At 46.3% G+C, this 288358-nt stretch overlaps 3 protein-coding genes and 2 long non-coding RNA genes across 11 annotated transcripts; 4 read left to right on the forward strand and 1 right to left on the reverse strand.

The window, feature by feature from the left end:
* Positions 1-12117: 12117 nt before the first annotated feature.
* LOC144168841 (tRNA (uracil-5-)-methyltransferase homolog B-like) lies at positions 12118-51189 on the reverse strand. 6 transcript variants are annotated; one of them, XM_077697825.1, is made up of 11 exons: positions 50956-51189; positions 50726-50894; positions 40517-40571; positions 39365-39439; positions 38340-38451; positions 36264-36344; positions 33745-33841; positions 25554-25655; positions 20317-20433; positions 15139-15211; positions 12118-12339 (listed from the first exon to the last, which is right to left on the reverse strand). In XM_077697825.1, the coding sequence occupies exons 6-11, from the start codon at positions 36339-36341 to the stop codon at positions 12216-12218; spliced, it is 591 nt and encodes a 196-aa protein (XP_077553951.1). In that variant the 5' UTR covers positions 36342-36344; positions 38340-38451; positions 39365-39439; positions 40517-40571; positions 50726-50894; positions 50956-51189; the 3' UTR covers positions 12118-12215. The 6 variants fall into 6 exon arrangements, with proteins under 6 accessions (XP_077553951.1, XP_077553952.1, XP_077553953.1 ...); XM_077697826.1 differs by lacking the exon at positions 39365-39439 and having other exon boundaries at positions 38340-38520; XM_077697827.1 differs by lacking the exons at positions 38340-38451; positions 39365-39439.
* Positions 46908-49128, forward strand: LOC144168842 (uncharacterized). Its single transcript, XR_013322257.1, has 2 exons — positions 46908-47244; positions 47678-49128. It is a non-coding gene; the product is annotated as an uncharacterized LOC144168842 (long non-coding RNA).
* Positions 51190-76623: 25434 nt separating the features above from the next.
* On the forward strand, positions 76624-178336 carry LOC144168843 (uncharacterized). 2 transcript variants are annotated; one of them, XM_077697831.1, is made up of 3 exons: positions 76651-76754; positions 107483-107767; positions 175694-178336. In XM_077697831.1, the coding sequence occupies exons 1-3, from the start codon at positions 76740-76742 to the stop codon at positions 175781-175783; spliced, it is 390 nt and encodes a 129-aa protein (XP_077553957.1). In that variant the 5' UTR covers positions 76651-76739; the 3' UTR covers positions 175784-178336. The 2 variants fall into 2 exon arrangements, 1 of the variants encoding a protein (XP_077553957.1); XR_013322258.1 differs by lacking the exons at positions 107483-107767; positions 175694-178336 and adding an exon at positions 77664-79251 and having other exon boundaries at positions 76624-76754.
* Positions 126130-129871, forward strand: LOC144168846 (uncharacterized). The gene is made up of 3 exons (XR_013322259.1): positions 126130-126359; positions 127832-128015; positions 128484-129871. It is a non-coding gene; the product is annotated as an uncharacterized LOC144168846 (long non-coding RNA).
* Positions 150812-157514, forward strand: LOC144168845 (toll-like receptor 2). Its single transcript, XM_077697832.1, has 2 exons — positions 150812-150933; positions 151923-157514. The coding sequence occupies exons 1-2, from the start codon at positions 150919-150921 to the stop codon at positions 154227-154229; spliced, it is 2322 nt and encodes a 773-aa protein (XP_077553958.1). The 5' UTR covers positions 150812-150918; the 3' UTR covers positions 154230-157514.
* Positions 178337-288358: the final 110022 nt, after the last annotated feature.

Below are 288358 nucleotides of genomic sequence, written 5' to 3' on the forward strand. Positions count from 1 at the left end.
ACGTCCCTAAGAACCTCTGTTCTTTCGAAACGGTATTTTCGTTTGAAGCGACCATAAATTCATGCCACTGAAATCCAAGCGCGCGCTCTACATGGAGCAGTACGAGGCGCGTTTCCATGCCCGTGGCTACCGAAAACCCGCAGTGCATGGCCCCCGTTCGAGCAGCGCCACCTACGAGCGCATACGTCCGCGACGAACCAAGTTTCGCCGCGCTCGCCCACCGCGTTGGGTCACCTCATGGAGGAAAGAAAAGGTTAGGAGAGGCCCTGACGTCACATTTGTGAAGCCGAGTCCCGCCATGACTTGAGCCCACGGAGCCCAGCACTCTATCCCATCATCCTTTGCTATCTCCGGTTTGATTTGACTAACATGGCGTCGCCCTGCCCTCCCGCTTCGAAGCGAAATCAGCTTCGTCGCTAATTCTTCGGTGCGATGTCATGTTCTAAGCTGTTGATTTCGCCTTCAATTTGCCCATTCTAACTCTCACCCAAAGTTTCAATCGAAAAACGGCCTTCGTTTTTGAGATAGAAGGACGATTTGTCAGCTCTTAAGCCTGGCAAAGTAGCGTTTGTCGTCGTCATAGCAACAGGCTCGCGGGATGGCGAACGCAGACGACGGGAGCATTGTTTGGGGTGGTACATCACTGCGGTCTTTGCGCGCTACGTCTCAGCAGCGATAAATTTCACTTCACTTCACAACTTAGAAACACACAGTGCGCAAAGAACGAACTGTGGCTCTCGCCAACGCCGAGCGAAGGGGATTTTCCCGGCAGGTCGCCGGCGGCGGCAGCGGCTCGCTCCGCCGATCTCGAAGCGACGTAAGCGCCGCTGCGGCCGGGGTATGAGTTAAAGCCGTTTCCGACGGCAGAGTTTTCAAACTGACCCAATCTAAAAACGTTTGTCGTAGCGACTGCGCTGGTTTGCAAGCGTAGCGAGGCAGCCACATACCAAGCGCCTTAAAAATTTGTACGTTCTATTTGCCCAAATTTGACCGCCGCAGTTGTAAACAAGTAAGCAACATTGTCCATGGGCTCAAGAAAAATGGCATCACTTCCTCCACACTTTTCACAATGCATTGGGATGCTAGGGGCCTCTCCTGAGTATTCTTTCCTCCATGGGTCACCTCTCCTTCCTACACCGTGGTTTTTTGCAGGACAAGCGCTCGCTTCTCCGCGCGCTTCCCACACCCCCGCACACGCGCGCTCCCGATCTCCCCCTGGCTGGCCGATTTGGCCGCGCCGGCCGATGCGCCGTCAGACCCGGATGGCCAGGCAGGCCGTCCGGCCGCTCGCGCCGACGGCTGATACGTCACTTCCGCCTGCCCGCAATGGCCGCGTTTTGCCCAGTTTCGATTTCAAAATCGTCGATTTTTGGTGGTCGCTTGCGGCGTAATTACGCACATTTTAGGCGTCATACTTCGTACATCGCGGTCTTTTTATTCATACTATGCAGGAACAGTGATTTCGCGCGGTCGAAATTTTGAGTGCAGTTGGCCTTTAATGCCAGAACTGCAAAAAACGTCTTTCATGGGTGGAATAACAGTGGTCATCATTTTGTCTCCATGGCCCTTTAAATACCAGGAAAATAATTCAAGTTTTGAGAAGTATCTTTCCCTTTAAGGCAAACATAGGCACATTTCTTTATTTTGCGTTTTAAACATTTGCACAAGTTCTGAAAAAAAGTACCACTAACTAGCTTCGTTTTGTAAATGTTTGCATTTACTAGAAGGTGTCAGCCACCTTTGTGATTTGTTGCACCGCACAAAAGCTGGTTGGGGATGACTCCATTTATGCTGCAGTTTTTAGGAGGAGGAAAATTTTCGGCAGATCCTTAATTTCAGCCTTTCACAAGCGCACAAAGACAGGAAAAAATGAGCAGCTGAAATTGGGATGCAGTTTGTGCCCTGTAGACAGTTTTTCTCCTGCAATGTATGCACTTTCCGAAATAACCGGCCACTTTCTGGTGAACATGTGTATAACTTGTTCTAGTGTGCATGCCTTTAAATATCACTCGTTGCCCGAGTAGGCTAACTCTTGTGCGATGCATAGCCTTATGTTGAGTTATTATTTCGTTTGTGTACTTGGCACTTTAGAGATTAGTAGTAAATTTCTGCTGCTACTGTGCCGTGTTTCTATGCAGGTTCACTTTAGCAGTGGAATGCCCTTTCGAGCAGAGGAATGGAGGCCCCTGAAGCGTGTTGCTGAGCCTCAGTTCTTCAAAAAAGGGCCGAGTGCCTTTGGACGGCAGCCAACCTGACACTGGAGTGTGATGACCCAGTCCTGCCATTGCTTCATCAAAACATCAGGCAACATAAGTGTGAAAGCAGTGACGTCTGTCAAAGTAAGTGTAAGCACTGAGCTGTAAGTGTAGCATTATCGGTGCTGTGGACCAAACGTACACTGTGTGTTTTAAGCAACTTAAAAATGACCCTATTTTGTTTTTGAGGGATGTTTGACCACTTCGTCATAGCAGATTCAATGGACAAGATGGCCTCAACCAACTATCGAAAAAAGCTTAGTTCTATTTGGCGTGCTTGTACACATAAAAAACACGAAAGAAATGAGCAAGCATTTTGTCTTTGTCGATGCCAACAAAGCCCTCTCCTAGTTCATAACCAAAACCATATTCATCAGATAACCACCACCTTTACAGATATGGGTCCAGCTTAAAAGGGGCCTGGTCTAAACAGGTCCAACCATTACACTATCCTCTCCCATAATCTTGTTTAAAACGACCCGTTCAAGAGTATTTTTCGACAAAGAAGCACGGGAAAGAACAGCTATGTCGTGACAACAGGATACAACTAGGGATGCATCAGGATTGTGACGTTGTGGATGTCGGAGGGTGCACGGTTGCGCTGAAGCTGCTCTCCCGCAGTGCCTCAAAATGAAAGGCAACAATAAAACAATGCCAGACAATGTAAAAAAATACTCCAAGACCAATGGCAAAAAGTTAAAGAACCAAAACCAAAAACCAAGCTCTTTGAGGAGACCCTGTGATGGAGAACCAACGACCAGAGTGAAACCCAGAACGTACTGTGGAGCGCCTTTGAGGGTTGGACCCAGACAGGCGAGCCCCTCAGCCATAAGAGGGAGCTTTTTGGTGAGTAACTCAGGATTGTGAACTCAAGCAAAGAAGACATGTTCTTTTTGACGTGTGCGAATAATAGTCTTCCATTATATTGTCCCTTACTCTCATGTCGACATCATGCTTTAGTTCACTTTTGAAATAGATAACACAAAGGTGGCGAAACCTAGAAGCAAAGACTAAAGTTGAGGTTTGTATGGGTCAAGAGTAGAGATAGAGGCAAAAGCGATAGGGAAACTCAAAATAAAGCGACACACTCAACAACGACAAAATGCCGCCGTCATCACTTCCCAACAGCAGCTTCTCCCCGCCGCAACCGATTCCCCCTTCCTGCTCCCCCGAGCAATTACCAGCCCTGTACATTCGTGCCTACTTAATGAGTCCCCGCACCGGACCCAGATGGGGCACGACACCACGAGACAGGCAGCCATGCCTTTGCATCTTTTGACGCAGGTTAGTTACCTCCGCTATTCAACTCAGTACCGAAGTGATGACCCTTCTTGTTGCGGTGTCATGCCCCTACAACGCGGACTGGCGCCGTGCTATTCGCGTCAGTACAGATGCCATTGCATTTGGCTTACTGTGTCACTTGTTGCTGATTCTGTTCGATGACATTGAGCTAAACCCCGGTCCTACCAAAGAAACTCTGTCTGCAATAAGTAAGCTTCAAGAATACCAAAATGCTATTTAAACTGAGCTAAAAGATGTGAAAACCACACACCAGAAGAAAAAATGCTCACAGATATCACTAACAGGCTTGCCGCACTGTAAATCATGCAACCGACAAATAATCCCAACAGAGTTGTGCACAAGGCAAATGCAATCAAACGTGAAATCGCAGTCCTTCAAGCGGCTAACACAGATACTAACAGCCGAATGCGCAGGAACAATCTTCTGATTCTGCGTATCTTCTGTTTAGGATTACATGTTCCAACAATCTGCCCATACACGACGTTAGTGAAATGGGTCTGAGATTCTCCAGGTGAAGTTTTTTTTCCAGGCTTCGGAATCATTACAATCTTTGCGTCTTTCCACAGTGTAGGTATCTTGCTACGTTCCCAATACCAGTTCAAGTACCGAGTCAGCGCTTCCATCGAGTCGTCGTCCAGCTACCGGAGAATCTTGTCACACCGTCGGGACCCGGAGCCGACTTTGTACGCAGCGCCTGAATGGCTCCGCGCACCTCGGTCAGAGTTATGGGCTCATCTAACTTGGGGTTCGAACGTCGCTCGTAATCCTTGAGTTACCCCCGGGGGTCGCTGCCCACATATCTGTTACGGAACTCTTTTACGAGCTCCTCGTCTGAGCCTTCGAATTTGTGAATGATTTTGCTTAGATTCTGCTTCTGAGTTGTTTTGCTCTTTTGGGGGTCTATCAAATACCTGAGTGTGTTCCAGGTCTTTGCTAGCCCCATTTGCCTGCCCATCTCGTCACATTTGTTGTGCCACGTCTGTTGTGCCAAGTGATTAGTATAGTCTTCAATTTCACTGTTGAGTCTGGCCAGCTGCCTGCGGAGGTTGCGATTGTATTTTTGCTTGGCCAGTCGTCTTTGCAGACCCTCTTTGGCTTCCCACATATGCAGGACACTGGCGTCGGTCTCCTCGAGTCCCACTTCCTCCGGGATTGTTTAGTCGACGCTTTTACATCAACGTGCAGCTGCGTGACCCACGCTTCCAAATTTGTTATGTCGCAGGTATTGGCGTTCTCTGCATCGCGAATTTCAAAGCCAAAGAGGTGACGAAGATACGCTTTGTGTTAATACCCTCCGAAATATCGTGGCAATGAGCACGCCCAGCTTGGAGCGAGCTGCCACGTACAGCTGGACCGAATCACTCACGATAGGGGACAAAACCTGCGGAGTGGTAGCATATGTTATGCGGCCGAAGGATTGCGCAAAGGGCGTCATCTACAACATTCTGGCCACAGAAAGCGAGGAGGACACCTCGAAAAGGCTAGCCAATCGCCCAAACCCGATGGTGCTCCAAGCGAGACGCCTGGGGAAACCGAATACGGCCATCATCGTATTCGAGGGGGACAAGTCCCCTACTTGTTTACTATCGAGGGGCGAAATACCGCTGTTACCTTCATAGAAAGAAAAACTAAGTGTGCGAGAGGTGCGGACGCCTCGGTCACAGATTCGACGTGTGCCCAGTAACGATGGGTACTGTGTCGGCAAAGAAAGTGTGCGACATGAGGTGCCAGGGAACGGCATGATCATCACTTGTGCAGGCCAAAGTGCACTTCTGCGTCAAAGGACACGAGACAGCGGACAAAAAGTGTCGTCAGCGGTACCAAGTTCCGCCATCCGAGAACATTTCGCTCCCGCTACTCGATACGCACGCTCCAAATAAGTACAGTTCATACGACCTCAATAGTGTGCCTTTAAACTCTCTGTTGACAAACTGCTAGTAGGAAGTGAATCCCATTTTGATGATGCGGCAACCGATGCCGTTTTGGAGTGCGACAACTTCCCTGCACTTGCGCCCACCCCGACGCCTCAGCTGCATTTCAGAGCCGAAGCATGTGCCAACTGACGCACAGCTAATAACCAAGGTCATTCAAACAACCGTCCATCCTCTTCTGTAGATATCAACATTGCTTTCACCAACACTAGAAGTGTAGTTCCAAAACGAGATCAGTTACACAGTTTTATCACAGACATTTACGCCAACGTAATTGTTCTCACCGAGACATGGCTGAATGACAACATTAAAGATTGTGAACTTTTGCCCTTCACCCTGAATTGCACACTATACCACCACAATACAAAAGACAAGAGAGGAGGTGGCGTTCTCGTAGGAGTTAAAAGTAGCCTATCCTACTCACTCGTCAGCCGCGATGACAACCTTGAGCTAATATGGGTGTGTGTGCATAATTCCTCGGTTAAATCAGTGTTTGGCATTTGTTATCGACCACCAGACAGTAATCCGCTTTTTTGCGACCACCTTGGCACTTGCCTCAAAATGTCAAAAATGAATTGGAACGCGCTCCCCGACAATATTGCTTATTGCAGCCGTTGCACACAATTTCGTGAGAAACTAACCTATATCAGCAACCAAAACGATGCCACCTAAACACCACACTTGTGTTCTTCGTCTCTTTTTAGTCTTATTTGTTTGTCTTGTTATTACACTGCTGTAAAATTTATTCTTAGTCTTGCTGTTGTCACTAGAGTGTTCATTCCTTGTTTTTATTTCCTTATTCCTGTTGTTTCTTGCTAAAATATGTGATCATTGTCACTTTTTTTAGTTGTAGCCTCGAGGTATGCCCTGTCACTCGAGTCTTAATTTCCTTCCTATTTCCTTTTTTGTTGTTCCTTATTAAAACTTGTGGTCATTGTTACGCTTTTATGAAGTTGCTGAAACCTTGATGCACGCCATCACTTGAGTGTTCATTACTGCTTTTTTATTTCTTTATTTTGTTGTTGTTCCTTGTTACCTTTTCGGAAGATGTTGCAACCTTGATGTATGCCCCCCATTATGTAATGCCTCCAGGCGCTTAAGGATGAATAAATGAAATGAAATCATCAACGAGGCGACATCTTTTCAAAATGGTGGTCTAGAACAGTTGAGTGGTGTTTTACAGCGAATGGAAGTCAACAACACCAACCTTTAAAAATTCAACGAAGGGATCCAATATGTCCAGCCAGAGGATGCCTTCGAGCAAGAGCACGACGAAGCCATCCAGTATGACGACAGGTCTAACCAAGCCGTCGGTCTTTTCAAGGAGAAGACGGTGGCAGTTCGGGTGAGTGGCAATACTTCAGTCAGGGTTAAGTCATCACATCCTCAGCTAACCGCCGAGCCTTGAAAACAGAGAGTGAAGCTACCAAGCTGCGCCTGCACTGCTGCAACGGTGAGCTTTAGGTATGGCAACCTTTCGGGAATGCTACCGAAAAGCAGTGCAAAGGCAACGAAGGGCTCTCCAAGGCAGAAAAGTTCCGTTACTTAACACCACTGCTTACGGGACCAGCTATGCTAGCAATAAAGGAGCTCTAGCGCAGACGATGAAGGAATGCCCCAAAGATGCTGTCGAAATGCCGCCGCAAAGATTTGGCGGTAAAGAAAGAATTCAACAAGAGCATATGGCCAAATTGAGAGCTGTTCCCAGCATATCTTCGTAAGAAGATGTATGTGGGAAATGCCACTTGTACTATCATGTGCAGACCTACATTGGTACACTTAAAGGACTCAGAATTAGCAAGTCATCATATCTGACAATGCTAAGCGACGTAATACTTTCGGGGCTGCCAAAAAAAATGGCCGTGGACTTCCACAAAGGACTAAGGCAGTTTTACAGATTATTAGAAGGAAATGCATTTGACGATTTGCTGAATGACTGATGAATTCAACGATTTACAAGCCATGCCTCTGAGTCCTTTAAGTATTACATCAAGGCCAGCTCGGGGTTTGTTTTTTCAGGTCGTGAGCAGGTATACCCCCCATGTTCGTGGGTGCTTTCGAGTGTCCAGGCAGCCAGACAGTATCTATGATAGTAGAACCTCAGCATTCGCTTGTGATTACGATACGAGTTGTTTCTCCAAACTAGTTATGAGTGGTTCACCATTCTTCGGGGCGGTATGTATCTCACAACTGTACACACCTTCCTAAACATTTTGAAAAAATTACTTTAACAGCCTTTGCAGCTGAACAGAGCCAATGATCAACTGGTGAAGACTTCAACAAACAATCCCAGGAATAAATAGTTTTGCACATTAGTTCCTGAAGACCGTTCACTCCCACTCCCACAGACCCCAAAGCAGAAACCACGAGAAAAAGAAAGTGCACTGACCTTACATGTGGCATCAACAGAATCACGTCACAGGCTGTCGCCATCTGCTACAGCCCCGATCACGTCACACTGTCACACTTCCTGCTGACACCACGTCAACAGCTTGCTTGGGTTCTGCAATGCGGCTACACTGACGCTGACTTGTGTGACGTGGCTGTGTCCTTCCCAGAAGGTGGAACTTCTGCAGATGAAATGCTGACTGAAGCACAGGCAGACGTAGCAGGCTGCTCTTGAAGAGGACCTTGTGCAGATGAATCAAACGTCCACAATGCAGGACACGACACATCTTCTGATTTGGAACACAGAAGTTCAAGAGGATTGGAATGCTGACCCAGCAAGAATGCTCGCTTCAGTGTGCTTGAGCATTGCACGAGCTCAGCAGGTGTCTTATAAATCTAAGTGCTCGGCTGACTGCTGTTTGCACAGATATGGTGCCAAACATACTTTAGCGTCTTCCTCACCCCTACAATATGAAACCCACCCTCTGTCCTACGTAACCATTACTAGCAGGACGGTACAGTGCACTAAAAACAGCACAAATGCCACTACACTGATGGAAGTCGGAGTTTTTAGGGCACAAAGACATTTCTGTTGTCACACACAACATGTTCATCAAACTCCCAAAGAAAAATTGGAGCTCCTTCGTAACTAATCCTGATGTCACTGTCACCATGATGTGCACATCCAGCCAACTGGAAATGCAGTACTGGTTATCAAGAACGTGTCCTTCAAGTGTCCAGGCACATTCACGACGCAGTGTTTCCACGGGCACAACGGGGTATTCCAACTCCATGTCTAGAGCTCGGCCTTCCCTTACAAGGTTCTCGATGAAATCGACGCCTTTTGGCTCGGCTATCGCTGAGACACAGTTCAACGCCTTGGCCAGCATGACGGAAGCCTGCCAGATCTGGCCCAGAGCTTCACCATGTGCTCACAAATCCCAGCCGGCGTTCGTGTCGTAGGGCTGGGTGTGGGGTAGAATTGCGGGGCACTGCTCTTGACGATAATGCGGCAACACAGGCACCACGAGCGCATAGTGCGACCCCAAGACCCGCACTACGGTGGAAAACACCTGCCCCCATAAACGCTGCCGTCTGCGGTATTCACTGAAGGCCAAGAGGCTCCAGGTCACCCATGTCCGTAGCGTAGAGCCTGCTGGGACGACCCTGGCATGACCAAGGCAGGTGCAGCAGTTTGTGGTCCACGTACGATCTGTGACAGCATTTGAGTGAGCTGTGAGATTGTTCCGACCACGTCCTTGGGTGCAACTGCTGATGCTTCTTGGTGTTTGTGCTCCGAACGAAGCTCAACGCACAACAGTTTTTTAATAGTTCTTTCACAAGCACAGCGTTGCTGGAGGTTCGCGTCGTGGAGTGTATGGGCGAAACGGTCGCAGAGCATAACGGCGAGCGAAGGAGCTGCTTTGGCAAGGCCGTCAGCCCTTCTTGCAGCACAGGAGCTAGCGTAATGAAGCTTCATTCACTCACCAGCATCATCAAAGCTCTTACAAAAGCGGCGACGGACTCGCCTGGGAGTTGAAAACGACTGGGCTGTGAGCGATATGTTCGCGGAGCAGGGAGATGCAGTCTCTCTAAAAAGCATCGCTGGTAGTTGTCGGTGCGGCAGGGGCATTTGCGGTCTCGTATGCACACGTGGGTGTCAGTCTCCCTGTCGTTGTTCGCTTCCAAGTAGAGTGCTGCCGTTTTGATGCGGAATGCCCAGCCGGTGATAGAAATCTAGAAATATCTTCAAGCGCGCCGTGATCGAGACGGCATGGCGCTTGCAGTCGAGGGCGGTTACACAACGTGGAAAACTCGCTGTCAGCGTGGAAACGCGTAGAGAAACGAGGCAACTTTAACTGCAATGCACGAGTTCCCATCACCGCTTTGTTTTGAGCACCGCATGTGCACCACAAAACCACGAGGATAACGAAAACGAAGCCAACAAGTGAGTCACATAACTAGCCCCATCTGTAGCCGTAGCCATTACCACACTGGCGGTAAAGTCAAATTGCACTTTCACGTAGCCTGCGTGGGATGCTAGGCGCAGGCCCCCTTGTTTTACATCATAATCACTGTGCACATAATCGAAATGGCACAAATTTTGCAGCGAAGTTGCTGGAATATTTCGTGTACGCGCAGTCGGCCATGCGAGCGAAGAAACATTGCGCGTCGGTCACGCTACGCGGGCCGAAATACGGCCGCTTGCTGAGGAGTATTCCTCGGCAAACTCTTTCCACTGCTACGCCCCGCGCCTTCGCAAACCGCTTGGTGAGGGCATCGTGAGGGCTAAGGCGAGCTTTGCGCCGCCTGGGATGTGAAGTCCGTCGGTAACACGTGAAGCGCGCTCATCTCACTGGCAACACAGGGCGCCGCCCCGAATTTTCTCGCTCCCTCCCTCTCCCCTCGCTATTTACACAGACATGTGCAGCCCCACCATATTCAAGGTAACCACGGAAAGCGGCCTAGTGCGAGCCGTGGTTACGTCACAAGCTGCGTCCTTTTTTGACCTTTCTGCGAAGGACTTGGCGAGTGTTCGCACATTCAAGACGAACTGCACTTTCCTTCCCTACCCCCGCTGGCCACCGACATCAAAGCTTCGCACCACCACCACCACCACCCTTTCTAAAGGTGCTGTAATCCAGATGAGCAAATTTAAGTGGGGAGGAGACAACCGCTTTCTAATCATCTGCACCGATGCGGACACTGCTGGCTTTTCCTTTGCGAGGTGACATTTTTGCCACTGACGACCTCATAACGTGGCAGCTGCGATGTAAAAATTGAAGTGTGCACCACCTAATGCAATACGCAACAGATTAGTGAAACAGCCCTGCCAATGCATCCACGAGTTGGGACTGTGACCGCTCGCTCAAAGAGGACAGAAGTGCCGTTTGAGAGATGACCAACCACTGCCTTCTATTATTTGCAAGCAAGGAGCAGGTTACACGGAAATGTCCCCCGAGGGGTTGCGATCCTCTCCTGAAGAGTAAAGACAGAACCGCACTCACAAGATGACCCCTTGCTGGCTCTTATTTGCAAGTGCACTTGCCTATTGCATGAATACCTGTGATCCTGCCATCAAATGATCGCAAACTTCACAGGGCCACATTGTGATCAGCAATCAATCAGCAATATTATTTGTCATGGGTTTGGCAACAGATCGCTGTGCATTTTGGATCAAGAGAGGTCGAGCAGGTGCCGATGTTACTGCCGGTGTAGATGACGTGGCAATTGTACTTCAATACAGATGCAGTGAGTCTACTCTACCATCGTACTCCACCCCAGTTCAACTCGATTTCCATTTCTGCATGTGACAGCTTCACCTCAGGTCTACATACATTACAAGGAGCTCGATGAGAACCACTCGTGAGAACATGAATTTCAGCCTGCCAAAACCACGCTGTCCTTGTCTGGCAGAACCTGGCCGATAACAGGAAGTGACCATGAAGAAAGAAAGAAAGAGACAAAAAGGCCTGCAACACAGCTCTGATGTCCCTGATAAGCTCAGTTTCAAGCATTCAGCATTTCTTTCGTACGTTGCAGAGACCTTGATAATGTAGCCCGTAGGTGAAACGAGCGGCTCATGTGATGGTTTACTGGACAATGCCTGGACATGCCCTTTGAAGCAGCTGGTGTTATCAGCACATCCTCTGGGGGCAGTGTTGTTGATAGGGTAGGAGCGCTCCATTTCGATTGGTCCACCACAAGAACTGCTCGAGTTGCTACCACCTCTCCTTAACATTCTCTTTCCCCACTCTTGCACCGCTTCAAGGGAAAGTTCCGACTGCCGATTCAAATCATTAGTAGTTCTGGCATTCTTCGAAGCACAAGCATAACCACTGAAATAAAATTATGCTTTATACTGTAAAGGTGAGAAAAGCATTAGTCGTTGTAATACAGTCCAGCCCGCTTATTACAAACACATCGGCATCAGGAAACAGAAATGAGTTTCTTGATTACAGAACAGGTTTCTTGATTATAGCCGGGATTTCACTAAAACCGGGTTTGCTATAAGTGGGTTATACTGTATATCAAAAATGTTTTGGTAGCGCTCATGACTTAATATTCTATCTTAATAATATATGGCCTGCAAGCTTTCAACCACAACTGTACACACTGAAATAACAGTGGAGCCCGTCACATACATAGCTGTGTTGCTCCCCAGTAGTGGCCTTCGAGCCTTTTCATTGCACCAGCAATTCTCGCGAAAATAAAAAAAAGAGAGAATGAAAAGACAGAAAGAGGGTGAAGACAGCGAGTGAATTTATTGTACATCTCCAGAAATTGCAGAACAGCACAACAATTGAGCCAACTCTACAGTCCACAGAGCAGGTGCCGTCTAGTGCCCAAACAGCAGCCGGAGTTCGCAGTGCCGAGTCCATGGGAACATGTCCACCGGACAGGCCAGAAGGAGGCGGAATGGCGCTCCCACTTTCCCTGCCTGGGGAACATTGCTGCACAGCCTGCACACAACACACACGAATGCATTGTATAACAAGCTGTCGAAAAATTCCTGGGGCACTGAAGACTGCTTATGCACTTTGAACGTGAAAGCCTGGCAATACTTATAAACAAGTTCTTTACTGCTAGTACATCGTATTTGAGTCTCTTCGTTTGGCGAAAATTACAAAGTCGACCAGGCTCTTTTCTGCTACTCACAAAACTTCACACTCAGGTATCATGCGGCAAAACTACTGTATATTCAGGCGTATAACGCTCCCCTGCATATAATACCCACCCCAACTTTCAGCCCGCCAGAAAAAAAAAAATCTTCGCGTATTGCCAGCACGTTTGATACAGGAGAGGCCGCACCAAAGCTACTGCTCAAGCAACACATCACCTACTATGTAGACAGAAAAAGCGTATATTTAGCAAGTACAATACACCGACTGCAAGGCAACAGTCACAATTCACTCAGTGCCACTGCACTCGCTAGACCTATCATTTGAGCCGCAGTCCTCACTGTTGCACACAAGGGTCGCCTTCAGCTCCATCCATGTTATTTGTGAGGCAGCATTTCTTGAAGCTGAGGAGGAGCTTCACGGCACAATGCGCATTGTTGTGAAGCCGCACTAAAGGAAAAACTCTGCGTATTACCCGCACCCATACTCTGCCACAGAAATTTTCGCATTTTTGGTGCAGGTTATACTCGCGAAAATATGATACTCTACAACACTGCATTTTTGACTCAAGAGTTTTGTGAAACAGGCACGTTACCTCCCCAAAGCTCTCGATTACTGGCCAGTACCCCAAGTGGGATGAAGAAAGCAATAGGAGCAACGAGTTTTGTTCCACCCTTGGCAATATCGGTGACAACATCGTGGTAGCACATTGGGCAGCTACTGCAGGGACCAGTGTTTAACTCCCAACAGACCACACGTTTCTTGTTTATATATTTTTTACAGCAGCGGCCATTTTATAGACCGGATGACGACCACAGAACGGGAAATTAAGGCCTGAATAACTCATTGCGCAGGTTTAGTTGCCACTACTACCTCAATATTGAACACGAATGATTTACACTTCGGCCGCGACCCTTGAGAAACCTGTCATCCTTTTTCTCATTTTTGCATGTGGACTATACAACTAGTCTTCGACACACAGACCACGGAAAGGGCTGAACACCGGATGTCATAGCTTTGCCACCATTCTGGTTCATTATGACGAAACGGAAAAGAAAGAAAGGCCTTTGTAACTAAAAAATAAAAATGGAGTTGGCTCGAGTTTGCCTATACTATACATGCCTGTACTATACACAAGAGTTTGCCTATACTATACATACGTAGACTTGGAGGACAGTGATGCCCTGGGGAAACCAAGAGATTAGAAAGAGAAGAAAAAGAACGAAACACTTGGCAAGTTGGTGAAACGGCATAGCTCATTTAGTGATTGCAGGGTTTAACGTGCCGACGCAACGCAGGCGATGAGGCGCGCCGTAGTGGTGGGCTCCGGATTAATTTCGACCGCCTGGGAACCTTTAACGTGTGCTGAAATCTCGTACACACGGGCGTTTTTGCTTTTCGCCTACGGCATAGCTCATAATTACAGATGAAAACGAAAGTGACGCAAATTTTACCTGTCGTCCGTCCAGTCCATCTGGTGCCACGGCCACGGTTGTGAGCTATACAGTTTCGGTGGGACAGGACTGGGTGAACACTTCAATGCCAGCAACATCACTGCCCTTTAGGTAAAGGACCAAGGGAACCCGGTACTTTGCAACGATCTGATGGAGAGGACCACTACACATGCATTGCAACATGTTAGCACCAGTGCAGGGCTGAGGTAGCACTGGAAAGGACGAATTACAGGGTAGGCCGCAAGTGCAGGTAAGCCTCAGAGTGCTCCCATAAAGTCTATTATTCCAATCTGATTCCTCACCCTATTTATAGCTGGTGGCTTCTGCTGACTAACTGCCCAAAATTAGTGCCCTTTTTCGCTCTTCTCTAGAACTCCATCACCAACACTGAACAACGGTTTCCGAGTTCCTGGTTTAAAAACCACTTTGGATTTCACCACGTTTCCACTACTAAGCTTCCCCTGATGCTTAATGAAAAAACATTGCTCGGGTATTCGCAGGAAATTTTAAATGTGTACACGAGTTCCTGCATGCCCACAACTCCATCCTGAGAGGAGGGGGATGAAACAGCACAGTCCATAAAGATAAGTGAAATGATGATCTGGTGTCCCATTTTGCTATTCATGCTAGTCAGGTGCCGGAACATGATTCTGCTGCACAAGTGGGATGAACTATAGCAAGGTGCATTGCAAGGAGCTCCCTGTTTCATTGTCACGTGCATTGGCCTTGCCTCTGCTCCCTCTCTTCCCGTCAAGAAGCAGCGAGATGAACCGCTCTCCTTCCTTTTTTTTTTTCTTTTGCACGCTGTCTGCATATTCACTCGACAAGAGACTGTCCGCAGCTGGCCTATATTTGCTCTTTCTTGGAATGATGCAAAAAAAGGTGCGGACGAGACTTAAGTGAGAGACAGTGCAGTGGCGTGTTTGCGTTTCATCCATGTATTTTTTTTTGTGCTGTCCCAAGAATGATTTACTGACACACCCGAGCTTACAACTTGCTACTTAATACTCCCACACTCGCCCCTTCTCTTTTTCCGCACCATTTGGAGATTCAATTATGTCGCCAGTGAACCTCCAGTAGCTCATATGTCCGTCCCAGCGACTCGCATCCCGAGCGTCCCCAGCTGTACAGATCTCAGCAGCCTCTGCATCCCTGCGAAGCCCTTGCCCCCAACTGTGCGACTCACTCAGGCTGGCAGGGCACACAGACGAGGCGCTTCATGCGGCCGTACTCGCACAGCACTCGAATGGCCCTTGCACCTGCAAGGCACGGGAGAGAGAGGACGTCAGCTTGCACAACAACAAAGGTGTGAGCAGAGTTCTATAGAGCTCATTCCCATTTCTGTCAAGGGAACAGGGAAACTGGGATGGAAGCGAAAGAGGAAGAGGGCATCACACTCGGGGGAGAGAAGAGCAAACCCAGGCAGCCAAGTTTTGCCACGAGACAGCAAGCAGCAGCACAGAAGTGCCTCAGCTCTACTCTATTGGGGTGCGTGAACCCAGATGAATGTAGCAGGCAACATTCATTGCGAACCGCAAAAGAGCGAGGCTCGAAGGAGGGCGAATAAAAGTTTTCCCTCTCTCTCTCGCTCTCCAAGTAAGGTGTCCATTCCTATGAGACGCGATTGACAAGGCAAGTGTGGCTGCCACAGTGAGGGTCTTTCGTGCAGGAGGAAGAGGTCAACCGTTTGCATGGGAGACCTTACTGAGCTGACCTCGCCCAAAGAGAGAAGAATTTCTACAATAAAGGCACCTGCACGCTGGCTGGCACCACAGCGGTTTAGAGCCGGGTTGCCATTCCACATGACAAAATGCATTGGACCATAAAGCTAAGGAAGCTCTCATGCAGGCAGCAGAAGCTATTGTGCAGGGCTAAGTCGTCCTGTATGAGACCAATTTGAAGCACTTAACTGCTAGCCGTGATCTCAACAGTGTTTGCACGTCAGGATGGGTCTGCTTCTCATGGCAGCAGTGCAATAACTGAACAAGGCCACAAGTGCAGTCAATCGTCCTCACACCTGCCTTCCTTGTTAAAACCACTCTCCTGGGCCCATTAAAAAAAAAAAAAAGAGGTCAAGGGCCGAGGACCCCAGCATTGCTTGCAATTGTGGCACTGAGAAGCTTTCGTGGTGGAGAGTGCCTGAACGTGGAAATGAAAGGTACTGTTTCACAGCTAGAGCCACTAAACAGGGTTCATTTCGTCGCTACAGGCACAGCTCTTTGCCAGCTGAGAAGCTGCACACCATGCAGTGCGAGCTGGAGGCAGACATCTACAGTGGATGTTTAATCAACCGACACCGCTGAATTACACCTGCCTGCAAAGGCTCGCACATCTAGCCAGGGTTCGTACAGGATTCAGGGACAAGAATGTAAGCATATTCCAGGACTTTCAAGGCCCTGCTAAGGCATTTTCAAAGGTGCAGCGAAGCACGTGTACTAGCACTTCACCACTGTTTTCACACGCTAAACGTTTGCTTCTTCACATCTCAAAAAATTCCCCCGCATTTCCCCGAGGGGGAGAATGTGAAAGTGCGAATGCACGGTTGTCGGCCCGCTTGCGGCGCTTGCGCTCTGCCCCCGCAGCCCACCGCCTCGCCGCCTTCTCTTCCATCTCTTCCATCGGGTTTGTAGTATCACGTGTACACCACGCAGTTATCAAGCCGCTATAACGCCGCTGAGTCGCCAACGCACGCCGCTGACGACGTAGTTTGAATGCGTTAAAGATATAAGGCGCGTCACTAACACTGATATCACCATCGCGTCCGTGGCTTGGTCGGTAGAGCGTCGCGCTGCGGCCGCAAAGTCCTCGGATCGAAACTGCGCCGGATGCTGTTTTTTTTTTATATAGAGAGGAGGACTGCGAACGCCGCCGACGCCGCCGCCGCCGCCGCCGGCGGTAGAAGGTTTGGGGTCGCTTATAAAGTGCATTCGCACTTAAAAAATGGCCCCAAGAAAAGTCTCTTTAGAACAGCTCCACCTCTTGGAAGTGGACAAGTTCACAATTTCCACCCCCCTCCTCCTCCCCTCCCCACAGTAATACTGAGGGAGCCTTACAAAAGCCACGCCATCTTGAAATTTTTTGAGCTCTGCAAACGCTCTCAATACACAGTCTCGGAAAGCGAGGAACATAACTTAAGACCCCTGCCATTCTCATTCCCCAAATTTCTGTGTTCATTTTAAGGGGGGAGATTGACGACTCTACCGGCTCTGACCACCATCACACCTGTCAAAATAAAATACTTCACTAAAGCCTACGACCCAGACGCACAGTGTTTGTTTATCTGTGCTCATTTTTATATCACCCTGGAGTGCCAGCACCATTCGTTTTCGTAAAATGAATAACATGTAAAATGAATACCAGGATAACGCAGTGCAGAAAGCAGAATAAAAAATTGGAAGGGGACCTAAGCTAACTTCCCACTCGGCCAATGCAGGGATTTCGTCCTGCACGAACCAATGTGCAAAGCAGCACGCCTGTGCTCCCAAGCTCACTTTAAGTTGCAAAAGCTGTACAAAGCAGCACTAGTGCACCTCCCAGCTGGCTTTAAATTGTAAAAAGCATGTTTTTTTTTTTGAAGGGGGGGGGGGTTAAGCCATGAAAACCGGGTCACGTAATCAGGTCCCCTTTTTGTTGGCTGAAGAAATGAAGGGTTTTCAAGGAGAAGGAAAAAATTCCAGGCTTTCAAGGCCCTTCAAAACTCAATTTTCAATCTCAAGGGTTCTCAAGGTTTTCAAGGACCTGTAAAAACCCTGGTCTAGCTCAACAAGTCAGGGATGCCTGCTCATAGACTTCACAAGGTTGGTGGAGCCACCCCAAGGAGCTATAAAACACGCAGCAATAAAGTGATGGCTGTGCAGAAAACGTTCGACATTCCCGGACTCTGCTCCACCAAGAATGCTCGTGTCCCCCCACTGTCAGCAAGTCAGGGACATGGTTCTTGTTCACAGTGAAAACTCAGCACCACAACTCAAAGCTTGGGGCCATCAAAGTCTCCTCGGTCCTTTCTTCATTTCAGCCACAATGACCCCCATCCCTGTCCACTCTCTCATCCACGATCACGAAGCAACAACATTTCAGGAGAAGCAGCTGAGCATTTTCAAGCAACTCGGAAACGTCAGAGGTGTTTGAAGTGTGGGACAGTTGCAAGTTCAGCCAGTTGGTAGGTGTTCACACTTCATCACAGCACGCAAGACGGGACCGAAAGAAGAATAACCACAGGACAGGCGCCGTCCAGTGGTTATTCTTCTGTCTGTCCCGTCTCTCGCGCTGTGATTAGGTATGTTTGAAGCGGTAACATGCTGGTACACCCTCGTGGCTGTGCAGCCACAGCAGACTACATCGAACCTGTTTACATCAAATTACACTTTATATCGAACTATTTCTGCACACAACACATTTACAGTGAGAATACATAGCAGAAACCACGCTTATATCAAACAAAAATACCAGCAACAGCCGATATATCGAACAAGAAATGCCACAGAATTGCCCCCGCAAGTGGCTTTCCCTTGGGGCGGGTAAGTACCACCAGCACACCCCTCAAAGTGGTCTAGCCCGACTGGTCACGGGCAGCGGGCAGCTCCTTCCCCTCACTCAGCTCGCTCTCCCTGTCGTGACTGTGCCATCGCGCTGTGTAGGTCTAGCCATCGACACCCCCCCCCTTGCAAAAAGTGAGCCCGGTCTGCCCGCCATGCTTTTTTTTGTTCGTTGTTTGTGCTTTGTGGGCTTTTTCAGGAGTGTAGTTGTGGTGACTAGCAGTACTGCCACTAAAGATAACCAACCGTATTTAGTGGCTCTAGCTAGCGTGAAGCTGCAACGTTTCCCTTTCGCCGTGGAGCTGGCAATCGTAAATCAGAGATGAACTTGATGAGAAGTCGGACGTCCCCGTCAGGCACAAGACTCCCGAGGGCACTTTGTCGAAGTAGGTTGTGGGCAGGTGCTACTAAAGAAACTGCCCGAAATTTCTTCAAATGTGCTGGCTTGTGTGTGCCAGTGATGACTGAAAATCACGAGTGCAATGAAGCCACTTCCGCTGTTGCCGAAGTGTGGAGCGGGCTGACAGAATTTCCGGAAGCCATTGTCGGATCAATGGTTGGCGAGTTTGCGAGTGGGGATGATGGTGTCGTGACCACGGGAAAGTTTGGAAGACCACATTGCCGAGCGCAAGTGAAAGTGGGCGCAACGAGGAAAGCAGCGACGATCCTTTGCTTACAACCTCCGAAGTCATGGGTGCACTTGCACTAGTCTGATGCTTCTTTGCAAATGTGAAAGTCTGCGGCCTCAGCTGCTCCGACCGATTAGACAGAGGGGAGGAGTGCGTACTGTCTCGGGCAATGAGGTCGTTCAAGCAGAAGAAAACACACAACTATTTCGTGCGAAAGTACGGCAGTTTCATCAATACAGTCTTTTATAAATGCTATGTGCTTTCATGACATCAAATTCGTTACCTTGCTTACATTGAATGCTCCCCTTTATCGAACTGATATGTGTTTTCTTCCGAGTTCGATATAACCGGGTTTGACTATATTGTGATGGAGCTGAATAATCTGCATCACACACACCACTTTGGCAGCCTTCGTAGGGGCACAGGAGTACACGGTTTATTTTTGTAATGCTTTCTGATCACCCGCACGTCCCCACACCAATGGCACCTCCCCCTCCCAAGTGTGTTCTTGCTCAGTGACCAAGACAGGTGCCTTCTTTCCGTCAGTGTAGCACTAAACATCTCTCATTCCGTAGCTTTCTGAACTGATTCAAGTTTGCTTCGTCAGTGCTTTCTAAGGCACCTAGACTTTTTTTCCTCCATCGGCACACATTGGCAGCACGCATTCATTGTAGGCCTTGCTTGTCAGAGACAAGGATAGGCATCCTCCCCACTCAGCATCCCCAGCACAAAACAAAGAAAGGAAAGCACCATCAGCAGTCCTTGCCCAGCACTAAACACAAATGTCCTGCAGTCTTCACCTCTCATCCACAGGGTAAGCCAGCAGAGCATATCACTCGCTAATCAATGCTGTAGCGACAAACTTTTCGATAGCATCCAACTCTGACGAATGGCGCGCATGGGAACGGCAGAGCTTGTGGATTCCCGTCAAGCACATGCAAGAAAAGAACGGCATGCACCTGTGTACGACTGCACTGCACACCTACGCTCGCAAGCAGCAATGATGTAACGCTGTTGCCGCTAACACTCGCAAGACAAGCCACGAAACAGCTGACGTCGAGTTGCAAGGAAACTGTTGCGCCCGCTTATAATGAACTATCTAATGATCTAACAGCTGTTTGCGAAAGGCTTTGTGCAAGGCCTCGTAGAAGGCTGTGTCGGATACTGAAATTCGAGCCATGCGAGGGAGGAGACACTCACTCAGACCAGCCTGACCCACGTTCACGATGGCACAGAGGTCGTCGGCACAGAACTGGCCGCGCAGCTCGAGAAGCAGCATCTCTGTCCGGCCAACCTGGTAGTGTGCAATGCTGATGCCTGTGCAATGATGACGATGATGACACACATCAGCACACAACTCCAGGGACCACTGTTCTCCTTCAAGCGCAGACACACAAAAAACACAAGTGTGTCTGCGATGGTCTTGACTGGCAGCATTTCTAACCTCCCTCCCAGCAATGTCCACTCAACAAGGGCACAAACTGCTATCAAGGTGGCGAGGTGTGCAGGTTTGTTGGTACTTGGTTTCCCCTAGGCGTGACGTGCACACCAGGCCAAACACGTCGTCCTTCTACGCACCAACAGCACTGAGTGGTGCATTACGCACTTGGCTGCACGCTGGGCGGATTTGCGTAGATCAGCAGTGTGCAAACACAACAGTGGCCCACAGCAAAACAAATCACTTGGATATAACAGGAAAAGATGCAATCCTCCAAGCACTGCCCACCTCCTCCTCTAGGCTCCCAAAATAGCCTGCCTTTCCTTTTCCCTAGAGACACTACGCTTTTCAGAAATCTTGGTAGCCTCCCTCAATCATGCCGCTGATGTCATGCACGTTAACATGATACCTGACAAGATGTGGACATGATGTTCAGAAAGTTTTGGACACAAATTTCAGATGTGGGAGCTTTGAAAATTTTGTTTGCCAGTCCAGCAAATGACAACGCAAGTAAGGATAAGACTGGATTGGCCTGCGATTCCTTTTACACCTCGAGCATCAATCCCCGTCAGAGAGTGGGGGAACTGGTTCCTGTGAACACAATTCCAGAGGGCAAACATTTCTGACTTGGCTGTGGATATGGCATTCTGTTGCGCACAAAGTAGGGCCACACTGATGCACCACGGTTCAATCCTCACTGCCACGTGTCAGAATCATAATAATGGCCCCATAAACTGCGATAAGGACATCGCTGTGGGTGCGACTGGGCCCTTGGGCTTTTGTGCGCTTAATTAACGACAAAGTTAACCCTAACGGAACAGACAACGACCCTTTGAGGGTTGGTCTGCTCGTGTGCTGGTAGTACGTGCTGACCAACCTTCTGCCTACCCAAGAAGGAACACAACACACACACACACACACACACAGGCCTCGTGCACCTCAGTACACCCCATAGAGCAAAAGGCAGTCGCTTATGGGCCCAATAACCAAAAAAAGGTGCTGTACCACTCTGACGTACTTTCAACTGAGGCCTGGCACCAACATGTGGAGTGAAAGCCCATGCGCACGCTTGAAGGCACAGATTATGACAATTAAAACAAACTCCAAGTGTGACCCTCAAAAAAGTTAGGGCAATTTTACCATTCACAACATAAATGCAGCGCAAATATAACAACAGTGCAGAAAATCGTTTTCTTAAACTTTGGTCTCACCCATCTTGGGACGCACGTTTCAGGGCGTGAATGACCAACATTACCTGCATTGTTTATTTCGCTGAAATCCTAAATGCTACGGTTTTGAGTTCTTAGGTGAGTGAGTTTAGTGTAGCTAGAGTTGCCACCTTTCCCCGAAGAAAAAAAACCGGCCCTTCGAAGGAGGGGGGGGGGGGGGTGGCGTGTTTAATTTGTGTTGAAAAAGACGCCACGTTTTTCACATGCAGTGTCATTTATTGTAGCGTTTCCTTAGAGATAAATCAACATAACGTTTGTACTGAAAGTGATTGAGAGCTAGGTTATTGCTCTGTATGTGCAAAGTAGGTCCCCCTCCCTTCAGACAGCGCACTCGCCCGCGTATTTTCTCTGCTAGCGTGTCTTTGCCCAGCTTGTCGACACATATTTGTCGTCTCAGCTGTTGAATTGACGCTTATAAAACGCCAAAACGGACATAATCATGGCACAAAGGCCAAAAAACCGGCCAATGACGGGCGGTTTCAAGTATGGACCGGCAACCGGCCCGCTGTTTGAAAAACCGGTCGGGCCGGTCTAAAACCGGGCAGGTGGCAACCCTAAGTGTAGCTACTGTTTGAAAAGGTTATTGGCTTTATCCATCCCTTGTGCAGAACAAAACACATCTCTGTAGGATGCCATCTACGTGCAACTGGCCTTAGATGTAACCGCAGAACTGTGGCACGTGTACACCAGCACTTGAGAAAATATTTTCTGGGACTGAAGAGACCTACCACCTCGGACCGGCAAGGACCAAGTCCTAGCTGGTCTTTTCAGCCAATAAACGTGTATTTCTCTCTCTCTCTCTTTCTCAGACACCACATACCCCTCCATTTTCAGGGCTTCACAACAGCATGGTCCCCCTTCATGCACAAGCAACTCCACTAACGACTTTAGAGATTGTGATTACCTTATTTATTCTATTACAGGGAATGGGGGCTGTCCAAAGAATAGAACAAGACGAGAGCAATCATGCTGAACGTTCACTTCATACCCGACCTTTCAAGACAGCTATCCATAGCCAGACAAAATTCATGCAGAGGAGCATTTGCACAAGAACCGCCTTTGCTACACTTCCAAAGGTCGTAGCGCCATTTTGAGAGCGCGGCCTTCCTTGAATGGCTGTCAGTTTGAAGGCAGTTCCCAGGCCAGCCAGTGAGCCAAGCAGCGATGCCGCGCATCAAATGAACACAGAGTGTGTTTCATGCTACAGACTCCACTCTTTATGTGACCACCTCGCATAATTGCTGAATGCCTGTTCAGGCCAATGTTTTTATGACTGCACCCCTTACTCTTGATTAACCTTAAAAAAGCTGGGAAAAAAGCTGCACCACAGCTATTTCCTTCGCGTAATTAAAGACAGCTTCTCCTCGTAACATCATCTTCGCAGCTTCTGTTGGCATGGCTGTTATCTGACCCCCTTTAACATGGCCCGATGTTGATAACTCCACACCCAGTGAAATCTCGATAAATGGAAATCGGTTAAATGGAACTACCGCTTAAAGGGACCCAGAAAAGCCTTTTGTAAAAGTTACAACAGGCCTTTATTGTCACGTAGTACCAATGTAGCGATGCAATGTTGTTGGAATTATTGATCTACATTCAGTATTAGCTGCGCCAGAAGCAATTAAGTGCACCTCTCCCCCCTTGCCGATTGATTCCTCCTCCCTCTCTGCTTGTTTCAAAACAGCTGGAAACACTGGGAGTAGCCATGTGACATCGCGACGCTCGACTTCCGCTCTCCGCTAGCTACATTCCTGCGCCTAGGCACGCGTCAATCGCTGCAGACCCGCCTTGCCTTTGCCTCGGGATCGCGCAGGAAGGAGGAAGAGCAGCCGCAAGCCAATGGCAGTGACGTTGCCGGTGACCGACGATTGGCTGAATCAGGGGGGTGCCTCACCGTTGCGTCAGCCGCGGTCGACTCGCTGCGGCGGCGCGCTCATCGGCTGAGAAAGGCGATCTTCAAAAATTGTTTACAAATTATCCGTACAACGTATGGGGCTCACACTTGGCTCAAAAATCCCCCGTTATGTGTTCTACCACCTCAATGCATTTGATTGCCACCTTCACAAAGCTTTTCTGCGTCCCTTTAAATGGAACAAATGTTTCACAACTGGTTCATTTTGTATTAGGTCAATGCAAAAAAAATTTCATTAATCAGAACTCAAATTTTCTGTCGCTGGCGGTTTCTGATTTTCTCTGACTTTGTGCGGCAGTTCATGACTTGGAGTGGTGTCATCGTCGCAAAGCCGGCATATGATGGCAGCACAAAAACGACCGTGCAATGCGCTTGTGTTGTCCAGGAACATGGAAGTAATCAACGACTTCGAGTGTGGCCGCTTCACAAATACGACGCTCGCGACAAAGTACGGTGTCCCCGAGAGTAGCCTGACGAGAATATTACAGGATAAGAACAAGCTACGGGAAGCTTTCGAAAAAACAGGCTTTGGTTCTGAACGGTAAAAGACTGCGAGTGTCTGACGACAAAGATTTTGAGAAGCGCTTGGTAGTTTGGCTATGGAGAGCCCACAGTGAGAACACCCCCATAACTGGGCCACTCATTCGTCCAAAAGGAGAATTCTTCCTTCATCTCGGCATAGACAGCTTCGCATGCAGTGAAGGGTCGCCTCTTCACGCCACTTTTGGACCACGCGTCGTGAAGACCATTGTACAATGCTGAATACCTTCTCTCTGTAAACGAAACTCCTGATAAGCGGAGCATATTTTCCCGGTCCCTAGAGGTTCCGTTTAAGGAGAGTCCACTGTACTTCACTACAAGTTTTCAGCACATTCGAATGTATGGCACACCTCCTGATATAGTATGTGGTAAGCCCTCTTGGTTCTGTCTGACATGCTCACAATAACAGTGTAACTAACTGTCCACTGCCAAGCACCGTATTGGCTTGCTCATTTACTGAAAAAACAATATGACGAGTGCACAGCCATGAAACCAAGTCCTAGTGTGTACAAGGCCAGGTGAGAAGTGGACATGAATGGGGGGGGGGACAGAGAAGTAGGCAAAGACTGGCTTACACCACACCAGGAACACAACCGGCCCAAAAAAGCGCGACTTTTTCTGAAAAAGAGGGAACTCCTTCATCATGAAAGCAAACACCATGCTAACACTGCTTGCTCTCCAGACTGCTGGGTAGAAAGAAGTAGGTGCAGTAGGCAGAAAGCACAAGCAAAGTATGATGTTGCAGCCACCACACATTAAAATGGAAAGCCTCACATGTGACTTTGTAGGCTGCTAACCTGAGAAAAAAAAAGAACTCCTTTTATAGAGAAAAATAGTGTTACCACAAACTGAATTTTATTTCTAGAGAAAATTACTGAATACTCACTGACCAGTGGTCTCTGCAAGTTGGTGTGATAACCTGGACCGACTCCTTCTATAAATGTAGCACCCGTCTCTTCACGAAACCTCCAAACTATATCTTCACGGAACCATTGACTTCAAAATGCCACCCACCATTTCAAGTGGTTGAACATTGAACAGTGCTATCTTTTTGATTATCCCCTCCGTGTCCCCCTCCCTCCCCACCAGGGCATTCACACCCCCAGTAAAGCTATTCCTCCTCCTCCTCCACCCCTAAATTGCAGTGCTAATTTTGAGCAGAGAGTTAACTGCAGTGGCGTTAACTAAAAACTTAGGTTTGCGTAGACTAGTCAAATCTCGCCAAAAATGCTGCCTGCAACTGAATGCTGTCGCTGACATTGCGCACTATGTCAGCCCTCGATGCTGGTCAGTCCTGGCCAATAACCACTCACCATACCATTGAGCTCTGTGTTGTGTGTGGCGTCCCCGATGGCCTCGGCAGACGCATCTATGCCCAGCCCCGTGTGCGCCTGCCGTGCCAGTGTCAGCCCAGTGGTGCCTGCAACAACGCGGGGCAGCACCTTCACCCACATGGAAACAAGAGATCACCACCAGGGGAGAGGGGGAGGCTAAGAAACCCCTCTCGAGCATCCACCAGCACTCAAGTGGATGGCACAATGGCACTGCGTGGATCCCCCAAGCATGCCACATCTCCGCACTACTGCGGATGACCACTGACTTGAGAGAACAAACCAAGGGGCCTTGACATATGTTTCAGGGGGGACACTGCTCTTTGAAAACGTTTCCTTTAAGTAAACTCTGTGAAACTTGCCAGTCTTGCTGCTTTCCCACTGGTTTCGAATATGCCATCGTTTTTTGAGTAACGGAATTAGTTACCCAGGTAACTGGAGATAATTAGCCATTTTTGGAGGAAGACTACAGTCGAACACGGATATATCGAACTCCACGGGGATTGCTGAATACTAGTTCGATATATGAAAAATTCGATATAAAAAATATGGGCTCTAAGACCTCACCTGTGGTGGACGATCACTTACCGATCGGCGCATTCAAGAATGACAACTAATTCCGCACTCACGACGCAATAGGATGGTTTATTTGCGTGAGAAAAAAAAACGGTGAACTTGGCCTGCTTCTTCGTCGTGGAAATAAAATTCAAGACGCTGGTCTCGATCTTCTCGAGGCTGTCCAGGTGCGACAGCCCAGTTCCTTCTATGTCGCCTTAAGAACGGCGAATGAAGCTGAACGCAGCCGCCACTTCACCGGCGGAGTACGATCGCGTAGCCGCCTCCTGGTCCGGACGATTTTCGCCCCTCGAGCTATCAGCCTGGGTTACTGCGAACGGAGCTACTATATTCTCGTAACCGAGGCTCGAAACAGCCTGAACATTGCTGTCAGCGTTCATGAAGTCGTCGGCAGACACTCCGTCAACTTTTTCCCTCCCGCCTCGACCCGCTGAATGGCTTTCATCTTTGCCGCTAGTCCAGGTTCTTGCGCTTCTCTATGCTGGCTGCAGTTGTAGCGGCCATTGCTTCCGCGTCGGTTCACCACCACCCAGTCACACGTGTCGTGATACACGTAAACGACGCCTGCACAACTTGAAAATTCCAGCAGTCCGCTGCGCCTTCGCACACCATGCATCAATAACATGGACGCAAAAGAAGAACAACGCGCACGCAACACAAGAACTTTGATGGTTACGATTCCAAGGCTCTCTGAACGGTCTCCAAAAAACGCTCGCGATGGTCACCTCTGAGAGAAACAGCGATCTACGGAAGGTGCGGGACAACTCGCGAAAGAGCAACAACAGCAAAATGCAAAAGAAGGAGGAGGCCGGCAGCGCCAATTCCTTCCTGCTCTTCCCTTTTCCGTGGCGACATCGGGGGAAGACAGACCCAGAGAGAGAGAGAGAGAGAGAAAAAAAAAAATCTTTTCGGCAAGCCTGCAAACGTACGAAGCCTAAAAAAGCTGTTCCTCATTTCGAAGAACGCATGCAGTCGGAGCGCCGTCGGCGCATCCCTACCTCACCCCGTCACATTTTCCGAGCGTTTCCGGCTACTGACCCTGTCGGGTTTCGGCGAAGGCGTGATTTCGTCCGCTAAGCGACTGCCGAAGGGCACCTTCCAGCTCACGTGGTTCCAGTTCGATATACCCAATGTCGGGAAAAATACCGTTCGATATAAACGTACAAATTCCTATACTTTTACACAGAATTTTCGAGGGGATAATTTGTGTGTTCGATATAGACAAAATTTCGATATACTCGTGTTCGATATACCCGTGTTCGACTGTAATGACAAAACAGTGCCAGTCATAAAACTGCAATCTCCATATTTTCCAACACTATGAACACTCGTGAGTGTAATAAAAGAAGCACCTTTTTGATGCAGCAGTTGGGACTGATTTTACAGCTCATTAAACTTTGGTTTTTTGAAATGGGCATTCAAAATGGTTCCTCGCCACTGGTGAATGATTGCAGGGTTTAACGCACCGACGCAGCGCAGGCGATGAGGCGCGCCGTAGTGGAGGGCTCCGGATTAATTTTGACCACCTGGGGATCTTTAACGTGCGCCGAAATCTCGTACACATGGGCATTTTTGCTTCTCGCCTCCATCAGAAAAGCAGCCGCAGCAGCCGGGAATCGAACCTGCGACCTCGTGCTCAGCAGCGCAACACCTTAGCCACTGAGCCACTGCTGCGGGTCCTTGCCACTGGTGCCACCAAATTTTAATGAGCTGCACTGTTAGTTCCAAGCAGTGCATCAAAAAACCGATTCTCTTATTGCATTCCCCAGGGTTCCTAACATTGGAGAACATAAAGATTACAGTATTGAGACCAACACTGTTGTTTATTGTTCCTCCAAAAACGGCTAATTATCTCTATGTCGGGAACTAAGTGACTGACTCACGAAATAATGGCACATTCCTCTTCGACACATTTTCTCCACTTTTGTTCTCTTTTCTCAGCCATTTTAGGAGCTGCTTGGCTGCCACAGACACCAACTTGGCCAGATGCCAGCTTTTCTGCTCAATCGGCAATTCAACACATGTGCGCTAATGCCTCCCTGGGATGACATTCCACAGGCTTGAGTCACGACCAACTTTATAGACAATGACCTGCCCATGCTCGGGGATCCGTCTGCGCTGCATCTGCCCTCGCTTACTCATCTTTCTCAGTTCTCCAGCACGTTACCGCACCAGCACTCGGCGCATTTCATCCTCACTTATCAAGCTGAGTGTCCATTTCGTTTGCTATACTTCAGCTATGTGCAGTTGCTCCGTCTGCCTCCATTGTCATTTCATCCCGTTTCTTGAGCCACTGCAGTCGGTCTTTGCCAGTTCCTCATACAGAGAACGCACGCACGCTGTGGGCTCGCTCCACTGTGTGTTTAAAGGGGCCTTGGAGACAAAATATACGTTTGTTTCATTCGAAAGATTTCGTGATTTAGAGTGGCCCCAGCACTTGTCTGGCAGCAAACGATCCTGCCGGGAAATTGATCAATTATGGTTAAAATTTTTATTCTCCCACCAAATCGTGCGTTTTCGTAATGTCTCCCTCGATGTCATCAGGGCGGCTATGCAAACTTCCAGCGCATCATTAGTCTCTGCAACCTTGCTTACCATCAGTCCTCCCAGATGGCGCTACCATGGTCAGCCGTGGCCGTTCTGCGCCACTGCTTTGACCGTGTTTGGTCCCGGCCTGCTTTTGTTACAGTAGAAAACAATCGTTCCGTGAAACATGGGCTTTGCTCAACAAACAGGGTCACGTAAGAAAACGTTGTTTACGCCAATCGGCCAGTGTCGTGTAAGAAGGCTCCAAAGTGGCGGTCTGCTGTGCAGCTAAAACTTTTTTTTTTTGCTATCCACTCATTTTGATCAAACTTCATGGGCTTGTTCAGTTTTTTTAGCTAGATGTCCAGTTAGTTTTGATGTGATGTAATTAGTGTCCGAGTTAATTAAAAATCTTCCATGGGTGTTCCTGAGAACTTTAGGGAAAAACTGTTCGACATGAGATTACCTGCAAATCATGAATACACACCAGAAATTGTGGACAATGAATTGTTTGAAGCAGTTTTTGTTTTTGCTTTGCAATCCCATGCAAGTTTCTTTACATTAAAGAGGCAAATACACCAACCAAGGGCGTTTATTCAAAGCGGTCCCAACGTTTCGATGCCAAACCCATTACTCACAAAGACTACTCCTTGAGTCCTGGCACATACAAGGGAACCAGCCAGGCCTGAACAGATCCCTCGGAGCCCTTCCCACCATCTACGCCCACGGCCTCCGACGCGCCAGGGCAAGACTCCAGTAAGAAAAAAGAAAAAGAAGAAGACACCTATATAACCGCTGCTTCTTGTCGTACACAGTCACACCTGATGAAGGAGCCGAGTTGGCTCCGAAACGTTGGGACCGCTTTAAATAAACGCCCTTGGTTGGAGTATTTGCCTCTTTAAGTTTAACCCAACCAGACAGAGTTCTGACAAAGATGTTCACATTCCAGTTTTTTACATGCATTCTAACTATTGCATTTGAAGTACTCCTGCTAACCAATTAAAAATAACACTAACTAAACAACTACTGAAACACAAAATTCAAAGTCTGCTTCCCTTATTGGATGGTTTCAACAATCAGCTTCACAGTGCAAAAGAAATTATCTTCCTAGCTGCTCTACATGCCAAGATGTGCTTCTCGAGAATTTCGTATCACTGCGACACCACTTGTGGGAAGTGGGGAATTACAAAAAAATTGTTAATTTTTTGGTTGAAATCGGGCCTCTATGGTTTTTATAAGTACCTGGATGAAATTTTCAGAGGAAGAATTGTGCAAATCAAGAGAAAAGAAGTGATACCTAAAAAATGCTTTTTTGTGCTGCAATTTTTCGTCCAAAAGACCCATGTGCCCCCTTAAAAGAAAGAGAGTCTGCCATAGCTGGAGTGAGTTTCCAAAGGCTAGTTCTTTCAAGCTGTGTGATGTTGTATCTTGTTTACATGGCCCCCCTTTTAAGGGAAAAGCTTTTAGTTTTTTGCGACGACACACTATCCATGAGCACATTACTGTACGCGATGGCTTATGGCTGTGTACCGCTGTGCAAGACCAGCAGTTGGCTGGCAAAGGGAATTTTCTTTCCACAAGTTACCCGTCACTTTGGCACGTGGACAGTGGCGAAAAAAGAAGATATATCTCGAAGATGACTACATCTCTCCCACTGAAGCATAGACCGAAGTGGGGCTGTGACACCCCACTTTGCCATTTGTTAAGCTTGCAGCCACCTCGAAAAGCTGTTACAAGTGTGGCTCGCATGCTTCTGAAAGAGCCACACGCATTAGAGAAGCTCACAATTCTTATGCTACCTTCACTAATGAAAAAACCCTCTGCTTTCAAGCAAAAATGACAAGGCTCCACACCCAGAATGGCCTGGTTGGGGCTGCTGGTAAACAAATCCCCAAGGCCCTTCTTGACAAACTTCACCGGTGGACTGACGGAGTTTCCCGCAAAATGAAAATTTGTAGACACAAAGCCGAAGAAGAGACAGATTCCGAAAGTTTTACTAAACGGAAATTCTCAGAAATAAAATACGCTAGTTGAGCAGATGGATATAATAGAGGTGCAGTTAATTTCCGCACATTTGCGTTTGCATGGCTAAGCGCCGGAACTGAACTGACCACCACGTTCTAGGACCAGTACCGTACCAATCAGTACTGCATGGCACGACCGCTACGTTTCATGCCGGCAGTCCCCGCTCACACTTTGAACAAAGCGGAGCTGGCGAACGTGAGGTTTGAATTTCCCGCCCTTTGACGGCCCATGCCATCCCTAACCACCTACTCCACAGCATGCTGTAGGAGCTGGCTAGTTCGCTGCGTAGGACAGTCGTTATCCATAAGGGTGATCGTTCGAAGAAACAAAGCTTGGTAAACTGCACTCTCGACAACTACGTAAACAGAATGAACAGGTATGGTCAAGAAATGGGTGAAAAAAAAAAAAAACTGTATTGTTCTGTGTTAGGCTGGCGAAAAACACTGGGCATGTATTTATGGTTTGCGTACAATCGGTTACAATAAATAATTATTCCAGCACATCTCTATTTTTTTTAGGTGTAAGGCTTTGGAACAGTGTAGGGCATGTGTTATGAATAACTGCATAATCAGTTATTTCAGGTATTTGATTGAGTACTTGCCTATTTGGCATTTGCTTCAAGCATTGAGAAATATGAAAATATTTCCCACCAAGTAGTCCACCTCCAACTTATCAGGTTTCTCGAACAGTAAAATTGAAGCTTTCACAGTTCAAAGTCTTTGATTTGTACAAATAAGATCACAAATCACAAATAACATTATACAGTTTACGTTGCTGGAAGGCATGCACATCCTCTACATTCTCCTCAAGGCTGACACACTACGGTGGCTTTCTTGCACGACATCGCAGCTATGCGGAGAAGCCAAATGAGCCAAAAGAGAAAAATATTTAAAATAATAAATCCTTTTGCAAAAGTGTCCCACAACTTGAAAGCGCGATATAACTTGGGCTCCAGTGTTGACTCTGCCGAACAGACCCATTCTATAATTAAATCTTCCCTCTCCAGTTTCAGCTGAGGCAGCTCAGTCGAACTGGCACAGTGTTTGTTCACTCATGGAGCATTTTTTATTGAAGGAAAGCTTCGTTCAGTCCATGCTGAAGCATTGGCGTTCATTCTGCATGGTGGCACTGGTGCCAGCGATTCCCTGATTCCCTACAAGGACACAGAGTGCGTCCCTGTCATTTTTCGTTATCACTGTAGGGCCCAGATAGCAGCATACCCCGAACTAGCCACCACGCTTTAAAAACCCACACCGTCTTCCAGAGATGCTTTTCCGTTCAGAATGGCTGGGGCGAGTCAGTGAGGACGGACTGGCAATCCAAAGGGAAGCCTCGATGATTGCCATTCAGCACCAACACAGACCACGGACGCGAGCCTCTTGGTGCATCCATGCTCACAGCTAGCAATTCAAAGAGGAAATGCCAGACCCCTGGGCCGCCTTGCTCAAACAAACAGCTTACTGCTGGCCTTATCGGCAGTCAAGTCTAGTTGACAGACTACGATAAGTCTGCGTGTTAGATTCACACTAGTGCGCTTCCCCAAAAGTGCAGAGGCTAGGCTTAAGAGCAGTCTTTATGAAGACTATAGGGACAACATGTACCTAGCTGTGCATGGGAGGTGCCTCTAGGGAAGAGCAGGGAATGCGTTGCAGAACTGCCTGTTGGTGTCGCCATCGTCCACCAAGCGTTTGTTTCCAAGCATGATCGAAACAGTTCAAGAAACGTGGCTCATCAGGCCGCGTATTTGGGCCCCGTCGCGAATTTGTGACAATGATTCACCACCCTTGATAGGCCACCTCACGCAATAGGCCTTGATAGGCCACAGACGCTGTTGTGAGTCATAAAGATTGTCTGCTATGCGCCTGAGAAACCCGCTGGACTGACAGGAAAAGCAGCTGCGGTGTCCGTACAATAGCTCCTGAGGAGGCCAGAATAACGCTCTGCTGTCGGAGCAAGATCTCGCAATGTCGCAAGCTCATCGTTCTGTTCATCTCGTCGTGAAGTAGACAGTTGTGAACAGGCTTCGGGTCATCGTCACAGACTCGGATGCAATGAGACTCCAGCCGCTGGCTGCCAGCTACGTTACAACGTGGTTGCAAGGACCCACTCTTTCTAACCTAATGGCAGAAGTACTACGCCACAAATTCCATCGACTGCACCTACGACATGCATAAAGCGTGGGACAGCATGTAATTCCCACTGCCAGGTCGGCAGCTGTTGATATCACACCTGCTTGTACGAGCAAAACACCCTCAGTGGTCAAGCAAACTGCACGACTAGAGCACAAACCCAAACAGCTGAGTGACATAACCGCCACCCTCGAGAACAGTGAAGGATCCTTTCTCATCGAAAATGCGATTCCATTTACCGCTCACGGGCAGAGGGACTTTAGACTCAACTTTTTGCAGTAATGTATACTTTCATTATCACAACAAGCTTCATTCTGAATGCGTAATTGCTGTTCCTAAGTTAATGAGCGTGATTTTATGACAAAACTTTTGCTCCATCCTTTCTGTGCCACCTTTTTGTAGCTGCTGCACTGACGGCTGATGCAATCTCCCACTCCCTCCAGCACAACGCGCCCCTTTCGGAAAGGAGTGGAGGGCCAACTGTCCCATGCCGCACGCACCGGTGAAAGAGGCCCCAACTTTCAATAAAATGGCCGATCGAGTCATCATAAGCATGGATCGTAGGTTTGCGAACTAGACTGCTCGGGGCCTGCTAGTTTGAAGTCTTAGCGCACTCTGAAGAGTCTCATTTGCTGTCTTATATGTTTCCGGAAAGCGTCTAGTAGTCCGAAACAGTCTGACCACAAGATGAGACTCGCACCCAGTTGGTCTTATTGGGCTTGGAGCAAGCAGGCCCTGGTCTTTTCTCACGCGACTTGACAGCTTCTTCCAACACTAGTGCAACAGTTAGAATGCCATTTTCTTTTTATCGTTTTGTTCTTCCATCTCGTCCTTACAAATAAAAGGAATTGTCACTGATCCATGCAGAAAGCAGCTCTACAGAAGAGGCAAAACACAAGGGCAGGCTACCCCCAGATCTCACCAGGCCTGGAAGAAGAGGGAGGAGAGGCTGCAGGCACTCCCTGGGCCATGGACAGAGTGCTCCAGCAGGCCTGCCTTCTCCCGCGACAGTTCTCCTCCTGCATCACATTGTAGTAGTCGTGGACCGCAATCAACTCGACCACACTGTTGCACTGAGGAGGGCTTTACTTTTACAATGCTTTGGAGATTAAGCACAAGTGTGACAAAGTTGGAAGAGCTTCCTTGAAGACCTAGTACCGTATTTACGCGATTGTAGGTCAACCCTTCTTTCAAGTTTGACAACCCAGTGTTTGGCAGTCGACTTAGAATCGAAATCAAACTTTGTGCCACTTGTAACAGCAAGAGAAATGCGAAACCAGGGGTGCTATGAACTGGGAAAAGTGTAACGCCCTCGTTTCCGTGGTTATTGTCGAAGCGTAGCGTGTTAATTTACCATTGCATACATTCTGGTGTCAATAAAGGTGATGCCGACTTTGAAAGTTGGCGTTTCCGCTCTGTGCCCTTTGTCCACCGTACGGCTAACCTTCCACCAGCGCATTCAGAAGTGTGCTGAACATGATATGGTTGTTCCCACGTCGGCACCGTGCATTGATTAAAGGGATTCAGCAATACTCATTTTGTTTATTAGAGGCAAACAAAACGCTTCTTAACTGCGAGCAACGTAATCACGAATCAAAGGAAATCGCAAGCGGCCGCTTCTTTCAGCCGTCATGTTGTGTGTTTTGATATCGCGCAGCAGTGGGCGCTGCCGATAGCTTCGATGGTTGTCATCTTGCAGCGAGTGTGTTCTGCTGATTGGGAATACAGTTTCACACTCAACCCACAATCCATGGTTATTCCGCGTGCTTATACAAAAGCTTTTCTCTTTTAACGTCTACTGCGCACTCCACGAGCGTACAGCTCTTGTGGGAGCATCGATCGTTAATGGAAGAGTCGCCATATGGGGGGTATTGGTAGTTGAGGGAAGAGCTTCTCTTTGTGATACAATTTTCTAGGCAGCCGCATTGCCCCGTGCTTGCGTCACTTCCGTGTTGTGCTGAATCCTCCCGTCTGTCATGACTGCCCTGGGCCCAAAGAACTCTTTCGGCGCTCATTCACAGCAGCGTTCAAACGAGCTGCTTTCTATGCTCACTTTTTTTTTTTTTATTAGATGCATTTTGGGGGGAAGGGGGGGGGGGGGTCAACCCACATTCGAGTTGACTTACAATCGTGTAAATACGGCACCAGTCGATGTGAAATCACGGAGCGAAGAGCAACACCTTTGGCAAAGCAGAGGACGTACCAATCTTTGCCCATCTTCATCACAACTGCTGTGCTTCAAGGGGGGACGTGGGTCTCAAAACAACTTCGTTTAATTTTTAAGTAAGCTCTGTAAAACTTGTCAGCAAGCTCTCTGCTTTTTTCCCACTGGTTTCAGATATGCCATTATTTGTTGAGCCAATCAATTAGTCCCCGAGATAATTAAGGATAATTAGCCATTTTTGCAGGAACAACACACAAAACATTTCTAGTCATATAACTGTAATTTTTATAGTTTCGAATACTACGAACCCTGGTGAACGCAATAAGACAAGCAGCTTTTTGATGCACCGCTTGGAACTAATTTTACAGCTTATTAAACGTTGGTGGCACCAGTGGCAGGGAACCATTTCCAGTGCCCATTTCAAACCCCAAAGTTTAATGAGGTGTAAAATTAGTTCCAAGCGGTGCATCAAAAAGCTGCTTGTCTTATTGCGTTCACCAGGGTTCATAGATTTCCAAACTATAAAAATTACAGTTTTATGACCAACACTGTTTTGTCTACTGTTTGACCAAAGATGGCTAACCATCTCTAATTACCTTCAAAACTAATTGACCAACCAAAAGAAATAATGGCATATTTGAAATCAGTGGGAGGAAAGCTGCAAGACTGACCAGTTTCACAAAGTTTACTTAAAAATTAAAACAACTTGTTTTGTCCCTTTTAGGGGCCATTAAGGCAAATTGCAGCTTTCTTCAATTTGAAAGAGCCAGCCATTGGTCACTCCCTCGGCTCTATGACAGCCTTGCAAGACGCTTTGTTAACTCAAAAAAAAGCAAGAAATATTGAAAACCTTTGGTATTTTACGCCACAGCAATACGCAGGAGTGACGTAATACAGGCCCACGCCAAAACCAACTTTATCATTCAGTGTGTTCATTGCCTGCTGGCATCCCAGTGATACGGTCAAACACACTGGAGGCCCCACTGCAATCGCAGCAAGTTCACGCTTCTTGGTGGTGGTGGTTTTGGTGTGGGCAGCCACCAGTCCCAGAAACAGGATTCCATCATATCGTAGAGAAATCACCCGCAAGCTGCCAGGGAGTCACCACTGCTTTGTATGCATTCCTTAACACGTCAATTATTTGTCTGAAGTACGCAGTAAAAACTGGTCCCGCTGTTATCGAGACAAGGCAGTCCCTTTAACGAGCCAACCTTGCATTTTGTCTTCATGGCCACTTTGGGTACAGAGGTGGCTCCATTGCAGAGGGCACCACTCACCGGCGAAGCTCCCCACGAGGAAGCACGCGGCCCCTGGCAGACAGAGAACTCGTCCTGGTTGCAGTACCCTTCCACCATGGGCTGCACAGAGCAGTCACCGTTGTTTGTGAGAGTGCAGACAACCAAACGTTGCTGCCAGGAAAAAAGCATGCCGGACGCTTCTCAATGCACAACCTGTTCAGGCCTCGCAATTTGAAGCCTCAGCGCATGCGTACACATGCAGCTGGAGGTGGTGACAGAAGCAAACCACGGCAGTTCCTTGCTATCGGTCAATACTACTGACTGTCCTCAGCATCTCGAAAGGAGACGTTTCGGCAAAATGGCCCGAAAAGTGTCGCACTTTCCCATCAGGTAAAACTGCGTCTAGAAAGGCAGCACAAAAGACCCAGCAATCAGTTCCTAAGCTGCCACGGCCAATTAGGATGTGACTGAAATGTCGGGATGCACGATGCGTGCCTGCAGTTTGAGGCGACCACAAAGCACAGAGAGAAGTCAGTGCTAACCTAGTTCATAGCACCTTGGTCAGCCCTTCTTGTGGCTCAGTGGAATGAGGACAGAGTGCAGTTACACGCGGTATGTTGCACACTTCATCAGAAGATGCCGCATCCAAGGCAATTTTAAGGAACTTCCAGGGCTGCCTGCCTTTACCCCTATTGCACACTGGACTGACCTGAAATGACCAATGCAGTTTCCGAGAAGGATTGAAACCTAAATCAATGAATCACACTGAAACACGTGATCGATCGATCAATCAATCAATCAATCAATTTTGTTTGACGACTGCAATTCATACAGATGATGCACTCGAATGCAGCGCAAACACACCTGCACACCAGGATTCTATTCATGCTCATGTTTGACTGCAGTGACTGTTTAAACACAACGAAGAAAACAGAGGGACATTCACAAGACAAGCGGCAACTATCAACTGATTTATTCGCACAAAATACTGATGACTATAAGAAGGTGGGGTTGGGAGTGAAAAGACCACATCTAAATAAATTTTTGTTCCCACGTATCATTCGTTATGCCATGTTGTTTTCTATATGCTTTGTCTCCCCCTGGAACAATCTACCGTAATTACCCGATTCTAACGCGCACCTTTTTTCCGGAAAAATAGGTCGAAAAATCGCATGCGCGTTAGAATCGGATACGAAACCGAAACTGCCAAAACAACGGAAATTTCGTCTCGCCCATCGCTATCTCAAGATGGCACCAAAGCATTTAGCAACAATTTTTCGGACGCAGGAAGCATAGGCGCCCAGGCTTTTCTATCGGCGTTCACACAAATCGTCAAATCGTTCCACTTGCGCACTTGGTAACAGCAATGGCAGCAGCGGTTCTCGCGAGTTCAAAACGAGCGGTCGGCTGAAGCGTGCGCCTCTGGAGAAGTTCGCAGGATGGGCGTGCGAGGCATGGGCCACGATCCCATCGATCATGGTTGAACGTTCGTTATGAAGTGTGGCATCGCGAACGCGCTTGACGGCACCAAGGACAAGATGTTGTGGTCAGCGGAGAGCGACGAGGAGGGAGATGGGTGAGGCTACTTCGAGGAATAAATTGCCCGTTTATCTCGCATTCATTTTTCTTGCTCACAAAGTTCCGTGCGCGTTACAATCGTAAGTGCAAGTTTTTTCGGTTTTTTTGCCAGGAAAATAGGGTGCGCGTTAGAATCGGGGGCGCGTTAGAATCGGGTAATTACGGTAATACAGGGTGCACTGATGCAATCATCAGCTTCACTGCAAACGTAGTAAGCTTTGGTAATCTCTCTCTTCACGCTCTCTGTGCTGTCTGCCAACAGGTACACATTATCAAACCGAAGGACACATCTGCATCGCTCGCATGCATTGCAGTGATCTGTTAACCTTCCCTTTTACCATACGTGCTGGCCCCCATCTAAGTACTGCTGAGCAGCTTTCTATGCCCGAGCAGAGTGGTGAAGCTACCGGCCCAAGTGAAGTGCACGAATCTGCATTCCTAAGTACTCTACCGACTCCAGGGAGCACACAGGCCTCAAGCACGCACGTCTTCACAGTAAAGCGATTCTGGAAATCTGACACCCTGTCTTCTAAACACCTGGGGCCGAAGGGTTGCCTGTTCCCCAGGGCCTTTTCAGCTGAAGGCGCCTCAGGAGGTCGAGGGACGCACTCGCCGAGGGCAGCACAGGTCACAGGGGACAGGGCAGCCCCTGGTGGCCAGGGGGGGAAGGTCGCATTGGCCTGGCACAACGGCACATCTGCAGGACCTCGTATTTGAACTGTACACACCGAGGGGAAGGGTCAAGGGTCACGACCCGCAGCACTCCTTCTTGTGCATCGACTGGAGGAACCGATCCAGCGGAACAGGATGCTCAATTTTTGGGGGTTGAACGCACTGAAACAACACCTGGGCTGCAAGCTGCCCCAGGGCTGCACTTCGGACTAATTCTGACCCCCTGGGGGAATCTCGGAACTGCACCGAAATCTCGACACGCAGGCGTTTTCACTTTTCGCCTCCATCAGAAAAGCGGCCGGGGTCGAACCCGGATTCTTGGACTCTGCGGCCCCGCACTAAGCAACCGTGCTGGGTCCACTGAAACCAAAGGCACAACTGCACGCACAAGGCAACGGAGATGACCTTCCCTTGACCCCTGGAACAAGGGGGACTTCCTGTTCACCTGCTTCTCACTTGTCCCTTTAGATAACCTCATTACACTTAGAGGGGTCTGTTTTAGCTGCTCTGGTGCCAGGTATATGCCCGATGCTCGCACGAACAACAGAAAAAAAACAGTCATGTAAATACTAGGAATGTTGCAGAGATGATGGATAGTGCATGCTACTCGACTCAATACGAAGCAACGTTTCACCAGTTAAAGCATTTCATTTGTTGTCTGTTGTTTTTTCATCACTCAAAATTTACAAGTATTCCAGAAACAAAACTTGATTCTGCTGCGCGACAAGCGTATTTTTAAAGGGACACTAAAGCGTAGTAGCAAGTTGCCTTATAATCGGTACATTAAATTGTTTTTAACACATATATAGCACTCACCGCAGCATCAGTCGCTTATTAACATAAAAAATGCCAAAAGCCTGAAAACAGGTGTAGACTTTCCCGCACTACACCTTGTGACATTGCAAAATGGGATCAGTGGAGCTTGCTTAAGCGTTGTCTGGAACAAGCGTGGAGGCAGCACAGACCTGCAAGTCTAAAACAAATGCACCCGGGAACGTCCGATGGTCGCGTGCTTTTGGAGACACACGAACCACAGCAAGCACACACAGCAAAATATGATGCCACAGCCCAGGCGGCGGTCTGTGTTTCAGTCTGTGTTTCGATTTCATGGAACTGTTTCACTTTGTGTGCAAGCACAGTCAAAGTATACATGCACGCGAGCGAACGCTGGGGACCACTGCACCTACCGTCGACCACTAGCGTGAAACGGCCAGCGTCAGAAAAAGCAGATCGGCTGACCCTGGCCGCTTCGTGATGAGCTCGGAGACGTCACGACAAAAATGGAAGGGCAATGGCACAGAGAAATGCCAGCTCTAATTATTTCTTTCTCAGCAAACAAGGCATCGTTGGTTGACAAGCAAAAGCTGAGAGGGCTACGCAACACATGACCTTTGAGTTGAAACAAAAAGTGACTTTGCCCTAAGTGCCTCTTAAGCTTTGCCATTTGCACCACACGCTCCGGTTGACTTTTCCCACATGGCTCCACAGCTGTGCAGGAAAGCCTCCCACACGTGAGCCTCACACAGACCAGGCACGTGGTAAACTCTGGTTGGTGTGCATTGCCTCAGGCGTGTGACGTGGACACAAAAGAAAGCTCATTTCAATGTGTAGCATGAGTGAGGTCCCATGAGTCCTTGCCAGTTCACTGTGCTTGCAACAAAAAATACCAGCTGCCCCAATGCTCAGCAAGTGCCCTTCTTTTTTTACAACAACATCCGCACAGTTTTTTATTCCACTGCTCTGCCATCTTGTCGCAAGGTTCTTTTTCTGAGCGACATTTCACCAGCGAGGTGCTTGTTTAATCAGCAAAGGTGTTCAGTCAACTGATTACAATTTCCACTTGGCTGAAACCAGTACGGCCAAATCCGACGCACAGTACTGGCATCTTGAGAAAGTCTCTTATTTTCCAATTCTGTCGTCTTAATAGGTATCCACATGTGGCCCCAATACGGGCACTGCCAAAGGCATCTACGTCTACAAAAAAAAGAATGTCCCCGGGATCTTACACCCGCAACATATAACCCCTAAACAGGGCCACTCACCTAAAGCTGCTCATTGCAGGGGTACTTCCCAAGCGGTGTCACCACCATGGCCAACCTGCAACAACATGGACGCAACAATGTCAGTGCACACACAACATATCGCTCAGGACAACTTCCCACGCTGTCCGCACAACGACTGGGCAGGTGTCGCCCCAATCACGTTGTTACTCTTTAAGATGGCCACTTTGATAAGATAGGCCGGCCAGTGTCTTTTTGAACGAGTGTCAAGCCATACTCGGGGTTGCACACAGAAATCCCCACATGCCTCCCATCACTACTCTCACAGCATGCACTAAGAGTCTCGCATTCAGTTGTTTGCATGCCACTGTTGTGTTATGATAGTACGTACGTTCCTGATCATTCAGACACATGACCAGGAATGCCCCAAGGTTCGACTTTCTGACTTACATTAGTAATACTCCATGCTGAATCCAGTCACCATTTCGGATGGGCTCTTTCGAAGATGACTGCGCCATGTTTATCATCCCAAATGAGACTTGCAATGCTATAAGTTATCTATGTGGAATACCATGCGTGGGGCGCGAGACTCCAAGCATCTAAAACCAAGTGTATCATATTTGCCCAGAAGAAACCCGTATTGAGTTTTACGCAAACTTCGGTAACACCAACTTGCAGAATACTACCGTATAATGCGAAATATAGGTCGACCCCCTTACCTTGTAGCCAAAAAATGCAAAAAAAATAATTAGGTACCAACCATTGTTTTATTGAGACTAACTTGTTTCGTCTCAGATTACTCATTTAAAACTGTCTGAAGTATCGTCGGACGACCGCTTCTGGCTCGCTGTCGCCCACACAGCAGGTCGACCTCGGTGCAGTCCAGGGAATTACTTACGCAGCACTTCTTAAACGCTCGCAAGACCATGTCACCGTGAAGCGAGCGCAAAGCATGGGGCACTCGTGTGCAGACCGGAGCGACAGCCAGTCTGTGCAGGCGGTCAGCAAACATCTTGTGGTATCCATTCGTGGAGACATCGCACGACGCTAGCGGACAAAATTTGCCCCTTTGTACAGCAGCGCAGGTGCACAGAGCAGCACCCATGAAACGAGGCCTTCCGAGCGTTGCATACCGAGAGCTGCCCCTTCAGCTAACGTGGCTAGCCACTTCTTTTGGGGATACCGAACTGGCGCAAGGCGGACACATCGTGGGCTTGGGAAAATCCCCACCTTTTCTTTAAAATGCTGCTGTGAACTGGCACCAAGTGCCTAAACTCATTTTGAGCAAGAAGAAAATAGCACGCACACATTCGCTGACAGCGAGAGAAGCAACAAAACAAAGATGGCGTCGTGTCCGATTGATGGTGGTTGGTGATGGTGCCTTTGGGGTTTCGATGGGCTCGATGGGCTGCCTGGTCGCCACATGACAACTGCCAGTGACTGCAATATAGGTCGAGGGGTGACTTTTCGGCAAATTTTTCTGTAAAAAATCTCGACCTATATTCCGCTATACGGTACCATCCAGCTAAAGTAGCGTGCTGCCAAACCTTCAGCTAACCCAAATTTCACTCAGTTAGTTCAAAACCCCTGTGTAAATTATAGCGAAGTTGTTTTTGAGACAGCACTGATATCAGTCTTCGGTTCCCAGCCATTTCTTATTGAAATAAATTGCCATGCAGTGCTGTGAATTCGTAAAACTTTAGAAATGTCTGTAAACAGTCCACAAAATCTCAGTTTTCTCAGAAAATGCACTCATGTTGAGAAAGAAGTTTTTTGGGAAGGGTACGTATATATATTCTTCTTTGCTTGCTTTTTAGTCAGACGGTTCATTTTCACGCATCATGCACTTGACTGCTCCCTCACGAACATGCCAACCGAACTTTTTTTTAATTGCATGAAGTATGCTGACCTTGCTGTTTCATGTAAGCAGACGTGTAAGCACCCATGAAGGGCCCCAACATGCACAAATCACATGAAATGAAATTTATATCTGAGTGCAAACCTCACAGAAGCAAACTTGGCTCCTCGGGAACTTCTACAGAAAAAAAAATCCCGCCATCTCCACGAAGTGAATGATGATGAGTGGGGCGAAGCTCCAATGCTTATCGGTAAAACCGTGAAACATTCGCCCACACATCATGTAAAGACTCGACACGCTGTTCTAGGGGTGATTGTATGTACATTTATATAGACGATGTTTATTATTTACGTATCGATGCAATTATCCTGCGCCCGCTCCGATTTGGAGGGTGCCTCAATTCACGCGCATCCCCCACACACGAAGGTGCCGGCATCGAGGTGCCAACAGTCAGCGCTCATTAGCGTCATGATGCGCTACTTCATTTCCCCTCTTCTAGATGGCGCGCACCATCTGAATGAGTCATAGGGGAGGTCATAAGGTGCGCTCGTAGCACATGCTCCTGTCTTGGTTTGTAGCGCAGTGGGAAGACCGCCACGTACCTCGCGTTGCGGCCAGAGAGTCATGGCATCGAAACCGGGCGCCACCGCGTCAATGGGACTTTAACTAGTGGACACGGCGACGGTGCGACGCAAGAAGAGCTTCGCCCCTAAAAAAATTGGCCTTTTTCTGGTGCACAAACCCAAGGCCAGAGCATATTGAAGGCAGTCGCTCTTCCAACTCAGCTGCCAGGAGTCGCAGCGGCAGAGCTCATCCCATTAGGTGGCCACTGTGTTTTTCCTGCTCTGTACTTTGCGAACTTCAAGCTGCAGCTTGGCCAACCATGCAAGGTTACCAAGCCCGCTACCAAGCTCTACTCGTGAGCAGTGAGAGTTGCGGTTGCTCCCTGTACCGACACCCCCTGGCACGGTCACTTTCAATGATGACGGCTTCAACCACTGCGTGGGATGACAGACGACGAACACCTCTTAAAGTCCCGTAAGACATTTCGCTGGGGCCACAATTCTTAATTGTGTTGGCACCGAGGAACCCCTGACGCCACCAATAAGTTGTCAAGGAATCTGCAAGGTGCTGCTAAGTCGCTCAATAACAACATCACTCACACAGGGCTTTGCTCAGTCATGGGCACATTACCAGTAAAAAGTAGCTGCATTACAGTTACACTTAACGAGTGCAAAAAAGGAACTCCATCACAGTTATAGTTACACAATTTTTAAAAATAACATGTTACACTTACTGTGAAAAAGTAACGTAATTACTTTTCTATTACTGTATAAAACTAAGTAATCGATTACAAACCAAATCATGAGTTTATTTGGTATGAATGTACGAAGGCATGCGGGTAGTCAGAATTGCACGTGGTAAAAGCCTAGACAAAGAAAACGTCACCCAAGCCAAACACCAACAATCGTTTTGTACGCATCATTTTGTTGCATGAGCCTTTTTGTTGATGCACCCTTAGTGTCGGGGACTTTATTTGCAGAACTCATTGTAACCTAAGGGCCCGTTCGTTTCCCCTGCACCACGACAACCAGTTCAGGAGGCGCAGCACTTCGCCATTCCTTTCAGTGGTGAAGCTTGCGGCCCCTGAACTGCGCCGTTCCAGTCACAAGTGGTGCCGATGGGCGCAGGACGAGTCCATGGCTTTGCCTGCTCTCCCTGCAGAGGAGGTGCAGAAGCAGACGCGAGAAAGCTGCAGGTCTGGTTCCCCCGATTATGCGGGATGGTGGAACCGGCTTTGCACTGCTGTGAACTGGTTCAGGAGGTGCAGGGTGAATCGGACGGACCGTTGGGGTGAGTTGTTTCTCAAAGTTGGCATACAAGAGAGCTTCCCTCTTATCTGAGGTCTAATTTCCCATTGCTTTTCTTTTTGTCTTGTTTCTGTTCGCTCAAGATGAACGGAATACTTTAGGACACCACCTCTAAGAACAACCACCAACCCCGCTCTTCTGCATGAAGATAATTCCTCCTCTAAGCAACCTTCCCTCCTAAACTGCGAGGGGAGCCATGTTGTGGAAAGGTAAATGGTGTCTGGAACAGTAGAAAGCGCTAACTGTACGCAGGCCTTTACGAGTGTTGCTATCAGATAGTTTTCTATAAAAAAGGAAGTAACTCTAACGGTATTTCCTGTTGCAGTTACTCTATATAAAAGTAAAAGTAATAAAGTTACAAGTTCCTTTAACATAAAAGTAACTAGCTACAGTTACATGCTACTAAAAAAAGCAACTAGTTACTGGTAACACATTACTAGTTACTATTTACTGCCCAAGACTGGCCTTGCTTTGCTTCAGGCCACTGTCACATCTGTTACTGCTTTCAGCTTAATGAGTTTGTCCCTGCTAGAAGCACAGCACTCTCCTCTAACTTGATGAGAAACCTGCTGAAGAACAGTGCAACCGGGGAGCAGGGTGCATTGACAAAGGCATCCAGGGATACAGATGGGCCTGAGGAGCCTGCGTTAATAGAAACCCTTGAAAAAAAACCCTGTGCTAGGCCAAGAGGGGGCCGGGAAGCGATCTGGCTCATTTTTTATGCGTTCATAATTTTTAAGTTCATTATAGATGGCCTGGAAACAGAAGCGGAGAATGTCAAAACCCTGCAGTATGTGGCCGACACACAGAGCAATATTCTACCTGTCTCGAGCTTTTCCTGAAAACATTTTGTTGGTTTCGACTCTGGTGTTGACGGAGCTTAACGTTTGTTCCCTCGCTCTAATGACACTGGCTATGCTGGCCGTTACTTAGTTCCCAGAAATTAAGTTAAGATTTTTTTTCTTTTACTCATTTTACAACTCTGCACCATCTAATACAGGATTCGTAAGGCCTCTTTTATTGGTCACTTCAGAATGCTCAAAACTGCCCGAAAGCAGTTCTGTATTTTATTCGCAGTGTCTAGAGTGCCGTCCGACGGCTCTTTACCTGGGCCTTGCAGTGCCGTCCGACGGCGCTGCAAGCGTATGCTCCCGTGCCGTCCGGCCGGTCCGGCGCTTGAATGGCTTGTACGGAGCTCTCAGCACACGGCCAGCACGAAAGAAAAGAAGTTCCTCATGACTAGAGACCGGAACTTTAGGCAAAATGCCTATTTTTTATTCCAGTCCGTATCGAGCCTATTTAACATATAAGCATGAACTAAAGGAAGGGGAACATTTTAAGCAATAGTTGATTGTGCCTATACGTGCCTATTTTGAGGTTCGTGCCTATACAAGCTTTTAAGCGCCTATAAATGCCTTTTTTGTGCTGTCGAGTACAGACTTTGCCTCAATCAGTCGTATATCTCGATGGAAAAAAAGGAAATCTATTGTTGGACTGATGGGAATGCATGAGCATCTTGTCTCTCTCCATTGCTAACTTGAGGCCTCGCCCGATGCTCATTCCTTTCTCTTCAGACATCCGCCACGCAGAGTTTCTTTCACCCCACTCAGTAAAGCGTATAACCACAAAAATATCATCATCTTCTTCCTACACTATGCCAACCATGCTTAGCGTTCTAATAATCTCAGCGGTCTCGTTTTCTCGCTCTAGCAGCGGCTTTGGCTGCCTGTCTTTCCTTTTGTAGTCTGCCAGTATCGCCATTAGCCGCAGTATTTTTCATTTCTTCCTCGTTTGCCACCCTAAACTGGCTGCGTGCTCGATAATTATACAACGCGGGCAATCAGTGGCAGGAGTCACAGAGACCCGCCGAGACTCCCCGTGACTGACGGGCACGTCTGCAGAGGCAGCTGCCGCTCAGTCGCACTCCTGTTAAAGTATTCTTAGCACCGTCGCTCTCGTCACTCACGCAGCCGGCGATCTCTAAGCGCTATCTCACTTTACCGTTTTTGGGTTTATGTCGCTGGCTGTTTGACAGAGTGACGCGTAGCGACGGAAATATTACCCGAAATGCCCTATATATTGTTCGCGCAATAATACAGTGCTAACAGTGGCATAAATTGTTTTGTCACAGACAGGAGAACACGTGTTTTGAGGAATGGTCTCGTCGAATTTAGTCTGCAAGGCATGCAAGGTGAAAATAAAGAGTACGCGTTGTCCCCCAACCAGTCGGCGTGCAGCGAGTATAGAAAACAGTATGTTTGTGAATGGGGGTATGAAGTAATGAAAATGACGAGGCGCGCTGGCGTTGGAAATGGGTTCGCACTGGCTTGTTTGGAAGAAAACAAGAGAGCAATTGAAAACGTTGTATTTAGCATTTTTAAGGGTTTTTATTGAATGCTAGCGGCATAAAAAGATTCTTGCGGGTTCCGTCGGCGCGTCGTCTGCTAGCGCCCCCAACGATAGCGCGCAAGCGCCAGCCTGCGAGGGAGCCGGCCAATGGAAGCCCTACCTCTCAAGGCCAGGACGGTACTGCGGGAAAGCACAGCTACTCTCTCGGCAAGATGCGCAACATTGACTTTCACGCCTTTCCTTCTGCTTAAAAAATTGCAAATAAATCTGAACCCTTTCCCACTTATTTACCTCGGACGGGATTTCGAAAAGCCTTTCTAAACAATGCAAAACAATTACAAATTGCTCGCGAATCCCCCCCCCCCCCCCCCCCCCAAAAAAAAGGTCGGATTTGTTTGGTGTCGAGAATATTGCAGCGCAGATTGCACGCGGGCGAGGCTAGAGCGTGCCCTAGAGAGGCAGCGCGAGGCTAGCTTGTGGCAAGATTAAGAGAAAACCTATTGACCCTATCACTACAGCCAGCACGTCAGCGTAGTTGGCGTTTCTGCTCTCTCCGTAATCCGTCCGAAGCCTGCCGACGAATGCCGAAGATTAAGACGCCGAAAAGTGTCCTTATCCGGCAATGGACCAGTGGATCGCAGTGCTACACCGTCGACGGAGAAACAGTATTCTGCCAACCCTGCGGAAAGCAGGTGAGAATACAATACTTTCCACTTGATCTTAATTAACGATATCATGCACTTGACGTGAACACTGGACCAACCGTAAACGTGACGCCTCCAACAGTGCTTGCGCTAAATTTATTCTGAATGCTCAGAACTTGCCAATAATGTGCGTTTTAAGAACTTTTTACGGTAACTGCTATTCATTGTTGTGCAATGTTTGCAACCTAATTCGGGAACTGGCTTCCTTATTGAAAATTTCCGGCACAGTGTTGGTCGGATTGTTGTATAAGCATCATGATTTTAAAAACGGTTACCTGCTATTGCGCAGCTGGCCAACTTCGCCATTCCTTGAGCTATTGTCAGGTTTACAACTCTACATGACTAAAAGCAAAAGTACACTAGCAACGTTTCACGTGCCTTACGCAATATCTTAGTTTTCGTTACTGTTTTCTTCGCGCAGGTACCCTGTGAAAAAAAGTTCCACTTGCAGCAGCATGAAAGAACAGCACTGCATCAAGCCAATGCTCTGCGCAACCAGCCGTCGACATCAAGACAATCGTTCCTGGCTGAAAGTATTGCTCAAGGAAAAAAAAGTGAATTCAGCGCTGACCTGTGCGAAGCATTAGTCGCTGCTAACATCCCTTGGGCGAAAATCGAAAACAAGACTTTCAAGAATTTCTTGCAAAAGTACTGCAAACAAAAGGTACCATCAGAGTCGACTCTTCGCAAGGAGTACCTGCGACCACTGTACGAGAAGACGCTACAAGAAATTAGAAGAGAAATCGGTGAATTCCACATTTGGATTTCTGTGGACGAGACGACAGATGTCACCGGACGAGTACTCGGTCACTTTGTAGTCGGAAAGCTTGACGCAGAAGAGAAAACAACACCCTTCCTGGTTTGCTCAAAAGAGCTAGAAAAAACTAGCGGAGAGACCATCGCCCGCTTCGTGAACTCGTCATTGAAGCTTCTGTACCCCTCCGGAGCCCACGACGACCGAGTACTGCTGCTCTACACAGATGCAGCAGCTTATATGCTTAAGGCTGGTGCACTTCTCAAGGTTTTTTACCCAGAACTATTGCACGTCCCTTGTCTTGCTCACGGGATTCATCGGGTGTGTGAAGAGCTACGAAAGTCGTTCAGTTCGGTCAACGAACTGATAGCTGTAGGGAAGGCGGTGTTCCTCAAGGCTCCTTCCCGCGTTCGTGCTTTCAGGGAGCAGCTGCCGGGTGTACCTCTTCCACCGGAGCCTGTTGTTACCCGCTGGGGAACTTGGCTGACGGCAGTGGAATACTACAACCAACACTTAAACGGTGTCAAGGCTGTTGTAAGCAGCTTTGCTGAAGATGAGAGTGTCGCCGTGAGAAGGGCCCAGAAGGTTCTACATGATGTTACACTTGCATGTGACTTGGCCTATTTGTGTGCCCATTTCACGTTCTTGGCAACAACAATACAGAAACTTGAAAGTTCGGGCACAACGCTGACTGAAAATATTCAGCTGATTTTGGACGCACAGGAAAGGTTCGCTAGTGCTCCCAGGGGACCGGTTGCTGACAGAGCTATAGAGAAGCTTAAGTCTGTGTTGGACAGAAATCCCGGATTTTCGACGCTGACGGAACTGTCTGAGGTTTTGAGCGGCGGACATACCGCGATTCCAGATGGAATCAAAACATCCAACGTGCCAAAGTACAAGTACGCTCCGCTAACCTCAGTGGATGTGGAGCGTTCTTTCTCTGCGTACAAGACGATATTGACTGACAGAAGGCACAACTTCAAGCCCGAAAACCTGGAGATGGTGCTTGTTTGCCACTGCTTCCACAGCCTTTCGCACAGTGTTGCGTCACCCTAGATATCTTGAAATCGTCACCCTTGAGTGTTTTATGAAGAAAATAAAATTGCATTTTCAAAATACCGATGTTTGTAGCCTGTGTTTACTCTAAACCGAAAAATTGCACTGAAATACGCCGCCTGAGTAAATATTATTCGAGCCTATATATGCCTATATGGTAGTACTTAGTGCCTATATATGCCTAAATTTCAATTTTGAGCGCCTTCAATAGGCGCCTAAAACCCGTTTTTTTAGTGCCTAAACTTCCGGTCTCTACTCATGACGCATCAGCCAGCTCAACATCGGACGCTCGCGAGTGCTTAGCCGCTATCCCTGCGAGCAAACGAGCCGAAACCAAGATGCAATGTGTCACGTCGCAAAGCAATGAGGCGGCCTTCGCTTTTCGTTGCTTTGCAACGGCGGCGCCGATCGCTCGTCCCTCGTCGCGCGACCACATCGCAAAACCGGATAGTAGATTAAGGCTGCAGAGTCACCTGACGTAGCCGGTAACGAAACGTTTGTTTGCACCTGCAATGCCAAACGGTGGCGAGCTGCCTCCCGGTCAAAGTTGGCCCGGCCCACCAAAGCGGGCTCGCTGGGCTGGCAAGCAGCATCCCGCGCTCACCAGCCCTTTCGTCAGTTGCGTCAGCGTACACATGTACTAATATACGAACAAAGTGGGACTCATCAGTGCGCAGAAACTACTTTGACTTGTCAAAGCAAGTCATAGCGGGACGGTAGGCTGACTTGCATCCTTGTCGTACCTCTGTCGGCGAGGAGTAAACACCCATAGAGTTTCAAGGCTTCAACGTGGAGTTCAAAGGCGCCAGAACTTCTGCGTCTGTGAAAAAAAGTGAACTTTGCGGTCTAGATGACAGATGTTGTGGCGTGAAAGCAAACGTGTATATTTCCCACTGCAATATAAGATGTTAAAAAGTGTCTGCTTGAGTTCGTTATTTTTGACTCTTCTTGCAACCCACAATGCTTTCAGTACCATTACGGTACTATTCCAAAGTGATTTCTACCTGTCTTTGTCGCGTCCATGTAACATAATTTTCTTTGACTGCAAATGGTTGAAGCACCAAGGAAGTCGTACAGGTCTGGTAACAGCTCTCGTCGCAAGTGCCAACACCGCCTCATCGCGCGACACGCGTCGCGCGCCCGACGTGCTCGAGTCACTAGGTGAGCGCACATTGAACCTTGGTTTCGGCACGCTTGCTCACAGGGATTAACACGTCATATAACCAACCATCCGCGAGCGTCTGATCTTGATCTGGCTAGTGCGTCATAAGGACTTCTTATCTTTCGTATAGGTATCTTTAGGCGACTGAACCTCGAAGGCGCGGTGCTGGCCGTGTTCTGAAAGCTCCGCCGCTCACGCGTCAGACCAGCCGGACTGGCCGGCCGGCCGGACGGCACGGGAGCATACGCTTGCAGCGCCGTCGGACGGCACTGCAAGGCCCCGCTAAAGAGCCGTCGGACGGCACTCTAGACACACTGCGTATTTTATTTCCCCGCGGAATTTCAGACTGGCAAGGAACTGCTCAAAACGGCTATGGACAGGAAAATAAGATCAGTAGAAAGCGCTGATATTTGATTACATCCCCAATAAAACCACTTTTTCGAGTGTTAAGGAGCGCATCTGGGCCTCGGCGATGCCCAGCGCGCTCTGTGCCTCACTTTTCGTATTTGCTGCCGTCATCGAAGCGGCACTTCTGGCGCAGCTTCAGACGGCGGGCCTCGGCCTTCTCTCGCTCGTCGTCGGCTGTTCGGAGCAGCTGGGCCTGCTTGGCGGGCGGTTCGCGAGGAGGCACCGACGCGGCAGGGGTCCTCGATCACGGGAACCGCCCTGCAGCAATAAGAAAAAAGCACCTCAGCGCGTGCGAGCGTATCGTCGCACTCGCGCTCACCTTCGGGGTGCTGCGCGAAGCCATCGCACGGTCGTCCACGCGTGCGTCCTTACGAATGAACACTGCGCACATTTGAACACGGCCAGCTCTTGCAAGGCGCTTATCCCGACGTCCTACAAACGACAACAGCAATGCTTTACTGGTTGTACTAGAGTGCTAGAGTTGCACTAAGCAGAACTGGCAGAACTTCCGAAAACCCGCCAATGCATTCAGGAAAGTCGGGAAAAGAAAGCACATGGACAGCCGGCTGATGATGATAATGAAATAAACTGTGGGTGGCAATCGCATGTTTAAACCACGACCGGCTATATAAATGTTTAAACAAAAAAAGAGATAAATGCAAAACTTTATTTCACAAAACGATAAAGTAGTAGCCGCTATAGTTTATCTTCTGGACAGTTCGCGGACGCCCGGATAAGGGTTCTGACAAGCGCTAAAATACTTCTATAATAATGTTGTAGTAATAGGTAGAAATAACATTACTCGCCGCACGTCCGTAGCGCTACTGTTAATAGCAACGTTGCTTTTTTTTTTTGTCTGCTGCCGTTAATTTATAGAAAGTTTTTTTTTTTCTTTGAACCACCTCGACCGGCTGCTGTGAAATCGCTGAGGGGCGCTGTAGGTTCGCGCGCGTGTCGTCTGCTCGAGAGCTGCGGCGAAGCAGACGACGAGCACTCAAAAACCTACTTTACAAGAAGCCGTTGTGAGAAGGCGATGCCTTGCATTGCGTTTCGTTCGTTTACGACGCTTATGTTTATGCGTATCTATGGTATCCTGCCGCTGGGAGATGTGATTTAATATTTCCGTATGTTTAAATAAAAAACTCAAGAAAGAATAACAGATACTTTCCATCCTGTGTTCATTCCATGCAACTTACTGCAAACGTGATGCAGAGCTCTTTGATGTAAGTAGCTGTGAACGTGATGGGTAAATAAATCCTCGCCGGTTTACAAAGGGTATCACTGAACTGGACTTCACTGCCGCGCTTGGCGAGTGCTCTTGGTTATCGACATGGCTTTTCCTCTTAATTTGCCATCCGTGTACCCTTTTCTCAACAAGGTATTTCCAAAGGCCGCAACTCACAGCGTATACTAGTAATCGCCCTTCCGTCTAGATTGACGTCAATATTAAAGGTCTTGTCGAATGGCGACAATAACTTCCAGCAAGCAAACAGAAAAGTAGTCATGGGAAATCACTACAACTTATAAGGTACGCTAATACCAAGGCCACGCTAAGCAGTGAATGCCTGTTATTTATTTATTTATTTATTTATTTATTTATTTATTTATTTAGCGGCGCAGAAGGCAGTCAACAAAGTAACGTGCACAGTGGAATGCCGACGAATCGACCCGCCGCGTTGGCTCAGTGGCTAAGGCGTTGCGCTGCTGAGCACGAGGTCACGGGTTCGATTCCCGGCCGTTGCGGCCGCTTTGCTGATGGAGGCGAAAAGCAAAAACGCCCATGTGTACGAGATTTCGGCGCACGATAAAGATTCCCAGGTGGTCGGTCGTCAAAATTAATCCGGAGCCCTCCACTACGGCGCGCCTCATCGCCTGTGTTGCGTCGGCGCGTTAAACCCCACAATCAATCAATCAATGTCGACGAATCGAAAGGCCGCGGCGTTTGTTTTCCAAGCGCTTATCTGTTGGTGTATCGTTGCTGGAAACAAAACACTGTCGATGAACCCAAAACAGTTTATGAAAGGGACCGAAAAGCGTATCACGTTTTCCCTGTCAAGCTTTCTGATACAGCGTACGAAAGAACAAGGATGCGATCTTTTCACATGGAAGCCAAGATATAAGATAACCGAGCGCGGCGACCTGCTAGCAACAAATATCAGTAAACAAATAAGAATATCGTTCCCAGCAGTATGTGCATAAAATGTGCTAACTCGCTCAAAAGTGTTCAGCATAGCCGAAGGCGCAGAGTACCTTATATGGGGGGAAGGTGGGGGGGGGAGGGGGGGGTATTTAGTAGAGCCGGTGCTGCTAGCACCCAAGGGGGACAAGAATCCGACCCCGGGCAATGAGGGTTCGCGTTTTTCAAGGGGTCTTGACCCTTATTTATTGCCCTAAATAGTATTATTTTTTGTTTCCCAATATAAAGTTTGATATCATCCGTCAAATAATTGTTTAGCTTGATTTAAAAAGTTGTTCTCTGAGGAACGCCTGTGCTCCATACATTTTTTCATCGCAAAAGGGACCCTCGCTCTCCATTGGTTTTTTCCCCGCATGACACACCTCACCTTCCAGTACAGACAGGGCCGGCACAGTCAAGGCGGTTTTCAGTGTTGCCAAGAGAAGAAATCGCCCGCTAAACGTTTATGTGAATAACAGCTATAAGGGGTTGACAGGTGGCGTGCGTGTTCTTGTGCGGGAAGACACCAGCCAAAACATCGCTCCGAAAGCCATTCTAGGTACACGTGCAAGGACGGCAAAAACATAACTCCACGAGCCCTTCAAGACGGGAGCACAAAACATAAGCTCTAAAGGCGAAAAATGTTCGTTCTACTCCGAATTGTCTGCGCACATTGCACTTGGAAACCGAGGCATACACAGCTCCGTTGTAAAAGTTATAGAAAGCCCAGCAAATTAGAATTACAAGAAGTAATTATAAAGCACAAACAAAAAATTGGCTCCAATCTACGCTTTGAAGGTGGTTGGAATGCAAAGCTTTAAACGACGCCCACAACGATTGCCCATGCGACATCAATTGAACTCACACACGTAGCTCTACAAAGAGTAAAAGCAGACATTCTGCCTGCCAGCCGTTACTTGGAATTCGCGGGGGCGGCGTCCCGAATGGAGCAGCAGCGTCGGCCACGGCCGGGAAACAGCGGCGGACGCCGCCGCTGTAGCCCGGTCGTGAGTCGGGGGAAAGAAAACGGAGAGGGGCGTCTTTTGAAGGGTGAAACAGAGAAACCTAGCCATTCTGAATTGCTAGCATGGGGATACGCCACCACGCGACACAAGCGCGGACACTGAAACAATTCGGCATATGTCAGCTTAGTGATTCCCATTTACACCGATTTAAACTAGTTAGTTTAGTAAGTTTGAGAATTGTGAGAAAGCTGAGGGAACTTTTATAACCGGTATTTATCAGGACCAGTTGCTACTTTCCCCTTTTCTAAAACCTCTTAAATCCCAACCGAATTGGTAATCCCCAATTTAGAAAAAGGAGTCCCATTCGTGGCAAGCAGTGCGCAAAAGGTAGCGTTTCTCTAGCGGCCAGATGTCTGTATGTGGTCTATATCTACATTTTGTTTTCCCGCCCTGCAAACCAATCATTAACGTATGTTTGCCGTACGACCACTTAATTCCGTCGGGTGCGGGTTACCCAGGAGGTGCTGTCGTGCAAGATAACAAGATAATCAAGCCTTGCGAAGGCACCACTTGCAAAATGGCCAAATCGTTGGCGGAAAAGCAGCAAGCCACTCTGGCAACACTGTGCACCCTCTGCACCGCCATTAGAAAGGAAGCGAAAAGGCTGCGAGCGCAGAGTTTCTATAGAGTAGCTACCGTCCACCGTCCACGTAATTGCATACGCGTCCCGCGAAGTGGTGTTTCCCATTGCAGGATAGGAAAATAACTTTGCCGCCCTTCCTTCGAAAGAAGAGCGGCATATTCAGAATTTTTATTCTTCGAGGTCGACCACTGAAAGGTCCTACGAGTACGAGCGATCATACGTCAGCGTGGAGTCCTAATTTATGCCATCGTCAGTGTTGACAAACAGCAGCAAGACCTCCTGGGTAACACCACCAGTGTTACCACCGCTGAATAGCCTTAGCGCTGCCTCCTTGTTTGGTTGTCGAGTTTTAATTGTGTTTAATCGATGCACCCTTGCCCCGTGGTAGCGCCGGCTGGCCGCTATGAGCGGGTCCCTCTCTGCTGAGCGCTCACTTTGCGTATGTTCAAACTTTCAAAACTATTCGCGAAAATGACGAAAGCATGCATAATAAAACTGATTCTGATGTCTCTGCTGGAGGTCATGTTTGCGATTGACCGCCTCTGTACTTGCGGCGCTTAATTTTTCCGTCGGTGAATGCGGTGGTAATGCGGGAGCGATAGGTCGCACGCGTGCGCCAGCAGCGAGCAGAGGCAGCCGACCTTGAGAGGAACTCAGAGGAAGGAACAAACACAGAAGAAATAGGAGAAAAGAAGGGCACGTCTCGACTCGCCCCAGACGAGCCGTTGTGCAGCGGGGTAGATAAGCGGAAGCGATTTGACCAGCGTTAATCTTCAGAAGGTAGCGCAAAACACCACTTGAGGAGATAAATATGAGTACGGCGATGGGGCAACAGACTCGTGAAGCCGTGGGCGAAAACGTGCAACCGCAACGGCGTTGCTACGACCTGTTCCTTTCTAATGGCGTCGTCGCGTTCACCACCAGTGTTACCACCGCTGAATTCTCAGTGTTGTCCGCCTTTTTGCAAAAAATAGGCCCAAAACAACCGCGGCTAAAGCAGACGACGCAGTCGCACTGCCGCCGCCCGCGAGCAGGCACTCCCAAGCGCGAAACGCTGCATGGGTTAAGGAATTTCAGGGGCCTTAGCATGGGTAAATTCGCGGCGCCATATCTAGTGTGCTCCGAGGGTGCGTGCAGTTTGTGCGCAAGGCGCTGCCATGTGAGGCGGTTTTCCAAAGTGATGCCAAGATATCTGGCTTGTTTTTGCCAAGGGAGGGGTGCGTCGCCGATGAAGAGAGGCGGTGTCCGACGTGAGGTTTGGGCCTTGGGTTGGTAGACTAGTGCCGCCGTCTTCTGGCATGACACTCCTACCTCTTCTTTTCTTTTCGATCATCCTGCTCTCCTGCAGCTCCACTGTTCTTTCCATTCCTCGCATTAACCTCTTCCCTTTTCTTTCCCAATTTCTCTGTCACCTTGCCTTTCTCACGCACCCCTTCACTTCCTCATCCCTCTTTCGATGCTAAAAAGAGGAAAGGGGCTTAAGCATCCCAAAGGTATTATGCCATGAACAGATAAAATGCAAAGCAAGCCCATAATTCTTATAGCGTACGAAACAGAGCTGATACGCTCCCGCTACCTTCGAGCCATCCTCTTTATGAAATAGTCCTCAATTTTCAACAGCCTCCGGGCCAGCCAGATCGAAACAATGAGGGTATTCCTTGTTGAAAGAGTATGGCAAGCAGGCCGAAAGTCTGCCAGGAACTTTGATCGCGGTAGCAGTATGTGTTGTCCTAGGAATCCGTCAGCATACCGAACGAATACAGCGTATTTTTTTCCTCGGGTGTGTGAAGAAACCTTCCTACTTGTCCCTACTTTCAAGAATAATCGTTATCTATCGCTGAGATTACCCTGTATCCCAGGTTACGTTACTCGTTTTTCTCACGCGGCCGTCCCGCGTTCTCCCCGCGTGCTTCCCTCTTCGTGGCATTTTGGTGACCATCGCATGTGATTGTCAACATACCTCCTCCTCCTCAACAATGAAGAATTCTTCGAGTCACGACTAATGTAAGTCTTTCGCCAAACCTACGCCGTTTTCTTATGCTCTATCCATGGCTTACCGCGCTCGTAGTTAAGTAGTCAGAGCGTGGTCATCGTCAATTATACACTATGCCGATATGTTCCCGATATTAATCATCTTGCGATGAGAACCGTTTTGTCCAGCGCAGCTGTCCAACTCTGAACCCGGCTCCCAGCTTAACCCGGTGAGACGGGCCCGGACTGCCAACAGAGCCCGGGACTCCTGGACTAAGGAGTCTCCCCATTGGTCTGCCTCCACACACGGAGTCGGATTGGGCCCCAAGAAAAGTTTATTCCTCCTCCTCCTCTCGGCACGGCTTGCCGCCGCATTATTGAACACTAGTGTCATTGTTTGTAGTTTTTGTACATGAAATTTCGTTCACTCGCCAAACAACAACGTGTGCGGGATTCTCCGCTTGCAATTGCAGGTTCGAAAAATCTTCCAGGCGATTCGGTGTGCCAAGCAATAACAAAGCATTTGAAAGAAGGGGATAAAATTTGAGCAGCACAAAGGCTGCGCCGATGAAGGCATATGTGAAGCCGAGTAATGATGTTCTGATTATTTGCAAACGATTTGGCATTTCTGCACAAGTGCCCACAAAAGGAAAATCTGACACCAAATCTGCGCTTGTAATTTGCAGAAAGCAATAATAAAATATTGTTCGCCGGCTTTTTTGCGACACTGCTTTTTTTGTGTCCCGCCATCAATCTATTGTCACGTTAGAAAAGACGACGCAGTTGTCTTCAAGGAAAACAAGTTTATTGGAGCGAACTTGTGCTCCCCTAACTACTCAAAGAATACACAGCCAGCGAAGCAGCCGACAGCAATGTGAAGTACGGAAGCGAGCGTCGGTGAGTCGAACACCGCGGCGTCTGCACTGCAGGCTTTCATCTTTCGGCGCGAGTGTTCCTCGAACCGTCGATTTACATCTAGAACACTGTAGATCAAAGAAGATTATTGGATGCTAGTGGCGTTAGGGCGAAACGCTCTCCGTATCATAGAGTTTCTTACAATATTTGTATGAAACTCTATGCTCCGTATTAGAATGAGATAACCCGTGCGGCATAAAAATAAACAATGGAACACGCGCTTTGCTTGGGACACAGATAACACAGCCTGGTGCGGCCGGGCAGTAAAAAACAAAACATAAACAAACAAACGAAGTGTCTAGTGCGCGGCATTACCCCCCCTCTAAGAGTGCATCGACCCGATGCTAAAACAAAACGACAGTCCGAAGAAACAACAAAACAAAATGTCCATCATCTTGTCCAGTAAGGTTTGAGGCGAACCACGTGGGCGACTTCGGGTCGCGTGCGTCGTCGTGATCTTGCGGAATGACCATCGGGGATCACTTCATAGGTAAGTTGGCTAACACGTCGTAGAATCCGGTAGGGTCCTAAATACCGTCGCAGATGCTTCTACTAAGTCCGCATCGTCGGATGGGAGTCCAAATCGACACACGATCCCCTGGGTGGTACTCGGCGTCTCGGTGTAGGAGGTTGTAGCGGCCGGCATCCACCAGCTGCTGGTCCGTTGTACCAGGGTGTCGAACCGGAACCGGAACCGAACCGAAAACCGGAACCGAACCCGAATTTTTGCCCGGAACCGGAACTGAACCGGAACCGTATTTTTCCGCCATTTTGGAACTGAACCCGAACCGGAACGAATCGAAGGAACCGTTCCGAACCGGTTCCGGGGCTTCAAAAATGTGATTTCTAGTTTTCCAGTTCGGTACCTTACCTTGCGTCTGAAGATATTTTGCCACTCCCCAGACAGAACCATGAAATATTTTGCGTAGTCTGTAGTTCCCAAGGCCCATCATGTTCTCTTCTAATTATTTCGCTCAATTTAATGTAAAGTTGTCCGTATATACTATCAGTTTGCGTTAGGCACTGCCCATCTCTCCCAATTATATTTTACGTTGACAATAACTTAAGTTATAACGCATATTACGAGGCAACATATCATGGAATATTCTTCATGGTTTCTCTACATGGTGTTTAAAATCGCGTTAAGTTTTTAATGTCTTGTTAATTCGCATGCATCCCTGTCCGCTTGTGAAGGCCTTCAGGGACACCATCAACAATACATCCATATCTTCCACTTATAGTTTGAATGGGCAGTTATATACAAACAGCACTGAGACACAAACACTCGCAGTTCTCAAAATTAACGTAACTTTTTCTTGTATACAGTGCCGTTGTGTCTTTCGGTTACTGCTATAAGAGAACATGAGATTTTAAAAAATGGGGAATCCTAATTTCCACTTTTAAAGTATATTTGATAGCATTTTTATGTTATCTCAAATCTGCTTAACCTTAAACTTACGAGGTGAATGGATTGAAGTCGATTAGTGCGGGTTAGCGGGTAGACTCGCCACACCCCCTCGCCACATCGCCTCGCCACACCCCCTGTTTCCTGGACCACGTGTGGCTTTCGTGACGAAGTAGATCCTTTAAAAGAACGCTCCGTCCACCTCAGCATCACTTGGCAGCGGAGGCAGAGAACAGAACAGTCGCCTGATAGTCGCCTTCCTATTTCACAGGTTTGAATATTCTGCAGTAATCTTTGTTCGCTTACTCAGTCACTTTTTCTGTTGCCTCTGGTGCCAACCACCCAGTGTCATTGCTATTGTGTGCTCTTGTGTACAATCCCGCATTGCTCTGGTTATGAAAACTGACATTGCTGACCTAAGACGCGAGATCGCTGATCTTAAGCGTGAATTTCGAAAAGAAGTAAGGGAAATGCAGAAAAGCTACGAGGAAATTAAAAAAGAATATGAAACCACTAGGAAAGAAAATGTGGAAATGCAAAAAGGCTGCCATTTCTTCAACAAAAGCTACGAGGAAATGAAAGAAGAATGTGAAACTACAAGAAAAGAAAACGCAGCTTTGAAAGTTTCAAGTTCGACGTTGTCATGATAACGGAAACCTGGTATACGAGTGACACAGAAGTGCTGCGCCTTTCGGGCTTCAACACGTTCTTTCTAAATGGGTCCCACGGCGAGGTGGGTGTGTGTTACAGCTCGTGTCTACACAGCTTTCTTGTAGTACAATGAACGAATTTTCGACAGTTCCGACAGATTATGAGGCTTTAACGGTGCAATGTAAAAATGCTATTTTTGTTGTTGTGTACCGCCCCCCTGATGGACAACTCGAAAATTGTTTCGGATTTTTAGAAGAACTCCATTTTGTTTCGTCTTATGGTTTACAAATAACTATTGGTGGGGACTTTAACATTAACATATTACAGGCAAGCGCACATTCGCGTGGTCTAGAGCTCCTTTTCGGTTATTTCGGCTGCATGAACGTGATCAAGGAACCGACTCGTATGGCCCGTCTTTCCCAAAGTCTTATTGATGTATTTATAACCAGTGATACAAGTAGCAGTACCATGTCCGGTGTGACTGGTTAAAGGGGCACTGACACAAAATTTTTAAGGCGAGATAACGTCGGAGATAGATTGGTGGGAACACATATACATCATCTGCAAAATATCAGCGGCGAATACAGCCTAGAACATATTTAAAATCAATTTTGAAGTGTGCGAAACGCAACCGAGCAGCCAGCAGAGGACCACGCGCAATTGTAAATAAACGACATCCAAACACGTCACGAGTTTGTGTTTGCCGCTTCCGCACTACCGGCGTTTTACGCGGGCTCGCCCGGCTCGCCGCTCCAATCGGAGGGCCGGAGGGCGGAGCTTCTGCTCTTGAGAACGAACGACCCGATCGTTGGCGGCGGAGGCGCCGTGATTTCGTCAGCTAATCGGGCAGCTGGCCGCGACCAAAGTTCTACAGCGATTCCAGGCACTCTGTTTCTATTACTGTTTATTACCATTGGATGCGAAAACGCGCCGGAGGCACGAAAAGCCCACTGAGCTAGCCGCACGGTCGCTGTGCAGGCGGCGGCCACGGCCGCGAAGTGGCCCAGGCCGGCGCAGGTAGCTCGAGTGATAGCTTGTTACCGCTGCACGAAATTGTCCCCAAGTCCCGACCATAGTGGCTTACATGAGAAAGGAGTTAATGATGCGATATCGGGTTGCATTAAAAATTGTCATCTGCACCGCTTACGAGAGCGGCACTCGAATATCCGCCGCAGTGCTGAGCGAACACATCTGTAGGCGGACCTGTAGGCAGACCGGCCGGCTGCTCCCAGCGCGCGTCTTGCCACCCGCCGTCTCGAGCGTCGCGCGTCGTTCTTTAGCCGCAGTAGCATTTGCACTCGCAGCGCCTGCGTCACATCTACGGTCGCTTTTTAATTAAGCGCCTCACGAGATCAGTACGTGGGGGCATTCGCAGAAACTGCCGTCGATGCGGATTCGACAGTGCTACAGCGGCTCTGCTCTGTGATATCCCTCCGACGGTCACGTGGTCAGCTTTGTTCACACAAAATCCACAAAATCCACCGTTTCACGGCACTCGCTGAAACCGAAACTGCGACTGGCCGCATTTAAAATCCCTCTAATTAAACAACCGTCGCACTCTGAAGCAAATGAGGTTTCTACAGGTTATAAGTAGGTCACTAGCTACTTATCGCAACGAAAAAAACAAGATGCTAAATTTTTGTGTCAGTGCCCCTTTAACATATAGGTGACCATTTACCTATATATATGTTCTCAATGCACACAGAAATACTAAGATGTAAGCAATGCCCCGAATCTTTCGCTTTTCACGATATTAATCAGAATACTTTGACTACTTTTCGTCAGAAAATTCCCTCTATTTGGTGGAACCCTTTACTTCTGTGCACCACTGCAGATGATGCCTACGATACTTTTCTAGAATCATATAAAGATGCATATAAAAAGTATTTTCCTCTTAAGATGGTCAAGAAAAATAATATAAGGAAACCATGGATTACAGACGAATGTCTGAAGATGATCCGTAAAAAAGATATATTGTACCATAAGTTTGTAAAAACAAAGAACAGGGACAATTTTGTAGCCTTTCAAAAGTAGCGAAACTTTGTGACAAAGCTCTTACGCTATACTAAAAAAATGTACTTCGAACATGTGTTTTCTGAGGCTTCCTCCCGGCGGGATGTCATGTGGCGGGAATTGAATAAACTTTTGCACCCCCTTAACCCCCGTACGACGACTTTGAATTGACAGTAGATAATAAACCACTCAAGGGTCAAGAACTGGCAACCAAGTTTAATAACTATTTAACGAATCTTATGCAATGCTCCCACAATGAAAGCGCTATGAGCTTCCTAAAGGATTCTAACCCCCACAGAGCCCTTTTTTTCTCCGGTAAGGCCTCAGGAAATATGGTCGATCTTCTTGTCACTAAAAAATAGCAAGGCCATAGACATCGATAGGCTTCACATTCGGCCTATTAAGCTTGTACTGGACCTTCTTGTATCGCCGCTTAGCCATATATATAACTTATGCCTTACTACTGGTGTTTTTCCAAAAAAGGTGCAGCAAGCTAAGGTCACGCTACTGTTTAAATCCGGGGACAAAACGAATCTTTCCAATTATAGACCAGTTTCTGTACTTCCAGTTATTTTAAAAGGCTAGAAAAAGTAATCGCGAAACACCTTGTGTCCTTCTGTGACAAACACTCTATTATATCATCAAAACAGTTCGGTTTTCGTAAACATATGCCAACGAATTAGCTTTACTAACGGAAAAAGCATGAATAATCCAGGGATTTGAAGAAAAGAAGGTAACTTTAGTTATATTTATAGACTTTTTCAAAGGATTTGATAGAATTAGTCATTTAACATTGCTTTAAAAATGACAACATTATGGGTTCCGGGGGCTTTACTCTTTTGCAATCTTATTTAAGTAACCGGCAACAGGTCGTAGCAATAAAGGAACACAACTCTTCTTCACAAGAAGTAAGGGCTGGAGTTCCGCAAGGCAGTCTTGTAGGGCCAATCCTGATCAATATTTATATGAATGATATCGTAGAAATTACTGACATTGCGCTTTTTATTATTTACGCAGATGATACCAACATTTTCTTTCAATCGTGTGATACTACTCAGCTTTTGCATTTAGCAAATATAACCCTCCGAAAGCTTCACAAATGGACTAAAGCATACTCGTTAAAAATAAATACTAAGAAAACTAAAGCGGTGTTATTTTCACCAGCTCAAAGATCTGTTGACAGAAACCTCAGTTTGTACATCGGATCTGAAAAGATTTGTATAGTTAGTGAAATAAAAACTTTAGGCATTGTTTTTTAAGAAGATTTAAAATGAGATGCCCATGTCTATCACGTCTGCACTAATTTATCTCGAGCGTGTTGGGTGCTTTGTAGGTTACGGCCTGTGGTTACATCAAATATTAAACTTATTCTTTATCATGCTATATTGACAGCTCACATCAATTACTGCAGCCTCGTATGGTTAACCAGTTCCGCAAAAAATATTAATAAGCTGCATTTATTTTAGAAAAAGGCCATTCGACATATCGCAACTGTACCATATGACTCTCACACCAACGAACTATTTCTGCAGTATAATTTGCTTCCTGTCCACTGTATCTACAACTTTAATCTTCTAACAAAGTATAAAAATAGCTTGCAACACAACGGTGCAGCGTATCTAAGTCTATGTAGTTTAAGAAAACCGTTGGACGTACCGTACGATATTAGGGGAAGGAGTACATGGTTCGTGCCGTTTTCAAGAACGAATTATGGCAATGATAGGTTGCAATCTCGAACTGCCCGCCTTTTAAATAACCTAGCCGAGAGTGGCATAGCTATAAATACAATTTCTAAGTGAGACTTAAGGAAACGTTTACTGCTGAACATAGAACATTTTTAACTGACAATCTATTAAGCGTTGTCTCTCGTGGCAGCCTTGGTTTAGCCAAAATTACTTGTAATATTTTTCAAGCGTTTTATTGGCATTGTCTTCATTCCCTGCAAACTTTAGCATCTAAAAAGTACCGTACACTGATTTTTGCCAATATTGTGTGTATTTATTTATGTGGATACTTCTGTAGTGCAGATTTTGATGAGTGTATGCATACCTGTATATAACATGACTTTTTCTTCAAGTTTTGTCTTTTGCTTTTTTTGTGTCTACACAGGTTCCGTACATATCCAATATTTCTCTTTTTATGTACCTGTGTACCCTGTTTTGGTTTGTAACCTTTATATGTATATATGTACCTATGAGTGCCTATATGTGTGTATGTATATCATTTAATAAGTATCTTTTACAAACTGTGAGCTATAGTGCGTATTAATGCTTTCTTTTATGTTTGTATGTAATATCGACATGTTAAGGCGAGATTTATTTTCTTAGGATTATTTCTTGTTCGTATGCTTCGAACTCGTGTTTCTGCTCTGCCACGCCAACCGTTAGGTGCCAACACCTCGTCAAGCGGCAGTTTTGCAGCTTTTTGTGTTTGTCCTCACATTTCTATGTACGAAATGCTCAATAAAGTTGAAGTTGAAGTTGAAATTAGTTAGGTGAGTGAATGAGCTAATGTGAATTATTGGGACTGGTGTGTTGATTAATTTTGATTAAAAGAATTAGTGGGTCAGTTAAGGCGGATTCGACGGTCGAACCAAACATGATATCTTTGGGGTCCTTGGCATTTGGAAATTTTGCAGCGTTCTCCTTCTCGACCAATCAGGAAATTTTGTCACGCACAAAGTAGCCGCAAAGTTATGTGAGGACCGCCTGAATGCTATAAAAGGTCTTTCTTTATGCCCGTATTGCGAGTTCTCCGCTGCACCACAGTGCTGAATGTATCAATATGTAACCACTCCTGCCTTGGCTGCCAACAGGTGGCTGGCAGTATATTACAAATAAATAAAATTATGTTGTTGCTGCATTAAAATTGACATCTCGGACTAAAGTTAATAACTAATTGCCTAATGCATATTGTATATTCATCAAAGAGTTTTCAAAACGTGTGTATATATAAGGGGAGACAGTCGGAAAGAAACTAAACTGCAAGAAAAAAAGGGAGGGACGATCAACTGGTTTGATGCAAGAGCCGCCCGATAGCATTCTTCAGTACCTTCTCTTTGTGTTACTGTTCTGCAGCCTCCCACAGGTGTAGCATCTCAACCGCCGAACACAGCCCTTCTAAGCTGAGGAAGCGGCGATAGCACATGCGCTTAGCCAAAGCGGCGCCAAAACTCTCATAACAGACCCTTAGCAGGCGTGGCCCAACTTTGCCAACGGTCGATTGCATGTTACAACACTTCCGATGTTCAACCAGAGACCACCAACGAGACCAGTCACGATTGTATGGGCGCCAGCTCATACGGGCATCAACGGCAAACAAGATCACCAACCTCGTGGTTCGAGATTTGACTCGCTTAGCCGGCGGCTGATGAAGCCCGACCCGAGTGCATGCATCCTGCAGTCACAGACCAAGAAGTTACTCAGCACTCTGGCCTCTTCCATAGAACGCACTCCTCCCCGCACGAATCGCTACCGATTAACCAGGAAACATTACTCCGCACCCTGTGGGTATACACCTTCCCACACAACGCCAGACTTCACCTCTTTGACGGGACACAACTCTCTCCATTGCGTTGATTCTGTGGAGAGCCTGGGAACCTCATACACATAGTAAGCGGCTGCGACTAGTGTGCCGTAGATCCATCCAACCTTCACCTTTACATAGAGAATTGGGAGACAGCCATGGCCAGCTGCGCCCTGGAAGATCAGTTGTTCTTGATGGAAACGGCTGTCGATTCGGCCCCCTCGAATGAGGACGCCTCTCTTAAACATTGTCTTGATTGAATTAAACTTCATTTTCTTTCTCTCTCTCTCTCTCTCTACAAGTGATCATTACTGCTGCTTGTGACTTCAGTCGGCTATCATCTTTCCTGGAGCCCAATCGCTGTCACCAGTCGCTGAAGGGCTATTAGCAAGTTCCTATCTCCAGTGGTTCCCTATCCAATGTCGTCCTATACCAGCCGTCCAATGAGTCTTTAGAGCCATTCTTTCTTTCTAACAGCTCTGTTAGCAGATAAAAGATGAGCAGTAGAAAATTTTTCTAAATACCACCTGCCACGCTTGGCAGTCGGCGCCACATACTCGTCACACTACCATAGAAAACATTTTGCGGGTACAGTTAAAGGAGCTCTTCAACACCTCAGATACTTTAACAACGTAGGGGTACGAGCTAGTTGGTACTCCATCTAAACACCGTAGAGCGCAGTAGGCAAGACAAGGGACGTCCGTGTCCCCCTTCGTCCCTTGTCTTGCCTACTGCGCTCTACGGTGTTTAGACCTCAGATAAACTGGCCGCGGTGGCTCAGTGGCTAAGGCGTACGGCGCTGATGAGCACACAGACGCGGTTTAGATTCCCGGTCGCGGCGGCCGCTTTTCTGATGGAAGCGAAAAGCGAAAACGTCCGTGTGTCCGAAATTTCGTGGCACGTAAAGATCCCCGGGTGGTCAAAATTAATCCGAAGCCCTCCACTATGGCGCGCCTTGTCGTCGGCGTTGCGACGGCGCGTTAAACCCAACAGTAAATAAATAAATAAATAAATATAACTAGGTAAATAAATAAATAAATAAATAAAAAGCAGTACATAAATAAATAAACACTTTCGAAAACGCTTTCGATCTTCTTCGCATCTGGAAGAACTGCGGAAACTATAGCTATTGCCAGCACAGAGCAACAGTGCGTGATTTGCTCGTCGCTGTGGGTACACCTTCCGTTTGTATTTCGCTTTTGTGGCTTTTTTAGATGGCTATCAAATGCGTTCTCTTCTGCAACTTAAGGAAAGCCGGCAAACAGCCGCTACACCGCTGTAATGACGTCATTCAGCGGTCGAAGATTGCGAAGACCGGGAAGGAGAGAAAAATATTTTGAGCAAGTTTCTATGTTATCTGACGAGGAGAGAACAGTAATTTTTGGCTGAGGCACATTGCCACCCCATGTATAATGCGTTGGTTGACTACTTTCTGCAAGCACTCAAGATTTAGACAAAAGTTGAAAAACGTGTTGCAGGGTCGCTTTAGTTTGGCGAAGACAAAATATTTGGGCAAAGAAACCTTCATTATGAATTTGTTGTTATGCCGATTTGATAAGGAAACGAAAAACGAGCACGAAAAATTAACATAAAAAAGACGCCTACTTTTTTTTCTTCGAACCCGTTTGAACCCGTTTGAACCGGTTCCAACGGGTTCGAACCGGTTCGAACCGGAACGGAATGGTGCTCTGGAACTGAACCCGAACCGAACCCGAAAGGCTTGAACCCGAACCCGAACCGAACCCGAAAAAATTCCGGTTCGACACCCTGCGTTGTACGAACTCGAGCGAGCTGGCGGTCCTCCTTCGCACGCTGAAGGTAACCTTGGACGTCGCGGTAGAGGTCGTCATCTTATACATGCGGAAGCATGGCGTCAAGCATCGTAGTCGGCCGTCTTCCGTAGACAGGCTCGAACGGTGTCATCTGCCTAGTTTCTTGGATAGCCGTGTTGTACGCAAACGTGACATTCGGGAGCACTTCGTCCCAGGTCTTATGTTCATCGTCGACGTACATGGACAGCATAGCCGCAATCGTCTTCTTCAAATGTTCCGTTAGTCCGTTCGTTTGGGGGTGGTGCGTCGTCGTTCTTTGGTGATCCGTGTTGCTGTAGCGTAAGATTCCTTGCATCAGCTCCGCAGTAAAGGCCGTTCCGTGGTCCGTGATTAGGACTTCATGGGCGCCGTGTCGCAGCACAACTTGGTTTATGAAGAACTTCTCGACTTCTTGTGCAGTCCCCCTCGGAAGAGCGGCGGTCTCTGCGTAGCGCGTCATGTAGTATGTCGCTACGACAATCTGTTCTCAGATCGTGACGTAGGAAACGGCCCTAGAAGGTCCATTTCAATCTGCTGGAAGGGCCTCGATGGGACGGCGATCGGCTGCAGAAGTCCGGCGGGTTTCGTCGGCGGCGTTTTTCGTCGCTGCCAGTCACGGCAGCTCCGGACGTAGTGGGTGACGTCGGATGTGAGGCGGGGCCAATAGTACTTCGCCTTGATTTTTCCAATTGTGCGAGCTGTGCTGAGATGTCCGGAAGACGGGTCGTCGTGGCACGCTTCCGAAATTTCGTCGACGATCTGCCGGGATGACAAGAAGATAATTCGTTCTCGTTCCGGGGCTGAAATTCTTCTTCACGAGGACGGAGTTTTTCAGGCTGAATGCAGGTAAGTTGCGTTTGAAGGTTCTGGCACGGCGACGTTGCGTCCTTTGAGTAGTCGATCATGACGCGCAGGTCGGGGTCGGCACGCTGCTGGGCGGCTAGGTCGCTCTCTGTCACGACTCCGAAGAACGCGCTGTCTTTATCCGAGTCTTGTGGTGGTGGATCGACGGGAGCGCGCGACAGGCAGTCGACGTCGGGGTGTTTCCTGCCGCATTTATAGACGATTGCAACGGCGAAATGTTGCAGGCGCAAGCTCCACCGCCCAAGACGCCCAGAGGGGCCCTTCAAATTGGCGAACCAACACAGCGCATGGTGGTCTGTCACAACCTTCAATGGTCTACCATACACGTATGGGCGAAATTTTGAAATTGCCCATATAATAGCGAGACACTCTTTCTCAGAGGCTGAGTAGTTATTTTCCTCCTTCGACAGACCACGGCTGGCATAGGCGATTACTTTCTCGCAACCGCTTTGCTTTTGGACGAGGACGGCACCCAAGGCTACATCACTGGCGTCCGTGTGCATTTCTGTTTCGGCGTTTTCGTCGAAATGAGCGAGCACTGGCGGGTTTTGCAGGCGTTGTTGCAGCTCGCAGAATGCTTTTAAAGACGATAGTCTTTCTTGGGCTACTTAAACCCAGAAATTTTAAATGCAGAGCATTTCTTCAACTCACATGTAGCGTCCGCCGTCCGTCCGCAACAGCTCAGCGCGCAGGTGCGCCCTCTCCCCCACTCCTCCTCTCCCGCATCACGCTACCTTCCTCGCTCTCAACAACAAATCCGCACCCCAGCCCCCTACACTATAAAAAGAAATAACAGTTACCGGCGCCTGGTTTCGATCCCACGACCCTGCGGGCGGAACGCAAGGTACATGGTGCTCTACCCATTGCGCTACAAAGCCGACACAGAATGAAAGGCTACGAACACGCCTTATATCCTCGACTCATTCAAACTACGTCAAGAAGCTGCTGACACAACGCGTTCACTACCTGTGGGCGGAACGCGAGGTACATGGTGCTCTTCCCACTGCGCCACAAAACCGACACAGAATCAAAGGCTACGAACGCGCCTTATATCCTTGACTCATTCAAACTACGTCGTCAGCGGCGTGCGTTGGCGGCTCAGCGGCGAGATAGCGGCGTGATAGCTGCGTGGTGTACACGTGATAGCACCAACCCCCAAACATTAAACGTTAACGCAATACACCCACCCCTATGCGACGCATTTACTCGAGTCCCCCTCGCGTGGAGATGGGCCCATTTTTGTCTGTATGTCTGTCTGTCTGTCTCTCTCTCTCTGACTCGATTCAGCCACCCGGCCAATGTAAAACAATGCCAGCGCAATATTCTTATATAGCCACGGCTAAATCTACCTGTCTAAATCCGGCGTAATGTTCATACTTGTCAACAGTGTTGAAGAAGAACAAGACATTACGCAAATATAAGGCAACTAATTAATATAGATGTGATATTTGCAGTGTTCCTTTAAAAAGAGTCATACATGCTTGATTTTTGCGAAAATAAATACTTCGTCAACTGCAGAAAAAAATCACTCCGCCGTTGCCTGTTGTCACCCACGCCACTATAGCTTCTAGCGCCATTCTAAGAAATCAACCGGCAACAGTTACGAAAGGTTCTACTAGATAGGTTCCATGTTCTGTTTGCAACGCACGTGTAGTAGGAAAACACGGTTCTATAAACGTTAAAGTAGGGTGCCTCGATTTAAGCGCGTCTTCGCCGTACGGCAGCGTTGGCATAGACACCCCGCCTGGAGCAGCGGAACGCGGTAAATTTAAAACGATTTAACAAACGTTTGACATCTTTACCTTGGGAGGAGCCCGGAGCAAGAGGAACAACATGAGAGGTGAGCGGGAAAGCGAAGGGAGGTATTTACTTGGCAAAAGTGGGTAAATACTATCGTCTTTTGTCGACATTTGCAAAGAAAGGAGCAGATACGCGGCAATTTTTTTTCTTGGGCGTTTTCCCAGGTGAAAGCGGTGCAATCCTTCGTCAAGCGCGTGAGTGGCTCTGCAATGCGTGCGAAGTTTCCGACTAAGCGCCGGTAGTATGCGCACAGTCCGAGAAATCTTCGCATGCCCTTCTTGCCTTTGGGTCTTGGGAAATTCGCTATGGCTGAAGTTTTTGGCGGGTCAGGCACGACTTCTGCGGCGTTGACGACGTGGCCCAAAAACTTGAGCTCCTCGTACGCGAAACTGCACTTTTCAGGCTTCAGCGTTAACCCCGACGTACGAACGGCCTCGAGTACAGACTCCAACCTTGCAAGGTGTTCGTCGAAAGTCCGGGCGAATACCACAACGTCGTCCAGGTATGCGGGGAAGGTGTGCCACTTCAGGCCAGCTAGCACCGTATCCATGACTCTTTGAAACGTTGCTGGTGCCGTGCACAACCCAAAGGGCATCACCTTGAACTCGTATAGGCCGTCCGGGGTTATAAATGCAGTCTTCTCTCGGTCTCTCTCGTCCACTTCAATTTGCCAGTAGCCGGTCTCTAGAGGAGGAGGAGAAAACTTTATTCCAGCAAGTGGTCAGAGAAGCGCGCTAGCCACGGCCTAATGCTGGTAGCGACTTCGGTGGCTCTTTTGACCAGGACTTCTTGTGTAGCCCGGTCGGAGCTACCCAACGCCTCCCTCCACTGCTCGCTGCTGGTGATTAGAGGGAAGGGGTCTTGGGGGCACTGCCATATGGAATGACTTAGTGAGGCATGCTCCCCCACAGGGGGCATGCTGACGAAGTGAATTCTGTCGGACGAATGTGGTGGGGCGAGCTCTGCTTGGGAAGGTTTCCGTTTGCAAGAGCCGCCAAATACGCGCCTGGCTTATCGTAAGGGATGGATGAGGCGGGGCAAATTGTCGACGCGAGAGGCGGTAGTGCTCTGTTATGTCATTAAATGTGATTAGTCGGTCTTTGGCTGAGCGCACCCCGTGGTGAGGAACGATACTCACGCCGGCTCAGTGTGTGTGAGTTCGCGAGCCATAGCGTGTGCAGTTTCATCCCCCTCCATGCCAGTGTGGGCTGGGGTCCATATGAGCACCACTGAGTCCTCTGGTGGATTTTGTTTCAAAATTTTGAGCGCCGTGGGAGAGATATGTCCCCGGGCAAAATTTTGAACGGCCGTTTTTGAATCTGTGATTATAATTACCGGATGTGGCCTATGTGTGAGGGCTAAGGCTACTGCCGCCTCTTCCGCCACAGTAGAGGAGGTGGTTATGACTGTGAGGGTGTTGAGTGGAGCAGTGCTTTTTTGACCGGTGATCGCTATAGCGTATGCCCCGTGACGCCTGTAGTCCGCTGCGTCAGAGTATACTACTTCCGAAATATTTCTGAGCTGCCTGGCGAGAGACCGGGCTCTTGCTTTGCGTCGTGCCGAATTATGAATAGGAAACATGTGCCTAGGTAGAGGCCTTACGATTATTTGCTGAATTATATCAGCAGGGATAGGTAATGACTCCTGAGTCTGCTGCGAGACCGCAATGTTTTGCCGCGAGAAAATCTGCTGTCCCGGTCGAGTGAGCTCTAAGCGTGTTCTCTGAGAGCGCAGGTGAGCTTCAATGAGCTCTTCAGCGGTATTATACACTCCGAGTTTGTTAAGCTTGTCGGTGGACGCGTTGGGGGGAAGTTGAAGGGCAGCCCTGTATGCTTTCCTAATGAGGCCAGTAATTTTATCCAGTTCCCTTTTACTGGCTCTAATGTAAGGTAAAGTGTAGAAAAGTCGGCGAATAAAGAAGGCTTGGATAAGCCGGTCACTTTCGTCCATCCCACGATTTCGATTTGTGATCCTTTTGAGGAGAGCAATGAGCTGGTCCACGTGGGAGCTCAGCTGCTTAATGACCTCCGAGTTAGACCTGTTCTGCTGCATGGTAAGGCCCAAGACTTTAATTTTAGGGACCTGCGGGACCGTGCGGCCCTGCAACTGGATGGTGATTTGGGGTGTCGTAGCCGTTCTTTTCTTTGGTGGAAGCACCAGTAACTCGGATTTGGTAGATGAGCACCTAAGGCCAGGTATGCCTGTTGTGATACCACATCTGCTCCTGCTTGGAGGGTGCTCTCAATGTGTCCATCGCTTCCCCCAGCAACCCATAGGGTGACATCGTCCGCGTATACACCAAAACGGAGATGCGGGATCCGCCTTAGTGCATGGGCGACCGGCAGGAGGGACAAGTTAATAAAGAGAAGGGGGGAAATGACCGCCCCTTGAGGAGTGCCCCTACTAGCCAAGTCGTACGGTCCACCCGCGTTTTGGCCCATTCGGATAGTCCCGGCGCAGCCCATTGCCTTTTCGATGGCTGTATAATGTCGTCGCCGAGCATGTCGTCGACTTGAGTCCGGATGGCTTCCCGCTCGTGTGGAGAGACGCGGTACGGTGACTGTTGGGTGGGTCATGCTCCATCTTCGGCTATCATTCGGTGCTTCGCTAGAGGTGTCTGACGTAGTTTCGACTTCGACGAAAAACACTCTCTGTAGGGAAGCAGCAAATCCAATAATTTCTTCCGTTCTTCTTTCGGTAATGCCGGATTCACGTCGAAGGGATTCGAAAGCTTGAAGGTATCTTCGGGTGCGCTTTCAAAGTTGGCAACCGTGGTAACGTCACTTGCTTCTTGCGTTTCTTCGAGGAACGCAATTGCAGCCACTCTGTTGAAATGCTGGTACTCGTCGGTGAAATTAGTGACCAAACGTGGGATTGGCGTTGCTTAAAGCGCGCAATGCCTCTATCGACGGAGACACCACGGTCGAGGAGCAACCTTTGGTCACTCCCTACGATAGCGTCGGCGTCAGGAACAGCATCTTCACAGTAGACGGTGATGATCAAGCTTGCGCGGGGTGGCAGGGTGACATGATCATCGGCGATCCTTACAGCAGCGCGGTGTTCGGTGTTCGGTTCCGGCGTCATGGAGGGATCGGAGGAAAAAGTTATGGACATGGTCTGATCAATTATTGCACCGTTGTCCGTCAAAAAGCCCCCTCCAAGAATCACGTCGCGGGAGCAGTTAGGTAAAATTACGAACGCTGTAGAGTATGTTGTGCCGTTTATGGTGACGCGCGATGTACTTGGCGTCGCGAAATGGCCTCCTGCTGGGCGAATGTGCGGACCGTCCTATCTGGTCATAACTTTCTTCAGCTTAGACGTAAATGATCCGCTCATGACTGAGTAGCCGGTTCCCGTGTCTATGAGGGCGACTACTTCAAAGCCGCTGACGGACAGCTGAACCTCCGAAGCTACCTACTTCGAATTCCGGGTGCGTCGTGGCGTCGTATCTCGGCTTGTGCGTGTTGACGGTCGGGCACTGTGCGTCGTGGTCTTCGTCGTGTTCTCCTCGGCAGGTTCGGTCATGTCGGGTTAGCGTCGCGCCGTTTTGCTGTCGTCATGTTCGGGAGTCACGTCAGTGGTAGATCGGGTCGTCGGGGCATGTCGTGAATCATGGTCTTCAGCGAGTCCCTGCGTCGTTGGAGGGTTTTCGTTTTTCCGCCGTTGCGCAACTTCACCTCCAGAAGGTTCTGCCTTTAGTTTTCCCTGCGTGGGCTGGGGGACCTTCCACGTACGAAGTCAGCCTTGCTACGGCGGCTCGGCGATTGGTATGGCTAGGGGACGGCGAACGGTTGAAACGGGCTGGGCCACGGCTGGTTTGAGATCGGTAGCCGCCCAAGCAGCAGAAATTGCAAATACCAAGCATCGCAAATCATCAGTGGCCAATGTGTCCGAGCTTGGCAATACCTCGGCCGCCATCATGGGCTGGTGCTTGGGAAAGGTGACAAGCCAACAATCGGCCAAGCTCTGGAAGGCCAATATTGGACAACGCTTGGCAAAGTATGTTGCCATGATATTGCCTATAGGTGGACCCCAGGCTATTTTCATGCACATTTTTGGCTTTATGGCCAGTCCTTATGACCAATGCCTATTTTATGAGTTGCCTCGCGGCCCGATTTCTGCTTTATACATGCCATTGTACAGGAAATTATTTAACGAGTGCGCATTATTCATTTATAGCACACTCGTTAAATAATTTTTTGTACAATGACATGTATAAAACAGAAATGGGACCGCGAGACACAGTAAGCAAACTGCATCTACTTTGCGAAGCAATTACGTCACTTGTCAAAAACAATTGAGCAACACAACACGCCGAGTCTCTCTGTAGTTTTTTTATTATGCATATCAAATTTACAAGAAACCTGTCTTAACAGTGGCAAGAATACGAACACAAACACGAAAGCAAGCACACACAATAGTCGAGAAAAAAACTTAAAAAGCGCCGCTCATGAAGCGCGAACCGATTATGCTTCGTTTAACTGCTCAGAAGCATTCAGGTAAATGAAAACAGGACCATTATCTCCGGTAATTCTCCGACCTGCCAAGATCACGATATGTTGTTCAACAGCACTATTGTAGAATAGGCCAGCTTGGAAAGCTTGTCTCGGCTGCATCCGCCACTTGTCCACGGGAAACACCTGTACGTCGTAGCGCCTGTAATAAGTAAAAAAATAGTTCACTACAATGCTAAATGCACGCTGCTTACTAAACACAGCACTTTGCACCAGCCTTACCACATGTCCGTGTGAAAATATGTCCGTGCCTAAAGTTCTAGCTTGTTAACACTCGCTATGAAACATAAAACGTACTGCACTATTAATTTCTCAATACTGCGTTCTACGGTAGCAGTTCTTGGCTCGTCCTTCAGGAAGCAGTCCGGAATTTAACCGAAAATGGGCTTCACTCTTGTTGCAGTCACGCAAGGTATTTAAAAAAGTCCAATACACAAAGCAACACGGCAGCGGTTCCGCGAAATTTTGTTGTGGCTACTGTACCCCATAAACATTTAATCGCGACTGAAATGTCGTGCCGTCAACATTTTATCAGCGTAAGTTTTGTTCGCTAACAACGCGGGACCCAGAGACTACAAGGCAACGCACTACACAATGAGTTCGGAACGCAGGAACGTTCAGGTTTTTTTTTTTTTTGCAAGGCATTTATGCCAACTTGGAGGTTGAATACAAACCTTGTGACCTTTGAATGCGTTATATTTTGAGGGGTAACAAAACAAAGCCACAAATAAAGCATTAAACTGGTTACGGTGTTGCTCTCGCCGTCGCTCACACCTCGTCAGACGCGCCAGATGCGAACGGAACCTACGGAGAAGCCCAGCGGCAGTGTAATTACTTTGTCGCTCGACAGTATCTTTACTTTGCTCAAGAAAATATTGAAACGGAAGCTTCATTTATAGCTAGAGTTTAAGTAAGTCAGCTTAGAACATCCGCAACACGTATACTGCACACGAGTCTTGCTTCAACGCATGCTGAACGTCGTGAACCTGCAGTGGGAGCACGGCCGCTTGTTCGGAAAACACAAAGCCGGAAAAAGGATAGCTAGAACTGCCGTCACACAAATGGAAGTACATGTATGTGACCGCTTTTTTCTTCGCAAGAACCAACAACGCTAAGCAGCACTCACGGGCGCCAGTTGTTATAAACGACAGCTGAAGTTTTAGCGGCAACGAGCGCGAGCTCTCCCGCACCGCGCAAGGAAAATTAAATGGTGACATACGTTTTCAGCGGCTGCCACAGCAGGCAAACGATGTTATTCCACCAGTCAGGTATACTTCACAGAGCCAGCAACACCAAAATGTACCTCACAGACACGTACAGGAGTACTACCGCAGTTTCAATGCCAACGCGTCCATCCACCGGCCCTGCCGCGGGTTCAAAGAACGCGCAAAGGCACAACGCTGAAGTAGTTCGACGGTCACCGTTGCGTTAGGAAACACAAATGACCCATTCCTACTGAACGCGTAACACTATCTCACGCTATTTTGAATACGCTGCACTTCAGTTTAAGTACGCTTTGTTTCATGGCCCGGTGCTGTGGCTCTGTAGGTAACTACTTTTTGCTGCGTTCTGGCCTGTTCACCCACAGAACAGGGAGGATTTTTTCACCCGCTCTAACCGTCGCCGACACGGGCTCGGCAAGCTCAAGGCCAAAATGCGCTTTTATCCGTCAGCTGAAGCTCGGCTTCCGATGAGCCTTCCGTGTGACGTTACTTCCGGTCGCCGTTTTGCTTGGCGCTCACTCAATATTTCAGCCAAGTTACCGATGAGTTGCCGACGGCTCGGAAGCCAATGAGGACCCATGGGGTTTCCAATCATTGGCAATCGGCCTCGGCTGCTTGGGCGTCGATCTCAGGTGGCCGTTGCCCAGGGAGAGGGCGAGGTGCGTCGATGAAGAAATCACGCAGTCCGAGTCTCTTGTATGGGCAACGACGATAGATGTGATAGGCCTTTCCGCAGTGTTAGCACAGCGGACGATTATCGGCGGTTCGCCAAATGTCGGTCTTCCAGGACGTCTGGTTTTAGGCTGCGGACGGCGGCTACAGTGGGGTCGGCGGCGACAGTGGACGGCGGTACGGCGGAGCTTCTTGACGACGGGTTGGAGCAGGGCGGGGTTGACGAACAGCCGCAGAGTAGGTCATAGCCTGTGGCTCGCGGTTGGATTCGGACGGCATAGAAGTTCCCAACGCGTGTTGGACTTCTTCCCGGATCACGCCAGTGAGGGAAGCGTTTTGAGATTGTGGCGTCGTCGGGAAAAGTTTCGCAGCTCCTCCCCCACCACTACACGAATCGTATTGCGTAGTGTGGCAGAGTTAATACCACTGCCACCAGTCGTCTCCGAAACCAGCGCATTTATTGGGCGGTCGTACTGCCTCGTCAGGCGATCGGAATAGCGCGGCGTCTGCTCTGGATGCTTTTATCTTTCGGCGCGAGTGTTTCTTGAACCGTCGATTTATATCTAGGACATTGTAGACCAAAAGATTATTCGAGACTGGTGACGTTAGGGCGAAACGCTCTCCGTATCAGAATGAGATAACCCGTGCGGCATAAAAATAAGGAATGGAACACGCGCCTTCCTTGGGATACAGATAACACAGCCGGTCGCGGCCGGGCAATAAAAACAAAACATAAACAAACAAACCGAATGCCTAGTTCGCGGCACTATCTTCCCGGAAAGAAACGCTCATACCAACCACCACTTACGCAAACATTTCTTCGCTCCCTCTTCTATGTCGTTTTCCGCTCCGAGCTCACTGCGCGATAAAATAGAAGCTATGGGGTCAACTCTTGTCTTTATCGTTGGCAGAAACTGAGAGGAGTGTTGCTCAGGATACGTCGTCGCCGAACGTCATGCAGTACAACGGTGTAAGTAAATTCCACTTCTTATTCTTGTTATTACGTCACCTTAAATATGTAGTCGCGTAAGCAAAAGTCTTCCCAGCCGTATCTTTAAGGACTTGATGGGGCGCATATAGTATGACTACATTCTTTCGGATTCACAACCTATCAGCGACATAACCGCATCGGTGATATCTCTGTGTAAAATATACTATTTGCGGTTGTAGTTTTACATTGTATAATACATTCTGCACCAAAACAATGTTTCTTGTGCACAGAGCCAAGTATGGTAGGTTCACGTTTCGAACGGTGCTACGTCAATTCCTCACACGTTTAAAGGTGGGTTGACCTAAAAGACACTGTAGTGTTGGTGTCATTCCAATCACTCCAAACTATAGGAATGGGAGAAAGAATTCACGTTTACAAACGAGATCAAGGCTCAATAATTTTGCTAGAGCCTTGAAAATCCTGTATGAGATTGGTGATCTTACAGATATTGCTTAAGTCATGTACTATGTGGGACTTCTCAACAAAGTGCCGTACTCCAATAATACTAGATTTCAGTGTACGAGTTGGATCTTAGGAAACAAACGTGCATGTACTGGGCCAATCTGTTGCGTAGCAAACAACGGCAAGTTTCTACACCTGAAGTACCCATGGTTGTTTGCTAAAGGTTGAAATATTGAAGAAAAGTGCAGGTCTAGAGAAACAGAGGCCTGCGCATTCAACAAACGCGTTTAAACAAACTCTCAGTCAAATGTAGTGAAATTGGTAATGACTGTCATGCAAAACGAAATCACCGCTTTATTTTTTGCGATTGAAACGCCCAGTGCTTCGACATCTGGCGAGGGAGAAATCGCACCCGTTTTTATTTTATTCAGTACTCGTCAGGTTAAAACATTAGTTATTTGACATCTGCATTCGTAACTGTTCCAGATTGCCATACGTTGGAAGACGCATGCATTCTTTCTGTGGATCTGGGTATGTTCAACAGAAGGAATCTCGGCCTATCTGCCCTGCCAGCAAACCACGAACCGGACGACATTCCCCCGTAAATTCAAGAACTGCAACTTGAGCTTCGATGAAAACGGCCATCTACACGCTCTTTGTCACATTCATGTCAAGCCACCTATTCATAACGGGTCTGATCCTGCAAATACCGATATAATGACAATGGAGCAACTACTGGTTTCAGAAGATGCCGTTCGCCCTGTGCCTCAGGGATGTGCTCCAGTCTGCCTGTCTCTCCGACGTGTGCGATTACAGAAATGGGACGACTTTCATGACAATTTAAATAGTAGCTCCGATCACATCGAGATGGCAAAAGAGAGCAACCTCGGACTGCGTCTTTGGTATTCAATGCAGCTATCTATGCAGCAGATGACATTTGACGTGACATTCGGCAAGCCCCCGTCGGTAGCTGTCGCCATGTGTGACAGCAAGCGGGTCAACAGAAGCGGCATTTTCAGCGTTTACAGCGTTGCTGACCCGTTACTCTACGCATTCCCGGGTCCGGAATATTTTCGTGCTCCCGCAAATACCACCATGCCCTGGAACATTTCCTTCTTCTCCACTGATGCAGTTATTACGTTTGATGAGACATGGGAAGAAATCCCCACGGAGATTTTGGAGTTTGTCGCGGTCACACCTATTAGGCATTTCGCGTTCTACAGATGTAATTTCCACAGCATCTCCTTCAACGATATTCCTCCCATGAAGAGTATTCAGAATCTTGAATTTTTACAATCTCCGATTGAGAACGTTCATCCGGAGGCGTTTGACCACATTCCGTCGGTTAAGAAAATTTCTCTGACAGGCACGAAGCTCCCCGGTATACCAGAAGCAATATTTTCTTTGAAAACACTGGCATGTGTAAACATGTCTGACACAAATGTTCCTCCTGAAGTGGAGTTTAACTTCTGGCCCGGCAGCCGTAATAGAAAGAGCAGTGCTGAACAATTAATCACAAGTGGCAGCAAGGTGACACTGTTACGTGATCGTGACCTATGTGGTTTCCCGAATTTGCATGAGCTACATATGGACGGGTGCGACCTGAAGATTCTACAAGGCTCCCCATTTATATGCCTGAAAAAACTGCAGGTTCTTTCTTTGCAGGCAAACAAAATACCAGAGCTCAATGAAGCGACGCTGGCAGGTTTGACAAGGTTATTAGTGTTGAAGCTGAACCGCAACCGCCTGACGGTCTTTCATGGCACAAATATACTCATACAGTTGGTGTCCTTGCGAGTGCTTGACATATCCTTCAACAGCATTCAACAACTCCGTGTGGACAAACCTCTCAACAGTTCCCTAGATGAGCTTTTCGCCCAGCACAACGCAATAAATAAGTGGACGCCGCCAACCTTTTCTCGGATGACTAAACTAAAAATGTTGGATCTCAGCCATAATGAGCTCGCATGGCTGGACAACGAAATGTTTCTCGACCTGAACGGCACAAAGAACGTGAGCCTCAGCTACAATCCCTGGGATTGCTACAGTTGCTACCTCAACAACCTTCACAACTTTCTTGACAAACACCAAGTGCAGTGCGCGGAGTGCATGGCCTGCAAGGTTCCAGAGGAACAAGAGGGATACCCCGTTCGGAGCGTTGCATGGAGAGAGGAAGAGTGCGTAGGTGTGGACTATTATCGCGTGTACGTTGTTCCGGGGATACTTTGTATCATCGTTTCCGCCACGCTTGTTTATGGCGCTTACAAATCCCGCTGGTACTTCATATATATATCTTTGTACCTCAAAGTTGGCATCAAAGGCTACAGGAGGCAAGTGAACGTGGGGAATTACGCATGGGACGCTTTCATATCCTACCATGCCTCTGACTCAGATTGGGTTCACGACGTTCTGCTGCCCAAACTCGAATCGCCTCTTCTCAATTTTCGCGTTTGCGTCGCCGAGAGGGACTTCATACCGGGTACTCCCATCACCGAGAATATATGCCGAGCCATTTCGCAGAGCCGCGTCTCCCTCTTCGTGCTGAGCCCTGAATTCTGCCGCAGCCGCTGGTGCATGTTTGAACTGAGCCTCGCTCAACACAGGTTGTCTGACAGCGAACGTCATGACGGATTGATCTTCATCAAAAAGGAGCAGATCCACGAATGTGAAATGAGCGACATGCTGCTGTTTCTCACAGAATCGAGAACCTACATAGAAGTGCCCCCGTCAAATGCAACTGAGAGGCGGAATAACCTTTTCTGGTTGCAGCTCCAAGCGGCTTTGCAGCGATAGAATTCTAACAGAAGCTGTGATTTTAAGAATAAATAGATAAAAGGTATGCAAATTTGCCTTTGTTTTTGTGATTAGAAATTCCCCTGAAGTCTTGTTTGTGCCCATCATACAGTTACGCGCTCAGTTTATTTTATAGCCCCGTATTTTCTGATATGTTTGGTTCATTTGCATACAAAACATAAGAACAATTTTGCAGTGCCGCCTCAGTCATACTATTCTAATTTCACTCCCGTTTCAATATCACTATGCAATTCCCTTACGTTCTACAGAACCGAGGAGGTTCTGGATTATATGAGCCGCGTGAAACACGAAGCCAACTTTGCCGCTTGTATTCGCAAGGAAACCGGCCCGCAGAAAAAAAAAATTCTTGTAAATTCGCTCCTTATATTCAGTTCATTTTATTTAACGGAGCTAGTTTTCAGCACTATGTTGAGCTGTATCAACCTTGCGCAATTACGAAGGTCGCATGCCTTTGGAGTAATACGAACATACCCTACGTACCTACAGTAGAAATTTAAGCTGGTAATTTCTTTACAAGTTAGGTCATTTTAACTCTAAACAACATACAACGGAAAATACCCCATTGAGGCATAGTGTTTTTGTGCATGTGTGTTACATATGGTTCACAACCTATTAGTATCCTAACCTTTGTTCTGTTGAGCTCGTAGCCTGACACAGCTAAATTATGAATAACCAGAAGGATATTTGGGTTAAGGGCCCATTTTGTCTTCTAGTTTCTTGTGTGAATCTGCAAGAAAGATAAGTTGAACGTAAGGCTGTCATTCGGGGCCATGTAATATGGGTGGAGGCAGGAGGGGATAAAGAAAACAAAAACAGTAAAGCGAAGCATCGTTAGACGATTGCCGCAGCATGCCGCCTGTTTTAACAAAACGCAGTGGCGTAACTAGATAGGACGCCGCCTATGGCTACTTTATTTTCGCGCCCCACATATTGATAATAATTGTCATTATTATTATTATTTTTTTTCGCCGCATGATGGCGCCCAGTAAGGACAAGTGCCTCCTCTGCTGCCTCGCTTTCTTCGGCAGGCAGGCGTTTTTTCGATGTTCTGCGTGTAAACGCCGTGCGCACGGAAAGTGCATTGTTCTTCCGGACGAGGAACTGCAGCGTTTGATCTCCGGTGAGCAGCCGTTCGTCTGCAATCTGTGTGTGGCTGCGGCGTCACCCGCTAGGCCTAGCGACCCTGGTGACCAAGCCAGCGAAGACGGTGAGCCAGCGAACATCCCGGCCAAACGAGTGGCGTCCCCTGTCGGAGCAAGCTTCAACCCTTCAGCGGACCTACGTGCAGAGGTAGCTGAGTTGACGAATCTCCTGTCCGAAGCCTGCGCCAGCCTCTCTTTTCTCGGGGATGTTGTCACCGAGCTGCGCGAGGAGAACCGGCTTCTGCGACAGGACAATGTGGCTGGGCTTGCCCAGCAGGCTGCAATCGTCGCTTCCCTGCGCGAGGAGGTTCGCTGCCTGCGAGGGGAGCTCGCGCGTCCCCCGCTTTCTCCGCCTGCTTCCCCGAAGCCTGCTAATCCTTTCATGCCGCCGGTGACGTCACCGCAGTCTGGTATCCCTACGAGGTCGTCGTTCGCCGAACCCGCGCCGGTGCAGCTGGTGAAGGAGCCCCCTTCCTGTCCACTACCACCGCTTCGCCGTTCGTTGACCGGCCCAGCAGTGAACCTGCTACGGCCTTGAGCACTTTGGTTTCCCCCTCGGTCCACCTTCTGCCCCCGCTTCCTAGGTCCGACACTGCGTTTAATGGCCCGCCGATGAACTTGCAGAAGAAAAGGAGCCCTCCCCGCGTGGGTGCGTCGGAAGCTTCTCAGTTGGTTGTGGTACACCGACCACCGAGCTCCAGGGCCATCTTTGTTTCAAAACTGTCGGCTAACACCACATCTGCTCAACTGTTGGCCCACTTGTCAACTGTGCAAGTTACGCCATTGTCGTGCAAACGCCTTAGGACCAAGTACGACTCCTATTCTTTTTGCGTAACTGTTAACGAGGAGTGTTTTAGGCGCCTGAGTGACCCGTCTATGTGGCCAAAAGGTTGCCTTTTGAAGCCGTTCCAAGGCAAGGTCCACCCTGGTATGCTGCACAGCTCTGAAATAACTGAAAATGATCAGTAAGTACGAGAGTCTCGACATATACTATCAGAACACTCGAGGTCTAAACTAAGTCCTCTGAATTTATTAGAAATATTGTATGCTCTAAATTTTCTGCTGTTGTCATTACTGAAACCTGGCTTTCCGATGATATCTCGTCTTCCGACTATTTCCCTTCTAACTATAAAATCTTTAGAAGCGACAGAAATTTAACTGGACCTAAACAAAAAGGTGGCGGGGTTCTCGCTGCCGTTGATCATTCAGTGCAGTGCATGCGGCGTGCTGACCTCGAGACCCTAGACGAATCAGTCTGGCTTGAGGTAGGCCTCACGAAGGGCGAGAAGCTACTTATCGGTGCATTCTATATATCCCCGGATGTATTACCTTCTGAATTTATTCGAACACTCACATCCATAGAAAATGTCTCAAATGCACACTCCAACCATAAGCTCATTATACTTGGAGACTTTAACACCCCAGGCATTCGCTGGAACAGTCTTTCCTTTGAGCACAAAAACAAGCATTATGCAGCGCAGAAATGCAGCATGCTATTAGATTTTCAATCGTTCACCTCCATGCAGCAGTTTTGCCGCATAGAAAACTCTTGTGGTAATGTTCTAGATGTATGCTTCTCAAACTTAAAAAACGTACAAGTGTGTGCCTACGAAATATCCCTTGTGCACCCCGACAAGTTTCACCCCCCTCTTATTGTCTCTGTCTCGGTCGCGACCCAGCATCGCTCTGGCGGTGTTGACAATTGTGCAGTCCCGCGATACGCTTTCAAGCGTGGAGATTATGCTGGGCTGTATCACTTTTATTCATCTGCTGAATAGTCTAGTGTTTTGGATGTCAATGATGTTGACGAACAGGTTCGACGTTTTACCGAAATCGTCAGAAGTGGCATGGAAAAATATATCCCTTGTTATAAGCCTGTTCCTTCCAAATTTCCCCACTGGTTTTCTAAAGAATTTCGAAGTTCGCTTAAACTTAAGGACAGCGCCCACAAAAAGGCCAAGCGTTCTGGGCTGGACAAGTGGAAAGCGGAGTTTAGTCGATATCGCTCACTTTGTAAAATCCTCTACCGGCGTGACCAGCAGCTCTATATAGAATCGTTAGAGGCTGCTGCGTCTCAGAAACCGGCTGAATTCTGGAGGTCAGATGGCAACGACGAACGCCAGATGGCAACGACGAACGCCTATCGTTTATTAACTCTAATTTTAACACAGTTATGTTTGATGAAAAAATTATCAATGATAGCCTTCAACGGATGAAACCATCATTTTCCTGTGGTGCAGATGGAATTCCAGCAGCCCTCATGAAGGCTTACGGCAACATTTTTGTGCCTGTCTTAACTTCCATTTATAATAACTGCTTACTTTTAGGTACATTTCCTCGTGCATGGAAGATCGCTCGAATTTTTCCAATATTTAAGTCTGGTGATAAGTCAGCCGTTTCTAACTATCGCCCGATCTCACTCCTTTGTGTCGCCACAAAACTCTTTGAGTCAGCTCTGCACAAAGTTCTTGCTGCCTGCGTCAAGAACGTTGTGATACCAAATCAGCACGGCTTTTTCTTGGGTCGATCGACGGTCACAAATCTTGCAAGCTTTATGACACAGGCTTCGGCTGCAGTTTGTGAAAACGGCCAGTTGTACGTTATTTATTTTGACCTCAGTAAGGCGTTTGATGTGGTGAACCATCAGTTATTAATTAACAAGCTTGCTAAGTCCGGTGTAGACGCAAGCCTTGTTGCCTTGTTGTCCAACTATCTCCTTGGCCGGTCATTTTATGTATATGTTAACTACAAAAAGTCTAGTGTTTACCCTGCAACAAGTGGTGTACCCCAGGGGTCCGTGCTGGGTCCATTATTGTTTTCTGTCTTTTTCAATGATGTGTCAACAGTGTTAACAAACTCCTCTTTTCTTCTCTATGCTGATGATGTCAAACTATTTAGGCACATTAGCGGTGTTCAGGACTGCTGTGCCTTGCAGAGGGATGTGTCGGAATTATCGGTCTGGTGCAGAAAAAACCGCCTAATTTTAAACCCCACTAAAACAAAGGTTGTTACCTGCAGCCGGAAAACCCACCGTCTGCTGTTTTCCTACAGTATTGAGGGAGCTCCTCTGCAAAGGGTTGAAGAGATTAGGGACCTAGAGGTGCTTTTCGCGAGTGATACGTGTGAGAACACTACGAGTGCGAACACTACCCCGACCGACATCCCACCAGATGTAGTGACAATGATCACATCGCCGAACTGCGCGCAGCAGAGGCAAGCCATCCAGCGGCTCGAGGAAGCCCTGGCTCGGCAAGAGCGAACGGAGCACTCTGACGCCGGCGCGACTCACTACCGTGCTCATCCAAGGGTACGGGGGAGAGGCTGCGTGGCTGGAGGAAGCTTAGTAGCTCGAGCCGGGCCACTGGCCCAATACCCCTCGAGGCCTTAACCAAGGCAGGAATGGGAAGAGGACACCGCCTACTTCACAGGGTCTCCTGATTCCCCATCCCCACGCAGGATCGTGCAATAAAGTCTTTCTCTCTCTCTCTCTTCGACAGTACCCTCTCTTCTTCTCCTCATATTAGGCTCATCACCCGGCGAGCACTCCGAAGCCTTGGAAATGTTTGTCGGATTACAAAGGAATTCTCTTCTCCAGATCCATTTCTAATGCTATACAATGCTATATGTATACCACAGTTAGAATATGCTTCTGTTGCCTGGAACGGCATCTCTAAATCTAGTAGTGAATTAATAGAACGTGTGCAGAAGAAGTTTTTATCCATATTTAAGCACCGTCATCACAATCACAGTTTTCAGCCTGATTCTGACTTACCCATAGTTCCTTCCATCCCTTCCTTGAACTGCAGACGTATGCGTGCAGACCTTACATTTCTCCACAAAATTGTTCATGGTGACCTTTCTTGCGCAGACCTGCTTAACTGTTTAGAGTTTAGTGTACCACAAAGGCCCACCAGGTCGCATCGCCCGTTCTTGACCGCTGCGCGCAACTCCAATCATTCTCCTGTGCGCAGAATACAATTGTTACAACCGCTTCTTTGAACGCCTTGACATCTTTCAGAAATCCTGTACAATTTACCGTACAGCGGTATTGAATACAGTATGTTAACACCTATGATATATATGTCTGTCGTTGTTTTTTTTCTGGAATTTGGTTTCTCTGCGGTTGTCTATCCAACTGATAGTTGCCTATTTTTGAAACTGTTAACTGTCATTTGTTCGTTTTATCATTTGTCTTTACACTCTTGCCGTTGTTTTTGGTGTATTACTGTCAAACTTTGTTGCTCTGCCTGTCGTGTGGCCTTTACGACACGCAGAACAACATAGGCATCTTTTTTTTTTTTTACCTGTACCCAGGCTCCGCCTGTGCTTTATTTCTGTCATCTTCACTACTTCAACTTGTGTGTGTCTTGTCGCTTGTTTGTTTCTTGCTATATGTTTCTTGTATTTTGTTTTTCATGTAACTACCCGTGCGCCAGCACTCAGGCCTCTGGCTGTTCCTGGGCACGTAAATAAACATGATTGATTGATTGATTGACTGATTATTATATGATTATATTATTATTATTATTATTCGCTATGTACATTACAACAAGTGGTGTGCCCCAAGGCTCTGTGTTGGGCCCTCTGTTGTTTTCTATTTTTATAAACGATGTGTCAGCTGCAATCAAGAAGTCTTCGTTCCTAATCTATGCTGACGACATCAAAATATTGAAACGTATTGAGTCTGCTGAGGACTGTGTTTCCCTAAACAAAGATGTGTCCTCGTTCTCTAAATGGTGTTCAGAGAAAAGATTAAATCTTAATCCAAAGAAAACAAAGGTCATCTCTTATAGCCGAAAAACAAACATCCTTTATTTCCTTACACCACTGTCGGCGGCCCCCTGTCTAGAGTTGATGGTATCGGAGACCTTGGAGTGCTCTTTGACAACTTTCTCGCCCCATGTCGATCAACTTACTCGGCGGGCTCTTCGCTCTCTTGGTGCTGTATGCAGATTTTCACGGGACTTTCGGTCTCCTAATTCATTCCTGAAACTATTCAAAACACTTTGTATTCCTCAACTAGAATATGCCTCTGTCGTGTGGAATGGAACCTGTCATTCTAACAGCAAACGTATAGAGCGTGTTCAGACCAAATTTCTATCAATATACAGGCATCGTTTTTCCTCTGCGCCTCTCGAGACTGCCTTAGCAGTAACCAGATTCCCATTACCTGTCTCTCTGAGTTGTCGGCGAACCCGCCTAGATCTTATTTTTGTATATAAACTGCTTCATGGTATTATCACATGCCAGGAACTACTTTCACAAGTCAGCCTTCGTGTTTCGCAAAAAACAACAAGGTTTACCCTCCCTTTCCTTAATGCTACAGCACTCAACGCCCATTTTCCCCTCCAAAGAGTGCAGCGTCTCTATCACTGTAACTCTGGCAAACTTGATATATTTCAACGTCCCCTTCGGGAGTTTTTGACTGGGTTGTTAGCTGTGATACAATAACTACTCTTCTTTTCGGCACAATTTTTAAATGCGAATGCAGTTATTAGTCGGGGGTTGTCTTGCGTCCATCGAGCGGCGTGCGCCTGCATTCCTCCAGCGCGAGCGCACATGAGCGCGCGCCTCGTAGTTCTGCCTTCGTCGTCGTCGTCGTTGTAAATGCGAATGCATTTCTTAGTCGGGGGTTGTCGTGCTCCGTCGGCGTGCGCCCGCAGGTGTTATCTCTCCGCGCTCAATGCCGAACGCATGCGCTTGAAGCGAGCTGTACTAGTTTGCTCGAAGCGGTAAGGACGGCGAGTACTGCGGTGTTAGTCTCGTGTCTAACGTGTATGGGAACTTGATATCGCACGCCGTTTCCACGTCTCCCGTTCGAGACACGTCTCCGTACAAGGACTTGTACACCCTTGCCTACACCGGAGACGGAGTCTTTGTGGTGACCGTGTACCTCGCGTCCAACCTCGCTCGAGAAGCCGTTGCCGCGCAGCTGGACGCGGCTATGGAAACCCTCTGACCCCATAGTCTTGGTTGGCGACTTCAACGTTGACGTGCGCAAGAAGAGTGGCGAGTGGCTGGTCGAGTACATGCAGACCAGGCACTCTATGCATTGCCTCTCTGCCGGCTTCGACACGTGCCCACTACCATTCATGGGAGTTGCATTGATCTGGTCTTTACGCGAAACTGTGACGCGCGTATGCTTCTCAAAGACCCTTTGACCGTGTACTTTAGCGATCACAAGGCAGTGATTGTGGCCGTCAGGTACAACGATAACACAAACAAGTGCTGGTCTTGGTTGGCACTTCAACGTTGACGTGCGCAAGAAGAATGGCGAGTGGCTGGTCGAGTACATGCAGACCAGGCACTCTATGCATTGTCTCTCTGCCGGCTTCGACACGTGCCCCACTACCATTCACGGGAGTTGCATTGATCTGGTCTTTACGCGAAACTGTGACGCGCGTATGCTTCTCAAAGACCCTTTGACCGTGCACTTTAGCGATCACAAGGCAGTGATTGTGGCCGTCAGGTACAACGATAACACAAACAGGTGCTGATGAATAAATGATTACGTTCACACTCTCGTCATTAATTACGCCATTACTCGCAACACACTCATCGGTGCACCCAATGCATTCGCATTTCTGCACGATTACCTTCGGGGAGGTGCGGGGGAATTTTTTTGTTAGTTTTTTTAGGTCGTTTTTATGTGTGCAATGTCTTCACAGTTCTTGTTTCTTGTTTGTAAGTCCTATATATTCGTGACTTTGTGGCTGTAATTGCTTCATTGACTTGTCATATATTACGGTATGCTACTTGCCTTCCATCGCACCCAATTTATTGTGCCGCGAGGAGCCACAGTGATGTTTCTGCTACTTTCCATCTTCTGTTGCTGTAATTTCATAAATCAGTTCCTGTATTTTGTTTGATACATTCATGTTTAATTGAAGCTTTGTGTTTTCGCCTATATCTGCGAATATGTTTTTATGTCTGCTTGCTTCACCCAACTGCTGTGACCATTTTCCCACATACTTTTGCCATTGATCCACCATTAGAGTTTCTTAATCGTCTAATTTTGGTTGGAATACCTTTTTATTATCCTTAGGGTTTTATTGCTCTTTTTTTTGCTTCGCTCGTTCTTCTCGTTCACTGTTTATATTGTTAGTTTCTGCTGTATATTAGTGCCGCATTTTGTCTTCCTCAGTGCGCCACAACCAAGGCCTCGGCTGTGATTGATTGATTGATTGATTATTAATAATATTATTATTGTAAATCTTAGAGTACAGTCGCCGCCTTCAAGAAACATACAATCTCTACTCCCATAATATTGACCTGTTTCGTACACCCCTTCGGTCTTATATGTGCGACCTTCTGACTTATGTCTCTCCCTGACTTGGTTCCGACCAGTTTTAATTCTATTTTGATTGCCCTATTTCCGTTTATGTTGCTCGCCTTTGTTACTGTTCCTACTCATATATATCTATATCTGCCCGTTTGTATTGTCAAATTTTTATGACACTGTGTTTTATCGTTTCGTGATTGTTCAAATGTTAGTGTGCCGAAATCATTGATTTTGTTAAATGACCTTATTCTTCATTCTAGTTTTTTTCTTCGCTTGTATTTTGTTGTTCTTCTCACGCGTGGATGTATTGGTGCCGTCGTCTGTCTTTTTCTTAAGTGCGCGAGAACAAAGGCTACGGCTGTACCTGGGCACTATAATAAAGAGATTGATTGATTGATTGATTATTACATATAAGCTATCTTGATTCACTCCGTTTCCGTGGCACTAAACTTTGTTAACATTTATGTATATTTTTGAAATTATCTCTGTATGAAGACCACTGGCGTGATGTCACATGCCTTAATGCAAGGCACTGTACTGTATGTGCGTGTTTGTGTTTTTTGCGGTCGCATGTACATTCCAGTGTACAACAGTGTGTAATTTTTGTGTGGGTGTGTCAGTATCGATGTCCTTTAATTGCATTACTTGGGACGTGTGGGCAACTTACATTGCCTGTTTTTTTTTCTCTTTTGCGCCAGCACAAAGGCCCTCCGGCTGTTCCTGGGAGCGTTAAAAAACGATTTATTTATTTATTATTATTATTATTATTATTGTTACAAAGGGAGCGGGCGTGCGGCGTATGTGGGTGCGTCTGATTCGCGTCGCATCTCCGTGGTCCAGCGTTTTAAACGTCCTAGGCACATCCTTGTTTCAAAACTGTCCCCTTGCACCACCTCAGAGCAACTGATGGAGCCCCTGTCGACAGTGCACGTCGTACCCCTGGCTTGCCAGCGGCTGAAAACTAAGTATTTCTCGTACTCCTCTTTGTGTGTGACTGTCGGCGTTGTCTCCTTCCAGCGTCCGGGTCATCCCTTCTTATGGCCCAAGGGCTATCTTTACAAACGCTTCCGGGGCAAGCTGCATGCCGTTATGTTATGTCCCACCGATGTTCAAAATGACGACTAAAAGATGCGAAAGGGTGGACATCTATTATCAGAATGCGCGCGGCCTTCGCACCAAAGCGACTGAATTCTTTTCAAATGCGATTTCTTCAAATTTTCTGATTATTGTTACTTCTGAAACCTGGTTTTCTGATGACATTAGCTTTTAGGATCATTTTCCAAAGAAATTAACAGGTTTTCTGTAAAGATAGAGACTTTTCTGGGGTGAAACAAAAGGGAGGGGGGGGGGGGTGTTAGATGCGGTCGATAGCGCCTTTCAATCTGTGCGGCGTCATGAACTTTAGGGCGACAACGAGTCTGTCTGGCTGGACATTTGTCTGACTGGCGGTGAGAAGCTTTTACTGGTGGCGTTTTACATCCCACCTGATGTTGCTATGTCTTCGCTTAAAACGCTCCTTACATCTGTAGAAGAAGTTTGCTCATCGCACCTGAATCACCAGCATATTATTCTGGGCGACTTCAATACACCGGTTGTACAATGGGTAACACCTTACCCATCAACACAACGATTATTACGTAAAGCAAAATTCCAGCATGATTTTAGACTTTGTAGACTTCCCATCCTTGGTGCAACTTAATAATATCAAAAACAGCTCTCAAAATATCTTAGATCTTTGCTTTTCAGACATTCAAAACGCGCAAGTATCGTTGTTTGACATCTCTTTTGTCAAACCCGACTAGCATAATCCTCTTTTTCTAGTTTCTGCTGCCGTCTCAATTCAGCTTTGCAGGGCTACACTGAAGAATAATGAATTCCCTCCCTACTGTTATGCCCGTAGTGAGGACATTGGATTGTAGAACTTTTTTTCTTCGTTCGATCGGTTGGAAATTCAAGAACTCCCTGATTGCGATGCACAAGTCGAGCGGTTCATTGAAATAGTCAAAAGCGGCATGAATCACTTTATACCTAAGTATCAAGTGATACTTTATACCTTAGTATAAAAACACGCCTTTTGGTTTTCTAATGAACTTCATACCACCCTTAAGTTAAAAGACCGCTGTCATAGAAAGTATAAGAAAACCGGGCTTGATGAATGGAAAGAGGGCTTCCGCTCTTACCGTAAAACGTGTAAAAGTCTTTATGAGCGGTACCAGCGCTCTCATCTCGATTCTGTGGAGAGCAGCGTTAATTCCCAGTCTGCAACATTCTTGAAACATATTTGATCCCGTAACAATAACTCATATGAGCAAATCCGTCTAGTTGATTCCTCTGGGGAAGAAGTTCGTGATGTTTCCAGCCATTTTCCGCAGCAATTGAACTTTAAAGGCGGACTTCTGGGCAAGTTGGTATTCCATTGCAAAAACTGTTCGAAGCGCAAAACATAAACGAGGGACGACGAGAGAGCAGAGAGACAAGCGCTACTTCCAACTAAGATTTATTAGGAAAAGAAGGCATATATATACACAGAAATCATGCGCACACCGATACATTTTTGAGGTCATGCCGCACACACCCAAGCAGTGTTGCGGAGTTACCACTCCAGAATCGGAATCATTCCGGATTCATTCCGCCTTTTTGAGGTGCCGGAATGGAATGGGAATGGAATGAGGACAGTGGCTGTAGGAATGGAATGGGAATGGAATTAAGAGCATTTTCCCGGAATGGAATGGGAATGGAATGGTGATTTTTAGACGACGACGTCAACGTCCCTGGCGCCGTCAGGCTAGTTAATTAGTCTGTGGGGACGACTGCGTCGGTATATCTCAAATGGAGCACCGGCGACGAAAACGAGAACGTATACCCGGCATCTCGAGTAACCTAATCCGCGCAGCCTGCGGTAGCGCTGGTGCAACTGAACTTCGAGCAGCGCAAGCGCGTTTGGCCGCAGTGCCGGTGACGCAGACCGGCGTGTCAGTTGCAGGCGCCATGTGTCCGGGCCAGCAGAAGGGGAATATCATCGAGAAGCAGAAGGGGGAGAATAGGAACGGCACGCATCCGAAGCCGCGGTGTTTCTCACATCAAGCTGATGCTTCGAAATCTCGGAGCTAGCAGTACAACCCGTTCCTGCATGAAACATGAAACAACGAGTCTGCTTGGCGTTCTTCTCCCACCTTCCGTGCCCGGCGCAGAATGAATAGCGCTGTAGCTTGTAAGCCGACCAGGTAGGCATCTCCCGGGAATGCGGCCCCAACCTGGACCCACATGTCCGTCTGTTGCAGCGGGGCCCCGGGGCTCCAGCAAATCAAAACCGAGGCAGTAAAAATAAAATTGTGTAGTTGGGATTTGCGTCCCCGGCACTCGCAATAGGCATAAGAAGCGAGCTTCGGATGTGTTACTGAGATTTCTACCTCCACAGGTGGGTACGGTAGGGGGAAGCTGTGATATACAATTGCATGAGATATTACATACGACATTCAGAAGACTTAGCAGCCAAAATGCGTTTGTTTCTAACAGTTCCGGCTCCAGCAGCGCCCTTGTTTGCGAGTGCTTTGACAGCTCTCTGCAGTGTGACACCGTGCTTTGCTTTGATCCGAAAGGGCGGCCTTGCCCTCCAGTTGTTCCAAACTGGTTCGTGATTTGGTTGCTGTTTTTCTGTGCATGGGGGCCTTTGCGCCAGGAGTGCAAACGTACCTGGTTACTGAAGCCTTAGTCATCGACGTGAAAGTTGCAGCATCGCCACTATTCAGGTAGGGAGGCCTCATTTCAAAATTTTGTTCAGGTCCTCGTGCATATTGTAGGCGCGTTCACGAAAACAAACTGCCTGATCATACTTCTTTATTTTGCCACGACTCTCGTCACGATATGGTTGTGTCACTTTAAAATAGTGGTTCATAAATAATTCACTGTATTCAACAGATTCGGCTGAGGTAGTGCCAGGACAATAAACAAGCGAAATGGAGGTCAACGTGGACGCGGTGGTGACTTTCCTACGGTGAATGCAAAACTGTTAACGGTGTTCCGTGACGCTGCCTTCCAGTCTCTCGCGTTGGTATAGTAGCATTAGTGCTCAATGCTGTAAATTCTCTTGAAATCAATCAAGTAAGCATTTAGAATGCGTGTACATGTTAGAAAGCTCCGCGCTACATTCGTGTGAGTTATCCACACCGTACTAATTACGCTGGTATCACGGTACGCAAAGTAGATAGCACGACAGAACGCGACAGGCTGTGCAACGAAACGAACATCAACGTAATAGCTGCTTCACGACAGACCGCGACAGGCTGTGCAACGAAACGAACATCAACGTAATAGCTGCTTCACCTCGTGTCCCGCAGGAACAAACCGTTAAAACAAGCTAACATGCAAACATCAAAATGAGTAGCGGGATCCAGCTACTTATTATATAAAAATTGGCGGTGTGACACTGCCCCCGTCTAGAACGAAAGCTTTCTTAGTGGGACCAATGGCATTCTGTAAAAAAGATATTACATTTCCACATATACCGGTTGCTATACCGTAACGCTCTGCTGACTGACATCTCTGGATGCACGGTGCGTGCGTGAAACCGGGGACCGCAAAAAAGGCTTCCATATCTCTCTCTGAAACGGGGCTTCCATTGTGTCGAAAAGGTTACTTGAAAAAAGCGAAAAAAGAACAGTTCTAAAAAAGACTGCACACGCGTCGACCCTGAAGACTAAGTGCAATAATATATCTTTATCCCGTAAATTACGTAACCGTGTACATTTAGATCGTTCGTAGATGCGTTACTTGTGCGCGAGAAATCGTCGCATGGGTTCATTGTTCGCTTGCGATTTGGGAGTTTGAATGTTTGGCGATAGTTTGGATGCACTTTTAGCGAAATTTGGATGAACTTTTAGCATTCACCCTTTTCTCTACTTTCGTTAGGAAGGGATGGTAGATGTTTGCATTAGAAGGGTAGTTGTTCTGCACGAGATATGCGACCAAGCTGCTACCATCTCCCATATCGGGGACAAGTGGCACATTTTGCATACTTTTGCAGTCTTCAACGCGTATGATAACGTCAGAGTCATGTTGCGTTCCTCGATAGCTCGATAGAGCGCCTGAGGCAGTTTTTACGTTGACGAATTAAAGGAATGGAATTGACATGCCCGTCCATTCCAAGAATGGGAATGGGCTAAGTTCTGTAATTCCGAGGAATTGAAAGGAAAGGAATTACGACAAGTTCTAATTCCTCGGAATGGAATTGGAATGGAATGGGGATGCCCATTCCGCAACACTGCACCCAAGACATGCGTGATAAAATCGAAATAACGATAAAATCCCCAACAAAATTCCTGAACGTGAGAGGATTAGGTTTCTGGTTCTCCGGCTTCGGTTTTCTTACAAACTTGTGTGCTGGGAATACGAGCCACGAACAATGAAGCCGCTGCTTCCCCACTCTTCGGACCACTCAAAACTCGTAAAACGTGGCATCGTAAACCTTTGCCTGAAAAATTGGCTTAACAAATCCTGCTTTCACAAGTGCGAGCGCAGTCAGTTGGCGCAAGTGAATCGTCTAAGCAAGGCGGGATACCCACTGGCCGTTGTTACCTCTGTGGCAAATAAGTTCCTGGGAGACGTCAAACGTTCCCTCAGAAACTCACCGCCCGACGTTGACGTGAGGGACCAGGCCAGGGGGAAAACCGCAGTTGTGCCGTACATACACAATTTTTCCCATAAGCTCAAGCAGATGGGTGCCCGCAGCATTGTGAAGGTAGTTTTTTCCGCTCCTGAAAAAGCTTTCAAAGCTTTGTAAAGAAACTTCTTTAGGACAGAAGCGAAAAAGGACCTGCAATGTCAAGCACAAGAACAAGTTCAGTGCGTGTACCGAAAATGTGGTGTATGTAATGCCCCTCTTTTGTTGTCGCAAATACGTAGGCCAGACATCCCGCTGTTTTGATCGACTGCGGGAGCACAAATGGAATGTAGAGCGTGGAAACACGGGGCACCTTAGTGCGCACTGCCACGATTGTAAAAAATGTAAACCTAACTTCAATCGGACTATAACAATAGCAAGACATCACAACCAGTTAACAAGAGAACTTATCGAAGCTTCTGAAATGGCCCGCCTCGGAGGGGATGCATGCGTGAGCAAGCCATCTCTGACTCTATCACAAAAGGAACTTTCGTATCTGGACATACGAATCTGAATACGCGTGTCACACAAGCTGCCATCGAACAAATATTTTTTAGTTTTCGTTATTTTGTTTTATCGTTGTTTTTATCGTTATTTCGATTTTATCACGCGTCTTTTGGGTGTGTGCGGCGTGACCTCAAGAATGTACCGGTGTGCGCATGATTTTTGTGTAGATATATGTCTTCTTTTCCTGATAAATCTTAGTTGGAAATAGCGCTTGTCACTGTGCTCTCTCGTCGTCCCTCGTTTGTGTTTTGCGCTTCGAACGGTTTTTGCAGCAATTTAGTACTACATATTGCCAGCGTGATGATAGTGAAATAAACGTAATGTTAAATAATGTACAGGGTTCTAGCTTAGTGCAATTGGACGAGCAGTTGGTGCTTCAGAGTCTAAGGCGCATGAAACCGTCGCTGTCGTGTGGCCCTGACGGAATACCTCCCACAATTTTAAAACCATTCAGCAGCATTTTTGTTCCTGTTTTGGTATTCAACCACTGTCTAAAAACGACACATTTCCTCGCAAGTGGAAAATTCCTCGAGTGCGCCCCATTTTCAAGCCAGGCACCAAATCTGATGCAAAAACTATAGAGCAGTTTCTCTCCTTTGCGCTGCCTCCAAGCTTTTTGAGGCAGTGCTGCACAAGGTATAATCAAGTTCTGTACAGTCGTTTTTTACACGTAAACAGCATGGTTTTATTTCAGAAGGTCGGCAACAACTAAACTCGCCTGCTTCATAGAGAAGGTCTCCGCTGCACTTTTCGAGCGAGGCCAGTTGGACGTTGGCTACTGTGACCTGAGTAAGGCATTTGATGTTGTCTACCACGCGTTGTTACTTGATAAGTTTTTGCATTCAGGCATTGATACACCACTCGTGGTATTGCTGGGTAGCTTTCTAAGCAATCGGTTCAGTTTCGTCAGCGTTAATGGGCAGACGTCCTCTATGTATAAATCAACAAGCAGTGTGCCCTAAGGATCCGTGTTGGGCCCTCTCTTGTTCTCCATTTTTCTGAATGATGTGCCAGTCGCAATTAAAATGTCTTCTTTTCTTCTCTATGCTGACGACATCAAAATATCCAGACGTATAATATCCATCGATGACTGTGATGCCCTGCAGCAAGATATATTCTCCTTTGCTAACTGGTGCTCAGATAACAAACTAAATCTTAATCCGGCGAAAACGAAGGTCATGTCTTATACCCGAAAAACGAACCCCATTTTCTTTCGCTGAAGTATTGATGACGGTTTTCTGTCTAGAGTCGACGAGATCAAAGACATCGGACTGCTCTTCGACAGCGCCTTAACTTTCTCGCCTCATGTCACTCAACTGACTCGGCGGGCGCTCCGCTCGCTTGGTGATGTAAGCAGGTTTTCACGAGACTTCCAGTCTCCTCATTTGTTCCTAAAACTCTAAATGGCATTTTGTATTCTTCAACTTGAATATGCCTCTGTATTTTGGAATGGAACCTGCATATCTAATTGTCAACGTGTAGAGCGTGTACAGACCGACTTTTTATCAATATTTATGCATCGTTGTCCCTCTGAGCCTCTCCCGATAACTGTCTCTTTAAGTTCCTGGCGAACCCTCTCCGACCTTCTTTTCTTATACAAACTACTTCATGGTACAATTTCATGCCCGGAACTGCTGGCAGCAATCGGTTTTCGTGATCCGGAAAAAATGTACATGGCTTAACCAGCCTTTCCACACAGCTGCACAACTTAACAGATGCTCTCCTCTTGATAGACTGTAACGCCTATATAACCTTCACTCCGGGGAACTTGATATTTTTTTCCGTCCCCATGGGGGGGTTTGGCCGGGCTGTTAGCCTTGGCGCGCTAACTTCATTTTGACAGTACTCGGGTCCTTCAGTTATTTTCCTCATGTTTGCGGGTTTTTCACAGTTTGTTCTGATTTATTTGTATATGATGTTGGTGCTGCGGGCGTAATCGTTGTACGTACTATGACACACATCTGCAGTGAACTCTTGATACATATTTTTAGGTTGCCCGGGCAGGCCACAGTAACAAATGTTTCTTTAACTTATCACTTTCTGTGAATAGTTACAAATATTTCCTGTACTTTGTTGGATACATTTTTGTGTAACTGATGCTTCATCCTATTGCTATGTGAATTGTACGATGTGTTTTTGCAATGTACCATAATTTAGTCTGTTATTCGTATAATGTTGTTTGGATACCACTTTAAAATTTATTTTCTGTAGTATTCCAGTTTATTCCCACACGCGTCTCTCCTCGCATCAATCATCCGTATGCTGTTTTGCTTTATTCTCCAAGGGTTGATATTTTTAAGCATTCCTTTCTTTGCAAAACTATTGTAGACTGGAATAACCTTGACCCGGGAGTGTTTGTGGAACCAAATATCACTAATAGCTTTGTGAAACACTTGGAAATATTTCTAAAATATTATGAGTTCTTTTCTTGTCATTCCTTTGTACTGTGACTTGAGCAGTTTTTGCTCGTGTGAATGTTGTTTATGATGTACTTGCCCACTCCTGTAACAGCCAGTAAGGGCTAACAGTATCTGAAATAAATTGTTCTTCACTCACCCACTGTTTTTCCTGGCTGTTTAAGTATCAGTCGCTGATGTATTTTAATGCGGTTTTTTTCCCTCTCAGTGCGCAAGCACGAAGGCTTCGGGTGTTCCTGGGCACTTTAATAAAGGTTGATTGATTGATTGATTGATTGATTATTATTGACGCTACCACGATTAATCTCGAGCCGGAATCAGGCGGACTTTCTTTACCTGTTCAAAATTATTCACGGCTCAGTGTCTTGTGTAGTGCTGCTACAACATGTTCCACTCTATGTGCCGCAGAAATTTACCAGGAAACACGATGTTCTTCATAATCCGAACTGTCTGCGTGGCTTGTGCCCTCTGTTCCGAATGCAGTGTTTGTACAGCCGGTACTTTGAATACTTAGATATATTTATTAATTCCCCGACTCTCTTTCGCAAGTATGTCCGTGAGCGTTTCATGCCATAACTTTGTGCTTTTTCATTATTGTCCTCATGATGTGCAGGCTGACTTTTATGCTGTTACTTCGGCGTGAAGCGCTAGCAAATCCAACCTTCGTCGTTTTTTCTTTTTGCTTTTTATTTTCTCTTATTTTTTAATCTATGCATTCCTTTTATGCTGTTTAGGTCGAGTGGAAGTCATCTAAGATCACTCGGTTTTTATGCACGGCGTACACTATTCAATCCGAATATTTCTCTTGCCAGTTTATGTGCATGCGGAACAACCATTCGCGTGAATTGCCCTATTGCTCTACGCACTACAATTTGTATATATTGAAAGGGAGTTTATTTTCTTGTAGACACATATGGTCTCAGAGGTCCATAACCGCGTAGGGGGCCGAGAAACAATCCCACCCAAAGCCGCGCAGACCGAGCTGCTGCTTCGTTCAAACGTGCGTCTCGTTGTCTGCCAGCAACATGGCGATGGCTGATGGCACATAGCCATTACAAGGGATTGTACGCAGTTCCTAATTAATGCAGCCCGAGCTCCCTAATTGCAATATATACGTATGTGTCTGTTTGTCAAAGCGTGTAATTTTTGTTCAGTGCAAGAAATGGTATTTTCTCTTTTGTGTGTGTGAGATGCGCACATTTTGCGTCACCTGTTTTTTGTTTTTGTTTTTTTCCTGTGCGCCAGCACAAAGGGCCCCGTCTGTTCCTGGGCACGTAAATAAACATGATCGATTGATTGATTCATTGATTATTATTATTATTATTATTATTATTATTATTGTTATTATTATTATTATCGGTTTGCGATAATGGCCATTTGAGTGTTTTGGGCAAGCGAATGAGCGATTACTTTACTGGTTGTTCCCTACAGCGCATCCATGCATCGTGCAATACACTAGATGTCCGCAAGGTTAGAAAAACCGCAGTGTCTAGAGTTACGTCGGACAAAAACTAAAATTAAAAACTAAAGTCCTACGGAACTGGAGGATATTATTTTGAGTTACGTCCGATGCCCCCAAAATTTTAAAATTAAATTTACAACTGACAAAACTTTCAGCCAGTGTGTTATGTCCTACGAACCAAAAATTGAAAGCGAAAATTATGTGCGACAGAGCTTTATGCCAGTGTTTTAAGTTAGCTCCGGCGTAACAGCCTGTAAATGAAATTGAAGTTACGTCCGACGTATGCCGCAGTAAAAAGTTAAGTCTTCAATAAAAATTAAATCGACGTTTGACGTGAGGTAAGCACTGAAAAAATGTTACAGCTGTCGGTACTAAATACCGCGAGGTTCAATGAAATCTACGCAACATTATTTCAAGGGTCCATTGTACGATAGCTGACGTCAAATTGGCAAACAACACGAACGTTGCTGATGTACGGCCTTATCAAATTGGTGAATAGTAGTTGGTAAATAGTTGTTAAATAGTTGGTAAATAGTTGCTAAATCAAATTGGTAAATAACGCTTACGTAGGTTATTCCTGTCATCGTGGATATATAGGGTGAGATTTGAGGACTAGTTTCTTATGCAATAATTACAAAAAAATTCCCATTTGGTCGAGTGGTTTGGAGCGTGTTACTTCGAGCCGTTCAATGAAGCGATGTTCGTTAGAATTGCACATGGGTCATTGGAGTTCTCTCAAAAATTTTCTTATACGAATGCACGTACACTTATTTTCATATCCAACATACGAAATGAAAGGAGAAGTCGGGAATTACAAAATATAACTAGGGCAACGGAGTTCCATTTCATAGCGTCTGCAGCTCGTGCCGAGAACAAAGTTTATATGGGCCAAGAGTTCTTATAAATACACTTAAGAATTGATGATGGTTAGAGAAGGGAACGTCTTGGTACTCTCTTATTCTTCCTAGGAAAGAAGAAATCTCAAGAAATTTATTTATTCTAGCTGGCTGACTAACGAAAATGTATTTTATGAAAGCGGCAACTATTATGGGCAGACGGGGTGGTTGTTACGCCATATTTAATCGTGGCGCGTGCAGTCACTTTATATGCAGATGTCAGTAAAATGATATCTATTGAAGAATAAAGCTGAAATGTTGTCTTGAAAGAAATGGTTCGCTCGCATTTCTTGTCCGGGAATTAAGAACATCCCAAGCTTTATTCTTTGGGTTCATAGAGTTCCACACTGAAATACGCATATAAGTACCAAACTATATATTGGCGTACACGCTCTACAGAAAATAAATAGGTGGGCACGCGGTAAATGGTAAAGCAGAAAATAAACTTTATATTAAAGTGCAGATTTATGTGGTGATCTTTAGATTTGTTTCTCTACTCGTCGGCAATACTGATGCTCATCCCTCACTTCATGCCTAGGAAAGCTTCTGGAACACGTCGTACTCAACGGACTCAATCGATACATGGAAGAAAAAGATCTGTACCCCTTCACCATGGTGGGTTTCAGAGAAAAGCTCTCCACTCAAAACACCATGCTTAGATTGCAGAAGCCGATTCTCGAGGGGCATGGCGGTTCCCCTCTGGACACCAGAGTCATACTTGGGTTAGATCTAGCCAAAGCATTTGATTCCGTGAGGCACGAAGCTATTCTCCAGAGTCTCCAAAAGATAGGGGTAGGAACGCGAACCTATCACTATATCCGCAACTTTCTAAGTGACAGGACAGCCACACTCAGTCTTTCTTGCATCCAAAGCGAAAATATCAACCTCGGCAGCAGAGGAACGCCGCAAGGCTCAGTGTTATCTCCCTACCTTTTCAATATGGCTCTACTGGATCTGCCCAAGAAACTAGAGGGGATAAAAGACCTGAAATTCAGTTTTTATGCTGACGATATCACGCTCTGGACAAATAAAGGCAGTGGCGGAGAAATACAAGAACGACTACAACTCGCCCTAGATACGATAAACGAATTCATCTCTCCTAAGGGTCTGACCTGCTCCACAGAGAAATCAACACTACTTATGCTCCGCCCTGCACACCGTACGCGACGGTCAATGCCCACTGATGATCCACAGATTGAGCTTCATCACGCGGGAAGAACCATACCTACTGTAAACTCAATTTGAATCCTCGGTTTAAATATCCACGCCACAGGAAGTAACACGGAAATCATAAAGCATTGGACAAGCAAACTACACAGACCATCCGCCTTATCTCTCGCATAACCAACCGAAAAGGGGGGATGAAAGATGAAAGCACCAGAAAACTCGTCCAGGCTTTCATCATCAGCCGGATAATCTACGTCACCCCTTACCTTAATCTCAAAAAGGGGGAAAAAGAAAAAATCAACAATATGATTAAAAGGGCATATAAACGAGCTATTGGACTGCCAATGTCAACCCCAAATGACAGGTTCGATGCTTTGGGCCTTCACAACCGCATCGACGAGCTCATAGAGGCGCAGCAAATCTCACAAGTTCAAAGGCTCTCCAAAACTCCTACGGGGCGACAAATTCTAAGAGAACTTTGCATTCCCTATGGATCGACACAAGCCGAAGAAGTTGACATACCCGCCACGCTACGAGAGCTTATACGCACAACTCCACTACCCTTAAACATGGATCCGGCATATAATAAGGCCAGGAGGACGGCGAGAGCACAAGCTCTCACAAAACAATACGGCAACAACCCCGCAACAGTATTTGTAGACGCAGCGGACTATCACGACAACAACGCCATGGCTGTGGTGGTAGTGGACCACAAAGGACAAACGCTCACCTCGGCGACAGTTCTCACAAAAAATACTACATCTTCAGAACAAGCAGCTATCCCTCTTGCGATCACCGCAACTCGAGCCAGATACATAATCAGCGACTCGAAGGCAGCCATACGTAGCTACAGCAAAGGGCGGATATCCCAAGTCGCCGCAAGAATGCTTCAACAGCTGCGAGCACCAAATTACCGGTCAACGAAACTTATATGGACTCCTGCACACGAAGGGTTACAGGGCAACGAACGGGCCCACACAGCTGCTTGCGAGATCGTCACCCGAGCAGCAGTTAACCCCCCTGCAGTGGCAACAGATCACTCAGACAAATTCGACAGGGTCAACTCGTACAAAGAGATAACAAATTACTACAAACACAGCAGGTGCGAATTTCCAGCCGCCCACCGCACACTCAACGCTGCGCTCATGGAGGCAACTTCAAACCAATACCTACCCGAACCCGCTGGCCTATAGTCACTTCCATCCAGAGATCTTCTCGGATATGTGCAAGCACTGCGGCCACCGCGCAGACCTCACGCGCATTATGTGGAAATGCCAAAAAATACCACGGAGCAAGACCCCTCTACCCCGGATAGATATCAACCACCTAGAGCACTAGGAAATCCTGCTGCGCAGATCTGATCCTCTAACGCAGCTACGCCTTGTCCAGATGGCCGAAGAAGCCGCCAGGGACGAAGATCTTCTTGCTGACTAACGCGGCAAAGAGAGTCCAAGCTCTCTACTTCTGGGCAAATAAAGTTCTTTCTCTCTCTCTCTCTCTCTCTCTAGAGGAAACTGCTACAAGGCTGTCTGCCCCGGCTGGTGCTAACACGCTGCGACGGGTGATGAAGAGAAGTCAGGGGCTCTGCCGCCCGTCACTGTTGTACGGAATGGCGTTCCTGGAACTAGTTCCTTTTGGGAAGAGCGGAGGTACGCTAACTTTTCCACTAAGGTACGGTGGGACAGTAATGGTGACTCGTTAGGCTTACGAAGCAACAGCGAAGGAACAATGGCGTTCCTTCTGTAAACATGCCATAGCTATAGTATTTGGCTGCTCTTGACGCCAAGGCTTCAGGGCGCTAAAGCTAGTACAAAAAGCCACAGACCGCTGCTGTCTTTCTATTCCCACAGGCTGCCAAATTTTCCCGCCGTTCCGCGGAACGCGCTTCCTCAAGGGTCAAAGGCAGAAAAATAGCCCTCACCGGGCCGCACCTGTCCGCAGGCTGCACTTGGTGCGCATGGCCTTTTCGCAACGGCGGGTGCAGACGCCAATGCGACACGAGCATTGGTGCCCTTTTAAATCGCGTCGTAGGAATATATGTGAAAAACGAATGCCGGAATGCGGCTGGGAAAGACTGCGGTGAGTTCAGGAATGCCTGCGGTCTTAGCAATCGAAGGTTAGTTGCCTAGAAGATGACCTTGCAGAAACAGTTAAAAAAGGTCGCTATCGCGTCCAGTGCATATAGAGCAATCGATACAAGTGTGGTGTGTTTTGTGAAATCAAATCAATTCAATATGAAAGGCCCGGATGTCCTCCTCTGTCATTATTTACTTTAAAACGTGTCCGCACGCGACACTGTATGGACAAGGCGCGGCGCGAAAGCATTGGGCAGGTGTGTACGACCACTTCGTCGGCATGTTCATCTGCGCGTCTCGGAGTTACAAGCCGCGCAGCGCGCGTCGCACACGGCATTGAAGTGGCACGCACGTATGCGGCGCGTTATATACAGTTAGGATTGGCGAACACTTGAGGCGCCAAAAACTACTTCCGCTTCCCTGTCACTTGACTATAGTGCGTTTATTTCGTGAGTTCTCTGTTATACTTTTTATGACGAGGCAACACGACAGGGAGCTGGGTAGGCTTCAAGCTTGACCCGTGACGGTCCCTCCTATAGTTTCCTTCTCCCATGCCGGCATAGGAAGTTGCAGTTAGACATGTCTGGAGTATGTCGGGTGCTACCTCAAAAATGTCGTGTGGGAGCGTTGACTTTGGTTCTTTTATAATCTGCTTCCGGTGGTGTTTATATTCGTATAATATACGTAGTTCGATGTTAGTTTTAAATTGCTCACTTTATACCGCCTCGGCATTATCCGGCACTATATTTTAAATAAGAAAAATCAAATGTAAAGTTAATGTAACGACAAGTGTCAATGTGTGAAATATAAATAGAACGTGTTCCTTTCGCAATGAACTTGCAACGGTAACTTGTTTCGGGACGCAACAATATTATAAGGCAACCTTTCTAGTGCGAGAACATCCAGAAAACAACATCAACAATACATGCAAGCAATTTTGCGACATAATATAAACCAAAAGTTACTCATAAAAGAGTATCAAACATCTTACCAAAAGTAAACGCATTTTGTTATGCCACACTGCGAAACCGTGCAAATGTATACAACATTTCGCTATGCACAGCAATATTATCTACAAAAATATAGAAAAATTAAAAATCTCAGCCATATCATATAAACAATAAGCAGCTAAAATTGGTGTAGTACAAATATACTCAGGTCAATAATCTTTTAACGCATTGCTTAGACGCACGTATCAATAGTATTAAGTCTATCTTACAGTTCATATGCGCCTCGCTCCATTGGGTACTCAGTGGACAATCGGGCCCCCGGTGCCACTGCAGGAGAGGCGACTGTTGCTGGCTCACCCGTGCTGCAACTGTTTGTGAGCAAGACAATATGTCCTACAACGGCTCTAAGACGCCACTTAGCACACAGAGCAGCACCCGCGTCGGCACTACGATCACTCATGCCGGCTTCTATTAAGACCTTCACGCGGTCACAGTTATTATTATTATTTATAAATACTGCAGCCCCAATAGGGCTATAACAGAAGTAGGTACACAAAGTACAAATGCAATAGCAGGCAAGTTCCAGTTTGCACATCAAATAGCACAAAAAATAACAAAGAACAAACACGATGCCCAGACTTGGATAGGAGCAAAAGCAGATAAGGTAAAATAACACAAATCAGTAACTAAATTACATATTCGTTTGTAGAAGTAATGTATTATTCGTAGAAGTATTGTGACTTTCAAAAATAATCGCTGAACATAGCTTTTTTGGTGCGTGCAGGACAGGATTTCGGTAGTTCAATATTCATACGTACGGCTTAGTGGATTACAATGACGCCCCCCCCAGGCCTCCCTTAGAGTTTAAAATGTTTGGAATAAGCCTTGCGCTGTAGGAAATGCGAGGCAGTGAGATGAAGATGCATGCGTTACGGCAGCCTTAGCAGTTTATGTTAGGATAATGTTGACCTTTCTCTCTAAGGGAAAAGGTGAAGCGTGGGTTCATGACGTTGGTGATGAAGTAGCAGGTGCTAAATGAACAGACTGCTACACCAAGTTTTGCGACATAGTCGGCTACATACGAACGTGCTTGCATGTATTATGTCTGCGCGTTATTCATGCGAAGCTTTCTACGCTTGACGTGTGGCCACGTTGACCCGAAGAACACTGCAGGAGAAAGTTGACTTTCTGTGATGATGATGATGTTTGTTGGTGAAGTGAGAGATGGTTGAAACACGAGGTTTTGTCCTATTATTTAGGGTGTGTCTTCAAAGTACAACGTTCAATATCAATATTGTCACGCCGAAATTCATTGTAGGAAACCCAACTTACATAATGGGTTTTCATAAAGGCCCATGAAGCGTCCCAAGGAAAAAAAAAACGCTTCTTGTGGTCAGAATCGAACTTCCGTCCCTCGCGTTATGAAAACAACGTCCACCAAGTTTCGCCGTTCCGATTCCATCGAAGCAGTTTGGATTTTGGTCAGTGACTTTAATTCAAGTTGCATGCGAAAAAGCTTCGCGTTTTAATCATCTTTCTTTTAGCAAAGGGCGGTTGATTGTTTAGCTACTTTTGCGTTTTTCTGGAATAATTATACGTTAGTGTACAGGGATGTGGCGAATAAAGGCAGCCCTGTAATACCACTTTTCCATCGGCCAAGTGTGCAAATAGCCGTAGTAAATTCACGTGTGAAAATATTTGATAAAGGAAATACGTTTAACTGAACAAAGTCCACAACCGTACCACAGGCTAACCGGCAACAAAGAAAATATCAAGTGTGCCTCCGTGACACGGGCTATGTTACTTCGCTGTGTTCAGACAGAAGGTGAACTCAGATAGTCCATTCGAGATAATCGAGTGCGGTGTTGCAAAAAGCAGTCTTACTTATAGCATGTCAGGAGCCACTCTTTCCGCTAAAGATGCTCCGCCTATTATTTGGATGCGGCTCTAAGAGCTTCGATTTCCGCTTGTTGCCATGGGGTCGTTAAAGCCGTTGCGTCTGCCTTTTCAGAAATGTTTTTTTAGAGTCGTTGTTTGATTCGTACGTTGAGCTTAAACTTCAGCCTGTAACGGTAATCATTGTTCCAGCCAGAGATTGATTGACCGATTGATTGCGGGGTTTAACGCGCCGACGCAACGCAGGCGATGAGGCGCGCCGTAGTGGAGGGCTCCGGATTAATTTTGACCACCTGGGGATCTTTAACGTGCGCCGAAATCTCGAACACACGGGTGTTTTTGCTTTTCGCCTCCATCAGAAAAGCGGCCGCCGCGGCCGGGAATCGAACCCGCGACCTCGTGCTCAGCAGCGCAACGCCTTAGCCACTGAGCCACCGCGGCGGGTGTTGTTTCGGCCAGAGATTGTAGCCGGCGATTTTATGAAAGCGGGGATACCATGTTTGCCTAACTGTGAAAACAAGCCCTTCTATTACTATCTTGAGAATTACTGTCACAGCTTCAATGTTCGTTTTATTTGTTCGTCCTATTTTAAGGTGACTCAGGTTACTCTGCATACGTTTTTCCCCCTGTTCGTAAGCCGCTCCGTTTATTTTATCGTAACCACGAGTTTTTGAAGCCACATTGACTAGATGAATAAACACTACATTTATTTTCGTGGGCGCACATATCAATAAAGCTAGAAATCTACAGCGGCAGTCGGCACTCAACACCCTGCTGAACTTCTATCGGTGACGTTTACAACACATTACTCTGTCGCCGCTTCTGCACATTGCGAATCGGCGAGGAAAAAGGTCCTGTGCAATCAAAGGACTGGTTCCGCCGCTCTCGTCGTCGGCCTTTTCCGTGTAGTCATGGTTTTGGAAAGACGCTCAAGAAATTTTATTATGGGTAGTGGCACCCTATATTGGTGACTGCCATCTTATGACGGATAGGACAAGCATGAAAATTTCAAAGCTAAAAAAGCGGCGATTGTGAGCAGCTCACGTTCCACTTGTCTTTGGAATGGGTCATGAACAAGGTGGAAATTGGCCGCTGGCGAAAAAAAAAACGCGCAATATTAGGGCGATAGCATTTTTAGGCTTATCTTAGAATTTTTCCATCGGTTTTTGTCCGCGCGCTGAAAACCATGCTCATTAGGCGCCCATAGAAGTGCGCCATCACTGCCAACCGGAAGCTACTGCTGAAGCCGCCAAATTCGATGGCTCACTTGTATCTCTAATATGGCGTAGCGGCAACTGAAGTGTGGAAAGGAGTGCAGAGATACTACGACGGATACCAAAGAAAAGATACGCGATTTCAGCAGGCGCCAGGCCGCGCCGTGGAGGGAAGTTTGTTCTGCACACCACTGTTGCTCGCCTTATCTGCACTTATGGTCATTACCGATCCGGCAACTTACCTCATTCCACCAGTGCTCCTTTACCACATGAAATGATGTCTGCCCTAACATTGTGTCAGGTAACTAAAAAGGGGGAAAACATAACACCACGTTCTCAAAAACCAAGGAATGCCTATATCAGAAATACGAAAAAAATAAAACACGTACTGAGGAGAAGTAAAACCGAGCATATTGTGTTGAATTACACAAAGGTTTGATTTTCTACTATTTCTATTTTACTACTATTAATATTAATGACCATACAATCACTCTTTGCCCTCCTGGCACTCGATAAGCGCGGCTAGAGATCTTTGGGAGAGGCCTTCGTCTTTCAGTGGACACAACCGGGCATAACATCACGATGCGTCTTTTCCGCACGGCCACCGAAGCAAGCTCTGTCAGGGTCATGATGAATGATTCCAACAAGCCACTTCAAAACTCCCCCCTACAATTTAGTTCCGTGGAAATGAACGAACTTCCTGGACAGTACCTTCGCCCTAGAGAATGGTGAACTTAAAACGCCAATTAATAAAAAACAATTAAGGCCACGTCGGCACTGCCAGCATGCGGCTCGGACTAAATCCGTTCCTTTTCATCGTGCAGCTCATCCAGCGATCGCTGCATCGCGGCAACTCGGACGGCTTCGCCAAGTTTCAAGTGGACTGGACGGACGAAGACTGCACCAGCGGCTACCACGTGCCAAGCCTGATACGGAATCTGCATCATCATGGACCGACGACGGCTACGAGCAGTACAGCGCGTGAGCGGCACTCGTCGACACCCCCCACCGCGGGTACAAAAGGCTGCGCCGTTCACGGTCTCGTCACTGGGCACGTCGGCACTGCCAGCATGCCGCTCGGACTAAATCCGTTCCTTTTCATTGTGCAGGTAAGAAAACCGCACGAGAAATGTTTTCGCTCGAGTGATCCTTTTCTGATAGTGCTGCCGTGCCTATGGCCATGCTGTTTGTTGTTGGATACTGTAGGATTTCTAAAAAAATTCCCCCGCATTTCCCCGAGGGGGAGAATGTGAAAGTGCGAATGCACGGTTGTCGGCCCGCTTGCGGCGCTTGCGCTCGGCCCCCGCAGCCCACCGCCTCGCCGCCTTCTCTTCCATCTCTTCCATCGGGTTTGTAGTATCACGTGTACACCACGCAGTTATCAAGCCGCTATAACGCCGCTGAGTCGCCAACGCACGCCGCTGACGACGTAGTTTGAATGCGTTAAAGATATAAAGCGCGTTACTCACGCTGATATCAGCGTGGCGTCCGTGGCTTAGTCGGTAGCGCGTCGCGCTGCGGCCGCAAAGTCCTCGGATCGAAACCTGGCGCCGGATGCTGGTTCTTTCTTAAAGAGGAGCACTGCGGACGCCGCCGACGCCGCCGCCGCCGGCGGTGGATGGTTTGGGGTCGCTTATAAAGTGCATTGCACTTAAAAGGTTGTTGTTGCTGAGTGGTGACATAGAATCTAATCCGGGTCCTGCCTTGGAACAAATTGCGAAACAGCTAAATGACATAGCCGAGGACATTAAGGATATTAAGCTGCAACGTTTAACCACCATAGAAAGAAAACTAGATGCTCTAACTGCACTTGAGACGAAAGTTGATACTTTTCAAGAAGACATGAAACACACGAAAAGAACTATTGAAATTCTTGAAAGCAAAATCGATGATCTAGAAAATCGTAGCAGACGCACTAACCTGATTGTTCATGGCTTGAGCAAGGAAGACGACGTAACGAGTGAGACTCTGGAGAAGACCGTCATACAAAAAGTAATTAAGGACATACTTGAAATGAACCCGGTGGAAATCGAACGCGTACATAGGATCGGAAAGCCAGATCCGAAGAAAACTAGGCCGGTCATCTTTAAATTACTAGACTGGAGACAAAAATCGCAAATTCTAGCAAGAGGAAAGAAACTGAAAGACACACGGTTATCCATAGGTGAAGATTTCTCCAAGAGAGTCCGCGATATTAGGAAAAAACTTTGGGCTAGTGCGAAAACCAACCGGGATAACCAGGAGAAAGTATCGCTTGCCTTCGACAAGTTATATATTAATAAGCGCGCGTATATTTGGAGTGATGAAAAGAACGACAAGGTACCATTGGGAAAAGGCGACAGCGCAGTAGCAGCAAAAAACGACCAGTCAAGGACCGGGCCTGTGACGCGAAGCTGCACACAGTTGAAGACCTAGTTCTCATCACTGTGAATGCTCGCAGCGTCTTAAACAAGGTAGAGGAGCTAGAAAACGTTTTGCTCGATTATGAACCAGATATGAATTCGTTGTGGCTGCAATTTAGGAACATTGTATCATATTGCATCGCTAACTTCATTCCTGTAAAACATAAAAGAGGGCAGACGCATAATCCGCGGATCACAAGAGAGGTGATACAAGCTAAACGTCGAGTTAAGCGATAACGACGTTCAATCAAAATCGGGAACGACCCAGCGGCATCACTGAAATTATCAGACGCGGTAATAGAATTTAAGCAAAAAAGTAAAGAGGCCAAGCACTACTACTTTAATACAACACTTCCCAGTTTCATTAGAAACAGCCCAAATAAGTTTTGGAGGCATTTTCGCAGATCCAAATCGCCGTCTACGTCTTTATCATTAGAACAACAAACTACTAAGGTAAGTGAATACAACGAATTTTTTCACTCTGTGTTTACAAAGGACAACAACATTGTTCCTCCACTCCCACCCCCCAATCCCTTACGTATAGATCCTCTAAACTTTTCACAGCAAGGAGTCCTAAACCTTTTACTAAACCTGAACTCAAAAAAATCGAATGGCCCGGACAATATCCCAAATGAATTTCTTAAAAAATACGCTGAGTGGTGCAGCAGGTATCTTGTAATAATTTATCGCATGTCACTTTCAACATCCAAGCTTCCAGACGAATGGAAAATTGCAAAACTAGCCCCAATTCACAAATCAGGAGACACCGCTGAGCCTAGTAATTTCCGGCCTATTTCCCTTACCTGCACGTCGTGTAAGCTACTGGAACATATTATTTTGAAGCACTTGCTTTTATTTCTCGAACAAATAAATTTTTTTACTCCCAACCAACACGGATTTCGCAGTGGCCTATCTACCACCACTCAATTGACCGAAGTAGTCCATGACCTTGCCCTGAGCATTAATAACGGCGGCCAAACTGACATCATCCTACTAGACCTAACGAAAGTATTTGACCGTGTATGTCATAGCAAATTATTAGCCAAACTTGAAAATGCTATTGGTTCTGGAGAAATTTTGGATTGGACGAAAGATTATCTCGCTAACAGAGCACAGTTTGTTTCATCTGAGAACGTGGCATCCAAAGCACTGCCTGTATCATCCGGGGTTCCTCAAGGTTCTGTTCTCGGACCAGTATTATTCCTTATTTACATTAATGATATCACCTCTGACATTGACTGTAATATCAAGTTATTTGCCGATGATTGTATTCTTTACAGAAAAATTACCAGTAACCATGACCACATTCAAATTAACAAATCTCTTAACCAAATAGCCGAGTGGTGTTCTAACTGGCAAATGTCCATTAACATTAAGAAGTCTGTATCCATGTCTGTAACTAGACGAAAGAATCCATCTGTTTTCACCTACAAAATTACCGACACCCCACTAGGCAAAGTAAGTCAACACAAGTACTTAGGAATAACCATTACATCCGAGCTCAGGTGGGATACCCACATCTCAAATATTGCTGCATCGGCCCTTCGCAAACTGTTTTTCCTTAAAAGATCCTTACGACTGTCGCCACCATCTACCAAACTATTAGCTTACACTGCGTTTATTCGACCGATTCTTGAATATGCCAATACAGTGTGGTTCCCACATACTACAACTCATATAATGACTTTAGAAAATGTCCAACGAAAAGCTATTAGATTCATTCGTAATAAGTGTAGGCGCACTGATTCACCCACCAACCTACTGTCGGCCTCTGGCCTGCATACATTGGCAACTAGGGCAAAGCAGGGGCGTCTTAAATTTCTGTTCCACTTCCTTCATAACGCTTACAAAATCGACGTTACCAAGTATATTTCACTTTCACAGTCCCGCCGAACGAGATATCAACACGACTACACTTTAACAGAATATTTCTGTCACAATGATACATTTAAATATTCATTCTTCCCGCGTGCCATACATGAATGGAACCAGTTAGATCCTGACATCACCAGAATCACTTCATCAGCTGAATTCGCGAAAATTATCGATGAGTTATGTGAAAGCTAACACTAAACTGTTTTTTTTTGTTAACTGACGTTGTGGGCTGATACACATGTTCATTATCCTCTGATTATTGTCTCACTAAACAGCGTATTTCTCTCGCACCCTTGCCCCATATGTGTTCCGCCTTAGGTTTCCCTATGTTCAATGATGAAATATCTGCGTTTTCAGTGTGTGTGTGTGTGTTTTTTTCTTTTCTTTTGAAGTGTCTTAGCCTGTGTAATGTTTTATCTTGGTTGCTTCTTTTGATATCTTTCGTTGAAAATGTTAGAATTACACACTTCATGCGGGCGGTTTTGTGCAAAATAGAAAATTATGTTGTGAGTAATCGTCTACAAGTGGCGAATGTTTGTTTTGTTCCCTGTAACTACTGTGGCATACGAATGCATTGTATTTGTTGTGCCCAGCTGCAATGCTCTCAAGCAGAGAGTGGCAGTATTGGAAATAAATAAATAAATAAATAAATAAATAAATAAATAAATAAAACACTGCGCTAGCTAAGTCGACAAGACGAAATAGCTGGAGAAACACGGCACACAGAGGCGCACCGTGCGCTACCGCGTATACATGTGTCTTCTACTTTTTTGTTTTGTAAACTTAAGTCAGCGCAATGTCTCTACACTTTTAAATGTAACACGCATAATAATGCATCAATGAGGCTCGCTTCTTGATCGTTATTTTTAGTGTTAAATCTCATCCGCGAAAAAGTTGCGTCTTATATAAGTGCGTTCGACCGGCAATGTATGGTGCAAAGACTTCGCGGGAGAGGTATGTTACATGAATTGCTCTGTTCTTCCACTAAGTCTGTCTGATTTGGCAGTTAACTGATATTAATCATGAGCCTTCTTTGCCGAAAATCATAGCCTCAAAAAGCATACCTTTTATATGCAAGATAATGCGCAAATGGCGAAGCGAGGACTCAGTTGTTGTAGTAGTGTATGTAGTTGTTTCTCCAAGGGGAAAACAAAAGCTAAAAATGAATGAAGGAAAGAACAGAGGCTTATCTAAAGCACCACGGTTAACACATAAAGAAAAAAAAGAAAAATCTACCAAGAAGCCCCAAATGTAAACGCTTTGTAAGTGAACAAAACTGCCTAATCGGCGAAGCCATTTAATAGGTACAGTAAATAGTGGCGCAGTACGCAGAAGTTAATTTTGGGTGAGGGGGTGGACCTTAGAGCTGTGCACGGGCAGAAATTTCTAGGCCCGGCCCGACCTGCCCCGATAGAGACACGGCCCGGGCCCGAGAAATTTACAAAAATTTAGCTCGAGCCCGGCCCGAGCCCGACAAACTTCTAAAATATGAGCCCGAGCCCGGCCCGAGCACGCCAGAGTGTTGTTAAATGATATAAACATGAACTTGAAGAAGTTTGCTGTTAACCTAAAAAGCGTAACCACAAAGTGAACACGACTACTTTAGAGTGTTGTTAAATATCATCCCTAGTCCAACAGGATATTAACATGAACTTGAAGAAGTTTGCTGTTAACCTAAAAAGCGTAAGCACACAGCGAATACGACTGTCTAAGATTTAAATTTCCTTTAAACTTGGACCGAACTTTGTACAACTTATCCTCACTTAGAAGCTGTATTTTCGGTAGCCGTGTAAGTTCATTTGCCACTTCATTTGTCAGTCTTTGAAATCAAGGCACACCCGAGGATACCCTAAATGATTCCGAGTAAGTGGATTTTTTTATTATTGCAATTCTTCAACAGATATTGCACCTTGCGTTCTTCCATTCCTTGCTGAAATTTGATAAGACGATGTGTCCGGTTTCACCGTTTGATTTTTGTCTGTCTTTCCTTCTAGTTACGTTGGCAGCATGATTTTACCTGCGCTTCTGTTCTTTCTTGCCTTTAGTCATGGCTCTAAAAATATTCTTGCGCGAAATAGTTATGGGCTCTGCTTAGAAAATTGGTCCTTCAAACTCTGCACACACTGCGAAATCCAGGCCACGTTTGTTCTGTTTGTTTTAGTTTGAAAAGGAGAGAGCAAATACAATCATGTTGTAGTTGGTGGCTGGAGTGCCCTCGTTTGCTGGCCCGCTCTCTCCCACTAAGCTCATGGTTTGATTGATTGTAGGGTTCAACGCGCCGACGCAACGCAGGCGATGAGGCGCGCCGTAGTGGGGGGCTCCGGATTAATTTTGACCACCTGGGGATCTTACGCGCCCCGAAATCTCGTACACACGGGCGTTTCTGCTTTTTGCCTCCATCAGAAAAGCGGCCGCGGCGGCCGAGAATCGAACCCGCTACCTCATGCTCAGCAGCACAAACTAAGCTGATGGGACCCAGACGTTTCTTTTATTGATGTGAAGGCTTTCTAAGCAATCGTCTTTTCATCATATCTTTTAACGGAGCGGTAGTGAATCAGCACTTAGTTTTTTTTTTGTTTTTACTTTACCTAAAATATCTACAAGAAAACTTTCTCTTGCCAACAATTTAGAATTTGCTGCACAGGATAGCCGTGCCTCAGGAACTGCCCGGGTCGGATCGGACCCGCACGGCCCAACAAAATTTTGGTTCTAGCCCGAGTCCGGCCCGTGCACAGCTCTAGTGGACCTACCTCCAAAAATGGAAGAAGGGAACTTGAAAGAAAACTATAAGAAAAAAGAAAAATCGATTCACAATCGATTCATAATTAAAAGTAAAAGAATGGGGGATCATTTGGTAAAAAGTTAAAAACACAAACACAACCAAACAAAGCGAGAAGTCATAAAATATAATACAAGGGGAACTGATTACGACAGAAAGTCTCCGAGTTTGCTACACACAGCCACATCTCGTTATAATACTCAAAATATTGCAATGAAATCCCAAAAGTACGTGTCTGGTTCAGCACATTCACTTGATCAATTAAAAATATTGCCCAAGATACCACCACAGAAACATTCGCCAACATTCACCAACCATTCCTGCAGTGGTTTGTGTAGAGAGGCACGCAGCAACCAGGCATTTTGAGCCGCTAATCGCGGCCAGACTGCTACAGCACGTCGGCCGCGGTTCCGCCGCAGTAGCGGGCATCGTAATGGCGGTCGGTGGCTCCGAAAACCGGTCGGGGCGGCGAGGGATCCTGCAAAGGGTGTCTCCACCCTTCACGGAGGGGCGGGCGAGGAGGAACATCCAGGCACCCTAGGGTACGGGGGAGAGGCGCGCACCTGCGCCTCGACGTGACGTCATGAGCTGCAGACTACTATGGACGGAGGAGTTGGCGAGCCTAAGAAATGCTCCACATTTAATAGGCCCAAAACAACCGCGGCTAAAGCAGACGACGCAGTCGCACTGCCGCCGCCTGCGAGCAGGCACTCCCAAGCGGGAAACGCTGCATGGGTAAATTCGCGGCGCCATCTCTAGTGTGCTCCGAGGGTGGTACTGGGTGGTACTCGGCGTCTCGGCATCGGAGGTTGTAGCGGCCGGCGTCCACCAGCTGCTGGTCCGTTGTACGAACTCGAGCGAGCTGGTGGGCCTCGTCCGCACGCTGAAGGTATCCTTGGACGTCGCGGTTGAGGTCGTCGTCTTCTGGATGCGGAAGCATGGCGTCAAGCATCGTAGTCGGCAGTCCTCCGTAAACAAGCTCGAATGGTGTCATTTGCGTAGTTTCCTGGATAGCCGTGTTGTACGTAAACGTGACAGATGGGAGCACTTCGTCCCAGGTCTTAGTTTCAACGTACATGGACAGCATATCCGCAATCGTCTTCTTCAAATGTTCCGTTAGTCCGTTCGTTTGGGGGTGGTGCGCCGTCGTTCTTTGGTGATCCGTGTGGCTGTAGCGTAAGATTCCTTGCATCAGCTCCGCAGTGAAGGCCGTTCCGTGGTCCGTGATTAGGACTTCAGGGGCGCCGTGTCGCAGCACAACTTGGTTTATGAAGAACTTCGCGACTTCTTGTGCAGTCCCCCTCGGAAGAGCGGCGGTCTCTGCGTAGCGCGTCATGTAGTCTGTCGCTACGACGATCTGCTCTCAGATCGTGACATAGGAAACGGCCTTAGAAGGTCCATTTCAATCTGCTGGAAGGGCCTCGATGGGACGGCGATCGGCTGCAGAAGTCCGGCGGGTCTCGTCGGCGGCGTTTTTCGTCGCTGCCAGTCACGGCAGCTCCGGACGTAGTGGGTGACGTCAGATGTGAGGCTGGGCCAATAGTACTTCGCCTTAATTTTTTCAATTGTGCGAGCTGTGCCAAGATGTCCGGAAGACGGGCCGTCGTGGCACGCTTCCGAAATTTTGTCGACGATCTGCCGGGATGACAAGAAGATAATTCGTTCTCGTTCCGGGGCTGAAATTCTTCTTCACGAGGACAGAGTTTTTGAGGCTGAATGCAGGTAAGTTGCGTTTGAAGGTTCTGGCACGGCGACGTTGCGTCCTTCGAGGTAGTCGATCATGACGCGCAGGTCGGGGTTGGCACGTTGCTGGGCGGCTAGGTCGCTCTCTGTCCCGACTCCGTAGAACGCACTGTCTTTATACGAGTCTTGTGGTGGTGGGTCGACGGGAGTGCGCGACGGGCAGTCGACGTTAGGGTGTTTTCTGCCGGATTTATAGACGATTGTAACGTCGAACTCTTGCAGGCGCAAGCTCCACCGCCCAAGACGCCCAGAGGGGCCCTTCAAATTGGCGACACAACACAGCGCATGGTGGTCTGTCACAACCTTGAATGGTCTACCATACACGTTTGGGCGAAATTTTTAAATCGCCCATATCATAGCGAGACACTCTTTCTCAGAGGCTGAGTAGGTTTTTTTCCTCCTTCGACAGACCACGGCTGGCATAGGCGATTACTTTCTCGCAACCGCTTTGCTTTTGGAGGAGGCGGCACCCAAGGCTACACCACTGGCGTCCGTGCGCATCTCCGTTTCGGCGTTTTCGTTGAAATGAGCGAGCACAGGTGGGTTTTGCAGGCGTTGTTGCAGCTCGGAGAATGGTTTTAAATAGACGATAGTCTTTCTGGGGCTACTTAAACCCAGAAATTTTGTCTGTCTGTATGTCTGTCTGTCTGTCTCTCTCTGAGTGACTCGATTCAACCACATGGCCAATGTAAAACAGTTCCTGCGCAATCTATACCTATAAAAAGAAGTGCCCGACTGACTGGCTGACTGACTCATCAACGCCCAGCCAAAACTGTTAGATCTAGAGACTTCAAATTTCGCGAGTTGATTTGCGTTATGGAGTAGGTGCTCACTAAGGCGGGTTTTTTAGAAATTGCACTCCTAATCGACGAAAATGGTGAAATTGCGGTTTCGCGAATTCGTGCTTTTCTCGGTCGCCCTTTCACATATCGAAGCGCTTTTTGCTGATATATATTACGCTTAAGAATATCTAAAAAGTAGTTTTGGATTTCGCCCTACCCTGCACTAGCGAGGTGATTCTGCATTCCGGAAATAAAATGATGTTCCTAAAGATTCTTAAATAAATCTTTCACCGATTCAGTTATTGAACTGATTTTTGCTAGCATATGTTACTCATCCAAATGCACAGAACCGTTTTTAAGGATTTCAGCCTGCGACGCCGTCAAAAGGGCCAAATTGTTTTTTACAAATGACACGGATGATGAGCCAAAAAGGCCTAACAGATTATGTACACGTCTAGCCAAACTGCTCTTTCAAACGGCTACAGATTTCAAGGGCACATTCTGATTGCGGTGTTGCAGGTCAATATTTCTGAAAATTTTAAAAATTCTAACATGGAGAGAGTAAATGCGGTAAAATAGTTTTTCAGATAATAATTTTTTTACCGCCCGCCATTTAAGATATCGAACTGGTTTTTGTTTAAATAGGACACCGTTTTACAACATTTTTCAATGACACCCTCCCAATAGAGGCAAGCAGGATGTCGGGAAAGGCTGTGGCTAGCGTTCCGTCCAGACGGAATGATATACAAGTGCTAAAGTTCCGTCCAGACGGAACGGAGCTCTGCGGGTTATCCTTCCGTCTAGACGGAATACAACTGAGAGCTTAGCGTTCCGTCCAGACGGAGCCGGCGTGAAATTTGTACAGTTCCGTCCAGACGAAAGCAAAACCGGCTGATTAGACGCTATGCTAGCTCTTCAGATTTGGTGTAGAGGTGGCGCCTCGCATAATGGCGCTATTGTACCACGTTCGACTCCCCCCCGGTCATGCTTTTTTTTTCTTTTTTTGCGTGGTGGTGCCATAGTTTAGTAACAGCTAACTTCGTGCCCATTTACAATTGACGTGGTGAGAGCAGTCGGTCTTGATTCTGCACTCAACCGGCCGCTCCGCTACCGCTCACTAGAGCCAAGGCCGACATATCCATCGCCAGAGTTACGATAATCTGTAGTTCGTAATGGTGATCACTAATTAACAGTTATTCTGGCTAGTCAATGAGCGGAAGCGGTTCATTCGGCTGGGTAAATATAAAGAAAGACGGCTCTCGCTGCTTGTTGTGAAGCGGGCGTGGTTGAGGTGGCGGCTTGGAGGTCCGTTTGAAGGAGTTAGAGTTTGTATGGAGACTCGGCAGAAGTAACCGCAGTTAAGTCTAACCGTGGTTACTAAACTTTAACCGCGCTTATGGCAAACTGCGGTTGTGGCTGCTACACGCGAAATTCAAAGTGTGGTGACCGCGGTCACTTGGTTGTGGGCGTAACAAAAATAAATTAACACACTTTTAACTTGACAATTAAAAACAAAATGGAAGCAGTGTATACAAAAGGAAATATTGTTAAAACAGTCGCTTGAGACACAAACGCAACGCACTCGCGCGCGGCGAGAGGGGCTTCCACAACAGCTCACAACCGGCTTGGTTTTCTCGCGTTTGCTCGGTGTCGGGAACTTTAGGCTTAGCATCGCGGTGGATATTTGACCGCCGCTATCTCTACAACAGCGAATTACAATCCATAGCACAATTTTTCACCACATTAACATCCACTTTCTCGCATGTGCAAGTTCTTTTCCGCGATCAGATTGATTTCGAAGAGCGGCAACAAGCTGTTGCTGCCGTGGTCTGTGCCGGTTCGAGCCGGTTTCAGTGCCGTGCGGGCAAGGATCTAATAGCGTTGGTGCGGGCAGGCACGCCGACATGTTTGCAGGCACGGCCGACGTGCGGGCCGATCGTTTTCGAGTGCTGAAAACGCACCATGATTGCCTGCTTTGGCGAACGACGTGTGGAATTGACAAATTTAGCACGGCTTTTGTCGTAGTTGGTCGGGTGGATCGGGAAACGAGCCGCTGCTGACTGGCAGTCGCGCTGACTGCGAGAGCGACGCAAAGAACGCAAGCGCCTCTTGGGGGCAGCTTTGGGGCGCCCGCTATTTGAGAACCTTCATCTCCTCCGAACACCAGGTGATTTTTTTTTTCACCTCCGCTGATGCGCCGCAACTTGCGTCCCAACTGACTTGTGCAATTTTGAGCACTGCGGCTGCGGGAACTGCGGTTAGCGTGACCGAACTGAGGTGGCCAAGCTCAGAGTGCATTAAGCACGGTTAGCGGGGTAACCGCAGTTTCGTCTGTCGTGTAACGCAGCAAACTGCGGTTTTGTCTAACCGCGGTTCGCTTAACCGTAGTTAACTGTGCCCGTGTAACTAGGGTATTAGTCCGATCACCTTTGCTAATTTTTACCCAACCGGTCAAACCGCTTCCGCTCATTGACTAGCCAGAGTCACATTTGATTTATGATCACTCTCACTAAGATCATCGGCCGTCAAACGAACCGCCAAGTTCGACCACGCCCGCTTCACAATGAGCAGCGCGAGCAGTCTTTCTTGATATTTACCCAGCCGAATGAACCGCTTCCGCTCATTGACTATACAGAATAACCGTTAATTAGTAATCACCATTACGAACTACAGATTATCGAAACTCTGGCGATGGATACGTCGGCCTTGGCTCTAGTGAGCGGTATCGTAGCGGCCGGTTGAGTGCAGAATCAAGACCGACTGCTATCACCGCGTCAATTGTAAATGGGCACGAAGTTAGCTGTTACTAAACGATGGCACAACCACGCAAAAAAAAAAGAAAAAAAAAAGCATGACCGGGGGGAATAGAACGTGCTACAACAGCGCCATTATCCGAGGCGCAACCTCTACACCAAATCTTAGGAGTAGGCACGGCGTCTAATCAGCCGGTTTTGCTTTCGTCTGGACGGAACTGTACAAATTTCACGCCGGCTCCGTGTGGACGGAACGCTAAGCTCTCAGTTGTATTCCGTTTGGACGGAAGGATAACCCGCAGAGCTCCGTTTCCGTCTGGACGGAACTTTAGCACTTGTATATCGTTCCGTCTGGACGGAACGCTAGACACAGCCTTCGGGAAAACACTGTTTTTACACATTCGTGAATAACCACACACACAGCCAGTTGATATATCCCATTCATTTTTTTCTTGAGAATGCTGCCCATTTATTTGCCCAAAAACCAATTTCAGGATTTTGTCCTAACATGCGGATAAGAAGGCCAGCGAGATTTTTAATCTGCATCCTTTTGGTCGTAAAATTCAGTTGAGTTTTCCCGCGTTCGCTTAGCGGTCGCCATCTGTTGACAGCTTCGGCAACTACGCGTCTCCCGTAGGAGCAGGTGTCATATATCATAACTGTAAAAGAGAAGATGTACCGATAAAAAGCGCAATGGTTAACCCTCGGCATCTGTTGGGATTTTCCACAACCCCGCGCCTCCCGTAGGGAGCCCATGTTACTTATGATAAAACTGTAATAAGCATCGTTCATATCTACTGAGATAGCACTTCCTACGACGAAGAATACCCCTCACCCAGCCGGCCTCCATCATGTGTTGCCAGCGCAATCTCCTGCCGTATTCAAGTTGTGTTTGCAACGTGGCCCTCCTCCTCATATCACAATAAAAGTGCAAGAGGGATTTATACACACCCCCCAACACCCCCTAAAGAGGATTTCTACACCCCCCCAAAAAAGATTCCACATGAGCACCCCGCCCCCATGTCCTCTGTCTAGACAGAGGAAAGGGGAGGGCAGAGTTCGCTTTTTTCAAAATGTGAAGGAGACCTAGTTTAACTACGCAATGGCTCTTCGCGTTTTATTTCGAAAGCCTATATTTCCCTAGTTTTGTACTAGCCATATGAATGAAGAAGGTTAAAGGCAAAACACGACAATTTTATGCATTTCTCCTTGGACTGCATGTGAGAGTGCTTGGCAGCTAAACGCCTACTTCCTTTAGTGGTGACTAGTCTTTTAAAGGCTGCAAATTAAGGTAAAAAAATGGCTGCGGCTTTGCTCGGCTAGGCCCAGTTATGCTGACATAACCAGCTCGGTAGAGTCGGCACAGATGGACCAGCGCCCTCACTCCTTCCTTCCATCGCACAACGGCTGAGCTGAAGCTCGGGCCCTGCCGTAGTGAGAAACTGCGAGGTGGCAGAAAGAGTGGCGCCGTCTCTTATGACGCACGTTCTTGCAACGTTATAGAGGACCATGAAGGACAGCTCCACACAAGAATGACAGAATGACACTCGTGCCGGCGCAAACAAAAGTCAAATAAGTGATTTACACTACTGATGCAAGCCTTCTTTGCGTGATAAGGTAGTGCTGAGAAATAAGCAACTAAAAATACAGATAAATGTGTTTTTGTGGGCTCACAACTCAAGCTCGTTGTGCTTAAAATAAAAAAATGCGTTGTTTTGGAGGTGATAATAGAAATAAAATATCACCAGAGGGCAAAAATGCAGGAAAAACAGCATGGGTACACAAATACAGCGCTGACTCAGAGGAGAAAAAAATTTTTTCTCCTCAGCGCTGTATTTGTGTCCTTCTTACTCTCAGTGTGTTTGCGTCTTTTCGCGCTGTTTTCCCGCCCAACTTCGCCCAAGCTTCCGACCATCGACATACAATTCATTAAGTGCAAAAACACGCGACACGGAAAGCTCCAAAGAAGCTCACAGTGACGCCTAAACATGTGTGCGTCTCCACTGTCCAGCGCTGTTATCGGAAAGCGTATCTCAGCTTTTCGGTTGGAGACGAGGTTCGACGCAGGCGGTCTCGTTTGAGAAACATCTTGGGGGCGAGGGTTCGGTCAGCACACAATGGGGCCGAACAATCTGCTTACGGACCTTGAGAGTGCGCAAACAGCAGCCGGCGCCGATTACTTTTTCGGGTGTGGGCTGTGCAATGCGGGAGCATCTGGTTTCTCAATGGAGGACGAACCCCCGAAAAGCATTTCCTGCTCGAAGCTTGAGTGGCGTGTAGAGCGCAGCACGTGTTCGGCGGCCAAACACGATTTGGACAAAAGCAACGCGGCAGTCGAGGGTGACGGCCGCTAATAGGAGGGGAAGAGTGGTACGTGAAACGTAAAACAGCAGACAACAACAACAACAACAACAACAACAACAACAACAACAAAAACGCCGCTTCAAACACACCGTTTTAAAGGCGGCAGGCCTATCTCTCTTGGCTCACTAGACTTCAATAAATTGCCTGATTAAAAAGTAGTCACGAGTCCGCGACTAAAGCATTAATTGATTACTCGGGAGCTTAATCGACCAATCGCCCACCCCTAGTTTTGGCATATAATTATACACAGAGAATAACAGTTTTTTTTCATCCGCATGAAGCTTCTGACAGTACTTGTATGACAATGTGAAACATCTGACCATGATCAAAACTGAAACAAATTTTGTCTCCATTTATAATGGCAGAATCTGGTCAATATTCCGTCAGAGCCTAATTTCATCCTTTAAAACAACGTGCTCAACAGAAGTTAAGTTCTGGCGTGCATTTATTTTACATTTACATGTATTTACATTAACCTGCCTTATTGTTTGTTTCACAAAAATTCTCACACAGGCTACACCTGGTCTGTTTTATCACTCACGACTGGTGATGCCGCAAGAAAATTGAATAAGGCGATTATATTCGTTTTTATTGCTTTGACGGTTTCTTTTTTAATAATAGAACTTAATAAGAATGGCATATTTCTATTCAGTGTGTCATTCATTCAGTGTGTCAATAAGAATGGCATATTTCTATTCAGTGTGTCATTTACTTGAGCATGAGGCAGGAGTGGCTAACGGAAGATTAGCGGCAACCAAAGAGTTTTAGATGCAAACACTCCCAGGTTGGCAACTGTTTAGTTACCTTAAATACGGGCCAAGATGTACATGCTGTTCAGTCGGCTGAACGGGATCTTTTGTTCCAGTGTCCAGATCTTTCACGCTACGAAAGTTCCTTCTTGACGCAATTTTTTTCTTATGCTCTCTTCAATAATCAGCACAAAGCACGTGCTCCTCACTACTCTTGGACTATTGGAACTTCTGGGGCTCGTCGATGTGCGTGAATCGCCGAAGGCGATGATCACGCAGAAACCGTTCTGATCTGGGGCGTTTTTTTCAAGCTGCCTCCTTTTATCGCTCACGGCGGCTGAGTTCATGGGTATATGTTCTGTTTGATACATTTTATTTTGCTGGGAATCATGAGATCATATTGTACTAAAACTAGGCAGGAAGTGCAACCGCCGTCCGTCAGTACTTATTTCCGCCGGAACACTTCCGCCGATGCTACAAGTTAGCCTCAGCTCGGGCATAGTCTATGCTCCCCGGTGGCTACCGAGAGGCCCGGTGTATATGCGAGTGGGCCTACACAACGCGCACAGAAAAACAGTGAGCAGTGCATGAAGAGACGCATCCAGAAGAGCGAGTGCGCTAGCTTGAACGATCCACTTCGGGTGCCTTTCTACAACCTGTTAAAATGCGGCGTACTTTAGTCTCGCTTAATTTCAACAAAGCCGCTCACTGCAATGTTTGCTTAAGGATTTTCTAATTGCAACGACCAGTTATTGACCTACATTGCGTTCATAAGCTTCTTACAAACCATTTGATTACGTCACCGCAATACTGCTAACAAGGCCATATTTGGCGCTTTGTTGCTGCAAAAAAAATTGCAAAATGTTTTTGATGAAGATGATGGAGAGCAACATTAGCTTTATTTTGTGAAAATCTGAAAAAAATCGAAGATAGTTCTTTTTAATTGGCTTTAAAAATAAACCAAAATGCGTTACCTAGTTGCAGTAGAGTGCTTTTTTAAAATTGAAGTCTTGACCACATAAACTAAAAATGGCCCGAAGATTGAACAAGAACCGAGGAATAACTGTAATAAATTTGAACTACCTAGTTTTTTAAGATGCAGAGGGAAAAGAAAAAAACCCACATTTGGCCATTTTTTTAAAAAAAATTCTAATTCAAAAATTTTTATCAAAAAAACATTCGCTCCACACGCCAAACACGAATATACGTTAAATCATTTGAGAGTGTGCAAAGCCTTCATATAGAAATAACTAGGGCGCGAGCTGCGGTAGTTTTTGTTTTGCAGTGGTAGAAGTTTCAAATTTTCCGCTAGCCGCTCAATGCGCCAGTTACCCGAGCCGACATTTTTTTTTAGGAAAGGAAAGTTTTTTGCACAAAAAAACTTCAGATATGTTTACCCCTGTGCAGAAGGAGCTATATATAATTTTTTTTTTGTCTAAATTAAAGCTGTCGGCCAGACGCGCCTGACCATCTCTTGTGAAAAAAAAAAAAAACCGTCGAAGTTGTTTGCCTCCCAGAGTGTAAAAAATGACATGTGTGCGCCCACCCATGCACGCACAAGAACACGAAGGGAGAAGCAGAACTGAAACCACATGCGAGCGCCGAAATGCAAGTGCGGAAGAAAAGCTGGATGCCTTGAAGCAAGGACAAAGGCGGAGAAGAAAAATCGGTACTAGATGAGCGCATCAACTTGCGAAGCGTGCGTGCAACGGCGAACGTACGAGCGCGTGCGTGAAAAAAAAAAGGCAGCAAAAGTTAACGGAACCCCAGCAAAAAAAAAAAAAAAAAACGCGACGTCACACGTGACGTAAGTTTAGTGGCCACGTGATGTCTTTTGCTCTTGCACTTCTTCGCCGTAGTGCAGAAATGCATTTAGAAGTGCGGCGTGGCCTCCTTGTGCTCGAGCTGTGCCTTCCTCATACGAGCATCGGCTACAATGAGCAGGAGCTCTTATGAGCAGGAACTCTTCCAGGCACCCCTCAGTGTCCCGCAAGCGAAAAGCGGAATCCCTGAAGCTGACAAGTTTTTTTCCTAAAGTGTCCAAGGTAAGCGCTCCACTTTGCCATCAATCCCAGTGGTGTTGTTTGGGCGTAAGGTCTTGCTCGTGAATGAAAATCTAGGTTCATGTTTGATCTTCTTTTCCACATCTAAGTCAACGTACGTACGCTCGATGCGCGGACTACGAGCACTACTCATATTTTTGTTTATCAAATTTACAATGTGCCACATTGCTTTTGTTGTATTTATACTTCGGATGAGTGGACAAAACATTCTGGTTTCTAATCTAGAGACGAAGCAAAGAATAATTCAAGCGTTTCGTGCTTTAGCGCTCAGCGAATTGTCACACGCAAACCTTAGGGCCCACTCGTGCACTGTGAGAAGACATACGGTCAGTGTGTATATCCAGTCGGGGACTTAATTTTGCAGACCACGCGAGCGCGTGGCAAAAGCCACCGATGCGCGCTCTGGAGGCCCGGCGCCTGTTGTCGAGACCAGCGCGGCGCGCATGCGCGTCCTGTTTTACTCGCGCGCACGCCGATTTTCTCGCTTCCTGCACGGTGCTGCAATGGTCACTCAAGCACCGCATAGCGACGCCTTTGTAGCATTCGTTTCTTCCCGATGGCACATTTGGCGCCTAACGTGACGATTGCGAGGGCTTTGACGCAAGTGCTCCTTGCGTCCTGATAAACACTTGCGCTGATTGCTTTATTTGCTTGTTTGGTGCTTTATCGCTGATAGACGATGAGACGACGGGCTTGCGAACGGCGTCGCCGAATGAAGCGCGTACGAAGCAGTCTTACGGTACCATGCTACCGACGACGAAATGCCGGCTATATGAAAAGCGAACCTTTATACACATTGTTTATTTTGTAATTTGGCCACTGAACATATATTTCAGCTCACTCTCCGCTGCCCATAAAGTAGGCGATTTGCAAGTTTTATAAAAGCAATTATTTCGGTGTTGTTGATGCCTGGTTAATTACATCAAAATGATAAAAATACGTACTCACATAAATTGTCTGTTCACTCTGCCCATCGCATTCGTAAAAATGGAACCTCGGGTTCCCATTGAATGCTGAAAATTATTCGCTACCTTTGAGAAGCCGTTTTTCAAAGGGAACTTTGCCGGCTTACTAATAGACCAAGACATTCTGTTATCCCAGGAATTCTTGCTTACTGGGATGAATTGCTCCAAGCCCAGAACAGTTCTTCAAGGTCGGCTTGCATTGAATCATTATGAGGTTTTAACGCGCCGATACTACAGAGGCGATTAGGCACGTCGTAGTAGAAAGCTCCGGATTAGTTTTGATTACCTGGGGATATTTAACATGCGCCGAAATCCCGAACACACTCGACCATTTTCGCTTTTCGCCACCATTAGAAAAGGGCCACCTTGCAGATGCCCAGCGGACGGAAGGACAAGGTCAACAACGAAACCGGAGGACAAGCTGATTGTTTTTCATGGGTTGAACACCCGTTCATTAGTGACAAAAACATTCGGAAGGCCCTAAGTAGCGATCAGTATTACGGCGAAAAGTAGCGAATGATGTTATGCCATTCTTCGATGGGAACCCGAGGTGTCGTTTTGAATAATGCCGACGCGCAGAACGAACAGACAATTAAAATGAGTACGTCTTTCAATCATTTTTAAGTAAGGAAGCAGACATTAAAAATAAAACAGGATTTCTTTTATAAAACTTGCAAATCGCCTACTTTATGGACAGCGGAGAGTGAGCTGAAATATATGTTCAGTGGCCAAATTACAAAATAAACAAGGTGAATAACGGTTCGCTATTCATATAGCCGGCATTTCGTCGTCGGTAGCGCGGTACCGTGAGACTGTGCTTCATACGCGCTTCATTCGGTGACGCCGTTCGCAAGCCCCTCGTCTCATCGTCTATCAGCGATAAAGCACCAAACAAACAAATAAAGCATTCCGCGCAAGTGTTTATCAGGACGCGAGGAGCACTTGCGTCAAAGCCCTCGCAATCGTCACGTTAGGCGCCAAATGTGCCATCGGGAAGAAAGGAATGCTACAAAGGCGTCGCTATGCGGTGCTTGAGTGACCATTGCAGCACCGCTGCAGGAAGCGAGAAAATCGTCGTGCCTGCGAGCAAAACAGGACGGGCATGCGCGCCGCGCAGGTCTCGACAACAGGCGCCGGGCCTCCAGAGCGCGCATCGGTGGCTTTTGCCACGCGCTCGCGTGGTCTGCAAAATTAAGTCCCCGACTGTACATCAATTTTGCGGAACGGTGAGCATAGAATATTTGTTCATGAACTGGGAAAAGAAAGAATCCACTTCAGAGTTTTTATGCTTCCATGGAAGCATGAAATTTGCAAATTGCTCCGTATGAACATTTTCTTAGATAGACGAACGTTGCTAAAGTTGGCCGAGGCGCATGGGCAGGTAGCATGGGAGGGGGGTCCACCTTGTCGCGTTGTAAACATTTTACAGTTCGACAAAAAAAAAATCTGGACATTACAATAATCAGGTAATGATATAAAAATTTTAAGAAAATTCGAAGCCACCCTTTGTCCATCTGATCAGGAATCACCCCATATAAACCACGATTAATCGACACCCATGCAATTACGGCGAGTGTCGCTGTTCCTAATTATAGAAATAGTGCGAGGGACAAACGCTATGAGGAGCGTACCACCCTCATCAGCGCCATAACAATGGCGCTCACCTAATCGGGACTGTCGGTGCGACCAGGTCGAAAAGCGTATCTATGTTATTTTTCATTATTGCTATGAATATAACTAAAATATTTTTATCTTTTCTTTTTAACCAACTCACTTGAATAATCAATCAATGAACTTATTAAGGTGTGTCGAATAATCGGTTTAAAATTTTTTAACGGACGCCCAGCCCTATCTGTTTGATTCCATAAGAAAAGATTTATAGACTTTCTCACGACCTCAATCAATATGTTGGGAGCCTTGCACGCTCTATAGAGACTCAATACGGGGTCCAATAAATTGAGTGCTTTGTTTTCGCAATGAAGAGTTTATTGAGTTCATGACAACCACAGTCGATAAACCTTGAGCTTTAACTGACATTTTATTAGCAATATGGAAACACAACAGGGAGTTCATAAAAACTCAACGTTCATTTTCGATAGCGATAGTATTCTTTTGTTAAAGGAACCGTAAATATCGGAATTATTTGTTAGTGTTAAGTCTATAATGTTGGCGATGCTCGATGCGTGACGCGTAGGATTAGCAATAGGTTGAGATAGTGAAAAATAAAGAAATAATTATAGAAAAAACGTATGGGTTCACTTTATCCTAGAGAAATCAGTTTAAACTAGAGATATAATGTGTCCAGATATGATCAGAATAGAGATAGAGAAACATGTACGTATTTCATACGGATCTTGATTAAATTCGAAAGAAAATAAACTATTCATATTGGGAAGACAGTAGATGACACAAATGAATGCATCGATTGATAAGTATATTATAGAAATTCATACACATTCGAGGGAGGAACTAACCGTTACTGGTATTGTTACCAAATCAACTTTTATAAACAAGAGTGAACGATTTCCTGTAAGGTTTGCTCTATAGCATCAAAAGATTGAAACCCGTTTCGCTGACAAAAATGACAAAAATAGTGTGATGTGGAATAATATCAGAGCCGTGTTTTTATTTCTGCTGCTAATTAGGCCGAGCACATACACTGATATAGCCTAATAAGACATATTATTATTCTTAACAGGATGATCAGCCAGCACTGACTGCAACCGGACCATCACCGTGCACAGCACGCACACCCGAAGACGGTTCACCTGACAGAGAAGATGAAAGCGCAACGCCAACATATCTACGAGGCACGAGCACATGTCATAATTCTGATTTGGAGCCCCAAGAGAAGTCATCAGACTACAAGCTCTCCGGACACGGTAAGGAAGACCCCCCAAAATGCTCTTCTTACAGTAAATTTCCCTGGATTGAGCGGACTACAGAGGGGTACAAGTGCAAGGAATGTAGCGTGGCTTTCAAGAAAAGCCCATGGGTGACCATGCTGAATTCGCTGGCGTCTTCAAAAAAGCTAGGCGACAAGGCCTCCAAACATGCAAAAACTAACCAACACAAAACGGCTCTTGAAGCATCGCAGTGCCTATCGGGAGACACTGTAGAATCAATTCTAATAACCCAGTCACAAAAACAAGCCGCGCAGAACACTGGCTGCACGAAGAACCTCGTGAAGCTCGCCTAATATCTCTTAAAATCGGAAATTCCACACACGACTTCTAACTGGCCTGACTTGGTCGCAACAGCGGCATCTGTGGATGGATCTCGTGATTTCTTGAGAACATTGGCTACAAAGCCCCAGAACGCCCATTTCCTGTCATCATCTTCAATTACAGGATTTCTGGATGCCTTCGGAGAAGCCGTATCAGCGCACATAGCAAGCAAACTTAGCGAAGATCAGCCGTACTCTGTATGTGCGGATGAAGGCACGGCCGTGAACGGGTGTGCGGTTCTCAGCACTTTCATTCGACACATTAGAGCTTGTCACGAAAGTTTCCAAGTGGAAGATACATTTATTTCAGTAGTATCTCTTGAGACGACGAAAGCGGAAGACATAACCAATACGCTCATTGGCAAGTTAAGAAAAGTCGGCTTGAAGCCAAGAAAACATCTCCGCTGTCTCTTTTGATGGGGGTGCGAATTTCAGCGGAAACGTGAGCGGCGTGCGAGCGCGACTCAAAGAATACGCACCTGATTTGCTTTTCGTGCACTGCCGAAGCCACCTCCTCCAGCTTGCTCTCGTGCATAGTTGCAGGCAGACGCCCCTTATAAAAAGAGTACTGAGTGCGCCAAATAAATTGTACAGTACCTTTAGGGGAAGCCAGAAGCGACTGACGATTTTGAAGAACGTTCAACTAGCGATGGAAGGGTTGTCTCATAAGCTTGTTCAGCCTGGAGAAACACGATGGCTTTCTTATGAGGGCAGTGTGAAAGTAGTGGTTGAGCACTACTGTTCATTTGTAGCGCATTAGAGCACGTATACACGGACGCCGGAGACTATTCTTCTGGCGCCGGGGGACTCTTTCTCTTGTTCCGAAAAAAGTACACCGTTTTCATATTGGTCTTATTGTCTCGACTTCTAGGGCGCTTGCTCGTCTGAGCAAGTGCTTGTAATCCTCGAAGGGTAACCTAAGAGAGGCCTTGAAATTGGTGCGTGCAGTAATGTCATCCCTTGGAGAAATCCGTGTAGAAGATTTAAGGATGGAGGCTCAGAAGCTTGTCGAAGAAATTCACGAAAACCTACTCAGAATGGATGATGACGAAACCATCACCGACGCGGATCTTCTAAAAATTGGATCAAGTTACCAGACTAAAATCCTGGAGAACATGCGTGCAAGGTTTTGCGACCAGTTTCAAGAGTTGGCTTTTCAACCATGAACAGAATCCTAACATCAGATAGATGTCGCATGACACCGTCCCATGTTGACGCGCTGATGAAGATTTCTATTGAAGGTCCAAGTATCCCTAGTATTAGGAACGCAACAGACGAAGAAAGGGGGGATACTTGGACTTTCTAGACAGTGCGTACATTATGTGGGCCAAGAAACCGCGGAAGTCACTGTAAACGTGCGAGGTGACGCGGTGTAACTATACAGTTTGTGTGCTCCAATTTAATTTTTTTAACCTTAATATTTTGTGAATGTGGCAACTACTGTTGGCCTATTAGTCACAGTGTACATACACTTTTTGTTCATTGTTGCATTTTGCCTGTGTTGCTTCGATATATTGGCTCCATTTCTCTGGTGCATATTTTTTTCCTGTTTGAAAACGTGTGAACTTTGTTCCATCAAGACCTGTAGATAAAAAACTTGCCTCACCTTGTTTTGTATATAAAGAAAGAATAAACAAGAATAAACTTTGTGCAACCCAATGAAAATTATACCGTTCCTTACGTTCTTGAAATTTTCAAACGTGGTGACAGCATGCTATGGGTTTTTAAACGTAGTATTGCATGATTCATCCTCCAAAACGAGGCCCACATTTTGACCCTCTATGCAGCCTTCCTTCGTGCCTTCCTGTCGCGACCTTCACCGTACACAGCCAAATAAACCAATATATCGAGGCCAACCCAAATATAGGGGTTTACGTAGTAATTATGACTTAAAGGATACAGAAATTGACGCTTACAATATAAAAAAAAAACAGCACAGAAACGAGCTTTCAAACTAACAGAGGAAGATTCAGGTTTGTACGCTGGCAATGCAAACGCCAACTGAAGTTCCTACTTTGTCTGCAATATCCGATCAGATTGTTTCAACACAGGGCAGTTATACATTTTTTTGGAGAGTACTGGACTGGATGCCAGATCTTAGGCCAACCATAGTGCTGCACGATTATTGTGTATACACGTCACTTCCGTATTTTAATCATCATGTACAGCTCATCACTTCCCCCCATTTTCCCCCCGTGTAAGCTGCGAGCCAGAGCACACCAGACCGACCTCTTTCTCTCATCCAATATATTATCTTTACTTATCTCTACAATATGCTTGCTTAACAGTTATTTAGTTTACTTCTCGTAATTGGTAGCTTTTCCGTCACCATTACTCTACAAAAAAAAACGTTAAGCCTTAATCAAATAAAACAACCCGGTAAGCGCAAACCCCTTATACACACACCCATTCGCATACTCTCTCTCTCTCTCTCTCTCTCTCTCTCTCTCTCTCTCTCTATATATATATATATATATATATATATATATATATATATATATATATATATATAGTAAAAAGGGGCGCAATAAAAAACATAACAAGTTTACTTCGAAAACATAACTTTACATCGACGTTTCGGACGGGGACCGTCCTTTATAAAGGACGCTTGATAAAGGACGGTCCCCGTCCGAAACGTCGATGTAAAGTTATGTTTTCGAAGTAAACTTGTTATGTTTTTTATTGCGCCCCTTTTTACTATTTAACCTTCACTAGCCTAATCGTTTACCTTATATATATATATATATATATATATATATATATTTTGGAAATGAGGGGCTCGCTAGGAAATACAGAAAGAAATGCCGGCAGTCTACAACGCCGGCAGGTCCCCGGAGAAGGTCCCCTTCTCCCCGTGTAGTCTGAGTGGCGCTGGCTACCACCCTCAAGCGTCAGATACAGTTGTAGTAAATATAAATACCCCAGAAAGTGAAGGAGAACACAGTCGCCCAGATAGCCGAATTGGTACGGCATTCGAGATCTAATCGAAAGGCGTGGGTTCGGTCCCCACTCTGGGCCCGTGGTTTTCTTTCTTTCTTTCTCACGTAATTAATAAAAAATAATAATGTAACGTCACTAACGGTAAAAAATAGTCTAACCATTCCCCTATGTCTTCTTTGGCGTTTTAGACTGCCGGCATTTCTTTCTGTATATATATATATATATATATATATATATATATATATATAAGGTTAGTAGAGACAGAGACAAACGAGAAAGACTTAGAAAATAAAAATAAGTTTACTGACGTTTCAGGGAGAGGACTCCCTTTCTTCAGAATACAAAATAAGTTCGTTTCAGAGCTATATATACAGAAAATGTAGCAAGCGCGAGGGCAAGGTAAGAGGAGGGAGAGTTTGTACAAAATGGATTCATGGTTGGTGGGTAGCAAAAGAATCAAGGGAGAGCGGGAAAATTAATTACAACAATGATAACAAGAACACACAGTCACGCGGTACGAACTTGGAAAAAAAGAGAGAGAGAAGAACCAAACAGAGAGAAAAAATAATACATAATTTAAAAAAAAAATAATAATAATAAATAACAAGGTAATTTTCCTCCCCCGTGGCAACGGGGGTGAAAGAGGGGTCAAAACAAGATAGGCCCATGCCCGTGTTTGACATGGGCAAAAAGATTAGTCACGCGGAAGACGTTCCAAAGAAGATATGCACACAAAGGGCGAACATCTGCCCATTCACACCCGTTCTAGGAATCCAAGTAAGGTCATTGAAACAAGAGATACGTGGCTTCTGTTGGTGGGAGGCGGGGGTCGCGCCCAAAAGCAGTAGGACAGGCAGTTTCGACAGGAAAGAGTGTACATTGGTATACAAAGAGCGAAAAAAATAAATAAATAAAAAATAACCAGGTAATTTTCCCCTCCCTTGTGGCAACGGGGGTGAAAGAGGGGTCAAAACAAGATATGCCCATGCACGTGTTTGACATGGGCAAAAAGATTAGTCACGCGGAACAAGGAAACGAAGATATGCAAATGCACACAAAGGATGAACATCTGCCCATACACACCCGTTCCAAGAATCCTGGTAAGGTAATTGAAACGTGAGACATGTGGCTTCTGTTGGTGGGAGGCGGGGGTCGCGCCCAAAAGCAGTAGGATAGGTAGTTTCGACTCGAAATGAGTTTACATTGATAGGGGAAAAAAGACAAGGTCAAACAAGTCATGAAAAAAAAAAAACAGGCATGTGCACGCGTATGACGCGGCAGCAAGTGGTATTCATCTGCCCGGCGCATGGTGCCAGTTCAGGGAATGCCGAGGCGGTCAGCAACGAATATTAGAAAACAACAATACAAAAAAGAAAGAGGACACGAAAACAATCACACACGCTCGCGTTCACAAATTAATTGCAAGGTGAGAATATCAAAGCTAAAAATGGTACTGCAGCCTTCTACCCAGAACGCAATGTCCAGACTTGTTCATCGAATTTGCTTCAGTGAAGCCATTGTGCTAAAAAACGTCGTGCTAGCACGAAACTAAACCCAACTACGAGAGCTCGCCAACTAATGGGAGAATATTATTGAGGGAAAGAAATGAACAGGCATAACACTAGCCTGAGAAATGCAGCCGAAATTTTAATCGGAGGAAAGACAGGTTAATTTCCCATAACTTTCATTTATGCCAAACGACGCTGATTTAAACTTATAGATAAGGTAAGACTCACGAACCTCGCGATCGTGATGCGTTTTAAAACTAGATTCAAGAATTGTGGCCTTCAGTTGTTCAAAAGAATGACCAGGAGTGTTAACATGCTTTGATAGAGGCAAAGAAGGGCAGGTTTTTGCATGGGAGCGGTGATTGTTAAACCTCAAACGAAAGGGTGTTTCAGTCTGGCCAATGTATTGTTTGCCGCAGAGGGTGCATTCCAGCAGGTATACGACGTTGGCGGAATCACAGTTAAAGTTCCCTTTTACATTTACATAATAGTTTGAAGCTGTGCTGGCGGCGCGCTGTGTGGTGGTCATTTGTGGGCATACCTTACACCGTGGTTTGTTACAGGGCATGCAACCAGTAGTCTGTGGTCGGCTGATGCTGGATTTAGTGAGAACGTCACCCAAATTTTTGCTGCGTCTATAAACAACACGTGGTGGCTCGGGGAATATTCTCTTTAGACGTTCACTTTGAGCGAGGATATTGTGATGTTTCCTTAGTATGGAAGCAACTTTCGGAGAAGAGGCCGAATGGGTCAAAACGAGGTTGGTTTGTTGATTGGGTTTTGGAGCTTTTTTTCGGAGAATTTCGGTGCGGTTCAACTGGTTAGCTCGTGTAATCGCGTCATCGATCACCTGCTCTGGGTATTTTTGATTTAAGAGTGCGGTTTTAAGTTCTCTGCAGTTAGAATCGAAATCCGCCTGGCTTGTGCAGGTTCGCCTAAAACGGTGAGATTGGCTGTAAGGTATTGCAGTCTTGCAGTGCCTGACATGGCTGCTGTGGAAGTGCAAATACTGGCGCGTGTCCGTAGGTTTCCTGTAGAGATTAGTCTGAAGTCTGCCCTGAGAAACTGTGACAGTAACATCCAGAAAATTTATGCTGTGCGTAGAGTAGGAATGAGAGAGGGAGATGGTAGGATGCGCAAGGTTAAAAGCCTCAATAAACGCCAGAAGTTCCATTTCACCGTGCTGCCAAATCATGAATATATCATCTATATACCTTTTGTAGTACAATGGCTTGAAACTTTGGGTTGCGAGGAAGTTTGTCTCTAGACATCCCATAAAGATGTTCGCATAGTTGGGCCCGATTTTGGTTCCCATTGATGTTCCGCTGACTTGCACGTAATTGACACCATCAAACTCAAAATTGTTAAGTTCAAGGATAAGGTGAAGGAAAGTTTCAAGGGTGAGAGAATCGATAGGTTTGTCACCCGCCGACCCCTCATACGCACATGATACAGCGGTGATCCCATCGGCATGCGGAATGTTAGTGTACAGCGACACGACATCTAGGGTAACAAGTAAACAGTTGTTTGGAATTTCCATCTTCATGATATCTGAGAGAAAATCATTTGTATCCTTAATGAAGGATGGAAAGCTGGGGGGAATGTCGCGAATGAGAGAGTCGACATACCGCGAGAGGTTCTTGGTGACAGTACCAATGCCAGAGACAATGGGGCGACCTGGGTTGTTATTTTTATGAATCTTAGGAAGAAGGTAGAATCTACCGGCTACTGGGCTTAAGGGGATAAGAGAACGAGCAGTTGTTTCAGTTATTTCCTGATTTTGAACAAGTTCAGTGAGTTTTTCTTTTACAATTAGCTTATACTCATTAGTGGGATCGCTAGGGAGTACTTTGTAGAACGCAGATTCTGATAGTTGTCTATGAGCCTCGTTGACATAGTCAGCTTTGTCGAGGATCACGATGGCGCCTCCTTTATCGGCCGGTTTGATTACTATTTCGGGGCAACCTGCGAGTTCCTCCAAGGCTTTCTTTTCCTTGTTGGTGATGTTACAGCGGAAAGGGATTTGCTTTTGGTATGCTGCTCGTACATCGCGATGAACGGCTTTAATATACATGTCGAGGCATGTATCGCGCTGCGTGGGAGGGGTCCAGTGCTTATGGCTAGGTAATGCGGTTCGGGCTTCGTCGGTTGGAGGACGGTCATGGAAGTACTCTCTCAGTCTCATATTTCTGGCGAAGTTATCTAAGTCCTTAAAAAGTTGAAATTCGTTGAAACCGCCAGTTGCCGGGCAAAAATTCAGACCTTTTGACAAGGCGCTCATCTGATCTGGTGACAAGGTAATACTAGAGAGGTTCATCACATTTCCGGTGAGATTTTTGTTAGTTTCAGTAGCCTGGGGAGAGGTTCACGAAGGGGAATAAAAATTTGGGTTTGCGTTGGCAGACTCGCTAGTACTGGCACTAATGAGAGCTTGTGAATGGTTAGTATTTGGCGCGTTTAAGGGGCGATTTTCATGTGCATTCCCAGATAATGGAGAGCCATTAGTAATGGGGCTAACTTTATTCTTGCGGATGTTGTCATTGCTAGGGATATTATCTCGGGAAAATTTACGGACTTTTGTTTCGGATATAGCGGATGCCTTTTTGGATTCGTAGCTGCGTAGAAGGCCTGATTATCTTTCGCTTAGATCCTTACTAAGAATTTCCTCTTCCTGGCGGAGGGAATGGGACATTCTTAGAGGAAATTCTTAGAGGAAATTCTTAGAGGAAATTCTTAGATGAAATTAGAGGAAGAGGAAATTCTTAGTAAGGATCTAAGCGAAAGAGAATCAGGCCTTCTACGCAGCTACGAATCCAAAAAGGCATCCGCTATATCCGAAACAAAAGTCCGTAAATTTTCCCGAGATAATATCCCTAGCAATGACAACATCCGCAAGAATAAAGTTAGCCCCATTACTAATGGCTGTCCATTATCTGGGAATGCACATGAAAATCGCCCCTTAAACGCGCCAAATACTAACCATTCACAAGCTCTCATTAGTGCCAGTACTAGCGAGTCTGCCAACGCAAACCCAAATTTTTATTCCCCTTCGGTAACCTCTCCCCAGGCTACTGAAACTAACAAAAATCTCACCGGAAATGTGATGAACCTCTCTAGTATTACCCTGTCACCAGATCAGATGAGCGCCTTGTCAAAAGGTCTGAATTTTTGCCCGGCAACTGGCGGTTTCAACGAATTTCAACTTTTTAAGGACTTAGATAACTTCGCCAGAAATATGAGACTGAGAGAGTACTTCCATGACCGTCCTCCAACCGACGAAGCCCGAACCGCATTACCTAGCCATAAGCACTGGACCCCTCCCACGCAGCGCGATACATGCCTCGACATGTATATTAAAGCCGTTCGTCGCGATGTACGAGCAGCATACCAAAAGCAAATCCCTTTCCGCTGTAACATCACCAACAAGGAAAAGAAAGCCTTGGAGGAACTCGCAGGTTGCCCCGAAATAGTAATCAAACCGGCCGATAAAGGAGGCGCCATCGTGATCCTCGACAAAGCTGACTATGTCAACGAGGCTCATAGACAACTATCAGAATCTGCGTTCTACAAAGTACTCCCTAGCGATCCCACTAATGAGTATAAGCTAATTGTAAAAGAAAAACTCACTGAACTTGTTCAAAATCAGGAAATAACTGAAACAACTGCTCGTTCTCTTATCCCCTTAAGCCCAGTAGCCGGTAGATTCTACCTTCTTCCTAAGATTCATAAAAATAACAACCCAGGTCGCCCCATTGTCTCTGGCATTGGTACTGTCACCGAGAACCTCTCGCGGTATGTCGACTCTCTCATTCGCGACATTCCCCCCAGCTTTCCATCCTTCATTAAGGATACAAATGATTTTCTCTCAGATATCATGAAGATGGAAATTCCCAACAACTGTTTACTTGTTACCCTAGATGTCGTGTCGCTGTACACTAACATTCCGCATGCCGATGGGATCACCGCTGTATCATGTGCGTATGAGGGGTCGGCGGGTGACAAACCTATCGATTCTCTCACCCTTGAAACTTTCCTTCACCTTATCCTTGAACTTAACAATTTTGAGTTTGATGGTGTCAATTACGTGCAAGTCAGCGGAACATCAATGGGAACCAAAATCGGGCCCAACTATGCGAACATCTTTATGGGATGTCTAGAGACAAACTTCCTCGCAACCCAAAGTTTGAAGCCATTGTACTACAAAAGGTATATAGATGATATATTCATGATTTGGCAGCACGGTGAAATGGAACTTCTGGCGTTTATTGAGGCTTTTAACCTTGCGCATCCTACCATCTCCCTCTCTCATTCCTACTCTACGCACAGCATAAATTTTCTGGATGTTACTGTCACAGTTTCTCAGGGCTGACTTCAGACTAATCTCTACAGGAAACCTACGGACACGCGCCAGTATTTGCACTTCCACAGCAGCCATGTCAGGCACTGCAAGACTGCAATACCTTACAGCCAATCTCACCGTTTTAGGCGAATCTGCACAAGCCAGGCGGATTTCGATTCTAACTGCAGAGAACTTAAAACCGCACTCTTAAATCAAAAATACCCAGAGCAGGTGATCGATGACGCGATTACACGAGCTAACCAGTTGAACCGCACCGAAATTCTCCGAAAAAAAGCTCCAAAACCCAATCAACAAACCAACCTCGTTTTGACCCATTCGGCCTCTTCTCCGAAAGTTGCTTCCATACTAAGGAAACATCACAATATCCTCGCTCAAAGTGAACGTCTAAAGAGAATATTCCCCGAGCCACCACGTGTTGTTTATAGACGCAGCAAAAATTTGGGTGACGTTCTCACTAAATCCAGCATCAGCCGACCACAGACTACTGGTTGCATGCCCTGTAACAAACCACGGTGTAAGGTATGCCCACAAATGACCACCACACAGCGCGCCGCCAGCACAGCTTCAAACTATTATGTGAATGTAAAAGGGAACTTTAACTGTGATTCCGCCAACGTCGTATACCTGCTGGAATGCACCCTCTGCGGCAAACAATACATTGGCCAGACTGAAACACCCTTTCGTTTGAGGTTTAACAATCACCGCTCCCATGCAAAAACCTGCCCTTCTTTGCCTCTATCAAAGCATGTTAACACTCCTGGTCATTCTTTTGAACAACTGAAGGCCACAATTCTTGAATCTAGTTTTAAAACGCATCACGATCGCGAGGTTCGTGAGTCTTACCTTATCTATAAGTTTAAATCAGCGTCGTTTGGCATAAATGAAAGTTATGGGAAATTAACCTGTCTTTCCTCCGATTAAAATTTCGGCTGCATTTCTCAGGCTAGTGTTATGCTTGTTCATTTCTTTCCCTCAATAATATTCTCCCATTAGTTGGCGAGCTCTCGTAGTTGGGTTTAGTTTCGTGCTAGCACGACGTTTTTTAGCACAATGGCTTCACTGAAGCAAATTCGATGAACAAGTCTGGACATTGCGTTCTGGGTAGAAGGCTGCAGTACCATTTTTAGCTTTGATATTCTCACCTTGCAATTAATTTGTGAACGCGAGCGTGTGTGATTGTTTTCGTGTCCTCTTTCTTTTTTGTATTGTTGTTTTCTAATATTCGTTGCTGACCGCCTCGGCATTCCCTGAACTGGCACCATGCGCCGGGCAGATGAATACCACTTGCTGCCGCGTCATACGCGTGCACATGCCTGTTTTTTTTTTTTTTCATGACTTGTTTGACCTTGTCTTTTTTCCCCTATCAATATAAACTCATTTCCAGTCGAAACTACCTATCCTACTGCTTTTGGGCGCGACCCCCGCCTCCCACCAACAGAAGCCACATGTCTCACGTTTCAATTACCTTACCAGGATTCTTAGAACGGGTGTGTATGGGCAGATGTTCATCGTTTGTGTGCATTTGCATATCTTCGTTTCCTTGTTCCGCGTGACTAATCTTTTTGCCCATGTCAAACACGTGCATGGGCATATCTTGTTTTGACCCCTCTTTCACCCCCGTTGCCACAAGGGAGGGGAAAATTACCTGGTTATTTTTTATTTATTTATTTTTTTCGCTCTTTGTATACCAATGTACACTCTTTCCTGTCGAAACTGCCTGTCCTACTGCTTTTGGGCGCGACCCTCGCCTCCCACCAACAGAAGCCACGTATCTCTTGTTTCAATGACCTTACTTGGATTCCTAGAACGGGTGTGAATGGGCAGATGTTCGCCCTTTGTGTGCATATCTTCTTTGGAACGTCTTCCGCGTGACTAATCTTTTTGCCCATGTCAAACACGGGCATGGGCCTATCTTGTTTTGACCCCTCTTTCACCCCCGTTGCCACGGGGGAGGAAAATTACCTTGTTATTTATTATTATTATTATTTTTTTTAAATTATGTATTATTTTTTCTCTCTGTTTGGTTCTTCTCTCTCTCTTTTTTTCCAAGTTCGTACCGCGTGACTGTGTGTTCTTGTTATCCTTGTTGTAATTAATTTTCCCGCTCTCCCTTGATTCTTTTGCTACCCACCAACCATGAATCCATTTTGTACAAACTCTCCCTCCTCTTACCTTGCCCTCGCGCTTGCTACATTTTCTGTATATATAGCTTTGAAACGAACTCATTTTGTACTCTGAAGAAAGGGAGTCCTCTCCCTGAAACGTCAGTAAACTTATTTTTATTTTCTAAGTCTTTCTCGTTTGTCTCTGTCTCTACTAACCTTATTTTTTTCTCGCTCTGTGTGAGTTTTTATCTTTTCAGTCTATATATATATATATATATATATATATATATATATATATACCCGAGAAACTGGTGGGGAAACAGCCCCGCCGGTAGCGTAGTGGGTATCGCACCAGTCCGGTATTCTGGAGGTCATGGGTTAGGATCCCACCCGGCGGGCATTTTTTCACCAATTTCTTTCTGACTCAAAAAATCCTTCATCTTTTTTTATCACCCACCACAGCCTCCCCTTTGCTTTCCGAGGTTTTCTTGACTGCCAACCCTTATTAACTGTTATATATATATTAACCCTGATATATGTTATATTAACCCTTATATATATATATATATATATATATATATATATATATATAACCACACGGTTCACACCCCTCCGCGTTTTGGTAACACCCCCCCCCCATAAAAAAATCGAAATTCTGGATAAATCCCTGAAGCAAACCAAGCTCCTGCTTCTTCCATCCATTTTTCTCAACCGTGAGCTGTGGGAGGACCTGGTGACTAACAGCAATCTGGATGCCCAGACAATACTTCCTCCAGAGCGAAGGCTCCCCACTCATCACATGGCTTTCTGAAATCGGGAACCACTCCCACTTCGCCGGCTCAATAAAACTTTTTTTCACTTACTGACTTCCTCGCTCGAGCGCGCCACCTTGGTGCAATTTGTTTAGCGAGAGTTGGAGTAAAACACGAGTGCCAGTCGTTTCACATTACCACGACGCGCCTGCAGTTGGAGCCCATGTACTGACAGCAGGCAGGCGCTCCCGAGTGGGTACTATTTCCCAATTAAGTAGCCTAATATGGCGACTAACAAATAAACGAACTTGTGTTATACCCATTGCTGTCCTTAATATAATGGCCCACCCGTGCACCGCCGGGTACTACCGCTAGTATTCTTATATAGTCACAGTAAATCTACCCGTCTAAGTCCGGCGTAATGTTCATACTTGTCAACAGTGTTGATGAAGAACAAGACATTACGCAAATATAAGACAAATAATTAATGCAGAAGTGATATTTGCAGTGTTACTTTATAAAAAGTCATACATGCTTTATTTTTGCGAAATTAAATACTTCATCAACTTTAGAAAAAAAATCACTCCGCCGTCGCCTGTTGTCGCCCGCGCCACTATAGCTTCTAGCGCCATTCTAAGAAATCAACCGGCAACAGTTCCGAAAGGTTCCACTAGATAGGTTCCACCTTCTCTTTGCAACGCACGTGGTGTAGGAAAACGCGGTTCTATAAACGTTGAAGTAGGGCGCCTCGATTCACGCGCGTCTTCGCCGTACGGCAGCGTTGGCATAGAGACACCCGGACTGGAGCAGTGGAACGCGGTAAATTTAAAACGATTTAAGCAAACGTTTGGCATCTCTACCTTGGGAGGAGCGCGGCGCAAGAGGAACAACATGAGAGGTGGGAAAGCGAAGGGAGTTATTTACTTGGCAAAAGTCGGTAAATACTATCGTCTTTTGTCGACATTTGCAAAGAAAGGAGCAGATACGCGGCCATTTTTTTTCTTTGGCGTTTTCCCAGCTGAAAGGGGTGCAATCCTTCGTCAAGCGCGCGAGTGGCTCTGCAATGCGTGCGAAGTTTCCGACTAAGCGCCGGTAGTATGCGCACAGTCCGAGAAATCTTCGCATGGCCTTCTTGTCTTTGGGTCTCTGGAAATTCGCTATGGCGGAAGTTTTTGCCTGGTCAGGCAGGACTCCTGCTGCGTTGACGACGTGACCCAAAAACGTGAGCTCCTCGTTCGCGAAACTGCACTTTTCAGGCTTCAGCGTTAACCCCGACGTACGAACGGCCTCGAGTACAGACTCCAACCTTGCAAGGTGTTCGTCGAAAGTCCGGGCGAATACCACAACGTCGTCGAGGTATGCGAGGCAGGTGTGCCACTTCAGGCAAGCTAGCACCGTATCCACGACTCTCTGAAACATTGCTGGTGCGTTCACAACCCAAAGGGCATCACCTTGAACTCGTATAGGCCGTCCGGGGTTATAAATGCAGTCTTCTCTCGGTCTCTCTCGTCCATTTCAATTTGCCAGTAGCCGGTCTCTAGATGAGCAGGCGAAAACTTTATTCCAGCAAGTGGTCAGAGAAGCGCGGTGGCCACCGGCCTAATGCTGGTAGCGACTTCGGTGGCTCTTTTGACCAGGACTTCTTGTGTAGCCCGGTCGGAGCTACCCAACGCCTCACTCCACTGCTCGCTGCTCGTGATTAGAGGGAGGGGTCTTGGGGGCACTGCCATACGGAATGACTTAGTGAGGCATGCTCCCCACACAGAGGGCATGCTGACGAAGTGAATTCTGTCGGATGGATGAGGTGGAAGCGAGCTCTGCTTGGGAAGGTTTCCGTTTGCAAAAGCCGCCAAATACGCGCCTAGCTTATCGTAAGGGATGGATGAGGCGGTGCAAATTGTCGACGCTAGAGGCGGTAGTGCTCTTTTATGTCAATAAATGTGATCAGTCGGTCTCTGGCGGAGCGCGCCCCGTGGTGAGGAACGATACTCACGCCGGCTCGGAGTGTGAGTTCGCGAGCCATAGCGTGTGTAGTTTCATCCCCCTCCATGCCAGTGCGGGCTGGGGTCCATATGAGCTCCACTGAGTCCTCTGGTGGATTTGTTTGCAAATTTTGAGCGCCGTGGGAGAGATATGTCCCCTGGAAAACTTTTGAACGGCCGTTTTCGAATTTGTGATTATAATTACCGGATGTGGCCTATGTGTGAGGGATAAGGCAACTGCCGCCTCATCCGCCACAGTAGGGGAGGTGGTTATGACTGTGAGGGTATTGAGTGGAGCAGTGATTTTTTGACCGGTGATCGCGATAGCGTATGCCCCGTGATGCCTGTAGTCTGCTGCATCAGAGTATACTACTTCCGAAATATTTCTGAGCTGCCTGGCGAGAGACCGGGCTCTTGATTTGTGTCGTGCCGAATTATGAATAGGAAGCATGTGCCTAGGTAGAGGCCTTACGATTATTTGCTGAATTATATCAGCAGGGATAGGTAATGACTCCTGAGTCTGCTGCGAGACCGCAATGTTTTGCCGCGAGAGAATCTGCTGCCCCGGTCGAGTGAGCTCTAAGCGTGTTCTCTTAGAGCACAGGTGAGCTTCAATGATTTCTTCAGCGGTATTATACCCTCCGAGTTTGTTAAGCTTGTCGGTGGACGCGTTGGGGGGAAGTTGAAGGGCAGCCCTGTATGATTTCCTAATGAGGCCATTAATTTTATCCAGTTCCCTTTTACTGGCTCTAATGTAAGGTAAAGTGTAGAAAAGTCGGCTAATAAAGAAGGCTTGGATAAGCCGAAGTCGGTCACTTTCGTCCATCCCACGATTTCTATTTGTGATTTTTTTGAGGAGAGCAATGAGCTGGTCCACGTGGGAGCTCAGCTGCTTAATGACCTCCTAGTTAGACCTGTTCTGCGGCATGGTAAGGCCCAAGACTTTAATTTTAGGGACCTGCGGGACCGTGCGGCCCTGCAGCTGGATGGTGATTTGGGGTGTCGTAGCCGTTCTTTTCTTTGGTGGAAGAACCAGTAACTCGGATTTGGTAGGTGAGCACCTAAGGCCAGGCATGCCTGTTGTGATACCACATCTGCTCCTGCTTGGAGGGTGTTCTCAATGCGTTCATCGCTTCCCCCAGCCACCCATAGGGTGATATCGTCCGCGTATACACCAAAACGGAGATGCGGGATCCGCCTTAGTGCATGGGCGACCAGCAGGAGGCCAAGTTGAAGAGAAGGGGGGAAATGACCGCCCCTTGAGGAGTGCCCCTACTAGCCAAGTCGTACAGTCCACCCTCGTTTTGGCCTATTCGGATAGTACCGGCGCAGCCCGTTGGCTTTTCGATGGCTGTATAATGCCGTCGCCGAGCATGTCGTCGACTTGAGTCCCGATGGCTTCGCGCTCGTGTGGAGAGACGCGGTACGGTGACTGTCGCGTGGGTCGTGCTCCATCTTCGGTTATTATTTGGTGCTTCGCTAGAGGTGTCTGACGTAGTTTCGACTTCGACGAAAAGCACTCTCTTTAGCGAAGCAGCAAATCCAATAATTTCTTCCGTTCTTCTTGTGGTAATGCCGGATTCACGTCGAAGGGATTCGAAAGCTTGAAGGTATCTTCGGGTGCGCTTTCAAAGTTGGAAACCACGATCACGTCACTTGCTTCTTGCGTTTCTTCGAGGAACGCAATTGCAGCGCCTCTGTTGAAATGCTGGTACTCGTCGGTGAAATTAGTGGCCAAAACTTGGGATTGGATTTGCCTAATGCGCAATTCCTCTTGCGACGGAGACACCGCGGTCGGAGACGGAGACACCTTTGGTCACTCCCTACGATAGCGTCAGCGTCAGGAACAGCATCTTCACATAGACGGTGATCATCAAGCTTGCGCGGGGTGGCAGGGTGACATGATCATCGCGATCCTTACAGCAGCGCGGTGTTCGGTGTTCGGTACCGGCGTCATGGAGGGATCGGAGGAAAAAGTTATGGACTTGGCCTGACCAATTATTGCACCGTTTTCTGTCAAAATGTCCACTCCAAGAATTACGTCGCGGGAGCAGTTAGGTAAAATTACGAACGCCGCAGGGTACGTTGTGCGTTTATGGTGACGCTGTACTTTTTATGGTGTACTTGGTTTATGGTGTACTTGGTGTCGCGAAATGGCCTCCTGCTGGGCGAATGTGCTGACCGTCCTATCTGGTCATAACGTTCTTCACCTTAGACGTAAATGGTCCGCTCATGACTGAGTAGTCGGCTCTCGTGTTTATGAGGGCGACTACTTCAAAGCCGTCGACGGACAGCTGAACCTCGGAAGCTGCCTACTTAGAATTCCAGGTGCGTCGTGGCGTCGTATCTCGGCTTGTGCGCGTTGACGGTCGGGCACTGTGCGTCGTGGTCTTCGTCGTATTCTCATCGGCAGGTTCAGTCATGTCGGGTAAGCGTCGCGCCGTTTTGCTGTCGTCATGTTCGGGAGTCACGCCAGTGGTAGATCGGGTCGTCGGGGCATGTCGTGAATCATGGTCTTCAGCGAGTCCCTGGGTCGTTGGAGGGTTTTCGTTTTTCCGCCGTTGTGCAACCTCACTTCCAGAAGTTGCTGCGTTTACTTTCGCCTGCGTAGGCTGGGGGACCTTCCACGTACAAAGTCAGCATTGCTACGGTGGCTCGGCGATTGGTATGGCTAGGGGACGGCGAACGGTTGAAACGGGCTGGGCCCCGGCTGGTTTGAGATCGGTAGTCGTCGATCTCACGTGGCCGTTGCTCATGGAGAGGGCGAGGTGCGTCGACGGAGAAATTACGCAGTTCGAGTCTCTTGTATGTGCAACGACGATAGATGTGATAGGCCTTTCCGCAGTGTTAGCACAGCGGGCGATTATCGGTGGTTCGCCAAATGTCGGTCTTCCAGGGCGTCTGGTTTTGGGCTGCGGACAGCGGCTACAGTGGCGTCGGCGGCGAAAGTGGACGGCGGTACGGCGGAGCTTCTTGACGACGGGTTGGAGCAGGGCGGGGTCGACGAACAACCGAAGAGTAGCTCATAGCCTTCGGACGGCATAGAAGTTTCGAAAGCGTGTTGGACCTATTCCCGGATCACGCCAGTGAGGGAAGCGACTTGAGATTGTGGCGTCTTCGGGAAAAGTTTCGCAGCTCCTCCCTCACCACTGCACGAATCGTGTCGCGTAGTGTGTCGGAGTTAATACCACCGCCACCAATCGTCTCCGAAACCAGCGCATTGATTGGGCGGTCGTACTGCCTCGTCAGGCGATCGAACTAGCGCGGCGTCTGCTCTGCAGGCTTTTATCATTCGGCGCGAGTGTTTCTCGAACGGTCGATTTACATCTCGGACATTGTAGACCAAAGAAGATTATTCGAGACTATACTCGGGGTCAACTTTCTGTGGCAATGGAGACAAAGCTACGTGGGGGTGGGGGACTGCTTTCTGTTACTGCACCAAAGTAGTTCTCAATAAACTAGTTTCGGTTTCGGTTTCGGCGTGACGCATACGCATTTGCTGCAGTTCGTTTCTTCGCATGAGCTCTTTGGTTGAGTGCGCTGAACCGCAATCACCAATCATGCAGGCATATTGGCGTATCCTTGTCTACGTTTCATTTGATTCTAAGCAAAGGCCAACGCATTCACTGGAGAACTCGGACCGACTTAATATATTATAGCGTGGACGGTACCGTCGAACTCTGAGCCGCCCAGAAACGCCGTTAATTTTGTCAGCGCTGCAGTTTTGAGGGCAGGCACTGATATTTAAACTCTTCTTTAGCCGAAAACTGGGCAGCACAACGCGCACGTGTAGCGTGCTTACATAGCGCAGGCTCGCTATACCGTTAGGGCAGCACACGGCACTACGGCGCGAAGTGAAACCCCATTTGGATCGCGCTGAGTTAGGCAGGCCCCAAGAAGTTTCGGTGACCCGCAACTCGGAAAGCGTATAGGGGAAGCTCGCGCTGGAGACCCATGAATCTTGCGCTCAATCGCCACGCCTTCCTCTTACAATATCTTTGATGAACAGCGGGCTTTCGGGCGTGTCTCGCTATACTACGTGGCGCAGGTTTCATACCTTAGGATAGCAGTCGTACTTCACTGGCTGAGTTGCCTATTTACAGCGTAAAGGCGTGTCAGCACTTGGACGGATGAAAAACGTAACGCTGTATAAACACCTGCACAGTTAGCGCTGGTCGTAAAGTTTAAAAACAATTGGTCACTGAACATTTTGCCAGTAATGTGGTCACTGACATCGTAAAGTACATTGCGTCAGATAACTTTGCCAAACGCCAATATATCGAGCCGTTCTCAGATTGGTGGTTAAGCCACCCCTTTCCATTTTTTAATTTGTGGCCACTCAAATACTTCTTGGGTCACTTGCCGAAAAAATCACCGTATCCAGAACACCGCAACTGGGCCTGTCAGCAGAATTTCAATTGGCTTCCAAACCAGGCGACAGAATTCGCGTTGGCTGAGTGTAGCTGCTAACTCTTCATTAACATTCCAATTGGCTGCAACAGCCTCCTTTCTTCGTCACTTACATCAATGTTGTGGGAGCATGGCTGGCTCTACATTAAAAAATAGCTGACTGGTATTCATGGCTGTAGATTTGATGTTCTCACCGTGCTCTTACTCGTTCCCAAGTCCTACACGTGGGTTCCCCAGTGATGGTCCTGCCAGTCCAATTCACCAATTTTCATTTGGCGGCGACGTGACACCCCACCATCGCTAAAGTGCCCCAAAATTTCGCAAAAATGTACGAATTTGTGGCTGTGGCCAGGATTTGCCCACACAATTCCAGAACCAGCAGAAACACTCCGACACTCAAGGATGCCACCGCCAATTGCAAACCGTTTGACATCGGTACACCGTGAGCATTAGTCAGAAGGAATAATATGTGCTACGTGAAAAATTGAAGCAGAAGAAAGAATGTGTTTTGTTTCATTTATTTATTTCCTGCATAATCAGCTGGACAAAATCTGGAAGCCACTCCAAGTAGTCACACAACCCTAAACATGCACACGAACGCCAGTCACAGGAGTAAACCTTTAAAACTATGGCCCCATCTTTCAAGCCCACTTGAGCACTCAAAGGCACGCAGCCACGTATTTTGAAACAAACATTTCTGGCTCTGTTAGCAGTTATTCGCAGTCACTGAGTACGGTGTGCAGTAATTTCTTCATGATAAATGTGAAAACAACATAGATGGACCAGACATTGCACCACAAACATGACAAAGTGACACTGCCCATCCCCATGGCAGTGAACATTTCTGTAAATTCTGTTTCATGAGAGCGTGCCGTTACCTTTCGGGTGTTCGACCTCATATCCCAGGGCCTCGGGAATGTAGTAGTTTTACAAAAGCTAAGGCTGTTAGCAAGGAAACCCACAGCGTTCGACATTTGTAAGTGAGGCATTGACGATTCCTATTACTCCTCGTCATTTAACCCTGTAAATACGCATTTAAAAGAAATTATTTGAGCCGGACATGGTCTTTTACTTCAGCAATCTACCCTCTGTAGTCGAAAAGACAAACAAAACATGAGCAAGTGAGTACAAATGATTACCTCACTTACAATGTGCAACTGATGGTAGTATATTTTTTTCAGATGACTGAAATAATTACAAATGATTACAACTCAACAATGCATTTCTGGATATCACTACCATTTCGCAGTTCTTGTAAAATAATTCTTCCAGTCTTGTCATGTCATGCACAGGTAACTGCTGTTTGCAGAGGCTGTTTACAACCTCTTGGGTTGTAATCAAATGTTCCCATTGCATTTCTTCTGGGTGAAACAGGATATGTGACGTGCCACTCCTCAATGCTTGCTACCAGCGTTCGTGGTCAGGTTTCATTTTATGCATGACAAAGGTACAGCAAGTGCATCTTAGCTGCCACCCACAACCGACAACCTGAAGCCTAATTCGCACACTGACAACAAGCAACAACCACTCCAAATGATTGCCTGGTGCTGCACAAATCCACCCCTGTATAAGCAGCTACCTCCTAAGTTGCGGGGCATCAGAAAAGTAAACAAGGTGTCCAGTAAGTTGTTGCACACAAGCAGCACCACATAAACCAACAGAGCGTACTTCCAAGCTTCTGGCCAACAGAAAGGAAAACAAGGTACATCGTCACATGCCACACAAGGCCAGCACCACATAACCTACAAAGCGTACTTCCAAGATACTGGGCATCGGAAAGTTAAACAGGGGGCTCTGTAAGTTGCCACGAAAAAGCAGCACACACCGAGCGTACTTCCAAGCTTCCGGTCACCACAACCGTAAACAAAGCACCTTGTCACTCGCCACGCGCGACCAGCACCACATAAGTCAGCGCACACCGGTTTCATCACAGTTCCTCTACGCCGCTCATTTTGCTGTCACTGCAGTCACTACAGCTGCTGGATTCGGAACCTAGCGGAATCACGACGTTGTCGATTCTGGTGTCGATTGCACCATCCCTCTCCCAGGCCTCTTTCTCAAGACGCTCCACATGAGGCCAGTCCCGGACCCACTTTTCGCAAGTCACGAGGGCGATGGCTTCGTTGAGTAGTTGTTAAACGTCAGCGAGAGTGAATGAAGTGTTGTTGGCAGCAATATACCCCTAAACCTGGCTGCACACCATTTCAATAGGGTGAAATTCACAGTGGTAAGAAGGAAGCCGAACAATGTCATGACCAGCAACTCCGGCCAGGGCTTCAATCCGGTATCCAAAAAACTTGTGTTTGTTCTCATTAACCAGCCAAAGGAGCTCGGGTTTCAACTGGTCATCACGCCACGGGATGGTTTTTGCAGTCAACCAAGACTGAATGTCGGCCTTGCGCCACGACGTCGAGGGCAGCTTTTCGGTCCGAACACTGTGGTACGGAGCATTGTCCATGACAATAACTCTGCGGGGCTCAATGTTAGGTAGAAGTTGTTCTGCGAACCACTTCTTAAAGCGTGAGGCATCCATTTCACTGTGGTAGTCAGTGGAAGCACTTTTTGACGAAAGCCGATAACCTTTGTCTGTTGGTGAACGAAGCCCAGTAGTTAGACCCTTGCGAAAGGCATCTTCACGGGATGACACAGTGGTGTCCTCCCACACCATGCCCTTGGTGTGCCCAGCATTGACCCAAGTCTCGTCGAGGTAGTATATAGTCCTGCGAAAATGAAGGGAATACGTGTCAGTTTTTCTTTGGGGAGAAGGGTTAGTAAAGACAGAGAAGGCACTTATTGCTTGCACATAACATCATTCTACTACGCAGGCAGGTATGTTTAGTTTTTGGTGGCACCGCAAAACACCAAAATAAAAAATGTTCGCAGAACGTAAACCACCAACATGGCTAACGAAATCTGCTGACTGAATGCTATCCATACATTATTATAACATGTCGACGCATGCTTGTCCCTTCACTTGCTGAACCAGAATAGCATGCGAAATACGAACAAGTGGCAGGGATACAGAAAAAGGGCATAAAAAATATATAGTGAACGCCAGTATGCATGTGGAGCGGTGTTGATAAGTACCTCTCAGAAATAAAATATTTGGCTGTACGAGAACTTCCATAGTTATTTTTTCTTGTTACATTTCAACTGTCAAATAATGTTACATACGAAATTTTTATTTTAATCGCAGGAATGGACGTTTATCTATCTGTCCGCCAAATCGAAAACTCGTACCGTTTCTGCTTTCGCATTTCTCGAAGAGTCCGCAGATATTTCCGCCGCGACACGATGATGTCATCCCTTTCCAGAAGCGCAGAGTTATGTTTTCGCTTCCGAAAAGCAAATCCAATGTCATTCAGAAGCCGACGCATCGTTCTGACCCTCAGCTTCGGCAGCCCCATGTCGGGGTCGCTGGTCACATCGCTGAGGATCTTTTCTGCAGTTGGAGCCTCGTTGCGAATGAAGTACTGATGCACTTTCCGTCGGAGAGCAGCAAGGGTGAAGCTGTCGTACCGCTGTACTCTTGTCTGTCCTGTAACTGCAGGCGGTTTCCCAGTCGACAAACGAAGCCTTTTGTGCTTTGGGGACTTCAGGGTGCCACGCAAAACCTCATTCTTGAGCCGTGCGACCGTACGCTCGCTTACGCCGGTAAGCTGGCTAACCGAACGAAATGCGGAAACGACGGAGAGTCCTGGTTGCTTCAGTCTCACTTGGGCGTACACGTTGCAGACAACTTGCTTGGTCTGGTTTGACAGCTTTTGGTTGTGAAGCTTGTTGAAAATCCTTTGAGGCGGATTAACTGGCGGGCTATCGGACGGAAAAGTACCTGCTGTCGATGAAGACGCCATTTTTTTGAAGAGAACCGTCGTGCCACCAGTGGTAATTTCCGCAACCAATAAAACCGATAATTTAAAAAAAGTAACGCATACTGGCGATTATATTCTGGCGATTTATTCGCATTGTCAAACCAAGGCTAGAAAAAAAGAAATATATATTTTTGTATTGCATATGTTATCCGCATTGAATAATGTTTGTAGAACTACTTCCAACTGCGCAGAGAAATGTCGTGGTTCTACCGTCACGTCGGCCCCCCTCCCGTAGCTTTCTCTCCATTGCAACAGAAAGTTGTCCCCGAGTATAGTGACGTTAGGGCGAAACGCTCTCCGTATCAGAATGAGATAACCCGTGCGGCATAAATATAAAGAATGGAACACGCGCTACGCTTGGGACACAGATAACACAGCCCGTCGCGGCCGGGCAGTAAAAACGAAACATAAACAAACAAACCGAATGCCTAGTTCGCGGCACTATCTTTCCGGAAAGAAACGCGCATACCAACCACCATGCAAGCAAACATTTCTTCGCTTCCTCTTCTATGCCCACTTCCGCTCCGAGCTCACTGCGCCATAAAATAGAAGCTATGGGGCCAACTCTTGTCTTTATAGTGGGCAGAAACTGAGAGGAGTGTTGCTCAGGATACCTGGTCGCCGAACGTCATGCAGTACAATGGTGTAAGTAAATTCAACTTCTCATTATTGCTAATACGTCACCTGAACTATGTAGTCGTTTAAGCAAGTTGTAGCAAAAATCCGCCGTGTAAATATTGCGAAAGCCGTATCTTTAAGGAGTTTATGGGGTGCATATACTATGACTACGTTCTTACGGATTCACAAGCTATTAGCTACATAACCGCATCGGTGATATCTATGTGTAAAATATATTATTTGTGGTTGTACTTGTACATTGTATAATACATTCTGAACAAAAACAATGTTTCTTATGCACAGAGCCAAGTATGGTTGGTCCACGTTTCGAACGGTGCAACGTCAGTTCCTCACACGTTTAAAGGTGGGTTGACTTTTTAAGTCAACCCACCTTTAAACGTATGACACCAACACTACTGTGTCTTTTAGACACTGCAGTGTTGGTGTCATTCCAATCACTCTGAACAATAGGAGTGGGAGAAATAATTCACGTTTACAAACGAGATCAAGACTCAATAATTTTGTTAGAGCCTTACAAATTCTATATCAGAAGGTTTAGCTTACGAATATTGCTGAAAATAAGGTAATTCCCTATGTGGGACTTCACTACAAGGTGCAGTACTCCAATAATACTACAGTTTAATGTACGAGTCGGATCTTAAGGAACAAACGTGCATGTACTAGGCCAATCTATTGCGTAGCAAAGAACGGCAAGTTTATACACTACAACTACCCATGGTTGTTTGCTAACGGTTGAAATATTCAAGAAAATTGCAGGTCTAGAGAAACAGAGGGCAGCGCTTTCAACAAACGCGTTTCAGAAAAATCTCAGTCAAAAGTAGTAAAATTAGTAATCACTTTCATGCAAAAAGAAATCACCGCTTTATTTTTTGCAATTAAAACGCGCAGTGCTTCGACATTTGGCGAGGGAGAAATCGCCCCCTTTTTTATTTTATTCAGTACTCGTGACGTTAAAAACATTAGTTATTTGATATCTGCATTCGTAACTGTTCCAGATTGCCATACGTTGGAAGACGCATGCGTTCTTTCTGTGGATCTGGGTATGTTCAACCGGAGGAATCTCGGCCTATCTGCCCTGCCAGCAAACCACGAACCGGACGACACTCCCCCGTAAATTCAAGAACTGCAACTTGAGCTTCGATGAAAACGGCCATCTACACGCTCTTTGTCACATTCATGTCAAGCCCCCTATTCGCAACGGGTCTGATCCTGCTAATACCGATATAATGACAATGGAGCAACTACTGGTTTCAGAAGATGCCGTTCGCCCTGTGTCTCAAGGATGTGCTCCAGTCTCCCTGTCTCTCCGAAGGGTGCGATTAAAGAAATGGGACGACTTTCATGACCATTTAGATAGTAGCTACGATCACATCGAGATGGAAAAATGTAGCAACCAGGGACTGCGTCTTTGGTATTCAATGCAGATATACATGCAGCAGATGACATTTGACGTGACATTCGGCAAGCCCCCGCCGGTAGCTGTCGCCATGTGCGACAGCAAGCAGGCCAACCGAAGTGGCATTTTCAGCGTTTACAGCTTTGCTGACCCGTTACTCTACGCATTCCCGGGCCCGGAATATTTTCGTGCTCCCGCAAATACCACCATGCCCTGGAACATTTCCTTCTTCTCCACTGATGCAGTTATTACGTTGGATGAGACATGGGAAGAAATCCCCACGGCGATTTTGGAGTTTGTCGCGGTAACACCTATTAGGCATTTCGCGTTCTACAGATGTAATTTCCACAACATCTCCTTCAACGATATTCCTCCCATGAAGAGTATTCAGAATCTTGAATTTTTACAATCTCCGATTGAGAACGTTCATCCGGAGGCGTTTGACCACATTCCGTCGGTTACGAAAATTTCTCTGACAGGCACGAAGCTCCCCGGTATACCAGAAGCAATATTTTCTTTGAAAACACTGGCATGTGTAAACATGTCTGACACAAATGTTCCTCCTGAAGTGGAGTTTAGCTTTTGGCCCGGCAGCCGTAATAGAAAGAGCAGTGCTGAACAATTAATCACAAGTGGCAGCAAGGTGACAGTTTTACGTGATCGTGACCTATGTGGTTTCCCGAATGTGCATGAGCTACATATGGACGGGTGTGACCTGAAGATTCTACAAGGCTCCCCATTTATATGCCTAAAAAAACTGCAGGTTCTTTTTTTGCAGGCAAACAAAATACCAGAGCTCAATGAAGCGACGCTGGCAGGTTTGACAAGCTTATTAGTGTTGAACCTGAACCGGAACCGCCTGACGGTCTTTCATGGCACAAATATACTCTTTCAGTTGGTGTCCTTGCGAGTGCTGGACATATCCTTCAACAGCATACAACAACTACGTGTGGACAAACCTCTCAACAGTTCCCTAGATGTGCTTTTCGCCGAGCACAACGCAATAAAGAAGTGGACGCCGCCAACCTTTTCTGGGATGACTAAACTAAAAATGTTGGATCTCAGTTATAATGAGTTCGCATGGCTGGACAACGAAATGTTTCTCGACCTGAACGGCACAAAGAACGTGAGCCTCAGCTACAATCCCTGGGATTGCTACAGTTGCTACCTCAACAACCTTCACAACTTTCTTGACAAACACCAAGTGCAGTGCGCGGAGTGCATGACTTGCAAGGTTCCAGAAGAACAACACGGTTACCCCGTTCGGAGCGTTGCATGGAGAGAGGAACAGTGCGTAGGTGTGGACTATTATCGCGTGTACGTTGTTCCGGGGATACTTTGTATCATCGTTTCCGCCACGCTTGTTTATGGCGCTTACAAATCCCGCTGGTACTTCATATATATATCTTTGTACCTTAAAGTTGGCATCAAAGGCTACAGGAGGAAAGTGAATGTGGGGAATTACGTATGGGACGCTTTCGCATCCTACCATGTCTCTGACTCGGATTGGGTTCACGACGTTCTGCTGCCCAAACTCGAATCGCCTCTTCTCAATTTTCGCGTTTGCGTCGCCGAGAGGGACTTCATACCGGGTACTCCCATCACCGAGAATATATGCCGAGCCATTTCGCAGAGCCGCGTCTCCCTCTTCGTGCTGAGCCCTGAATTCTGCCGCAGCCGCTGGTGCATGTTTGAACTGAGCCTCGCTCAACACAGGTTGTCTGACAGCGAACGTCACGACGGATTGATCTTCATCAAAAAGGAGCATATCCCCGAATGTGAAATGAGCGACATGCTGCTGTTTCTCACAGAATCGAGAACCTACATAGAAGTGCCCCCGTCAAATGCAACTGAGAGGCGGAATAACCTTTTCTGGTTGCAGCTCCAAGCGGCTTTGCAGCGATAGAATTCTAACAGAAGCTGTGATTTTAAGAATAAATAGATAAAAGGTATGCAAATTTGCCTTTGTTTTCGTGATTAGAAATTCCCCTGAAGTCTTGTTTGTGCCCATCATACCGTTACGCGCTCAGTTTATTTTATAGCCCCGTATTTTCTGATATATTTGGTTCATTTGCATACAAAACGTATGAACAATTTGGCAGTGTCGCCTCAGTCATACTATTCTAATTTCACTCCCGTTTCAAGTTCACAATGCAATTCCCTTACGTTCTACAGAACCGAGGAGGTTCTGGATTATATGAGCCGCGTGAAACACGAAGCCAACTTTGCCGCTTGTATTCGCAAGAAAACCGGCCCGCAGAAAAAAAAATCTTGTAAATGCGCTCCTTATATTCAGTTCATTTTATTTAAATGAGCTAGTTTTCGGCACTATTTTGAGCTGTATCAACCTTGCGCAATTACGAAGGTCGCATGCCTTTGGAGTAATATGGACATACTCTACGTACCTACAGTAGAAATTTAAGCTGGTAATTTCTTTACAACTGAGGTCATTTTAACTCTAAACAACATACAATTGAAAATACCCCATTGAGGCATAGCGTTTTCGTGCATGTGTGTTACATATGGTTCACAACCTATTAGTATCTTAACCTTTGTTCTGTTGAGCTCGTAGCCTGACACAGCTAAATTACGAATAACCAGAAGAATAATTGGGTTAAGGGCCCATTTTGGCTTCTAGTTTCTTGTGTGAATCTGCAAGAAAGATAAGTTGAACGTAAGGTTTTCATACGGGGCCATGTATTATGGGTGGAGGCAGGAGGAGATAAAGAAAAAAAACAATAAAGCGAAGCATCGTTAGTCGATTGCAGCAGCATGCCGCTCGTTTTAACCAAACGCAGTGGCGTAACTAGATAGGACGCCACCCATGGCTAATTTATTTTCGCGCCCCACATATTGATAATGATTATGATACTATTAATATTACTATTACTATTAACTTAATAGGTGGGCGCTACGCTGTCTTGGGGCTGTATGAAGGTTTTCTCGAGAATTCCGGTTTCCTTTTTCATTCCTAAAACTATTCAGAACGCTTTGTATTCCGCAACTAGAATATGCTTCTGTCGTTTGGAATGGAACCTGTAGTTCCAACTGTCAACGTATAGAGCGTGTACAAAACAAATTTTCATCAATATTTCGGCATCGTTTTCCTTCGTAGCCTATCCCTATAACTGTTTCTCTAAGTTCCCGGCGGACCCACTCAGACCTTCTTTTCATGTACAAATTGCTTCATGGTATTATTTTATGCCCCGAACTACTTGAATCAATCAGTTTTCGCGTTCCACAAAAAGCTACAAGGCTCGCCCACCCGTTTAAAGCAGCTGGAGCTCTCAGCACACGTTCTCCTCTTCAAAGGATGCAGCATCTGCATAATGTTCACACCGAGAAGCTCGATATCTTTCAGCGTCCTCTTCGGGAGTTTTTGGCCGGGTTGTCAGCTCTGACACACTAGGTTCATCTTGGCAGTGCTATTTTTTTTCACTTATCGTCCTGACGTGTGCATTGACTTCACCGAGCTTGTTCTTGTTCCTGGTTATTCGTCTATTGTGCTGATACTGCGACTGTAATTATCGTAGAAGTTTTCTTTTTCTGCCGTTTTTATCATTAAAAGTTGCCATATTCACTTCATGCGTCCATTTGAAACTGAAAATGTACGCTTCCCGAATCTTGTAAAAACTTTCTTCTTTTCACTCACCCTTCGGTATAGTTACGCTTATTGTAAGATGTCTTCTTGCAATTGACCAGACATTACAGTTTCTATTGATTGTGTAATGTTGCCTAAAAGTACACTATGGTATTTTTATTCGTCTTTGAAGTTGTAGTTTCTTCTCATTTTTTGCTCACTCACTGTTCTTTTGCCAGCTGTTGATGCATTTCATTTCTGTCTTATACCTCGTCTGTGCGCCAGCACGACTTGATTGTGTAAAGTCGGTTGGATTGCACTATTTTATTTCTAATCTTCTTTGCCGTTTTTGTAGGTCTTTCTTTCTCTTTTTTTGCTCACTGAGTGTTTATTAGCAAATTGCTGATGTACTACAGTGCTGCATTTTCCCCTCTGAGTGCTCCAGCACGAAGGCCTCCGCTGTTCCTGGGCACTGTAATAAACATTGATTGATTGATTGATTGATTGATTATATTATTATTATTCGCTATGTACAGGACAACAAGTGGTGTGCCCCAAGGCTCTGTGTTGGGCCCTTTTTTGTTTTCTATTTTTATAAACGATGTGTCAGCTGCAATCAAGAAGTCTTCGTTCCTAATCTATGCTGACGACATCAAAATATTCAAACGTATTTAGTCTGCTGAGGACTGTGTTTCCCTAAACAAAGATGCGTCCTCGTTCTCAAAATGGTGTTCAGAGAATAGATTGAATCTTAATCCAAAGAAAACAAAGGTCATCTCTTATAGCCGAAAAACAAACATCCTTTATTTACTTACACCATTGACGGCGGCCCCATGTCTAGAGTTGATGGTATCAGAGACCTTGGAGTGCTCTTTGACAACTTTCTCGCCGCATGTCGGTCAACTTACTCTGCGGGCTCTTCGCTCTCTTGGTGCTGTATGCAGATTTTCACGGGACTTTCGGTCTCCTAATTCATTCCTGAAACTATTCAAAACACTTTGTATTCCTCAACTAGAATATGCCTCTGTCGTGTGGAATGGAACATGTCATTCTAACATCAAACGTATAGAGCGTGTTCAGACCAAATTTCTATCAATACACAGCCATCGTTTTTCCTCTGCTCCTCCCGAGACTGCCTTAGCAGTAACCAGATTCCCATTACCTGTCTCTCTGAGTTGTCGGCGAACCCGCCTAGATCTTATGTTTCTATATAAACTGCTTCATGGTATTATCACATGCCAGGAACTACTTGCACAAGTCAGCCTTCGTGTTTCGCAAAAAACAACAAGGTTTAACCCCCACTTTCCTTAATGCTACAGCACTCAACACCCATTTTCCCCTCCAAAGAGTGCAGCGTCTCTATAACTGTAACTCTGGGAAACTTGATATATTTCAACGTCCCCTTCGGGAGTTTTTGACTGGGTTGTTAGCTGTGATACAATAACTACTCTTCTTTTTGGCACAATTTTTTGTTAGTTTTTTTAGGTCCTTTGTATGTGTGCAATGTCTTCACAGTTCTTGTTTCTTTATTGTACGTCCTATATATTCGTGACTTTGTGGCTGTAAGTGCTTCATTGACTTGTCATATATTATGGTATTCTACTTGCCTCCCATCGCACCCGATTTATTGTGCCGCGAGGAGCCACAGTGATGTGTCTGGTACTTTCCATCTTCTGTTGCTAATAAATCAGTTCCTGTATTTTGTTTCATAGATTCATGTTTAATTGAAGCTTTGTGTTTTCGCCTATATCTGCGAATATGTTTTGATGTCTGCTTGATTCACCCAACTGCTGGGACCATTGTTCCACATACTTTTGCCACTGATCCACCATTAGAGTTTCTTAATCGTCTAATTTTGGTTGGAATACCTCTTTATTATCCTTAGGGTTTTATTGCTCTTTTTTTCTTCGCTCGTTCTTCTCGTTGACTGTTTATATTGTGAGTTTCTGCTGTATATTAGTTCCGCATTTTGTCTTCCTCTGTGTGCCAGAACCAAGGCTTCGGCTGGGATTCATTGATTGATTGAATATTATTAATATTATTATTAGCTGCGCGAGGAGAACCGGCTTCTTCGACGGGACAACGTGGCTGGGCTTGCCCATCAGGCTGCAATCGTCGCTTCCCTGCGTGAGGAGGTTCGCTGCCTGCGAGGGGAGCTCGCGCGTCCCCCGCCTTCTCCGCCTGCTTCCCCGAAGCCTGCTAATCCTTTCATGCCGCCGGTGACGTCACCGCAGTCTGGTATCCCTACGAGGTCGTCGTTCGCCGAAGCCGCCGCCGGTGCAGCTGGTGAAGGTGCCCCCTTCCTGTCCTCTAACACCGCTTCACCGTTCGTTGACTGCGCCAGCAGTCAACCTGCTACGGCCTTGTGCACTTTGGTTACCCCTTCAGTCCACCCTCTGCCCCCACCTCCTAGGTCCGAAACTGCGTTTAATGGCCCGCCGACGGACTTGCAGAAGAAAAGGAGCCCTCCCCGCGTGGGTGCGTCGGAAGCTTCTCAGTTGGTTGTGGTACACCGACCACCGAGCTCCAGGGTCATCTTTGTTTCAAAACTGTCCGCTAGCACCACATCTGCTCAACTGTTGGCTCACTTGTCAACTGTGCAAGTTACGCCATTGTCGTGCAAACGCCTTAGGACCAAGTACGACTCCTATTCTTCTTTTTGCGTAACTGTTAACGAGGAGTGTTTTAGGCGCCTGAGCGACCCGTCTATGTGACCAAAAAGCTGCCTTTTCAAGCCGTTTCAAGGCAAGGTCCACCCTGGTATGCTGCACAGCTCTGAAATAACTGAAAATGATCAGTAAGTACGAGAGTTTCGACATATACTATCAGAACACTAGAGGTCTACGAACTAAGTCCTCTGAATTTATTAGAAATATTGTATGCTCTAAATTTTCTGCTGTTGTCATTACTGAAACCTGGCTTTCCGATGATATCTCGTCTTCCGACTATTTCCCTTCTAACTATAAAATCTTTAGAAGCGACAGAAAATTAACTGGACCTAAACAAAAAGGTGGCGGGGTTCTCGCTGCCGTTGATCATTCAGTGCAGTGCATGCGGCGTGCTGACCTCGAGACGCTAGACGAATCAGTCTGGCTTGAGGTAGGTCTCACGAAGGGCGAGAAGCTACTTATCGGTGCATTCTATATATCCCCGGATGTATTACCTTCTGAATTTAATCGAACACTCACATCCATAGAAAATGTCTCAAATGCACACTCCAACCATAAGCTCATTATACTTGGAGACTTCAACACCCCAGGTATTCGCTAGAACAGTCTTTCCTTTGAGCACAAAAACCATTATGCAGCGCAGAAATGCAGCATGCTATTAGATTTTCAATCGTTCACCTCCATGCAGCAGTTTTGCCGCATAGAAAACTCTTGTGGTAATGTTCTAGATGTGTGCTTCTCAAACTTAAAAAACGTACAAGTGTGTGCCTCCGAAACATCCCTTGTGCACCCCGACAAGTTTCACCCCCTCTTATTGTCTCTGTCCCGGTCACGACCCAGCATCGCTCTGGCGGTTTTTACAATTGTGCAGTCCCGCGATATGCTATTAAGCGTGGAGATTATGCTGGGCTGTATCACTTTTATTGATCTGCTGAATGGTCTAGTGTTTTACATGTCAGTGATGTTGACGAACAGGTTCGACGTTTCACTGAAATCGTCAGAAGGGGCATGGAAAAGTATATTGCTTGTTATAAGCCTGTTCCTTTCAAAGTTCCCCACTGGTTTTCTAAAGAACTTCGAAGTTCGCTTAAACTTAAGGATAGCGCCCACCAAAAGGCCAAGCGTTCTGGGCTTGACAAGTGGAAAGCGGAGTTTAGTCGGTATTGCTCACTTTGTAAAATCCTCTACCGGCGTGACCACCAGCTCTATATAGAATCGTTAGAGGCTGCTGCGTCTCAGAAACCGGCTGAATTCTGGAGGTATGTACGCGGCCGTTCTAAGGCGTCTAAAGAACACGTTAGCCTGCTTAATTTCGATGGTGAAGAGGTTGAGGATGTTGCCACCAGTTTTGCTGAGTACTTTCATTCTGTCTTTCAACTGCCAGATGGCAACGACGAACGCCTATCGTTTAATAACTCTAATTTTAACACACTTATGTTCGATGAAAAATTTTCAATGATAGCCTTCAACGGATGAAACCATCATTTTCCTGTGGTGCAGATGGAATTCCAGCAGCCCTCATGAAGGCTTACGGCAACATTTTTGTGCCTGTCTTAACTTCCCTTTATAATAACTGCTTACTTTTAGGTAAATTTCCTTGTGCATGGAAGATCGCTCGAATTTTCCCAATATTTAAGTCTGGTGGTAAGTCAGCCGTTTCTAACTATCGCCAGATCTCAATCCTTTGTGTCGCCTCAAAACTGTTTGAGTCAGCTCTGCACAAAGTTCTTGCTGCCTGCGTCAAGAACGTTGTGGTACCAAATCAGCAGGGCTTTTTCTCTGGTCGATCGACGGTCACAAATCTTGCAAGCTTTATGACACAGGCTTCGGCTGCAGTTTGTGAAAACGGCCAGTTGGATGTTATTTATTTTGACCTCAGTAAGGCGTTTGATGTGGTGAACCATCAGTTAATTATTAACAAGCTTGCTAAGTCCGGTGTAGACGCAAGCCTTGCTGCCTTGTTGTCCAACTATCTCCTTGACCGGTCCTTTTATGTAGATGTTAACTACAAAAAGTCTAGTGTTTACCCTGCAACAAGTGGTGTACCCCAGGGTTCCGTGCTGGGTCCATTATTGTTTTCTGTCTTTATCAATGATGTTTCAACAGTGTTAACAAACTCTTCTTTTCTTCTCTATGCTGATGATGTCAAACTATTTAGGCACATTAGCGGTGTTCAGGACTGCTGTGCCTTGCAGAGGGATGTGTCGGAATTATCGGTCTGGTGCAGGAAAAACTGCCTAATTTTAAACCCCACTAAAACAAAGGTTGTCACCTACAGCCGGAAAACCCACCGTCTACTGTTTTTCTACAGTATTGAGGGCGCTCCTCTGCAAAGGGTTGATGAGATTAGGGACCTAGGGGTGCTTTTGGACAGTACCCTCTCTTTTTCTCCTCATATTAGGCTCATCACCCAGCGCGCACTCCGTAGCCTTGGAAATGTGTGTCGGATTACAAAGGAATTCTCTTCTGCAGATCCATTTTTAATGCTATACAATGCAATATGTATACCACAGTTAGAATATGCTTCTGTTGCCTGGAACGGCATCTCCAAATCTAGTAGTGAATTAATAGAACGTGTGCAGAAGAAGTTTTTATCCACATTTAAGCACCGTCATCACAATCACAGTTTTCATCCTGATTCTGGCTTACCCATAGTCCCTTCCATCACTTCCTTGAACTGCAGACATATGCGTGCAGACCTTAAATTTCTTCACAAAATTGTTCATGGCGACCTTTCTTGCGCAGGCCTGCCTAACTGTTTAGAGTTTAGTGTACCACAAGAGCCCACCAGGTCGCATCGCCCGTTCTTGACCGCTGCGCGCAACTCCAATCATTCTCCTGTGCGCAGAATACAGAATTGTTACAACCGCTTCTTTGAACGCCTTGACATCTTTCAGAAATTCTTTACAATTTACCGCACAGCGCTGTTGAATACAGTATGTTAAACACCTATGATATGTCTGTCGCTCTTTTTTTTCTGGAATTTGGTTTCTCAGCGGTTGTGTCTATCCAACTGATAGTTGCCTATTTTTGAAACTGTTTACTGTCATTTGTTCGTATTATCATTTGTCTCTACACTCCGTTGTTTTTGTTGTATTACTGTCAAACTTTGTTGCTCTGCCTGCCGTGTGGCCTTTACGACACGCAGAGCAACATAGGCATCTTCTTTTTTTATTTTTTACCTGTACCCAGGCTCCGCCTGTGCTGTATTTGTCATTTTCACTACTTCAATTTGTGTGTCTTGTCACTTGTTTGTTTCTTGCTATATGTTGCTTGTATTTTGTTTTCATGTAACTACCCGTGCGCCAGCACTCAGGCCTCTGGCTGTTCCTGGGCACGTAAATAAACATGATTGATTGATTGATTGATTGATTGATTGATTATTACATATAAGCTATCTTGATTCACTCCGTTTCCGTGGCACTAAACTTTGTTAACATTTATGTATATTTTTGAAATTATCTCTGTATGAAGACCACTGGTGTGATGTCACATGCCTTACTGCAAGGCACTGTACTTGTTTTTTTGTGTATGTGCGTGTTTGTGTTTTCTGTGGTCGCATGTATATTCCAGTGTACGACAGTGTGTAATTTTTGTGTGGGTGTGTCAGTATCGATGTCCTTTAATTGCATTACTTGAGAGGTGTGGGCAACTAACATTGCCTGTTTTTTTTTCTCTTTTGCGCCAGCACAAAGGCCCCCCGGCTGTTCCTGGGCGTGTTAATGAACGATTTATTTATTATTATTATTATTATTGTTATTATTGTTATTATTATTATTGTTACAAAGGGGGCGGGCGTGCGGCGTGTGTGGGTGCGTCTGATTCGCGTCGCATCTCCGTGGTCCAGCGTTCTAAACGTGCTAGGCACATCCTTGTGTCAGAGCTGTCCCCTTGCACCACCTGAGAGCAACAGATGAAGCCCCTGTCGACAGTGCACGTCGTACCCCTGGCTTTCGAGCGGCTGAAAACTAAGTATTTCTCGTACTCCTCTTTGTGTGTGACTGTCGGCGAGGTCTCGTTCCTTCCAGCGTCCGGGTCATCCCTTCTTATGGCCCAAGGGCTATCTTTACAAACGCTTCCGGGGCAAGCTGCATGCCGTTATGTTATGTACCACCGATGTTCAAAATGACGACTAAAAGATGCGAAAGGGTGGACATCTATTATCAGAATGCGCGCGGCCTTCGCCCCAAAGCGACTGAATTCTTTTCAAATGCGATTTCTTCAAATTTTTCGATTATTGTTACTTCTGAAACCTGGTTTTCTGATGACATTAGCTTTTAGGATCATTTTCCAAAAAATTAACAGGTTTTCTGTAAAGATAGAGACTTTTCTGGGGTGAAACAAAAGGGAGGGGGGGGGTGTTAGATGCGGTCGATAGCGCTTTTCAACCTATGCGGCGTCATGAACTTTAGGGCGACAACGAGTCTGTCTGGCTAGACATTTGTCTGACTGGCGGTGAGAAGCTTTTACTGGTGGCGTTTTACATCCCACCTGATGTTGCTGTATCTTCGCTTAAAAAGCTCCTTACATCTGTAGAAGAAGTTTGCTCATCGCACCTGAATCACCAGCATATTATTCTGGGCGACTTCAATACACCGGTTGTACAATGGGTAACACCTTACCCATCAACACAACGATTATTACGTAAAGCAAAATTCCAGCATGATTTTAGACTTTGTAGACTTCCCATCCTTGGTGTAACTTAATAATATCAAAAACAGCTCTCAAAATATCTTAGATCTTTGCTTTTCACACATTCAAAACGCGCAAGTATCGTTGTTTGACATCTATTTTGTCAAACCCGATGAGCATAATCCTCTTTTTCTAGTTTCTGCTGCCGTCTCAATTCAGCTTTGCAGGGCTACACTGAAGAATAATGAATTCCCTCCCTACTGGTATGCCCGTAGTGAGGACATTGGATTGTAGAACTTTTTTTCTTCGTTCGATCGGTTGGAAATTCAAGAACTCCCTGATTGCGATGCACAAGTCGAGCAGTTCATTGAAATAGTCAAAAGCGGCATGAATCACTTTATACCTAAGTATAAAGTGATACTTTATACCTTAGTTTAAAAACACGCCTTTTGGTTCTCTAATGAACTTCATACCACCCTTAAGTTAAAATGATGATGATGATCGTTGGATGTTTATGGCGCAAGGCCAACTGGGGCAAAGAGCGCCAAAACAATAGTCGATGATAGGGGTGAAACCTTAAACACTAACTAAAATCAGCAAAAACAAAAGTAAAATCACAACACGACAATGAGCATGGCTGGTGTATAGAGCCAGATTTCATGATGCGTGATAGGAAATGAGGTTTAAAAACTTGACGTCGGACAAATACTCAAACACACGTTTCACGGAAACAATGGCATCATCACCTAGGAAAAACGATGGATGTAGGGGAATATGTTGTCTGTAGAGTTCTCTGAAGTGTTTGTGTCGTGTTGTGTGAAGTGCCTTGCATGTGATTAGAATGTGTACTACGGATAGGGCCTCTCCGCACCTGCCGCACTGGGGTCTAGGAGATCCCGTCAGCAGATACGAGTGAGTTGCATGCGTGTGCCCTATCCGTAGCCTACCCAAGGCGACCTCCGTGTGTCTGTTGCGTGAGTCAGCTGTGTACCGTCCCAAGTGTGGCTTTATTACATGTAGTTTGTTGTCTGTCTGTTCGTCCCAGTGTGTTTGCCATGTTCTGCGCAGGTGTTGTCTTATGTGTGGCTTGAGGTCTGTGTACGGTACGGTTGTTATGTCTACAGTGTTCCTGAGTGCAGCAGCAGCTGCCCTCTCGTCTGCCAACTCATTCCCAGCGATCCCAGCGTGTCCTGGAACCCAGCAGAGGAGCAGCTGATGCTTCTTTGCATACACAGACATGATAATGTTAAATACAAGATTAACTATGAGGTTTCTGGGGGGTGTATGCGATGACAGTGCGCGAACAACACTCAAGGAATCTGTGTAGATGATAGACTTCGGAATTTGATTTTCAAGTATGTGTCGTACAATCAGCAAAATCCCATGAGCTTCTGCTGAAAAAATTGTCGTGTGGACGCTCATGGTTCTGGCTGCACTGAAATTCGGACCATGAGCAGCGCAGGAGACCATAGTGGAGGTTTTAGACGCGTCACTGTAAAATTCTGCAAGTGGGTATTTAAACTGCAGAGACAGAAAGTGCTGCAGTATTGCAGCTCGCGGTACCCGATTTTTGTCAAGTTTCATAAAAAAAAGGTCGGAGGACACAGGACGAACTTTCCAAGGAGGTAAAATGTCTGAAAAGGTTGATCCGTACACATCTAAAAACGAAGCGCTCAGATCCGAGGCTCGCTCTCTCACTCTAAGTGAAAAGGGCAGAGGAATGGATGGGCGATTTACAAAAAGAACAGATGTGGATGTGTCGTTAAAAACAGGATAAAAAGGATGGTTATTCAGCGATGAAATTTTAAACGCATAAAGTAAGTCCATGTACGTCCGTTGGTTCTCAAGGCTCCACTTATTACACTCGGCATACAGACTCTCGACAGGGCTCGTGCGAAAAGCACCCGACGCAAGCCGTAGCCCCAAGTGTAGCACTGGGTCAAGCATTCGCAACGCTGTTTTGGACGCCGACCCATATACCACACTACCATAGTCTAAACGAGACCCAACCAAAGCAGTATAGAGCCGTAGTACGAGTTCTTTGTCGGAACCATACGATTGATGGGAGAGAACCTTAAGTATATTCATTGTTTTCAGACATTTATGTTTAAGTTTCTTGATGTGTGGAATGAATGTGAGTTTCTGGTCAAACACAACACCTAAGAACTTGTGCTCCTTGTTCACAGGAAGCGACACGCCATTCAGAGTAATGTCTGGGTCCGGATGGACCCCGCGCTTCCTGGAGAACACAACACAGGAGCTTTTTGCAGGATTCAATTTAAACCCATTCTTGTCTGCCCAGCCGGCAAGCTTCTTGACACCAAGCTGGACTTGAAGTTCGCATATTGACATATTACATGATTTAAAAGATATTTGCACGTCGTCTACATACATAGAATAAGAGATTGTTGGTGGCAGTGCCTTTCCAAGAGAGTTCATCTTTACGATAAAGAGAGTGCAACTCAACACGCCTCCTTGCGGCACGCCATTTTCTTGGACGTGAACCTTTGAAAGTGCACAACCAACTCTTACTCTGAACGCTCTCTCCGACAAATAACTAACAAGGGTGTTCAACATATTACCCGAAACACCGAATGACCTGAGATCACTAAGGATCCCATAACGCCAAGCGGTGTCGTAGGCCTTCTCGAGGTCGAAAAAGACAGTTAAGCAGTACTGCTTATGCACGAAGGCATCCTTGATGTATGAGTCAAGTGCAACCAGTTGATCGTTCGTCGATCGCCCCACCCTAAAGCCTGCCTGGCAGCTCTCGAGAAGACCATTGTACTCGAGGAAGTACACAAGCCTGCGATTGATCATCTTCTCGAAGAGCTTGCACAGGCAGCTCGTCAGGGCTATTGGACGGTAACTTGAGGGGGACGACGGGTCCTTTCCCTCCTTCAAGAAAGCCACTACAATGGCCTCCCTCCAAGAGTGTGGAATGTGCCCCGAAAGCCATATTTTATTATATAGATGTAGGAGTGCTTCAAGTGTGTCTGCGTGTAGATGTTGTATCATTGTGTATGTAATGTTGTCTGGGCCTGGAGCTGAGGGTTTACACGTGCTCAGAGCAGCCCTCAGCTCATGTAGTGAAAATAGAGAGTTGTAAGAAGTCTGTGATTTGTTGTTGTCGTGTAGGGACTTCTTTTCACAAGAGGCTTTATATTTCAGGAAAGTGTTCGTGTAGTGTGCTGAACTGGACACGTGTTGGAAGTGTTGTGCGAGTGTGTCAGCCTGGTCTTCCAGTGTGTCCCCTGTTGTACTGACCAGGGGCAGGCTGTGTGTATGTTGTCCTTTGAGTTTGCGTATACGTGTCCATACCTTGCGTGTGTCTGTGTATGAGTTTATAGATGTTATGAATGAGCGCCAACTCTCTCGTTTTGCCTCACGGCGCACACGTTTTCCTAACGCCTTGGCCCGTTTGAACAAAATGAGGTTACCCGACGTGGGGTACCGACGAAGGACACCCCACGCCTTGTTCTGGGCCTCTCGCGCCCGCCTACAGTCCTCATTCCACCACGGCCTCCGCTGGTTGCGCGGGGCACCAGAGGCGTGGGGAATAGACTTTTCGGCGGCGTCGAGGATGTGCGCCGTGAGGAGTTGTGCGGCTTCATCTACGTGTAGGTGTGCTATGGATGTGTGGTGTAGTTTCGATGTCTCTGTAAATGTGTTCCAGTTAGCTCGTGCTTCATTGAACCTATTATGGGAAGATGAACTGCTTGGGCCTTTACCTATATATCTAAGTGAGGTGGGGAAGTGGTCACTACCATATGGGTCAGTTCCCACACCCCACTCGAGAAGAGGAAAGAGAACTGCGGAGCCAATAGCCAAGTCAAGACATGAGTATGTGTTGTGTCCTATGTTATGATATGTAGGCTGTTTATTGTTGAAAAGGCATGCTCCAGAAGATGTCAGGAATTTTTCTATCAGGCGACCTCGGGCATCCGTTCTGGAAGAGCCCCAAAGAGAGTTGTGAGCATTAAGGTCGCCTGTTAGAATGTATGGTTCGGGCAGCTGGTCTACCAGCGCCTCGAAGTCGGAGCTCGTAAGTGCAACATCAGGAGGAATGTATATGGAGCATACCGTTATTAATCTATTAAATATTATTGTGCGGACGGCTACAGCCTCAAGGACAGTATTCAAGGTGACAGGGTGGCATGCTAAGGATTTGCGGGTGATTATGGCAACACCGCCAGAAGAGTGTGTGCAGCCATCCCTGTCTTTCCTGTATACCATGTAACTATTCAAGAAATTTGTGTGTTTGGAATTCAGATGTGTTTCCTGGACACACATTATACTTGGCTGATTGGCATGCAGAATCTCATAAACGTCGTCAACATTATTCAGAAGGCCTCTGCAGTTCCATTGAACAATATTTTCTCTTCCCATTATTATGTGTTCAGAGCTACTGGAGTGTGACTATTTATGTAGGGTCTTTCGGGGCTTGCACTCTTGGAAGGGGTTTCTGACCTTCTCTACTGACCTGGACGTCGCAGCCCGTTCCTTCCGCTGCGATGAAAGCCGGAAGGGCTCGACGTCCATGTCGTCATCTGAAGGCAAGGGGGTGCCCAGCGGACTGGGCCCCCTTGACGTGGTACCCTTTCGGGTGTTCTTTGCCTGCACTGCCTATGCCGAAGGCGTGGGGAGCACCCTAGATGGCACAGGCAGTAAGGAGGGGGAAGGGGTCGCTGCGACCGCCTCCGTCTTCATCTCGTCCGGGCCCTTGCGTGTGCTTCGGGCCGGTGGAGAGGGGGAAACAGTGGGTGCAGCAGCATCCCCACCGGACGTGGATGCCACCACAGCCGCTGCTGGCTCAGCGAGCGGTGCGGAGGCGGGTTGGGCTGCCAGAGGCAACCCTGGGGGGGGGGCGGGGGCGGGACCAAGTCCGACTCGCGGTACTGGGTCCCCGCCGAAACCAGACGCCGCTCCGCCCCCCGGCGAGCTGCGTCGGCGTACCTCCCAAGGGGAAAAGAGGCGAACCTCTTTCGCGCCTCGGGGAAGGTGATGTTTTCAGTGACTTTGATGTTGATTATTTTCTTCTCTAGTTGAAACTTTTCACAGGCGCGAGAGTATGCTGCATGTGGACCCTGGCAATTCGGGCAGGTAAGGTTGGTTGCTGTGCAGTTGTCGGATAGATGATCATGCTGGCCACATTTGGCACATGTTGTTCTGCCACGACAGGAGTTGGTACCATGCCCGAACCTCTGGCACTTGAAACAGCGCCGCGGGTTCGGGATATATGGCCGGATAGAACAACGGATGAAACCTGCGTTGATATGCTCGGGCAGTGTGCAGCGGTCGAAAGTCAGAATCAGATGTTTGGTGGCTATTTCTTTGTTATCTCTCCTAATGACGATGCGCCTTATTGCTGTCACGCCTTGATCTTTTAGGCCTTCGAGCAGATCGGTCTCTTTCTCGGTTAGGAGGTCTGTCTCAGATATCACACCCTGGGAGCTGTTGAGGCTGCGGTGGGGTGTGACTCTGATATCCAGGTCTGCCATGCGGGTTTGGCTCATGAGAGTTGTGGCTTGCTTCTGTGAGTTAACCTCAACTAGGACCTCGCCAGTTCTTAGTTTTTTAGCATTGTATGTGTTGCCTAGGATAGATTCAAGAAACTTGGATACAAGAAATACAGATTGTGAGGAAAGAGGCTTGGATTTGTCAACCGATTCAACTATCAAAAAACGTGGGTAGTTGTCAGGTTTCGCTGAGTTGATGGCAGGAAGACGTGGAAAAGATTCTTCGGTGCGGACCCTTTTCAAGGTCCGATCATGTTTGGGGGGGGGTTTACGATTTACCATATGGCATGTAATAGAAGCAGGGGACGGGGGTACTTTCTTCTCAAACCTTACCCTGATAGCCTGAGAGGTCCCGGAGCTCCCTGCCTGGTAGACAGACAGGGAGCCCATCCGCCGGAGCTTGACCTGGGCTCCGACGGCCACCGTTTGAGGCTTCTACCCTTCACCTTTAAACACATCACCATGGTAGGTTACAGTTTATGTTGGGGGCTCGGGGTCCGCGGTGTCGCCAACACCGTCACCATGAATACTCAAGGTGCCCCGTGCGGGGCCCTTAAGTTAAAAGACCGCTGTGATAGAAAATATAAGAAAACCGGGCTTGATAAATGGAAAGAGAGCTTCCGCTCTTACCGTAAAACGTGTAAAAGTCTTTATGAGCGGTACCAGCGCTCTCATCTCGATTGTGTGGAGAGCAGCGTTAATTCCCAGCCTGCAACATTCTTGAAATATATTTGATCCCGTAACAATAACTCATATGAGCAAATCCGTCTAGTTGATTCCTCTGGGGAAGAAGTTCGTGATGTTTCCAGCCATTTTGCGCAGCAATTGAACTTTAAAGGCGGACTTCTGGGCAAGTTGAAATTCCATTGCAAGAACCGTTCGAAGCGCAAAACATAAACGAGGGACGACGAGAGAGCAGAGAGACAAGCGCTACTTCCAACTAAGATTTATTAGGAAAAGAAGGCATATATATACACAGAAATCATGCGCACACCGGAATATTCTTGAGGTCACGCCGCACATACCCAAGACACGCGTGATAAAATCGAAATAAAGATAAAATCCCCCAAAAATTCCTGAACGTGAGAGGATTAGGTTTCTGGTTCTCCGGCTTCGGTTTTCTTACAAACTTGTGTGCTGGGAATACGAGCCACGATTGACGAAGCCGCTGCTTCCCCACTCTTCGGGCCACTCAAAACTCGTAAAACGTGACATCGCAAACATTTGCGATGTCACGTTTACTTGTTTACTTTAGCGATGACATTGGTGACATTTAGCACATACAAACTTGAAACAATTTCACTTATTACATAGATGAAAAAGGCAGTCAAGAGATTCAGAGTACTTAACGAAACATGGTTGGCGGGCGAAGGGCTCCCGGCGTCTGGCCCCGACGATCGGAGCAAGCTGCTCTCCTTTTTGCTCGCCCTCTCTCGCCAGAGGGGTCGCGTTATATTTGCTTTGGGGGGACGCATTGGGGGAAAAAGCGCATCCTAGCGTGTGCGGACTACCGGGAGCAAGTCTTAGGCACACCCGCAGCCAATCAGGAAGACGCTTCTAAGCTCCAATCAGACATGTCCCCGCCAAAGGGAAAAGGAAAAAAATCACACACAGAAACAAGGTTTCGACTCGAAAACGCGCACTCGGAGAACCACGCGTGCAAAGAAAGTAGTTTAGAAAAACGCACTAAAGTAAACAGGGGAAAAGGGAAGGTCGTCGGAAGAACACAGCGGCCCGCGTAGGCGCGCAACGGGGAGTCGGAGACGCCAGTGCGTGCGGTAAGAGAAGCCGAGGCGAGGGTTTGCTTCCCCCAACAGCCGTCGTCTCCCGGTCGGCCGACGGGCAGACACACGCGCCGGAGCCGTTCCTCAGAAAAAAGGGCCAGGGCCAGCCGGGGGTCCGAAGCGCTTTTACACACAACACTTTGGAGGAAGAGCCCTGGCTGCGGGCACAGAACGCAAAAAACGAACGAACAACATCAAGAGACATCGGCTTCGCGACAATATTGTAGGCGCGTTCACGAAAACAAACTGCCTGATCATACTTCTTTGTTTTGCCACGACTCTCGTCACGATATGGTTGTGTCACTTTAAAATAGTGGTTCATAAATAATTCACTGTATTCAACAGATTCGGCTGAGGTAGTGCCAGGACAATAAACAAGCGAAATGGAGGTCAACGTGGACGCGGTGGTGACTTTCCTACGGTGAATGCAAAACTGTTAACGGTGTTCCGTGACGCTGCCTTCCAGTTTCTCGCGTTGGTATAGTAGCATTAGTGCTCAATGCTGTAAATTCTCTTGAAATCAATCAAGTAAGCATTTAGAATGCGTGTACATGTTAGAAAGCTCCGCGCTACATTCGTGTGAGTTATCCACACCGTACTAATTACGCTGGTATCACGGTACGCAAAGTAGATAGCACGACAGAACGCGACAGGCTGTGCAACGAAACGAACATCAACGTAATAGCTGCTTCACGACAGACCGCGACAGGCTGTGGAAGGAAACGAACATCAACGTAATAGCTGCTTCACCTCGCGTCGCGCAGGAACAAACCGTTAAAACAAGCTAACATGCAAACACCAAAATGAGTGGCGGGATCCAGCTACTTATTATATAAAAAATGCCGGTGTGACACTGCCCCCGTCTAGAACGAAAGCTTTCTTAGTGGGACCAATGGCATTCTGTTAAAAAGATATTACATTTCCACATATACCGGTTGCTATACCGTAACGCTCTGCTGACTGACATCTCTGGATGCACGGTGCGTGCGTGAAACCGGGGACCGCAAAAAAGGCTTCCATATCTCTCTCTGAAACGGGGCTTCCATTGTGTCGAAAAGGTTACTTGAAAAAAGCGAAAAAAGAACAGTTCTAAAAAAGATTGCACACGCGTCGACCCTGAAGACTAAGTGCAATAATATATCTTTATCTCGTAAATTACGTAACCGTGTACATTTAGATCGTTCGTAGATGCGTTACTTGTGCGCGTGAAATCGTCGCATGGGTTCATTGTTCGCTTGCGATTTGGGAGTTTGAATGTTTGGCGATAGTTTGGATGCACTTTTAGCGAAATTTGGATGAACTTTTAGCATTCGCCCTTTTCTCTACTTTCGTTAGGAAGGGATGGTAGATGTTTGCATTAGAAGGGTAGTTGTTCTGCGCGAGATACGCGACCAAGCTGCTACCATCTCCCATATCGGGGACAAGTGGCACATTTTGCATACTTTTGCAGTCTTCAACGCTTATGATAACGTCAGAGTCATGTTGCGTTCCTCTATAGCTCGATAGAGCGCCTGAGGCAGTTTTTACGTTGACGAATTAAAGGAATGGAATTGACATGCCCGTCCATTCCAAGAATGGGAATGGGCTAAGTTTTGTAATTCCGAGGAATTGAAAGGAATGGAATTACGACAAGTTCTAATTCCTCGGAATGGAATTGGAATGGAATGGGGATGCCCATTCCGCAACACTGCACCCAAGACATGCGTGATAAAATCGAAATAACGATAAAATCCCCCACGAGATTCCTGAACGTGAGAGCATTAGGTTTTTGGATCTCCGGCTTCGGTTTTCTTACGATCATGTGTGCTGGGAATACGAGCCACGAACAATGAAGCCGCTGCTTCCCCACTCTTCGGACCACTCAAAACTCGTAAAACGTGGCATCGTAAACCTTTGCCTGAAAAATTGGCTTAACAAATCCTGCTTTCAGAAGTGCGAGCGCAGTCAGTTGGCGCAAGTGAATAGTCTAGACAAGGTGGGATACCCACTGGCCGTTGTTACCTCTGTGGCAAATAAGCTCCTGGGAGACGTCAAACGTTCCCTCAGAAACGTACCGCCCGACGTTGACGTGAGGGACCAGGCCAGGGGGAAAACCGCAGTTGTCACGTACATACATCACCTTTCCCACAGGCTCAAGCTGATCGGTGCCCGCACCAATGTGAAGGTAGTTTTTTTCGCTCCTGAAAAAGCTTTCAAAGCTTTGTAAAGAAACTTCTTTAGGACAGAAGCGAAAAAGGACCTGCAATGTCAAGCACAAGAACAAGTTCGTTGCGTGTACTGAAAATGTGGTGCATGTAATTCCCCTCTTTTGTGGTCGCAAATACGTAGGCCAGACATCCCGCTGTTTAAATGATCGACTGCGGGAGCACAAATGGAATGTAGAGCGTGGAAAGACGGGGCACCTTAGTGCGCACTGCCGAGATTGTAAAAAATGTAAACCTACCTTCAATCAGACTATAACAATAGCAAGACATCACAACCAGTTAACAAGAGAACTTATCGAAGCTTCTGAAATGGCCCGCCTCGGAGGGGATGCATGCGTGAGAAAGCCATCTCTGACTCTATCACAAAAGGAACTTTCGTATCTGGACATACGAATCTGAATACGCGTGTCACACAAGCTGCCGTCGAACAAATATTTTTTAGTTTTCGTTATTTTGTTTTATCGTTGTTTTTATCGTTATTTCGATTTTATCACGCGTCTTTTGGGTGTGTGCGGCGTGACCTTAAGAATGTACCGGTGTGCGCATGATTTGTGTGCAGATATATGCCTTCTTTTCCTGATAAATCATAGTTGGAAGTAGCGCTTGTCTCTGTGCTCTCTCGTCGTCCCTCGTTTGTGTTTTGCGCTTCGAACGGTTTTTGCAGCAATTTAGTTCTACATATTGCCAGCGCGATGATAGTGAAATAAACGTAATGTTAAATAATGTACAGGGTTCTAGCTTAATACCATTGGACGAGCAGTTGGTGCTTCAGAGTCTAAGGCGCATAAAACCATTCGCTGTCGTGTGGCCCTGACGGAATACCTGCCGCAATTTTAAAACCATTCAGCAGCATTGCTGGGTAGCTATCTATGCAATCGGTGCAGTTTCGTTAGCGTTAATGGGCAGACGTCGTTTATGTATGAATCAACAAGCAGTGGGCCCCAAGGCTGTGTGTTGGGGCCTCTCTTGTTCTCAATTTTTGTGAATGGTGTGTCAGTCGCAATTAAAAAGTCTTGTTTTCTTATCTATGCTGACGACATCAAAATATCCAGACGTATAAAGTCCATCGATGACTGTGATGCCCTGCAGCAAGATATATTCTCCTTTGCTAACTGGTGCTCAGATAACAGACTAAATCTTAATCCTGCGAAAACGAAGGTCATGTCTTATACCTGAAAAACGAACCCCATTTTCTTTCGCTAAAGTATTGATGACAGTTTACTGTCTAGAGTCGACGAGATCAAAGACATCGGACTGCTCTTCGACAGCGCGTTAACTTTCTCGCCTCATGTCACTCAACTGACTCGGCGGGCGCTCCGCTCGCTTGGTGATGTAAGGAGGTTTTCACGAGACTTCCAGTCTCCTCAATTGTTCCTAAAACTTTTTATGGCACTTTGTATTCTTCAACTTGAATATGCCTCTGTCGTTTGGAATGGAACCTGCATATCTAATTGTCAACGTATAGAGCGAGTACATACCAAATTTTTATCAATATTTATGCATCGTTGACCCTCCGAGCCTCTCCTGATGACTGTCTCTTTAAGTTGCCGGCGAACCCTCTCCGACCTTCTTTTCTTATACAAACTACTTCATGGTACAATTTCATGCCTGGAACTGTTTTAGCAATCGGCTTTCGTGTTCCGGAAAAATCTACATGGCTTAGCCACCCTTTCCCCACAGCTGCAGAACTTAGCAGATGTACTCCTCTTGATAGACTGCAACGCCTATATAACCTTCACTCCAGGGAACTTGATATTTTTTGCCGTCCCCTTGGGTGGTTTTTGGCCGGGCTGTTAGCCATGGCGCGCTAACTTCATTTTGACAGTACTCGTGTTCTTCAGTCATTTTCCTCATGTGTGCGTTGTTTTCACAGAGTTTGTTCTCATTTGTTTGTATATGACGTTGGTGCTGCGGGCGTAATCGTTGTATGTACTATGACACACTTCTGTAGTGAACTCTTGATAAATATTTTTAAGTGGCCCGGGCAGGGTACACTAACAAACGTTTCTATAACTTATCACTCTCTGTGAATAGTTACAAATATTTCCTGTACTTTTTTTCATACATTTTTGTGTAACTGATGCTTCATCCTATCGCTATGGTCATTGTACGATGTGTTTTTGCAATGTACCCTAATTTAGTCTTGGTTATTCGTGTAATGTAGTTTAAATAACACTTTTAATTTTACTCTCTGTAGTATTCAGGTTTATTGTTCTTCACTCACCCACCTTTCTTCCTGGCTGTTTAAGTGTCAGCCGCTGATGTATTTCAATGCGATTTTTTTCCCTCTCAGTGCGCCAGCACGAAGGCTTCGGCTGTTCCTGGACACTTTAATATAGGCTGATTGATTTATTGGTTATTATTGACGCTACCACGACTAATCTCCAAGTGGAATAAGGCGTTCCTTCTTTACCTATTCAAAATTATTCACGGCTCAGTGCCTCGTGCAGTGCTGCTACAACATGTTCCACTCTATGTGCCGCAGAAATTGACCAAAAAACACGATGTTCTTCATAATCCGAACTGTCTGCGTGGCTTGTGCCCTCTGTTCTGAATGCAGTGTTTGTACAGCTGGTACCCTGAATACTTAGATATATTTAATAATTCCCAGACTCCCTTTCGCAAGTATGTCCGGGAGCTTGTCATGCCATGACTTTTCGCTTTTTCATTCTTGTCCTCATGATGTACGGGCTGACGTTTATGCTGTTACTTCGGCGTGAAGCGCTAGCAACTCCAACCGTTTTCCTTCTTTCTTTTTACTTTTTATTTTCTCTTATCTTTTAATGTATACATTCCTTTTATGCTGTTTAGATCGAGTGGAAGCCATCTGAGATCCCTCGGTTTTAATACGGCGGACACTATTCCATCTGGATATTTATCTTGCCCGTTTATTTGCATGCGCAACAACCATTCGCGTGCATTGCCCCATTGCTCTACGCACTACAATTTGTATATATTGAAAGGGGGTTTATTTTCTTGTAGACACCGATGGTGACAGAGGTCCAGAGCCGTGGAGGGAGCCAACAAAAGATCACACCCAAGGCCGCGCATACCGAGCTCTTTCTTCGTTAACACGTGCGGCTGGTTGTCTGCGAGCAACATAGTGATGGCTGATGGCACATAGCCATTACAAGGGATTGTACGCAGTTCCTAAGTAATGCAGCCCGCGATCCCGAATTAGAATATATACGTATGTGTCTGTTTGTCAAAGCGTGAAATTTTTGTTTAGTGCAAGAAATGATATTTTCTCTTTTGTGTGTATGAGATGTGCAAATCTTGCGTCACCTGTTTCCTTTTGTTTTTGTTTTCTGTTTTTTTCTTGTGCGCCAGCACAAGGCACCCGTCTGTTCCTGGGCACGCTAATAAACACTGATTAACTGATTCTTCTTCTTATTATTATTACGTAAGAAGCGTGCCCATCGGAAGGCACGGCGGACAAATAGTGAGTCATGGGAACAGCAATTTTTCTATTACAGGTCTTCGTGCAAAGTTCTCTGTATCGGTTACTTCGGTTACTTTACATCGGTTACTTTACATCTCTGCTGTTGAAAATGATTCTACTCCGAGTTCCAAATGCTTCTGGCAGTACGTCCCTTTTCGCTCCGCGGCAAAGAGCCGAGAAAACATCAGCCTTCTCGATGATAAGAGGAATGATATCGCTTCTGTTGCCGATGCATTTGCTGAGCCCTTCAGTTCAGTATTTCGACCCAATACCCTCTCCCGCGCCCGCGAACTGTCTTCTTCGAATTTCTGTATCACCCTTTTAAGCGAAGAAGACGTACTCAAGGCACTCAAACAGATAAAGCCATCTCTTTCCTCTGGTCTGGATGGAATTCCCTCCGCTCTACTAAAAGCTTACGGGTTCATACTAGCTCCGATTCTCGCTTCTATATTTAACAACTGTATAAAGTTACCTACCTTTCCGCACCCTTGGAAAGTCGCGCGTATTGTTCCTGTCTTTATGTCAGGTGTGAAAACAAAGGTAGAAAACGGCAGGCCAATTCCTATCCTCTGCTCGGCAGGCAAACTGTTCGAATCAATTTTGCACGTAATTTTGTCGAGTAGTGTCAAAAGCATCCTTCTTACAGAACAACATGGCTTTTATCAACTACTACAAACCTTGTGTCTTTGATGTCCTTTGCTTCGGAAGCTGTGCATGGACGGGGTCAACTCGATACCGTGTACTGTGACCTCAGCAAAGCGTTTGACGTTCTTGACCATTCCTTGCTTCTGCATAAAATATATACTTATAACATTCCCGTTTGCTTCGTGGAGTTACTCAGCAGCTATCTTAATAATAGGTCATGTTTTGTCTCTGTTAATGATAAAGAATCTGCTGCCTACTATGCTTCCAGTGGTGTGCCTCAGGGATCTGTTCTGGAGCCCCTATTGTTTTCTTTGTTTGTTAATGACGTCTCATCCTCTATAAATCACACTTGTTTTCTGTTATATGCTGATGACATCAATATATTTAGCGCTGAAGATTGCATAGCTCTTCAATCTGATGTGGATGCTTCTAGCAACTGGTGCTCCACGAACAAAATTGCTCTTAGTGGCACTAAAACGAAGGTTTTGCCCTACACTCGCAAAACAAGCCCCATATGTTATCCGTACATTGTGAAAAGTGTGCCACTACCGCGTGTGTTGAAAATATCTGACCTTGGAGTGGTTTTTGACAGTGCGCTAAACTTTTCTGCTGATGTGGATTCTATTTCTAAGCGCGCCTTTCGCCGCTTGGGGTTTGTCTATCGAATATCAAGAGAATTCAGGAACCCTGTCTCACTACTAAAGCTTTATTTGTCTGTTGTCCACCCTGTTTTAGAATATGCCTCTGTTGTTTGGAACGACACGTGCCAGTTGAACAGTAATATACTTGACAAAGTGCAAAATAAGTTCATATCTATCCACAAACATCGTTTCTCCCACCATCGTTTCTCTTTGCTTCGAATCCTTTCCAAAGTTTGAAGTGAAGACGAACCAAAGCTGACCTGATTTTTTATTTGAACTTGTACACGGTATTATTTCTTATTTGGAGTTCCTTGCAAATGTAAATCTTAGCGTACAGTCGAAACTTACCCGTAAGTCTTCTATACTTAGTATCCGTAAAACATGCAATCGACTCTGCCCATTGTACCGCCTTCAAGAAACATACAATCTCTACTCCCATAATATTGACCTGTTTCATACACCCCTTCGGTCTTACATGTGCGACCTTCTGACTCCTGTCTCTCCCTGACTTGGTTCCGACCAGTTTTATTTCTATTTTCATTGCACTATTTTCCGTTTATCTTGCTCGCCTTTGTTACTGTTCCTACTCATATATATCTGCCCGTTTGTATTGTCCAATTTTTATGACACTGTGTTTTATCGTTTCATGATAGTTCCAACTTTGCGCTGAAATCATTGATTTTGTTAAATGACCTTTATTCTTCATTCTAGTTTTTTTCTTCGCTTGTATTTTGTTGTTCTTCTCACGCGTGGATATATTTGTGTCGTCGTCTGTCTTTTTCTTAAGTGCGCCAGAACAAAGGCTACGGCTGTACCTGGGCACTGTAATAAAGAGATTGATTGATTGCTTTTATAATCAATCAATCAATCAATCAATCAATCAATCAATCAATCAATCCATCATGTTTATTTACGTGCCCAGGAACAGCCAGAGGCCTGAGTGGTGGCGCATGGATAGTTACATGAAAACAAAATACAAGAAACATATAGCAAGAAACAAACAAGCGACAAAACACACACTAATTGATGTAGTGAAAATGACAGAAATAAAGCACAGGCGGAGCCTGGGTATAGGTAAAAAATAAAAAAGAAGATGCCTATCTTGCTCTGCCTGTGTTACTCTGCCTGACAGGCAGAGTAACAAAGTTTGCCCGTAATACAACAAAAACAACGGCAAAGAGTGTAGATACAGATGATAAGACGAACAAATGACAGTGTAGTGGCAAGCCACAGTGCCAGCGGCAGCAGCGTGAAAAGCCCACGAGCGCGCTCATCCGCCGGAGGGCTCGCGCGCCCCTGGCATCAGTAGTTAGAGACCCCACGGCGTTCGGAATAAACCGGCCTTGCTACGTGGTCTGGTCGTCTCTCTCTTTCAACGCCTCCGTGGCATGCGCTCTACAGTTGGTGACCCGGACGTGATATCCCTCCCAGCGAAGTTGTAGAGCCATGTCCAGCACGTAAATGGCGCGTGGCAGCCCTTGGCCTTCTTCTCAAAACGTCTAACCCCACCGCAGACCCGGTACAGTGTCTTCGGGCGTGAACGTTTGGCAATGTATCTGGCTGTGCGTCACTTCCGACATCTTCTAGAGGGTCGTCAGTTCACCATCTTCACTGGCCACAAACCCTTGACGTACGCCATCAGCCGGCCCGACACCCATTACACGCCACGAGAAGTGCGGCAGCTTGCCTACCTGTCCGAGTACACGACGGATATCAAGCATGTCAGTGGCGTTGACAACACAGCTGCGGATGTTCTAAGCCGTGTGGACGCCATTGCCTCATCTTCGCCGCTTTTAATTGCACCCGACCTCCGCCGGCTGGCTGCTGACCAAGCAGACGACAAGGAGCTGCTGCGTCTTCGCACATCCCCAACTGCGCTCCAGCTCGAAGACGTGACACTCGACGGACAGCAGCTCGTTTGCGACTTGTCGACCGGAAAGCCACGACCATTCGTACCCAGAACCTGCCGTCGCGAGCTCTTCGACGCCCTGCACAACATGGCCCATCCTGGGATTCGTGCCATGCAGAAACTCATCGCGGCTCGTTTTGTCTGGCCTCGAATGAACGCTGATGTTCGCGACTGGGTTCGCGCATGTGCACCATGCCAACGCGCAAAGGTTCACCGGTACCCAGTTCCGCCGGCAAAGACGTTCCTACAACCTGATGAGCGATTCGCCGTTGTGCACATCGACCTCGTCGGTCCCTTGCCCCCTTGCCAAGGCTACCGCTACCTACTGACTTGTGTGAACCGATTCACACGCTGGCCTGAAGCCACACCGCTACCCGACATCTCCGCGCCCACAGTAGCGTCAGCATTCGTGTCGACGTGGGTAGCGCGCTTCGGATGCCCATCATCCATCGTCACCGACCGCGGACGGCAGTTCGAGTCGGCTTTGTTCGCCGAGCTCCTTCACCTCCTCGGCACGACTCGTTTGCGCACGGCAGCGTACCGGCCACAAACAAATGGACTTGTCGAGCGCTTTCACCGCCAACTTAAGGCCGCGCTCACTGCACACGACTGCCCAACACAGTGGGTGCAGCGCTTGCCCCTCACACTTCTGGGCATACGCACCGCCTTCAAAACTGACCTGACGTGTTCTTCGGCTGAACTTGTTTTTGGAACCCAGCTTCGACTACCAGCCGACCTGTTCGAGGTACCGTCCCAAGCATCTTCCGCCGCGGACTACGTGAAATCTCTGAGATTGATCCTCGCGGACCTTCGACCGCAGCCTACACGGGAACGAAAACCCAGAGGACCTTATGTGCTTCCGGACCTTGAACAGGCAACACATGTGTTTGTGCGGTACGGACCCGTGCGCCGCCCTTTGCAACCACACTACGTTTGCCCTTTCCCAGTGGTAGAACGACACTCGTCAACATATGTCATCGACATCAATGGCTCTCACGACAACATAGCCCTAGAGCGCCTGAAGCCGGCATACGTCACTGCCGCCGACATCAACCCTACGAGTCTTCCCACTGTGGCTGCACACCACCGTGACCATCATGTACGTTGGGTTCATCAGAGCGTCGAACCAGCTCCTCTTTTGGGGGGGAGCCCTGTAGTGGCAAGCCACAGTGCCAGCGGCAGCAGCGTGACGCAGGCCCACGAGCGCGCTCACCCGCCGGAGGGCTCGCGCGCCCCTGGCATCAGTAGTTAGAGACCCTACGGCGTTCGGAATAAACCGGCCTTGCTACGTGGTCTGGTCGTCTCTCTCTTTCAACGCCTCCGTGGCATGCGCTCTACAACAGTCAACAGATTGAAAAATAGGGAACTATGAGTTGGATAGACACAACCACAGAGAAACCAAATTCCAAAAAAAAAAGAACGACAGACACATCATAGATGTTTAACATACTCTATTGAACAGCGCTGTACGGTAAATTGTAAAGGATTTCTGAAAGATGTCAAGGCGTTCAAAGAAGCGATTGTAACAATTCTGTATTCTGCGCACAGGAGAATGATTGGAGTTGCGCGCAGCGGTCAAGAATGGGCGATGCGACCTGGTGGGCCTTTGTGGTACACTAAACTCTAAACAGTTAGGCATGTCTGCGCAAGAAAGGTCACCATGAACAATTTTGTCAAGAAATGTAAGGTCTGCACGCATATGTCTGCAGTACTAGGAAGGGATGGAAGGGACTATGGGTAAGTCAGAATCAGGATGAAAACTGTGATTGTGATGACGGTGCTTAGATATAGATAAAACTTCTTCTGCACACGCTCTATTAATTCACTACTAGATTTGGAGATGCCTTTCCAGGCAACAGAAGCATATTCTAACTGTGGTATACATATTGCATTGTGTAGCATTAGAAATAGATCTGGAGAAGAGAATTCCTTTGTAATCCGACACACATTTCCAAGACGTCGGAGCGCTCGCTGGGTGATGAGCCTAATATGAGGAGAAAAAGAGAGGGAACTGTCGAAAAGCACCCCTAGGTCCCTAATCTCCTCAACCCTTTGCAGAGGAGCTCCCTCAATACTGTAGGAAAACAGCAGACGGTGGGTTTTCAGGCTGTAGGTGACAACCTTTGTTTTAGAGGGGTTTAAAATTAGGAAGTTTTTCCTGCACCAGACCGATAATTCCGACACATCCCTCTGCAAGGCACAGCAGTCCTGAACACTGCTAATGTGCCTAAATAGTTTGACATCATCAGCATAGAGAAGAAAAGAAGAGTTTGTTAACACTGTTGACACATCATTGATAAAGATACAAAACAATAATGGCACGGAACCCTGAGGTACACCACTTGTTGAAGGGTAAAAAATAGACTTCTTAGGTAATATCTACATAAAAGGACCGGTCAAGGAGATAGTTTGACAACAGGGCAACAAGGCTTGCGTCTACACCGGACTTAACAAGCTTGTTAATTAAAAACTGATGGTTCACCACATCAAACGCCTTACTGAGGTCAAAATAAATAACGTCCAACTGGCCGTTTTCACAAACTGCAGCCGAAGCCTGTGTCATAAAGCTTGCAAGATTTGTGACCGTCGATCGACCCGAGAAAAAGCCGTGCTGATTTGGTATCACATTATTCTTGACGCAGGCAGCAAGAAATTTGTGCAAAGCTGACTCAAAGAGTTTTGAGGCGACACAAAGGAGTGAGATCGGGCGATAGTTAGAAACGGCTGACTTATCAACACAGTTAAATATTGGAAAAATTCGAGCGATCTTCCATGCACGAGGAAATTTACCTAAAAGTAAGCAGTTATTATAAATGGAAGTTAAAACAGGCAAAAAATGTTGCCGTAAGCCTTCATGAGGGCTGCTGGAATTCCATCTGCACCACAGGAAAATGATGGTTTCATCCGTTGAAGACTATCATTGACAATTTTTCATCGAACATAAGTGTGTTAAAATTAGAGTTACTAAACGATACGCGTTCGTCTTGCCATCTGGCAGTTGAAAGACAGAATGAAAGTACTGAGCAAAACTGGTGGCAACATCCTCAACCTCTTCACCATCGGAATTAAGCAGGCTAACGTGTTCTTTAGACGACTTAGAACGGCCGCGTACATACCTCCAGAATTCAGCCGGTTTCTGAGAAGCAGCAGCCTCTAACGATTCTATATAGAGCTGGTGGTCACGCTGGTAGAGGATTTTACAAAGTGAGCGATATCGACTAAACTCCGCTTTCCACTTGTCAAGCCCAGAACGCTCGGCCTTTTTGTGGGCGCTATCCTTCAGTTTAAGCGAACTTCGAAGTTCTTTAGAAAACCAGTTGGGAAATTTGGAAGGAACAGGCTTATAACAAGGGATATACTTTTCCATGCCACTTCTGACGATTTCGGTAAAACGTCGAACCTGTTCGTCAACATGATTGACATCCAAAACACTAGACCATGTGACCATTAAAGTGATATATAAAAGTGATACTAGACCATAAAAGTGATACAGCCCAGCATAATCTCCACGCTTGAAAGCATATCGCGGGACTGCACTATTGTCAACACCGCCAGAGCGATGCTGGGTCGCGACCGAGACAGAGACAATAAGAGGGAGTTGAAACTTGTCGCGGTGCACAAGGGATATTTCGGAGGCACACACTTGTACGTTTTTTAAGTTTGGGAAGCACACATCTAGAACATTACCACAAGAGTTTTCTATGCGATAAAACTGCTGCATGGAGGTGAACGATTGAAAATCTAATAGCATGCTGCATTTCTGCGCTGCATAATGGTTTTTGTGCTCAAAGCAAAGCCTGTTCCAGCGAATACCTGGGGTGTTGAAGTCTCCAAGTATAATGAGCTTATGGTTGGAGTGTGCATTTGAGACATTTTCTATGGATGTGAGTGTTCTATTAAATTCAGAAGGTAATACATCCGGGGATATATAGAATGCACCGATGAGTAGCTTCTCGCCCTTCGTGAGGCCTACCTCAAGCCAGACTGATTCGTCTAGGGTCTCGAGGTCAGCACGCCGCATGCACTGCACTGAATGATCAACGGCAACGAGAACCCCACGACCTTTTTGTTTCTGTCCAGTTAATTTTCTGTCGCTTCTAAAGATTTGATTGTTATAAGGGAAATAGTCGGAAGACGAGATATCATTGGAAAGCCAGGTTTCAGTAATGACAACCGCAGAAAATTTAGAGAATACAATATTTCTAATAACTTCAGAGGACTTAGTCCGTAGACCTCGAGTGTTTTGATAGTATATGTCGAAACTCTCGTACTTACGGATCATTTTCAGTTATTTCAGAGCTGTGCAGCCTACAAGGGTGGACCTTGCCTTGAAACGGCTTGAAAAGGCAGCCTTTTGGCCACATAGACGGGTCGCTCAGGCGCCTAAAACACTCCTCGTTAACGGTTACGCAAAAAGAAGAATAGGAGTGGTACTTGGTCCTAAGGCGTTTGCGCGACAATGGCGTAACTTGCACAGTTGACAAGTGAGCCAACAGTTGAGCAGATGTGGTGTTAGCCGACAATTTTGATTCAAAGATGACCCTGGAGCTCGGTGGTCGGTGTACCACAACCAGCTGAGAAGCTTCCGATGCACCCAGGCGGGGAGGGCTCCTTTTCTTCTGCAAGTTCGTCGGCGGTCCATTAAACGCAGTGTCGGACCTAGGAGGCGGGGGCAGAGGGTGGACAGAAGGGGAAACAAAGTGCTCAAGGCCGTAGCAGGTTGACAGCTGGGGCGGTCAACGAACGGCGAAGCGGTGGTAGACAGGAAGGGGGCACCTTCACCAGCTGCACCGGCGGCGGCTTCGGCGAACGACGACCTCGTAGGGATACCAGACTGCGGTGACGTCACCGGCGGCATGAAAAGATTTGCAGGCTTCGGGGAAGCAGGCGGAGAAGGCGGGGGACGCGCGAGCTTCCCTGGCAGGCAGCGAACCTCCTCGCGCAGGGAAGCGATAATTGCAGCCTGCTGGGAAAGCCCAGCCACATTGTCCCGTCGAAGAAGCCGGTTCTCCTCGCGCAGCTCGGTGACAACATCCCCGAGAAAAGTGAGGCTGGCGCAGGCTTCGGACAGGAGATTTTTCAACGCAGCTACCTCTGCGCGTAGGTCCGCCGAAGGGTTGAAGCTAGCTCGGACAGGGGACGCCACTCGTTTGGCCGGGATGTTCGCCGGCTCACCGTCTTCGCTGGCTTGGTCACCGGGGTCGCTAGGCCTAGCGGGTGACGCCGCAGCCACACACAGATTGCAGACGAACGGCTGCTCACCGGAGATCAAACGCTGCATTTCCTCGTCCGGAAGAACATTGCACTTTCCGTGCGCACGGCGTTTACACGCCTGCCAAAGAAAGCGAGGCAGCAAAGGAGGCAGTTGTCCTTACTGGGCGCCATCATGCGGCGCCCAGTAAAGACAAGTGATAATAATGATAACAAATGAGTGATAACAAATGATAATAATAATAATAATAATAATAATAATAATAATAATAATAATAATAATAATAATAATAATAATAATAATAATAATATAATAATAATAACAATAATAATAATAATCAATCAAAAAATCAATCTATAAATCAATCATGTTTATTTACGTGCCCAGGAACAGCCAGAGGCCTGAGTGCTGGCGCACGGATAGTTACATGAAAACAAAATACAAGAAACATATAGCAAGAAACAAACAAGCGACAAGACACACAAATGGAAGTAGTGAAAATGACAGAAATAAAGCAGAGGCGGAGCCTGGGTACAGGTAAAAAATAAAAAAAGAAGATGCCTATGTTGCTCTGCCTGTCGTAAAGGCCACACGGCAGGCAGAGTAAAAGAGTTTGACAGTAATACGACAAAAACAACGGCAAGAGTGTAGAGACAAATGATAAGACGAACAAATGACAGTAACAGTTTCAGAAATAGGCAACTATCAGTTGGATAGACACAAACGCAGTGAAACCAAATTCCAGAAAAAAAAAGAACAACAGACATATCATAGATGTTTAACATTCTGTTTTCAACAGCGCTGTACGGTAAATTCTAAAGGATTTCTGAAAGATATCAAGACGTTCAAAGAAGCGGTTGTAACAGTTCTGTATTCTGAACACAGGAGAATGATTGGAGTTGCGCGCAGCGGTCAAGAACGGGCGATACGACCTGGTGGGCCTTTGTGGTACACTGAACTCTAAACAGTTAAGCAGGTCTGCGCAAGGACGGTCACCATGAACAATTTTGTGAAGGAATGTAAGGTCTGCACGCATACGTCTGCAGTTCAAGGAAGGGATGGAAGGGACTATGGGTAAGTCAGAATCAGGATGAATAATGATAATAATCAATCAATCAATCAACCTTAATTTTCGGTGCCCATGAACAACCCTTGGGTCTTGGTACTGGTACACCATATACAAACATTCATAAAAACAAACTAAAATCAAGACAACACAACACAGAAAACCATTAGTATGAAAGAAACATTAAAGTAAAAATAGTTACAGATATCCCAGAAAGCAAAATAGCAAAAAAGGAAGCCTAGTGTTAGAAGCCATGACACCCGGCCAGGAAAACATTGAAGGCACGTGAAAAATTGAAAATACACAACCAAATACTCAATGAACATGACGGAGATAGATTGTACACATAAAACGAAGGTTTTGTAACAAAATGTTAGGAAGTTTTAAAATGGAAAAAAGAAGTGCAGCGTTACAAGCACTGACACTTAAACCGACAGAAATTCAAGCAACACAAAAGCAGGAAAAGTGAAAAACAAACAAGCAAGGAGATGATTTGCATAAAATAAATACTGAACATAAATACGGCACATAAATGACATAAAGGCACTTAAGCTACAACAGTTTTCAATTCATTAGAGAACAAAACAAAGAGCTCTGGAATATATCAAGACCATCGGAATATTAATTATATGCACATTGTATTCTGCAGATGGACGAGCGTCGTCTACTTAAATCTGTTCTGAAAGTTCGAAATCTTCGGAAAAGTTTGTTCGGCAAGTTGACATTAATAAGTGCAACCAAGTCATCACACAAAATATCACCATGAAGAAGTTTATAAAGAAAGATACTATCAGCTCTCACTCGTCGACACCAAAGGGATGGAATACGTTTGAGACAAGACATGCTGCCGTTTGCGACTTCTTGTACATGACGGAAACGGTTCTTAAAGATACAAAGGAACTTATTTTGAACCCTTTCGATGCGATCACTATTGGACTTGCAAGTTCCATTCCAAACAACAGAACCGTATTCGAGCAGAGGTAAGCAGAGAGCCGAAAACAACTTTAAGAAAGGAAGATGACTTTTAAACTCTCTAGAATACCTGCAAACAGCACCCAGACATCAAAGAGAGCGTCCCGTAATTCGTGTGACGTAAGAAGAGAAAATCAGAGAGGAATCACATAGTACTCCCAAGTCCCGAATTTCGGTCACCCTCGGCAGTGCAGTGCTTGCTATTTTATAGGAGTTTTGGAGCTGTTGAGTTTTCCTACTATAGGAAGCAACTTTCGTTTTTGAGGTGTTAAAAATTAAGTCGTTTTTGGTGCACCAACGATGGAATGACACGAAATCAGCCTGAATAGAATAACAGTCCTGAACATTAAGCACTTCTCTGAAGATTTTTATATAATTAGCATTCAAAGAATTTTGAATTGCAGAAGCAACATCGTTAATGAAAATGGGAAAAAAAGGGGCCCAGAACGAAGGCCTGGTGTACACCACTGGGTGCTTTGTACCTATATGATGTTTGACCGTTAACACTTACATAGCAATATTGCTCCTTGAGATAGCAACCTATAAGACCCACTAAAGAAGCGTGAACATATAACAGAATATGCTTGGGAAGCAATAACGAGTGGTTGACTACATCAAAGGCCTTGCTCATGTCACAGTAGACAGCATCAAGCTGGCTTCTACCAACGACTGCTGGGACAGCCTGCTCTATGAAGCATGCGAGGTTTGTGGAAGTTGAGCGACCACGCATGAAGCCATGTTGATTAGGAATGAGGACGTGTTTAAGTGAGAAAGACAAGACCTTATGAAGAGATAACTCGAATATTTTAGAGGCAGAACAAGGTTGCGACACTGGCCTATAGTTCATGGGGTCAGTTTTTGGGCCTGACTTGAAAACAGGGAATACACGAGAGATTTTCCATGAGCGAGGGTACGTGCCACACCGGAGACAGTTATTAAATATTGAGGTGAACACAGGAACGAATATATTTGCATACGTTTTTAGAATTGCAGCAGGAATGCCATCTGGCCCAGAAGAAAACGAGGGCTTTAGCCGCTTGATGCTGGTCCGCACGATGTCCTCATCCAATGGGAAACAACCGGAGTTACCGTCCTGGTGACAAGAGACGCTGCCGTCATCACTACCAGCGCTAAGGCCAAACAAAGAAGAAAACTGACGAGCAAAGCAGTCGGCCGCATTTGAAGCCTCATCGTCGTTGGAATCCAGAAGACGAATAGATTCTTTCGTTGTACTAGATCTAGAATGAATGTACTTCCAGAAGGCTCCCGGCTGATGAGTTGCTTTAGCTTCAACTGACGTCAGGCACAAAGCATGATCATGCTTGTGCAATATTTTGCATAGGGCACGTAGGCGCCGAAATTCCTGAGTGAACTCATTCGCACCAGAGCGCTTCATCTTTCTGTGTGCACATTCTTTGAGTTTCAGGGCATCCCGCAATTAAGAAGAAAACCAGTGTGGGAACTTGAACTTCTTTGGTAAATATTGCGGGATGTATTTCTTCATACCCAAAAGCACAATCTCAGTAAAACGGTCAACTTCTTCATTGACATCAGGGGCAGCAGAAAAGTAGCGATACAGCCCAACGTTATCTCCCCAGGCGAAAGCGTAGTAATAATAATCAATCAATCAATCAATCAATCATGTATTTAATGTGCCCAGGTACAACCGAGAGGTCTTGATGCTGGCGCACAAAAAAAAGAGAAAAAAAACTATGAATAACACAACAGAACAAGATAACTGTTCAGAAGAAAACTATAAGAGACACAATGAGTACAGAAATATTAGGACGACAGGACAAAATTAGATTAACACAGTATGAGAAATACCTAATGATAATGACGAGAAGTCAGATAATATACATACATACATACATACATATATACACACATACAACAATGCGCCAGATAAACTAAAAGAGAATGATAGAACAAATTGCACATGTGATGTTATCTTATAACGGTAGAAACCTTGGAGGAAAACGATAACTGTGACCCATCAAAAACATCGAGGTCAAGAAAATAAAAATTATAAAGACTTTGTATCCTGTTGAGGGTTGAGTGCTGAGAGAGGCGGGTAGTTACAAGAAACGGCCTGCTCTCTCTTGTTTGCTTCCGCGGAATCCGAAAATTTATACTATTGAGCAGCATAGGACAGGATATAGTACCGTGAACGAGCTTGAAAAGAAAGAAGAGATCGGCGCGATTTCGCCGGCAGCGAAGTGAAGGCAGTGACAATAGTTCAACGGTGTTAGAACACGAGCCAGAGTCATTTTTAGCGAAGCGATGGTTGTAAACGCTTAGAAATTTTTTCTGGACATGCTCAATTACGTTATTAAGGAATTAGAGATGCCATTCCAGATCACAGATGCATACTCAAGTTGAGGAAGACATATTGCGGTGTACAATTTGCGGAGTGGCATAGGAGAATTGAATTCTCTTGATATTCTACAAACACAGCCGAGAGAACGAAGACCCCGCATAGCAACACGCTTAGTATGAGCTGAAAAATGCAAGGTGCTATCAAAGAGAATGCCGAGATCATTGATCTCACTAACCCTACATAAAGACACAGAATTGACAGAGTATAAAAAAGATACGCTAGATGATTTGCGAGTGAAACTTATGACTTTTGTCTTTGAAATATTGAGAGAAAGGTTATTTGTTTTACACCATTCTGAAAAAGAACATAAATCAGACTGCAACATGCGACAGTCGTTAAATGAATGAATTTACCTAAATATCTTTATATCATCGGCATACAAAAGGAAAGAAGAATTGCGAATGGAAGAAGAAACGTCGTTAACATACATTAAAAAGAGGAGTGGGCCTAATACTTAACCCTGAGGTACACCACTGGTCACTTTGTAAAAGGAGGACGTTTGGCCATTGACGGCAACATAACATGATCTGTCACGAAGGTAGCTATGCAATAGATTCACAACAGCGGTGTCGACATCAAAATGAGCAAGTTTAACCATAAGCATTGAGTGACTGACTACATCGAACGCTTTGCTGAGGTCACAGTAAATGGTGTCGACCTGTCCTCTCTGGAATGCCGGTGTAGATATTTGCGTCATGAAACTGGCCAGATTAGTGACGGTTGAGCGGCCAGGGACAAATCCATGTTGATTATTATTCAATGAGTTTTTCACATTAAAAGACAGTATGTGGTGAAGGGCCAGCTCAAAAATCTTTGACATGGCACAGAGAAGAGAAATGGGTCGATAATTCGAGACATCAGGTTTAGAGCCAGACTTAAATACTAGAAAAACACGAGCAATTTTCCACCTGCTAGGAAATGTGGAAGTAATTAGACAGTTATTAAATATGCTAGTCAGTACTGGGACCAATATACTGCTATAAGCTTTTAGTATGGCTGAGGGGATACCATCTGGACCACATGACAAGGATGGTTTCAAGCGCTTAATGCATTCGCAGATTAGATTTTCATCTAGCGAAAGAGCATTGGGTGTGTTGATTTCCAAATGTTGTTCGATAGTAGTGCTAGAGTCAGAGGCTTTATAAACGGAAGAGAACTGCGTGGCAAAACAGTCAGCGACGGCTTGCAGTTCTCCATTGGAGTCCAGTAGCATTAAAGGCTCTTTACTTTTGTCAGACCGTTTGCGTACATACTTCCAGAACTCAGCCGGCCTGTCAGAGGCGCTTTTTTCTAAGTGTGTAATATATGAACTGTGATCCCGTTTATATAGGCGTTTACAGATAGTTCGAAAGCATCGGAATTCTTCCTTGCGCTCGAGAGATGGAGTGCCTTTAAGCTTTTTGTGTGCGCGATCTTTATGCTTTAGAGCACTTATAAGTTCAGACGAGAACCAGGGCGGATATTTCTGGAGTTTAGGAGTATATTGTGGAATATATTTGCGCATACTGCTTAAGATAAGTTCCATAAGCTGATCTACTTGGTCATTAACATTGGTTTTTTCAGTTACCAGAGACCAGTCAAGGGAGGATAAGTCACGGTGTAAGCCAACGTAGTCACCTCTTTTGAAAGAAAATCTGGGTGATTTGTTGATGTTATTTTGAAAGCTGTTTTTCCCCTGACAGAGAGAGTGTTAGTTTAAGTGGTGGGTGAAATTTATCGGGATGAACAAGAAAAACGTCAGAGAGTGACACTTCAATAGGCTGATTGTTTGAAATACACAGGTCTAATATGTTACCGCAAGGATTGGCAATAGAATTATGTTGTTGAACGGAATTAAAAGCAAGAAAATCTAATAGCAGGCGGCACTTATTCTCTATGTATTGATGGTAATGAGAATATTTAAGTGTTCTCCAGTCAATACCAGGGGTATTAAAATCACCAATAACAACAATCCTGTGCTTCCTATGTGAAGCTATGACATTGTCAATAGAAGAGATGATGTCCTTAAAAGAGATTGGGGTAATGCTAGGCGGCACATAGAAGGACCCAATCAACAATTTTTCGCAGCGATCAAGGCTAATTTCGACCCATATTGATTCAGGAACAGTTTCAACGTCACTTCGGCGTACAGATCTCAGAGAATAATCTACAGCCACAAGTACGCCACCACCTTTTTGTTTGGTTGCACTGAAGTCACGATCACTGCGGAAGGTGTTGTAACTCGATGGAAAATAGTCTGATGAGGGAATCTCATTGCACAGCCAAGTTTCGGTAATCACAATGACAGGAAACGAAGACGAAATAACATTAGCGAAGAATTCAGTTGGCTTAGTTCGTAGACCACGAGCGTTTTGGTAAAAGATGTCCGAATTACACACCTTCACTGTCAATTACAGACTCTGAAGGATGGAGCATATCATCATGTAGAATCCCACGGAATGGCTTCAAAATGCAGACACGCGGCCACATTGAGGGGTCGTTCAGACGCTTCATGTTTTCTTCGTCAACCATGACGTAGAATGAGGAGTACAACAAATATTTTGTTTTCAGCCGCCGGCAGGAAAGAGGACAAATATTTTGAGATTCGATGTGCTTCTTGAGGTCAGCAGTGGCAGTGTCAGGGCTCAACTTTGAAACAAATAGTGCCCTTTGACGCTGCGGCCACTCAACCACCGAGAATGCACACGACTCCATGGCTCCAACGAATGCAGGCCTGTTTCCCTTCTTTGTATTCTTTTCACCCTTTGTGGCAATTGTTGTCAAAGGGGGTCGGGCAGGATCGTCAACGCGTTGCTCCGAAGGGGATTGACGAGCTGGCGGCGTAGGGCAAACAGGACTGGTCTCGGTGTCTCGAGGCGTGTCGGAGGGCGAGGGGTTGTCGGAGGTTGAGGGGATCGCGGAAGCTTGAAATGGAACAACCGTCGGGGACTTCGCAGGCGCGGGGGTCACACGGCCGGCCAGCTCCTCACGCAAAAAACGAACCTCGGAGCAAAGGAAGGCGACGATTCGAGCCTGCTGTTCGGCTCCGAGGGAATGGTCCTTTCGGAGGCGCTCATTCTCCAATCAATCAATCAATCAATCAATCAATCAACCAATCAATCAATCAATCAATCAATCAATCAATCAATCAATCAATCAATCAATCAATCAATCAATCAATCAATCAATCTTTATTTTTGGTGCCTAGGAACAACCCTAGGGTCTTGGTACTGGTACACCATATACAAGCATTCATAAAAACAAGCTAAAATCAAGACAACACAACACAGAAAACCATATATATGAAAGAAACAATAAGGTAAAAATAGTTACAGAGATCCCAGAATGCAAAACAGCAAAAAAAGGAAGCCTAGTGTTAGAAGCCATGACACCCGGCCAGCAAAAACGTTGAAGGCACGTGAAAAATTGAAAATACACAAGCAAATACTCAATGAACATGATGGAGATAGATTATACACATAAAACAAAGGTTTTGTAACAAAATGTTAGGAAGTTTCAAAATGGAAAAACGAAGTTCAGCATTACAAGCACTGACACTTAAACCGACAGAAATTCAAGCAACACAAAATCAGGAAAAGTGAAAACCAAACAAGCAAGATGATGATTTGCATAAAATAAATACTGAACATAAATACGGCACATAAATGACATAAAGGCACTTAAGCTACAACAGTTTTCAATTCATTAGAGAACAAAGACAAAGAGCTCTGGAATATATCAAGACGATCGGAATATTCATTATATGCACATTGTATTCTGCAGATGGACGAGCGTCGTCTACTTAAAGCATCTGTTCTGAAAGTTCAAAATCTTCGGAAAAGTTTGTTCGGCAAGTTGACATTGATAAGTGCAACCAAGTCATCACAAAAAATATCACCATGAAGAAGTTTATAAAGAAAGATAATGTCAGCTCTCATTCGTCGACACCAAAGGGAAGGAATATCTTTGAGACAAGACATGCTGCCGTTTGCGTCTAATCAATCAATCAAAAAATCAGTCAATCAATCAATCATGTTTATTTACGTGCCCAGGAACAGCCAGAGGCCTGAGTGCTGGCGCACGGGTAGTTACATGAAAACAAAATACAAAAAACATATAGCAAGAAACAAACAAGCGGCAAGACACACACAAATTGAAGTAGTGAAAATGACAAATAAAGCACAGGCGGAGCCTGGGTACAGGTAAAAAATAAAAAAAGAGATGCTTATGTTGCTTTGCCTGTCGTAAAGGCCACACGACAAGCAGAGCAACAAAGTTTGACAGTAATACAACAAAAACAACGGAGTGTAGAGACCAATGATAATACGAACAAATGACAGTAAACAGTTTCAAAAATAGGCAACTATCAGTTGGATAGACACAACCGCAGAGAAACAAAATTCCAGAAAAAAAAGAGCGACAGACATATCATAGGTGTTTAACATACTGTATTCAACAGCGCTGTACGGTAAATTGTAAAGGATTTCTGAAAGATGTCAAGGCGTTCAAAGAAGCGGTTGTAACAATTCTGTATTCTGCGCACAGGAGAATGATTGGAGTTGCGGGCAGCGGTCAAGAACGGGCGATGCGACCTGGTGGGCTTTTGTGGCACACTAAACTCTAAACAGTTAAGCAGGTCTGCGCAAGAAAGGTCGCCATGAACAATTTTGTGAAGAAATGTAAGGTCTGCACGCATACGTCTGCAGTTCAAGGAAGGGATGGAAGGGACTATGGGTAAGTCAGAATCAGGATGAAAACTGTGATGTTGATGACGGTGCTTAAATATGGATAAAAACTTCTTCTGCACACGTTCTATTAATTCACTACTAGATTTGGAGATGCCGTTCCAGGCAACAGAAGCATATTCTAACTGTGGTATACAAATTGCATTGTATAGCATTAGAAATGGATCTGGAGAAGAGAATTCCTTTGTAATCCGATACACATTTCCAAGGCTTCGGAGTGCTCGCCGGGTGATGAGCCTAATATGTGGAGAAAAAGAGAGGGTACTGTCGAAAAGCACCCCTAGGTCCCTAATCTCATCAATCCTTTGCAGAGGAGCTCCCTCAATTCTGTAGGAAAACAGCAGACGGTGGGTTTTCCGGCTGTAGGTGACAACCTTTGTTTTAGTGGGGTTTAAAATTAGGCAGTTTTTCCTGCCCCAGACCGATAATTCCGACACATCCCTCTGCAAGGCACAGCAGTCCTGAACACCGCTAATGTGCCTAAATAGTTTGACATCATCAGCATAGAGAAGAAAAGAAGAGTTTGTTAACACTGTTGAAACATCATTGATAAAGACAGAAAACAATAATGGACCCAGCACGGAACCCTGGGGTACACCACTTGTTGCAGGGTAAACACTGGACTTTTTGTAGTTAACATCTACATGAAAGGACCGGCCAAGGTGATAGTTGGACAACAAGGCAACAACGCTTGCGTCTACACCGGACTTAGCAAGCTTGTTAATTAATAACTGATGCTTCACCACATCAAACGCCTTACTGAGGTGAAAATAAATAACGTCCAACTGGCCGTTTTCACAAACTGCAGCCGAAGCCGGTGTCATAAAGCTTGCAAGATTTGTGACCATCGATCGACCCGAGAAAAAGCCGTGCTGATTTGGTATCACAACGTTCTTGACGCAGGCAGCAAGAACTTTGTGCAGAGCTGACTCAAAGAGTTTTGAGGCGACACAAAGGAGTGAGATCGGGCGATAGTTAGAAACGGCTGACTTATCACCAGACTTAAATATAGGAAAAATTCGAGCGATCTTCCATGCACAAGGATATTTACCTAAAAGTAAGCAGTTATTATAAATGGAAGTTAAGACAGGCACAAAAATGTTCCCGTAAGCCTTAATGAGGGCTGCTGGAATTCCATCTGCACCACAGGAAAATGATGGTTTCATCCGTTGAAGGCTATCATTGACAATTTTTTCGTCGAACCTAAGTGTGTTAAAATTAGAGTTATTAAACGATAGGCGTTCTTCGTTGCCATCTGGCAGTTGAAAGACAGAATGAAAGCACTGAGCAAAACTGGTGGCAACATCCTCGACCTCTTCACCATCGGAGTTAAGCAGGCTAACGTGTTCTTTGACGCCTTAGAACGGCCGCGTACATAACTCCAGAATTCAGCCGGTTTCTGAGACGCAGCAGCCTCTAACGATTCTATATAGAGCTGGTGGTCACGCCGGTAGAGGATTTTACAAAGTGAGCGATACCGACTAAACTCCGCTTTCCACTTGTCAAGCCCAGAACGCTTTGCCTTTTTGTGGGCGCTATCCTTAAGTTTAAGCGAACTTCGAAGTTCTTTAGAAAACCAGTGGGGAAATTCGGAAGGAACAGGCTTATAACAAGGGATATACTTTTCCATGCCCCTTCTGACGATTTCAGTGAAACGTCGAACCTGTTCGTCAACATCATTGCCATCCAAAACACTAGACCATTCAGCAGATAAATAAAAGTGATCAATCAATCAATCAATCAATCATGTTTATTTACGTGCCCAGGAACAGCCAGAGGCCTGAGTGCTGGCGCACGAATAGTTACATGAAAACAAAATACAAGAAACATATTGGAAGAAACAAACAAGTGACAAGACACACACAAATTGAAGTAGCGAAAATTACAAAAATAAAGCACAGGCGGAGCCTGGGTAGAGGTAAAAAAGGAAAAAGAAGATGCCTTTGTGGCTCAGCTTATTGTAATGAATACACAACAAGCAGAGAACAAAGTTTAACAGTAAGACGACAAAACCAATGACAAGAGTATAGAGACAAATGATAAGACAGGCATGATAAGTGAACAGTTTCAAAACAGGCAACTACATTGGTTAAACAGAACCACAGAGAAACCAAATTTCAGCAATAAAAAAAAGAAAAACGAACGACAGAGATATCATAGATGTTTAACATACTGTGTTCAACAGTGCAGTACGGTAAATTGTAAAGGAGCTTTGAAAGATGTCAAGGCATTCAGAGACAACCCAGAATAATAATAATAACAATAATCAATCAATCAATCAACCTTTATTTTTGGTGCCCAGGAAGAACCCTAGGGTCTTGGTACTGGTACACCATATACAAGCATTCATAAAAACAAACTAAAATCAAGACAACACAACACAGAAAACCATATATATGAAAGAAACAATAAGGTAAAAATAGTTACAGAGATCCCAGAATGCAAAAATAATAATCAATCAATCAATCAATCAATCAATCAATCATGTTTATTTACGTGCCCAGGAACAGCCAGAGGCCTGAGTGCTGGCGCACGGATAGTTACATGAAAACAAAATACAAGAAACATATTGGAAGAAACAAACAAGCGACAAGAAACACAAACTGAAGTAGCGAAAATTACAGAAATAAAGTACAGGCAGAGCCTGGGTACAGGTAAAAAAGAAAAAGAAGATGCCTTTGTGGCTCAGCTTATTGTAATGAATACACAACAAGCAGAGAACAAAGTTTAACAGTAAGACGACAAAAACAATGACAAGAGTATAGAGACAAATGATAAGACAAGCATGATAAGTAAACAGTTTCAAAAACAGGCAACTATATTGGTTAAACAAAACCACAGAGAAACCAAATTTCAGCAATAATAAAAAGAAAAACGAACGACAGAGATATCATAGATGTTTAACATACTGTGTTCAAAAGCGCACTACGGTAAATCGTAAAGGAGCTTTGAAAGATGTCAAGGCATTCAGAGAAGCGGTTGTAGCAATTCTGTATTCTGCGCACTGGAGAATGATTGGAGTTGCGCGCAGCGGTCAAGAAAGGGCGATGCGACCTGGTGGGCCTCTGTGGAACACTAAACTCTAAACAGTTAAGCAGGTCTGCGCAAGAAAAGTCACCATGAACAATTTTGTGAAGAAATGTAAGGTCTGCACGCATACGTCTGCAGGTCAACGAAGGGATGGAAGTAACTATGGGTAAGTCAGAATCAGGATGAAAACTGTGATTGTGATGACGGTGCTTAAATATGGATAAAAACTTCTTCTGCACGCGTTCTATTAATTCACTACTAGATTTGGAGATGCCGTTCCAGGCAACAGAAGCATATTCTAACTGGGGGATACATATTGCATTGTATAGCATTAGAAATGCATCTGGAGAAGAGAATTCCTTTGTAATCCGACACACATTTCCAAGACTTCGGAGCGCTCGCCGGGTGATGAGCCTAATATGAGAAGAAAAAGAGAGGGTACTGTCGAAAAGAACCCCGAGGTCCCTAATCTCCTCAACCCTTTGCAAAGGAGCTCCCCCTATACTGTAGGAAAACAGTAGACGATGGGTTTTCCGGCTGTACGTGACAACCTTTGTTTTAGCTGGATTTAAAATTAGAAAGTTCTTGCTGCACCAGACCGATAATTCCGACACATCCCTCTGCAAGGCACAGCAGTCCTGAAAACTGCTAATGTGCCTAAATAGCTTGACATCATCAGCATAGAGAAGAAATGAAGATTTTGTTAACACTGTTGACACATCATTGATAAAGATAGAAAACAATAGTGGACCCAGCACAGAACCCTGAGGTACACCACTCGTTGCAGTGTAAACACTAGACCTTTTGAAGTTTACATCTACGTAAAAGGACCGGTCAAGGAGATAGTTGGACAACAAGGCAACAAGACTTGCATCAACACCGGACATAGTAAGCTTGTTAATTAATAATTTATGGTTCACTACATCAAACGCCTTACTGAGGTCAAAATAAATAACATCCAACTGGCCGTTTTCACAAACTGCAGCCGAAGCCTGAGTCATGAAGCTTGCAAGATTTGTAACCGTCGATCGACCCGAGAAAAAGCCGTGCTGATTTGGTATCACAACGTTCTTGACGCAGGCAGCAAGAACGTTGTGCAGAGCTGACTCAAAGAGTTTTGAGGCGACACAAAGGAGTGAGATTGGGCGATAGTTGGTAACGGCTGACTTATCACCAGACTTAAATATTGGAAAAATTCGAGCAATCTTCCATGCACGAGGAAATTTGCCGAAAAGTAAACAGTTATTATAAATGGAAGTTAAGACAGGCACAAAAATGTTGCCGTAAACCTTCATGAGGGCTGCTGGAATTCCGTCTGCACCACAGGAAAATGACGGTTTCATCCGTTTAAGGCTATCATTGACAAGTTTTTCATCGAACATAAGTGTACTAAAATTAGACATATTATTAAACGACAGGCGTTCGTCGTGACCATCTGGCAATTGAAAGACAGAATGAAAGTACTGAGCAAAGCTAGTGGCGACATCCTCAACCTGTTCCCCATCGGAATTAAGCAGGCTAATGTGTTCTTTAGACTCCTTAGAACGGCCGCGTACATACCTCCAGAAGTCAGCCGGTTTCTGAGACGCAGAAGCCTCTAACGACTCTATATAGAGCTGGTGGTCACGCCGGTAGAGGCTTTTACAAAGTGAGCGATACCGACTAAACTCCGCTTTCCACTTGTCGAGCCCAGAACGCTTGGCCTTTTTGTGGGCGCTGTCCTTAAGTTTAAGCGAACTTCGAAGTTCTTTAGAGAACCAATGGGGAAATTTGGAATGAACAGGCATATAACAAGGGATGTACTTTTCCATGCCACTCCTGACAATTTCGGTAAAACGTCGAACCTGTTCGTCAACATCATTGACATCAAAAACACTAGACCATTCAGCAGATGAATAAAAGTGATAGAGCCCAACATAATCTCCACGCTTGAAAGCATATCGCGGGACTGCACAATCGTCAACACCACCATAGCAATGCTGGGCAGCGACAGAGACAGAGACAATAAGAGGGGGGTGAAACTTGTCGGGGTGTACAAGAGGTACTTCGGAGGCACACACTTCTACGTTTTTCAAGTTCGAGAAGCACACATCTAGGACATTACCACAGAAGTTTTCTATGTGGCAGAACTGCTGCAAAGAGGTGAATGATTGAAAATCTAATAACATGGTGCATTTCTGCGCTGCATAATGGTTTTTATGCTGAAATGAAAGACTGTTCCAGTGAATACCTGGGGTGTTGAAGTCCCCAAGTATAATTAGCTTATGGTTGGAGTGTGAATTGGAAACATTTTCAATAGATGTGAGCTTTAGATTATATTCAGCAGGTAAAATATCCGGGGTTATATAGAATGCACCGATGAGCAGCTTCTCGCCCCTCTTGAGGCCTATCTCAAGCCAGACTGATTCCTCAGTCTCGAGGTCTGCACGCCGCACGCATTGCACTGAGCGATCGATGGCAATGAGAACACCGCCTCCCTTTTGCTTGGGCCCAGTTAACTTTCTGTCACTTCTAAAAATTTCATAGGTCGGAGGAAAATAGTCGGAAGATGAGATATCATCGCAAAGCCAAGTTTCAGTAATAACAATAGTAGAAAATTTGGAGCACACAACATTTCTAAGAAATTCGGAGGACTTAGTACGTAGACCCCGAGCATTTTGATAATAGATGTCGAGAGTGTCGTTCTTACTGGTCATTCTCAGAAGTTTCACAGCTGTGCACCATGCCAGGGTGGAGCTTGCCTTGGAACGGCTTGAAGAGGCAGCCCTTTGGCCACATAGACGGGTCGCACAGGCGCCTGAAACACTCTGCGTCAACAGTTACACAAAAAGAAGAATAGGAGTCATGCTTGGTTTTAAGGCGTTTGCATAATAATAATAATACTAATAATAATAATAATAATATTAATAATAATAATAATAATAATAATAATAATCAATCAATCAATCAATCAATCAACCTTTATTTTTGGTGCCCAGGAACAACCCTAGGGTCTTGGTACTGGTACACCATATACAAGCATTCATAAAAACAAACTAAAATCAAGACAACACAACACAGAAAACCGTATATATGAAAGAAACAATAAGATAAAAATAGTTACAGAGATCCCAGAAAGCAAAACAGCAAAACAGCAAAAAAAAAAAAAAGGAAGCCTAGTGTTAGAAGCCATGACACCCAGCCAGCAAAATGTTGAAGGCACGTGAAAAATTGAAAATACACAAGCAAATACTCAATGCACATGACGGAGATAGATTATACACATAAAACAAAGGTTTTGTAACAAAATGTCAGGAAGTTTCAAAATGGAAAAACGAAGTTCAGCGTTGCAAGCACTGACACTTAAACCGACAGAAATTCAAGCAACACAAAATCAGGAAAAGTGAAAAACAAACAAGCAAGATGATGATTTGCATAAAATAAATACGGAACAGAAATACGGCACATAAATGACATAAAGGCACTTAAGTTACAACAGTTTTCAATTCATTAGAGAACAAAGACAAAGAGCTCTGGAATATATCAAGACGATCGGAATATTCATTATATGCACATTGTATTCTGCAGATGGACGAGCATCGTTTACTTAAAGCATCTGTTCTGAAAGTTCGAAATCTTCGGAAAAGTTTGTTCGGCAAGTTGACATTGATAAGTGCAACCAAGTCATCACACAAAATATCACCATGAAGAAGTTTATAAAGAAAGATAATGTCAGCTCTCATTCGTCGACACCAAAGGGAAGGAATACTTTTGAGACAAGACGTGCTGCCGTTTGCGTCTTCTTGTACATGACGGAAACGGTGCCTAAAGATAGAAAGGAACTTATTTTGAACCCTTTCGATGCGGTCACTATTGGACTTGCAAGTTCCATTCCAAACAACAGAACCGTATTCGAGAAGAGGTAAGCACAGAGCCGAATACAACTTTAAGAAAGGAAGAGGACTTTTAAACTCTCTAGAATACCTGCAGACAGCACCCAGACATCGAAGAGAGCGTCCGGTAATTTGTGTAACGTGGGAAGAGAAAGTCAGTGAAGAATCAAATAGTACTCCCAAGTCCCGAATTTCGGTCACCCTCGGCAGTGCAGTGCTTGCTATTTTATAGGAGTATTGCAGCTGTTGAGTTTTCCTACTATAGGAAACAACTTTCGTTTTTGAGGGGTTCAAAATTAAGTCGTTTTTGGTGCACCAACGATGGAATGACACGATATCAGCCTGAAGAGAATTACAGTCCTGAACATTACGCACTTCTCTGAAGATTTTCACATCATCAGCATACAACAAAAAAGAAGAATTTTTAATGGCAGAAGCAACATCGTTAATGAAAATGGAAAAAAGAAGGGGGCCCAGAACGGAGCCCTGTGGTACACCACTGGTTGCTTTGTACCTAAATGATGTTTGATCATTAACACTTACATAGCAATATCGCTCCTGGAGATAGCAACGTATAAGACCCACTAAGGAAGCGTGAACATCTAACAGAATGAGCTTGGCAAGCAATAACGAGTGGTTGACTACATCAAAGGCTTTGCTCATGTCACAGTAGACCGCATCAAGCTGGCTTCTACCAATGACTGCTGGGACAGCCTGCTCCATGAAGCATGCGAGGTTTGTGGAAGTTGAGCGACCACGCATGAAGCCATGTTGATTAGGAATGAGGACGTGTTTAAGTGAGAAAGACAAGACCTTATGAAGAGATAACTCGAATATTTTAGAGGCAGAACAAAGAAGGGACACTGGCCTACAGTTCATGGGGTCGGTTTTTGGGCCTGACTTGAAAACAGGGAATACACGACAGATTTTCCATGATCGAGGGTACGTGCCAGACCGGAGACAGTTATTAAATATTGAGGTGAACACAGGAACAAATATATTTGCATACGTTTTTAGAATTGCAGCAGGAATACCATCTGGCCCAGAAGAAAACGAGGGCTTTAGCCGCTTGATGCTGGCCCGCACGATGTTCTCATCCAATTGGAAACAAGCGGAGTAACCGTCCTGGTGACAAGAGACGCTGCCGTCATCACTACCACCGCTAAGCCCAAACAAAGAAGAAAACTGACGAGCAAAGCAGTCGGCCGCATCTGCAACCTCATCGCCGTTGGAATCCAGTAGACGAATAGATTCTTTCGTTGTACTAGATCTAGAATGAATGTACTTCCAGAAGGCTCCCGGCTGATGAGTTGCTTTAGCTTCAACTGACGCCAGGTACAAAGCATGATCCCGTTTGTGCAATATTTTGCATAGGGCACGTAGGCGCCGGAACTCCTGAACGAACTGATTCGCACCAGAGCGCTTCATCTTTCTGTGCGCGCGTTCTTTGAGTTTCAGGGCATCCCGCAATTCAGAAGAAAACCAGTGTGGGAACTTGAACTTCTTTGGTAAATATTGCGGGATGTATTTCTTCATACCCAAAAGCACAATCTCAGTAAAACGGTCAACTTGTTCATTGACATCAGAGTGGTCAATGACTGTTGACCAAGGGGCAGCAGAAAAGTAGCCATACAGCCCAACGTAATCTCCCCGGGCGAAAGCGTAGCGAGGTTGCGCATTGCTTGAAATTACAGAACGGTGGAGCATTGTAGGAAGGCAACAGGAAATAGAAAGAGGAGGATGATATTTGTCGGGTATTACTAAAGCACAATCAGAGCGCGACACATTAACGCCATCGAAGTTTGAAAAGCACAGGTCCAGAATGTTTCCACTGCAGTTTTTTATGTGATTACGCTGTGCCATGGAAGTGAAAGACGAAAAATCTAGTAACCTATTACCCTTCTGTTGAAAGTGGTGGTTGTAGTGGGAACAGGTGAGGTGGCTCCACTGAACGCCAGGAGCGTTAAAATCTCCAAGGAGGAGGACCTTGAGGTCGCAATGAGTAGTGAGCACCTGTTCAATGGAGGAGACTAACTTATTGAACGCGTCAGGAACTACATCAGGAGGAACGTAAAAAACACCAACTAGAAGTTTTTCAGTTTTAGAGATATGAATTTCGACCCATAAAGACTCACCTGCGTTTTCAATATCGCTACGTAGCACACACGGGAGAGATTTGTTAACTGCGAGAAGTACACCGCCCCCCTTTTGTTTGCATCCAGTTAAGGCACGATCATTACGATATACATGGTAATTTTGAGGAAAATAGTCATTGGATAGAATATCAGGGCACAACCAAGTTTCAGATATAGCTATTAACGGAAAGCAAGAAGCCAGAACATTACCAAAAAATTCAGTCGCCTTAGTTCGAAGACCTCGCACGTTCTGATAAAAAACATCTAAACTAGTCATTATTCTTTTTCTTACGTGATGCGCTCAGAGCTGTGAAGCATGCCTTCGCGAAACATGCCTCGAAACTCCTTAAAGAGGCAGTCTTTCGGCCAAACAGCGGGGTCAATCAAGCGCTCGAAAAACTCTTCACTGACGGAAATATAAAAGGATGCGTACGTTTCAAATTTAGTTTTCAGTCGTCGGCAGTTCAAGGGCGAGACACCTAAGGTTAACAGATGGGTTTTAAGGCTAGCAGAGGTGGTGGATGGGGAAAGCTTTGAAACGAACATTGCTTTGGGGCGCTTCGGCTGCGGAACGACTACCAGTCCACATGTGTCCGATGCACCTACACATGCCCGGCTTCGACGCTTCTTCTCAACAGTAGGAGGGAGACATAATAATAATAATAATAATAAATCAATCAATCAATCAATCATGTTTATTTACATGCCCAGGAACAGCCAGAGGCCTGAGAGCTGGCGCACGGGTAGTTACATGAAAACAAAATACAAGAAACATATAGCAAGAAACAAACAAGCGGCAAGACACACACAAATTGAAGTAGTGAAAATGACAGAAATAAAGCACAGGCGGAGCCTGGGTACAAGTAAAAAATAAAAAAAGAGATGCCTATGTTGCTCTGCCTGTCGTAAAGGCCACACGACAGGCAGAGCAACAAAGTTTGACAGTAATACAACAAAAACAACGGAGTGTAGAGACCAATGATAATACGAACAAATGACAGTAAACAGTTTCAAAAATAGGCAACTATCAGTTGGATAGACACAACCGCAGAGAAACAAAATTCCAGAAAAAAAAAGAGCGACAGACATATCATAGGTGTTTAACATACTGTATTCAACAGCGCTGTACGGTAAATTGCAAAGGATTTCTGAAAGATGTCAAGGCGTTCAAAGAAGTGGTTGTAACAATTCTGTATTCTGCGCACAGGAGAATGATTGGAGTTGCGGGCAGCGGTCAAGAACGGGCGATGCGACCTGGTGGGCTTTTGTGGCACACTAAACTCTAAACAGTTAAGCAGGTCTGCGCAAGAAAGGTCGCCATGAACAATTTTGTGAAGAAATGTAAGGTCTGCACGCATACGTCTGCAGTTCAAGGAAGGGATGGAAGGGACTATGGGTAAGTCAGAATCAGGATGAAAACTGTGATGTTGATGACGGTGCTTAAATATGGATAAAAACTTCTTCTGCACACGTTCTATTAATTCACTACTAGATTTGGAGATGCCGTTCCAGGCAACAGAAGCATATTCTAACTGTGGTATACATATTGCATTGTATAGCATTAGAAATGGATCTGGAGAAGAGAATTCCTTTGTAATCCGACACACATTTCCAAGGCTTGGGACTGCTCGCCGGGTGATGAGCCTAATATGAGGAGAAAAAGAGAGGGTACTGTCGAAAAGCACCCCTAGGTCCCTAATCTCATCAACCCTCTGCAGAGGAGCTCCCTCAATACTGTAGGAAAAGAGCAGACGGTGGGTTTTCCGGCTGTAGGTGACAACCTTTGTTTTAGTGGGGTTTAAAATTATGCAGTTTTTCCTGCACCAGACCGATAATTCCGACACATCCCTCTGCAAGGCACAGCAGTCCTGAACACCGCTAATGTGCCTAAATAGTTTGACATCATCAGCATAGAGAAGAAAAGAAGAGTTTGTTAACACTGTTGAAACATCATTGATAAAGACAGAAAACAATAATGGACCCAGCACAGAACCCTGGGGTACACCACTTGTTGCAGGGTAAACACTAGACTTTATGTAGTTAACATCTACATAAAAGGACTGTTCAAGGAGATAGTTGGACAACAAGGCTACAAGGCTTGCGTCTACACCGGACTTAGCAAGCTTGTTAATTAATAACTGATGGTTCACCACATCAAACGCCTTACTGAGGTCAAAATAAATAACGTCCAACTGGCCGTTTTCAAAAACTGCAGCCGAAGCCTGTGTCATAAAGCTTGCAAGATTTGTGACCATCGATCGACCCGAGAAAAAGCCGTGCTGATTTGGTATCACAACGTTCTTGACGCAGGCAGCAAGAACTTTGTGCAGAGCTGACTCAAAGAGTTTTGAGGCGACACAAAGGAGTGAGATCGGGCGATAGTTAGAAACGGCTGACTTATCACCAGACCTAAATATTGGAAAAATTCGAGCGATCTTCCATGCTCGAGAAAAAACAAAGGCTATCATTGACAATTTTTTCGTCGAACTTAAGTGTGTTAAAATTAGAGTTATTAAACGATAGGCGTTCTTCGTTGCCATCTGGCAGTTGAAAGACAGAATGAAAGCACTGAGCAAAACTGGTGGCAACATCCTCGACCTCTTCACCATCGGAGTTAAGCAGGCTAACGTGTTCTTTGACGCCTTAGAACGGCCGCGTACATAACTCCAGAATTCAGCCGGTTTCTGAAACGCAGCAGCCTCTAACGATTCTATATAGAGCTGGTGGTCACGCCGGTAGAGGATTTTACAAAGTGAGCGATACCGACTAAACTCCGCTTTCCACTTGTCAAGCCCAGAACCCTTTGCCTTTTTGTGGGCGCTATCCTTAAGTTTAAGCGAACTTCGAAGTTCTTTAGAAAACCAGTGGGGAAATTCGGAAGGAACAGGCTTGTAACAAGGGATATACTTTTCCATGCCCCTTCTGACGATTTCAGTGAAACGTCGAACCTGTTCGTCAACATCATTGCCATCCAAAACACTAGACCATTCAGCAGATAAATAAAAGTGAACAATCAATCAATCAATCAATCAATCAATCAATCAATCAATCAATCAATCAATCAATCAATCAATCAATCATGTTTATTTACGTGCCCAGGAACAGCCAGAGGCCTGAGTGTTGGCGCACGGATAGTTACATGAAAACAAAATACAAGAAACATATTGGAAGAAACAAACAAGCGACAAGACACACACAAATTGAAGTAGCGAAAATTACAAAAATAAAGCACAGGCGGAGCCTGGGTACGGGTAAAAAAGAAAAAGAAGAGTCCTTTGTGGCTCAGCTTATTGTAATGAATACACAACAAGCAGAGAACAAAGTTTAACAGTAAGACGACAAAACCAATGACAAGAGTATAGAGACAAATGATAAGACAGGCATGATAAGTGAACAGTTTCAAAACAGGCAACTATATTGGTTAAACAGAACCACAGAGAAACCAAATTTCAGCAATAAAAAAAAGAAAAACGAACGACAGAGATATCATAGATGTTTAATATACTGTGTTCAACAGTGCAGTACGGTAAATTGTAAAGGAGCTTTGAAAGATGTCAAGGCGTTCAGAGACAGCCCAGAATAATAATAATAATATTAATCAATCAATCAATCAACCTTTATTTTTGGTGCCCAGGAACAACCCTAGGGTTTTGGTACTGGTACACCATATACAAGCATTCATAAAAACAAACTAAAATCAAGACAACACAACACAGAGACCATATATATGAAAGAAACAATAAGGTAAAAAGAGTTACAGAGATCCCAGAATGCAAAAATCAATCAATCAATCAATCAATCATGTTTTTTTTACGTGCCCAGGAACAGCCAGAGGCCATAGTGCTGGCGCACGGGTAGTTTCATGAAAACAAAATACAAGAAACATATAGCAAGAAACAAACAAGTGACAAGACACACAAATTGAAGTAGTGAAAATGACAGAAATAAAGCACAGGCGGAGCCTGGGTACAGGTAAAAAATAAAAAAAGAAGATGCCTATGTTGCTCTGCCTGTCGTAAAGGCCACACGACAGCCAGAGCAACAAAGTTTGACAGTAATACAACAAAAACAACGGAGTGTAGAGACAAATGATAATATGAACAAATGACAGTAAACAGTTTCAAAAAAAGGCAACTATCAGTTGGATAGACACAACCGCAGAGAAACCAAATTCCAGAAAAAAAAGAGCGACAGACATATCATAGGTGTTTAACATACTGTATTCAACAGCGCTGTACAGGAAATTGTAAAGGATTTCTGAAAGATGTCGAGGCGTTCAAATAAGCGGTTGTAACAATTCTGTATTCTGCGCACAGGAGAATGATTGGAGTTGCGCGCAGCGGTCAAGAACGGGCGATGCGACCTCGTGGGCTTTTGTGGTACACTAAACTCTAAACAGTTAAGCAGGTCTGCGCAAGAAAGGTCGCCATGAACAATTTTGTGAAGAAATGTAAGGTGTGCACGCATACGTCTGCAGTTCAAGGAGGGGATGGAAGGGACTATGGGTAAGTCAGAATCAGGATGAAAACTCTGATTGTGATGACGGTGCTTAAATAAGGATAAAAGCTTCTTCTGCACACGTTCTATTAATTCACTACTAGATTTGGAGATGCCGTTCCAGGCAACAGAAGCATATTCTAACTGTGGTATACATATTGCATTGTATAGCATTAGAAATGGATCTGGAGAAGAGAATTCCTTTGTAATCCGACACACATTTCCAAGGCTTCGGAGTGCTCGCCGGGTGATGAGCCTAATATGAGGAGAAAAAGAGAGGGTACTGTCGAAAAGCACCCCTAGGTCCCTAATATCATCAACCCTTTGCAGAGGAGCTCCGTCAATACTGTAGGAAAACAGCAGACGGTGGGTTTTCCGGCTGTAGGTGACAACCTTTGTTTTAGTGGGGTTTAAAATTAGGCAGTTTTTCCTGCACCAGACCGATAATTCCGACACATCCCTCTGCAAGGCACAGCAGTCCTGAACACCGCTAATGTGCCTAAATAGTTTGACATCATCAGCATAGAGAAGAAAAGAAGAGTTTGTTAACACTGTCGAAACATCATTGATAAAGACAGAAAACAATAATGGACCCAGCACGAAACCCTGGGGTACACCACTTGTAGCAGGGTAAACACTAGACTTTTTGTAGTTAACATCTACATAAAAGGACCGGTCAAGAAGATAGTTGGACAACAAGGCAACAAGGCTTGCGTCTACACCGGACTTAGCAAGCTTGTTAATTAATAACTGATGGTTCACCACATCAAACGCCTTACTGAGGTCAAAATAAATAACGTCCAACTGGCCGTTTTCACAAATTGCAGCCGAAGCCTGTGTCATAAAGCTTGCAAGATTTGTGACCGTCGATCGACCAGAGAAAAAGCCGTGCTGATTTGGTATCACAACGTTCTTGACGCAGGCAGCAAGAACTTTGTGCAGAGCTGACTCAAAGAGTTTTGAGGCGACACAAAGGAGTGAGATCGGGCGATAGTTAGAAACGGCTGACTTATCACCAGACTTAAATATTGGAAAAATTCGAGCGATCTTCCATGCACAAGGAAATTTACCTATAAGTAAGCAGTTATTATAAATGGAAGTTAAGACAGGCCCAACAATGTTGCCGTAAGCCTTCATGAGGGCTGCTGGAATTCCATCTGCTGGAATAATAATAATAATAATAATAATACTAATAATCAATCAATCAATCAATCAATCAATCATGTTTATTTACGTGCCCAGGAACAGCCAGAGGCCTGAGTGCTGGCGCACGGGTAGTTACATGAAAACAAAATACAAGAAACATATAGCAAGAAACAAACAAGCGACAAGACACAAAAATTGAAGTAGTGAAAATGACGAATAAAGCACAGGCGGAGCCTGGGTACAGGTAAAAAATAAAAAAAGAAGATGTCTATGTTGCTCTGCCTGTCGTAAAGGCAGAGCAACAAAGTTTGACAGTAATACAACAAAAACAACGGAGTGTGGAGACAAATGATAATACGAACAAATGACAGTAAACAGTTCAAAAATAGGCAACTATCAGTTGGATAGACACAACCGCAGAGAAACCAAATTCCAGGGAAAAAAAAAAAAAAAAAAAAGAGCGACAGACATATCATAGGTGTTTAACATACTGTATTCAACAGCGCTGTACGGTAAATTGTAAAGGATTTCTGAAAGATGTCAAGGCGTTCAAAGAAGCGGTTGTAACAATTCTGTATTCTGCGCACAGGAGAATGATTGGAGTTGCGCGCAGCGGTCAAGAACGGGCGATGCGACCTCGTGGGCTTTTGTGGTACACTAAACTCTAAACAGTTAAGCAGGTCTGCGCAAGAAAGGTCGCCATGAACAATTTTGTGAAGAAATGTAAGGTCTGCACGCATACGTCTGCAGTTCAAGGAAGGGATGGAAGGGACTATGGGTAAGTCATAATCAGGATGAAAACTGTGATTGTGATGACGGTGCTTAAATATGGATAAAAACTTCTTCTGCACACGTTCTATTAATTCACTACTAGATTTGGAGATGCCGTTCCAGGCAACAGAAGCATATTCTAACTGTGGTATACATATTGCATTGTATAGCATTAGAAATGGATCTGGAGAAGAGAATTCCTTTGTAATCCGACACACATTTCCAAGGCTTCGGAGTGCTCGCCGGGTGATGAGCCTAATATGAGGAGAAAAAGAGAGGGTACTGTCGAAAAGCACCCCTAGGTCCCTAATCTCATCAACCCTTTGCAGAGGAGCTCCCTCAATACTGTAGGAAAACAGCAGACGGTGGGTTTTCCGGCTGTAGGTGACAACCTTTGTTTTAGTGGGGTTTAAAATTAGGCAGTTTTTCCTGCACCAGACCGATAATTCCGACACATCCCTCTGCAAGGCACAGCAGTCCTGAACACCACTGATGTGCCTAAATAGTTTGACATCATCAGCATAGAGAAGAAAAGAAGAGTTTGTTAACACTGTTGAAACATCATTGATAAAGACAGAAAACAATAAGGGACCCAGCACGGAACCCTGGGGTACACCACTTGTTGCAGGGTAAACACTAGACTTTTTGTAGTTAACATCTACATAAAAGGACCGGTCAAGGAGATAGTTGGACAACAAAGCAACAAGGCTTGCGTCTACACCGGACTTAGCAAGCTTGTTAATTAATAACTGATGGTTCACCACATCAAACGCCTTACTGAGGTCAAAATAAATAACGTCCAACTGGCCGTTTTCACAAACTGCAGCCGAAGCCTGTGTCATAAAGCTTGCAAGATTTGTGACCGTCGATCGACCCGAGAAAAAGCCGTGCTGATTTGGTATCACAACGTTCTTGACGCAGGCAGCAAGAACTTTGTGCAGAGCTGACTCAAAGAGTTTTGAGGCGACACAAAGGAGTGAGATCGGGCGATAGTTAGAAACGGCTGACTTATCACCAGACTTAAATATTGGAAAAATTCGAGCGATCTTCCATGCACAAGGAAATTTACCTAAAAGTAAGCAGTTATTATAAATGGAAGTTAAGACAGGCACAAAAATGTTGCCGTAAGCCTTCATGAGGGCTGCTGGAATTCCATCTGCACCACAGGAAAATGATGGTTTCATCCGTTGAAGGCTGTCATTGACAATTTTTTCATCGAACCTAAGTGTGTTAAAATTAGAGTTATTAAACGATAGGCGTTCGTCGTTGGCATCTGGCAGTTGAAAGACAGAATGAAAGTACTGAGCAAAACTGGTGGCAACATCCTCGACCCCTTCACCATCGGAATTAAGCAGGCTAACGTGTTCTTTAGACGCCTTAGAACGGCCGCGTACATACCTCCAGAATTCAGCCGGTTTCTGAGACGCAGCAGCCTCTAACGATTCTATATAGAGCTGGTGGTCACGCCTGTAGAGGATTTTACAAAGTGAGCGATACCGACTAAACTCCGCTTTCCACTTGTCAAGCCCAGAACGCTTGGCCTTTTTGTGGGCGCTATCCTTAAGTTTAAGCGAACTTCGAAGTTCTTTAGAAAACCAGTGGGGAAATTTGGAAGGAACAGGCTTATAACAAGGGATATACTTTTCCATGCCACTTCTGACGATTTCGGTAAAACGTCGAACCTGTTCGTCAACATCATTGACATCCAAAACACTAGACCATTCAGCAGATGAATAAAAGTGATACAGCCCAGCATAATCTCCACGCTTGAAAGCGTATCGCGGGACTGCACAATTGTCAACACCGCCAGAGCGATGCTGGGTCGCGACCGAGACAGAGACAATAAGAGGGGGGTGAAACTTGTCGGGGTGCACAAGGGATATTTCGGAGGCACACACTTGTACGTTTTTTAAGTTTGAGAAGCACACATCTAGAACATTACCACAAGAGTTTTCTATGCGGCAAAACTGCTGCATGGAGGTGAACGATTGAAAATCTAATAGCATGCTGCATTTCTGCGCTGCATAATGGTTTTTGTGCTCAAAGGAAAGACTGTTCCAGCGAATACCTGGGGTGTTGAAGTCTCCAAGTATAATGAGCTTATGGTTGGAGTGTGCATTTGAGACATTTTCTATGGATGTGAGTGTTCGATTAAATACAGAAGGTAATACATCCGGGGATATATAGAATGCACCGATGAGTAGCTTCTCGCCCTTCGTGAGGCCTACCTCAAGCCAGACTGATTCGTCTAGGGTCTCGAGGTCAGCACGCCGCATGCAATGCACTGAATGATCAACGGCAACGAGAACCCCGCCACCTTTTTGTTTAGGTCCAGTTAATTTTCTGTCGCTTCTAAAGATTTGATAGTTAGAAGGGAAATAGTCGGAAGACGAGATATCATCGGAAAGCCAGGTTTCAGTAATGACAACAGCAGAAAATTTAGAGCATACAATATTTCTAATAAATTCAGAGGACTTAGTTCGTAGACCTCTAGTGTTTTGATAGTATATGTCGAAACTGTCGTACTTACTGATCATTTTCAGTTATTTCAGAGCTGTGCAGCATACCAGGGTGGACCTTGCCTTGAAACGGCTTGAAAAGGCAGCCTTTTGGCCACATAGACGGGTCGCTCAGGCGCCTAAAACACTCCTCGTTAACAGTTACGCAAAAAGAAGAATAGGAGTCGTACTTGGTCCTAAGGCGTTTGCACGACAATGGCGTAACTTGCACAGTTGACAAGTGAGCCAACAGTTGAGCAGGTGTGGTGTTAGCGGACAGTTTTGAAACAAAGATGACCCTGGAGCTCGGTGGTCGGTGTACCACAACCAACTGAGAAGCTTCCGACGCACCCACGTGGGGAGGGCTCCTTTTCTTCTGCAAGTTCGTAGGCGGGCCATTAAACGCAGTGTCGGACCTAGGAGGCGGGGGCAGAGGGTGGACGGAAGGGGAAACCAAAGTGCACAAGGCCGTAGCAGGTTGACTGCTGGGGCGGTCAACGAGCGGCGAAGCGGTGTTAGAGGACAGGAAGGGGGCACCTTCACCAGCTGCACCGGCGGCGGCTTCGGCGAACGACGACCTCGTAGGGATACCAGACTGCGGTGACGTCACCGGCAGCATGAAAGGATTAGCAGGCTTCGGGGAAGCAGGCGGAGAAGGCGGGGGACGCGCGAGCTCCCCTCGCAGGCAGCGAACCTCCTCACGCAGGGAAGCGACGATTGCAGCCTGATGGGCAAGCCCAGCCACGTTGTCCCGTCGAAGAAGCCGGTTTTCCTCGCGAAGCTCGGTGACAACATCCCCGAGAAAAGAGAGGCTGGCGCAGGCTTCGGACAGGAGATTCTTCAACGCAGCTACCTCTGCGCGTAGGTCCGCCGAAGGGTTGAAGCTTGCTCCGACAGGGGACGCCACTCGTTTGGCCGGGATGTTCGCTGGCTCACCGTCTTCGCTGGCTTGGTAACCGGGGTCGCTAGGCCTAGCGGGTGACGCCGCAGCCACACACAGATTGCAGACGAACGGCTGCTCACCGGAGCTCAAACGCTGCAGTTCCTCGTCCGGAAGAACAATGCACTTACCGTGCGCACGGCGTTTACACGCAGAACATCGAAAAAACTCCTGCCTGCCGAAGAAAGCGAGGCAGCAGAGGAGGCACTTGTCCTTACTAGGCGCCATCATGCGGCAAAAAAAAAAAAAAAATAATAATAATAATAATCAATCAATCAATCAATCAATCAATCAATCATGTTTATTTACGTGCCCAGGAACAGCCAGAGGCCTGAGTGCTGGCGCACGGATAGTTATATGAAAACAAAATACAAGAAACATATTGCAAGAAACAAAAAAGCGACAAGATACACACAAATTGAAGTAGCGAAAATTACAGAAATAAAGCACAGGCGGAGCCTGGGTACAGGTAAAAAAGGAAAAAGAAGATGCCTTTGTGGCTCAGCTTATTGTAATGAATACACAACAAGCAGAGAACAAAGTTTGACAGTAAGACGACAAAAGCAATGACAAGAGTTATAATAATAATAATAATTAATCAATCAATCAATCAATCATGTTTATTTACGTGCCCAGGAACAGCCAGAGGCCTGAGTGCTGGCGCACGGGTAGTTACATGAAAACAAAATACAAGAAACATATAGCAAGAAACAAACAAGCGACAAGACACACACAAATTGAAGTAGTGAAAATGACAGAAATAAAGCACAGGCGGAGCCTGGGTACAGGTAAAAAATAAAAAAGAAGATGCCTATGTTGCTCTGCCCGTCGTAAAGGCCACATGACAGGCAGAGCAACAAAGTTTGACAGTAATACAACAAAAACAACGTCAAGAGTGTAGAGACAAATGAAAAAACGAACAAATGACAGTAAACAGTTTCAAAAATAGGCAACTATCAGTTGGATAGACACAACCGCACAGGAAACCAAATTCCAGAAAAAAAAGAACGACAGACATATCATAGGTGTTTAACATACTGTATTCAACAGCGTTGTACGGTAAACTGTAAAGGATTTCTGAAAGATGTCAAGGCGTTCGAAGAAGCGGTTGTAACAATTCTGTATTCTGCGCACAGGAGAATGATTGGAGTTGCGCGCAGCGGTCAAGAACGGGCGATGCGACCTGGTGGGCCTTTGTGGAACACTAAACTTTAAACAGTTAAGCAGGTCTGCGCAAGAAAGGTCACCATGAACAATTTTGTGAAGAAATGTAAGGTCTGCACGCATACGTCTGCAGTTCAAGGAAGGGATGGAAGGGACTATGGATAAGTCAGAATCAGGATGAAAACTGTGATTGTGATGACGGTGCTTAAATATGGATAAAAACTTCTTCTGTACACGTTCTATTAATTCACTACTAGATTTGGAGATGCCGTTCCAGGCAACCGAAGCATATTCTAACTGTGGTATACATATTGCATTGTATAGCATTAGAAATGGATCTGGAGAAGAGAATTCCTTTGTAATCCGACACACATTTCCAAGGCTTGGGAGTGCTCGCTGGGTGATGAGCCTAATATGAGGAGAAAAAGAGAGGGTACTGTCGAAAAGCACCCCTAGGTCCATAATCTCATCAACCCTCTGCAGAGGAGCTCCCTCAATACTGTAGGAAAACAGCAGACGGTGGGTTTTCCGGCTGTAGGTGACAACCTTTGTTTTAGTGGGGTTTAAAATTAGGCAGTTTTTCCTGCACCAGACCGCTAATTCCGACACATCCCTCTGCAAGGCACAGCAGTCCTGAACACCGCTAATCTGCCTAAATAGTTTGACATCATCAGCATAGAGAAGAAAAGAAGAGTTTGTTAACACTGTTGAAACATCATTGATAAAGACAGAAAACAATAATGGACCCAGCACAGAACCCTGGGGTACACCACTTGTTGCAGGGTAAACACTAGACTTTTTGTAGTTAACATCTACATAAAAGGACCGGTCAAGGAGATAGTTGGACAACAAGGCTACAAGGCTTTCGTCTACACTGGACTTAGCAAGCTTTTTAATTACTAACTGATGGTTCACCACATCAAACGCCTTACTGAGGTCAAAATAAATAACGTCCAACTGGCCGTTTTCACAAACTGCAGCCGAAGCCTGTGTCATAAAGCTTGCAAGATTTGTGACCGTCGATCGACCCGAGAAAAAGCCGTGCTGATTTGGTATCACAACGTTCTTGACGCCGGCAGCAAGAACTTTGTGCAGAGCTGACTCAAAGAGTTTTGAGGCGACACAAAGGAGTGTGATCGGGCGATAGTTAGAAACGGCTGACTTATCACCAGACTTAAATATTGGAAAAATTGGAGCGATCTTCCATGCTCGAGGAAATGTACCTAAAAGTAAGCAGTTATAATAAATGGAAGTTAAGACAGGCACAAAAATGTTCCCGTAAGCCTTCATGAGGGCTGCTGGAATTCCATCTGCACCACAGGAAAATGATGGTTGCATCCGTTGAAGGCTATCATTGACAATTTTTTCATCGAACCTAAGTGTGTTAAAATTAGTTATTAAACGATAGGCGTTCGTCGTTGCCATCTGGCAGTTGAAAGACAGAATGAAAGTACTGAGCAAAACTGGTGGCAACATCCTCAACCTCTTCACCATCGGAATTAAGCAGGCTAACGTGTTCTTTAGACGCTTTAGAACGGCCGCGTACATACCTCCAGAATTCAGCCGGTTTCTGAAACGCAGCAGCCTCTAACGATTCTATATAGAGCTGGTGGTCACGCCGGTAGAGGATTTTACAAAGTGAGCGATACCGACTAAACTCCGCTTTCCACTTGTCAAGCCCAGAACGCTTGGCCTTTTTGTGGGCGCTATCCTTAAGTTTAAGCGAACTTCGAAGTTCTTTAGAAAACCAGTGGGGAAATTTGGAAGGAACATGCTTATAACAGGGAATATACTTTTCCATGCCACTTCTGACTATTTCGGTAAAACGTCGAACCTCTTCGTCAACATCATTGACATCCAAAACACTAGACCATTCAGCAGATGAATAAAAGTGATACAGCCCAGCATAATCTCCACGCTTGAAAGCATATCGCGGGACTGAACAATTGTCAACACCGCCAGAGCGATGCTGGGTCGCGACCGAGACAGAGAAAATAAGAGGGGGGTGAAACTTGTCGGGGTGCACAAGGGATATTTCGGAGGCACACACTTGTACGTTTTTTAAGTTTGAGAAGCACACATCTAGAACATTACCACAAGAGTTTTCTATGCGGCAAAACTGCTGCATGGAGGTGAACGACTGAAAATCTAATAGCATGGTGCATTTCTGCGCAACATAATGGTTTTTGTGCTCAAAGGACAGACTGTTCCAGCGAATACCTGGGGTGTTGAAGTCTCCAAGTATGATGAGCTTATGGTTGGAGTGTGCATTTGAGACATTTTCTATGGATGTGAGTGTTCGATTAAATTCAGAAGGTAATACATCCGGGGATATATAGAATGCACCGATGAGTAGCTTCTCCCCCTTCGTGAGGCCTACCTCAAGCCAGACTGATTCGTCTAGGGTCTCGAGGTCAGCACGCCGCATGCACTGCACTGAATGATCAACGGCAACGAGAACCCCGCCACCTTTTTGTTTAGGTCCAGTTAATTTTCTGTCGCTTCTAAAGATTTGATAGTTAGAAGGGAAATAGTCGGAAGACGAGATATCATCGGAAAGCCAGGTTTCAGAAATGACAACAGCAGAAAATTTAGAGCATACAATATTTCTAATAAATTCAGAGGACTTAGTTCGTAGACCTCGAGTGTTTTGATAGTATATGTCGAAACTCTCTTACTTACTGATCATTTTCAGTTATTTCAGAGCTGTGCAGCATACCAGGGTGGACCTTGCCTTGAAACGGCTTGAAAAGGCAGCCTTTTGGCCACATAGACGGGTCGCTCAGGCGCCTAAAACACTCCTCTTTAACAGTTACGCAAAAAGAAGAATAGGAGTCGTACTTAGTCCTAAGGCGTTTGCACGGCAATAATCAATCAATCTTTATTTTATCAATCAATCAATCTTTATTTTTGGTGCCCAGGAACAACCCTAGGGTCTTGGTACTGGTACACCATATACAAGCATTCATAAAAACAAACTAAAATCAAGACAACACAACACAGAAAACCATATATATGAAAGAAACAATAAGATAAAAATAGTTACAGAGATCCCAGAAAGCAAAACAGCAAAAAAAAGGAAGCCTAGTGTTAGAAGCCATGACACCCGGCCAGCAAAACGTTGAAGGCACGTGAAAAATTGAAAATACACAAGCAAATACTCAATGCACATGACGGAGATAGATTATACACATAAAACAAAGGTTTTGTAACAAAATGTTAGGAAGTTTCAAAATGGAAAAACGAAGTTCAGCGTTACAAGCACTGACACCTAAACCGACAGAAATTCAAGCAACACAAAATCAGGAAAATTGAAAAACAAACAAGCAAGATGATGATTTGCATAAAATAAATACGGAACAGAAATACGGCACATAAATGACATAAAGGCACTTAAGCTACAACAGTTTTCAATTCATTAGAGAACAAAGACAAAGAGCTCTGGAATATATCAAGATGATCGGAATATTCATTATATGCACATTGTATTCTGCAGATGGAGGAGCATCGTTTACTTAAAGCATCTGTTCTGAAAGTTCGAAATCTTCGGAAAAGTTTGTTCGGCAAGTTGACATTGATAAGTGCAACCAAGTCATCACACAAAATATCACTATGAAGAAGTTTATAAAGAAAGATAATGTCAGCTCTCATTCGTCGACACCAAAGGGAAGGAATACTTTTGAGACAAGACATGCTGCCGTTTGCGTCTTCTTGTACTTGATGGAAACGATGCCTAAAGATAGAAAGGAACTTACTTTGAACCCTTTCGATGCGGTCACTATTGGACTTGCAAGTTCCATTCCAAACAACAGAACCGTATACGAGAAGAGGTAAGCACAGAGCCGAAAACAACTTTAAGAAAGGAAGAGGACTTTTAAACTCTCTAGAATACCTGCAGACAGCACCCAGACATCGAAGAGAGCGTCCGGTAATTTGTGTAACGTGTGAAGAGAAAGTCAGAGAAGAATCAAATAGTACTCCCAAGTCCCGAACTTCGGTCACCCTCGGCAGTGCAGTGCTTGCTATTTTATAGGAGTATTGCAGCTGTTGAGTTTTCCTACTATAGGAAACAACTTTCGTTTTTGAGGGGTTCAAAATTAAGTCGTTTTTGGTGCACCAACGATGGAATGACACGATATCAGCCTGAAGAGAATTACAGTCCTGAACATTACGCACTTCTCTGAAGATTTTCACATCATCAGCATACAACAAAAAAGAAGAATTTTTAATGGCAGAAGCAACATCGTTAATGAAAATGGAAAAAAGAAGGGGGCCCAGAACGGAGCCGTGGGGTACACCACTGGTTGCTTTGTACCTAAATGATGTTTGACCATTAACACTTACATAGCAATATCGCTCCTGGAGATAGCAACGTATAAGACCCACTAAGGAAGCGTGAACATCTAATAGAATGAGCTTGGCAAGCAATAACCAGTGGTTGACTACATCAAAGGCCTTGCTCATGTCACAGTAGACCGCATCAAGCTGGCTTCTACCAATGACTGCTGGGACAGCCTGCTCCATGAAGCATGCGAGGTTTGTGGAAGTTGAGCGACCACGCATGAAGCCATGTTGATTAGGAATGAGGACGTGTTTAAGTGAGAAAGATAAGACCTTATGAAGATATAACTCGAATATTTTAGAGGCAGAACAAAGAAGCGACACTAGCCTATAGTTCATGGGGTCAGTTTTTGGGCCTAACTTGAAAACAGGGAATACACGACAGATTTTCCATGATCGAGGGAACGTGCCAGACCGGAGACAGTTATTAAATATTGAGGTGAACACAGGAACAAATATATTTGCATACGTTTTTAGAATTGCAGCAGGAATGCCATCTGGCCCAGAAGAAAACGATGGCTTTAGCCGCTTGATGCTGGTCCGCACGATGTCCTCATCCAATGGGAAACAACCGGAGTTACCGTCCTGGTGACAAGAGACGCTGCCGTCATCACTACCAGCGCTAAGGCCAAACAAAGAAGAAAACTGACGAGCAAAGCAGTCGGCCGCATTTGAAGCCTCATCGCCGTTGGAATCCAGTAGACGAATAGATTCTTTCGTTGTACTAGATCTAGAATGAATGTACTTCCAGAAGGCTCCCGGCTGATGAGTTGCTTTAGTTTCAACTGACGCCAGGTACAAAGCATGATCACGTTTGTGCAATATTTTGCATAGGGCACGTAGGCGCCGGAACTCCTGAACGAACTGATTCGCACCAGAGCGCTTCATCTTTCTGTGCGCGCGTTCTTTGAGTTTCAGAGCATCCCGCAATTCAGAAGAAAACCAGTGTGGGAACTTGAACTTCTTTGGTAAATATTGCGGGATGTATTTCTTCATACCCAAAAGAACAATCTCAGTAAAACGGTCAACTTGTTCATTGACATCAGAGTGGTCAATGACTGTTGACCAAGGTGCAGCAGAAAAGTAGCCATACAGCCAAACGTAATCTCCCCGGGCGAAAGCGTAGCGAGGTTGCGCAATGCTTGAAATTACAGAACGGTGGAGCATTGTAGGAAGGCAACAGGAAATAGGAAGAGGAGGATGATATTTGTCGGGTATTACTAAAGCACAATCATAGCGCGACACACTAACGCCATCGAAGCTTGAAAAGCACAGGTCCAGAATGTTTCCACTGCAGTTTTTTATGTGATTACGCTGTGCCCTGGAAGTGAAAGACGAAAAATCTAGCAACCTATTACCCTTCTGTTGAAAGTGGTGGTTGTAGTGGGAACAGGTGAGGTGGCTCCACTGAACGCCAGGAGCGTTAAAATCTCCAAGGAAGAGGACCTTGAGGTCGCAATGAGTAGTGAGCACCTGTTCAATGGAGGAGACTAACTTATTGAACGCGTCAGGAACTACATCAGGAGGAACGTAAAAAACACCAACTAGAAGTTTTTCAGTTTTAGAGATATGAATTTCGACCCATAAAGACTCACCTGCGTTTTCAATATCGCTACGTAGCACACACGGGAGAGATTTGTTAACTGCGAGAAGTACCCCGCCCCCCTTTTGTTTGCATCCAGTTAAGGCACGATCATTACGATATACATGGTAATTTTGAGGAAAATAGTCATTGGATAGAATATCAGGGCACAACCAAGTTTCAGATATAGCTATTAACGGAAAGCAAGAAGCCAGAACATTACCAAAAAATTCAGTCGCCTTAGTTCGAAGACCTCGCACGTTCTGATAAAAAACATCTAAACTAGTCATTATTCTTTTTCTGATGTGTTGCGCTCAGAGCTGTGAAGCATGCCTTCGCGAAACATGCCTCGAAACTCCTTAAAGAGGCAGTCTTTCGGCCAAACAGCGGGGTCATTCAAGCGCTCGAAAAACTCTTCACTGACGGAAATATAAAAGGATGCGTACGTTTCAAATTTAGTTTTCAGTCGTCGGCAGTTCAAGGGCGAGACACCTAAGGGGAACAGATGGGCATTAAGGCTAGCAGAGGTGGTGGATAGGGAAAGCTTTGAAACGAACATTGCTTTGGGGCGCTTCGGCTGCGGAACGACTACCAGTCCACATGTGTCCGATGCACCTACACATGCCCGGCTTCGACGCTTCTTCTCAACAGTAGGAGAGAGACAGTCAAGCACAGGCGCAGGATGCACCCGGGAAAGTTGGGACGGAGTAGGAGGCAGTGCAGGAGAAGCCGAAGACACCGACTGCAGCGGAGCAGACGTAGCCGAAGGCAACACTTCCTTGTTTACAGCTTGGGCAAAAGAAGGCTGCCCTGATCTGTGACGCACTCCTTCCGGCAACACGCCGGGGTGGTGAAGTAGTTGGGCACGCAAGGAGGACACCTCCGCTCGCAAGGAAGCAACCACCTGCGCATAATGGGCGCGGTCACCCTCCCTCCCCTGACGGAGACAGTCAAAAGCCTGCGCGTTTTCCCGGCGTAGGAGGTCGTTGTCCTCCCGCAGCCGGGCCACTTGGGCGCTGAGGAAAGAAATGCCGTCCAGCGCGTCGATGAGGAGTGCGCGAAGACTGGCCGCTTCCCCTCCAAGGTCAACCGGTTGGGACGGCGGCGGCGGGGCTTTCTTGACGACTGCCGGTGAGTCTCGTCGAAGGGAGGGGGAAGGAGCCCTGCTTGCGGACGGGCCGATGTCGTCGTTGGCTACGCTAGGCCTAGCCGCGGCCTCGGCCGTCTCACACAGATTGCATTTGAACGGCCGGGCACCAGACTTCAGAAGTTGCAGCTCCGCGTCCGGCCACGCCACACACTTCGCGTGCACACGTTTTTTACAGGCGGCACACCGGAAAAACTTTTGCTTACCGAAGAAAGCCTGGGAGCACAAAATACAGAAATCCGCACTAGGCGCCATCTTGCGGCGCAAGATGGCGCCTAGTGCCATCCTAGTGCGGATGGCGCCTAGTGCGGATTATTATTTTAATAATAATATTAAAATAATAATATTAATATTAAAATAATAATAGTAATATTAAAATAATAATATAATAATAATAATAATAATAATCAATCAATCAATCTATCAAACTTTATTTTTGGTGGCCAGGAACAACCCTAGGGTCTTGGTACTGGTGCACCATATACAAGCATTCATAAAAACAAACTAAAATCAAGACAACACAACACAGAAAACCATATATATGAAAGAAACAATAAAGTAAAAATAGTTACAGAGATCCCATAAAGCAAAACAGCAAAAAAGGAAGCCTAGTGTTAGAAGCCATGACACCCGGCCAGCAAAACATTGAAGGCACGTGAAAAATTGAAAATGCACAACCAAATACTCAATGAACATGACGGAGATAGATTATACACATAAAACAAAGGTTTTGTAACAAAATCTTAGGAAGTTTCGAAGTTCAGTGTTACAAGCACTGACACTTAAACCGACAGAAATTCAAGCAACACAAAATCAGGAAAAGTGAAAAACAAAGAAGCAAGATGATGATTTGCATAAAATAAATACGGAACAGAAATACGGCATATAAATGATATATAGGTACTTGAGCTACAACAGTTTTCAATTCATCAGAGAACAAAGACAAAGAGCTCTGGAATATATCAAGACGATCGGAATATTCATTATATGCACATTGTATTCTGCAGATGGACGAGCGTCGTCTACTTAAACCATCTGTTCTGAACGTTCGAAATCTTCGAAAAAGTTTGTTCAGCAAGTTGACATTGATAAGTGCAACCAAGTTATCACACCAAATATCACCATGAAGAAGTTTATAAAGAAAGATAATGTCAGCTCTCATTCGTCGACACCAAAGGAAAGGAATACTTTTGAGACAAGACATGCTGCCGTTTGCGTCTTCTTGTACATGACGGAAACGGTGTTTAAAGATAGAAAGGAACTTATTTTGAACCCTTTCGCGTCGGTCACTATTGGACTTGCAAGTTCCATTCCAAACAACAGAACCGTATTCGAGAAGAGGTAAGGAGAGAGCAGAATACAACTTTAAGAAAGGAAGAGGACTTTTAAACTCTCTAGAATACCTGCAAACAGCACCCAGACATCGAACAGAGCGTCCGGTAGTTTGTGTAACGTGGGAAGAAAAAGTCTGAGAAGAATCAAAAAGTACTCCCAAGTCCCGAATTTCGGTCACCCTCGGCAGTGCAGTGCTTGCTTTTTTATAGGAGTATTGCAGCTGTTGAGTTTTCCTACTATAGGAAACAACTTTAGTTTTTGAGGGGTTCAAAATTAAGTCGTTTTTGGTGCACCAACGATGGAATGACACGATATCAGCCTGAAGAGAATTACAGTCCTGAACATTACGCACTTCTCTGAAGATTTTCATATCATCAGCATACAACAAAAAAGATGAAATTGGAATGGAAGAAGCAACATCGTTAATGAAAATGGAAAAAAGAAGGAGGCCTAGAACGGAGCCCTGGCGTACACCACTTGTTGTTTGTACCTAAATGATGTTTGACCGTTAACACTTACATAGCAATATCGCTCCTGCAGATAGCAACGTATAAGACCCACAAAATAAGCGTGAACATCTAACAGAATGAGCTTGTTAAGCAATAACGAGTGGTTGACTACATCAAAGGCCTTGCTCATGTCACAGTAGACCGCATCAAGCTGGCTTCTACCAACGACTGCTGGGACAGCCTGCTCCATGAAGCATGCGACGTTTGTGGAAGTTGAGCGACCACGCATGAAGCCATGTTGATTAGGAATGAGGACGTGTTTAAGTGAGAAAGACAAGACCGTATGAAGAGATAACTCGAATATTTTAGAGGCAGAACAAAGGAGCGACACTGGCCTATAGTTCATGGGGTCAGTTTTTGGGCCTGACTTGAAAACAGGGAATACACGAGAAATTTTCCATGAGCGAGGGTATGTGCCAGACTGGAAACAGTTATTAAATATTGAGGTGAACACAGGAACGAATGTATTTGCATACGTTTTTAGAATTGCAGCAGGAATACCATCTGGCCCAGAAGGCAACGAGGGCTTTACACGCTTGATGCTGGTCCGCACGATGTTCTCATCCAATTGGAAACAAGCGGAGTTACCGTCCTGGTGACAAGAGACGCTGCCGTCAGCACTACCACCGCTTAGCCCAAACAAAGAAGAAAACTGACGAGCAAAGCAGTCGGCTGCATCTGCAACCTCATCGCCGTTGGAATGCAGAGGAAGAATAGATTCTTTCGTTGTACTAGATCTATAATGAATGTACTTCCAGAAGGCTCCCTGGTGATGAGTTGCTTTAGCTTCAACTGACGCCAGGTACAAAGCATGATCACGCTTGTGCAATATTTTGCATAGGGCACGTAGGCGCCGGAACTCCTGAGCGAACTGATTCGCACCAGAGCGCTTCATCTTTCTGTGCGCACGTTCTTTGAGTTTCAGGGCATCCCGCAATTCAGAAGAAAACTAGTGTGGGAACTTGAACTTCTTTGGTAAATATTGCGGTATGTATTTCTTCATACCCAAAAGCACAATCTCAGTAAAACGGTCAACTTGTTCATTGACATCAGAGAGGTCAATGACTGTTGACCAAGGGGCAGCAGAAAAGTAGCCATACAGCCTGACGTAATTTCCACGGGCGAAAGCGTAGCGAGGTGGCGCATTGCTTGAAATTACAGAACGGTGGAGTATTGTAGGAAGGCAACAGGAAATAGAAAGAGGAGGATGATATTTGTCGGGTATTACTAAAGCACAATCATAGCGCGACACACTAAAGCCATCGAAGCTTGAAAAGCACAGGTCCAGAATGTTTCCACTGCAGTTTTTTATGTGATTACGCTGTGCCCTGGAAGTGAAAGACGAAAAATCTAGCAACCTATTACCCTTCTGTTGAAAGTGGTGGTTGTAGTGGGAACAGGTGAGGTGGCTCCATTGAACGCCAGGAGCGTTAAAATCTCCAAGGAGGAGGACCTTGAGGTCCCAATGAGTAGTGAGCACTTGTTCAATGGAGGAGACTAACTTATTGAACGCGTCAGGAACTACATCAGGAGGAACGTAAAAACACCAACTAGAAGTTTTTCACTTTTAGAGATATGAATTTCGACCCATAAGGACTCACCTGCGTTTTCAATATCGCTACGTAGCACACACGGGAGAGATTTGTTAACTGCGAGAAGTACCCCGCCCCCCTTTTGTTTGCATCCCGTTAAGGCACGATCATTATGATATACATGGTAATTTCGAGGAAAATATTCACTGGATAGAATATCAGGGCACAATCAAGTTTTAGATATAGCTATTAACGGAAAGCAAGATGCCAGAACATTACCAAAAAATTCAGTCGCCTTAGTTCGAAGACCTCGCACATTCTGATAAAAAACATCTAAACTAGTTATTATTCTTTTTCTGATGTGCTGCGCTCAGAGCTTTGAAGCATGCCTTCGCGAAACATACCTCGAAACTCCTTAAAGAGGCAGTCTTTCGGCCAAACAGCGGGGTCATTCAAGCGCTCGAAAAACTCTTCACTGACGGAAATATAAAAGGATACGTACGTGTCATATTTAGTCTTCAGTCGTCGGCAGTTCAAGGGCGAGACACCTAAGGTTGACAGATGGGCATTAAGACTAGCAGACGTCGTGGACGGAGAAAGCTTTGAAACGAACATTGCTTTGGGGCGCTTCGGCTGCGGATCGACGACCAGTCCACATGTGTCCGATGCACCTACACATGCCCGGCTTCGACGCTTCTTCTCAACAGTAGGGGGGAATCAGTGAAGCACAGGCGCAGAATGCACCGGGGAAAGTTGGGACGGAGTAGGAGGCAGTGCAGGAGAAGCCGAAGACATCGACTGCAGCGGAGCAGACGTAGCCGAAGGCAACACTTCCTTGTTTACAGCTTGGGCACAAGAAGGCTGCCCTAAGCTGTGACGCACTCCTTCCGGCAACACGCCGGGGTGGTGAAGTAGTTGGGCACGCAAGGAGGACACCTCCGCTCGCAAGGAAGCAACCACCTGCGCATAATGGGCGCGGTCACCCTCCCTCCCCTGACGGAGACAGTCAAAAGCCTGCGCGTTTTCCCGGCGTAGGAGGTCGTTGTCCTCCCGCAGCCGGGCCACTTGGGCGCTGAAGAAAGAAATGCCGTCCAGCGCGTCTATGAGGAGTGCGCGAAGACTGGCAGCTTCCCCTCCAAGGTCAACCGGTTGGGACGGCGGGGCTTTCTTGACGACTGCCGGGGAGTCTCGTCGAAGGCGGGGAGAAGGAGCCCTGCTTGCGCACGGGCCGATGTCGTCGTTGGCTACGCAAGGCCTAGCCGCCACCTCAGCCGTTTCACAAATATTACACTTGAACGGCCGAGCACCAGATCTCAGGAGCTGAAGCTCAGCGTCCGGCCATATAACACACTTCGCCTGCACGCGTTTCTTACAGGAAATACAGCGGAAAAACTCTTGCTTGCCGTAAAAAACACAGGAGCACAGAATACAGCAATCCTTGATAGGCGCCATCTAATAATAGTAATAATAATAATAGTTATAGTAACCAATAATAATAATATTCAATCAATCAATCAATCAATCAATCAATGAATCTATAAATCAATCAATCAATCAATCAATCAATCAAACATGTTTATTTACGTGCCCAGGAACAGCCAGAGGCCTGAGTGCTGGCGCACGGGTAGTTACATGAAAACAAAATACAAGAAACATATAGCAAGAAACAAACAAGCGACAAGACACACAAATTGAAGTAGTGAAAATGACAAATAAAGCACAGGCGGAGCCTGGGTACAGGTAAAAAATAAAAAAAGAAGATGCCTATGTTGCTCTGCCTGTCGTAAAGGCCACACGACAGGCAGAGCAACAAAGTTTGACAGTAATACAACAAAAACAACGGAGTGTAGAGACAAATGATAATACGAACAAATGACAGTAAACAGTTTCAAAAATGGGCAACTATCAGTTGGATAGACACAACCGCACAGAAACCAAATTCCAGAAAAAAAAGAGCGACAGACATATCATAGGTGTTTAACATACTGTATTCAACAGCGCTGTACGGTAAATTGTAAAGGATTTCTGAAAGATGTCAAGGCGTTCAAAGAAGCGGTTGTAACAATTCTGTATTCTGCGCAGAGGAGAATGATTGGACTTGCGCGCAGCGGTCAAGAACGGGCGATGCGACCTGGTGGGCTTTTGTGGCACACTAAACTCTAAACAGTTAAGCAGGTCTGCGCAAGAAAGGTCGCCATGAACAATTTTGTGAAGAAATGTAAGGTCTGCACGCATACGTCTGCAGTTCAAGGAAGGGATGGAAGGGACTATGGGTAAGTCAGAATAAGGATGAAAACTGTGATTGTGATGACGGTGCTTAAATGTGGATAAAAACTTCTTCTGCACACGTTCTATTAATTCACTACTAGATTTGGAGATGCCGTTCCAGGCAACAGAAGCATATTCTAACTGTGGTATACATATTGCATTGTATAGCATTAGAAATGGATCTGGAGAAGAGAATTCCTTTGTAATCCGACACACATTTCCAAGGCTTCGGAGTGCTCGCCGGGTGATGAGCCTAATATGAGGAGAGAACGAGAGGGTACTGTCGAAAAGCACCCCTAGGTCCCTAATCTCATCAACCCTTTGCAGAGGAGCTCCCTCAATACTGTAGGAAAACAGCAGACGGTGGGTTTTCCGGCTGTAGGTGACAACCTTTGTTTTAGTGGGGTTTAAAATTAGGCAGTTTTTCCTGCACCAGACCGCTAATTCCGACACATCCCTCTGCAAGGCACAGCAGTCCTGAACACCGCTAATGTGCCTAAATAGTTTGACATCATCAGCATAGAGAAGAAAAGAAGAGTTTGTTAACACTGTTGAAACATCATTGATAAAGACAGAAAACAATAATGGACCCAGCACGGAACCCTGGGGTACACCACTTGTTGCAGGGTAAACACTAGACTTTTTGTAGTTAACATCTACATAAAAGGACCGGTCAAGGAGACAGTTGGACAACAAGGCAACAAGGCTTGCGTCTACACCGGACTTAGCAAGCTTGTTAATTAATAACTGATGGTTCACCACATCAAACACCTTACTGAGGTCAAAATAAATAACGTCCAACTGGCCGTTTTCACAAACTGCAGCCGAAGCCTGTGTCATAAAGCTTGCAAGATTTGTGACCATCGATCGACCCGAGAAAAAGCCGTGCTGATTTCAAGGCACTTGAAAAAGGAAATATACAACAAAATACACAGTGCACATGAACGCACGTCCTCTATTTCCTGCTGATGATACTGGGCACGTACGATTTCCACCGCTTCTGCTTCCACAACATCCGAAGTGTGCGTCCTTACCGCAGCTTCAAGCCTTGCACAAGAAGCCGGGGCAAGTCGCCCCTTGACGTGCCCGACGCTCGGCGTCACATTGAAACGGAGGGCTGCGTGAGTGCAAAAAAGAGTACACGTCAAACGACGATGAATGATGGCTTAGGTAGACAAAATGGTGATACGAATCAACAACAAAAGAAACGCCCTACAGCGAATGCCACTGCCGCTCGTATTTAAGGCGTGGCAACTAAAAAGGATGAAATACAAACAAAGTACACTTCGTACTGTATGCGAGGGCGTGCCAGGAACGCCATGTTGCGGGCGTCTAAAGCCGGAGCCAAACGCATTCATATGCCCGAGCCTCACGTACGCGCGAAAAATGAAAGACAGGCTTCAGCATTACTTAGGATCCATCAATAAATCGTTCAGTAATTTAATTGACACTCAACAGCACCCCCTAATTGACCCTTATGCTTTTACATAACAGACGAGAAGACATGCTCAATTGCTTTCGCACTGAAATAGAAGCTTACGAGGCGGGCAGCTCAAACAATAACGCGCGTAGATGGTAGATAAATAGGTATGGAGGAAATAATATGGGAAATTTTATGCAGAGGGCCGTTTATTTCAAATGTGTGTTAGTGTGAAGTACTAGCAGTAGCTACATAATTGTTAAGAGCAGTTTGGACTTTTGGATAAAACAACTGTGCATCTCGAAATGTTTCATGCGTGTCAGTTGTTTAATGCGTGTTTTATTTAAATGGCCCTTCGGCAAAGCTGCTGTCATTCCTACTCAAATTTTGTAGGCTTCGTGGTAATGTGATCTGTGTCAGTTTTCTCCCGTCTGCATCAATGCCGCAACCTTTATCCAAAGCAGTATTTTGAGCAGGGTGTCGAACCGGAACCGGAACCGAACCGAAAACCGGAACCGAACCCGAATTTTTGCTCGGAACCGGAACTGAACCGGAACCGTATTTTTTCCGCCATTTTGGAACTGAACCCGAACCGGAACGAATCGAAGGAACCGTTCCGAACCGGTTCCGGGGCCTCAAAAATGCGATTTCTAGTTTTCCGTTTCGGTACCCTACCTTGCGTCTGAAGCACGGTGGTCTGAAGATATTTTGACACTCGCCAGACAGAACCATGAAATATTTTGCGTAGTCTGCAGTTCCCAAGGCCCATCATGTTGTTTTCTAATTATTTCCCTCAATTTAAAGGGACACTGAAGTGATATGTAAACATTGCGGGATTACTAGCGCAAATTGTAGTCTGGAGTCCCCAGGCCATGTTTCGACCACTCTAGGCGCGTTTACGCGATTTTATTTAGTAGAAAAACTAATTCGAAAACGCTGTCCTCCTCTCTTTACGCTCGCCCATTTTCTGTGGCGTTTTCGTGTGACGTCAGGAGGGGATGAGCTGGCAATTGGCTGCGCCACGGCTGCGCTACTGCATGGCTCCCCGGCCGACAGAGTCAGTCGGCCCAGCGTTTCGTCCGCCGGCCGCCGGCGGGTCGTCGCAATCAAGGAGGTTAAAAAAAAATTGCTTGGTCGCAATTCGTTCGCTTAGTTGAAACGAAGCCAGGACACGTTTGTGAATGGAAGAATGTGCCTTTCTTTACTTGGTTTGTTTGTACACTGTATCTAGCTCCATGTCAAGGTCGCTTCACACAAGCGCTGCACATGCGACGCTTCGCTGACTGGTACGCCAGTAGGAAAATATAAGGCCTCTTGAAGGCGGGAGAAGAGTCAGCGAAGTCAATATAGGTACTAAGCAAATAAAATCAACTGATATTTTTACCGTACAGCGTAAAACTAGGGCGCGGGAAGCACTTTTTTGCGCTGGGCGAACAAGCACAGCGGTCAGCAGCACGACTACGCATCTGCGAACGCTTTTCCGTCTACGAAATGCAATTGCTAGACGTGAGCTACTGTGGAAACTCGGGCGACGCTTACTGCACGATCGCAGTACAACAAATAGTCACCTAAGCGGCTTGAAATGCCAAAACTAAATAAAAGTGTAAACCGGTTGTACAATATATACCCTATATTAGCAAGGCTTTCGCGTCCCGCTCCGTAGCCTAGCAGTCTGGGGCGCTAGGAATTCACCGTAAATGTTTTGCGAGTCACGAGTTCGAATCCCCGCGGGTACGTGCTTTTTTTTTTTTTTTTGTAAGTTAACTTTTTTGTTTTCCACCGATGTTTTCTATATTGAGTTCACCTTTTTTGGGGCCGCAACGTTCATGGCTACACGAACTAGTTCACAAAACGCGCGCCGGCTGGCACTGGCGCGCTAGCGAGTTCTCGTTGGCGTGCTGTTGCCATAAGCACCGACTGCTTGCAGGCAGTGGGCACAGGCCAGAACGAACAGACCCTTGGCCTGGTGCGAGCACGCTTTTTACGATACAGGCATGAGGGAGGCAAGCGCCAAATATGGGGGAAAAGCGCATGACATTTGGGCGTCTGCGGGTACGCGGAGGGCGTTCATGCACTGCGTAGGTCTCGGCTAGTGAATGCTACGACTACAAGCCGTCCTGGGAGGCTTATCTTGTGCATTTTACAGCCGACAACATGGCAGAAGCGCGGTACGATGATTACTGAGAGATTGAGAATGCCCATCCAACAAAGCCATTGGTTATGTTTTACAGAACCGAAACCGAAACTTGTGTGATTGCTAACCTTGGGCATCGTCCAATCACGGCGCCCCTCCTCTCAACGTCACAGCCTTAGTTGGTGCGGCCGCCGCAAACCGCGCATGGTAGTTTTTCTTCTTTCGCGCTTTGTAAAATAATTACCGATTTGTCAACTGGATAAACGATGAAAAGTGTGCTAATTTGAGCCAGTCTACGCAGTGCAAGCAAAAACGGGAGCTTGACAAATTCACTTCAGTGTCCCTTTAATGTAAAGTTGTCCGCATATACTATCAGTTGGCGTTAGGTACTGCCCATCTCTCCCAATTATCTTTTACATTTAGCATAACTTAAGTTATAACGCATATTGCGAGGCAACATATCATGGAATATTCTTCATGGTTTCTATCTACATGGTGTTTAAAATCGTGTAAAGTTTTTAATGTGTTGTTAATTCGCAGGCATACCTGTCCGCTTGTGAAGGCCTTCAGGGACACCGTCAACAATAAATCCCTATCTTCCACTTATTCTAGTTTCAATGGGCAGTTATTTCCAAACAGCACTGAGAAACCAAAACTCGCGGTTCTCAAAATTAACGTCACTTTTTTTTGTATACAGTGCCGTTGTGTCCTTTGGTTACTGCTCTAAGAGAACATGAGATATAAAAAAATGGGGAATCCTAATTTCCACTTTTAAAGTATATTTGATAACATTTTCATGCTATCTTGAATCTGCTCAACCTTAAACTTAAGAGGCGGATGGATTGAAGTCGATTAGTGTGGGTTAGCGGGTAGACTGGTGTGAATTAGGTGAGTGATGGTGTGTTGATTAATTTGGATTAAAGGAATTAGCGGGTCAGTTAAGGCGGATTCGACGGTCGGACCAAACATGATATCTTTAGGGTCCTTGGCATTTAGAAATTTTGCAGCGTTCTCCTTCTCGACCAATCAGGAATTTTTGTCACGCACAAAGTACCCGCAAAGTTATGTGACGACGCCTGAATGCTATAAAAGGTCTTTCTTTATGCCCGTATTGCGCTATTAGATTTTTGTTATGTTAACATTGATATCTCGGAATAAAGTTATTAACTAATTGCTTAATGCATATTTTATATTCATCAAATGGTTTTCAAAACGTGCGTATATATGAGGGGAGACAGTCGGAAAGAAACTAAACTGCAAGAAAGAAAGGGAGGGACGATCAACTGGTTTGATGCAAGAGGCGCCCGATAGCATTCTTCAATACCTTCTCTTTGTGTTACCGTTCTGCAGCCTCCCACACGTGTAGCATCTAAACCCCCGAACACAGCCCCCTCTAAGCTGAGGAAGCGGCGATAGCACGTGCGCTTAGCCAAAGCGGCGCCGAAACTCTCATAACAGACTCTTAGCAGGCGTGGCACAACTTTGCCAATGGTCGAATGCATGTTACCACACTTCCGATGATCAATCAGAGACCACCAACGTGACCAGTCACGATCGTATGAGCACCAGGTCATACTGGCATCCCCGGCAAACAAGATAACCAACCTCGTGGGTCGAGATTTGACTTGCTTAGCCAGCGCTGATGAAGCCCGGCCCAAGTGCATGCATCCTGCAGTCACAGACCAGGAATTTACTCAGCACTATGGCCTCTTCCCTAGAACGTATTCCTCCCAGCACAAATTGCTACCGATTAACCAGGAAAGATTACTCCGCACCCTGTGGGCATACACCTCCCCACACAACACCAGACTTCACCTCTTTGACGGGACACAACTCTCTCCATTTCGTTGCTTGTGTGGAGAGCCTGGGAACATCATACACATAGTAGGCGGCTGCGACAAGTGTGCCGTAGATCCATCCAACCTCCACGTTTCCATAGAGAATTGGGAGACAGCTATGGCCAGCTCCGGCCTGGAAGATCAGTTGCTCTTGATGGAAACGGCTGTCGATTCAGCCCCCTCGAACAAGGTCGCCTCTCTGAAACTTTGCCTCGATTGAATTAAACTTCATTTTCTCTCTCTCTCTCTCTCTCTCTCTCTCTCTCTCTCTCTCTCTCTCTATCTCTCTCTCTCTCTCTCTACAAGTAATCATTACTGCTGCTTGTGACTTCACTTGGCTATCATCTTTCCTAGAGCCCAATTGCTGCCACCAGTCGCTGAAGGGCCATTAGCAAGTTCCTATCTCCGGTGCTTCGCTATCCAATGTCGTCCTATACACGCCGTCCAATGAGTCTTTGTATCCATTCTTTCTTTCTAACAGCTCTGTTAGCAGATAAAAGATGAGCAGTAGGAAATTTCTTTAAATGCCACCTCCCACGCTTGGCAGTCGGCGCCACATACTCGTCACACTACCATAGAAAACATTTTGCAGGTACAGTTAAAGGAGCTCTTCAACACTTTAGATAAACTCGCCGCGGTGGCTCAGTGGCTAAGGCGTTACGCTGCTGAGCACACAGACGCGATTTAGATTCCCGGCCGCGGCGGCCACTTTTCTGATGGAAGCGAAAAGCGAAAACGTTCGTGTGTCCGAAATTTCGGCGCACGTAAAGATCCCCAGGTGGTCAAAATTATTCCGGAGCCCTCCACTATGGCGCGCCTCGTCGTCTTTGTTGCGTGGGCGCGTTAAACCAACAATAAATAAATAAATAAATAAATAAATAAATAAATAAATAAATAAATAAATAAATAAATAAATAAATAAATAAAAAACAAAAAAAGCAGTAAATAAATAAATCAACACTTTAGATAAACGATTTCACTCTTCTTCGCATCTGGAAGCACTGCGAAAACTATAGCTATTGCCAGCACAGAGCAAACAGTGCACATGCGTGATTTACTCGTCGCTGCGGATACACCTTCCATTTCTGCTTCGCTTTTGTGGCTTTTTTTTAAGTGGCCAGCAAATCCGTTCTATTCTGCAAATTAAGGAAAGCCGGCAAACAGCCGCTACACCACTGTAATGACGTCATTCAGCGGTCGAAGAATGCGAAGACCGGGAAGGAGAGAAAAATATTTTGAGCAAGTTTCTAAGTTATCTGACGAGGAGATAGCAGTAATTTTTGGCTGACGCACACTGCGACCTCATAATCTAATGTGTTGGTTGACTACTTTCTGCAAGCACTCAAGGTTTAGAAAAAAGTTGAAAAAAGTGTTGCAGGGTCACATTAGTTTGCCGAAGACAAAATATTTGGACAAAGAAACCTTCATTATGACTTTGTTTTTATGCCGACTTTATAAGGAAACGAAAAACGCGCAAAAAAAATTAACAGAAAAATCACGCCTGCTTTTTTTCTTCGAACCCGTTTGAACCCGTTTGAACCGGTTTGAACCGGTTCGAACCGAAACGGAATGGTGCTCTGGAACTGAACCCGAACCGAAACCGAAAGGCTTGAACCCGAACCCGAACCGAACCCGAAAAAATTCCGGTTCGACACCCTGATTTTGAGTGACCTCCCGATTGTGCTCGTTGGTGTGTTGTGCTGAATCACAGGCTGGCGTGTACAAGTTCAAAACAACGTGGCAGCTTTCCCATAGAATTTCGCTTCTTTCCTTTATCCTCTTTTCTCTTTGCTTTTTTCTTCACAAAAGGCTTTGTTGTTGTGCTGCTCGTTGTGATATTTTTTTTGTTGGGTTGTGCATAGTTATTACCGCGTTTTATACCAATGCATGTGGCGAATGAGAATCACTTTTAGGTGCACCATGGTAAACGCAATGCAATCGGAAGTGCACCCGCCGACGTGGCTCAGTGGCGAAGGCATTCTGCTGCTGAGCGCGAGAACGCGGGTTACATTCCTGGCTGCGGCGGCCGCTTTACTGATGGAGGCGAAACGCAAGAACACGGTGTGTACGAGATTTCGGCGCACGTAAAAGATCTCCAGGTGATCAAAATTAATCCGGAGCCCTGCACTACGGCATGCCTCATCGCCTCCATTATGTCGGCGCGTTAAACCCTACAATCAATCAATCAATGAGCAATGGGAAGTCCAGTTACCCATTACGCTGCGCGCGCAGTTCTTCGAGTGAACCTTCTTACCTTTACTGATGTCAACCATACCGTCACGAAAACGCATTTCTTGAGAAGCCGCTATTACACAGTGGATTTTCACAAAACGACAACGGTGAGAAGCGGAGGCGCATGTATCGTGTCAAGAAAGCTTTACTCGTGGTCGGAGTCGAACCTGGGTCCTTCACGATGATGAAGCCGAAATCTATTTCTTTGCTTTACTCTTACTTGGTCGAAGGAGTTAGGATTTCATAGTTTAAGATTTCAGGACGTTCCTGCGCTAGAGGTTCTCCTAGACTATATTAACGAGCATTGGATTGCCGGCACGTTGCCCCCCCAGTGGAAGCATGCCGACATCACTCTAATACCTAAACCTGGAAAACCGCTTGCTGCCACTAACCTACGACCCATCTCCCTTACGTCTTGTGTGGGAAAGCTCCTTGAACATATGGTGCAAAACCGCTTATCTCCCTATATCGAAGACAACGGCCATTTTCCAACCACAATGTACGGCTTCCGACCAAATCTTTCTACCCAAGTTATCCTCTTGCAACTGAAAGAAGAAATAATTGATCGGCTCACCAGCACACACAAACGTTGCATCCTCACCCTGGATATCAAGGGGGCTTTCGACAACGTCTCCCACAGCGCCATCCTTCAGGAACTAACTTCGATTGATTGTGGACAGCGAATCTAAGACTATGTCGCGGCTTTCCCCTCCGGTCGTACTGCAACCATCGGCATAGGATATCTCCGCTCCACCACATTCAAGACCATTCCTAAAGGCACCCCTCAAGGCTCCGTCATATCACCGCTTCTGTTTAACATCGCTATGAAGGACCTTCCCCCTCTGTTGGAAAATATCCCACATCTGAGGCACGCGCTTTACGCGGATGACCTCACCCTATGGACCCCCACTTTAATTTTCATTCCTATCTGCCCTGGCCCACAGGGTACACATTGTACAATTACAAGAATAGTACCAATATTCATGACTATAAATAAGTCACACACAGCAGAAAGGTTGACAAAAAATAGGAAGGAAAGCAAACATGCAAACCCAGGGTACAAGCGCAAGATAGTTATGCAACTAGAAATATCGCACATTAAATACTTGGGTGAAAAACAACGCAAGAAATGAGTGAAAACAAAAAAACGATTGAATGGTGGTTATAAAAACACAGCAAATTTACGAAACTAAATAGTTCACATGTAGTGAAAAGCTTGTGGAAGAATAAAACAAAAGCACCTAGGAAACACAAAAGTGGTGTTGAGTGGTGGTTGTGAGTGCCATAGAAATTTAAGCTACCTTAAACCAACCAACATCTAGGGAAATGGTAATGATCTATAGAAAAGGTGTGTATAAAGAAATGACTATACGGCGGTTAGAAGTGCCGTAGAAATTTACGTGATGAAAGTATTCACACTTTTTGAAATGGTAGGACAACAATAAAACAACAAAAAACTTTAAAAACAACTTATTGAATTCTGGTTACGAAAAGAAAAAGTTACACTATTTCCATATTTCACACAAAGTGTTATGATTTGGGAACAAACAAAAAAAGGGGGAACATGGAAATGATTGAATATTAGTTAAAAGACAGATATTCATGACTCCGTGATTCACACCAAGTGATACGCTGAAAGAACAATAACACAAAATAAAAACGCATGGAAGCACGGTGTCATGTGTGAAGGGCACCCCCCCCCCCCGAGAGGGGATGCAAGAAAACCCCAGAAAACGATGGAAAAGAACAAAGGAACGGCCATTTGAAGTGCGCGCCAGGAACGCCCAATCAGCAAGCGCCAGCGCCGACGCACCGCGGAATCATGGGCAAAGGTGGCAGCGCACTGGTCGGCCAATCAGGAAAGGCCGCGCATGGGACAACTTGCGTATTGACTATATAAGGACAGGGACTCCACAAGGGGCCGTTTTATCGCCTCTATGTTTCAATTTGGCTCTCCTCAATATCCCAAAGAAACTTGAGACAATTCCGCACCTTCACTATAGCCTATACGCGGACGATATTACGCCGTGGGTCACTGGTGGTAGCGATGCACTCATTGAAGAAACATTACAGCAAGGTGCACGCCTCGTGAATGAGGAAGCACATTTGGTGGGCCTGGAGTGCTCTCCCGCAAAATCGGAGCTTCTCCTCTTACCAGCCAAATCGACCTCTCAAAATTCTCCTGACATCAAAATTTACCTGAATGAACATTTGATCCCAGAGGTGCGCACCCTCAAGGTCCTCGGTCTCGTCATTCGGCATAATCGTAGTAACACTAAATATATCTCGCAGTTAAGCTCCCATGTTAATCAAACAATTGGGCTCATCCGACGAATTACCGGACGCCACCATGGTCTTAAGGATATGGAGAGAATCAGGCTTATCCAGGCCTTCATCATCAGTCGTGTAACATATTCTCTCCCATACCTGCGTGTATCGAATGCAGAAATGACCAACATTAACTGTCTTATCAGAAAGGCCTACAAAGCTGCGCTACAAATTCCTCTGAGTGCATCCACTGCCAGATTTGAGCGTCTCGGGGTTCATAATACCGCCCAAGAATTGGTCGAGGCGCATCATATCAATCAGCTCCGTCGTCTCTCAACTACTCCCACTGGCCAACATATACTGATGCGTCTTGGTATCGGGGCCCCAGTCTGTTCTGAATTAGCTATCCCCATCCCGCGGTCTATCCGTGACTGCCTCCGTGTCCGTCCTATTCCGAGGAACATGCACCCCACCTACCACAGAGGTAGAAGGGAGCAACGGGCGCGGGCGCTCACCAAGAAACTCCCCATTAAACCCGACATCCTATATGTTGATGCGGCAGAATACCGCCACCTCGACGCATTTGCCCTCGCAGTAGTTAACAGCCCGAATGACCCCCCTGCTAACTCCCTAACTGTCCGCACCACTATCCCGGCAGCGGCAGAGGAGGCGGCAATAGCGCTCGCACTAACGACTCGGCCGTCACCCACAATTATAATCACGGATTCGAAAGCGGCCATTCAAAACTTCGCCCATGGGTACATATCGCCCGTGGCGGCCAAAATTCTCCTTCAAAATCCCCCGACCTCCCTGGTAGACATCGTCTGGACCCCGGCGCACACCGGCTTGGGTGGAAATGAGGCCGCACACAACACAGCACGAGGACTTACTATCCGTGCCGGTGCCAGCCTCGTTCCCTACCACGGCGCCAGGTCAGCCAGGGATCACCTAATCACGTACCATGATATCACTGCGCATTACCGCCTCGCTCGCCGTCAATACCCTCCTGCCCACCCTGAGCTGACCAACGATCAGGAGCGCTTCTGGCGACTCCTGCAGATGCACTCTTTGGCCTGCCGAGCACTTCTGCACCGAATTCACCCCTCGCAATTCCCAGCGCCAAATTGTCCACTCTGCGGGGACCTAGCCACGTTGGTTCATTCCATGTGGGCGTGTCCTCAAGACCCCTTTCCACCCGTAGTTAATGAAGAGCAGTGGGAGGGAGCGCTGGGCAGCTCGGACCCAGAGTTCCAGATACTTCTGGTCACCCGTGCTGCCAACGTCGCTGCCGGCCTCAAACCGGCGGCCACACCGCTTCCGTAAACCAGCCTAAGGCTCAATAAAGTGATTCCTCCTCGTCCTCCTCCTCCGTCGACGTTCGTGTTGATGGCCCCGACAGGCTACGTTCGGGCCGAGCCTACCTGGAACCTCCAGCTGCAGCGGCTACCAGGGGGTAGCCACCGAGGAAGCACGCCGCCGAAGGGATGACCACGCGCGTCGAACGCCGGCATCAAGGACCTCCAGCGAGAGCGGCTACCAGGGGGTAGCCACAAAGGAAAGAAGTGAGGACGCGTGGAGCCCACGCCGTCCAAGGAGTGACCACGCGCATCGAACGCCGGCACCGAAGAAGCGAGACGAGGAAGGCTACCACCGAGTTACGGCCACGCAAGGGTGCGACGCGTCAGCGCCGACGACCCGGGTAGGCCAGTCCAGTACAGACGCAGTCATAGGACACAACTAGGGAGTTGTGGTTTAGAGAGAGCACCTAGAGGGTGATAGAATAAGTTGAGTCGGACGAATTGTGTAGAACTTTATTGTAGAGACTTTTGAGTTTTGATCTGAATTGCATATTGAGCTGTTAAGTTAGGGGTTTGCATGAGTTGTATTTTGGGATAGTAGAGGTTTGAGTGTTTATCGTTTGTATGTAGTGTAAATATTGAGTGCTTTGCCTGAGGGTTTTTTTGTGTGTTCATTAAATGTATGTTGTTAAACACGTCAACGGCTCCCCTGTGTCCATTGCTCCGAGCTGGTAAAGACCACCTTACCATCCGTTCACGTGACACACGGAAATGATTTAATTGTGTTTCAATGGTGCATGCCTCCATCATCAGTTATGGTAGGGATTCTTGAACAGTTTGCGTTCTTCGTTCTGGTGCCAGAAACTGCCAAAATAGTACAGACCGGTTGGTTGGAAAGTGAGTAAAAATTTCATTGTCCAAAGACTGAAAGAAATGTAATACCACTTCTAGCAATACAAACAAAGAATCCGCAGGTTGTCGACAAAGCTGATATTTGCGCAGGATGTGACTGACAATAAAAATCTCGGCCCTATACATTGTCTGGTGAAAGAATTTGATGTCTGTAACTACACGAAGATATCTAGTTACACACAATGCAGGATGCCACTCGCAGTTGGAAAAAGCGTGTTTGCTGTTTCCCAAACCCGGAGAAGTCCTGCATCAAGTTGACCGTCAACAGTAGCTTGAGAAGGCGCCTTGTGCAGACTGCAGTAGCACCTCCCTTGCAAGCCAGTTCATCAATCTAGGCATGGGTACGGGAACATCTGTGTTGTTAATACAGCTTTTAAGGACTGGTATATTACAGAATGGCCGCCTACCATTGTCCCTGAAAAAGACAGTAAATGACAGCTGCATCCTAGCGGTACTCGCCTGCGGAGCTAACAACTTCCAGGCTAACTTAAAGGGTCTAACTTAAATTAAGGACGACCTAGCAGGCAATAGAACGGTAGAAGATGGGTGCAACAATAAGGGACAGGAAGAGAGCGGAGTGGATATAATTTAATGTCAGCACTGGCACTCCTAAGGCAACCTTAACACTAACTATGACAGCTAATGTGAGGTACCACTATATATAAGAACTATATTTCGTGAATGGGGACTCTGAGGACATTTTAGCCCAACTACAGGTCCCATCTGAACTTGCAAAATACTTTTCTGTGTCTATCCTAACCGCTTGGTGGATTGAAGTGACAATATATACACGGATGAAGCCATGTCCACAAAATGTGGCACAAGGAAACATGCACAAACCCGGACAGCGTCACTGCCATGGACGTATACTTCCTGCAGCAGAATGGCGAGGTGGGCTAGTTGGTATATATGCATAACTAAACCTTCAAAAGCACATCACTGAAAAACTCATCATGTTGTCCTGTTCGCTTGTCCTGCTAGGCCTACATTTTTAGTTGAAGTGTACGTTTTACAGAAGGAAGCATCAAAGTAGTGCAAGAAATTTTTACAGCACACTCACATTCACACATAGTCTAAGTTGCACCAGCCGGCTGCCTGCAACATGTAAGTTATTAGCAAACGACAGGCCAGAGACCAGAATCATACTCTGCCTTAAACCTGCCAAATTCCAAATGCTGTGTTACTCTGATCACCAAAGTGTGTTACACACTAAATTCATAAAGCTGAAAATTCCGTAAGTGATAGAAATTTAACAGCCGTTTTGAATATTTTTACAAGGTTCTGAAAGGTTAATTTTCGTTTGCGATGCTGCGGTAAGAGCACGAAGCACAACCAGCGGTGCTCATACTACTATACCAGTTACGACATGCGTGTAGTTCTGACGTTAAAATAAATTCTGGTTGCATACAGGTTGTTCATTCCAAAATTTCACGACCAAACTGAGCGTTCCGAAAGATTGAACATTCAATCGAAACGCGAAAAAAGCATCCAGACGGCAGCTTAATCTAATGCTGTACTTTCGGAATTCACTCGATTGATTATTTTATTTGAATGCTACACGCATGGCAATCATTCAATTTATTGTTCACGTATTTTAACCGAACAGAATTATGACGAAAAAAAAAAACGGCATCTGCAGAAACGAAACACAAACCAATGTCACGCTAAAAGTACACAATGGGTGTGTAACGTATACACGCTTATATTCGCACATGCGCGTATATTCGCACACGCAATTATATTCGCACTCTCCAGCTTCCTTATTTAATTTCATATCAAAGCATTCGCCTAGAAAAACAGGACAGAACATAAACACTTCAACAAACACAGGCCTCGAAATTGCGCAAGAATTGATTCTGTTTACAAACGAAGCAGCCAGGTGCAAAGGTCTACCGACAAATCTCCGCAACGCACAACACGATTTCGTCAAATCGTTAGGGCTAACCGCTTATGCGTATCGAAGTTAGAGAGCAACTCTACTGCGTTAAATACATGTCACCAGAAAACAAGGTTAACTAGTACTCACTTACCTCCACTACTTGGCAGTATTTCTTCGTCCGGTAGATAAATCCATGGTAGTCAAATCACCGAAATACAGAAAGTTGACGGCGTGCACACCCGCGCCGTCACCGGCCTGTAGCACGCGTATCGATTAGGAGTGCAGCTAATACAACTGTCGAACGATCGAACTCGCCGCGCAGCGGCTTCCTGTCTTGTGTTCCTTCCAGGGAAAAACTAGTTCCTGAAAGACACCCACCTTGATAAAACGCGTTGCGAAATAGATGCTGAAGTTATTGGTAAATACAGATATTAGGTGCCAATTATATACAAGAAGAGCTTGAGCGTGGGTATTTTTTAAAGAAAACAGTAAATCTACCGACAATCTAGATTAAGGCATTTAAGGCAATTTCAGGGTTGCGGTGGAAATACAGCTGCCATGGGGTTGTGGGCGCCGTAATTTTACGGTTTGTTCTGAGGCCGCAACCACCGGCAGCGTATTTTCCGCGCTTTTCGCCCCGCATTTACGGCGTCGGCAAAATGCATGGCGACGTGAGCTGACGCGGGAGGAGGAGAAGAGGAGAAAACTTTATTGAACAGGTAGATCGAGCTTCGAAGTGGGCGGGGTCCTCAGTCCAGGACTCCGTTGGTGCGGCCTGCCATCTTCGCCCTTTCTGCGAGCCAAAGCTGCTTGCTTAGGTCCGAGCTGGCAAGTTCACTCTCCCACTGCTCCTATGTAGCTACGCCGATGTCTAAGCTGTTCGCCAGATATCAGCGTTGACGCAGCGCCAGAAAGCATCCGAAAGGAGGCGACATCGTCCGGATTGCATGTCCATCTCCTGGTTTGGGGTCATTACGTTCGCAGAAAACAGTCAGTTTTTTTAGCGTGCGGTAATTTGGTCCCTTGAGGCAAATTACAAGCTCTTTCTGTTCGAAAGTGCGCATTCCTCCGTGGCTACCTTGGCTTTCATCGGGAAGATCGGGGGTTTCGAAGAGCTTTTTGCGAGTTAAATACGGAAGCTCTGGCTGCACCGCTTGTAGTGTCAGCATGATGGGGTTGTCTGCAAGATCGGTGCGTAACAAACAAAGTTTATCAACGCCCGAAATCTAGCGGTGCATTCCATTTCAATCGCGGCTACCGTAGCTTGCATAGGTGGAACGATGAAGCGCGATAGCTTTTCTTGGCTTAAATAAGGGAGCTTTGGTTACATCACTTGCAGTATTAGCATAATCCACCTCGCCTCCAAGATCAGTGCAGATGAAACAAGCGTTAGCACTGCCGAAATTTGTCAAATATGACCAAAACGAATCACCCGACAATATTCACTGGCAGCCTCTGTTAGGCTACCAAATTCTTGGGTCCACGCATATGATTATGCGTGTCATTTAACAATATAGAGGAATGGAAAAATAGTACACAATGAGAGCAATTCAAGCTTTTGTCGTATCTCGCCTCGCCTTCGTTGCCCCAACCATGGCCCTAACCAACTCTGACATTAAAACACTGAACAGCATCTTTCGGAAAGTATTTAAACAGTCCCTCGGGCTCCCAGTGAGTACACCGACAACCAAGCTTTTTAAATGGGTCTTTACAACGCCACAGAGGAAATCACTGAGGTTTACCTGGCAAGCTAGCGCCTCCGTCTGAAACACACTCAAGCAGGCCGCTCTGTTCAGCAATGCTACCACTGCCCTTGTGCCGAACAAACCCACCTGGCCCGTTTTTCAGACCAGTGACGGAATCCTATGTCCGTGCGACCCGTACCGAAGATTATGAACTCCGACCTCCGTCCCGAGATTAGGACCGCCCACAACCAAGCCCACGAACACTTATATGGCAATCGCTCTGACGTGTCCTACACCGATGCGGCCTGCTAAGATGACAACAATACCATGGTTGCCGCGACAACATCCAAAAAATTTAGTGCCCTTTCCCTGTGTTGAGGGTGATCTGAAAAGCAGCGCTTCCCGTCCTCCACGGAGTGCACGAGACAAAATACGTTTGTTTGTTATTTACGATAATACCTATACAATTACCTAAATTAAATTTGGGAAGCATCCCAGCGGACAACCATAGACCGTGTCTTTCATCTTTTCCTTTTTGTCCTGTGTTTAAGTTCGCTTGAAGTATCAGTTCATTAGTCGCTTTCCCTCCCGCCTCGTAGGCATCTTACTGTTTGTATAACACGCCAACCCAACCCTCTCTACCAGAGATGACACCCAATCCTCCGCATTGGGCTGCTTTATGACCACGTTGAACCACACGCCAACCTAATGGGACGTCATCAGTAAGGGTATGAAACCTATATCTGCACATGCCCACCCCCTACCACCTTGCTCTTCCAACTCATGCACGCATAAACCGGCCACCGGTCAAGCGAGGGTGCTTCGGAGTGAAAAATAGTGTTGAACATGTCGCTCTGAGAGCCCTTTAAGGTGAACGAGTGATATTGACCCACGTCTGAGTTTTAAGGGGGCCACTTGCTGTTCGTGCGGGAGGTATTCGAAGCTACACGAACAGCTGCAATTTGAGGTGCCAACGTTGGCAGCAGCGACTTTCCATGCTTTTCGCGCCCTTTCACGCTTGTGGTGGGGGTTACGCTTCTTAACTTTCCGCTCTTCTTCCTCCAAGCGAGCGACATGCGTCCGTTCCATAGTGACCTAACACGTCGAGGACTTCGACCTCTTTGCTAGTGGACACACACGTAGATGTGCCTTTCGCTGCACAGTCGTTGGCATCTCATTCTCTGTGCAACACACAAACCCAGAGCCAAGCCACTCGATTGTGGAAGACAGCTGACTGGGCGCATTGAGCATTGAGACGGCCGCGCTTAAATCTCCTACCACCACAACGGGTATGTCATCGGTAGCGCCACGAAGTCCTGCTGTGCGTGCATTACCCCCCATTTACCCCTCATCCGTGCACGCCTAAAGCGGCGACGGGGGATAGGCGCCTAATTACGTGTAAAATACACTGGCGAATGGAGAGTGAACTACTTTATGTGCGAGCATACTATGATGTGTCAATATTTTTCAGCCAGAACTATGACCAGCTGATGAACGAGGGCCGCCCACACGACAATGTCGCTCAAAAGGGCTTTAAAGCTAACGAAGAATAATGTGCTCATGCCGTCGTTCCAAAGGGGCAAGTTGCTTTCAAGTGGCAAGGGTGTGCGGTGAGTGGGCGAGGTGGAATTTGAAGCGACAACGGCCGCGGCTACATTCTCGGCGACGGCGGTGGCGGCGGCTTTCGGGTGTTTTTACCCCATGCACCCTGGTATTCATTCTCCGCAACCATCTGGTAACGGCGCTACCTCCGCTGTCAGCCGACAGCGCAACTTGTGAAAGAAGCATCAGTGGCCGCGAGAAGTATAATGTTTGTGAAAACCGTTGCTCAAGAGGGGTCGGTGGTGGCGAGAAGTAGCCCCGGAGTGGCGCCGAGTAAATCTGATTCACTGGAATAAACACTGGGGGGGGGAGCGACATACTGCTTTGCAGTAAAACCATTCAACGGCATGCGCATCCATCCAGAAGAGCTCCTTCGTGACGCCGAAGAACTCTACATTGCATTAGCCCTCATCCAATGCTCCAGCACAGTCATCATCACTGACTCTAAAGCAGCCTGACGTAGTTTTATTTAAGAGATGGTGGCACCAACGACCTTACGGGTTTTTCACCACCACCATCCACCTCACCGAGTAGAGATTGTTTGGACTCCTGCCCGTGTCTCTGTAACAGGCAAGAAATCTGCTCACCAACAGGCTCGCAAACTGGCGCACAGAGCCCCCTAGGTGACTGCAGCTCCGACGCCACTTCCAACATATCAGGACTTTACTTCATTTTACCGGTCCAGCAGACAAACATCCCGTGCCCTCACCCATCTTGCATAAGTTGAGGGCAGTTCCCGCAATCACACCCGAGCAAAGCAGATGGAAGAAGAGAAAAAGGAAGGCGAGGTCTAGTCAAGGGCGGAGGAAGACACCGGATTCGTGAAGGGCGAAGCCTGTGGTGACGCGACCGAAGGCATCGACGTCCCCTCAGAAGATTGGGCGGGTGCGGGCCGAAGACGCATGGGCGCCGGTCTCCCGACGCTTCGCCCACGCACGCCTTGGCGGCTCCAGCGGCGACCGCAACGTGTTTGATGTCAGCCGGATCGCACCGTCGTCTTGCACTACGACGACACTGGTAATGGAAACGCTTCCGAACACAGTCGCACGATCCCGATGACAACACGGAGGCACTACCTCTTCATGACCGCTTCACACCCACGCAACTTTTCCACATAAGCGACGGTCATTAAGTAGGCATGTTTACGGACTCTGTGTGAGACCTTGTAGATATAGTAAGAGACTATTCAGTTGACCTTCTACTTTTTCTATTACCTCTTCTTTTTTCGTGTGTGAATGGTTTCATTTACTGTGCTTTGTTTGTTTCGACATTTACCTTGTCATAAATGTCTTTTCTTAAGCCTTCTAATGTACCCCTTCCTCAGTACAACTCAGGAAAAACACTCCGACGATAACACAGTGCACCAGTTGTAAATTTTATTCACTGCTAGGTACCCTCAACCATAGTATTCTGGAATGCGGTCACAACGCCGCCCTACGACTCCTTTCCACCCGTTCCTTTCCTGTGCTGTGCGAGACAGTTGACAAACTAAACCGGAGGATCTGACTTTCCTGGCGACACGGGACAAGACGGCTATGGCAACGCATGGATTCCCAGACTTGGGTACCACTCTCATATTTAAAGCTTAATAATGTTCTCATTCTATCAAAAATGCATAATAGAGATTTCTAATTACAGTACTCTTTGTATATGGCTGAAATTATAAGGAAGATCGAAGAAATCCTTGCAATAAATATTATTATATATTATTAAGCCATTATTTCGTGCATTCAATACTTTGATCTTTCATTGTACTGCGTTGAGAAACTCAGTAATGTTGCGATGCTATAAAGTTTGCCAGATTTCATTTTCTATTATGTGCATTTTGAGCACAGTATACGCACAATGCGCTTCCGAAGCGCATTACTGCCACTGCAGTTTTTTTACTACTAATCCCGTTGATTTGTCGCACTTCTGCAAGGGCGCATTCTGCACTAGTGTTTCCTTTATATTTCTGCCCGCATGGTATTGTTACCCGCAGCCAGGAACCAAGTAAGGCCTCAAGCTTGTGGCCTCCGCTCAGCGTTCCGTAAGAAAGCAGAAATAAGCAAGTAAGGAAAGCAAGGAAAAAGGAAGGAGAGAATCAAGAAAGGAAGGAGGAAAGGAAGGAAACAAGGAAAGAAAAAGAACAAAATAAGCAAAGAAGAAAAGATGGGTCGAAAGAGCGAAATAAATAAAAAAAGAAAGAAAGAAAGAAAGAAAGAAGGAAAGAAAGAAAGAAAGAAAGAAAGAAAGAAAGAAAGAAAGAAATAAAGAAAGTAGAACTTCAATAGGAACATGGTACCCCATTTCATTGAACAGGCAGGGGGTCTGGGTACCTATGAGAGGCCCTCAGTTCTGCTTACTTCAATATGGCACTGCTCACAATAACCCTGTAGAAAGGTATTCACAAATTCACCTGTGTTTAGTAGTGCATCCAAATTGGAAAGGCCTGCGCTTACAGCTGAGCGCAGTGTACTTAGGCATTATCGGAAATTTTCCCTTCTTTTTCACCACAGTTGACATGCTGCTTGTATGTTGTTCTGCAATTAAAAGGGTCGTGAAAAGATTTTCAAAAAAATTGTGTTGTGTGTGCGCTTGTAACCATGGAGCCTTGATAAACAAACAATGCATACCCGTTTCGTTTCCCTATATCGGCAAATAGGAAAACAAATGCAGTTTCGGTTTCACCGAGGCTTTCCTCTCAACTCGTGAAGTGACGTTTCAGTAAGTCAGTAAGCTGCCAATCATAGTTCTCCCCGTCTGCACAATATGTCGGCCTAGGGCGGGCCCGCAAAGGGTCAGATAAAGCTACAACACCGGCGCCATGATGAAACTCGCCCTGCAACTAAGCGGGGACATGTCTGATCTCCGATACGACTGATCAACATGGTCGAATTTTCAGTCAACAACGCGGGCGAGTGGCGCAGGCAGAAGTGACCGCGTTTAACCTAAACTGCATTCGTAAACTGTTTACGCTGTCTCACTTGAGTCTAAACTGTCGTTTTGCTAGCCGATATTCTTGCACAAGTCTGCCGACATCTGTCTCACGTAGCCCGTATACGTGAGTTGCGCGAACGTGAAACGTCTGACCTGACGAGATAAATGACCGAACGCTTAAAGTGACAATTTATTACATAAACACGTTTATCGAAGGAACTTCGAGTAGTCGGAACTTAAACCCCATCCATCATTTACTCATCCAGCGCAACAATAACTAGCGAGAAGCAGCGATGCAGCGCCGATTCCCGCCATCACGCAGTTTGACGATTGCGTTTCTGTTTCCTGCAATAAACAATGCTGAAAACGCTGTTTCGTAGTGGCCCGACCGGCCACCCGGAGAGGTGCTCGTTTCGCGCACAAAATAGCGGCGGCGCTGTAGTCAACGACCACTGAAAGGGAAAGCGGCGGCTGGCCGCGCGCACGGCCGCGTGCCCAGTCGGGCCAGGAAACGCTGCCGCTTTACGCGCGGAGCGCTCGAAATTTATTCGGCGGGTCGTCCGATTGCTTAAATATACTGTAGGTACAGTAGACTGTGGGTAAAGAAATGATAAGTAAACGCTGTAGCTCATTTTGCGTTAGTTTTGCTTTTCGGAAAAATTGCGGATTTTCCTTTGGTTCAGCATTAGTAGCGCATTGTAAAAAAAGTAAATGGAGAGACATTTTCGCGATTCCAATTTTCCATAAAAACGTATTTTGCGTGAAATTGCCTGATATCAACCAGTTCATGATTGCTTTATGATTGTGTCCTTACTGTGCTGCTTGGTGGACATAATTGGCCGACGCAAATGACACGAAAAAATATGAGGACTGGGATGATAGCTCTTCAGAAGAATTTCTTATTGTCTTGCAATTTACGCTCGGTCTGCAGTTATGTGAGTTATTATCAGAAGTTGCGTTTGTTTTTATGGCGTGAGTGGTTATTATAGCAGTATTTAAGCAATGGGCCGATTGGGATAATTACGGGTCACCGTGGTGGCCGAACAGAAAATGACACGCGGAAGTGAGATATCTATCATTTTAACTGAAAGGGGTTTAGTCCAGCGGTTAGCTCAGTGGTCCCAATGACCGTCGTTCATAGAACTACTCCCACAACATTTTATCAATCGCACCACCCACCTGATTCGGTAAAGAGAAGAGTTGAATCAAATTAACACAAATTTAGTCCAGAAGTATGTGGGGAGTACATAAAATAATATATATTGACCATGGCAAAAATGAAATATGACACGTCTACTATACAGGTAAAGGTTCAAGAACGCTAACATGGAGGTTCAAATAAACGGAACTAGAACAAAATACACATTCTGTTTTCCTTTTTAATAGACCAGCAAAGGAAATGTAACGCGGGAAATCATGCAAAAAGTCTACACAGGTAAACGTCTAGGAATAACGCTAACATAGATATTTAAATTGACATTTTTGGGCAACGCATTTTCATAACTCGCCCTCGATCATTAGCGATGTAATCACGGAACTCGTTTAAACCTTTTATATAGAAATGAATCCGTGTAACAATGTATACAGAACGCAACCAAATTTGCTGTCAAGGTCTCACGTTCTGGGCGCACCCAACACCGTCAAGGTGTTTGTTGTGAATAATGGCTGCAGCACATCCATAATGCTGTCATGGTGAAGCTTCTTGTCGCCGAAGCAACTCGTGAAAACGACGTTTAGATCGCTAATAAACCTTAAAAAATGCATGGAAGGATTCAGAAGTCCCCCTAAATTACGTGAGGGACTAGTAAACACAGCAGCATCTTCCCCTCTACCACGCCCGCGAAATGACTCTCCGGGCAGCCACCGAGTCGCGCGATTATGCGGACACCCCGAGCCCAATGACAAGCTACAGAGAGATTACTCGAGCGTACAGAGAAGAACGGCGCACCTTACCCGAACCGCACCGCTCTCTAACCAGGAAACAGCAAACGATCCTGCGCAGAGTGCAGGCGGGGTCACTCGCGCACCCAACCCTGCTCCATCGAATGTATCCCGAGTTACACGACGCCACCTGTCCTTTCTAGAAAGCAAGCAGACCGAAGGCACCCTGTCGCACGTCATGGCGGAATGCACGTTCCTCAAGAGTCCAGTTCCCCCCAATCCCTCCGCTACACCCCCCTATCCTACCTCCACTTCCCCACCCCCACTCCTTGAGCAAATAGGTCTTTTGGTCACAATAAATGTTGTTTCATCATCACCATCCCCTGGCATGCAGGATTGGTCCCGGAGACTTGACACTTCATTTTCAGTACACACTTCCTTACCAAGTGCCTGCAATATGCGGCATAGCAGGTTAATAAAATAACAAAGAGCCCACTAACGACAGTACAAGCTGCTGAGCACAAGGTCGCGGGTTCGGTTCCCGGCCGCGGCGGCCGCTTTTCTGATGGAGGCGAAAAGCAAAAACGCCCGTGTGTACGAGATTTCAGCGCACGATAAAGATCCCCAGGTGGTCAAAATTAATCCGGAGCCCTCCACTACGGCGCGCCTCATCGCCTGCGTTGCGTCGGGGCGTTAAACCCCACAATCAATCAATCGACAGTACAAGCATCAATGTTAGGGGTATCCCAGAAGAAGGCTCTTGGTATTTTCGTTCCGAATAGGACCGCAAACAAACAGTAAACTTTTGACAGGCTGAAGAATATGCGCCCCGCCGCTTTTGCTCATGCGCAGAGTCAAGAAGGGGAAGGGAAACATATTCCTGGTGCCTGTCCGTCAAATTATTCCCTCGTTAACTTGAACTCTCCTATCTCAAAATATCTTCTCGAAACTTTTTCTCACCGTGTGTTTACCTCCCATAAACGCTACGCATTTGCCCGCTTTATCTCGAAACGTTTTTTCGGAGGACCACGGATGCCTCGAAATACTGGCAGAGAGGACACAAGGCAACCGCTGCAGGCAGCTGATAAGGTCCCCGTTCGAGTAATTACTCCCACTACTCGCCGAACGCGGTCGTGAAGTGCAAGTTTACGCGGACTACGCGTCCCCGTTACCGGAATGCTGTCCGGCGCGTATATCATCGAGGCAGCTGTGGACGACGCAGCTGATCATGTGGACGGGGAGGAGCCTCCAGACGTGCCTACAACAGCAGAAACAGCATACATGCTGCGTCTGCTTTGTAGCAAGGTAGAATGCAGCGGTGGCGACCACCAATTCATGCGATGCATTGAGAAGCTCGGGTACGCTTTTCTGGGTGTAGATGCGAACGCGAAACAACCGAGCGCAAAACAGTTCTTTCTTCGGTAACAATAAAAGTTTCTTTTTCCTGTGAATTATTTTGCCTTTATTGCGAAATCTTCCCTGTGCAATAGTTTTATTAGCAGCACTAGCTGTTATTTCAGGGACCTGGCTACAAATTTTCTGCATTTGACTTGAATCGAAACTCCACGCTTTTCTCAAAATTTTCAGCTAATTTTACGACTTTGAGTTAACGAGAGATTACTGTATATCAACAACTAACGTTTTCAGAAAACGCATAAAAATGAGAAAGTATTGTTGGGGGGTCGATAATTTAATGTCGGGTCGTACTAGTTTAAAGTTCGCTCAATTGGAGACATAACGTTTCTGCGTCTACTTTCTAAATCAGCTGTCCAAAGACGCAGGTTCGCTTCCCGGCCTCGTATTTGATGGAGGATAAAAGCAAAAAACGCCCGTGTCTTCGAGATTTCGGCCCACGGTAAAGTTCCCCAGGTGGTCAAAATTATTCCAGAGTACTCCAGTACCGCTTTCCTCATCGCCGGTGTAGCGCAGGCGCGTTAAACCTAATAATACAAAATTAATCAGCTTCGCAAGTGCAAAACACCGCAGCGAGCAATGCAAATATTGCCGCGCGCAGGCTGAGAGCTGCTGCCGGGTAGCGCCGGCTATTCAGTTGTCGACGACAGCAGCGCCGCCGCTATGCCGGTTTTATTTTCTGCGCAAAAGTCGACCCGGCGGAGCAATGGGAGATGCCGCCGCTCGGGCAACTCTACAGCTTCTAGTACACTCTAGTTTCGTTGATTACATACGCTCCCCTTTGGCTTACTGCAGAAGCGTTCAAAAGTAAGTTGGCGGTTAAAGCTCTGGGTTGATTAGAATTTATGAAAACGTGACAGACTTCTGGGTTACAAATGCGAAGAGGCTTTTATATAGCAGTTCTTCGCCGCGCGCGCTTTTCACTTCGGTACTGTAGTGGATAGAGTATCTGACTAGGCTGCCCGCAATGTTGGGCTGGTTCGAAGGCCGCAAGTTCGAATCGCATACGGGGCACTTTTTTTTTTTGCCTGAGCGGTTCTGTGCCATTTCAGACAAAAAAAGGTAAGATTCCGAAGAGAATTAGGCGAAAGAACGTGAAATTCAGCGCTAAAAACTGTACAAACGGCCAGTAAGTCTGAGTTTTGCTGCAATGGTTGCCAGACAACAGAAGTGGTCACGACACCACTCACGTGGATAGAAAACTATTTTTTGGCAACGAATAAAGGACGCATTATTTTTAAAATATCGGGTTTGCAGCTTTGCAGAACAATATACACAAAGAACGTTGAACGCGTTGAACTCTCTAATGTACTTGACGTGACGTCACTCTAGTTGCGCTGCCGACCGACGATGCGCGCATGGTCGCTTGCGATGCGCCTCAAAACGAGAATTTCAAAGGCGCCTCCTAAATTCCAGAAGCACTGAATGGTGAAAATATTTGGAATTTATGTTCCTAAAATGTCGTTCAAGCAGACAAAATTAAGCAAGGACAAATGCATTTTCTCTTCACGACCCCTTTAACACTACGCCAACCAGCGCCGCAGGAGACGCTACAGACAATACAAAACAATCAGAGCTCATTTCAGACAGACGCAAAGAAGAAAAAGTACGGGGAAATTCGTAGCAGCACTCATTGACGTAGAAGGGTGAGTAGGTTTGAAGTTTCAGCTTTGGGTATCTTGCAGTGACATGTGCAGTATATACTCCACTACAACACCCCAGTACCCCAATAGGGCACAACGTGTTAAAGGATGTCTTGTAGGGTAACCCGGCGAGACGTGCCGCCAGGTGTTCTGCCATTGCGACGTATGATTCTCATCCGAGGTTCAAACGGCGTGAAACAAAACTGAGGTTGGAATCACTTTGCCACAAACTGTTACACGCGAGTTCTAAGAATGTGGTTCTGCTGTAAAGATCGCGTCAAGCGACTCGAATCACGCGCATCCGGGTGATTTGAAGACACGCAAAGGCAGGTTCCCAACGCTCAAAAAAGGTCCGAAGCATGACTTGTCGCTAAGCGCGCCTAATCGAAGGCGTTTATTCGGACAAACTTTGGGCGGCGGGTACTCTTCAGGCCGAGCAACGCCGGCACCTTGGGGTGGGTTCGCCTAGTATGGCGTAGGGTAGGCCCCCTGTCCAGGTGCAGGGACACCTCCGGGCTGCGCTGGATAAGCGCCGGGCGGTGCTGGATATGTTTCGGGCTGCGCTGCATAAGCTCCGGGCAATGGCGCAGCTGATCCGAATGCGTAAGCTTGACCTTCCTGGAATCCAGACTCTTCCGCCAGGCGCTTCCAGTCGACAAAAAACTTCAGCATGCAGCCAAGGACACAGACCTGAGCAACGGAAATAACTATGACTCAATAGCAAACCTACGCCCGATGTACAAGCCACAAGAAGTTAATAAAAGCATCATGCGGTTCATGAATCGATAGTAATATAAGGCAGCCTTGTTCTGGAAGGAAACATTCATTCATTCATTCATTCATTCATTCATTCATTCATTCATTCATTCATTCATTCATTCATTCATTCATTCATTCATTCATTCATGGAATCATTCATTTATGCGTACATTCATGCAATCCTTCGTTTTGATTTGTAGGCGCACACTAAATTTGCATGACCTTAAATAAAGCTTTACAAAAAAAATTTTACAAAAAGGTGTATTTCTATGTCTATTTTATTGTCCTGATATCCTTCGAAGGCAAAAACCTGGAGATACCTATTATTACTCACGTACTCCACCATCGTAGTGGCGTCACTCTCCGCTTTCGTTCTGTCCTTTCGTGTTAATTACTTTAACGGTGTTCTTTACTGTTACCCCCTGGTTGCTCCTGTTTTCTCCTTTCGCTTCTTCGCGTTTTGATGCAAAACACTCCAGCATGCGAACTCGGGACAGAACCACACCTTCCCTCGCGATCAGAGTTTCGCGCACAACCCGCGCGCCGTTTCAACTTTCTTGATCTCGTTGTAAGTCGCACGGTCCCCAGTTGTTCAACTTTTGTTATACTGCTGAGAGCGTGTTTCGTTATAGCAGCGATAACGGTCTCAGCCTGTTCTGTGACGACCAAGCGTTGTCAAACAAGTCTTCTAATATCCGTACATGGTAATTTTATCATAATTGTTAAGTAAATAAAACTTATGGCCCCTGTGCAAGTACCAGGGATTTGTCAACTGCTTTCTATGTCATTGTTGCAAGAAGCCTTGAAACGAACCCCCATCGCCGACTCGGCAGTGTCCAACATTGGATTAAATGAAGGAGGACGCCATTGACCGAACCGGTATCCGGAACTACTAAAGGGCCCGTGAAAACTGTTTAACAAAGGGGGAGCCCTTTGCACGTTGCACAATCACGGTAAGGGAATTGAGAGCCGAGCCTCACTATCGGAAAATTACAATGCAAGACCTGAGAAAAGAACACCGTTCGCTAAACTTTAGTGCTGCAAACGCGCTACAATAAAATGAAAGCCACCCCCCGCAGTGATACGAAAGCTTCGAGAACACCCCACTTATGAGTTATAACGTAGAACATGCGAACCTTCTCTACTGAATCCAATAACACGAAGAGGACCCAAAATAATTCAACAAACACATTCAGCCATGCATTGGCACCAAGCGTCCGGACTCAAATTGCTACACGGTTTAAATGGGGAGAGATTATACTCGACGCGATACCACACGACCATGCAATTAAGAACAAAGGTGGAAAACAAACTGTCAGCGCACTGCCGCTACAGTAACTAACTTGTCCAATTCTTTAGACATTACAAAGTGAAAGTATAAACTGGTAGATGATCAAGCTCCGCACCACTAATTGCGGACGCTGCCCCATTTCATTGTGGACACCGTAATGAAGTCCTTCCCGGTGAACCATTACCAGACGGTTTCCACGTAGCAAGGCCATAATTAGAAACAGCAAGCACCATATGCCTAACAGCAGTAGCAAGCAGGACTGCGAGCCACCTTCACCAGATATCACTTTGAAGCAGAAATTATATGAGGGTTCCCCCTGCATATATCTCACGCAGGGGAACCGCAAAGATAGGCCGGGACGACCACTCTCAAAGCCCTTTGCCCTCCCAAAAGGTCATCCGTCTCACAGAGGCCTGTTCCAGGGCTCTTGGCCTGTTTGACCGTGCGAAGATCGGCATCGGTGATGCTAAAATATGCTAAAATGTGAAATTTAGGAGGCCACCGAAGCTCTTTTTAGGCACACCCGACCAGCCACCCGCGGAAGCCTGAGATAAAGCGTTTGTCCAACAAACACAAAAGACCAGCAAAATGCAGTTAAATCAAAAGATGTCGATACAGAGGTATCATCATAATGGCTTCAAAGTGATTTCAAATGAAACAGTCGGCCCTCACCTGAAATATACTATTATCAAAAAAACATTGTCTATGATTTGCAAACTTTTTAATCTCTCCATAGCACATTTCACGATCGCTACCTTCTGTAGTGTGGTTGAGTGACCCAAGTGAAGGGAAGTGAAAGAGACTTTATTGATCTCCGGCAACAGACGTAATATCTCCACTACGCCCGGACGAAGCCACTCATCGATCCTGGTAGCATTCTACTAACAACACTTTCGCTACTCACTGCGGCGGTGGACACCCTTTATACTCACGGAGGGCGTCGGCCAAAAAACAATCGGACACGCCTGAGAAGCCCGAACTTAGCACAGCTGATGTTAGGGGCATCAAGAAAATTTTCATTTCATCTGCTAAATTTGTGTGAGCCTGTACTTTTGCGGTGTAATTCGTCATTCTCTTTGTACCCTCTTTTTTATTCATTGGTTCCGCTGATTGTGGTGTTTACCGTGCCCACGCTTCACACGTGGTGAGAGGCGCCGTAGTAGATCAACCCGGATTTTATACCGTCTGGAGATCTTTAATGTGCGTCGAAATCTTGAATACACGGGCGTTTGTGCTTTTCGCCTGTATCAGAAAAGAGAGCGCCACGGCCTGTAAGCAAACCCGCTTACTTAGACTCAGCAGAACAGTCTAGCGAGTGAGTTACGGCAACGGGTTCTACTTGATTCATTAGGTGCGTAAAAGCACCTCTATTTTGCCAGCAAATCAAGAAGGAACGAATTAGCTGATCGATGGTGGCATTTCCCCATCAAGGCTCTGATATGTTTCTGATTCCCAGGTGGGCAAACATATACGGAGCCCTCTACTATAGCGCGCCTCATCACCGGGGTTGGGTCATCGCATTAAACCCTCAAATGAATGAATGAATGAATGAATGAATGAATGAATGAATGAATGAATGAATGAATCAATCAATCAATCAATCAATCAATCAATCAATCAATCAATCAATCAATCAATCAATCAATCAATCAATCAATCAATCAATCAATCAATCAATCAATCAATCAATCAATCAATCAATCAATCAATCAATCAATCAATCGATCAATCAATCAATCAATCAATCAATCAATCAATCAATCAATCAATCAATCAATCAATGTGATCTGTGCAAGATATTGACTGTTTGTCGGTGGTAATGAACTATAATATCCGATGGTAGCGGTCTCCCGAGGAAATGTGCGATTACATTTGAATAGGTATGCAAAGAAACCGTCGGCGCTGCCAGTCTACGCACGTCACAGTTCAGCTGATTCAGGAGTAACCGTAGTGCTTTGATATTTTTGAGTGCCACTACTAAAGGCAGCAATCTGATTGGTGCAAGTTGTTAAGGCGCGTGCAAAGAAAGCAATGAAAACAAAGTTTCATGGTTCATTTGTAATGGTCTTTAGTCGAGTTTATTCAGGAAATAGGACCAGCCACTGAACCAACCAGTAAAGATCGAAAGGTTGTGAAAGCTCTCCGTAGGCCATGATTTTTAAAAACGACTACCTTAATCTGCGAATGAACACTGCGCCGATGGAACAATTCATTGCAGAACGTTTGCAGCTGTAGTGCTGACAGTTTCGCCGACTTTTTGTAGTGGTTACACCCATGCACGGAGGACCCACCACAGGAGATGCTTGCGCCGACGACACCTGCAGGCGTTCTAGACCCCGGAGTGCTTCCTTTCCAGCTTTTAGCGGGCCTCGCACCAACTCGGCGGCATTCTCGTACTCTACGATTTAAAGATACTATACAGCATACTCCACTTTGGGGATCTCCACGTATATCTCGGCGTTGGCTCCGTAAATCTTGGTGTTCAGCTTGCACAATTTATGACTCTTAGTTTGCAGCCCCGCTGTGAGCTCAGCCGAAGTCGTCAAATCGGTGTCACCCTTAGGCGGGGTGGCTTCTTTTATAATAGGCGTGTTGCACTGACGACCGGCCATTCTATTTTTATTATGCTTCTGCATCTTCTATGGCGGGCTGCTCCCGGGCCTGCATACCCTTGTGTACACCGTCGCCGCTTTCATTACGGTTATTTCAAAATCAGTCGGCTTGGTGCCCTGGAATTCTTTTTCTGGCATCCGAACAGTGAATTATCAAGGAAGAGAGCGCTAAGCAACTATGAAGGGTGCTTCGCTTAAAATGTTTGCTATCAATTTGAAGGGATATTTAGCTCCTCACCACATATCAATATTTACATGCAAGTGAATTTAGGGTGGGCCACTACAAACAAAGGCAACGTTGACAAACGTTGCACCCTAGAACTGAAGTATGGGACATTGAAAGGAAACGTAATGTAAATTCCCTAACAAATCCGTATTTTGGCAGAAATTTCCTTTCAAAAGAGAAAGTTTTTATTAGAAACACTTACGCATCAAGATATTTTATGCAGGAGAACCAGATCCTGTCTTATATATTCATTTTACTGTGTAAATGAGGTTATATTATCGAACTTGAATCATTCCTCACAAAATTTGTTCGCACATATTGCTGTAAGCAAATGTTAGGCCGGGTTCAGACTTTTGCCGCCACTGTCGTAATAAATTTAAAGAATGACGTCATTTCACGTGTTAGCCAAACGAACTACGTGACATATAACTTTTTACGTCCATAGATCACGATACAGGTTTTGCGTCGGTAATCGGTAATACCCTTAGGTTTTCAAACTCAACATCCTTCGCAAAACATCCCTAAAATAATTTAGTTCTCGTCAAACTTCTTTTCGGTAGGCTTATTCACAAGCGGAATAAAACAATTTTTATAAAAAAGTGAATGTTTATATGCTGCGTATTTTACCTTTATGGCAAAGGTTCCTTGTGTATTGTATTTCCGTTAGGAATACCCGGCGTTCCCGCCGTAAGTCTCAACAAAATACCTGTTAGTCTTGGTATTGTTCGGTTAACAATTTTGTGTTTCCTAAAAGTTGTTATGCTGTGGCCTCTACACACCCCTCCGAGCTATAGACCGTTTAAAGCGCGGTGGCCTGGGCGAGGCCATGTCAACTGGCGTTACGTCATTCGGCATAGCTGGAGTTTTATAACGCGTGGCTCGCCTAGGCCTTCGCTGGTGCCCGTGCGCATCACCGTGCACCGACATGGCTCGATTGGCGCTTTTGACAATTTTGTAAGTGTTGCATTTGTACGGGGGCTTGCTGTTCAACTAGGTAGAGTGTTCCAATGTTCAGAGATAATTTATTCAAAAAAATCCACAGAAAGATTGCTTAGAGGACCATGCAGAAAACAAAACATGTTTGGTACATCCGAAAGATTGCCTCGTCAGAATAATACGGACACCAGTTTTTACGCAGACATTGCTCAATTAAGTTACGGAATTAGGAAAAGAAGGAATGGCAAAGTGACCCACTAGCTCATTTCCCGCAACAGAACCTGTGATGTCATATGTGCGCAGCAGTACGATTGGCTGAGGCCGGCCAAAGCAAACGCAGAATAAACACGTCTGATAAGCTTGCCGGACGAGCTATTTGCGCTTAAATATAATGCATATTCATTTTACAGTAGTAAGAATGCTGCGGTAAACAATGATAGTTCCGAAGTTACCCGTAAGCATAGAAGTACCGACCCGCACTGATGTTGGTACTGGGTGCTGTATACTTGTTTTAGCTGCACAGCAGTCCGCCGCTTTGGATTTGTCTTACACGACACTGTCAGATTGGAGCAACCGGCGTCGTTTTACGTGACCCTGTTGCCAAGGATACGCCATGTTTCACTAATCTATTACAATCGACTGTAAGAAAACAAGCCGGGGTCCAATACGGTCAAAAACAAAGAAGCGGCGGACAACTGTCCGTGGATGAGTATAATAGCGCCACCTTGGCAACTCACGGCAATCAAGGCTGCACAGCCGAATAACGCAGTGGACGTTTGTTTGAATATGCGAACTTATGACTTCATTGCTGACATTCCGAAAACGCACTATTTGGCGGGAGAAAATTTTAACCTAACTTGACTACTTGCTCAGTGAATACGGCATAATTTGTTAACAGACAATTGCCGGGGTCGCTATAAAACCCAAAATCTTTCGATTAAAACAAAGTTGTAATCCCTGCGCACGGGCCTTTAAGGCGCTGTTTAATTGGCGTTCCTCGCCTAGTTTCCCTGTCACGCGTTTCTTCCATGTAAAGCTGTCTGATGGCGTTAATACATTTTTTCTATTTCGGTGTACTCTCATAGAGTAATAAAAGAATATTGTCACGTGGCCAAAGACGAAGGAGTTGTATTCAAGCAAACACAAGTTTATCGGAAGGAACTTGTTCTCCCCTAACAACTCAGAAAATACACGGGCGGGGAAGTAGCAGTCAACAAAGTGACGTGCGTAGGCGAATCTCAGCGAATCGAATGCCATGACGTCGGCTCCGCGGAAATTTATCTTGTGGCGCGAGTGTTTCGGGAACCACCGAACTAGATCCAGAACAAAAAAGACTGTTCTGGGCTATTCCCGATACTTCGGCACGCTCTCCCTATCAGAAGAGATAACACACGCGGCATCGAAAGAAAGAATGGAAGACGCGCTTCCCTGCGCACACGGATAACACAGATAACACAGTCCGGCGCAGCCGGGCGGTAAAAGCAAAACCTAAATAAACAAACCCAATGCATGGTTCGCGTCATGACCCCCCCCCCTTCCCCCGCTGTAAGAGTGCATCGACCCGGTGCTAACATAGGCGACAATCCGAAGAAATAAAAAATGTAAGTCCGTCATCGTACGTAGCAAGGTTTTATGCGTACCACATGGACGACTTTCGGCCGGGTTCATCGTCGTGATCTTCCGGAATCACCACCAGTAATCACCTCGTAGGTAAGTTGGCCAACACGTTGTAGAACCCGGTAGGGTCGGAAATACCGTCGTAGAAGCTTTTCACTGAGTCCACATCATCGGATGGGAGTCCGAAACCACACACGATCCTCTTGGCGGTACTCGGAGTGTTGCGGTGTCGTAGGTTGTAGCGTATCGCATCCACCAGTCGGTGGTCTGTTGTGGGAACTCGAGCGAGCTGGCGGGCGTCCTCCGCACGCTGAAGATATCCTTCGACGTCGGCATTGAGGCAGCCGTCTTCTACGAGCAGAAGCATGGCGTCAAGCATCGTAGTCGGCCGTCTTCCGTAGACAAGCTCGGACGGTGTCGTCTGCTTAGATTCCTGGAAACCCGTGTTGTACGCAAACGTGACGTACGGTACCACTTCGTCACAGGTGTTATGTTCAACGTCGACTTATATAGACAGCATATCCGATATCGTCTTGTTCAGAAGTTGCGTTAGCCCGTTCGTTTCGGGGTGGTGCGCCGTCGTTCTTCTGTGATCCGTGTTGCTGTAGCGCAAGATTCCTTGCAGAAGCTCGGCAGTGAAGGCCGTTACACGGTCCGTGAGTAGGACTGCATGGGCTCCATGTCGCAGCACAACTTGGTTCTTGAAGTGGTGAACTTCACGACTTCTTGTGCAGTCCCCCTCGGAAGAGTTGCGGCCTTTGCGTAGCGTGTCATGTAGTCAGTCGCTACAACAATCCACTTGTTCTCGGATCGTGACGTAGGGAATGGGCATAGAAGGTCCATTCCAATCTGTTGGAAGGGCCTCGATGGAATGGCGATCGGCTGCAGAAGTCCGGCGGGTCTTGTCGGTGGCGTTTTTCGTGTCTCGCAATCACGGCAACTTTGAACGTAGTGGGTGACGTCGGATGTAAGGCGGGGCCAATAGTACTTCGCCTTGATTTTGCCAATAGTTCGGGCTGTTCCGAGATATCTGGAAGCCGGGTCGTCCTGGCACGCTTCGAAAATTTTGTCACGAAGGTCTGCGAGGATCACAAGTAGATAATTCGTTCTTGTTCCGGGGCTGAAATTCTTCTTCATGAGGACGGACGTTTTGAGGCTAAATGCTGGTTAGTTCCGTTTGAGCGCCCTAGGCACGGCTACGTTGTGCCCTTGGAGATAGTCGATCATGACGCGTAACTCGAGGTCGGCACGCTGCGGGGCGGATAGGTCGCTTTAGGTCATGACTCCGAAAAACGCGCTGTCTTCATCTGAGTCTTGTGGTGGTGGGTCGACGGGGGCACTGGACAGGCAGTCGGCTTCGGAGTGTCTTCTCCCGAATTTGTAGACGATTGTAACGTCGAACTCTTGCAGGGGCACGCTCCGTCGCCCCAGATGTCTAGAGGGGTACTTCCAAATGGCGATCCAACCCCATGCATGGTAGTCTGTCACAACCTTGAATTGTCTACCATACACGTATAGGCGAAATTTGGAAGTTGCCCATATAATGGCGAGGCAGGCTTTCTGAGAGGCTGAGTAGTTTTTTTCCTCCTTCGAGAGACCACGGCTACCAAAGGCGATCACTTTTTTTCGCAACCGCTGTGCTTTTGGACGAGGCCGACAGCGAAGCCTATATCGCTGGCGTCAGTGTGCATTTGCGTTTCGGCGTTCTCGTCGAAAGGAGCGAGCACGGGCAGATTTTGGTGGCGTTGTGTCAGCTCGCAGAATGCGTTTTCGTGGGCGCTTTCCCACCTGGGGATCATCAACGTGCGCTGAAATCTCGTACACACGGGCGTTTTTGCTTTTCGCCTCCATCAAAAAAGCTGCCACTGCGGTCGGGAATCGAACCCGCGTCATCGTCCCAGCAGCAAAACGCCTGCAGCAGAACACTGAGCCACCGCGGCGGGTGACATGTTGAAACTGGCGAAAGGTACAGTCGGGGACTTAATTTTGCAGACCACGCGAGCGCGTGGCAAAAGCCACTGATACGCGCTCTGGAGGCCCGGCGCCTGTTGTCGAGACCGCCGCTGCGCGCATGCGCGCCCTGTTTTACTCGCAGGCACGCCGATTTTCTCGCTTCCTGCAGGGGTGCTGCAACCGTCACTCAAGCACCGCTTAGCGAACCTTTTGTAGCATTCCTTTCTTCCAGATGGGGCCTGACGTGACATTGCGAGGGGTTTGGCGCAAGTGCGGCTCGCGTCCTGATAAACACTTGCGCGTGATGTTTTATTTGTTTGTTTTGTGCTTTATCGTTTATAGACGATGAGACTAGCGGTTTGCGAACGGCGTCCCCGAATGAAGCTCATACGAAGCAAAGTCTCATGGTACCGCGCTACCGAAGACGAAATGCCAGCTATATGAATAGCGAACCTTTATTCACCTTGTTTATTGTGTAATTTGGCCACTGAACATATTGTGACGGGGATGTTCGGCTATGTACTGAGCCGACGGGTATGCGTCAGTGTCTGTCTGATGAGAGCTGAGCAGCGAGAAGAGGAAGTCGACGACGATCGCTCTCGACTTGGTTCGTACGTGAATCTGGACACTCTGCTCTGGCTTTCCCCTTGTAAATACTTTTGGTGAATACAATACCTTCCCCGTAACATTTTGGTGGAGGTGCTGGGTACGACACACGCAGCACGGAGCTCCGCAGCGGACGGCAAGTTCCCCGACCAACGATGGCGCCCGAGGGAGCTACCGCGACTGCTTCCCCATTCATCGTTATATCCCAGCAGCGTGACCCGGGCACGTTTTGCGGCACAGATGATGTTGACCTTGAAGACTGGCTGAAGACGTATGAGCGAATTAGCGCTCATAACAGGTGGGATCCCACCATCATGCTTGCGAACGTGGATAACTCTCTGAGGGGAGCGGCCAGGACTTGGTTTCGAACTAACGAAGAGACGGTAACAAGTTGGGACGACTGTAAATCCAAGCTGCGCGAGCTGTTCGGGAACCCTGTAGACCGTCAAACTGCCGCTAAGAAGGCACTGGCTTCCCGTGTACAGACCCCTACCGAGCCTTATGTGGCGTACATTCTGGACGTGCTATCCTTGTGCCAGAAAGCTGACGACCAAATGGCGGAAGCGGACAAAGTCGGGCATATCCTCAAGGGAATAGCGGACGACGCTTTCAATTTACTCATGTGCAAAGACTGCACAACCGTGCAATCAGTCATCAAGGAATGTCGCCGGTTTGAGCAGGCAAAAGGACGTCGCCTGACTACTAGTTTTACCCGACTTCCAAACACCGCTCCAACGTCGTCGTGCGAGGATCGTTGTCTTTCTGAACATCGACCCCCGGAGACTGACGTGAGCCCAGCTACGACGGGAAGTCTAACCAGGCTTATAAGACGAGAGCTCGAGGCTATGGCCCCCACGACGCTTCCCCAATCGGAAACGTGCCTCCCGTCCATCCCTCTGATCCAAGCGGTCGTTCGGGAAGAAGTAGCCAAGCTCGCCTTTCAGCCGGTTTGCGCTGTGAGAGGCCCAGGCGTTCACGCGCCTCACCTTTCCTCGAGCTACGGCGGCCGCAATGAATACCAACCGTCCAACTATCGTAGCCGCTACCTTTCGGAATGGAGGACACCCGACGACAAGCCGATTTGCTTCCACTGCCGCCGAGTCGGGCATGTTGCACGGTACTGCCAGAGGCGTTCACCATTCTCATTCCGGCAAGACCTTTCCAGCTACACGCACCCTTCTCAGATGCCTCGTCGCTTTACTCCACCGCCTCCGCCGCAACCAGTAGACGTCAACGCTCCGTTCCGCCGTTACAGCCGATCGCCGCCACCCCAGCGCCGTCAGTCCCGTTCGCCACAGCCTCGGCGTCCCCTCTCGCCGACGCCGTATAACAACTCCCGTCCGGAAAACTAAATGATGCAGCTCTCAGAGGTGATGCTGCATGTCCGACGACCACCGAAAATCCTCTGTTGACGCTTTGTACACGGAAAAATTTGCTGGAGATTCAAGTTGACGATGTTGCCGTTACCGCCTTGATTGACACGGGTGCACATATGTCTATTATGAACTCGGAGCTTCGCCGCCGCCTTCGCAAGGTGCTTACGCCCCCCACTTCACGTGTTGTACGGGTCGCTGATGGAAGTACGCCCACTGTCGCCGGGATGTGTGCAGCGCGTGTTACTATAGCTGGCCGACAAACCGTCGTATTGTTTACTGTGCTAGACCAATGCACTCACGACGTTATTCTTGGCCTCGATTTTCTCGCGGACCATTCAGCACTCATCGATTGTTCAGCTGGAGTGCTTCACTTAGAGCTTCCTTCTTATCACGGCCACGACGATGTCCGCAGGCAGCACTTCTGTTCCTCTGCCGACGTTCGCTTACCACCCCTAGCCACTACACTCGTGTCCTTGCAACTGTCCCCCCCTTGTCCCTGATGGTGATTACCTCGCTTCGCCTCTTGCTGACGTACTCTTCGCGCGTAATGTGATGACGCCGCACGCTGTCGTAACGGTTTTGGATGGTCGCGTCCGACTGCCGTTCACTAATTTTGGCTATACACCGCAGGTTATCCCAAAGGGAATGTCGCTAGCTACACTATGTACCATTTCACAGTGCGAGGTGAATGCATTAGCCGATGTCACTGGCCTAGACTGCCAGCGCGAGGCCAAGCCCACTTCACCTCTGCCGCTCGATCTCGAACCCATGATAGCCTCTGATCTGCCAACTGTACACGCAAGGCAACTTCGTGATCTATTGTCTTCGTTTAGAGACATTTTTGACCTTGACGATCGCCCTCTGGGGCAGGCCACTGCTGTTCAGCATCGCATCCACACAGGGGATGCCAATCCCGTACGCAGACGGCCTTACCGGGTGTCCATGATGGAACGCCAAACCATTCAAGCGGAAATGGACAAGATGCTTCGCAAAGACATTATTGAGCCTTCCACTAGTCCATGGGCATCCCCCGTTATCTTGGTCAGGAAGAAGGATGGTACATGGCGCTTTTGCGTCGACTATCGTCACCTCAACAAGGTTACTACTAAAGACGTGTACCCACTTCCCCGCATTGACGACGCGTTGGATTGCCTCCACGGGGCCAAGTACTTTTCTTCCATTGATCTCCGAACTGGATATTGGCAGATTGCCGTTGATGAGCTCGATCGCGAAAAAACAGCTTTCGTAACGCCGGATGGTCTTTATCAATTCAAAGTAATGCCCTTCGGCTTATGTAACGCGCCAGCCACGTTCGAGAGGATGATGGACTCCCTGCTCCATGCCTTTAAATGGTCTACATGTCTCTGTTACCTTGATGACGTCATTGTTTTCTCGCCCACGTTTGAAAGCCATCTGGAACGACTTGCAGCGATCCTTGACGTTTTCCGACGAGCAGGACTACAGCTGAATTCCAAGAAGTGCCGCTTCGGGCGACGCGAGATCGCAGTACTCGGCCATCTAGTTGACGCCACTGGAGTCCGCCCCGACCCTGAAAAGGTTCGGGCTGTCAGAGAGTTCCCTCAACCTCGCTCGCCCAAAGACGTCCGAAGCTTCGTAGGCTTGTGTTCATACTTTCGCTGCTTCATTAGAAATTTTGCGACTATCGCCCAGCCACTCACTGATCTCCTGCGCAAGAACGCTACCTTTTCGTGGGGCCCAGAACAAACGGAAGCCTTCCAAACGCTTACAAATGTACTCACTGCTTCTCCCATTCTGGGACATTTCGACCCGTCGGCACCCACTGAAGTCCGTACAGATGCGAGTGGACACGGTATTGGCGCTGTTTTAGCGCAACGACAAGCAAACGGCGACCGAGTCATTGCTTACGCCAGCCGTCTTCTCTCGTCGTCAGAGCGGAACTACGCTATCACGGAGCGCGAATGTCTTGCTCTTGTATTGGCCGTAGGATGCTCTTGTATAGGCCGTAGTACAAGATGGGGTGCTTTACCGCCGCAACTTTCACCCTGACGGCCCTGCTTTGCTCCTGGTTGTTCCGCAACACCTTCGAAGGTCCGTGCTCCATCAACTGCACGATGCACCTACTGCAGGCCATCTAGGTCTGACACGCACCTATGACCGCGTCAGGCGGCGCTTTTTCTGGCCTGGCCTATATAGGTCGGTTCGACGCTACGTCAGTGCTTGTGACGCCTGCCAACGACGGAAAAGGTTAACAACGGTACCGGCTGGTCCCTTACAGTCCCTCGACGTGCCGAGCGAACCGTTCTACCGTGTAGGGATGGACCTCCTTGGTCCCTTCCCTTTCTCAACCTCCGGGAACAAGTGGATTGCCGTAGCAACGGACTATGCTACCCGTTTTGCTATTACGCGGGCGCTACCTACAAGTTGTGCGACTGATGTCGCCGACTTCCTCCTTCACGACGTCATTTTACACCACGGCGCTCCACGTCAACTTCTCACCGACCGGGGACGATACTTTTTATCCAAAGTGGTCGCTGATCTCCTTCGTTTGAGTTCCACGACACACAAGCTCACCACTTCTTACCATCCCCAAACCAATGGACTTACGGAACGTTTTAACCGCACCCTTACGGACATGCTGTCTATGTATGTCTCCGCGGATCACTAAGATTGGGACTTGACGTTGCCGTATGTGACTTTCGCGTATAACTCCTCGCGCCACGATACGGCTGGCTTTTCACCCTTTTATCTCCTCTATGGACGTGAGCCCACTTTGCCGCTTGACACCTTGATGCCCTCATCGATCACTCCACCGACCGAATATGCATTCGAAGCTATTTCTCGAGCAACTCTAGCCCGTGAGGTCGCCCGCGCCCGCCTTTCGGCCTCGCAGGTGTCGCAGAAAACACGTTATGACCTTAAGCACCGTAACGTCTATTATCCTCCTGGAACGCTCGTATTGTTATGGTCGCCTTCTCGCCGCGTGGGCCTCTCTGAAAAGCTTCTTTCGCCATATCATGGCCCTTACAAGGTCCTCCGGCAGGTCACCGATGTGACGTATGAGATCAGTCCTGTTGCCGCGTCCACATCGTCTTCCACGCCGAAGACCGACATCGTGCATGTACTGCGGCTAAAGCCCTACAATTCTCCCAGCTTGGACGCAACACCTTAGTCAGCACCGAGTCGGTGCTTTCCCGGCCGGGGGGCTATGTGACGGGGATGTTCGGCTATGTACTGAGCCGACGGGTATGCGTCAGTGTCTGTCTGATGAGAGCTGAGCAGCGAGAAGAGGAAGTCGACGACGATCGCTCTCGACTTGGTTCTTACGTGAATCTGGACACTCTGCTCTGGCTTTCCCCTTGTAAATACTTTTGGTGAATACAATACCTTCCCCGTAACAATATATTCCAGCTCAATCTCCGCTGCCCATAAAGTAGGCGATTTGCAAGTTTGATAAACGAAACCCTCTGTTCTATTTTAATGTCCACTTCCTTACTTAAAAATGATTGTAAGACATACCCATACGTATTGTCTGTTCGTTCGGCGCGTCGGCATTATTCAAAACGGCACCTCGGGTTTCCGTCGAAGAACGCCATGACCTTATTCGCTACTTTTCGCCGTAATATTAATTGCTACTTAGGGCCTTTTGAATGTTTTGTCACTAATGAACGGGTGAAAAACAATCAGCTTGTCCTCCTGTTTTCTTGCTGACCTTGTCCTTCCGCTCCGCTGGGCATCTGCAAGGTGGCCCTTTTCTGATGGAGGCGAAAAGAGAAAATGCTCAAGTGTGTTTAGGATTTCGGCGCATATTACACATTCCAGGTAATCAAAAATAATCCGGAGCTTTCAACTACGATGCGCCTTATCGGCTTTGTAGAATCGGAGCGTTAAAACGTCATAATCAATCAATGCAAGCTGACCTTAAGGAATTGCTCCGGCCTTGAAGCAATTCACCCCCGTAGGAATGAATTCCTCGGCTAACAGCATCTCTTGGCCTATTAGTAAGCCGGCAAAGGTCCTTTTGAAAAACAGCTTCTCAAAAGTAGCGAATAATTTTACGGCATTCAATGCGAGCCCATTTTTACCGATGCGACGGGCATAGTGAACAGACAATTTATGTGAGTACGTATTTCTATCATTTTTAAGTAATGAAGTAGGCAGCAAAAACATCGAAATAATTTCTTTTATCATACTTGCAAATCGCCAATTTATGGGCAGCGGAGAGCGAGTTGGATATATATTGTCAGTGGCCAAATTACACAATAAACAAGGTGAATAAAGGTTCGCTAATCATATAGCTGGCATTTCGTCGTCGGTAGCGCGGTACCGTGAGACTGTGCTTCGTACGAGCTTCATTCGTGGACGCCGTTCGCAAGCCGCTAGTCTCATCGTCTGGAAACGATAAAGCACAAAACAAATAAAACATGACGCGCAAGTGTTTATCATGACGCGAGCAGCACTTGCGCCAAAGACCTCGCAATCGTCACGTTAGGCCCCAAATATGCCATCGGGAAGATAGGAATGCTACAAAGGCGTCGCTATGCGGTGCTTGAGTGACCATTGCAGCACCGCTGCAGGAAGCGAGAAACTCGGCGTGCCTGCAAGTAAAACAGGACGCGCAGGTCTCGACAGCAGGCGCCGGGCCTCCAGAGCGCGAATCGGTGGCTTTTGCCACGCGCTCGCGTGGTCTGCAAAATTAAGTCCCTGACTGTACATACAGTTGACGGCAAGATGGCGCATGCATCGCTACTAATGTTATGCGCACTGACGCGCAAATCGCGACATAACAGTTAGACCCTACGGTGATGTTTATAAACCCTCAAATCAGGTGATCAAGCCTTGCTAACCCATAAAAATATTTCCCGAGCCGGCACATAAGGCTGCAGAACGTGAGCATTTTTGTGGTTTTTTGTATTATGCATTAAACAATTGGCTTGGTAACATAATTATTTGAATGTATCGTTAGTTCTTATTTCTACCTATGCATTCATGAATTACGTTCATTTATTCACTACCTACTCCTTTAAAGGCGATAACCATGTATGCCTCCCATCCGTAACATACATACGATTTAATTACATAGATTTGAAGTGGGGAACTGCCATTCTGTGCGGCCACAGTTTTGGTTGTGCATTGCACTACGCTGAAATTGTTCCGTTAAAATAATCTACTTCAACGACTTCCGCAGCGATATGCAGCATTCAAGATTACAGACAATGGTGCCCTCGAGGGTGCATTTTGCAAGATACGTATAGGTTTCCGATGGCGCAGACTGAGCATGTACGTTCCGAGCCAGAGTTCGAATCGATAACGTTTTTGTTCCGAAACAGTATAACTCTAACAGTATACCTCTAACCTCAAAGCTTTGTTTCTGGCTACACAAGAAAGATCGCAGGCTACTACTGGCTTCTGGGTACATCCAGGGTACACCAATTACTGACACCACCAGGAATCAAACCTGGGCCCTCAGAGAAGCGGAGCAAGAGCCGGCCGCCTTGCCGACTAAGCTACGCCCCCACGTGGAGACGGAGAGACAGACGATGATTTGGATTCAATGTCTGGACAGGGGCAAGGCACTTTTTGTCGTATTACCTGGTACCTCTGTTGTAGCCAAGCGCCGGGATGTGCGGGTCGAGGTGACGTCATAGTCTGAAGTGCATAAAAAGCGACTGTCAGATCAACACGGGGCTTTTCTTGGGTCCGGCGACATCGAAGTTGCGTCAATCTCTTGCTTGCATCGCCGCTCCCCAAGGAGCGGACATCCCATGGTTCCAGAAATAGAGTGAGCCTCCCTTTCCTCGGCGGCATTGCGGCACTCACCCGGCACTCGGTCATACGATGATGGCCCAGACAGCGGCAGCCAGCCCACCAGCGGCCGCCCTGCAACCACCAGCACCGTTCAACAACGACAGAACAGAGGAAGCCCAAGTGATGACGCTGTAGCACACCATGGGCAGGCAGGCCAGGAATATTTTTCAGATGTTCGGCTTGATGGAGGAAGAGTCCCGAAGCTACGCGGTAGTGAAGACAAAGTTTGATATATATTTTGTGGCCTGCAGGAACATAATATATGAAAGCGCAAATTTTCATTGGCAGAAATAACAGCCCGGAGAAGGCATCGACACGTTTGTGACAGCCAATCATGAACTAGCCGACCGCGGCGAATTTGCAGAATTCCGCGAGCGTATGATCAATGACAGATTTGTCGTAGGCCTCCGAGCCGCGAAGTGTCGAGCCAACTACAAGGCTGTATCAGAGAACTCAAGGTTTCAGCAGACTGGAACAAAATTAAACTGGCGCAAGAACAAGAGGAGACTTGCCAACAACTTCGCTGGTATTGCACCCATGCTGGCTCCGTTGCGCAAAAGTGAGCAGTTGGCTGAGTCCTTAATGGTCGGAAAGAGCAAACCTAACCATGTGTCACGGTGCGCTTCTGCGTGGGTCTCGTCTGATGGTTCCTCAGAGTCTAAAAAGTAAAGTGCTCCGTGCATTGCATGAGGGACACCAGGGCGTTGTGAAATGTTGCGCAAGGGCCCGCCATTCGTTGTGGTGGCGAGGTCTCAGCGCACAGCTGGGAGCTTTGGTTAATAGTTGTAGGGACTGAGTGATGCTGGGCGTTCAAAATCCGAACCGATGTTGTAATCAGAGTTTCCCAGCTTGCCTCGGCTAAAGATATGAAGCTAATCTTTTCCACTTGTGCGGAAGAGACTACCTTGTATTTGTAGACTATTTTTCTCGTCATCCGCAGCTCGCCCTATTGTCTTCCACTAACTGCTCGGCGGTCATTGTACAATAGAAGAGCGCAATTTACGGACACGGAATTACAGAGATTGTTGTGACCGACAATGGTCTTTAGTTAGGGTCTGCAGAATGTGCTCTGTTCGCGGCACGTTACGGCTTTCATCACGTCACATCCAGCCCCAGATACCCGCAATCATACGGGACAGCCGAGCGTACGGTACAGACCATAAAACAGCTCTTCGAATAATAGGTTGACCCCTCCTTAGCCCTCCTTGCCTATAGAGAGTCACTACCTTGGCCGTTCGGGCACTAGTCCAGCCCAGCTACTGATGGGCAGACGCTTGGGCTCTTCACTTCCCGCGCACCGGAAAAAACCTGCACCATGAAAGTCTCTTGGTTTAATAGGCCTGCAACACAAAGATGAGGCGCTTGACAGTAAGCAAATGTTCGACTAGGACCGTCGCCATGTGGATACCTCCTTACCACCCCTCGTACTAGGAAACAGGGTATGGACGAAAGACTGCAAAACGCCGGCAACGTTGCTGAGTTCAACGCTGAGGACATGGTCTTACCGGGTGCGGACCGATGACGGAGTGGTGCTAGAGAGACACAGACGGGCATTGGTGAGGTACATCAAGCGAACCAGCGGCTATAACACGTCGTTTGACTTTCCTGCCACTCCCAATGCTACAAGGCAATCCGAGGAAACTAACGCCTCGTCAGACCGTTCTATGTTGAACCTAACGCCGGCCACTCCGTTGAATAAACAGAGGCCAGGGGTTGTGTGACAGGTTACGGTCGAGAAATCAGACCACCACAGCGATATGGCTGCAGTTGATACCTGCACTTGTTTCTGTTGGGTTTTTATAGCTTACTCTTGTGTTGTGTAAAAACCCCTCCAAAAAAGGGGGGAGATGTCGTGTTATCTGTTCTCTGTTGTTGCCGAGCGCCACTGTGCACGGGCCAAGGTGACGTCACTCTCTGAACTGTATAAAAGGCGACTGTCAAAAAAACACGGGTCTTTTCTAAGGTGCGGCTGGATCGGAACGGCGCCAGTCTTTTGTTCGCATCACCCGAGGAGCGGACACGACACTTTTTAGAGGTGACACATGAAACCAGAGTAAGAAAGAGGCAGTTAGAGATGACGCCATAGCTGCACAATGATGATGGTGATAATGATTGCTACCGCTTTCCTCTTTGTAGCGGCGTGATGACGTGTCATCTTTCCAAAAACGACTCATATGCCTACGTTTTCCACTCTTGGTTCAATACTACCGCTGCTTAGGGCAGGCAGAAAAAACCTATGAGGCACAAAGTACTTTTTTTTCTGTTACAGGTGCTAACTGTCTTAGGCAATATTCCCCTCTCTGCTTTTCGTCCACCAGCATTCTAATCTTCTTTCAGTAGCTTCCACAGCCTTGAAGTTAACTTCCTGTGCGCTACCATTAAATCCTAGGGCTTCTGGAAGCCAAATGTTTCCCTTGTGTAGATTTGGATGGTAACCCTCGCATTCTAACACAGTGCCGCATTTTTGTTTCTTTTCCGCAGACCGGGCATGCACTATCATTTTGTGAATACTTCCCCACAAAGCTCTTAGTTCGCAAGCAACCTGTTCTAGCCTCAAAAAGCAAAGCACTGCCCTGGGAATTATCGTTAACATTTTTCTTTCTTTATATCCAATTTCTCAGCCCTGTAAATCTCTAACAACGTTTTAGCTTCGATTTTCCTCTCCATTTATTCAGTTCTATCTGTCTTTCCTTTTTTTTGGTTACCTTGGCTGTTTTGAATTCTCTACTGTACATTCCAGATTTCATCGTTAGCCCTTTAGCCTTCCTTAACCACTGAGTGTCCACGCTTTTCAAGTATAGGTACTAAAACCTTAGCGGCCCACCAACGTCGATCTCTTGCTCTGAAGATCATCCCAGAACATATTTTGCTCTGCGCTTCTTGAACTATAAAGGAAGCCCATCCCTAATGTCCCTGCACTGCTCCGTTAGTTTTTTTTCCATGGACGCGTAAGGCCAAACGGCCTACCGTTCTCTGGTTCACTTCAAGGCCTGATAGAAAAGCTGCTTCTAAGCAGAATGCAGCATTCGCATATGTGAGACCCGAAACCAGTACTTCTTTCCACATTCCTCTCACTACTTCAGATTTGTTCTACCCCCCCGCCCCCCTCAGAGCTCTATGCTTTATTGAAGCTGCGTTTCGCTTTCCCTTACCATTAGGGTGCTCCTCGTGAGTTCTTAAGTAGTTATCCCCTTCGTTTATCCTCACTCCGAAATATTTATATTCCTTCCCTCTAGGTAATTCGCCTTGCTGGATAGACACTGAGTCCGTGGTAGCGTAATTGAAAGCAATTTACCCCGAGATCGGTGGCTTCCTGGCCGCTAATATTTATGAGCCATTGCATATCGGTCTGCTTATCAGCGAAAAGAACAATGTCGTCTGCGTATAACAGTTCCTTAATACTTTGCAGCCACTCTCCTCAACCGTGCAGCCCTCCTCTCCCGCTTCGAAAGACGCTCATCTCCGTTTTCCGTCTTCCGACGCTTCTGCGTTCGGTACGCCGCCCCCGCGAACCCCAGGTAACGGCTGGCAGGATCTCTAGTACCATTCTTTGTGTAAATTCAACTGACACCACACGGTTAATCGTTGTGGGTGACATTTACAGATTCGAAGCAAAACACCCTAATAGCGTGGATGGTAGCCAATCTTCTTCTTTGGTTATCCGCGTTTCACCTGATCTGCGTGCCATAATAAGCGCGACACATGGCGCCTATGAAGGGAACCTCACCAGTTGGGACCGAATGACTGAATCATGCTTGATGGGGCTGCGCCGGAGACTTTACACGTTTCCGTTAATTGATGCGCTTCCGCGAACGTTCTGTCCTATTTCGCGATGAGCAGCTTGAGCTCCGACTTTGTCCGCAGTATTAAATTATGACTCTTCTTTGTGCCTAACCCATTTCGCTCACGACACAGATTGAGTGGGCGATCTATGGAGAAACCAAAACTCGAAAAGCCTAGTAGTGGCTAGTGCGGCACTGGAGTCATCTGGCTAAGGCGTGTCTAACTATTCACTCTAACTCTTTATACATATATGTGGTGGAAGCACGACGCTGACGAAAACCTACTGAACGAGATTAAAACCTGGCGCATGAGTAGAGTCACGTTTGGCACAACACCCAGCACGTTTGCACCACCTGAAACAAGCGTCTGAAAGGTATTCAGAGACGACAGAAATCCTTCGAAAGGCGATCTACGTGGATGATGTAATCCTTGGGGCAGCAACGTTTGAGGGTGCGGTCAAGGTGTACACAGAGGCCAAACAAGTGTTCAAGGAGGCGGCGATGAATTCGAGAAAATGTACATCCAATGAAGAAAGACTCAACCAAATGATCGATGAAAACGAAAAGGATGATGATCATGTGAATATCCGCTCGAAAGGGCACACGATGCTTCTTGGTATGATGTGGAAGCACGCAAAGGGCGTGATATCCTTTCCTGTGGAGAAACGGGCTTCCTTACCAGACGACACATGCTTGACCAAACGGACAGTATTACAAACAGCAGCCAAGATATTCTACCCGCTTGGGTTATCCCCGTTCACGATCCGCGCCAAGATCGGCTTTCAAAGACTATGAAAAAGTGACGTCACGTGGGATGATCCACTCCCTAAACAAGAATGCGACGAGTGGAGGAGACTGATTTCGGATGCGGAGGAACTGCAATTGTTAGAAATTCCCCGATGTTACGCAAGCAAGAAAAAATTAGTGGAATCGTACAAGCTTCATGTATTTTCCGATGCGAGCCCAGCAGCATACGGAGCGGCAGCATACATATTAATGTTGTACAACGATGGCACGAAAGAATCTAAGCTACTGACAGTGAAAAGCCGCGTAGCTCCAATTAAAGAGTTGAGTTTGGAAAGACTTGAACTGATGGCAGCAATGTTAGCATCAAGGCTTAAAGAATACATAACGAGTCACTTCAGCGAAGCAATTCAAGATATTGCCTGCTGGACCGACTCGATAATTGTTCTTCATTGGATTAAAAGGAGAAGCAAAAGAGATTCATTCGTCACAAACAGAGTCGCAGAAATAAGGGACAAGACATCTCAAGCAAGCTGGTCTTTCGTTCAGAAGACAATCCGGCGGACCTACTAACACGTAGAATAAGCGCAAAATCGTTGATGGAATCAAACATCTGGTGGCACGGACCTAAGTGGCTGACCTCAGATCAGCAGGAAAAAGCAAACATGATAAGTACGAAAATGACGATGGATTACCCGCCCGAAGTACAGTGCCATAAATGCACAGGTATGACTGAAAGCAAACCAATCATGGACGTCAAAAATTATTCATCATATGGGCGGCTTCTACGAGTGACTGCATGGGTATTCAGGTTCGTAAACAACGCCAAAAAAGAGTTTCGTAAGGGGGCGTTGACTGCGACAGAGGTGACAACTGCAGAGGCATACTGGATACGACAAACTCAAGGACTAATCTGCAGACAAAGTTTCGGTACTGCGACAAGCGTGAAGACCTTTGAAATCAGTGGACAGGAAGCCTACTTGGAAGATGAAGGACTCATCAGACTATCAGGACGCTTGCAATACAGCCAAGTGTCAAGCCGGCATGTCATTGTGCTGCCAAAGGACGCAATTTTCACGGAATTGCTGATACGTCACGTTCACCAACTTTTGTTACACGGCGGCGTTCAAGCAATACTCGCGCAGCTACGCACCAAGTTCTGGATTTTGCGAGGTCGCCAGGCCATGAAGCGAGTTATAAACAAATGCATGGTCTGCAAAAAGCACGACACCAGGCCTGCCAGTCAACCAATGCCTCCACTACCGGCGGACAGGGTCAACGAATCCCTGCCGTTTCAAGTGACAGGGCTTGACTTCGCGGGTAGGCTTTATGCGAAGTACAAAGACGAGATTATAAGGCAATACGTGGTAGTTTTCACCTGCGCGGTAACGAGAGGAGTGCACTTGGAGGTGACGAATGACATGTCTACGAGCAGTTTTTTGCAGGCTTTGAGGCGGCTCACAGCCCGAAGGGGTATTCCTGCCATAATCTACTCGGACAACGCAAGAATTATTAAAAGAGCTGAGAAGGAGATCAACAGAATGCTCGAAACTATCAGGCAACAACAGGTGAAGGATTACTGTAGTGTTCGAAACATACAGTGGAAAACGATAGCCGAGTGCGCCCCGTGGTGGGGAGGTTTTTATGAGCGCCTAATTCGAAGCTTGAAGACGTCGATAAGAAAAATAATGTCAAGAAAGACAGCTTCAGTGGAGGAGCTGCGAACAATTGTCGCCGAAGTGGAGGAGCTCTCAACAATCGCCCTTTGAATAACGTGTATGGCGAGCCCAATGAGACCATACCACTAACGCCGGCAGACATCATAGGTGGACGGCGAAGGCTACACGATGGACAAGCGAAGACACACAGAGTAGATGCTGAAGAGGAATGGAGGAGTTGATGCCGACTCGTAAGAGCGTGGTGGAAGAGATGGCATCAAGATTACATAAAAGAAATAGGAGCGACTGTCAAGGCCAAGGCACGCCACGCTAAACCACTGTCCGTAGGAGATGTGGTGCTAACTGAAGACCGGGGCCGAAGGACGTTTTGGAAAATGTGCCGAATTGAGAAAACCTACCCTGGACGCGACGGAGTGACAAGGGCTTGCCTCCTTCTGGTGGGAAAAGAACTTCTCAGAAGATCAGCGAATCACATCTATCCGTTGGAGGGCTGCTTCAAATGACACGCCAAAACACACCGCGATTCAAGTTGGCCAGGCGGGAGCTTGTTAAATATCATCATCACGGCGCTTGAAGACGAAGAGCAAGAAGACTGCTCCTTCGCGCGTGCGCGTGCTGCTTCTACTTCTTCATTAAACGTTCTTTGTTCCATGCCGTCACTGGTCTCGCTCGTCTGGTCAAGCTAACTGTTATGATACTACCCCTCTTCTGTGCGTTGTCATTGTCTTATATTCCCGCCAAATATGTTTATATATTTTGACAATGTTGCCATGTGTGACATTGCCATTGTCATACATTTATTTACAGATCGTGAAATGTGCTGGGTGAGCTTGTGGTGGTGTCGATGAGCTACTTCAGGGGCAAGGCGTCAACAGTAGGCTCGAGCACCCTTTGCCGCGTTTACCTCGCAAAAGATCCGAAATTGAAACGTCTCGTCTGATGCACTTGTACCCTGCCCAAATAAAGCAAAGAATCAAACAAGAATTTACATTACATTGAGTCGTTTGCTAGGTATGCTCGTTTCGTCGTAAAATCCTCTTTTTTTATTCCGTCTACTTGTTCCCCTTATGTATTTCTCTATGTCCGGCGCAATAAATTACCGAACCCAAACGTGTCAAAACCCAATTGAATTACATAAAGCTACGAATACATCGGCAGAAAATTTCCCATGCCGCCAAACTGCACCGTGAGGCGGGCAAACTGAACTATTTTCAATACAACTTGTCAGCAGCCCCGCGTCGCCAAATAGAGAATGGACAAGAATCCGGGATTGGACAAGGGCAGTATACATAAAAGAAGCAGCACTCCCTTGCTGATCAAATCGCAACTCCAAGGAGCATGCAAGTAGGCCTGCAGCAATGCAACGGAAACTGTCCTTCATAAATGTGCCACTGGAAGCATCAACCCGGCGACGTCTTCAAAATCATCTGACTCGATGACAATTTTTCTACCGTAGGAAGACACAACTAGATTCGAATCAGCTCAAGTCTCCAGTTATTGGAGGTGCACGCAGGCGGTCACTGTGAGAGTAACATCCCGTTCAATATTTTGGTGAGAGCTCCCTCTTATATTTCTTATCCTTTGTAAGTTCATTTTGAGTAGACCGGCTACTCAAACGCACAAGCACACGCGCACACACACGGTCTCGGTTAAGAGCCCAAGTAAAATACTAGCATTGGACAACTCCCGTTATTACGCACCCATTTTCGGTGAAATAACGTCTGTTTTTCATAGGTAACAAGACACGAATACAAACAGTGAACAAATATATTTATTTATTTATTTATCTCTTTATACATACTGCACCCCAATTGGTCTATCGCAGCAGTGGGAATGTACAAAGAATGAAAAAAATGCTTTTCTGGACAGATTACCACAGTGAGCACTCATAAGACGTTAATACACCAGTACGCTTCGCAACCTTTAGGCACAGGAGGTAAAAAATAGACCAAAGACCGGAATTAAGCTATCCAAGAATTAACAAAACATAATCGCTCAAAATTATATAATTTTCTAAAGGCAATAACGTAATTTAACCTGGCAGTATATGCATCTTTCAATGTTTCGGAGGAAGATGGTGTGCCTAAGTAGATACTTTGGTTGAAATGGTTCAAGGTTAGTTTTGTGGCTGTTTCTAGTAGATTTCGATTTATAGGTAGACAAATAGTTACTCTCTAATGAGTATCGCGAACTATTCGAAAGAATATGAAAAGTTTGAGACATTCGTGATTACGTCGTTCGGACAGGGGTTGTAATTCTAGTGTAGCAAAATGGGCTAACCGTGAAAAAGTTCTATTTGAAATAGTTGCAAAAGAAACGAATTCTGTACTGATTCAAGAGTGTTAATTTCATTTACTGCATAAGTTTTCATGACAGTATAGACGTATTCTACGATGGGTCGGATGAACGATTTATATGTTAGTAATTCTGTTCCAAGTGGAGCTGCGCGCAATGTATGAATTTCGCAGCAAATGCTTTGAGTGCATTGTTCCTTGTGTATTCAATTTGCTGTGACCGTGACAACGTACGTGTTAACATACTGCTGAGATACTAAGTTTCGGATGCCCTTTGCAGGGACGAGACAGTAAACGAATAATTAGACAAAAAATGGAATTGTGCATGCTGAAACATAAAGTGAATCTTTCTATAAAGTCTATAATCATTTCCGAATTGTCGCAAATTGCGTGAAAAATCAAAAAGAAAAATATGGTCGTCATTCGTGTTATTTACGTTGTATAGCACGCATTCATAGGTGTAAAGGCGGATTTGGGCAGATACATAATACGGCAGCCGTTTTATTACAATAAGAACAAAAGTAGTCCCTGGATCGAACCCCTGGGGACTTTGCACGACACACTCACAATAGGCGAGTTTGAGGAATGAAACAAAACATAATGCGAGAGCGCATCTAAAAAGCTAGCGATATATATCAGCAAAGACAGAATTATTGAGCATAAAGGGAAGTTTATGATGCATTTTGATTGGGTAATGGTGTCAAACCCTTTGGAGAAGTTTCTGAAAATTGCATCAATTGGGTTTTTTGTGTGAAAGAATGAGCAATGTCATTCGATAATTCGACAAGCTTCGTTATTGTACTAAATCTTCGGAAAAAACCATGCTGGAAATCAAACAACTTACTATATTCAATAAAGTTTATAATATGGCTGAAGGTTATACGTTCAAAATGTTTGCATGATGAAGAGTTTAATGAAATCGGATGATAGTTGAATGGCGAGTGTCTGTTGTCGGATTTGTGCTTGCAAATTTTTTTCCTACTTCCAAACTACGGGAATGGTCGAGGAGAATAAAGAGTTCTCCAAACTTAGTTACGTCCTAAGTGGTCCAAACACAATATGGAAATACACCAGTATTTTTGCTCCGTCAGGGTGACTTTGTGTAGCACCAACAAAACGACAAGGACAAAGGGGGCGACGGGCACAAGCGCCCCCTTGTCCTTGTCGTTTTGTTGGCGCTACACGAAGTGATGGATTACCGCTACCAACTAGCCCATACCCAAACTCAAATAATTTAGTTTCGTCCAGGTGAAAAATTACATTTAAAACCCTATCGTGATATACGGTAATGTCACAAATTGAGTAATTCGACTCGAGTGGGAAATCGGGAGTGTGAAGTTTTAAGTGCGAATGCACTTTATAAGCGACCCCAAACCATCCACAGCCGGCGTCGGCGGCGGCGGCGGCGTCGGTGTCCGCGGTGCTCCTCTATATTTAAAAAAGAAACAGCATCCGGCGCCAGGTTTCGATCCGAGGACTTTGCGGCCGCAGCGCGACGCTCTACCGACCAAGCCACGGACGCTTTTTTTTTTCTCTTTATTGCCTGGTTTGGGTCAATACATACATGCAAATCATCGACAAAATTACACCACGTGAAAAAACACTAGCTCATACCTTGCTAGTGAGTAAGGTTTAAAAAGGCGGTAGTCTCGCCACACTCTCCAGCACAGTCAGCCACTCGGGTGGACTAGGCTCGGTTTTCAACACCTCTACTATGTAGCGGACATTTTCACAAAAGTATTCCCTCCCTGGCCTCGCATCGACATCATTGTACCGACGGGCCATGCGAGCCTTCCATATACCGTGTAGGGCCAGTAACATTATGAAGTCGTATGGAACTTCACCTTCATTTTCTATGGCTAAAAACCGAATTCCATAACTATCCACAGGAAAATCTTTCTTTAAGGTACGCTGCAATACGTCCCATAGGAAGACCCCGTCCCAACAATCTATGAAGACGTGTTCGTTGGTCTCTGGTTTTTTGCATGGGAAGCAATCAGGGCCCCAAGGCACAAATAAACCTTTCTCACTCATCCAGGTTTTTACAGGTAGTACACCCACATGCAATTTAAAGAAAAACGATTTAACGTAGCCAGGAGCTGGCATTCTTTTAACACGCCGAAGAACATCTTGTCCCGGCCCCACACGGTATAGGGACCTGTACAGTGGGATCGGCAAAACCGTAACCACGAGATCCTTATACAGTTTCTTCCTCGGCACATGAGATAAATATTCCAAGGAGAATCGGGCACAAAGAAACCTTGTGGCATCAACAACTTCACGTAGGTAGCCATGGATTCCTCCACCGTAAACACAACAGGAAACAATCAATTCGGGCAGTGCTGCACCCAAACGAACCTGACACACTGTGCGCAAAAAAGGGTCGCGTACATCTCTCAGAAAAAGGAAACGGTTTACTACTTGGCGCAAGAATAAGTGCACCAAAGAAAGTCCACCGGAGCCGACACGACGAAACAGATTTGTCCGACTCGTTCGCTCCCATGGGGAACCCCATAAAAACACGGCAAAAACACGGTGCAATCTTTGTACATTGGCACGCCCACAGTGTAATACCTGCATCATGTACCACAATTTGGAAACGAAAAACAAATTACAAACAGCAGCACGTGCAAAGACGGATAGTTGCTTTCCCCCCAACTTTTCGGCTTTGTCCCGTATCTCGATTGCTTGCCTTCGCCAGTACGGGTCACTATCCCGATAATTTTCAAGCGGGACGCCTAAGTATTTCGTGGGTGTGTCTACCCAGTTTATTAGTGCAAATACGCTGGGCTTCGATTGCCATTTACCATGCCAAAAACCAATGCACTTATCCCAGTTAACGCTACTACCACTATATTTACAAAATCTTTTTAAAATATCAATAATCTCGTTTATGCTACTTGTATCCGTGCAGAACAAAGCGATATCATCGGCGTAAGCAAGTACGCGCACTTCGCATGCTTGCAAAGCAAAGCCCCGAATTTTACGACTGTGGACGACGTTGGCACAGAACGATTCAATGTAAATGGAAAAGAGCAAAGATGACAGGGGGCAGCCCTGTCTAACCGAGCGTCTCACTCTAATGGGGGCGCTGACAGATTTGTTCACTATAATACTTGTGCTGCACTCCTTGTACGCGACGGTGATATAAGTGTTAGTGACGCGTCTTATATCTTTAACGCATTCAAACTACGTCGTCAGCGGCGTGCGTTGGCCACTCAGCGGCGTTATAGCGGCTTGATAACTGCGTGGTGTACACGTGATACTACAAACCCGATGGAAGAGATGGAAGAGAAGGCGGCGAGGCGGTGGGCTGCGGGGGCCGAGCGCAAGCGCCGCAAGCGGGCCGACAACCGTTCATTCGCACTTTCACATTCTCCCCCTCGGGGAAATGCGGGGGAATTTTTCTAGTTATGAGGACTGACTGAAAGTACTCATTGAAGGCAGTGGCGTTAGCCGATTGGTGACTGCAAGGAACATTTTTTAGCAGAACAGTAATGGTAGACGCCGAAAAGGGTAAAATTTAACTTAAAAATTTTTAGGGTTGATTGCCAGTAAACGTTGTCATCGCATTTTGCATTACAAGTGTGGAGATGACTTTATTTTAAGTGGGAGTCCTTCCTTTGCATCGCTAAGTTGGGCGGTTTGAATGGGATCGCTATTTCGTTTCGCACGCCTTTACCTTCCACGCGACGCGGCTGGTGAAATATATACCCAAAATCCAAGAAAGGCGATGATTTTTGTCTTTTTTTAGGGGGACGAAGAGATTCAGATAGAAAGCGCGGACCATATGAAACGGTCGTTGCCAATATGGTCGGGCATGGCAACTAGAACGGCCCTATGATGACCTCAAATACCATCAGTGTGTTCGCCTGCATAGCAGGTATCTGATACATGGAGACTAGCAAAAACTGAATTCTAAGCGGCAGAAGCTCCTGTGATGCTTCGGCGATTTGTTTTAAATCAAGAGGTAACGAATACTTTTGCGAGAATTCAGAGAATTATCTAATAATGCGTAGCATTCTTAGGCCGCTTTTTCTTAGGAAGTTTTTAAAAAAAATTCCCCGCATTTCCCAGAGGGGAAGAATGTGAAAGTGCGAATGCAGGAGTAGGAGTTGAATTTGCGCGGTTCGGTAATGTTCGCGAAAGAGAGATTACACACACACACACAACTACAAAGAAAGATAGATGCATTTATTCACAGACACCTATTTGTGTTGTCGTTGTACTTGATTGCTAGAGCGGATCTCAGCTTTGAAATTTCGTGTCAGTACTCCTTTAAGCGGGTGCATTAGCCCTTCTCACGCCCGATTCCTGGCCAATCCCCCACGTGGGTATGTGCCATGCACAGACACCTATTTGTGTTGTCGTTGTACTTGATTGCTAGAGCGGATCTCAGCTTTGAAATTTCGTGTCAGTACTCCTTTAAGCGGGTGCATTAGCCCTTCTCACGCCCGATTCCTGGCCAATCCCCCACGTGGGTATGTGCCATGTCAGCGGCCAGGCAGCGCGCGCCCATCTCCCCCCGTTGCCAAGGAAGACGAGGAGATTCCTGGCCAATCCCCCACGTGGGTATGTGCGATGTCAGCGGCCAGACAGCGCGCGCCCATCTCCCCCCGTTGCCAAGGACGACGAGGAGCGCGCGCACCCGCTGCTGTTGCTATGCGGACGGCGGCGGAATGCGGACGGCGGCGGACGCTTCAGGCTCGCTTAAGAAGTGCATTCGCACTTAAAAAATTCTGTTAAACATAGTATATACATTTACGGTAATATAACAATTAAACGTAAAACTTTCGCAAAATCTGCATTATTGTGGAAATGTATTGTGGTATCTGCAAAATTGTTGAAATCCAATTTCGCTAGTGCTTATATTCGTGTTTGGATTTTTTGAAATTTTGTTTGACCAATTAGATCTCTTTGCGCTATTAAAACGCCTAAAGGTGTAACTTCCGCGTAACAAGCATTTTTTGGAAATACTGGGCGTTACAGGGTTGGCCAATTTCGCTATTTTTTATATATGCTTGTTCTTTGGTTTTTCCTAATTCAATTCTACCAATTATCTCCATTTATGCTATTATAACTATTAAAGTGGGAACTTCAGAGAAATCTGCATTGTTATGGAAATGAAGGGCTTTACAAAAATCACTATTTTCGCTATTTGTTTTATATTAGTTTAGTTCTAAGTTTGCCATAATTCTGTTCGTCTAATTATCTCCTATGAGCTAATGTAATGAACAAAACTGGAAATTTCGGAAATCGGCATTGTTGTGAAAATGCAGAGTGTTACACGGTTCACCATTCTGGCTTTTTATTTTCTTTATTGGTTTTTCAACTTTGTTTTGGACCAATGATCTCCATTTATGCTATTGCAACATTAAAAGGTTTAACTATCATGAAATCTGCATTATTGTGGAATACCCACCGCGGAGGCTCAGTGGCTAAGCCGTTGTTCTGCTGAGCACGAGGAAGTCAAGACGAGGACGCGCTTTCAATTTCCGGCCGCAGCGGCCGCTTTTTCGATGGAGGCGAAAAGCAAAAACGCCTGTGTGTACGACATTTCTGCGCACATGAAGATCCCCAGGTGGACCAAATTAATCGGGAGCCATCCACTACAGCGCCCCTCATTGCCTACGTTGCGTCGGTGCATTAAACCCTACAATCAATCAATCATTACTTAGTAAAATCAGGGTGTGACACGGTCCTGTCTGCGTGGGTACTCAGCAAGGATTGCTCCGCATCATTATCTAATTACACTAAGCTCATTTCCGCCTCTTAACCGGGAAGCCTTAAAAGGCCACCGACGGCTGGGGGCGTTGAAATTGCCGAGGGAGTTTAAGTTTGAAGAAGACAGGATAGGCTTGTGCATGGATGTACCTTAAGCGCGCAGGTGAGCTGTGTTGGGTGACGGCGGACGATAGATAACGCCACACTTTCTGAAATGTTGCATAGAATGACCTTGTGGGAAACGGTTTTCTAGGAGACGGGCTAGGGAATACTGAAAATGAAAAGTCAGACCACAGAAATTGTGCAACTACTGCTCCTTGCACCTAGGGCCGATCAATTCCAACAATAGTGAAACATGGAGATGTTACTTCGCTGTCGAAAGCGTATTCATGTAACCATCACTCAGTTACACCGACAACCCGTTGTGAATGGGTGGAAAAGAAAATTGGGAAATTTGTTTATTAGTCTTCTGGCTTTCAAAATTAGGACACGCAAAGGCTCATCTCTGTTACTGGTGCGTCACGTGGTTGCAGTAACTCTGGTAGATGCATCCTTTGATAGACGAACAGTAACCTTTACGAGGGCATCAGTATTAGTTGTACGAAACTTTAACAACAAACCCGTCGTCGAAGCTCAAACGATCAATCGAGCCCTAGTCGCGGAAGCGCTTAGCTGCTTCCCAAATTTCTATCTGTATTGAACGCATCTGTATCGAAATGCCTTGTGAAACTTTAAAGGCACTACTTTTATATTTGTGGCCGTTTTCAGATCGTTTGATATTTGCGCTATTTAGGCAGATTCAGTATAACCGGGCACGGCCGGCCCGCATGCTTCCGGCTAATACTTTAATCATCATCATCATGAACAACAGCCAATTTAGCTGCACTGCGGGATGAAGGCCTGCCCCATTGACGTCCACCGGTTTCTCTCCCCTCCTTCCCGAGTCCATTCTTTGCCTCCGAATTTTCCTATGTCATCTCTCCATCGAGTTGATCGTCTTCCTCTTCTATTCCCGTCTCCCGGTGCACATTCTGTTGTCCTCGAGGTCCGACACCTGTTGTCCGTTCGTCGTTCCTAATGACTAGCCAAAATCCATTTCTTGTTCTTAACCTGAACTATGATATCATCTATCCGAGTTTGTTCCTTTATCCAAGTAGCTCGTTTTCTGTCCCTAAGCGTTACTCCTAACATTATTCGCTCCGTGGCAGGTTGAGCGGACCTAAGTTTGATTCTGATTGTTTAGTGTAGCGCCAAGCTCCATGGCATGTTGAGCGAACCTAAGTTTGATTTCTAATTGTTTAGTAAGTCGTCACGTTTTCGCTGCGCGTTTCATTCGGCAGGACGCATTGGTTGAATACCTTATCTTAGGGGTATCTTACTTTTCATTATTTGTGAGTGCTTGCCGAATGCACATCCATCCCAGTCCTATTCTGCGCCTGATTTCTTTTTCGGACCCGCCGCGGTGGCTCAGTGGCTAAGGCGTTGCGCTGCTGAGCACGAGGTCGCCGGTTCAATTCTTTGCCGCGGCGGCCGCTTTTCTGATGGAGGCGAAAAGCAAAAACGCCCGTGTGTACGAGATTTCGGCGCACGTTAAAGATCCCCAGGTGGTCAAAATTAATCCGTAGCCCTCCACTACGGCGCGCCTCATCGCCAGCGTTGCGTCGGCGCGTTAAACCCTACAATCCGAAAAAAAATTTCTTTGTCGGGGTTTGGGTCCGCCCTGACCATCTGGCCACGGTATTTATATTCTTGCACTTATTCCAGTGTTTCATCTTCTACTCTAAAGCAGCCGCGTTCAGCATGTGTATTTACATCACCTATGTTTTAGTTATATTTATCTTTAGCCCCTCAGCGAAGCTCTCTAGTTGTAGTTCCTCAATCATGTTATGGAGTTGCTCTGCATATTCACTAGGCAATACTATGTCGTCTGCAAACATTAGGTGGCTCAAGTATTCGCAGTTAATCCGTGAGCCTAACTTTTCCCAGTGAAGCTTCCTGAATACACTCCCCAGGCATGTTGTGATCAATTTTGGGGAGATGGCATTTTCTTGTCGCACTCCCTTTCGGATCGGAAATTTATCACTTTGCTTGTGAAGGGTAATTCTGCCGGTGCATTTCTCATATATGTCGTCGAGGAGTCGTTGGTTGGTGTTCTCTATTACTTCGTCCTTTAAGGCGTCCATCACTGCGGCGGTGCTTACGGAATCGAACGCTTTTTCGTAGTCTATAAATTTAATGTAAAGTGGTTTAATATAATCTGCGCATTTTCCTATTACTTGGGTAATGACATGAACCTGAACCATTGCAGAGTCTCCTTTTCTGAACCATGCCTGTTGCCTGGCTTGTTGGAAGTCTAGGGTGACGGTTGTGAGGCTAACTAATATCTTGATAAATAGCTTGTATACAACCGACAGAAGGCTGATGGGTCTGCAGTTCTTATGATCTTTGTTATGGCTCTTCTTGTGAATTAAAACAATGTTGGCGTTTTTCCAGGCTTTTGGCACTTTTAAAGTTCTTAAACTTACTGAGAAAAGTTAAGCAAGCTTTTTTAGTATTATATCTCCACCCTCTTTAGGAAGGTCTATGGTTATGCCATCGTCGCCTGAAGCTTTCCCTCTTTTCATGCCCTTAAGTGCCTTTTCTACTTCCGCTTTCGTTACTGGTAGAACATCGCAAGCAACGCTTGTGGGCTTAGTACTTTCTCCCGCTCCAGCATCGCTGACGTATAGCCTGGTGTAGAATCGTTCTGCGATTTTGATTATTTCTGCCATATTGTGTGTAAAGTCCCCATGTTAATCTCTAAGCGCATGCATTCTGTCTTTGATAATAGTCAGCTTCGTCCTTGTTGCCTTCAAGCTTTCTCCCTTTTCTAACGTTTCCTCAATGGCCGCCATGTTGTACGCACGAATTTCATTTGTTTTACTTTTGTTTATCGGTTTTGACAGCTCCGCCAGTTTAGTTCGATCCACCGTATTCGACAATATGATATTCTGGCGCTGCAAAATAAGTTATTTTCTTTGCCTAGTTAGTTTTCTAGTTTTTCTTCCTACGCGCTGCTTCTCCATTAGCCGCTCCTGACGAAGTAATTACTGTTGTTAGGTTATCATTTAGGGTGTCCACACTGTCCTCGTTTTGACCGCCTGGAGGCGGGAACTTGTTCTGAAGGGTTATTTTAAACTCATGCAACCTGTCTCTGACTCACCTGACGCTGGGGCTCTTAGGTTGTACGAGCTTTCTTTTTTTGAGATTTGGCCTTACTTTGCACCTATCCATCCTATGACCACTGCACAACATCTTGCTAAGTTCCTCCACATCTTGCACAATGCCTGGGGTGTCACTCAGACTAAAGTCAATTTTGTTTTTTTGTAATTCTGTCAGGACTTTTTCAAGTAAATTTTCTACTGTAGCGTTTCCAAAAAAAATGTGTTCAGTAGTTCGTGGTTATTTCTCCCTGTGTATCTCCTCGACAGTGTATCTGCCCGACACTTTCGAGTGCCTATTCGAAAATTTCCCACTGATTTTTCTCCTACTCCATTTGCGCCTACCTTTGCCATAAAGGCTCCCACTACAATTGTAAACTGTGCGGTTCTCCTTATCATTGCTGAGTCGATGTCTTTGTAGAAACTATCTACGGCTTCATAGTCGTAGCTAGCTGTGGGTGCATAGGCTTGTATTATCTTTAACCTGTAACGCTTTTTAAGCTAGATCACAATGACTCTGAACCTTTCATTAACACTGAAGAATTCTTCCGCATTTCGTGCTATTTTCCTGTACGTAAACAATGCTAACCCGTGCTCTTTCTTTTCGTGAGGCCCCCGATAGCACAGAATATGCCCGCTAGTCAGTTCTATGCAGCCTTCTGAAGCTGGTTTGCCTCACTGTGCCCAATAATACCCACTCTAACGTATTTGAGTTCCTCTAATAATACAGCTAAGCTTACCGTTGCTGTAGCTAACATTGCCAAGTTTAAGTTCCATTGACGTTCCAAATTCAAAATCTTTGGCACGTTTATTATCCTGATTCCACCTTTCAATCTTATAACCATTGCAGCCACAAGAACTGCAAGCGCTATTTCTCGAAAGCATGCAACTGCGTTTTTGTGCACGTTTTGAACAAAAAGGGTCTTACCTTGACCACAAGCACAATAGTATATATAATTATCTGGGCGGTCTTCAACCCACTCTGCAAAGAAGGAAATAAATGGGGCAAGTGATGTAAGGCTAGTCACATACATACTGAGGGGTGAAAAGCGTTTTCTAATGTAACAGCACAGGAAATTCATATGGGCTTTCTAAACCGAAGCGCTTTTCACGATTTAAAAAAAAAACTAGAACTGATTCTCTCTGGGAACAACAGCTTTGCGGACCTCAGTACAAAAAAAAACGGCCTATATCGGAACGCAATGAGAGAAAACGAAAATGAAAACGCTTGTTGAGGCAATGATCTAAATAGAAACGCAAAACCACATATCAACCAAAGCAAAGCCCTTTGTGTTTGCCGATTTTTCCGCGAATGCGAAATAGAGTTATAGGTAACTGTAGATAATTTTGTGGTATTAACACGAACCTTCACGTTCTTCTATTTTGGCCCGCTCTTCTATAAAGCGAACAACGCGCGGCCTACCATTACCGTCCTAGAAGGTGAATGCCCGACGAGAGCAAGCGACTGCACCTACGCTATTTGTGGTGGGAGCGATGACGCTGATTGCCTGCCATTATGGCTTGACATTGCGCTACACTTGTGCCCGCGCGCCCGCAAAGCTTTAAGCGGTGAGCGAGAGCTCCCCCGAGAGTCAGAATCTGTGGGAGGGCTTCTGTCTATCATTGAATCTATAACGTCCAACGGAGTCGCGGGCAACACTTCCTTCATGGCCAAGCCCCCAGTGACTACGGGCCAAGCACTTCAAATGCATCGTAATCATCATAGTCATCATCGCCATTGTCGTCACTGTCATTACCGCATCCGCATGAAGTTAACTTTACCGCAAATCCAATTGCCGCACGCTAGCACCCACACCGAAAGTACCACAATGCGAAGTTCGTTTGAAAAACATTTTTGACTGCCTCTGTAGCGGCGTATATGGGACTTATGTGAGCAAACGTATCAGCTTCCCCTCGTAAAGTGCGTTCCGCCAGCTTTATTGTAAATTATCTTCGGCGTTAGGGTCACTTTTTTGATATACCTGTTGTGTTATCTCCCAATGCCCGAGTGTGCTACCATTGCCCCGTATAGAACAGCTACTGACTGATTCGAGCAAGCAAGATGTCACCTGGTGGAAAACCAAATTCGTCTACTTATGTTTGGCATAGAGAGAACCTCAAATTATAGTACTGACTTTTGTAAATGTCCCATGTGAGACTGAATTATTATTTCAACAGG

Source organism: Haemaphysalis longicornis, unplaced genomic scaffold (assembly GCF_048455015.1).
Source record: "Haemaphysalis longicornis isolate Haplotype H1 unplaced genomic scaffold, Haemaphysalis longicornis Haplotype H1 scaffold_2, whole genome shotgun sequence".
Lineage (NCBI taxonomy): Eukaryota > Metazoa > Arthropoda > Arachnida > Ixodida > Ixodidae > Haemaphysalis > Haemaphysalis longicornis.

What these genes read in the sequence shown, in the direction of transcription:
- LOC144168841 (XM_077697827.1), bottom strand. Translation starts at nt 36,341, where the DNA reads ATGGTGGAAGGGTACTGCAACCAGGACGAGTTCTCTGTCTGCCAGGGG. An exon ending in ACACAACACAGAGCTCAATG is followed by an intron (nt 20,434 to 25,553) that starts GTATGGTGAGTG and finishes ATCATTGCACAG; the next exon opens with GCATCAGCATTGCACACTAC. An exon ending in CGTGGGTCAGGCTGGTCTGA is followed by an intron (nt 15,212 to 20,316) that starts GTGAGTGTCTCC and finishes CGTGCCTTGCAG; the next exon opens with GTGCAAGGGCCATTCGAGTG.
- LOC144168843 (XM_077697831.1), top strand. An exon ending in CGTTCCTTTTCATTGTGCAG is followed by an intron (nt 107,768 to 175,693) that starts GTAAGAAAACCG and finishes ATTTTCTTGTAG; the next exon opens with ACACCGATGGTGACAGAGGT.